The 288,358-nt window shown below is 45.4% G+C and overlaps 4 protein-coding genes across 5 annotated transcripts; 3 read left to right on the top strand and 1 right to left on the bottom strand.

Annotated features, from left to right (window-relative positions):
• Window positions 1–53,011: 53,011 nt before the first annotated feature.
• Psmd7 (proteasome 26S subunit, non-ATPase 7) lies at window positions 53,012–61,148 on the top strand. Its single transcript, XM_057754287.1, has 7 exons — window positions 53,012–53,181; window positions 55,032–55,123; window positions 55,758–55,850; window positions 56,407–56,504; window positions 57,063–57,143; window positions 58,552–58,643; window positions 60,226–61,148. Exons 1-7 carry the CDS (start codon window positions 53,108–53,110, stop codon window positions 60,656–60,658), a joined length of 963 nt encoding a protein of 320 aa, XP_057610270.1. The 5' UTR covers window positions 53,012–53,107; the 3' UTR covers window positions 60,659–61,148.
• A 13,098-nt stretch (window positions 61,149–74,246) lies between these two features.
• On the bottom strand, window positions 74,247–200,111 carry Wwp2 (WW domain containing E3 ubiquitin protein ligase 2). Its single transcript, XM_057753764.1, has 24 exons — window positions 200,047–200,111; window positions 185,099–185,183; window positions 180,564–180,711; window positions 180,142–180,263; window positions 153,256–153,393; window positions 150,219–150,315; window positions 128,055–128,176; window positions 115,167–115,377; window positions 98,025–98,114; window positions 91,906–92,080; window positions 87,625–87,679; window positions 84,637–84,718; window positions 83,658–83,786; window positions 83,197–83,272; window positions 82,893–82,964; window positions 82,615–82,703; window positions 80,407–80,566; window positions 79,013–79,146; window positions 78,562–78,702; window positions 77,958–78,078; window positions 77,312–77,416; window positions 76,311–76,407; window positions 76,074–76,146; window positions 74,247–75,977 (listed from the first exon to the last, which is right to left on the bottom strand). Exons 2-24 carry the CDS (start codon window positions 185,166–185,168, stop codon window positions 75,878–75,880), a joined length of 2,607 nt encoding a protein of 868 aa, XP_057609747.1. The 5' UTR covers window positions 185,169–185,183; window positions 200,047–200,111; the 3' UTR covers window positions 74,247–75,877.
• A 9,084-nt stretch (window positions 200,112–209,195) lies between these two features.
• Nob1 (NIN1 (RPN12) binding protein 1 homolog) lies at window positions 209,196–219,952 on the top strand. Its single transcript, XM_057753710.1, has 9 exons — window positions 209,196–209,271; window positions 209,375–209,507; window positions 212,656–212,786; window positions 213,322–213,393; window positions 213,653–213,781; window positions 213,865–214,050; window positions 214,756–214,853; window positions 215,847–215,991; window positions 218,920–219,952. The coding sequence occupies exons 1-9, from the start codon at window positions 209,209–209,211 to the stop codon at window positions 219,187–219,189; spliced, it is 1,227 nt and encodes a 408-aa protein (XP_057609693.1). The 5' UTR covers window positions 209,196–209,208; the 3' UTR covers window positions 219,190–219,952.
• A 21,796-nt stretch (window positions 219,953–241,748) lies between these two features.
• Window positions 241,749–255,631, top strand: LOC130863767 (NAD(P)H dehydrogenase [quinone] 1-like). 2 transcript variants are annotated; one of them, XM_057754044.1, is made up of 7 exons: window positions 241,749–241,843; window positions 245,999–246,163; window positions 246,234–246,364; window positions 250,506–250,619; window positions 251,994–252,095; window positions 254,471–254,793; window positions 255,341–255,631. In XM_057754044.1, exons 1-6 carry the CDS (start codon window positions 241,837–241,839, stop codon window positions 254,774–254,776), a joined length of 825 nt encoding a protein of 274 aa, XP_057610027.1. In that variant the 5' UTR covers window positions 241,749–241,836; the 3' UTR covers window positions 254,777–254,793; window positions 255,341–255,631. The 2 variants fall into 2 exon arrangements, with proteins under 2 accessions (XP_057610027.1, XP_057610028.1); XM_057754045.1 differs by lacking the exon at window positions 251,994–252,095.
• Window positions 255,632–288,358: the final 32,727 nt, after the last annotated feature.

Genomic DNA, 288,358 nt, shown 5'->3' with positions numbered 1-288,358 from the left:
CCTCCTAGAGATACACATGTAGGCAAAACACCAACATACATAAAATAAAAATAACTGATTAAAAATATATTACAAGGTTTACTTATAACCCAGGTAGGAAGTTCAGATCTGGTCTTTAATCTAACAGGAAATAGAAGCAGGATCTAGTGGGGGCACATGTTCTTCTAGGTGTAGAAACCAGAGAACGTCAGCAGGTATCTTCCTTGGTTGCTAGGCAGATCAAGTCTCAGAGCCAGCCCAAAGTCAAAGGCTCTTCCTATTCTTTATGTGAACAAGCAAGTCACGTGACAAGGGGTGCAGGCACAGAAAGGCGAGATTCACTGGTAGCTGTTATTGTAATTATTTACTGCAGACACAGTACAAATTGTAGTAGCAAAACCCCAGCTTCCATTATACAAGCTTTGGCTACACCATAACTGTCTTGTCCGTCCGGAGATGCTTCTCAACTCTTTGAAAACAATTCATTTATCTTAAGTTCTCAGATTTGCAGAAAAGCATCTCAGAAGTAAAATTCCGTCTCTCAAACAAATTCCCAGACTCTGAAACCAGATGCAAATGATCGCAGTGCCTCTGAGGAACAGCAGAAGAGGTTTCAAAATCAAAGAGTCTGGGAAAGTTCCTGCCAACCTCACTGTGCTGGCCAGTCTAGTCTCGATTATCACCGAGGGATCTAGAACCACTGTGGACTATGACCTCTGCATATGTCTCTAAGGGACTTTCTGGATTGAGTTAACAGAGACCCAGGCTGAATGTGACCGGTACTATCACATGGGCTGGGACCCTAGATGGAATAAAAAGGAAATAGCGGCACGCTCGTGTCCCAGTTAGCTTTAAGAATCAACTTCACGTAGCCTTGAGTTACCCAAGAAGGGAGTCTCAACTGAGGGGCCCAGATATGAGATCACAGGAAGTGTTTGTATGTTCCTCAACAGGATTCTTTAAACCAAGAGTGAGTCTGGCCACATGCATTTGTATGAAAACTGCTTCAATCCAGGGTGTAGGTCTTTGGTAGACAGCTTGTTTACCTAGAACCCAAAGAGTAAACACAGAAATAAGCATTTTGATCCAATGCTTACACACTTGAGTGACAGATAGACATGAGATTCTCTGTCTATACTTGCAGATTAAAGAGTAAAAAAAAAAAAAAAATACAAATTAGCATCCATTGAGAACATTTAGAGAGAAAGATGGCCCGGTTCTGCAGGAAAGAGGGAGTCAGCCTCCTGCTTCCTGCTGAAGATGCTGACCAAGTGAGTGACTGCAATTCACAGTGTGTCTGAAGATGCTGAAGAACCCTGAATGTGGGTAGGCCCGGCAGCACACACCTGTAACCCAGCTCTGAGGAGCAGAGGCAGGAAGCCAGGTTCAGCAAGTCAGCCAGAGATGCTGCCTCTAATAAATTTATTTAACACAAAATAAATTTTAAAATTGTGATAATCAATGCTAACCATAATTTTGGCAGACTTTTTCCAGATGGGGTCTCTCTGTGTAGCCCTGGCTGTCCTGAGACTCCCTCTGTAGAAGAGGCTGGTCTCAGACTCACAGAGATCCACCTGCTTCTGTCTCCTGAGGGCTGGGATTAAAAGCATGAGCCACCACAGCCCAGCCATGAACTAAAATTTTGTTTTGTTTTTGCTTTTTGAGTCAGGTTTTCTCTGTGTAACAGCCCTGGCTGTCCTGGAATTAGCTCTTGTAGACCAGACTGGCCTCAAACTCTCAGAGATCTGCCTGTCCCTGCCTTCCTGGAGCTGGGATTAAAGGTGTGTGCCACCACTGCCTGGCTTTTTTAAATATAAACTGAATTTTTAAGAATGTGATGTGTGCCGGGAGGCAGAGGCAGGAAGCTCTCCTTGAATTCAAGGCCAGCCTGGTCTATAAGAGCTAGTTCAGGATAGGCTCCAAAACTAAAAAGAAACCCTGTCTTGAAAAACAAAAACAAGCAAACAACAACAAAAAAGAACGTGATGTGTGAATCATAACTATTATATATGTTCCAGTGTTATGGCTTAGGTAACTATTATCTGGGCTCTGGTGTTTGGCTCATGGATAAGTCTTTGTATCATTTGTTTAATTCAATAAAAGAAAGAACAATCCCAAAAAAACACTCAGACATTGCCAGGAATTTCTTGATCACAGTGATAACTATTGACTTTTAACAAATTGAGGTCCAGGCACAGAGCGAAACGCTTTCTGTAAAAGGAGATTGCTTGTTTCCCCGTCACCCAGGCACAAATAATCACACAGAAACTATATTAATTACAACACTGTTTGATCAATAGCTTAGATGTACTCCTAGCTATCTTACATCTTTAGTAAAGCCATTTCTATTAATCTGCATATCACCATGAGACTGTGGCTTACCGGTAAGGTTTCGGCATCTATCTCCTTTAGCAGCTACATGGCATCTGTCTCCTTTGGCATCTACATGGTGTTTCTTTGACTCCGCCTATTCTCTCTCTCTCTCTCTCTCTCTCTCTCTCTCTCTCTCTCTCTTCTCTCTCTGTGTGTGTGTACGTATATATACATATATATATATGTATGTATGTATGTAGATGCATATCCGTGTGTGTGCATGCATGTGTCTGACAGAGCACACACAGAGGAGAGAGGATGCTTCTAGTGTCGGCTTTAACCTTTGGTCTTAAAGAACGGTCTCCTGCTTTTATCCCATGGTATCAAAGCTACCTGACCCCTGAGCTTTGGGGCATTTTCCATTTCCACCCTCATCTCGCTACAGATGTGCTGGGGTTGCAGATGTGCATCACAGAATCTGGCTTCCCATGGCTTCTGGAGGTTCAGACTCAGGTCTTCACCCTAGAGTGGCAAGCGCTTTACCCACAAGAGTCAACTCCTCAACCCCAACCTAGATTTTTTTTTTCTCCAGCACCTAGCAGTGGGAAAACTTACCAAAAATATCGCTACCTGTAAATAAAAAATCTAAGGAACAGCAACTATTAAAATATCTAAAGAGGGCTGGGTGGTGGCATTTGGGAGGCAGATGCAGGCAGATCTCTATGAGTTTGAGGCCAAGCACCAAAGCTACACAAAGAAACCCTGTCTCAAAAAAAAAAAAAAAAATCAAAAGAGGCGTAGAAATGAGTCTCTTTTACAAAGCCATAAAGCCCGATCTCTTGTGTTGTTTTCCACTGCTGAACTTGTGAAACACCATCACATCCCTTTCTCCCACTCAGGGGTCAGGCTGACTCAGGCCTCAGGACCCACTGAGATATATCCCATGAAGTCCTTCTCTGTCTAATTTCTCCCAAAAGTATTTCTTTTTCCTTATTAGTCAAATACCACAAGAACAGTTCTGTGCCATAGTATGCCAACCACAGAAATTGTGTAAGGGATGTACACCAAATTACAAAATTATAATTAAATTGGGGGTAACTAGATAGGCCCTATTTATCTGTGAGTCTCCTGTAAGCGTATCAGACAATAAAGAACATCCACCAAACTAGTTACAGAAAAAGAATGTCCCCTCCAGTTACATCACACAAGAGAGTGGGAAAACCCACGCTGGGTAAGAAGTTCAGGTTTATCTTATCTTAAATCAGACCAAAGGGATTCAGGATGCTTTTTTAATCTACTTGTGCATAATGATCTCTCAGATTAATCATACTGTTTAATAGAATATTATTATTAATTAGACGTCAGTGCTTCAGGCAGGAAATGATTGGAACGTAGAAAGATCTGTATTCCAAAGGCTCTTAAGAGAGAGGTTTCCACTTCTAAAGCTGCACACATCTCTCGGTTCCAATTTTCAGTGGAAAATGCTCAATGAATTCACCCCGTGTAACATGAGCATTTAGGTGTTTCCCATTTAAGCACAGTCTGAGCAGAATTGGCCTTGGAAGATATTTTCTGCTATTTAAAGAGCAATTACATTGTTTGAGGTTTTATTGTTGTACGTGTAGGAGTGTTTGCCTGAATGTTTGTCTGTGCACCACATGTGTGCAGTATCCAAGGAGGCCACAGAGGGAGTCACATCTCCTGGGAATGGCATTACCAATGGTTGTGAACTACCTCGTGGATGCTGGGAACTGAACTGGACCCTTAGAAAAGCATCAAGTGCTCTTAATCATTGAGTCATTTCTCTGGTTCCATTTTTAGAATGCTCAATAGCTGTATTAATGGGAAATAAAAGGTTTAGAAGATATGGGTGGATGCTTTACAGCTCTCTCTTATAGCTAATATAATATAGTAGTTCTCTATGTAGCTACATTTTCTTTTTTTTTAATCTTCTGGGTGTGGTATTGCACAACAGATCTCTGTGAGTTCGAGTTCAGCCTGGACTACATAGGAAGTTCCAGGCCAACAGGGCAGCTATTATAGTAAGACCCTGTCTCAAAACAAACAACAAAAATCTGAGTATGGTAGCACACACCTGAAATCCCATCATTTGGGAGGTGAAGGCAGGGTGATCAGAAGTTCAAAGTTTCCTCAACAACATATTAAAGTAAAGACAGGCTAGGACCCTCAATGCCCCACCCCAAGAAGTAGTGTGTTCTGCATATACTAATCACTGTATACTCTACTCACTATATATGCTACTCACTGCACATACTATTCACTGCACATACTACTCACTGCACATACTACTCGCTGCATATACTATCCATTGCACATACTACTCACTGCATATACTATTCACTGCACATACTACTCACTGCACATACTACTCACTGCATATACTATTCACTGCACATACTACTCACTGCACATACTACTCACTACACATACTACTCGCTGCACATACTACTCGTTGCATATACTAGTCACTGCACATACTACTCACTGCATATACTATCCACTGCATATACTACTCACTGCATATACTACTCACTGCATATACTACTCGCTGCATATACTACTCATTGCACATACTACTCACTGTACATACTTCTCACTGCACATACTACTCACTGTACATACTTCTCACTGCACATACTACTCACTGTACATACTTCTCACTGCACATACTACTCACTGCATATACTACTCATTGCACATACTACTCACTGCATATGCTACTCGCTGCACATACTACTCACTGCATATACTATCCACTGCATATACTACTCACTGCATATACTACCCACTGCATATGCTACTCGCTGCACATACTACTCACTGAATATACTACTCACTGCATATACTACTCATTGCACATACTACTCACTGCATATGCTACTCACTGCACATACTACTCACTGCATGTCCTTCAAGTAAGGAGACACAGCTATTGCAGCAAAGCCTGAAGTTGAGGAGTGAGTCTGCAGACTCTTACTGACCTCCAATCCCCAGTCTGACCTCAAGGTTGAAGTCCAAACTTCCTGCAGACCTGTACACAAACCGAAGTTGTCTGTGGTGTAGAAACAGCCTATCTGGTAAAAATTCAGGGAGTGAAGCTCTGTTGCCTCAGGAAATGCCCATCTCTCAGTGAAAGTAGGTCTGGGAGGCCCCCATTTGCTCAGGCCCTGGTTGGCTACAGTCACAGTTGGGTTCTGGACTGAAAGGTTGGAAAAGCAAGAGGACAGAATTCTCTCTCATCTGCTGGAGTTGGCCTCTTCACATTTTCCCCCTATTCTGATGACCATTAAAAAAATCTACAATTATTTTTGTCTGTGTTTATTGTTCAAGACAGGGGTTTGTTAGGTAGCTCACGCTGGCCTCAAGCTCAGGATCCTCCCTAGTGCTGAAGTTACAGATGTGCAACATCGTGCCCCCCCCCCAGGAGTTCTGAGTGCCATTTTATGCTTATACATCTGTGCTGCAAAAAGAGAGCGAAGCATCTAAGACTTTCTGTGGGGCTGAGAGATGGCTCAGCAGGTAAGAGCTTGCTGCACACAGTCCTAAGACTGGAGCCCCTGAATCCACACAAAGCTACACTCCTGTAACGAGACTAAAGAGACCAGGGAATCCTCGGAAGCTCTTTGGCCAGCCAGCCTGATGTATGCACAGATAAACATAAAAGGTTAACTCAGGTGAGAGGTTAAACCAACACCTCAAGTTGTCCTTTGACCACCACATGCATGGGCCATGAGATACACAGATGTGCACTCAAACACAAGTATATACACATGGAGAGAGAGGAGTAAGTAAGATAAATAAACTGAGAGTAGTGAATTGTGGTATCTTTGCACCTTCATCGGAAGTATATATGTATGTATTTGAGCACATGCACACACATGCTCATGTTTATGGTTGTGTCCCCTAAGACCAGAAAAGGGTGTTAGAGTCACTGGATTTAGAGTTACAGGCAATTGTGGGCCACCCAATGAAGGTGCTAAGAAGAGAATTCCTGTCTTCTGCAAAAGCAGCAAGCATTCTTAACTTCTGAGCCATCTCTTCAGACTGAGAAACTTGTTTAAATATTTACTTAGGGGCTGGAGAGATAACTCAGTGATTAAAATCACTATGTGCTCTTGCAGAGGACCCAAGTTCAGTTCCCAGCACCTGCATTGTGGTTCACAATCATCCGTAACTCCAGTTCCAGGAGATCCAATGCCCTCTCCTGACTTCTGTAAGTGTCAAACATATATATAGTGCACACATACACATGCCGGCAAAACACTCATATATACTAAATAAACCTTTCAAATTTGATATTTACTATTTCATGTATGTATTGTGTGCCTGCATGCATTTAGGTGCACCACATGCATGCAAACACTATGGAGCCTGGATGAGGCCACAGAGCCCATGGAACTGGAATTATGGGCAGTTGTGGTCTCCTGATGTGAGTGCTGGCAACTGAATTCTGTCCCTGTGTAAGAGCAGCAAGCGTTCTTAACCACTGAACTATCTCTCTAGCCTCCTGAATTTAAAAAAAAAAAAAATAGAAAATCAGGCTCGATTTGTATTAAGTTGTTAGAAGGGCATTTATCCTTCTAAGCCCCACAGATGCGTCTAGAAGAAAGATGGACTTAATAAAGGTACAGAAGAAGCTCTGGGTTAACGTGAAGCATTCCTACTTATTGTAAAAGTTTCTGCAACCATAATAATATTTTTCGTGTGAGTCAGCATAAAGACTGCAAAAGAATCTTCGACAATTCCTTACCTTTAAAACTAATGCCGCCCAGCATCCAGCATTCTCCAAATATTATTTTAACCAATCGTAGAAGTTTTTTTAATTGAAAAAGAATAATTTTTATATCTTTGAGTGTCTAGAAGTAAAGAGTTATAATGAAATTTTCCTCTTGCTTTAACATTAGAATTCATGATTCTAAAAATGTACATATATATATATATATATATATATTAGGTCAATATTTTATAAGGCTATGCATTCTAAATTATACACAAAATAGACACATGCGCATGTCCTATGATTATTAAACTTCACAAATCTACTCATAGCATAGTGTTTCTTTGCCCTTTCTTCTCTGTTTAAATCTTGCTGGGTTTGTTGTTAGACTCTACCTGATCGCAAGGTAACCCAAAACACATTGACTTTAATAACTTTTACACATTCATAAATATTCTCAAACCTCATAAATGTTTAACATTTGTATTGTAGATCAAAGTGCCATGCTTTCCCCTGTAAATAAATCATTTCTAATCTAAAGATGGGGGTGAGGGGCACTTGGGGAAAAGGAGATGCAGAATACCAGTCCTGTTGGCTAGTGAATCAAAAGACATTCCCAGACATAAGCTTTTCTTTCCAAACCTGAGAAACGTATTAAATGCATATCTTAACATAAGATGTTTTCCTCATGTTTCCTGTGGGCCAAGTCCCTTAGTGCATTCCTCCCTCTGCAAGGGAAAGGAACCGAAATGACTATGATATCCCTTGACCAAGACTCACTGTGTCAAGCGCAAGTACGATGAATTATAATATAAAAGAAAAATGAAAATATAAATATTATATACCTAGACATGTGCACAAGCCACTGTACTTCTTTACAAGGAATTCCCACCATCTGTGTCCGGAGAAAAAAAAACACATAAGGCAAGCAGGGATGCAGGTCAGTTAGCAAAGTGCTTGCTAAGCAAGCACAAAACCTTGTAGACTGGGCGTAGTGGCTTGTGCCTCGCCCTTCGGTGACAATGGCAGAAAGACTGGATGTTCGGGTTCATTTCCTGCTACATAGTGCGTTGGAGGCCAGCCTGGGCTACATGAGAACCTATCTCAAAAAACATAAAAATAAGACAAGGCATTCACAGAATTGAAAAGAATTTTCAGGACTGCTAACTGGTCTACAAACCACTCACACAGCTGAAGTATGGCTGTGTCTTGCAAATTAAGCTTCTCCTTCTTACTGCCTTGAACTCTTCTGGTACTCATAGGAACAGGATGCAAGTTGCCTGCATCCGACAGGGTGGTTGAGACTGTGCTATGAAAGCAGTGAGCTGTCACACTTGCTGTGCAGCGGCTCAGCATCCTGGTGCTCCTTCTGTGATGTCTTTCTCATGTGCTTTGGCCATGCCCATCACTAACCGATTATGCTATGCCAACTGATTATGTCGGTAGCTGTCAATAATTCTTCTGCATAAACATCCTCTTTGAATCCATTCCTGGCCACCTCAATTGTCCCACCTCACTTCCTGTCAGCAGCACCACCACTTCAGGGGACGAAGCTCCTCTGAAAACATGGCTCTGCGGCAATCATTTGGTTCTGCGTGTGCATTTTAATTTCATGCACTACAGGGGGGAATCGCAATCGGCCTTAAACAAAAATTGAGTCTTTAATGCTTTATTGTGTTGCAGCATTTATCCTTCCTGTAGCCTATTAGCTCTTTATAAAAATATAAAATACAAAACAGAAAGGACCCTGTTGATACCAGGAATTCAGAAACACTCAACTTCCAAATCAAAATCCTCCCAATATTTCACCAATTGTACTTTTGTCAAAATAAGCTGAGTCTGCCAGACACCGCCTCTTTTGCTGCCATGTCCCATTGTTATGCCAGCACAGTACAGCTTCACGCTTTAAGCTTGGTCCCCGTCAGGAACACCAGGAGAGAAGCATTCAGTTTTGACTATCACAGATTTAGAATGGTTCTGCAGTATGGCCTATAATTTAAGTCTCAAAGAACAAAAAAGAAGTGGGATGGGGTGGGGGGGTAAAAGAAGTATGGGGGTGGGGGCCAGTGGCGGAAAGTTGAATTATCTGCAGCTGGAGACAAATGAGGATTGGTCTCAAGCCTGCCGTGTGATTTTCTTCTTCCCTTGACACGGTTGTCATCCTTACACTGGCAATAGCAATCTAATGAAATTCTGGTCTTTTCCTCTCCATGTACATTTTAAGGGAATACGTATATATATTCACAAGTCAGAGAGGACAGGCTTGCCTCAGTCTCTGATGAGGGCACTAAGTCCAGCAGTTAGAACTTGATTAGAATCTGGAGAAGCAGTGAGTGATAGGCTCGGCAGGAGAAGCAGACCAAGAAAATCTGAGGCACTTTCAGAATCATCCGCTCATGGAAGCCACACAGAGGGCAAAGCCCACGTCTTAAAAAGCACACACGGAAAGCAAAGTGGGGCTTCTGAGAAAGACATCGTGAAGAATTTTACTTACAAGCCAGACTTTCCTGCCCTCTTGTGGAGAAAATACAGAGTTCTGAAGCCACATCAGTATGACGGCGCCTTTTTTTTGATTGCACATGTTTGTACATGGATGCAAGTTCACATGTCAGTGGGTGCACATATTGGGGGTGCATGGGGAAGTCAAAGGGTGACACCAGGTGTTTTCCTTGATGGATCTCCATATTATATGAAGGAGCATAGGCTCTCACTTGAACCCAGAGCTCACCAATACAGCGAGGCCACGTAGCCATCTTATCCCCGGGATCCCCTGCCTCTGCCTCTCCAGCAGAGGATCTCAACCTGGGACTGCAAACAGGCTACCAGGCACATCCAGCCATTTATATAGGTATTGAGGATTTGAACTCTGGTCTTTGGACTTGCACAGCCAGCTCTTTACTCACTGAGCCATCTCCCCAGCCCCGATGATGGCATTTTAAGTGGCTTCTGATGTGGGATTCCCCTCTGTATGCTGTGAATACTTTTTTCTAACCATTGATTAATAAAGAAGCTTCTTTGACCTATGGCAGGAAAGAACAGAGCAAGGCGGGGAAACTCAAGCAGAAATAGAAGAGGAAAGAAAGAGAGGAGGAGTCAGGCAGACGCCATGTAACCACCCAAGAAGCAAGAGGTAACAAAACACAAGCCCTGTGGTAAAATATAAAATAATAGAAATAGGTTAATATAAGAATAAGATTTAGTTGATAAGAAGTCTGAGCTAATTGGCCAAACAGTGCTGTAATTAATACAGCTTCTGTGTGATTATTGGGGTCTGAGCGGCTGGGAACAAAAAAGCAGTCTCCAGTTATAGGCTTCTGCATGATTTGCTGTCAGAGGTGGGTTGTCAGGTGTTCACAGAATTTTATTAGCTGTGAAATATTGTTCTGCGATCAAAAGTAGAACCTGTGTGTCTCTCTGCTGAGGACACACAAGCAGCAAAAAGAACACAGAACTCACTATTATAAGGAAACATGATGTGGGGAAAGGGAACGATTTTTTGAGAGTAAACACTCCTCATCATTCACCAGGTTATTTTATACAGAAGAATGTTTGCTTCCAAGGTAACTTAGTTTTTTTGTTGTTGTTGTTGTCTATTCAAATCAATGTTGTTAGTGATGTTAGCTGTACTGATCCTTACTCTTACATTTCCGCTGTTCTGGAGTATGTTGTATATTGAAAAAAAAAGTAAAATAACACACACAGTAACATTTAAAAGAAAATGAAAAGTAGAATTTGAACAATCGAGTAAAGCCAAGACAGGTGTTAAGCTGGTAGAAACCATTTAATATGAGAAAAAGGAGAGATTACAGAGAGTTTTAATAATAGACACAAAAATGTATTTTAAATAACTAGGAAAAAAAGAAAGCAGAATTTCCAAGAGAGCCCTGGATATCTGCAGTTCTATTTCCCACCTATAGAAAGTGGAACAGGGGGGAAAGGGAGGTGCAGGGGACGCCTCCACGGTACATTGTCACCAAGCCTGCCCGGGCAACTCCCATCAGCAACTCCTGTAAGCTCGGAGGGTTTGCAAGCTGCTCTGGGTTAGTGGTTGTTTATTTAAGGAAAGTGTGTGGAAGCTGTTTTAAATTGACACAGAGAAAGAAGAAGGCAGACCCTGAGCACGAATACAACACCCAGCTAACCAAAGGCCAAATAGTGCCATGGCTTAAGCCTCAAACCTGCCTTGGGCCATTCTAGGGAACAATTGAAATCTTTGTTGTCCATTTTGGAGACAAGTTCTCACTGTGTATAGCTCTGACTAGCATAGAGCTTTCAATGTAGATCAGCCTAGTCTGGAAGTCACAGAGATCCACTTGCCTCAGCCTCCTGAGGGCTGGAACTCAGCCTGGCCTGAGAATGTGCTAGTGTTATTCAGTACCTGTTCTGAAAGTATCACACAAAGGGTACCACAGTACAATCTGATTGATCTTTTTAATGTCTAAGACACTGAAAAGAAGAGGGGAAATATTCACTATCATAAAAACAAAAAGAATCACGAAAATGTGTGAAAGTTTTGAAAGGCAGGTTAGTCTGGTGATGATAAAACCCCCTCAGAGCGGCTGTCACACAGCAGCTGCTCCTAGCGGATCCCAGCCACGCTGCTTAGTGCCGGGACAACTCACGAGAGAGACAAACAGTTCCTACCTTACATCATGCGGCAGCTCTCCAGCTACAGACAGCAGCTGGCCTGCGAGGCCTTATAAGCAAAGCTCACCCTCTCGTTAATGGGCTCGGGGAGAAAGTCCTGGATGTCAGGGATTTCCTGGAGAGGAAGTACAACCAGGTAGAAAGTGGACATGGAGATGGAGGAGGAGGAGCTGTTCCCGACAGAGCAAACCCAGGCTGGCTTATCAAGAGTTAGCACGCTGGATGTCAAGGGCTCGTAAGACAGGGTACTCTAAGTAAAAGTGGCTGTGGGGCTGGAGAGACAGACAGCTCAGTGGTTAAGAGCACTGGCTGCTCTTCCAGAAGACCCGGGTTCCATTCCCAGCACCCACATAGTGGCTAACAAGCAACTGTTAACTCCAGTTCCCGGGGATCCAACTCCTGTTTCAGGCCTCTGGGGACATCACAGACACATGGTACACAGACATATGTGCAGGAAAAAAAGAAAACATACACATAAAAATAATAAACGCTTTAAGCATGTACTTAAAAGCATGACTGCTGACAAAGAGGCTGCCCTGATAGAACGGCGCTGTAATATCAAGAACATGAACTGCGAAGCCTGAGTTGGGGCTTCATCAGAGGAGGCCCTGACTGACGTCTGGGCTGGGGCTTTATTGGTGTCTTTTCTGCAGGTGAGTCTCAAGAGGTTCCCAGTGCCTCAAAAACACGGGAGGTGGGGGGGGTTAATGAGAAAACAAGCCTGAGCAAGTGACGGTAAATGTTTCCGAGGCAGCTAGAGGTCAGGGACGGAGCCCACAAGCTGTGTGGGAAGACTGATTAAACCGAGTGATGGGTGTAGCGACCTCCAGTGGGGAGGGCAAGGCATGGCACTGCCAGCACCGAGAAGCTGGGGGAAGCGAGAACTCACGTGGTTCTCGCTAAAAGGGTGGTCATTTTCTCCATGTATTTTTTTTTTTTAAGTAAACTTGAGTCTACACCACAGATGCAAAGAGTTCTTAAACTGTCATTTAAAAACAAATGACTCAGCTACTCCACGGTGGCGGTGTACACCTGTAATCCTACCACCTGGGCAGGCTTAAACATCAGCAAACGAGCAAAAGTCACATTCCCCAGGTTCGGTGGTTATGTGCCTATAACCCCAGCACTTGGAAGCAGAAGCAGGAGGATTGCTGCGAGTTTAAGACCAGCCTGGTCTACAGATTCAGGCCAGCCAGGGCTACAGAGCAAGACCCCATCCCAAATTCTAGCTTTACAAAACACAGTAATTTCTCCACTATATAATCATTTAAGCACTTATCGATCACTTATGCCTGGCACTATGTGGGGGACTAAAAGTAAAATGAAGTCCCTGGTCCCAATTTCTGAATGTATTATGTTCATTTATTATGTGTTGGCATCTATGTGGGGTGAGCACACAGGTGCTATAGTATACAGTGGCGGTCAGAAGTCAGCTGGTGGGAGGCAGTCAGTTCTACCCTTTCACTATGTGAGACCCAGGGGTCAAACTCAGGTCAGCAGGCTTGTTGGGAGCAAGTTCCTTTACCTGCTGAACCACCTGGACCCTCAGTTTCTAATCTGTTAGACAAGGAGTAAGACATGGTCAAGGTTATCTCAAGGACATTCATTGTGACAAAGGGCACGGACACTCAAGAGGACTGCATCCAAAGGTTCTCTGTACACTTTAAAGCACAGCAAAGTTGAGAGAGAAGTTTTGTTTTGTTTTGACAAAGAGGCAGAAAGGAAAGCTACTCAGGGCACAGACACTGTATGCAAAGCAAGATAAACCAGGGTCTGGGAGAAGGCGCAGCCAGTGAAATGCTGAGTGTGATTCCAGAACCCACTTGACAAACCGGAAATGGTGACATGCATCTGTAATCTCATCACTGGGGGCTGGAGAAGTAGAGGCAGGCTGAGGGGGTTCACAGGCCAGGAGCCAATCAGCCCGGTCTGATTTATAAGCTCCAGGCTGAGGAGTCACCCTGTCTGCAAGGAGGTGCATGGTGCTCTTGGGAATCACACCCAAGGCTGTCCTCTATCCACCCATGTGTGCACACACACAGACCTGCACATGGGCATACACACATACATACATACACACACATACATACACAAAATAAATAAATAACAAAGGGTTTTAATTTAAAAAATGTAAAGCAAAGACAAAATAGGAATATGTTGCGTGATTATCATTGCAGTGGGTTTTAACTGACAGGTGAATAGTCAGTACATAATTCCACAGGCAAGGTGGCCACTGAGATGTCCAGCAGGGCTTGGAGTAATGACATATAACACGTCTATAATATAGCAAGTTTGATATTCATCATTACATCTCACTTAGCTGTAACATTCCTGGGATGGAGGCTCAGGGACCACCATCAGAACCATATTCAGTAATTGCCACCACAGTAGCTTAGGCCATCTGTGCTAGATAGTTTTATGTCAACTTGACACAAGCTAGAGTCATCTGAGAGGGGGGACCTTCAATTGAGAAAACACCTCTATAGGATCAGGCTGTAAGACAAGCCTGTAGGGCATTTTCTTAATTAATGATTGATGGGAGAGGACCCAACCTATTGTGAGTGGGGCCATCCCTGGGTGGGTGGTCCTGGGTTTTATAAGAAAGCAGAGTGAGCAAGTCATGAGGAGCAAGCCAGTAAGCAGCTCCCCTCCATGGCCTCTGCATCAGCTCCTGCCTCCAAGTCCCTGCCTGGTTCCTGTCTTGGCTTCCCTCAATGGACTGTGATTCAGGATTTGTGAGTCAAACAAACCCTTTCCTCTCCAGGTTGCTTTTGGTTACAGTGTTTCTTCCCAGCAACAACAACCCTATATGTGACAGTCAGGTGTGATGGTGTCCTACAGTAATCCCAGCACTTTGAAGGTCGAACAAGCAGACTGCCTGTTTGAAACCAACCTGAGCTGTGTTGTGAAACTCTGGGGGTGGGGGGGTGGGGAGAGAGACCTAAGGAGGAGAAATCCAAGTTTCCAGTCTCAGCAGTAAGTAAGAGTAAAGACAGATCAACCTCCGGGAGCATTTAAATCAGGAGACACAAACAAGATACCGCCAGGCTACCGTTTTCATTGGAATTCCTAACACCCAGGCTGCTCTTACAACTTAAACTGCCAAAAATAAATGGAAAGAGACTTATAGCAAAGTCCAAATGGAGCCTGGGAAGTCCATTCATGTTCACGTGCGTGAACTTTGGTTAGTGAACCCTGCAGCTGTCCTTTCATTGCCGAGATAGCGATCTGTGCAGATACAAACACTGTCCATGGGCAGAAGGGCTACCCTCCCTCCCATGCCACCTTGTGCCCCCACACACACACTTTAGGACTGAACCCCGAAGGTGAAAGTCATCCCTTGTTGTTGGCTAGCCCACGCTCAAGGCGAAACTCATGGGAAGGGTTCATTCCACAAACCCACAATTAATTTTTAAAATGTAAATGTGCTGAATTATGTACAGCTGAAATCCCACCATAATGAATCTTGTAACAAGATGTGGGGAAAGAGCTTCGTCCTGGGAGAGGACTGCCCTGCCGGGCCCATGACTGGCACAGCTGGGCAACCATTACCCAGCCTGCATGGAAACAGAGCACTCCTACTGAAGAGATTCTAGCTCTTCAGGAAGAAAAAAAAAAAAGAGTTTTATTTGTTCTTTTATTCTTCATCAAGAAATAATTACTTTTAAGAAAAAGAGAAGACATTTCATTTGAGATGAAGGTAAATTCCTCAATCCATTAAAAGTTAAAAGAGGAACAAGTGACTGGCTTTCCCTAAAACACTTGCACAGACTGATGGGTGGAAGGACGGGTGGATGGATGGATGGGTGGATGGGTAGATGGGAGGAAGTATGGGTAATAACCAATGGCTAAGGGAAGGTATGGAACCAAGTGATGGGACACTACTTCTGGAAGGGCAATTTGACAACACGCATCCAGAGTGTTAACATGGGGCTGGTGACGCGGCTCAGCAGGTGAAACACTTGCCATACAAGCCTGGTGACCCAAGTTTAATCCCTGGACCCCACAAAAAGGTACAAGGAGAAAACTGACCCCACAAAACTGTCCTCTGACCTCCATAGGAATGCCATGGCAGCACACCTACACATACACACAAATCATATTTTAATTAAGTGTTAATATGTGATACATACATACTCAAGGGGTTTGGAGGGTGGGAGTATTTATTGCCGGGTTCTCTTGTATGTTTTTTGTTTGGTATGGCTTTGTGATAGTCTCCCACTGTGTAGCCCAGGCAGGATTGAAACTCAGAGATCTACCTACCTCTGCCTCCTCTACCTCCCTCCACTGGGAATAAGAGCGTGAGCCCAGTCTGGTTCAGCTGTTCTCCTTCGAGGAGTTCACAATATGAAGAAATGGGCACATACAAAATTTTCTATTTCCCAAGCATAGTAGCAGACAATCTCTATGTGCCAGGCCAACCAGGGCTACATAATTAGACCCTGTCTCAAAAAAAAAAAAAAAAAAAGAAAAGAAAAAAAAAAAGAAGAAGAATGTTAAGCCAGGTGATGGTGGTGCACACTTTAATCCCAGCACTCAGGAGGCAGATGCAGGTGAATCTCATGAGTTCAGGCCCAGTCTGGTCTACAGAGTGAGTTCCCAAACAGCCAGGGCTAGGACTACACAAAGAAATCCTGTCTCAAAAATAAATAAATAAATAAATAAAAATAAGACAAAAAACCAAAGTGGACAGCTTCTGAGGAAGGACACTAATGTTAACATCCGACTTCTACACATGTGCACAGGCACACACAGAATAAATTTTAAAATGCAAACATAAAATTGCAACTAAGCATCAAAACGCCTCATTGCTTAAATGAGTTATAAGACATCCACATAATAGAATCCTAGACAGCTATTTTAAACAATACCCAAAACGGTAGTGTGAGTCTACTTTTGTGAAATACACACATCTGAACTTTTAGTAGGTAATAAAAGACTGAGTAAAACAAACAATAAAACAGTGGGTTTGCTGGGATGGTCAGAAGCATCTCTTCATTTGTCCCTTATTCCTAAATTTTTTTTTCCACAAATGTTTTTATAATAAGGACACAAAAAAATTCAAGCTGCCTTTTTCCCTTCAACTTTTCGAACAAACACAATCAATCAAGCTACCAAAAAAAAAAAAAAATCAAAGGGCTGGAGAGATAGCAAGAGTTAGGAGCACTAGCTTCTCATCCTGGCAGCTCACAACCATCTGTGACTCCAGTTCCAAGGGACGCAGAACCCGCTTCCGGGTCCTGTGGGCCTGTGGCCCACATGTAGTGCAGACACACGCAGGCAAGACACCCACATACATAAAATACATCTTTAGTAAAATCAAGACGAAGACATATCACAACAGAAGTACCTTTCTGTGTGACTTCTTCAACTCTTCCGTTCAGTCAAGAGCAATTACTTTCAATACTCACTGAAGTTCCGTGTTTGCTTTTGAAGCATGTTTCGAACTCATGGCATGCTCTCCCCGGTCTCCTAAGTGCTGTGTTCTATCTTGCACGGCACCACACTTGGGCCTGAGAATCTTTGTTCTCCACGACGAAGACTGTATTCTCTGGACCTGCGTCATGTTGCTTTGTTCTTTAATTTGTGCGTGCGTGCCTGCCTGCGTGCGTGCGTGCCTGCGTACGTGTGTGTGTGTGTGTGTGTGTGTGTGTGTGTGCGCGCGTGCATATTTCATGTATTCAAGGCTGGCCTCAAACTCCCTGTGTGACTGAAAACGGCCTTCAACTCCTGTTACCTCCACCTTCCAAGAACTTGGGACACCGCTGTGCACCGTCACACCTGGTTTATGCAGTTCCGAGTACCAGTCTTGGGGACTCGTGAATGCCGCGGGGTAAGCTTTCTACCAACCAAGCCACTCCAGGCCTGGACACCTGGACATCTAACAAATATTGTCAAAGCTGTGGATACTTACATAAACTACCCTCTGCTGCTATCTGCTTCTCAAATATGAACAGACAGGGACAAAAACAATGGTGATAACTTTGTAAATTTCGCCTGGCACATAATTGGAAATAACAACAAAAAAAAATTTTTTTTTTTTTTTTTTTGAGATCATGAGTTTCCTCACTCAGGCTTTTAATCCACAGAGCCCATCCTAATGATGCCCCTGGTGTCAGGTAACATTTAATTTTTCTGTGTCATTGAAAGAGAATTAGATGTAAAACTCAGGTAAGAGATTAATATTTCACACCCCGAGGCTAAGTACTTCATCATGAATATTCATAAAGGCCTATTCTGAGTGAAATCTCTTGTGAGCCTCGATTTAAACCCACTTCAATCTTTTACATAGTTCAGAGCCTGGGCATTCCTGAGAGAGAGACATTTGGTCATCCAGCAGGCTGTTCACTGCAGGCCTCAACACGTCGATAAGGGGGAAAAGCCACAGGTACAGCAGCGGCACGTGCCTGCAACCCCAGTACCCAGGAATCAAGGGCGTGGTAACCAGAAGTTCAAGGTCATTCCTGGCTGACAAATGACTTTGAGTGCAGTGCAGAGAGTAAGCTAATTTTTTTTTTTAAAGGAAAACAGGAAAAAGAACACCGATGTTTTCACAATCTTCTCCCAGAAGTGAACACTAGGCTTCCTTTCTCCTCGCCTCTGCTGCTGAGGAAGACGACAGAAGGGTAGCGTGACACGGGAAGCTTCACAGACCCGGGCAAGTGTCTGCTCCTAAATTCCAAAAAGACTTGGGTAGGGAGGACTACGGTTTGGATGTGCACCTTCCAGAAGTCCAGTTTTAGCAACAGAATAATTTTAATCTGGAGGGGCGGGGCCCTTGGGGGCGGAGCCCTTGAAGGCAGAGCTTTTAAGAGGCAGTGGGTCCTTAAGGGAGCTCCAGTTATGAATGGCATTAGATGGCCTTCTGAAAGAGCTGATGGATGGTTTGTCCCCCTTTGCCTTTGTCATCTTCCACTTGAAACTAAGTTTTCTTCCTCCACTCCAGGGGGACAACATTCTAGATGTCATCTTGGAAGCAGAGAGTAGCCCCGAGCACGTGCTGACACCCAGATCTTGAGCTTGCCAGCCTCAGTAACTGAGAGAGAGGAAGTTCTGTTCTTTGTAAATGACCCAGCCTCGGGTGTTCCACTGTAATGGCGCAGGATGAAACAAGACAGGAAGAAAAGCAGAAATGGAAACATAGGTGGAACTCCCTGAGCTGACTAAACTCACTTTACTGTGGACCATGGAATTCCAAGTGTGAGTAATCAATCAATATCCCAATGGTATTTTCTTTTATCGACTCAAATGGACTAAGACATAATTATGATTACTCAAAGATTGCTTGGGTGTAAGGAATATCTAAATTGTTCCAGTGTTCTATCTCTTCCTTTCCTCTCTAGCAGACCTCCCCAGTCCTCCAGGAACTCTATGGCTAATCCCGGTCAGCCAATCATTGACTCCATCCTTGGATTCAGGTGCCTTTATTGGCACAGTGGAATGGTTACACAAAAAATGGTCCTGCAACACGTAGGCCTGTGGGATTGGGAGTGGGGCTGGACCAGAAAAGGAGAAATAAGGACAGGACTATGGAAGTGAAAGAAGAGAAGAAAACACATGGCCAAACAGCCAAGGCAGCTCGGGAGTCACAGTCATTGCCCCCCAGTATCTCTAATACAGAGACAAAGAGATAAAGAGCTGAGGATGCCATCCTACCTGATGCAGTAACCATGGTAACCAATGAACCTCAACAGGGTAGAATAAACCTAAACTCCCTAAGACATCTAGGATTTTGAGGAGTACTCCCCCCCCCACCCGCCCCAGAGGAAAGTGCTTTTCTCTCAGAGTGACAAAGCCCAACAGGACCAATCAGTAGGTGACATCCTTAATGGAGTGACCTTGCCTCATTGTCTGTGTCCAGACTCTGAATGAGCACAGGAGCTGCACCCCAATCCCTGTGTGGTAGTTTGCATGTAATTGACCCCGTGAGCGCACAGCGAGCCACACTTCTTCTGTCCTTCTTTGCTTTATTTTTGAAGTTCACACAATCCAGAAGGGACTTCCCCTTTCAACTCTGTAATAGCCCAGATAGCGATGGGAATGGCAGGGTAAGAGAGTAACTAAAATAAAATATTTAAAATATTTGCATCTAAACTAAGAGTTCTATTTAAAAAAAAAAAAAAGCATATCTATTAGAAGGTAGATGCCTATGTTTACCTGTATGCGTTCAGGTGCCAGAGGGTAATTTCTGGGCTCTTCCTCTATTGCTCTCACCTAATTTTTTTTTTTTTTTTTTTTTTTTTTGAGGCAGGGACTCTCTTCCTGTACCCGGAACTCATCACCTTGCCCAGTTTTTCCTGGATGCTGGGGATCTGAACTCAGGTCCTCATGTTTGCGCAGTAAACACTTTGTCCACTGAGCTAATATCCACAGCCCAAACTGAGGTATACAGCTTTTATTCGTAAGATTGCTCTGACTAACTTCGGGGTGACTCTAAAACGTTTGGGTCTTGAATCTGTGAACGTGACCTTATCTGACTGACTGTTATGAGAGGTGTCCCAATGCAATCTAAGAAACCTAGATCAGGGCCTCTGACGTGGGCTGACATGTAGCTCTGTGAGTAGAGTGCTTGCTTACTGTGTGTGAAATGCTGAGTTTGATGGTCAGCATCCCAATAAGTAGAGTGTGGTCCTATACGTCTATAATCCCAATCCATTTACTCAGGAAGTAAAGACAGCAGGAAGATTCTAAATTAAAGATTATCTGGAACTATATAGCAAGTTCTTAGCCAGCCTCATTGAGAAGCAGACAGATAGGAAAGGAGAAAAGGAAGGAGGGAAGGAAGGGGAGGAAGCAAGAGAGTGAGGAAGGAAGGAGAGAAGAAATAGAAAAGTTGCCTACTCACCTAGCCAGTCACTTTTTTGTTGGTTTTGTTTTTGTTTTTCAACACAGGGCTTCTATGTGTAGCCCTGGGACCCTGGAACTTGCTCTGTAGACCAGGCTGGCCTTGAACTCAGAAGAGCGCTGGGGTTAAAGTCTTGCACCACAACTGCCTGGCAAGAATCCTGTCTTTCAATGTATAGATATATAATATGGATGCAGCTATCTTACATAGATATAGATACAGGTATCTTAATGATCAAATGAAGAAAACTTTTAAATAATCATCTATTATGCACATTTCCTTTATCCTAGAATATAAAGAGCCATTCATTTAATACATTCTATCTTTCTTTTTTTTTTTTTTTGAGACAGGGTTTCTATGTGGTTTTGGAGCCTGTCCTGGAGCTAGCTCTTGTAGACCAGGCTGGTCTCGAACTCACAGAGATCCGCCTTGCCTCTGCCTCCCGAGTGCTGGGATTAAAGGCGTCTAATGTCTCATTAGAGGATGGAACTCTGCCATCCACAAGCATTTTATCCATTGCCCCAAAACCACCATGCCACCATGTCCATTATAGGCTATTTTGCATTCATAATCATCTCTGGCATTTCTTGCTGTGGCATATTTGATTTCTGAGTTATTTTCAATCTCATTTTCCAATAGTTTGTCATTCCCCCACCTTTGTTATAAACAATTATCCAAAGAAAAAGGATAAATCAAATCACTGGAACTCTTGATTTATTTGCAAACAGCCAACGAATAAACAGTGTCCTCTGTTCCTTTCTTTTGTACTTTGCAGAGGTCAATTTGGGGCAATCTCCGAGAGTCAATGCGGACAGGACTCCAAATACTCCCAGCCCAGTTCTGCTGTATAAATAGTGCTGACTTCGGGGACCAGCTCATGGAAGCCTGAGCTACCTATCCAGCACAGAAATAATGTCAGGTTTACACTTGATATTCCACAAACATTTCAGGGTTCCTCAATCCATTGTCAAAAACATTACATTTGCTGGAGATAGAGAATCCAGATTTTCCCCCTTCGGGATCCTCAAGAGAGGATCAAAATCAAGGCCATCCTCCACTCTCTAGCAATTAGATAGCCTGGGCTACTGAAACCAAGGAGGAGGAAGAGGGAGGAGGAAAAAGGGGAGACTGGGAGAAATGAAGAAAATATACAAGTTCCTGAAGAACAGATTCTTTGCCAAGAATCCACCCATGTGCTGATTCTAATCCCTGTTCATTTTCTCACCTTCCTAAGCAAAATAAGGTGTCATCACCATATGCTAATACTACAGCACCTATGGAAATTTCTAGAAAGACTTATCAGTTTACTTTCATAGTCAATTACCAGAGTAATATGGAATAGTTCTAAAGCATTTTAAAGGGGAAAAGTACACTGAAGTACCCAGCAAGCTGACAAAGGGGAAGGCTGCCCTCCCGGCACCCGGGCACCTCTCTCCTCTTAGTTTGTCCCCAAATAAAACAGGGAAGAAAACACCACACTTTACAAATCACTACAGAATTATCCAGATGATCTCATTTTTTCTTATTTGCAAAGAATTCAAAGGGAACTGTGTCTGGATTTTAGCACAGAAAACTCGTATACAATATTCCTGCTCCCCTCCCCACCCCCAAAAGATAACTCTCAGGAAAAGCTGCCAGTGATTTGGCTGAGAGACAGCCCCATCCCTACTGAGGGGCACCCATGAGCAAGTCAGCTCTCAGACAAGCATGGTCTGCCGGGATCCTCAGGGCCATACCCAGCGCAGAGATTGGAACTGGCATAGACAACCGAAGCCAGAGAGACAACGCAGTTTTCCTAATCTCGTGACTCAGACTCAACTCCACCCAGCTCTTCACAGGCTGCACCTGTGTCCCCCTCCTCAGCTGCGACCCTTTTTAATACAGTTCCTTATGTTGTGGGAACCCCCAGTCATAAAATTATTTCATCACTACTTCATAACCATGATTTTGCTGTTGCTATGAATTGAAATGTAAATATCGGATAAGCAGGATATCTGATATGCGAGCCTGTAACGGCGTAAATGAATGCAGACAAATTATAAAAATATATACAGTTTTAATGGGGAAATAGACTTACAGAACCACAGGTTCCCGCAGAGAACAGGAAAGCAGAAAAAGGGGCTGCTGGGATCACGCCCGGCAGATTTATCAGTAAACATTAGCCCGAGGCGAACACACCCCCTAATGGGCGGGGCTTATCCCTACACGAGCCCCAAAGGGATGGAGACCCAGAGGTTGAGAACCACTGCTCTAGGGGACTAAGATGAAGACAGAATGCCTGACACCTCAGCTGAGGACGATGCTGGCGGACTGGGGGAATGCAATGGGGAAGGGATTGAAAATGCCCACCATAACTGTAAGGGTTCTTCTTGGGTTTCCTCATTTCTTGTATGGAATGTGGTTTTCCACTGCACATCACAGCCCAAACCACCTTATGAAGAAGTAATAAATCAGACTCTGGGGCCAGCAAGATGTCCCAGTTTATAAAGGCTCTTGCTGCATGAGCCTAGCGAGATAAGTCTGATCCCTAGAACCCTCGTAAAAGTGGGCAGAACTGACTCCACAGTTAGCTCCTGACCTCCAGGAGCTGTGTGCCCATGTGCACATGCACCATGCAGAATAATCATTCATTAAAATATTAAAATAAATCAGACTCTTTATCAATGAAAACACTAGATATGGTATCTTGGCTAGGGTTACTATCACTGTGATGGAACACCATGACCAAAAGCAACTTGGGGAGGGAAGGGTTCATGTGGTGTATGCGTCCACATCACTGTGCATCACTGAAGCAAGTCAGGACAGGAACTCAAGCAGTGCAGGAACCTGGAGACAGGAGCTGATACAGAGGCTGTGGAGGGGTGCTACTTACTGACTTGCTCCACATGGCTTGCTCAGCCTGTTTTCTTATAGAACCCAGGGCCACCAACCCAGGGATGGCACCACCCACCATGGGCTATGCCCTCCCCCATCGCCACCAATTCAGAAAATGCCTTACAGGCTTGCCTACAGCCCAATCATACGGATAGATATTCCCAGTTGAAGTTCCTGACTCAGTTATCGAGTTGACATAGAAACTAGCCGGCTCAGAAGGGCTGGGATGAAGTTCAGTTGTATGACTATTTACCTAGTGGGCACAAAGTCCTGAGTTTGGTCCACAGCACCAAATAATCCAGATGTGGCCCACATCTGTCATCCCAACACTCAGAGGCAGGAGAATGGGAACTTCAAAGACATACTCAATTATGTAAGAAGTTGGAGGCCAGCCTGCACTACATGGGACCCTGTCTCAACATAGGAATAGCTAGAGACCCTGAGGGGAGCTCTTTCTCTACAGGCAAATAAAAATGCCGTATTTAAATAATTTACGTAAGTCAGTTCACAACTTACTGGATACAGAATTTCAGTTTCTAGATGTTTCTTTAAGTCTTTAGAAGATAGTTTTCCCTTTTCCAGCTTCCCAAACTGCTACCGAAACATCCTTCTGAGTCACTCTTTACTTATGCTCTCTGATTTGTAAAGCTACATTTACAGTGTCTATGTGTGAGTGTGTGCGTTCTACATCTGTTAAGTCCTTTTTACAACGGTTCTACTCTCTTCGTTTTGCAAGTTTTGATCCCTGAAAACTGCCCACCATCTATTCACATGTGAGGCAGCGTGAGGCAGGAAAAGATCCGCTGATGAAAGGCTTTCTGACCTCAATGGGGAGTCAAATGGAGCCCCCACCCTTTCGTTGACTTGAATATCATTGTTTCCAGGGCTTTTCTTTGAGGCTATCTCCCCAGAGAAGACTCTTCTGCGTTCTGACTAGGAGCGTAGAACCCTGCTCCGGGGTTCCTGGAGGCTGCAACAGGAAGCAGGGTACTTCACCCAATCAACATTCAGGATTCATCCTAGCTCCAATTCCAGTCATGTGTCATTGCCCTGCCCCAACTGTGCCTAGGATCTCTATTATCTCTCCAGAGATTCCCACCCCGCTTTAACTAGGTGGAGATGGGGTTATCCCAGGAACACCTCGGGGAAGAGAGAATCTTACTGTTTCCTTTAAGAGCTTTCAGCCAATCCTCAGCCTTCATTCCGCTCTCGCGCTCAGAGGACTTGGCTGACAGCAAGGCCTACTCTTCTCTGAGGCTCGTCTTACTCCATCTCGTCTGGTCTGCCAGACTCATCACCACTTTTTTCTCTGTGTTTTAGTCTCAAGGTTGGAACGGAAACTCTAGTCTACGCTTGTTCGTTTGTCCCCATTTGGTGGCTAACTGTCGTCTTTACATTTATTCACTTAAGGAGAGCAGACAACACACACCCTACAGCACACATGCTGAGGTCAGAGGGCAGCTTAGAAGAGTCAGTTCTCGCCTTCCATTCTGTGGGTTCCAGATATCAGAGTCAGGTCATCAGGCTTGGTAGCAAACACGCTACCCACTGAGCCGTCTTACCAGCCCTGGCATCTGAATGGAACTGCAGAGGAACCATCAACCGACCTAGAAAACCTGAATTCTAAAACTCACCCAAACCCAAGGATCAGAAGGGAATCTGTAGCATACAACTTGAAACAAGACTTTTCCTTCCAATGCTCCCATGACTACGCATGTACAAGTTAGGGAACCAAGGTACAAATCTTGGATTTGGGTCCTTCATCAATTACTATGTGATCTCAAGCAAATCCTCACTATGTGTCCCTTGGCTTGCTTATCCACCAAAGGAAGTCACAGACAAGACTGCAACCCTTCCAGATGCAAAGGCTTCACCTCAGAATCAAGAGAGAAGCCAATGTCATTTAGAAAGAAAAAATGTATTTGAATTTTCAATTCCTGATTTCTTTTTCTGAGACATAGGTCTGAAACCATTGCTGCTCGCCCCATCCCCATTCCCAGAATTCAACAGAGACCAGCCAGGCTCCTGGAAGCATGAGCAGGACCAGTGTGGATCAGAAGTCTCTGGTCCCATTGGGGCAGGATAACACCAGGGACTGCCATGAGTGCTGAAGTTCGCTCCCATTAACAGCAGCTGTTGAGTTGCTGACCAAGCAGGAAAGAGCCACATGGGGTGAAAATACTGCTGTGCGTGTTAGCCTGCCATACTCTCCCTCCCCATCCCCAGGAAACGCAGAGAGCAGGTTAAATACGTAAGCTCTGCTGCCGTGGTAACTGAACTTTATCCCCCCGCCCCCAACCTCTCTTATATGAGGATAGGAGGCAGATGGAAATATTTAATGTAAATTTTCCATTAAAAATCTTACATTGGAGCCGGGCGGTGGTGGCGCACGCCTTTAATCCCAGCACTCGGGAGGCAGAGGCAAGCGGATCTCTGTGAGTTCGAGGCCAGCCTGGTCTACAAGAGCTAGTTCCAGGACAGGAACCAAAAAAAGCTACGGAGAAACCCTGTCTCAAAAATCAAAAAAAAAAAAAAATCTTACATTGGCCGGGCAGTCATCACTGGTTAAAGGTGCACGCCTTTCATCCTAGCACTTGGGAGGCAGAGGCAGATGGATCTCTGTGAGTTTGAAGGCAGCCCGGTCTACAAGAGCTAGTCCTAGAACAGGCTCCAAAGCTACAGTGAAACCCTGTCTCAAAAAATAAAAAAAAAAAAATTTAAATTAAAAAAATTTAAAAAAAGAAAGAAAAAAATCTTACATTGGCCAGGTGGTGATGGTGCACACCTTTAATCCCAGTACTTGGGAGACAGAAGCAGCAGGTCTCTGAGAGTTCGAGGCCAACCTGGTCTACAGAGCAAGTTCCAGGACTGCTAGGGCTGTTACACAGAGAAATCCTGTCTCAGGAAAGAAAGTCTTACACTGAGGCAGGAGAGATGTCTCAGTGGCTAAGAACACTTGCTAGTCTTGCAGAGGACCTGAGTCCAGTTCCCAGCATCCACTTCAGGCGGTTAGCAACCACCGACAACTCTAGCTCCAGGGGACCCAATGCCCTCTTCAGGCCTCTGAGGACACCTGCACACACATGCACACACACATAAACAGAAGTAAATCTTGTCTAAAAGTCACACTATTTACGGGGATTTCTATAGTATAAACGTGATATCTTAGATGATTTATAATATTCTCTCTGAGAAATAAATCCCTAAAAAGTGGCTTTGTTTCACCCTAAGGAGGAGGAGGAGTCATTCTACATTTCTGTAAAAAGCATAATTCATCATTACTCAATTACCAGATTACATGCACAATTAAACTTATTTATTAAACAAGACATATGCCAACAACTTTCAATAATCCTCTAAACCCTAATAGCAGATTTCCAACTTTAATAACAACATCATGCGGCTAATACTCAAAGGACTAATTTTAAAAGTGAGGGCGTTTGGTAATTGAAACTGAAATTATACAATTAAGCACTTGAGTAATTTAAACATGAACATAAAGATCGTGCCTCTGTTGCTCTTGGCTTTTAGTCAAATGTACGCGTGCCAGTTAGATGCTATCGCTCTAATTACGTCTGCGCTCTATCAGGGCTCACTAATGAGAAACTGAGAATTATTTGAAGTATTTCTTATTCCTGCGACTTCTCTGCTTCAGATATATATTACTCTTCTCTCTAATTAAGGCTTCACGGGGACACTCAGGAATAACCCGTGGTAATCAGGACTCCATGGAAATGTGAAGGGTTTTTTTTTTTATGTGTATACTTAGTCCTAGAAAGAGGTTCAAGAGAACAAGTTTCAACATTAGCTTAAAAGTTAGTCGGTGAGGAGGCTGGGGGTGTGGCTCGGTTGGTAGAGCACTTGCCTCTCAGCTGTGAGGTAGACCCCTCAGCACTGCTTGGAATAGCATTGCGTTATCTGTGGTCTCTGCACTGGGGAGGCAAAATGGGGAGTCCTGTCCAAAAACTAAAGGAGAGGGCTGGTGAGGTGACCCAGGCAGTAAGGCTGCTTGCTGCCAAGTCTGACGACCTGAGTTCTATCCCAAGGGCCCACATGGTAAAGGGAAGGAATGGACTCCTGCAAGCTGTTCTCTGACCTACATAAGTGTATCATGCATGCACATGCACAAACATACACACGCCTACAGTTCCTTCAGCGATAAATAGAATTGCTTTCAATGATTTCAGATAAAATAACAAAATTGTCCATCCGAGAAGGACCCAAAAACTCAAATATATTGCCAAACAAAACCGTAGAATTCCAGGGGCACGATAAAAAGGAAAATAATTCTTCTACAATTAATTAAATAGCCTTCCAAAAGAAAAATCCCTTCCAGCATTTACATGTCATTTTCTGGGTTGCAACACTAAAGAAATTAAGATCTAAAAGCTTGATCCTGGCTGTATTTAGAGAGGAAACTGAACGTTCATTCATTTTATGAGCCCAGCTCAAGATCCACCCGATTGGACGTTCACTTGTTCACTCAAAGGTGCCTGGGAGGTTGGCTGAGACATCCACGGCTTCCTTTAAAGAATGTTGAATTTTAAACCCGGTAAGTCCAAATGTAGCTCTAATGTAATCTGCAAATGACCTTACTAAGTCTTTCTACATCTCATAAAAGTATATTAATTGTATCATTTTATTTAAGTCCCCAACTTGCTGTGATGTATTAGCATATTAAAATTAACTCTGCAGGCTCTAATCATTTTACCTTCTGAGCCAACTTGCCAGGACAAATTTGATAAAATTATAGTTCCCCCTTGTGGTGTTACCTTCATACCCAATGAGGACATTGTGTAATATTATATATTTTTTAAAATCTTCTTCCCCTGAGACCAGCGGTTGCCTAATTAACCTTTTCTAAACTCTAATAAAAATGGTAAGGAAAATTAAAAGGACTGTCGCTAGATTTTGAGAAGCTCTGAGGCAATATGTCATTGGACCAGAAGGTCAAACATTAGAAGCCCTTCTTCATTATTGTGAGCAGACAGAAAACAGTGCTTCCTAGAGGCCCATCTGTAGAGCAAATCACAGTACACAAGCTCAAATCACTCACTGGGTGTCACTTGTTTTGCCAGAAAATTCAAATAACTGAGGAGGAGGAATCTGTGAGTTCCTGAGCAGGAAGTTGCTGTAAACTCCTCTAGAGCCAAGAAGAATAAAGAAAGCCAGGAAAACTTAAACATTCATTTTAGTTTTTTAGATTATGTGCGCTGATCAACTATGGTAGCACACACCTTTCATTCCTGCACTCAGGAGGCAGAGGAGAGGCAGGTGAATATTTGCAAGTTTAGACCAAAAGACTGTCCAAAAGAAAGAAAGAAAGAAAGAAAGAAAGAAAGAAAGAAAGAAAGAAAGAAAGAAAGAAAGAAAAAGAAAGAAAGGAAAGAAAAGAATAAATGAGAGTGTAGCGTAAGTTCTTCGCCAACGGGAAAGCGGTCATTAAGGAAAAGACTAAGCGTAGAACTATATTTAGAGAGAGAGCCTTTAAAGAGCCGATTAAGGAAAAATGAGACTGATAGATTAGGCTCTATATCAAACAGGCTGATGTCCTTGGAAGAGAGGATTTAGACAATGAGACGTCAGGGTCATTCAGGCATAGAAATAAAATAAATAAAAAGCAAAAGACCAGGAGAGGACCCAGCAAGGAGGTAGCCATTTGCAAGCTGAGGAAAGAGACCAAATAAATAAATAGATAAATAGCAGACAAGCTGACGAATGGCTGGGGATGTAGCTCAGTTGGTCCATGCCTGCCTAGGAAGCACATGGCCTGCAGAAAAACTGGATGTGGTGATATAGGACGTGACCCCAGCTCTCAGGAGGGGAAGGCAGGAGAAGCAGGGGTTTAAAGTCAGCCTCAGCCACATAGGAAATTTCAGTCCAGCCTGAGATACATAAAGCTCTCTTTCAACAACAATGACAAAAAGTAACACCTTGATGTTCTGGAAGAAAAAAAAATCTGCTGTTTATATATTCTGGTGTTAGCCCTAAGTGATTAATATACAGAGGGAAGATACCTAAGCTCAACTTACATTCTAAAGCACAATCTCTTCAGCCAAAAAACAAGTTTAGAAACACTGGAGCATAGTAGGTTTCTTTTTTAGTTTTTTTATTTAGTTTTTTGGGGGTGGGGGAGTCTCACATATGCGTGCCTGTGGAGGTGAGGAGACACCTTTGGGAGTCATTTCTCCTCCTCCACCTGATGGGACCCAGGTATCTAACTCAGGTCTTCAGGTATTTTGCCACCTCCCTGGCCCCACGGTAGGTTTTCAAGTCTTACAATACTGCATCTGCGGACTCATTTCTCTCTGTCCTTCTCTAAACCATCCTAAAATCCCTGTCACGCCAGAGTGGAAAGGGGAATCTCGCAAGGCTCCACCCTAGAGGAAGAGCTCCAGGCTGTTAACTGCTGAGTGAAACTTGTTCTTCTCTAGGAACCAGCCCCCAATCTCAAGGGGTCAGCCCTAAACACCTGTGCGCAAGCAACAATAAATGCACTCAGTAGGTTTGGAGTGTATGTACATGCATACTTATATGTGTATATGTATGTAGCAATAATAATTAAAGAAAAGATGTACGCCTTTAATCCCAGCACTTGGGAGGCAGAGGCAGGCGGATCTCTGTGAGTTCGAGGCCAGCCTGGTCTACAAGAGCTAGTTCCAGGACAGGGTCCAAAGCTATAGAAAAACCCTGTCTCAAAAAAAAAGTTTTAAAAAAAAGAGGTTGATCATTTGAAAGGGAGGTGGGGGGACTCAGAAAGAGTTAGAAGGGGAAGAGGAGAAAATGAATATGTAAATTCAGTTCTCATGTACCAAATTCTAAAATATAACAAAACCACCTGTGTGGAAGGCTTTACATCTTGAAGACCCCCTAAGGCCTCCAACCTGTGGATTGTGACCCCTTTGAGAGTCAAATGACCCTTTCACAGGGGTCAACTAAGACCATCCGCAAACACAGATATTTACAATTCATAACAGCAGCAAAATTACAGGAACGAGGAAGCTCAGAACTCTAACTCCTATATTTCACTTTGTGCCCAACAGATACATTTGCAATATTTTCTCGGAACTTAAACAAAGCACAGCTATTTTTTTTATTGTGCATGTATGTGTGTCCACACATGTTTGTATATGTGCACAAGCATGTGAAAGCCAGAGGCTGGCCCTGGGTGTCTTCTTTAACTGCCTTACACCATATTTTTCTCAAGTATTCTCACTGAACCTGGAGTTCACTGATTGGCTAGACTGGCTGGCCAGCAGGGGTCCTCCTGTCTCTAGCTTGTCGGAGCTGAGAGTACAGGCACATGGTACTGGGGGTCCACACTCAGATCCTCGTGCTTGTATCACAAATGCTTTGCCAATGGAGCCGTCTCCCCAGCCATTTTTCAAAGGGCAGTATTAGCTAACATTTTGGGGACCAGTCTTTCAAAAGAAATGCTAGGAGTACATTGCTATGGCAGATCCCTTAATAACCTTAGGATGCAGGCTTTAGGACTGTGCCTAATCCGCATAGGAGAAACCACCATACAACCTATACTGTCCCACTCCTGAGCATCACCCAAAGGACTTGTAATGGCAGAAGTAAAATGCTGTGGATCCCCAAGTGGCTGCAGTGGGCAGTGGGCCACAAGACCATGCCACAGGTCTCCCCAAAGGTGGCTGGTCCCAGGCAGGGAGCCACACAGCAGGTGAGAGACAGACAGATTGGTACACCATGCAGAGTGAGGTTGGATATTTATTTATTGGGTTATAGAGGGGAAAGGGGAGAAGGGGAGAAAAGCAGAAAGAGAGGCAGAGAGAGAGAGAGAAACAGAAAGGGGGAAGGGAAGAAGTGGGGAGAAGGGAGAGACAGAAGCTGCCTCTTTGAGAGGAAGCTGGGAAAAGAAAGGACTCAGGCTGGAAGCTGAAGATCAGCTTGCCTAGGTAGAGGGGGCATGGCTTGTCTCTTAAAGGGACAGAGCAGACCATTACAGGACTCCTGCCTCAGAGGCACTTGCACACCTATGCTCATTGCTCTCTATTCACAACAGCAAGGAAATGGACCCAACCAAGGTGTTCATCAACAGAGGAACATGGTGCATATACACAATGGGACTTTAGTCAGCCATACAGAAAAATTAAATTATGATATTTGCTGTGATTATATTTTGTTGTATACATGTATAAATTCTCAAGAATAAGTTTTTTAGGAAATAATGAAATTTGCAGGGAAATAAATGGAACTAGAAACAATTCTATTAAATTCTATTGCCCAGGTTTAGAAAGACAAATTCTGCATGCTCTCTCACACACAAATCCTGCCTTCTAATGCCTATACATTTGTATAAAATATATTATTTGTGTGGGAATACATGTGGAAAGCCCAGAAAACTAGGGAGAGACACAGGGCAGGGCGAGGGGGGCAGCAGAGGCTTGGACACAGGAGTGGGGAGGCACGGGAGGTGGGGGAGGCAACAGAGACTTGGATGCAAGGATGGGGAGGGAGGCACAGAAGGAGGAGCAACAGAGGCTTGGACACAGGGTTAGAAAGGGTAACAAAACAGATGTGATTGAAAAATAAACGGGAGAATATTGGGGTGAGGGTATAAGCAGCGGTGGGAACAGGGCAATGGAGGAGAGGAAGAGGCAAATGGAAAGAAAACAACCAAAACAAAATAAAATTCAGATTACTAACGAATAGTTTGTGGGTTCCTTGACTCTAATAGTCAAGGCAGGGCATCTTAAGCTTTCTCTACTCACAACTCCTATTTGCTGGGGAAAAAAATTATATGATTCCAGTACGTAGTAGGTATGTCATGTAAGCATGCAAATCAAACACTTACTGATAATAAATCATGAATTTATTTCAAAACAATTCTTTGATGTACATGTGATTTCACCACTTATTAAAGACAAAATGAGGTGGGACCTGGTGGCTTTATCCCCCACAATACAATCCAAAAACGTACAAGTTGGATACAGACTGAGAAACGGTGCCAGGAAAACATTAGAACATGAGTGTCTGTAATTAAACCACTATGTCCTTGTGAGAGCAGAAACCGTGTGTGTACCGTGACAACACTGCAGTCTGTAATATACGACAGCTGGGATCTGAGCCAAGGTGCTGCAGGCGGTGCTGGGTGGATCAGTATGTCTGAATGGCTTGTGTGGTGTGAAGGGCTCAAGCTGTGTGTACAGAGACAAGGCTACAACAAAGGTCTGTTGTGCAGCATGGTGAGCATTCCCTGTATGAAATGCAAATGTGTGTGTGTGTGTGTGTGCAGGAACCCATGGAAGCCAGAAGAGGGCACCAGACCTCCTGGAGCTGGAGTTACAGGTGCCTATGGGCTACACGTCATGGTCCAGGGAGCCGAACTCCAGTCCTCAGTGAGAGCAGTACATGCTCCTAATCACAGGGTCATCTCTCCAGCACTAAGTTTCATTTTTAAATAATTTTTGGTCTTGTGTTCAGAAACCTTTTGTCATTGTCCAATTTTCCATGATCCCCCACTCTCAGTTATGTGACCCTGTGTGGGGTTGTAACTCACAAATAAAGAAATAAACATTTAAGCAAATATAAATAAATAAATACGAGACTTTTCTGAAGCATCGACAGCAATCACCCGCAGTTGAACTGTGGTCACTGAAAATTAACGTCCGACTCATAACCACATTAGGGACTATGTCAGAGCCTGTTTTGAGGTGGAAAAGGCAGGGCTCATACTGCCTCCAAGTTCCAGGGCTCACCACTTCTGGAAGAAGAGACAGTTCACGTGCAGGTAACAGCATGCAACAGGAAAGAGAGAAAGAGGGCAGCTTACTCCATGAAGTGAGACACAGGTCCTTGGCATCCGCTCTCTGGTGTGATATCATATGGTCTGGACTGTAGGGATGATGAATGCCGGGCTTTTCACACAGACAACAGGAGCCAAGGCACGAGGCTAGCTGCCAGAGGATGCTGATGGAGAACAGCAGTGTCGCAAGTCTAGAAGACACGGCGTGAAGGACGAGCAACAGGGTAGAAAGGTTACTGGATACAAATGTGGAGGGAAAGACTGAGGAATATTGACTATAAAATAATTTAAAGAAAGGCCCTGGGCAGGGCGGTAGTGGCGCACGCCTTTAATCCCAGCACTCGGGAGGCAGAGGCAGGCGGATCTCTGTGAGTTTGAGACCAGCCTGGTCTACAAGAGCTAGTTCCAGGACAGGCTCCAAAACCACAGAGAAACCCAGTCTCGAAAAAACCAAAAAAAAAAAAAAAAAAAAAGGCCCTGCAGGTAAAACACTGGCTCTGTGAAGACCAGGCTTCACCTTCCTGGAACCCAAGAAAAGCCAGGTGGGCAAGGCAGCCTGCCCATAATCTCAGCCTGTTTGAGCAGAGACTGCTGATTCCCAGAGCAAGTGGCCAGCCAGCCCGTCAGCAGAACCAGGGAGTTCTGGGGTCTAGTGGGGACCCTGTCCCAATGTAGAAGGTGGTAAGCAATCAAGGAAAACACCCAACATCTAATGTCGGCTTCCACACAGGCACCGCACACACGTGAACATGAGTGCACACAGAAAGTGTGTAATCAAATGTGAAAAGCCTCTTTGCATAACAGTGGACTTCAAAGCAGAACTAGGAATTGGTGGAGTTTACACGTGCTAATGATCGGTGCTGAGCCCAATATTAGGTTTCAGCAATAGACTTAATGGCGGCAAGCTTGACCCTTGCAGGATCACATCCCTGCCTTCAAAACCACCACACAGCACCCTTGGGAGAAGGATGGAAAATGGAGTGTGCCAGACAAAAGCAAAATCTTAAGAACACTTTTTTTTGGCCATATCAAGGCCATCATTGGCAACAAAATAAATAAATAAACAGACAAAAAAATTCTTGAACAATTTCACCAACCCCATGTGTGACCTGACCCTAAATAGTAGTCTCTTTCTCTCCATTCCCCTGCCCCAGTCATGATTTAAGAGAGACAGAGACAGAGAGAGAGAGAGAGAGAGAGAGAGAGAGAGAGAGATGAAGAGAGAGAGAGAGATGAAGAGAGAGAGAGAGATGAAGAGAGAGAGAGAGAGATGAAGAGAGAGAGAGGGAGAGAGATGGAGAGAGAGAGAGAGAGAGAGAGAGAGAGAGAGAGAGAGAGAGAGAGGAAAAGCGCTGTGCCATCACTCGGCACACTGCATTCAGCTGGAGCACGTGAGTCTGCCTCTCATTCCCTACCACTTTCCTGAGATTCAGAGGCCAGGGCGGATGTTCCACACAGCAAGAGCTACCCCCTGGCAGCACACATTAATAATAATTCTATGTGGTGTCATGGAAGCCCACAGGCTCTTAGCTGAATTTATTTGAAAAATAAAGTCGGTCGGGTTTTTTCCCCCTGAAGATCTTTACTTAAGTCAGCATGGAACTGTTGTAAAGATAACTACCCATAAGTCACAGCTACCCAAGGACCGGTCTTGTTTTTCCAATTCACCACTCACCATGACAACATAATAAACACACCCTCAGAGGCTCCTGCTCACCTAACTATCGCAAATGTGGTAGTCCCCCTTCACGGTGCTCCCAGGCATAGCCATGAACTCCTTTTCTGTATTCTCTGAAGTTCTAGCCACACACTCATTTCCCACTAGAAGCTGCTACTAACCGCGTTGTCATAAGCCAGGCAAGCACACTTTATTCCATAATCCACTAATAATCACTGAGATTTTGAACAAAAAAAATAACAGCAAACGATTGAGGCAGGAGGGTTTCAACATCTGTTTTTTCCATTCTTGTTTAAAGCGCTGTTAGATGTCCCTGTGCCCTTTCATAAGTGACTAATAGGAAAGATACAAGACTAATAGGAAACACAACTTGACGCAACTTCATTGACGGTTGGTTCCAGTTAGCAGCTGTTCTTTTAACTGCCCGACATAAAAGCATACATTTTAGGGGGGAAAAAGTTGACCCCGAAACTGCTTCATAAAATAAAGCATTTCATTTTTCAAAGTGTTAGGATCATTTGAGAGGCCCTTGTACTAAAAAGCCCCATGAGTTCTGTTGTGTGTGTGTGTTTAAAGAGAGAGAGAAAGTTTAAAGTTACCACCTTAAATATCAGAGACTAGAGACTTTAGAGTGCAATAAGTGTCAGAAATAAAATGTAACTTCTTTCAAAGTCATATAAAAAAGCAAATCTCTGTAAAAAGGTTTTCTTTCCAACAGCGAAGCATGAAGTTCAAATCAGAGCAAACGGTTATGACAGGATTCCTCTAAAGGTGGCCAGACAGCCACAACAGCCCAAACTTCAGACTTCTGGGTGCCCTGGCTGGTAACAACAATCCCTCGACTGCTAGCAGCCGCTCCCTCCTTGGGTTAAGGAAATCTTGTAAGGTTTGAAATAAGGTAACAAACTCAAGAGACTAGTGGAAATAAAATGGTTTTAATATACTGTTCTGCAGAAAGGGACAGCACAGAGACAAAGCAGAAACGACCAAGAGAGTGGCTTTTAAAGTCCCCCATCCTGTCCCCTTCTCCCAGAGTTCCCAAATTCCCCATCTCCTTGGTTTAGGACCCAAAGCCTTATATGATGACTAATTTGGGGCTTGAGTCTGACCCCTTTTTGCTGATCTTGGCCTCGGTCTATAGAAGGCTTTCTGGATCTTTCCAGTTCACAGAGCCACCAGCTACAGAAAAGAGGGGCATAGTGCCTTTTGCTTATCCATACCTCTGATGAACTCTAAGAATGCCTCATACTGAAAATAGACCAGAATAACCTATTTCTTATGGAAATAGAGTTCAGCCTTCCACCATTAGTGCTGAGCACTGTGGTGTGAGCTTGTAGTTCCCGGGACTGAGATAGGAGATCCCTTGAGTCTAAGAGCAAAGTGAGACCCTATCTCCATAGGGAAACTCTCTCTCTCTCTCTCTCTCTCTCTCTCTCTCTCTCTCTCTCTCTCACACACACACACACACACACACACACGTGCACCACACTCACGCGCACCACACACTCACGCACACACATTCTCACGAACAACACACCGTACTCACACACATGCTCACACATACTGACTCACACCACACGCACATTCTCACACACCACACCCACACATACATCACACACACACATGCGCACACATGTGCAAACACACACATTTTTCCAGCAAACAAATGCAACCCTTTCCTAAAATGTATGAAAATGAAAGGTGTGAGAGTTGGTGTGTTTCCTTCTCCATATCCTTTTTTTTTCTTTTTCTCTTTGTTGTTATTTTATTAATCAGTGAGGTATGTGTGTATGTGTGTTCATGTGTGCACACACATGGATACCACAGAGCAAATGTGGAGGTCAGGAACATCTTCCTGAAGTCTGTTCTCTCCTTCCACGCTCTGGGACCCAAGGGATTGCACTTGTACTGTTTGTTAGCTTGGCTGCGGGTGCCCATACACACTGGCCCACCTCACCAGTTCTCCCTCCCATATTTTCTACAACAACAAATTTCTTTTAAAATCAGGGCAGGGCACAGTGGCACACTTTGAAAGTGTGGCACTGAGGAGGTGCAAAATGGGCAGATTCCCGGGGCCTGGATCAGCCAACCTCTGGAGCGCTGGCTTGTCTGGTGTTGTCATAGTCCTGAAACCCTGTCTGTTCAAACAGGCTCATTTAGTTAAATTAAATTAAAAAAAAAAAAGTGGCCAGTTTCTATGAAACCACCTCCATGCTCATAAAGGAGGGAAGGAGGGAAGGAAAAAGGAAGGAAGGAAGGAAGGAAGGAAGGAGAAATCGATCAAGAATGGGTATGGAAAATGTCTCACATCTGAAAAAAAGCATAAAGTGGGTTCAACTAGAATGTCTGGCGGTCAGGGCTCCGAGTCCCACCTGACTGTTCCGCAAAGCCGGCCGCGTCCTCACACCAGGGGCAGCTTGCTTTCTCTCCAACAGGGATAATGGGCTTTTCAGCACTTCTGCCAAATTACTGACAGAAGGACCTTTTTCCTCTTCCTGTGAAAGCAACTGATAGTGACAGAAGCAAGAGAATCACTTTAACCACTAAATTATACATCGCAAAGGACGAAGGGTTCCATGAAACTCCCACATAATTCCATTCCAAAGTCCTTCCTGCTCAAACTTTGTAAGAATGGCTGACAAAACCTCCTGACCTGACATTTTCCCTCCTGGATCTTTGCATGGCTTCTGCCTTATGGACACATTGTTTGTTTGTTTGTTTTTTATTTTTAAAAAAATCATTTTATTTTTTAAGTTTTGTATGTCTGTGAGTGTCTGTGTGTCTGTGGGTTTTTTTTGTTTGTTTGTTTGTTTGTTTGAGAGACAGAACATGAAGTTGGAGGGGCTAAGGAGCTGGGGAGGAGCTGGGAGGAGTCAGGGGTTGAGAAAAATATGATCAAAATACAATATCTGAAAAAATTCTTCAATAAGACAAGTGCAGTGGCCCATGCCTTTGATGCCAGCACAGGGGCAGGCGAATCTCTGTGAGTTTGAGGCCAGACTGATCTACACAGTGAGGTCTAGAATAGCCAGCCCTATGTAGAGAGACCCTTTCTCAAAAAACAAAAAGTTTAAATAGATAAGAAATAATAATTTTACTTTTTGATCACATATATCTGTGGGGTTTTTTTCTCTGTGTGTGGGCATGCCCATGTTAGTGCAAGTACCCATGGAGACTAGAGAGGGCACCAAATATCCAGGCGCTGACTGTGAGTCACCCATGTGGTTGCTGGGAATTGAACCCAGGTCCTCTGCAAGAACAGCAAGTGTTTCTAACTGCTGAGCCGTCTTTCCAGCCCCCCCCATATTATTTTTCATTAACATTGCAATTAAGAAACATAGCAGATTGTTGTGGAATTAGAAAATATTGAAAGATCTCTTGTTTGGTCCTCTTGGCTTTTTTCTGAGAATGAATTAACCGTGTAAGTGACCCAGTTAGGAATAACGCTCCTAATTTAACACTGGTGTACATTTTCCCACGAGTATAAAACCTTAACCACCGTGCCTGGTTCCAAATTGTTGCTGTTTCCCCCCAGTAATCTTTGTGCCTGGCTCATGGTCACGCGCGAGTGACTGCTTAACAAATACTATTGGGTGATGGATGTACACAATGATAGAATATTCAAAACTGCCCAAACTTAAAATTGCCCCGTTTTTTAAGTCTCAAACAGCAAAATTATTGTAGCCTTTGTGACACCTTAGCTCAGTGCCTGACCGGTTCATTTGGGCAACTCGTAAGTGTGTAATCAAATCAGAAGGTGGCTAAAAGCATCTCCCATCATACCTGTCTTCTCAGAACACAAAACAAGTCAACATCAAATAATACGAAGCGAATTCAAAGATGGTGTTCTGAAACTCAGGGTGCTTTCCGGCATCAAAACTCAGACAAGCCTCAAAATCCAAATCTTGAGAGCTCTACGGAGAAAAGCAAAGGCCACATTGTTTAAGCATCATCCGGCGCTTCCAAGATGGAAGACAGTGCAGGCAAGCACACATCATTCAGAGCAAACCGAGAATTATGTTATAAATATGCTACCAGGTAAAGATCCTAATTGCTATTCCTGGCTAAACATTCTAAGTGGATCCTCACGGTTTTCAGGGTTGCAGTTTATCAGGAAGCAGGGACGGGGTGGCGACCCGCCACCCAGTGTCGCCTGGTGTGCCCAACTGGGAGAATGAGGAGCAGAGATACGCGTGGGGCTTTAGAACAAAAGAATCCATTTCATCGCTTGCCTTTAACCGCCGGACAGAATGGCTTCTGGTGTGGAAGTGTGTGATGAATGTACCCCCTCCAGTTCTTTATTGCCTCTGTAAATCACGGGACTGACAGCAGTTAATAAGAAAAGCTTTTGAGTGGTTTTGAAGTTTGGCTTTGTACAAATAAAGTCTCATATTAAAGATTTTGCTTGTCTTCAAGGTGTACAAAAAGCGGCGTGCGTCGCCCTTCCAAGCTTTTAACCGCAGGTCGCCTTCTCTCGGATTTTCATCGAGGGCGGGGGAAGAGACCCTTCGCGACACACGCATTGGAAAAACACAAACACATCCAAGTCTAAACAGCTTCCTCTGCTCAGGGTGTTTCACAGCCTGGGTCTTCAGCCAAATTCCAGAAAAGATACGTGGTAAGGAGGTTGTTACAGGAGATTTAGTGGTTCGTTTCTGGACGTAATTGTACATTTTACCTCATTTAGCCAAAGCAAACTTGGGTTCCGTGTCTAGGTGGACAGCTCTAAATCCTGCTGAACTGACCAGCTGCCAGCTCGGTCTCGGGCCCCAGGTCCTGGAATTCTGAAAACATATTTCAGGGCATAATTGATACAAAGAGGACTAGAAAGAGCCCTGCCTCTCTGAGCAGCCTTTTCTCCACGGAGCCCTGGATGCCTTCCCCCTACAACCGTACGAACTCCTAAAGGGCAGATTCTGTTATTTGGTGAGAGCCCAGGGACAAAGCTGAGATACAAAAGGCAAGCCACGTCTTTCTCTGATTATCGCCAAATCTCCCGCGAAGCCCAAACAGGACTAGACTCATTCTTCTCGCAAGATCACACTTACTTTAAAAGCGCAGAAACACACAGTTTTTGAATGCATTTTCCACAGCAGAGGATTGAAGCACTTGGAATCCATCTACACGGCTGAGTAGCTGTCTGGACAGTAAAAACTGGGCTCTGTGTCGCTTTGGCCCAAGTAACAGGAACAAATAAAAATCAGATTTTCACATTATCTACTGGGGCCCAGTCAGTTTCTTGGTAAATATGAAGTTACAGGAGCAAGACGCTTACTAGCTTTACCAAGGGGTGTGGTGCAGACATGTATGTATGTACACATCCATGTGCATGCATGCGGGTGCATACACACACACTGGGCACAATGGCATGTAGAAGCCACGTTTCGGAGCAGCACCCCTTCAGAACCCCGCTTTGGCACTGGGATTGCATTAAATGACATTTTACTAAAACAAATAATACCTAGAGTTCCAGTGAGATTTCTGATCACAGTAGATTGTGACGGAGCTGTTGGCAGAACAAGAGCTCCGGGAACTCAAATGGCAGCTTCTCCTATTCAACCATCTCTCTTCCTTCACTACAGAGATGACTGACTCCCTGAGGCCCAGATCTGCGTCTGTGCCATGCACCCATATCACTCTACGCATCCTTTTAAAAGGAAGATCCCTTCTCTAGCTGGATTATCACCAAGACTATTCTTGACTCTCAGATGGAGTCTGTTCGTGAAAATGCTGCACCAGGGTCTCAGATGGTCAAGGACATGTAAGGAGGAAGTCGGATCTGACTAAGTATCAGACAGGTACAGGTGGGTGAAATACCCAAAAGAAGACACCTTAGACAGACAGCACACTTGACATTCAAGAACCTGGGAAAGGCAAGGGGGGTAACATACAACTGTAATCCCAAACTTTGAAAGGCCCGGAGGCAGGAGGATCAGAAGCTCACAGGCCAGCCTGAGCTACGTAGTGGGAATCTGTCTTGGGAAAAAATTTACATTAAAAAAATCTGATAGCAAAAACAAACCACGATGAGACAGAATGGGGGCTGAGGTCCGTGGGTACGCACTAGATTTAGAACAAAATAAACCCACATCCATAAAGGATCAGGGCAGACCAGAAGACTGGCTCAGCAGTTAAGATCAGGCCCTGCTCTTGCAGAGAACTAAGTTCAGTTCCCAACACTCACCTCAGGTGGCTCTCAAGTGCCTGTAACTCCAGCCCCAGGGGACCTAATGCCTGCTTCTGCTTCCTCCAAGAGCACTGCACTTGCAGGCAAGCATGCACATGCTCGCTCATGTGCGTGAGCGCACGCACATGTACATACACACACACATTTTAAAATGAAAGAAATATTTCAAAAAGAAGTAGAGATTTTGACATTGGGATAAACTAAGCATAAATTCAAGCTTGCTACTCTCTTACTTTGAGACATTGCAAATCTAACATACCAGCGTCCCTTTAAATCATCTTATAGGATCTGGGTATAAGGTTCATAAAACACTTGCAGAGTACCCTATAGACAGTGCCCAGTACACCATCCCTTGACTTGTCCAAACACATGCCAGGAAGAGTCACCTACGTATATTTAATCCTCGCAACAGTTGTATGAGTTGGCCAGAAAGCATCCTAAAAGAGACCTCCATCCAAAAGGGTCTGGATAGAGAGAGATGGACCATGAAACACAGCCAGAGAAACAGCATGTGACCTGTAGCCCCTGTTCCAATGTGGAGAGTTGGTGCTAGGCACCTGCCAAGCCCAGGTGGCATGGCTTGAAAGTCATGCCAGGATTCATCAAGGAAGTCCTTCCTGTTCTTGTCTTTCTCCCTTCCCTTCTGGAAGCTCCGCCGTAAGGGTGAGGTAATAAGCTGGAGCAGGCTGACGCGCGTACTTTGGATGCGAGTTGGAAGGTTACACGGGCAGTCGATTTTATTAGTGAAATCCAGACATTCTTACCACACAAGTAACCAGAGTATAGTTCATACATCTAAGACTAGACAGGAAAGCTAAGGAATGTGCCTGAGACAGCACCCCCAAAAGTGGCTCACGGAGCAGGATAGCTGAGAAAGACAAAATGAGTTACATCCCAGAATGCTTTGTTCCTTTCAAGTTACCACCATCTATGGCCTGAAAGACTACCTGGAGATCTTAGGGAACCAGCACAGGAAAAGGGGAGGGAGGGAAAAGCAGGGCTAACAGTAAAATTAGGGAGCCAATCTGAAAACACCCATTGCTCAACTTACAGATGCACATCCTGTGGGACACGGGAGCCTTTCGGTGGGAAACCTGTGACTGACTCCCTGGAGTCAAACCTGTGGCTCAGCTACAATGTGTCAGATTTACTCCTTCAATCTGGGTATATTGGGCAAAGAAAGTAAAAATTCAGTAAAACTGGGGGCTGAAGAGATGAGTTAGCAGTTAAGTGCGTCTACTGCTCTTGCAGGGGACCCAGGTGTGGTTCCCAGTACCCACATCGGGTAGTTCACAACCACCTGGAACTCCAGGTCCAGGATATCCAATGTTCTCTGCCTCTGTGGGAACCCTCACACACATAGTGCACATACAGACGCAAACACACATGTGTAAATTAAAAACAAACAAGTAAATAAATCTGAATAAATTGAACTACTTCATTTACTTAAGTTCTTTTGACCTGGATTGTCTGGGATTTCCTTTATTTCCCAGCCCCTACACACACACACACACACACACACACACACGCACGCACGCACGCACGCACGCACGCACGCGCGCGCGCACGCGCGTGCAGATTTTCTACATAATTACAGCATACCAGCAAAGTGCCAACACATTCTTTCATTTCATTTCTCGTGGATCCAACCAAAGATAAGAATAAAAGTTGCAGACCTTGGCCAACCCAGAAGTCCCTGTGTTTTGCACCTGGGTGAAATCGTATTAATTAATTTGAACTACTGGGCGGGCAGGCGGGAGCCAGGAGCCACAAGGTCTTCAGGGAATTGTTAAGATTCTACATCTTGTTGGGAAAGAAAAGCAATCTTAGTTTTTTTTCACTTACACGCACACATTTCACCGCATATTGAACACTTTATAACCAAAATGAAAAAGAAAGAAACAGAACAAATAAGATTGCACTTTTGCGACGCTCCCTCTTTTTTCCCCTTAAGCGCACAATGCTGTTTGTATCGCTAGGACACTGAATGCCATCACCTGAAGTTCAAGGTCCTTTTCAGAAGCCCCCCTCCCCATAGCCCTCCCTGGCATTTCCCTGCCCCATGGCTCCCATCTCTACTCCAACCCTTCCATGGGGTACGATCATGTCACCCCCACAAAGGAGAAACAAGACTTGATAGTCTCTATATTTGAGACTCCTATAACAACGTCTTGCATACTCAATATTTACTCAATGCAGCTTAGGATAATATATTTATCTAATGTATGAGCTAATATAGGCTAATCATTCACATTACAGACAAGTCTGGTTCGCAGCCTCCAACAGACGACTTCTTTCTGGGTTCTCCGAACCTCTCTGACGTGTTGGAAGGGATGCCCGCTGTCACGTGAGCTAGTTCTCTTTCCTGGCCTGTGAGTGTTCGCCGCAACCGTAGACATGAGCTCATTTGAAGGAATGAAATGAGTTCGCCCAACGATCATTTAGCAGACCTCGCATAATTATCAATTTCCTCTCGGAGCTAACATTTGCTAAGAGAAAAGGCGAGATTCTATTAATAATCAAAACACTTGACTTTCTGGATCTATTCCATCTAACGAGGAGAACTCCATTCTCTGGTCTTGGGCTACAGCCAGGTGGTCTCTTAACCAGGAATCATTTTCAACTTCTAATCACACCTAATAACAGCCATGCACCAAATCATATACACGTATTGATATTTGCAGTTAAATTATATCAAATGTCAATGCAATCAACTCATTAGCAAGTTTGTAGCAAGGCCCGGTGCTCACGACCTGCGTCTGCCTCTCTTTGATTAAGCAGTCTATGGGCCATACTCCCTGCCTGTCTCCCAGATGATCAGCTCCCTAACACCACTAATATAAAATCAAATGAGCATAAGAAGAGAGCCGTGAAAAAAGGGGAAGAAAAAAGTTAGACTACCCCGCATCCATCTTAAGCAGAATATTAATAGCATGCTACAATTGAGCAAGAAAAGCAAATGAGATTACCAAATAGATAATCATTTTCATGAAAGATCGTACGAGGTTGTTAAGAAAGTCTATGATCGTCCCGAATGATCCCGTCTGCTACTGTCCCTCCAACTTCCTGGCTACCTGGGATCTTAAATCTTTCTTGCTGGCTGTGAGACCCATAAGCAACCCTGGAGTGTGACTGGCACACGAGGGATCTGCAGGCACGGGGTCAGCGGGGCTTACGGTATGCTGGCCCACTGCTCCAAATTTTATATCTCTCTGTCCCTCCGTTATTGCCTGACATGATTTAACAACTGTAATTCCTTATTTAATGATGTCAAAGGTTTTTAGGAAATTGACCGTATTTCACCAACGATATATTTCTTCTTGATTACGGAGTGGTTAAAATGATTTTAAACCAAGACAGCAAAATAAAGGGGTAATAAAATCAATAAAAGGTGCTTAAAACATTCCTTCTATTAGGTAATGGCATTTAAAATATCCGCAGCTTGTAATGGCACTTAGGATATGCCCAAAAATCAATGAGCTAAATTACTTATTGAACTAGTTAATTTGAACATTGAGTTTTTTATGTATATTGATAAAATGGGCTACAGGATCCTGGCGAGTAGTGACACCACGTCCATGGTCAGATAGCGCCCTCTGCTGGACAAATGTGTTAAACAGTTGTTTTCCTTTTGCAGAACAAAGATTTTTTTCCATTATTTTAACTTAAATACATAACTTCAAAACATTACCTAGAAAGTCTACTAAAATTCATCAGAACAATTCAAAGCCATTCATCCATACACTTTTTAAAATGGTTGCTAAGACAGGCATGACACACATCTGTAATCGCGACACTCTAGATAAGGAAGTAGAAGAGTTCAAAATCAGCCTGCGCCATATATTAAGTGAGACCCTGGCTCAAAAAAAAGGGGGGGGGGAGGAGAAAGGAAGGAAGAAAGGAATAAGGGAAGAAAAAAGGTAAGGAGAAAGGAAAGAAGGAAGGGGGAGGGAGGGTAGAGAGAGACAGAAAAACAAGAGAGAGAAAGATTTTTTGCAGAATATGATAAAGTGTATTCAGTATCAAATAGCAGATAAAAACCAAATTGCAATAATTTCAACATTTTCTTCCTAATTTCTAAACATTATCCTAGAGCTTCCAGATATTAAAAATGAGATTCTAAAGGCCTGCGTTCCTCTCTCTTTGATGTCAGAGGGAAGGAGTTTAAATTTTAAAGGTAAAAGCATAAATCTATGCTCAAGGAAAAGTCTCCATTCTCGGCAGTTTAATTTGATCAGAATCAAGCTCGAACTATCTTTGAAAAAGGGTTTTTGAGCAGCTGAGGTATCAGTCCACTAAAGAGCTTCTCATCCCTGGGCCTGGAGTTAATAGCGGATTCCCCAGCTCTATGAGTGCCCTTTACCTCTCAAATGTCTTCTGCTTAAAATGCTAAGTGCTGCGGGAAAAGACAGCTGTTCTGCGTGGCCCCGGCTCGGCCTTAGGCCCGTGTGGAGTTCCAAAGAGCTCACCTCCTTCAGCTCTAGCTACAAAGGGAGCTTCAGAAATTATGATGGGGGGAAGAAAAATGAAGAGGTTATTTGACGATAACCAAAAATGCATAGTTCATCACTTACACCTGAAGGTGCACGGTGCCTTCAGGAAAATGACCCAAAACAAATCGTTTTGATTTTTGAGAGATTTCACTAGACCATCTCACCTTTCAGACACATTTTTGAGTAGGTCATTTGGAATAGATTCAAAACAATAGATTTATTTTTTTAAATAAAAATTGTATGGACTAATAGAGAAAACTTGAGTTTGGGTTTTGAGCTGTGTTTAGTTTCAGGGAACAGGCTATCACTCTGTCGTTCATGCTTGAACTCACCATCCAACAGCTGGGATTACAGGGGTGCATCACTGTGCCCAGGCTGGGAGAAAATACAATCAAAGAACTCTGCGTGTGTTCAAATTCTATCCTATAAACATTGGAAAGGTTTTGGCAAGTTTATTCTCTCTTTCTCTCTCGCTCTCTCTTTTCCTCCCTCCCTTTCCCCTTCTCTCTCTCTCTCTCTCTCTCTCTCTCTCTCTCTCTCTCTCTCTCTCGATATGTGTGTGTGTGTGTATTTGTGTGTGTGTGTGATGTATTGTGGGTGCATGCGCACATATGTGGAGGTCAGAAAACCAATCTGTAGAGTTGATTCTCTCCATCTGCCTTTCATTGGGTTTCAAGAATTAAATCAGGTTATTAGGTTTTGTGGCAAGCGTCTTTCCCTAACGAACCAGCCCACTTTGAGGACAAACACACCTTAACTGAATTGGATAGTAGCAAACACATGTAATACCAGCAGTCAGGGGGCCAAAGCAGAAGAATCGGGAGTTCTAGGCCAGCCTGGGTATATAAGAAGACTCGGTGGAAGAGAAGACAGAAAGGAGGGAGGAAGGGAGGGAATGAAGAGGGCGAAGCTTAGTGGTGCACACCTGTACCTGGGCATCTAGTAGGTGAGGTAAGAGGATCAGGATTTCAAGGTTATCTAGCTATAGAATTAATTTAAGGCCAATCTGGGCTACAGGAAACTTTGTCTCAGGTAGAAGAAGGGGGGGCGGGGGGAGGAGAGAAGGAAGAACTGAAACGGCAAGGCTAAAGTAATGACCGTGAGTTCAAGGCCAGCCTGGACTATCTATCTCTGTAACTAAACAAACAGGCTAGTGAGAAAACTCAGCAGGTAAAGGCACGAACTGCCCAACCCAGGGTCAGAGTTCTGTGCCTGGAACTCACACAGTGAAGGTGAGAACCAACTCCCAGAAGCTGTGTTCTGACCACGACACATGTGCTGTGGCGTTTGCGCAGAGACACACAGGCACGCGTGAAAGATAAATAAAAAGCAGTACAAAAGAAGCTTAAACAAAAACAGTATCAGAATGGAGAACAAACAAGCAAGAGCAGGCTCAAGGCACTTTAAAACATAGACGACATTAACTTCTGGACCCCGGGGGAACTCGGTGGCAGAGCGCTTGCCTAGCAAAGTATGAAGCCCAAAAATAAAAACCAGTTCTCTTTGCTTGTTTCATGTTAATGACTTGTTTTTATTAAAACTGGCACCACGTATAATAGAATGAAGAGATACATTCAAAATAAAGGTCTAGGGAGGCCCCAGCTGAAGCAGCTCCCAAAGTTGGGTGTGACCTCCTGGGTTTTCTCTTCCTAATCTCTGCTGTAGCTGCTCCGCTCCCAATCTCGGGACCTCGTTTGGAGCACAGCGGCTTCCAACACTGATCCTGAAAGAAAATGGGCTCTTCAGCGGGGTGATTTCCTACGGTCACTGCACCGAGGGCTCTCTGGGCTTCATCCAAGAGAGGTGAGCCGTGCTCCGCGGCGGGCACCTCGCAGGCCTAGCAGCACAATGCAAAATGATTTTCTAACTCATGCAAGGGTTCCTGCAGAGAGTTTTATTTCCTGGATGTGAACAGAAATTGCTGTAATTTTGTTCAGTTCCTTTTTAATTTGCAGTTAAATGAAATATGACAATAACAAGACGAACGACGGCCACATAGGATCCAAGGCCAGCACGCAGGGCCATCACCTGTACAGAGCAAAAAAAAAAAAAAAAAAAAAAAAAGCCGGAGACCTCTTTAAACAAATCGAGTTTTCTCTGCACCAGCAGGCACTAGGAAGATCAAAACAGTCACAGGTGCAATCTTAGTGAAAAGGGTTCTAAAATATATTATTTTCATAATAAAAATACATTGGGCAAAAGATAAAGAAATATTTAGTAAAAGCAAAAGAAAGCATCGCTTCTTACTCTTCTGGGGTTACCTAAAATACAAACATCGGGTAATAAAAACACAGAATTTGTTCCCTGTCATAAGATAGAAGGCTGGTACATTTCTATCATCTAACGATACTTGTGTCTACCGACATCTACCAAGCTCTTGGCATGCTCCTAAAACTGTGCTAGGTTCATACATTATCACAACATAGACCTGTTCCCACTTCCTGCCCTTGTTCCCAGCACTCTGAAGTCAGAGGCCAGCCTGGTCTACAAGACCTAGTTCCAGGACAGCTATGGCTACACAGAGAAACCCTGTCTCAAAAAAAAAGAAGAAAAGAAAAAGAAAACCAATGTTAATAATTAATAAATAAATAAAGGCCGGAGAGACAGTTAAGTAGTTTTGAGCACTTGGTGATCAATCATGAAAACCAGAGTTCAAATCCAAAACCCACACATAAACCCAGGCATGGTGGTGAGGCTGTGAGCCACAAGATTGGGAGACATGAAATACAATAACCCATTAGAATTTTTTATGCCTTTTACCCCTAGCAATGGGTAGTTAGTTTCCGTCTCTTCATGGCGTCTTTCTCTAGCAGTAAGTTTCTGTTTCCCTGAAACATAGGCCGTCTCCCCTCATGTGGTGTCTGTCTCTGTACCGTTACAGCATGAAGAGGGGGAGAGGTCAGGGCACCCACTCTTACCCCAGGTAATCGAGACTTACAGAAACAGAGACCCAATCCCTGCTACAGAAGGAGCCCAGAGCTTCAGTAACAGAGAAGCAGGGAAGAGGAAGTCACTGGGTGGGGTGCCCTGAACCTAAAGGAAACCCCACTTTTCCTAATTGCTGTTGGTCTGTCTCCTCAGCCCTGGGAGGCTTTCTCCACCCAGGAAGTCTATAACATTTGTCAATAAACTTCCACTTTGCACTGAGCCGTTGGCCTGTCTTTTAGTTCTTTAATCAATGGAGGAAAAGAACCCACAGGTTAGCCAGTGCTAGTGGTGAGCTGAGCTCCTACAATCCAGGTGCTGAGGAGACAGAGTCAGGAGGCTTTCTCAAGCTCATTGGTCAACTAGTCTTCCCTAATCAGTGAGCTCCAGGCTTAGTGAGAGACCTTGTGTCAGAGGAGGGAGAGAGTGGAGAAATGGCTCAGCAGTTAAGAGCTATCAACAACCACTTGAGACAGCTCACAGCTGCATGGAACAAGAGTTCCAAGGGATCCAAAGCTTTCTCCTGACCTCTGCGGGCATTGCACTCAACTGCAGACACTCAGGCACACACACAGACACATAGTAGTGTTAAATTGTTTGATAAAACTATTTTAAAATGGGGGCTTGGCATGGTGGTACATGCCTTTGATTCCAGTACTCCGGAGGCAGAGGCGGGTGGATCTCGGTGAGTTCAAGACCAGCCTTATCTACATAGTGAGTTCCAGGACAGCCAGGGTAATACAGTGAGACTCTATCTCCAACAAAATAAAATAAGGTGACACCTGACATTGACCTCTGAACCCCACACAAATGTACATACATGCATGTTCACCCATGCACACATACACACACACACACACTTGCACACACAGAAAGAAAGAGAGAGTAGAAGATATTAGCCATCATCGCTCAGAGAGTCACCATGAGTCATCTGGTGTATTTCTTTCCAGGCTTTTTTCTGAAGCATGATCCTACTAACATTTCATATTAACATTCGAGTATTTACACGGCATTATTTTAAGACAAGAACTTTGAGTTTCTGGCATTAGTAAGAGCCTCTGAATCACTGGAAAATGCCATGTGCGGCAAAAGAGGAGCCCTGGGAGTCACCTGTAGGACAGGAGACAAACTGAAGGCTGGATGTGTGATCACTTAGACTTTCCTCGAGCATAAGTCAGGGTTTAAAGCATTCAGAACCAGACTAAAGGTCAGCACAGCTTGCACAGAAGCTCTTAGCCATGCTAATGTCAATTTGCCCACATTCCTGGAAAGAATAAAAATAAATCATAAATTTATTAACGGTTTCTGAAAGCATAGCTTTGAATTACATGCAGTCAACAAGCACTTAGGACCGACACCAGCCTTGAGACACTGGCTTAGTCTATTTTCTGTTTCTAGCACAAAACATCAGAGTCCAGGTTCCTTACAAAGAAAAGAGGTGGGCTAGGAAGAAGATGTCTTCCCTGGTAAAGAGCTTTCTGGGGAACCATGAGCAATGGACACAGACTTGAGCTAGAGGTAAGTCTCTTGTTGTTGACAACACCATCATCCTCATTTTTCTCCTCCTCCTCCTCTTTGTCTTCCTTCTCCTTCTCCCCCTCCTTCTTCCTTCTAAATTCAGTAAGATGAGAACTGGAGGTCACAAAACTCAAGATATTGACAGAATATTTATAGGATTATTCCTTCCCTGGATTTAACAAAAATGAGAACTCTTTCAAGATCCTGGGTCAGGCCGGGCAGTGGTGGCACACGCCTTTAATCCCAGCACTCGGGTGGCAGAGGCAGGCGGATCTTTGTGAGTTCGAGGCCAGCCTGGTCTACAAGAGCTAGTTCCAGGACAGGCTCCATAGCTACAGAGAAACCCTGTCTCGAAAAACAAAACAAAACAAAACAAAACAAAAAAAATCCTGGGTCAGGAAGACTAACTCCCTAAACTAAACTCAAAAATGATCAAAGGAGAGAAAAACAGATTATCCTTAAAATCTCATCAGGTCCCCCAAAAGTTAAGTCTAGAGTCTGAGGAACAAAAGACAGTGGGTTTTCTATAGCCACCCACCTCTTTCGTATTACTCTGAAAGAATTCAGTCCCCAGGAGTGGGTCTAGTCTCAGGGATTATTTCCGTATTTTAAAAATCAGAATGAGACATGGAAAAAACTGCCTTTCTTATTATTTCAAACTGTCTTCTTTATATCTCTTATATATATTCATCAAAAAAGATGTTTCCTTTGGATTCCCATATTAAGCTTTATTTGGCACATAAGGAAAATTAAATCAGCCTTTGATCACTCAATAGTCACCAAATCTCTAAGGACAAAATCAGAAGAAATCTGCACAAGCTCTTCCTATACTAGACACGTCTCTCCTGGGCTGGAGAGTGCTGTGCGAGGCATGAAATGAAGAAGGCCACCCCGAATCAGGCACTGCGCACCAGCAAGCATGCTTTAACACGTTGTATAATGAAGGCTGACAAAGTACATTTTCACGCTGAGTATGGTAGCACACATCTGTAATCCCAGAGTCCAGGAGGCAGAGGCCAGTGGACCTCTGTGAGTTTTGAGGTCACCCTGGTCTATGTAGCAAGTTCCAAGACAATCAAGGCACACAGCGAGACCCTGTCTTTAGGGATTTTTTTTCTAATGTTTGTGTGAATGTGTGTGTGAAGTGTGCATGTGAGAGCATTTGTGTGTGTGTGTGTGCGTGCGCGCACATGCATACAGGTGTGCATGCATGTGTGTGCATGTATGGGAGCCAGGGTTCTATGCCAGCTGGCTTCCTCTATCACTCTCCACCTTACCTTTTGAGACTAGGTTCATCACTGAGTCAAAGATTCAACGATTGGCTAGGCTAACTGGTCAGCAAACTCCAGGGACCTGCCTCTGTTCTGAAGTTATAACCCGGCTTTCCACACATGTGCTGAGAATCAGGTCTCAGGTCCTCACGTTTACATGCAGATACTTTATTGGCTGAGGCATCTCCCCAGCTCCAAATTTTCTTAATCTGAAAGTTCTGTTATCTTAGGAAGTAGTAGAAGTCATTAGATATATGTCAAATAAAAATATTAAGTGGGGGCCAGCAAGATGGCTCAGTGGGCAACGGTGCTTGCCACAAAGTCTAACAACTTGGTTCTGTTCCCCAGGAATCACAAGGTGGAAGGAAAGAACCAATTCCTGCAAGTCGTCCTCTGGCCTACATACACACACACACACACACACACACACACACACACACACACACACAGTCAAGAATGCTCCAAGAATGCCCTCTTTATTACTTTCCAGGGCAGCTTATATAGGGTCTCCTTGACTAATGGCCACGCCCTAACTCTCAGCAAGTTTAAATCTTTAAAACTGACCTCTCTAGCTCTAGTTATACAGTAAGTAACATAAAGACAGAGAAATTGATGAACCAGCCTGTCTCCTTCTTAGATTTAAAAGTCATATTACAGTAAAGACAAACTAGGCTCACTCCTGGTTATGATTAAACCAAATGTTTCTCAAATATTGGGCTATGCCCCACTATAACCTTAACAACAAATGGCTCTGTCCTGCCTGTTCCAGGAAAAGACAACCATGTCTTTGTTTCAAAAACATCCTGCAGTCCTACCTTTGTTTCAAAAGGTTATGACTACCTGTTGTTATAAGTACCTTGTTAAAACCAATTTGAAATCATGTCTTTGTTTCAGTAGGTCATTTTGACCAATTTGTTATGCTCATGGTCTGCTCCTGTAACTTCACCTATTTTGCCACCAAATCTCCTACCCTGGAGCTATAAAAACCTTGTCTCCCTCATGTCTAATGCTGATTTTGTTGTTGTTGTTGTTTTGTTTTTCGAGACTGGGTTTCTCTGTAGCTTTGGAGCCTGTCCTGGAACTAGCACTGTAGACTAGACTGGTCTTGAACTCACAGAGATCCGCCTGCCTCTGCCTCCCAAGTTCTGGGATTAAAGGCATGCGCCACTACCGCCCGACCTTTTAAATTATGAAGTTCCACTTTATATTTATTTATTTGTTTGTTTGTTTATTAGTGCTGGTTTCTTAAACTCCACTTTTAGGGAGAGGCAGCCCATGTATGCAAATTTTTAAAAAGCTTGTTTTAATTAATTTGGTTATGATGATTTGGGTCGGGGTCCTTCTCCTCAAATCTTTAGGATTAACAAAACCCGAATGTCACTGTTTCATTATGTTCAAATGGATATTAAGGGAAATTTTCAACAATAAAAATGATGAGATAATGCCAGGCAGTGACGGGAGCACTTAATCACAGTGCTTGGGGGAGCAGAGGCAGGTGGGTCTTTGTGAGTTCAAAGCCAGCATGGTGAGCTCCAGGAATTGCCAGAGGAGTCATCACACAGAGAAACCGCTCATAAAAACAAAACAGGGAGCTAGAGGAACTGAGGCAAAAAGCTAGGGGAAGCTCCAGTCAAGCTTCATCAACAGCATCCAAAGTCCCACGGTCGGCCCTTTCCCTTTCTTAAGATGGTGGCCCTGGCGACAGTGCGGGCACGCGTGCGAAGCACTCTGGGAGCGGAAGTCGCCTCTCCGGCGGTCGTCAAACCGGAAGGGGTGGCACTGGGGCCTGGAGGAGCGGCCTGTGTAGCTGCCGTTGCCGGTGTTTGTGGGTCGCAGGGAGCCGGGCCGGCGGGCGGGCTGTGTCGCGATGCCGGAGCTGGCTGTGCAGAAGGTGGTGGTCCACCCCCTGGTGCTGCTCAGTGTGGTGGATCATTTCAACCGGTGAGCGGGCGGCGCGTGGCGGCCTCACGGCGCAGGGCTGCTGAGTCACGGGCGCTCCCGGCATAACGCGGCGGCCGGGGACGGGGATGGGGACGCGGGTGAGGGGCGGGAGACCCTGGCGGCTCCACACCGCGGTGCTCGGAGCCCCCGCCGCGGCCGCCACTCCCAGGCCTGGCCCGCCTGTTGAGTGACCGGAATCTGGACCCTGCTACCTGCCCTCAGCCGCGCCTTTCACCAGGGCGGCTTGGTGTCACAGGACGGCGCCTCAGTCTCTCGTGTCCGTGCCTGGGAAAACTGTCACCGAAATTCTGGTCTCGGCGGCCCAATGAACAACTCTATAGACGGGCATTGGTTGTAACCACCCAGTATTAAGCGGGAAGTCTGGTTGGATGGTACCTTAAAAACGTGGATAAGGTGCCGGTTTTTTCCCCTAAAAAATGAGGCCGGTCCAGATTGGGTCATCCTACAGTGCCCTTGGTTAGTTAGCTCCCTGCCACTTCCACCCTTCCCCAGCCGTTCAGCCTGCCAGACCTGTTGCACGTGTTTGGAAGTTTTTACGAGATAATTAGTTGAATTCACAAATGTGAAGATCCGGTAGGGAGCTTGCTGTAAAGTCGTAGTGCCTGGCCCGAGCCAAGCTTTGTGCGGCTAACTCAACCAGTGCCCAAAACATCCTCGAGACGGAGCGTTTTGATTCCGGGTTCAGTTGTATTGCTTGTAGATGCCTGGGATTAACTAGATCTGTGGGCTTTCTACAGTAGATGCAGTTTTACTCCCTTGGGATGCTAAGGGCCTTTATGGTTGAGCACGGCTTCGGTTTTATTCCGACACTTGGTGAGACCCTAGGAAGGGCAGACTCTGCTGGTGGCTGTGTCCTGGAACAGCTGGAGGACTCTAAAGACACAAGTGGACTTTTGTAAACTAAAAGGCCCGTGGGTGAAATTTCCATTGACATGTAGAAGCTCACTGTATGAAGTATTTTCAGTGGATTTGGGGTGGGGGCTGGGGGAGAACACCACGAATACAGAACCCTGGATTTCATTCTACCCATACCCCAGATTTAGTATTGATTTGCCAGGCTCTGTATTAAAACACTACAGTTAAACTAAGGAGAAGCTCGGGACTGGTGAAGAGGTGTAGTTCAATTTCACTGCGGCTTGTGTGTTTCCTTAGCAGAGAATTAAATTATTTCCAAATGTATAACTTGCTGGTGGTTTAAAAAGAAAAAAATCTTTACAGAGCGAGATGCTTGTACCTTCTTGGCAGAAAACCACAGGGGAGGTTTGAGACGGAGGTTGACATTGTGAAGTAAAAGCCTCCTTGTTCATCCAGCCTTTCTCCCCGTGTGCTTAGTCACCAGCTTCTTGCTGGCCTCTGCCTAATAAAGCAGAGAGAGAGGCTGCATAATGGCACATTGGGGCTTCTGAGTGGGGATCCACCTGGACCACTAGCCTTTCCAGAGGATGAAGTACACATCTGGAGCGGGTTGGCACAGCACAGAGGTTTGAGAGAACTGGCTGTGCCATAAAACTGGTGCTGCTCTAGCGACCTCATCCCTGAGATTTCAGTGTAGAGAAGACAGTTTAAAGGAAAACTGGGAAAGAAAAGGAAAGTATGAATTTTCTCCAAGCAAGCGTCTGCCTTCTTTAGGAAGTAACTTTCCAGTGTGTGTTAAGATAGTTTCCTTATCTTTCCTTATCAGGAACTGATCTGTTACATTTGTTTATGGCCTTAGTTCCCACATAAACTAAATTGTATCTGTGCTGTTGAAACTCGCCACTGAGTAGCTAACTGTTGGGGTTGAGTGTCTGCCCCCCTCTAAAACCTGACCACCTGTTTTTCTCATTCAGAATTGGCAAGGTTGGAAACCAGAAGCGAGTCGTTGGTGTGCTTTTGGGGTCTTGGCAAAAGAAAGTACTTGATGTATCCAATAGTTTTGCAGGTAAAGTTTTGCATGGTTGGGATGTGGTTTACTTATGGAAAATGAGCATTTTACTACAGCCTGAAGATCCTATTTGAGAATTGCTGTTTGAGCGGAATGGCTACACACTAGACCAGGAAGTGAGTGTTTTTCACTCATAGTGTCCATTGCAGCTGCTCATCTCTTGGAGTGCAAGAAATGCTCCCGATTGTGTGAACTGCATCTCAGAACAGGCCTTCGGGATAGCCTGTCGGCTCTGACTCTTAAAGATTTGAACACTGGCTGTGGTAGAGCAAGGAGGAAAGAAAGATTTGTGTGTGGGGCTGTTAGCCTTAACAATCTGTCATGAATCTTTAACCATGATGCTGCTTTTATGTTCCGTGTATTGCTGGCAGGATCTGTGGTCTAGAAAAGGACAGTGGGTATTGTCTACAATTGGCCATGCGGGAAATATCAGAAAGAACTGGTCCTTTAGCAAGCCAGAGAGTATGTGTCCTTTTTTAAGAGTCTCTAGCATTTTAAGAGTAGCTGGGAATCTGGAGGTTTTGAACGAAGGTGAAGCAGTCCTGCAGTGGACAAGTGAGGGGCTTCACTGTGACTGAGCATCTAGCCCCTAGCAGAAGTCTTTATTTTCTTTCCCCCTCTCTCTCTTTAGTACCATTCGATGAAGATGACAAAGATGATTCTGTCTGGTTTTTAGACCATGATTATTTGGAAAACATGTATGGAATGTTTAAGAAGGTCAATGGTAAGTCTGAATTTCTAATTGCTTGTGTGCTGTGGTGTGTGTGTCGGTGTTTAAACCTGGTGTCTGTCTTTGTTTATTGTCAAGAATCGGTTCACTTAGCTGCACTAAGTGAACATAGACTAGTGGTGGGTGATAAGGAAATGAGGTAGGATGGATAAAATGCAGTAGCAGTGGAAGGCCCTGAGCCCATATGGGCTGGAGGCAGGCTGACCCTGGGTGTACATGCCCCTTGCATGTACTGGCAGAGTGCATTGTTTCATGTTACCCTTCACACAGCTGCCTGTGTGATGGGAATGTGATGTTGCTCCCATTTGTTCATACATTGTTCTGTGATTGATATATGGTCACAATGTGATTGGTCCCTAAGCAAGTCTGGGATACATTGTATCTACATCACATGCTGCTTATTTTCTGAGAGATTTCATAAATGTGTCAAGATTCGTTTTTGTCTGGAACTTTTAAAAAGAAAACTTAAGTACTGGTGTTCTTGTTATTTTGAGCCAATTGCACAGATATCAGTGAAATAATTAAAACTTACTAAGTTTTTGCTTCTTAGCCAGAGAACGAATAGTTGGGTGGTACCATACAGGCCCCAAACTGCACAAGAATGATATCGCCATCAATGAACTCATGAAAAGATACTGCCCCAACTCTGTAAGTACACTGCTCCCATGATCCTTTGCCAGCTGCTCAAAGGCATGCGAAGAACCTGGGTAGCAAACATTTATCATTGCTTCTCCATAGCTTTCAGTAGAGTGTGTTTCTGAGTAATTTGTAGTAACTAGTGTATTTAGCAAGTAAAGCACCTGCTGGGTGCCATGTATATAACTGACTTAATCATCTCAGTAACTATATGTTGTCTTTATAAATGAGAATATTAGAGTTAGGAATGGTTAGTGGGGCCAGCAAGGTGACTTGGTGAGTTCTTTCACCTGGACCCATACTGGGGAAGGAGAGAATTGACTCCCACAATTGTTCTCCCTCCTTCCCTCCCTCTCTCGCTCTTGTAAAATGTGATAAGCTTAGTAAGAGCTGGAAGGGAGTGGGGCAGAGGTTGAAACTTGGGTTCTTGTGACTTGATGGATCGTGTGAAATGCCAGCTTATTTCTTGTTGAACATTCTGGCTTGTGTCTAATTGATCCAAGTGTTAAGAGGGAAGGCTGAAGTTGTGCCTTGTCAGGAGGGAGGTTTACTAATTTGTGTTTTTGCCAGGTGCTGGTCATTATTGACGTGAAGCCAAAGGACCTGGGACTTCCCACCGAAGCTTACATTTCAGTGGAAGAGGTTCATGACGTAAGTCATTCACTCCGGGCTGGAGATTGGTTAGCAAGTTCTTGGGTAGCTTTTTTTAGGTTTGTTGTTCATGTTCAACTCAACAAATCTTTATCTCTCTGTGATGAAAAGAAGGTGTTGGTTCCTGCTAGCAGACTAGCCTTAAGTTTCGAATCATCAGATTTTAGAAATAGAAAAGGACCAAGAAACCTGTAATCCTTTTTCACTAAAGACACTGAAGCCCCGAGTAGTCAAATGAAACCCAGAGACCTTCACAGCAAAGGAGAGGCCAGGCCCAAGAGCGAGGTCCTGATTTAGTACAGTGTACAGGTTCCTTTTGAGGATTTCCATCCTTCAGACAGGTCCTAGGTTTTCAAATATAGTACAAAGAGCTGTCAAGTGCCAGACCTGTGATCTTCTGACACTTGGGTTGCAGTCAGTAGAGCAGTGAGCAGTAGCCAGCCTTTCTCTGTCCTTAGGAAAGCTGGTTGTGAGCTCGTGGGGAGAGCCTGATAAAACAGGGTTGGGAAGTGAGCACAAAGTATTTGTATTAGGCTCTCCAAGGAGCCCAATCTTCACAGTCAAGAGGGATTCCGGTTGTAATATTTCTCTTACTATGCAGATTTAGAATTTGAAAAGGGTTGTTTTAGGGTGGCTCCCTCCTAAGCCTAGTCCTGTTTTTTGCTTTTGTTTTGTAGCTCCATGGAACTTAAATTCAAATGTATTGTTTGGTTGCAGTAAAGCTTTATCCCTAGTCTTGACCCAGTTGTTATGAAGTCCTAAAAGACTGGAAGGCTTCGGCCATCTTAGTGTCCAAAGGGGGCTTCTCACACCATCCTGCATAACATGAGAGCCAGCTTCACTTCCAGCAGGTGCAGTGTGTGATATGACTTAGAGGCTTGTCTGGGGCCTGTGGCTTACTGTGCACAAGCTGGTAGAGCCCTCATGGGAGCACAGCCTCTGCTGGCAGTCGGGCTAAAAAGTGTCCTCAAGTTCCACCATGGAGTCACTTGGTGGTCAGGTGAACCAACTGCCCACCTGGCCCCACCCCCACCCCTGTGGATGCTTTCCTTCAAACCACTAGTCACTGGTTGTATCACATTTGGGTCATTTGGTTCGGGGGATGATACATGTTTAGGTTAAATTTGTTGGCATGAATATACATGTATATTCATGTATATCGAGTGCAGTATTTTCCATTCTAGAAATAACTAAATTCTTAACTCAAGTCTTCTGAGCACTGATCCCCAAGTGTGGGCTTGAGGGAATACAATTTTCTTTGACAAGACAAATTTCTGTAGAGAACAATTTAGTGGCAACATGATGCGAACAAGCTAGCAGCAGTGTCCCAGCGATTCGGCTGTGAGAAGAGAAACATGCCAGTTGGCTTGTTGAAAATAAATAACAAAAGTTAAGCTTCTTCTCACAGGATGGAACGCCAACATCAAAAACTTTTGAGCATGTGACCAGTGAAATTGGAGCAGAGGAAGCTGAGGAAGTTGGAGTGGAACACTTGTTGAGGTGAGCTGGTGGGGACTGGAGAAATGACTCGCAGTGAGGAGCACTTGCTCCTCTTGCAGGAGCACCCACGACAGCTCACAACTACCTGTGACTCCAGTACCAAGGAATCTCACGCCCTCTTCTCACCTCCAAGAGCACTAGGGATGTACATGGTGCACATATAGATAAACGGGTGTGCACACCAGGAACAAAAATAATAAAAAAAAAATCAGTCTTGGCATGGTAGTGTACAGTTTTAATTCTAGCACTTGAGAGGCAGAAGAGGTAGATCTCTGGATTTGAGGGTTGGGGCGGAGGGAGTGGAGATGGTTGTACAGTGCCAGAGTTAGCTGCCTAGTGAGTCATTTGTAGAGGGATCTGTCTGTTAGGGGTTCACCTCAGGGTCAGTTTAGCCACTATGCTTCTCTTGTAAATGAGTCACAGCTCCTTTCTGAGCCTTTGGTTTCTTTCTGGCTTTTTAAAATGGGGTCTCACGATAGCCCAGGTTAGTCAGAGTCGCCGTCCTTCTGCCTCATCCTGCAGGGTTGTTGTAATATGAGCGGCAGGGCTGCGTCCCCGGCACCCAGCTGCCCGCATGGCTAGCTTATGCCCCGAAATAATTACACGGAAACTGTATTCTTTTAAACACTGTTTGGCCCATTAGCTCCAGCCTCTTATTGGCTAGCTCTTACATATTGATCTAACCCATTTTTAATATTCTGTGTACCACCACAAGCTGACTTACCAGGAAAGATCTTAACCTGTGTCTGTCTGGAGTGGGAGAATCATGGCGACTCCCTGACTCAGCTTCTTTCTCCCAGCATTCTGTTCTGTTTACTCCACCCACCTAAGGGTTGGCCTATCAAATGGGCCTAGGCAGTTTCTTTATTAATTAACCAATGAAAGCAACAGATTAATATAAGACCCACCTCCATCACAGGGTACTGGGATTAAAGGTGTGAGCTGCCACTTCCAGCTCTTTGATTTCTTACAAATCAATGTGGTTGAACAAGTTCAACTCTGAAGTGTCTTGGCTGAGGCTGCATGACTGTGACAGGACACACACACGTGTAAACACAGGCCTGTGCTGTCCAGTGATCAGTTTGTTTCTGCAGTGAATCTTCATCCTGGGATGGGATTTGTGTGAGAGCGTACTTGAAAGATTTCATGTTCACCTACACTTAAGTTCTTCCAGGCTTTGAAAATGACCACTGACTGATGTGAGCTGCTCGGCATTATAGCAGAACAGATGGGGGAATGCCATCCTTTCTAAACCAGGGACGCCAAAGCCGAGAGCAAGATTACCTGTGAGGGCTGGAGAGATGTGTGGTCATTGGTTAGGAGCACTGACTGTTGTTGCTGAGAACCTGAGTTTGGTTCCCAGCATCCAGGTCAGGTAGCTCACAACTGCTTCTAACTCCAAGGAAATCTGATGCCCTCTTCTGGCCTCTGAAAGCATTGTACTCACACATATATCCAAACAGTTAAAAATAAAATTTTCTGAAGACCCAGGTGGCCAGAAAGTTGTTGCTGATCTGAACTGTTGTCCTTACATTTGTGAATGTGTAATCTCATGCCCTTTCTGCCTTTTGGGTTGTTCCAGAGACATTAAGGACACTACAGTGGGAACTCTCTCCCAGCGGATCACAAACCAGGTCCATGGTTTGAAGGGACTGAACTCCAAGCTCCTGGACATCAGGAGCTACCTGGAGAAAGTAGCCAGTGGCAAGCTGCCCATCAACCACCAGATCATCTACCAGCTGCAGGACGTCTTCAACCTGCTGCCGGACGCCAGCCTGCAGGAGTTCGTCAAGGCCTTCTACCTGAAGACCAACGACCAGATGGTGGTGGTGTACTTGGCCTCACTGATCCGCTCTGTGGTCGCCTTGCACAACCTCATCAACAACAAGATCGCCAACCGGGATGCAGAGAAGAAGGAGGGACAGGAAAAGGAAGAGAGCAAGAAGGAGAGGAAGGATGAGAAAGAGAAGGAGAAGGGCGACGGAAAGAAAGAAGAGAAAAAGGAGAAAAAGTAAATCATGTAGCTTTTTTTATTTGTAAAGTAAAATCTTATAAACTAACTTGGTGTGCCACTAGAGGGTTCTTTTTCCCATTCGGTGCTTGTTAAAAAGCTGTCCTGACAAGCACTCTGCCTGTGGCATTCTGTGGAGATGAGTGGACAGAAGGACCGATCTCAGCCCTACACTGCAGCTTCAGCTGCACGTATTGGGGGTGTGCTGGGAGGAGAACAGCATAATCTTTGGTACCCTTCATTCTGTTATCCTTAAAACCAGGACTGAGTGTGTTTTCCTGTCTTAGAAGATCCATGGGGTCTGTTGGCAGTAATTGGCAAAACCGCTAAGTGGAATTCTTGGATCACATACTCTGTCACCAAACACTTGAGCTCTGACCCTTCTGAACTCTTCAGCCACACCACATTTTGGACCTGTAACTCTAGTATTGTTAGGACTTGGGGTCCAGGTCCATGTATTGTTTACCTTCAAAGACACAATTAAATGGCTTGGTTTTTAAGTCTGTGTTCTAGTGGTTTGTGTTGCTCTGGGCAACAGGTTAATGGGAGGATTCGCTGAGAATGGAACACGGAGAAATGAACTGGGTGTCCCCAGGGAAGGCCCACGGTAAAGAATTTGGCACAGGACAGTCACACAGCTGTCAGTTCATCCTGTGTTTTGAGACAAGATCTCACTGTGTAGCCCTGGCTGTCCTCCCAAGTACCAGGATTAAAGGCATGCACCACCATGCCTGCCCTGCTAATTCCTTGAACACCCCCAACATTCTTGAGAATTCTCAAGTCTACCACTTGAGCTAACATGTTCACAAGCTTTAAAATGAAGAGTAAGCTAACGATGAAATGAATGGGGTTAAGATCGGAAGCATAGACCTGCGCAAAGACCAGTCAGTGCAAACGCTGACGGTAAAATGTAAAGAGCTATAGGTGAAACCTGTGTTAGGTCACTGAAGTTCATTACGATTCTGAGATACGAAGGTCAAGTGACAGTTTCATCTAGTCTAGAATTGAGATGTTTGCCACATCTAACTGGATAAAAGAAATGTGGAATACGTAATTTAAATTTGATGGAGAGGAGCTCCCAAGGCCCTTCCCTTCCCTCCCTCCTTGCTGTTGGGTTGTTTGTCCTCAGTAAGGTAGCTGTTATTACACTGCTGTAAGAAAACCCTAAGTCAGCTCACTGGATCACAAACACCCACAAAAGACTTGAAAATAGGAAGAAGGGGCAATGGGTGGATATGATTAAAATGAATATGTGTATGAAAATGTTAGGGTATAATACATGCTAGTAACAAATTTAAGATGAGATAGACCCTAGATCACTGAATTGGAGATGGATGGGGTTGCTAATTTTTAGAACATGCTGATGAGAAAAGAGATAAGACGGTTAAACTTTTTCTCCAAGGAATGGGGGGAAAAAAACACAGGTTGCCATGGTCCTGAAACTTGAGGTAGGAGGAATGTGGAGAGTCGTCTACAGGGTGGGTCCTTCATGTAGAAGTCAAGGGCTGCGTGCATACCTGAACTGAGGCCATGCAGACTGGGCTTCAGAGCCTTCCCAGTGCCGAAGCTCATCCCATTTAATAAACTGGATATTTATTGAATAAGAGCGGTACTGGCTGGACTTCTCTGTTTAATAGTGTGACCCACATGTGGGCACACGGACTGTTTGTTCCCCAGCGGGGCCTTCAGTTTCTAAGGGAAGTAGACTAGTGGTGTGTCTCAGTGGTCGCTTGCCTAGCAGCAGTGAACTGTGCTCAGTCTCCAGCACGGCATAAAGCAGAGAGAATATAACAGGAGGCAGGGACAGAGAGATGCTGTGATATCAAGGCCAGCCTGGTCTACACAGCAGGTTCCACAACAGCCAGGGTTTTGAAAAAGCCAAGAAGAGCAAGAACAGCTTGTAACTTGAGCATATTTTCTAGGGCCAAATTGCTATCCAGTAGAAGGTCAGCCTAGAAGGCTTTAATAAAGTCACCTGTACAAGTAACCATGGATTTGACTGCCAACCCCATTAATCGGACTTAAAACGAAGATTTGTGCTTATACAACCTGGCAGTCTCAAGATTTCTAAATAAATTGTTCTTTGGGATCGGTGCAGAAGTGTGGTCCCAGGGCGGGCTCTCTCCCACACACAGGCACATTAGCCTCCCTTCAGTTTTCCAGCAGGGTTGCAGCCAGGCCTGTGCTGACAGCACTATTCCTTCCTGGTTTTCTGTTTGAAAGTATCTGAAATAGCCTTGCGATAGTACGGTGGTCTGAATAAAATGTCCCCCGCAAGTCTAGTGCATCTAGCCTGGGAAGATTTAGGAGGTATGACTCTGGGTGACTCTGAGGCTTCAAAGCCAATTTGTTCCCAGTGTGGTCACATTGTGTTAGTTAGCTCAGCTCCCTGCTGTGGCTCCCTCCAGATGTGAGCCCTCAGCCCTGCCTGTCTGCCACCTGCTGTCCCTGCCTTTATGGACCCTAACCTCGGAAGCCATAAGCCCAAATAAACTTCTAAAACTGTAGTGTTCTCAACCACAGCAAAAGAGCGGTAACAGAAGTTTTTCACGAGAAAGGTCCCTCACAGATGCAGAGCTTTAAACGCCTGGTGGTGTCTGGGGATGCACAGGCCTTGCTGGTGGAAGTTTGTCACTGGGGGCAGGATCTGAGCGCCATAGCCTTGCCCTACTTCAGTTCCCATGCCACAGGAATGTGCCTGCTGCCCTGCCTCAATGCCGTGATGGTTCTTATCCCTCCAGAATCACAAGCACAAACAAATTTCCATAATGAAAGTTGCTTTTGGTCATGGAGTCTTGACACAACAGAGAGTGACTGATAAAGAGCTGTCCTTGAGTTTCTCCTTAATGATAAGATGGAAGCTGTCAGAATTGAAAGGGTGCAGAGCCAACCGACTAAATGTCCTTCAGTTTAGCTTAGATTATCAGTCACTAAAAGGACAAAGAGGGTTCATTGTTGAGGGGCTCCCTAATTTTCCAATGTGCTAGATGCACATTGTCTTTCTTTTTTTTGTTTTGTTTTTGTTGTTTTTTTTGTTTTTCGAGATAGATTTCTCTGTAACTTTGAAGCCTGTCCTGGAACTAGCTCTTGTAGACCAGGCTGGTCTCAAACTCACAGAGATCCGCCTGCCTCTCCACCACCCCGCACACAGTGTCTTTCAAGGAGAAATTGGAGACTGGGCTTTACTCCAGCTCCTAGAAGCCCCTTCAATTGAGAGTCCAACCACACACAACATGTCTTCAAATAAATGATACTGACCCTGATAAAAGTAAAATACAGCAACCCACGGGGTTTCTGGGCAGTTATTCCACCCGTCTGCCTGTGAAAACTGAGACTGAATCAAGAACTGCTTGTCAGACTTCACCGTGAGAGAATAATACTTAGTCAGACTTTTTCCAGAAAATAGTTAGGACTTATCTGACTTATGAGGCCAATATTCTCTGTGGGGTAAAATCTCACTACCTAAGCATACCTATCTCCTTACTTCTCAGCATAATGGTAGCCCCGACACCCACAAATCAAAACTGGCTTTGGAGTTGGACAGTGGCTAGCCTTCCCTAAACCTAAGCATGTTGTTAAAAACAAAATCAGGTCTCGAGAGATGGCTCAGAGGTTAAGAGCACTGACTGTTCTTCCAGAGGTCCTGAGTTCAGTTCTCAGCAACCACATGGTGACTCACAACCATCTATAATGAGATCTGGTGCCCTCTTATGACCTGCAGGCATACATGCAGGCAGAACACTATATACATAATAAATAAATCTTTTTAAAAAATTGGAGTTTCTGTTTCATATCAGGAGTCCCCTAGTGTGGGACAAAGGAAAATAAAAATCTAGGGACTGAGGTTATCAAAACTCTGCTTCCAAAAATTCTACTTCTCCCCATACCTATTTTTGTCTCTATGGTACTTTAAATATATTTTCTATTGAAATTCAAACTTTACATATTGATAGAAATAATGTTTAAGTTTTCCACAGTGAACAATAAATACTCCTCCAGTAATCTCTGAAGTCTTCAGAAAGAAGGTGGGGCCCCACAACAATGATTCCACCTGGACCTTATGATACCGTTGAGCTGATAGCACCACTCAAAGGTCAGTTTGGGGCTACAAACTGCTCAAGATGATTCCAACTTGGCTAGCTGAGATGGTGCACCTACTTACAACATTCTGGCCAGAACTTCAAATAAGAACTTTAAAAAAAAAAAAAAACCATATCAACTACTCAGAGACTGTCTACAATTGTACTAGACAATAATCTTGAGACTTAACCATCATTTTAGTTTTCACAGGATCCCATTGAAATAACATCGGCCCCATGACAGCTAAAAGTAATTCTAAAAAGACAATATCCCCTCTCCCAAAAAATTTGTCCTCAGAGTTAGGGACAATTGTTATCTGTTAGGGCTTGGTTATAAGTTGTATAGGGTTGGGGGTGGAAATGAAGTAGGCTCAGGGATCTCTTTTGGAAAATAAAAAAACAAACAAACAAAAAAAAAAAAAACGGGAGATTGGGTAGGATGGGATAATTGGTAGATTAGTGTGTCTACTTGTGAACTATTAGTTATAGATAGTTTACATTGGTATAGATTCTTGCATATTGATACATATGTAAAATTATCCTTGTATTCCTGTCTAAGATAATTTGTATATTGATAGAAATTCAAATTATATTTGTGATATTGAGTACCCTCCTACTTCTGTTTACAGTATGTGTACACATATGCAAAGTTATTTTGTCATATTGTATGGATGCATGTTTCTACCTCTGCTTAAGATATTTTGTATATTGATGCAATTTTAGCATCTATTTATCATATTGCACTTTACATTTCTACCGCTGATCAAGATACTTAAATATGTTGTTTACATTTTGAGGTCATTGTCCTGATTTGCTTCACATATGTTTAAAGATAGTTTAATTTTATAACGTGAAACCTTAGTCTTTAAGCTATATAGGTATTAAAAATTACAAGTTAATAGTCACCCATGTTTGTCACACTTATAGTTAGGCAGCCGCTGTGGAAACAAACCACAAGGAAGCAGCCGCTGTGGAAACCAGGGTATCTAGAGCCCAGATAAAGAGGGTTTTTCCTTATTCCTCTTTGGAGGCAATCTGTTCTTAGACACTAGGTGGCGCCATTGTCTGCTAACCCCTTTCAGCAAGCGACGTTCTTGATTCCTAGTTTTAGATAGACTTGAGAAATTCCTCTGAAGTCATTTCTTGCCGCTTCTCTTTAGAGCTGCAACCATCCAGGAAAGATTTCAGAAACACCCTAGAACGTGTCTGAGTGCTAAGACTGGGTGAAGCTGGCACAGGGCTCTGTACTCTGTCCACACTACTTAACTGCCTGTACAGAAATCTGCTCCTTCCGGGCCCATTCCTCACTGCAGTCTCTTCAGCACCGAGTTCTCCCAGCTGGGTGCAGGTCTGGATTTGCTGTTGTTTATACTCATTTCCCTGATGGAAACATCCCAGGGCAGACTCCAGCCGAACTACAGGAGCCAAGAGATTCGAAGAATAGTGAAGTATATCCACAAAGACGCAGCGAAGTGACCTCGAGTGCACACGTGAATCCTAGTGTGGCGGCTGACTCTTGCCTTCCCAGCACCTGGGAGGCAGAGAGAGCAGGCGGATCAGGAGCTCAAGGCCCACCTGGCTATGTGAGATTCTGCCTCAACAAACCATGGTGTTTCACGACAGCGGTAGGAACCCTAAGACAACTACCGTCCCAGGCCCAGTTTCTGTGGTGCTGAGGGCCAAACCCAGGGTCATATGCGTGCTCAACAGGTGTTCCACTTACTGAGCTACCTCTCTGTCCCTCAGCTCCATGCTAGCTCCGTTATCCAAAGACGGAAACAAACACGTCAGAATTAGCCACGGCAACCTTTTTAAACGGCTTAGATTTGCTTTCATTATGTGTGTCTGTGGGTATGGGTACATGAGCGCAGTGCCCAAGGGTCCTCTTTATGTGAAGTATGAGCATATGGAGACCAGAGGTGCTATCACTTTGTGTTGTCTTTGTTTTTAAGATTTATGTATATGTCTATCTGTGCTGGGGTACGGGTGCCTGCGGGGGCCAGCAGAGGGCGCTGGATCACTTGGAGTTAGAGTTGAGCACCACTGGAAGTATTCACTCTTTTTTTTTAAATTTTATTTATTCTATGTATTTTTTACATCATGTATCTTGATCCTATTCACTTCATAGTCCCTTTGAATCTGCCCTCCGCCCCTGAAAACATCCCAAATGAAACAAAATTTAAGAGAAAAAGAATAAAAGAAAAATAAATAAAAAGGGAAAAACTTAAGAATGTTGTGGAAGCTGCAGTGTGGCACCGTGAGTCACACCATGCACTCCTTTGTCCAGATAGCTTTACTTGCAAGTGTTCACTGCAGAGAATCGTTGGTCTGGTTTGAGGTTTCTTGTCTCTACTACCTATCAAAGCTGGGCACTCACTTGACTCCGTCGCTGCCCTGTGTTGCAGAGATCCTGCAGCTTAGGGTTGGTCCACCAGATGTGAAATGGGGACACCTCCTCCATGCTCACAACTTCAGGGCTGGCTCACCCACACCTGCACTAACAGGGTTGGCTCTTCCACTCTTCTGACCACAGGGTCAGCTCTCCCAGCTGCCCCAGACTTTGATGGGCTTGGGTGAGGAGGGCAACTCTCCCCTGCCCATGGCAACATAAGACAGATGGGTAATGGAGACAGTTTTCTCATGCTCACAATTTCAGGGCTGGCTCACCCACACTTGCGCTAACAAGGTTGGCTCGACCGTGCTTCCCTGGCGAAGCATGGGGCCTGCTCTCCCAAGTGTTGCAGCTTGTGGGGGGTCAGGGATAGTTTTCCCAGTCTTAGGACCACAGGGCCAACTCTCCCATCTGCCTTAGGCACTGATGGGTGGCAGGGAGGGCATCATTCCTCTGCCTACGTTGCCACAAGACAGATGAGAGATGAGAGGCGGAGAGGGGAGGGTTGGATAGGGCTGGTGGGCAGGGAGAAATGCTGGTCAGACATGGAGGAAGCGGGAAGCAGCTGGTCAGTGCATAGATGAAATAAGCCAGCCTGGGGCAGCACATAGATTTCTATTAAGAAATGGGTTAATTTAAGGTTTGTTTTTTTTAAAAAAGCTAGTTAGAAACAAGCCTAAACTAAGGCTGAGCATTCATAATTAATAATGTCTCCATGTCATGATGGTGGGCTGGAGAGGTCCAAGAAAGTCTGCTACAATGGTCTCTCATTAGAGTGGAACCCGCCAACAAGGTTAGACGGGATGGCCAGCAAGCCTCAGGGATCTGCCTGTCTCGGTTTCCCCAGCTTTAGGATTACAAACACCGTCCCTCCACTCCAAATTCTGCTCCAGGAAGTGGCCAATCCACACCAGCATTCCCTGCGCCATGTATTGTCCCATTCCCGCTGACCACTCTCAGTCCGCTACCCACAGAGCCGGGAGGGCCAGATCGCTACCTTGAATCCTCCTGGGTTCTCTTTGCCCTCAGTGGTTAAGACCAGGACATTTTCTACCCCATGTTTACAGGAAGAGGAGTTCAGCTTAACTTTCTCCTGCATGTTTACACACCTATGTAAACAATACCGCCATCTTGAGTTTCTCAAGCCCCCGAATCTAGAAATCACCCTGGATTCCGTTCTTTCCCTTCACACACCGTTTCCAGCTCACTAGCAACATCAATCGATCTCACCTCACAAGGCAGTACACGGCTGTCCATTTTATGGTGTGTATCAGCGTCAGAGCCTCACCAGCAACCACGATCTTCTCTCTGCAGCGAAGCCACCCAGCTACTCTAGTGCTTTCCCCCAGCTGTTGACGCTCCAGCTTCCGCACTCCATGTTTTGGGACGGATACTCAGGTCGCGCCACTCCTGTGTCTGGGGCTCCAGTGTCGCCCGTCTCCCCGCACACAACCCCCCCACACACACCGACACACGTTTTCCTTAGAATTAAATCCCACCTCCTCATTAGAATGGAGCCCGTGCTGGCTATTCTTGATTGCCAATTTGACTACATCTGGAATTAACTAAGCTCCAAATATGGAGGGCACACCTGTGAGGGATTTTTGCTCAATCTGGATCTTGAGGTGGGGAGTCCCCCCCTTTAATCTGGGCCACAGCAGTCTGCTGGAAGCCTAGATAAGGATGTCAAAAAAGAAAGCTTTTGCTCTTTGTCTGCTGGCACTCACCCGGCTAGCAAGTCTGCACTGGCATTAGACCTTCTTATTCAGGATACCAGCGTCCACTGAGACCAGCCGAGACATCCGGCCTCATGGGCGGAGCAGCTACTGGATTCTTGGACTTTCTGCTCATAGCCAGCCATTGTTGGACTAGCTGGACCTGGAACTCATTCTAACAAATCCCTTTTCTAGACAGACACCCATTCTCTGGGTTCTGTTACTCTAGAGAACTCTAATACAGACCCTGTGTATCTAATACAGAGGGAGACGCTTTCCTTAAGTTCCAGTCTGCAGATGGACCGGCCCCTCTCATTGCCCCACGTTCCCCGACTTGTCTAGGTTTTTCTAAAGCTCCGCTCCCTGCCTTGTCTAAAGCAACATGGCTTTGGTTCTTCCTCTTCTCCACTCTCCTCCCTTCGAGTCAGCTTCAAGATTTACAGCCTGTATGTTCTGTTTTCATTTTAAACTCAAGTTTCAGCTTCTGTCTTTTTTTTTTTTCTACGCTTCAAGTCAGGGTTCCTCTGTGTGACAGCCCTACCTGTCTTGGAACTCACTCTGTAGACCAGGCTGGCTTTGAACTCCCAGAGATCCACCTGCCTCTGCCTCCCAAGTGCTGGGGTTCAAGGGGTACACCTTAATGTCCTTAGTGTTCGTTCTTAAAATCTTTTATTAACGAAACCGAGAACCTCAAAAGAGGACGCTGACCTCCCAGGTATTATCAGATGGCTTCACTGGGACTCCCAGCAGCACGTCTGTCCTCCCTTAGTTCTTTAATCTGCAGAGGAAAAACGCCTGTCCCTGTGCCCTGGACAGCACTACTTTCAGCACAGGACGAGGTGACAATTTGCACCACTTCATGCATAGGACATTAGGACATTTGCCACCTGTTTCTCATTTAATCAATGGGAAGCAATGGCAAGCAGGTGGTAAACAGCTACCACTCCACAGAGGGGAAATGACCTCCTCCAGGAAGGAGGGAGTTTTTCACCCACCACCGGCCTGGGCCCAGATATGCACAGGCAGCCCCCGGAGCAGGAACTGTGCCCCCAAGTCACCCTCAGAGGGAGTCCAGGGCTGCAATGAATGGCCACTCTGGGCTAATTTACTGCTGTAATAATACTGTTTTCCTGGTTCCACACCCTGGAATTACACAGGAAATGAACCCAAAATTGTCCTGGAGAGACTGGGTTGACCCTTGCCAACTGGGTTTGGCTGGAGGCCCAGACAAGTCCGAGTGGCATTTAAGGTCACCTGCCGTCTCAGGCTAAGCCGAGCTCCAGGAGAAGGGTGCCAGGTGAGGACTGGATGCAAGGACAGGAGTGACACTATTGTGGCACCTGCTCCCTCCAGAAGAATATGACGATGGCCTTTCTGCATGGAGAACAGGCTAACAAGATGCTGGCTTTCTGTTTTGCTTATGTGTTTTCTTTGATCGAGACAAGGTCTCACTACGTAACCCTGGCTGGTCTCAAACTCAGAGATTCTCTTGCCTCTGCCTCCTGAGTGGATTACAGGCCTGTCCTTTCATGCCCAACATGTTTTTTCCACACTGTGACCTTCATGTTGATTAAGAACAACAGCCACACCTGGTAGCAGGCAATATTAGCAAAGGTAATCTAAGCACATTTGATCCTACAGCAAGGGTAGGTCATCTATAGCTGGGTAACAAGTTACCCTGTGATTTCGCTGCTCAAAACAACACACCTTTTCCACCTCCCACGTGGTGTCGTGGGTCGGCAGTCCCAGGCATGGCTTACCTGGAGCCTTGGCTCAGGGCTGGTCACAGGGGGCAATCCAGCTGTTCCCTGGGCTGATGGCATCTGACAGCTCAAGGGAGCAAGGAGCCAGTTATTGCACTAGCCATTAGAGGGATTCAAGGCCTCATGGCCTACTGAACATCCTTTCTCTTTTGCTACCTGGTTTGAAACATGAATAACAAAAACTCGGGTCAGAAATTGGGGCTCAACCTGAAGATCCAAAAAAGCAAAACAGCCAGCCACTGGCTCTTACCTCAACCTCGCTCTGAAATGGCGATCCTACCTCCTGGAATCTCAGAAGGAGACTGTGACTGAGCACTGTCTTCCCCCGTTTTATATTCCTCTCTAGGGCTGGGATTAAAGGCGTGCACCTAGTTTCTGTGGCAACTAGTGTGACTACTGGGATTAAAGGTGTGTGTCATTATGGCTACTGGGATTAAAGGTGTGTGTCATTATGGCTACTGGGATTAAAGGTGTGTGTTACCATAACCTGGTCTGTAAGGCTGACCAGGGGGACTGTTTTACTCTCAGATCTTCGGGCAAGCTTTATTTACTAAAATACATCGGAAATGCGCCTATACTAGTTTATAGGAATCCGCCCCCCCATCCCTTGCCACGAGGGTTTCTCCACCACGGCAGCCACATCCTCAGAGTGTACATGTTGGAAACCTAAGACAGTAAGGAGAGTCAGCTGGCGACCAAGCCACAGGTGTCTGCCATCAGACGGGACATCCCGTTATAGTTGCCATGGTCTGTTGGCTGGAAAGAGGTGCAAAACTCGTCCACACTCAAGAGTTACTCCACAAAGCTGCAAGCATCAGTAGGAGAGCGTCGAGGACCACCTAAGAAGTCCACCCACCTCAGGGGTGTATCAGCAGGGGCAGGGGATACGAGGGGGTTATGCAATGACTTAGGTTTTCTACCGTGATTAAAATACCATGACCAAAAGCAACTTGAAGAAGGGTTTCTTGCAGCTCAGTCTCAGGTAACACTCTATCACTTGGGGAAATCAGGACAGGAACCACAGAAACCTGAAGGTAAGAACTGAACAGAGGCCACGGAGGAACACTGCTTACTGACTTTACATGGGCTCAGGTCCACAAGTAGAGCAGTCTTATTTACTGTGCCGCCTCCCCAGCCCTGTTTAGTTTTGAGACAAGTGCTCATGTAACCTCAGATAACTCCAAACTTGCTCTGTAGCTGAGGCTGGCTTTGAATTCCTTCTTTACGGCATTCACCTCGAAAGTGAATGAGCACATCCTGCTAGGTGGGACAGATCTATATTTTGTTATCTTTTAATTTGTCGGGGGGGGAGGGGCATGCCACGGCACAGGTATGAAGGTCAGAGGACAACTTGTAGGAACTCATCTTCTCTTTCCACCATGGGGTTCTGGGAAATCAAACTCAAGTCTTTATCCACTGAGCTATCTCATCAGGCCCATTTCCCCTTTTTGATACAGAGTCTCACGTATCCCAGCCTGGTCTTGAACTTACCATAGAGCCAAGACTGACCTTGAGCTTCTGATTTTCCCCCCTCCACTTCCAAGTGTTGGGATTATAAGCACATATCACCGGCCCTGGTTTATTGGGGCTGGGGTCTGAACTCTGGGCTTTGTGAATATCAGGCAAACACAGTATCAACTAAGTTACATCCTCTACTCATCTGAATATCTTCTTTGTAGAAACAAGAACATCATGCCAAGTGACCCAAGCCGATCGCAAAAAGAAAACCACCGAGATTCCATTTATGTGACATAGAACTGTAGACACAGAGTAAAATGGTGATCCCCAGGAGCTCGGGGGAAGGGGGAATTGGATACAAATTTCAGAATTTTTTGATTTGTTTTGGGATTTTTCTTGTTACTTGTTCATAACTGTAACCCCAGCAGTTAAACTGAGAGGCGGAGACAGGCAGGTCCCGGAAGTTTGCTGGCCAACCAGCTCAGCCAAAACAGCTTCTGGCTTCATGACAGACCCTGTGTCAAAGCAGTAACCATGGGGCGCTACAGAGGAAGACACCTGCTCTGGCCTCGGCTTGTGCACATTCAGGCCTTTGCACCCCCACTCATGTGCACGCCCTCCCTACACACAGAGAGTTAAAGCCGAGAGAAGTCAACCTGGGACTTTCAAAATGGCACAGTTAATTTACACCTCCCTTCTCTGGGGATAAACACAATAAAGCCATATGAAACAGAAGAAAATGGCCTGCTTTAAAACCTAGACCACAGATTCTTTGGGTTAGACGCCACCATGTGTAAGAAAACAAAACAACAAAAAGCCTTACTATGAAGCTTATGTATACCATGTGAATGTTCCCCAATAATTTTTAATCAAAGTATGGTGTTTCCCCATCAAGTGGAAAAAAGCCTTTGAAAGGACATAGACCTGGGTTTTGCATGTTTAGCAAGCACAAAGTTTTCAAGCTCTTGCTCCCGAAAGTAAAATGAGGAAGTGAACTAGCCATTACACTTTAAGGAGCCAGCCTCCACTTCCTGTTATCAGTTTGATTAGAATGTGACAGTCACTAGCTGGGCTGTAGTGGCGCACGCCTTTAATTCTGGCATTTGGGAGGAACAGGCAAGCAGCTCTCTGAGTCTGAGGCCAGCCTGGTCTACAGAGCAAGTTCTAGGACAGCCAGTGCTACACAAAGAGATCCTGTCTCAAAAAACCAAACCAAACCAAACCAAACCAAAGAACGTGTAGTCATTTCAATGTCAAATGTGCCCACTCATCAGGTGGTGGTCTAGCCCACACTTGTTTGGCTTTTAGGAAAAGTCTTGTGATATGGGAGTATTCATGTTTTGCCTGCATGTATTAATGTGTATTATTTGTGCCTGGTGCCTGTAGGGGTCAGAAGAGGGTGACAGATCCTCTGGCACTTGAGTTATAGGCAATGTGAGCCACCAGAACTGAATCTGGGTCCACTGTGGGGCAATAAAGAGCACCGAGTCATCTCTCTACCCGCTTCGGCTCTTTTGGAGGCAGGGGCAGTCTATGTAGTCTAGCGTCAAACGTGGAGCAATCCTTCTGCCTCAGCCTTCCAATTACCAGGATTGTAGGAAATGTGCCACTATACCCAGCTCCATCTTGGAAGTTTTACCTGTCAAAATAATTGTGTGGGAAACCAAGGTGTGACCCTCCCTGAATTCAACATCAAGGAATCCCTTGTCATGGGACTCATGCAACCTGAGCCACTTCCTAAATGAATGACAGCCCTTCCCAAATCTCTGCCCTTCTGATCCAAAAGGAACGATTTTGTTGCTAAGAGAGTAATACAGCGACCTGGGCTGAGGCAAGTGACCTCCGGAGAAAAACTTGCCACCTGTTCCAGAAGTAAGGCTACCTTGGTTACTGGTACCCAATCACACATCCCAGAAGTAAGGCTACCTTGGTTACTGGTACCCAATCACCCATCCCAGAAGTAAGGCTACCTTGGTTACTGGTACCCAATCACCCATCCCAAAAGTAAAGCTACCTTGGTTACTGGTACCCAGACATCCAGCCCAGAAGTAAAGCTACTTGGTTAATGGTACCTGAACTCCCCCAAGGCAGCAAGGCCTGGAGATTCTGGAAGACCTGTGGGGCTGGCAGCCTCTTCCCAGAAGAGTGTGTGTAAACAGTCACACCGACACCACCCACGGCTGCTGATTGTTTATTGCACAAGAAACTGGCAATACCAAGGCAGGGGCAGGCATTACAAAACAATCTATCAACCAATTTGGTGCTAGCTAGCACAGGCCTTTCTGTACACACTTCAGTTACACACACACACACACACACGCATGCACACATATGCACGCACACACAGACACCCATGAACACCTGTGAATCTGATGCTTCCTGACCTTGCTGGCAGCTGGTCCCCCACCCAGTATGGAGCAGCTTCTGTGATGCGCATGGGGAGTACGGCAAGAGACTGCATGGGAGAGAAAGGTGAGCAGCAGTAAGCGGAGCCACTCAAATCAGCATGTGCAGTGTGTGTGTGTGTGTGGGGGGGGGGGTTACAGGCTGTACTAGAGGAAGGATGAAGGCAGAAAGGGACTGTCCTCAGAAGGCTCCTGTGACTGGTTTGAGAGCACGCCTGGGGTACCCCAGAGCTAGTATGTGCAGGGAGGCTGCATGAGGGAGTGTACCACTATAACTGCTCTGAAACCCCAGAGAGGCCTATGGACCTACATGGGAGGCTGTCAAGAGTGCCATAAATCCAACCGGTGTCTTTACCTCATGCCTGAATAGCACAAACACTCGGCGGCCGAGATGTGCCCCATCCTAAGCCACTATGAGCTCCAGAAGCCACTGAGAGACAGTATTATCAACCTGGTCCTAACCGACCTTGCCTGGTCTAGCAAAGGGATCTTGTCAGCAGAGGATTTGAGGGTGGCAGGGATGCACTGGGCCGCAGAGCCAGGCCTCTTGAACTGGGGAACTGCTAAGCGGGTTCCTGAGGGGAGCAGCTGTCGGGGGAGCTATTGGATCAAGAGGGTTGAGCCCCTCAACGACCCAGAACACCTGGGGCACCAGCTCTTTGATAGAAGGTGATAGCGGCATACTCAAATAAAACAGAAGGCAACCCTATACATGAATATACTTCAATTTATGTCACAAGACAGTCCGGGGAGTCTGTCTCTTCCCACTGACACACAGGTGGTGACTTCTTTAACTCTTTGCTTGCTAGGAAGAGACCGACTGGTAGTACTGAGTGCTTCCTGCTCAGTCCCCTGGGCTGCAGCCCACCAGGCAGCACAGCAAAGACAGCTTTGACACAGAGCTGCTCCTCAGGCCTGTTCTCCTCAGGCCTGTTCCACACAGACTCCAGGAAAGGTCTACGGAAGCGAAGCCTCTTCTGCTGGCAAAGATCCTTGGCTTTCTGGGTCCAGGCAGCCAAGCCACACAGCCTATCTCTTCACCTACCATGTGAGGCCCAGCTTCTGGGGCAGCCCTTTGAGGCAGGGCACATTCCCTTACACACTCACACACACCCAGAATTGGTCCTAGTGGAGGGGACAATATTGCAGAAGAGCAGCCCTCTGACTTTGCAACAGGTGATGAAGTCAAAGGTGGCAGGGGGCTTTATTCCAGACTGCCATCATCAAGTAGGAGAAAGGGGCCACAGGGCCTCTTGGGGTCAGACTCTTCAGTCACCAACATGATCCAAGCACGGACCCATACAGGGCCACTATCCAAAGGGGCCTCCCAAGGGCTGTGCAGCCAATGGCGTCTCAGGCAGAAAGGACTCAGGACTACTTGTGCTGGAGGGTATGGGAGGGACAGCCTTGGCTACTCCTGTCCAAAACCCTCGGTCTCCTCGATAGCATACAGCAGCTTCTCTTTCAGCTGCTCATAGCTCTTGTAGGGCGGGAGGTCCAGGCGGTTGAAGCTGTAAAAGATAGAAGGGTGGCATGGGGAGACCAGGGCTTCAGTGTCCTGCCCCCACCAGTCAGGCTCCCGGCCTGCTGGCTTCCAGAAAACTCACCACGTATGGCTTCGGGGTAGCCAGGTTTCCTTGCCAACTCTGTCAATGCAGAACTTCTGGGGTCCATTGCTCCCTGTCATCCAAGGCAAGGTGTTACTTTGTTGTCAGCACAGATGGCCTTTCCCAAAACAAGACCCTTTCCCTCCCCAAACTCCAGGAAGATGTGTATGGCCCGTGCAATGCCTGAGCTGTCCTCACCCCCAGCCAAGGCCCAAGGAGGACAAAGGAAAAACACACCAATGAGTTCGGCAAATCCCCCAACAGGCAGACGGCAGGTTCCAGTGACAAATTGCAATAGCCGGATCCTCTTTTCATTGTCCATCTCCTTCACCACCTGCAATTCCAGAAGGCGTCAGGGGTGCCGTTAGCCCAGCACTTCAGGCCTCAGCAGGGACATATCTAGGCCAGGTGGGGCCACACCAGGAAGGGGAGACAGACAGCAATCAGGGACCATCTCTAAGGGTGTTTGTAGAATGTCTCACAAAGGTCCATGAGTCTCAGGGACATCCTGGGTCGGGTATTCCCCACTCTCTCCCCAAGTCTGCTTTTAAAGACACACTAAGGTTGGGAGTAGCTGTTTGGTGGAAACAGGGTTTCTTTTTGGGGAAATAAACTGTAGTAAAGTTGAATAATGCTGTTGGTTGTACAACACAATGAAGGAGTTAAAACCACTGACCTGAACACCTCAAGATATCTAAGATGATGAATTGCATGCCATGTGAACTACACCTCCACAAAAACTTTACATGCAAATACACACACACACACATCATATAGGGATACTTATATCTGTCTTTTTCACTGCACACTCTCCTTGTTAAACAGCTGTAAAATCCACATATATAAAAGGACTAAGACATTCAATTCAAGATAATGGGCTCGCTGTATTTTTTTAGACACATGTGCCTTCCTTTCTTACCCCATCTGACTGGAGGAGACTACACAGCCATTGCAGCTGAACTTTCTGGCCGCAGGTCCCCTTGGCTCCCAGCCACTGCTGACTGCTGACAACCTATGTCATGCAAACTGGCAACAATATAGCTACAATAACCTCTATCCTGCCCAGAGATAGGTTTATCCTCTACTTCTCCAAGTTGGGAGGGGAAGAATAGATCAAAGATGAAAGGTCCTTGAATCTGGGGTCTAGGTAGGCCTCATGTCCTTTGGGTAACTGGTAACCATCCCTGACAAGAACCTTACCCCTAGCTCAACAGGGGGACACAGAGCCCAGGACGCACCTGCCAGAACCACTGGATCTGCTTGCTGCTCTTGGTGTAGTGCCGGTAGATGGCGTTCTTCTGCCAGTCACTCATGTCTATCTCCTGCATGCCGCACAGCATCAGCTGTAGGGAGGGACACGTCAGCAAGCCCGCAGCAAGCCCTCCGCGTGGCACTGCTTCACGCCCAGACGGTGCTGCCTCCTCCCACTATAACGCGACTCCCAAACTCTGTTAGCCTGCTACTTTTTTCAGAAATTTGTTTGTTTGTTTTTCGAGACAGGGTTTCTCTGTGGTTTTGGAACCTGTCCCGGAACTAGCTCTTGTAGACCAGGCTGGCCTTGAACTCCCAGAGATCCACCTGCCTCTGCCTCCTGAGTGTTGAGATTAAAGGCGTGCCTGAACTCCCAGAGATCCACCTGCCTCTGCCTCCTGAGTGCTGGGATTAAAGGCGTGCCACCACCGCCCGGCTTTTTTTCAGAAATTTTAATGTCCTTGCTCTCTATACACAGAGAAGTTAGGGCTGAGGATCCAGGCGACACTACCCACACTGCTGCCTCTAGCTTGAAGTGTAGGACTTGGTGGGTGAGTTTCTGTGGACGTACATCACAGATCTGGGACACCCTAAAAGACCTGAACTCAAGGGCCCACAACTTTTGGCACCCACCTCCAGCTCTTTCTCATCAAAATATCGCAACCACTCTAGAGGGGCCACCTCGTTGAAGCCATCCAGGAAGGCTTTGGTCTGCTCTTCCACTCCTCGGGTGAATCGCCAGTCAGTCAGCAGCCTAAAACCAAGGACAAGCCGTTGAAGGAGCCCAGGCCGCCCTGCCTGGTGTATTCTTTAACTGCTGAGCCTCAGACTTAACCTCACAAGTAACAACTCCATGGTTTAATGGAACAGAGCAAACAGCCTAAAGAAACTGGACGGGAAGTCTGTACATGCGCAGTGGAGAGCCAGAGACTGAAATTCACTGGACACAGAAATCCTCTGGGTCAGGAGAGATGGTAACATCTAAGCTTTATAATTCTTTAAAAAGTTCCCTGCAGCTGGAAAGCCTCTTTAATACAAAAAGATCAACCCGGAGCTGGTAACCAGAGGCTCCAGGTCCACAGCTCAAGTCATTATGTCACCAAGGCAGATACAGCCAGGATACCTGTGCAGTCTGTGGGCACTATGGGCCCCATAACGGGGCCTGGTCAAAGATGGTACAAAAACAGGGTAAATGCCCCTTCTCTGTAACATGCCCCTCCCCGGATCTGAGACTCACATGATGTACTCTTCCTTGTTCTCCTCTGTAACTCGGATGCTCTCGCCGCCTTCCTTCAGCTCATGGGTTGTCACCTTGCCCAGGATCTCCATGTCCTGGATGAAGAACAGCTCCAGGCCACACTCTTCTAGGTTGTTCTCTCTGGGACACAGGAGGCCAGGGGGGAGATGTCCACCTTACCAAGGCCTACCCTTGACTTGCTCGACCTCTTACTAAGGCACCCGAGAGGCACTAGAAACTCACTAGGTGGCCAGGAACCCTGACCAGTGGCTTGGTGCATTTTCTGCTGCAGAGAGAGAATCTAGAACAGGGGACCTAGAAGCTCTATCGCTATAGACCTGGGGAGGCCAGGTAAGCACCCAGGAATCTCCTAGTAGAGGAAATCAGGGTCAGGGTGCCAACTGGCCAATCAGAGCTCAGCTCCTTCAGAGCAGGGCAAGCCAGGACTCACTTGATCCAGACAATGGAGTTATAAAACTCGGGGTCAATAGACTCTAGGTCCTTCAGAGTTGGTCTCTTGTTGAGCATCCGCTTGTAGAAAGGAAGGGTGAAGCCTGTGTCGATGAACTTTCCATGGTACAGAGCCTGGGCAAGGAAGAGGCACAGCAGAAGGGTTTTACTTTCCTGGACAGCACCTGAGGCAGACTCAGGAGTGCTTTGGATGTCAGCTGCCCTTGGAAGGACTCCCTGGGAGCCAGCTGCTCTCCCCTTGAAAGGACTCCCTGGGAGCTAGCTGCCCTAGCTGAAGGGGAGGCATGGGAAACAAGTACTTTTCTCTGACTTGGGCATATGGACAGACTCATCCCACCCTGAAAGCCACAGGCATGGGCAAAGCAGGCCCACTGTCTGCCCAGCACACTGGCCAGGCCACTCCCTCTTTGGGCAAAGGCCTGTCCCCCACTTCCATGGAAAACTTGTTCAATACAGCTCTAGTCCGACTCACTGGCACTCTGAGCGGGTGGCACAAGAGGCCAAGAATAATGCAGACACTGAGGCTGGCGAGAACTGGCAGCCAGCGGTGAGTAACAGTCTGAGAGTCTGGCTGCTCTGTCGTTGTCTGCTGCTGGGCCAGGCAGGTCTCTAGACCCAGGAAGAATATGCCCACTTTTTGAGCCATTGCCAGCACTTAACAAGAACTTCCAGATGATGGGAATGGCCATATTTAGTGACAGAGCCTTAGGTCCCTGGTATTCAAGAGAAAGGAATGTGTGGGGGTAAGACTCAGGACATCAACAAAGAAAAGCTATCATTGGGGCGTAGTCAGAGCACAGCCTCGCAGGCCCCTGCTCAGTGTGGGTCATCATGCGGTACGGCGCTCTTCACTGCTACACTGAGCCTGTACTTCTAGGTGACTACAGTTGCTGGGAAGGCCCCTGGCCTTGCAGCAGCCAGTTCACTATGGCTCTGACCTAAGCCCATGCTGATTCCTAACTCTCTTCCAGAAGGCTGTGTCTCAGGCAGATATTTCCAAAGGTCCCCTTGCTATTGTGGCTCATGAAAGATGCAGTTCCCCCAAGTGAGAGGCAGCAGGCAGACAGTTAGGGTTTTGCTTGGCCTAGTTACACCCTGTAAGTCCCAATGGACCTAGGTGAAGTCCCTGGGCTTCTGTGTAGTAAGTCACATGAGAAACCCTGTAACTGCCCCAGATGGCCACTGCAAAGTATCTCACTTCTCCACAACTACCTTGCTTTTTGTTTGTTAATTTTCGCTTAGAAATCGTGTGAGGAAGAGGAGAGTCATGGCAAGTCCTAGACAGAGGGCAGGGTCCTGATCCCTAAGGTCTGCAGCTCATGCCACTGCTGCCTCCTTAGAGGCTGCCCTGCTCAGAGATCCCAGGCCCCTTACCATGGCGATGAATCTGCCGATAAAGCGGAAGTAGGTGAGGTGGTCAGGGTTGATGGAAGAGGCTGGGTTGATCTGCAGGCAGTAATTGTTCTTCCCAGCGTATTCAAATAAACAGTACATAGGGTTGAGCACCTCATGGGACAGGAGGAAAAACCACTCTCTGTGAGAGGAGAGAGGACAGAACAATGGAGCCCTCTGCTGTGTCAGACCATCTGAACGTGTGTGTCCTGGGAGGTCAGAGCGCCAGCCCATCCCAGTTCTTGGGTGAAGCAAAACAATATTAGCACCTGAAGGTGGCACTCAGGAAAACCTGTGTGGGTGCGTGTTGGCTCCCATAGGACATTTACATTACAGTATCTAGAGCTTCTGGTGGCAAAGGGGCTCCTCATACGCAGGACCACCATGTACCCTGTGGGGCTATGTACCATACAGAGGCACTACACTACAACATTACAGACTGGGCTGGCAAGACAGGTAAGCAGATAAAGGCTCTTGCATCCAAGTCTGACAACCCGAGTTCAATCCCTGGGACCTACTTGGTAAAAGATGAGAACTGAATCCCCATAAGTTGTCCTGTGACCTTCACACATGTTATATGGGCCAAAAGAACCACACACATACATCTATGCCCCCAAATAAACAAATAAATGCAATGAAATCATAAATATACACATTTATTACAATGACATTTCTGCTCTATGACAGTATGCACCCAACCTGGTATGCAATGCAATGTGAAGAATACACAGACAGTTGCATGTTCCAAAACCCATCCCTGAAGGCTCTGGGATCCACTCAGCCTCCAGGAACCTCATTGATTCTAGCTATTCTACAGGTACCTACCTCACTTGCATGTTGCCTTCCCTTCACCCCAGAACCCATCGGCATACCCTATCCCAAACTTGGACACATTCATCTCGACTGACACCACCCAATAGATGCCTCAGCATCTATCTACACCCCGAGTATAAGCCAGAAATCAGGGTCCTTTAGGGCTTGAGCTAAACCAACAGGGAACATGGGCCAAGGGGGTCAGCCTCTGGCTGCTGGTCTGTTTGTGGCTGTGTAGACGAAGTCCTTCGATGTAGAGGGTGTCCCGGTATCCTGTCCGTGGTTCTACCCTGTGGTAGAACAGCATGACGTAACCTACCATAGGGTAAAACCACTGGCAGGACACAGAGAGAGACACACAGGGAGGGAGCCACACCAGAAGCCCACCAAGCACAGCCTGGGGAAGTCACCACGAAAAAAGAACAATCCATTCATAGGATGGGGTCAACAAGAAGAGTACACCACCAGCAAACAGGACCACAGGTGGATGAGCCCAATGCCAAGCAGGAAGATATCCCCCCACCACAAGGTCAGCAGAAAAGAGGTCACCACAGCCAAGACGCTCCTTCTCACTGCCAGGGCCCTCTGCCTGTCGTCCAAGGCGATGCTTTGCCAAACAGCCTGCTAACTTTTGTGGGGTGAAGGTAACACAGTGCTTTGGGTTCTTTAAGGGACTTTGTTGACTGGTGCACACGATGCAGCAGGGGATGGATTGCTTAGAGACATCAGATACACTCTGAGAAACCTGACTTCACCTGCTCTGGCTGCCTCAGGAAAAAGGAAAGCCGAGAGCTGATTTTAACGGGTACCCACAGACCCTATGGCCCACTGATACAACTTGACAGGTTGCTTTGTAAGTAGAAAAAAATGACACACAGGCTGGCACCGAACATCACGTCCCTCCTCGAGAATCCTTCAGCACCCCTATCATCTAGTAACCAAAGGGCTAAAGGCCTGACCCTGCTTCATGGCTCACTGGGACTAGCCAGACATTTGTCAGGAGATTTTCCACCTTTTTCTTTCAGAGACAGGATCTCATGAGACCCATGTTGGCCTAAAATTTACTATGTAGCCAAGGACAGCCTTGAATGTCTAATCCTTCTGCTTTTATTGCTCAAGTGGTACAACCATAGACGTGAACTCCCTGCCAGGCCTGATTTATGTGGTGCTGGAGATCGAACCCACGGCCTGCTCACTAGACAAGCATCCTAACTTAATTGAGACACATCCCCAACCCAAGAGATGATTCTCAGTATCACACACGGCCCATCCTATTGATGCAGGGGATGAAGAACAGCATGGAGGAGGTTTCTAGCCATGGGCCCTACAGCCAGGGGACATGGGGTAGAGTAGAGCCCTCTGGGCACCCTAGCTCACCTGGCGATGCCGCCGTAGTCCAGGCCCTCCTCACCACGCATGATGATGTAGAGCCGGCGGCGCAGGTCATAAGGTTTCATGTTCATAATCTGGGGAGACAGGGCATCCGGCCATCCTGCCCATGACCCCAGCACAGCAGGCAGGGATGTGGGGGCAAGGGATGCTAAGACTTATTGTCTAGCAGATATAGTCACCAATGCTTACGCCCTGAGGTGGGGTTAGGTGGTGGGAGGAAGCCTGCTTGGCCCAGGATCCCAGCATCAATAATACTCTCTAACCTGCTGGAAAGAGTCCTCAAAGAGTGTCTGCCTGGAAACACTGATCTTCACGTGGCTGGGTAGGGCATTTGACTGAAAAGGAAAGGAACACTGTCAATTGGGGCTTAATGGGCTCTCCCATCTGTGACAGCACAGCCCCATAGCCCAGGATTAGAAGACTACTCCTTAGAGACAAGCAGTTCAGAGTTGGGCAAGCATCTTGCACCCATCTAAGACACACCCTCCGTGCTAGGTGGGTCTGGGAGACCCAGCTGACAGCACTTAACAGCCCCACTCCCATGGGAGCCCCAAAAGCAGGACTCACGTGACAGAGGAACCGGAACTGGTGATACTTCCACCGAAAACTTCGGTCATAGGCACCAGGTGAGCCTTGCTTTGTCCTGGCAAGAGCAAAGGATGTGCTGGAACCTGTGTGATTTCTCAGAAAACAAGCAGTCCATTTCTGAGAGCCCTAGGGAACGTGGATGTCTGCTCCGTGAATTTAAAGAGGAGTAAAGTGAGACACAGAAGGAGTGACTGCCACTGAAAGGAAAGACTCGTGGAGAAAATGCCACACTGCTCACTTTTAGAGGTCACACACCTCCACACCCTGCTCTGGGTAAGGAGGATGGCCCCGGGCCCATCCCTGAGTGATGACATCCACATTGGCACTAGAGGGCAATGATTAGCGCAACACATAGAGACCCCTCCTCCCCAGCCTGCTGAACAGGACAGACTGGGGTTGTGTTGGGGGACAAGGCTGTGGGTGGCTGTGAAGGTTCTTACCCAGTCTCGAACCCTGGGCGAGGATCCTTAAAGGTGGTGGTGCGGGTATTGTGGTCCACAAAGTACCGCACGCCCTCGCTGGTATATTTCATCTCCCACCCTGGGGGCAGGGCTGGCTCCTGAATCATCCTAAAAACACAGAAGAGGGGTTATAGGCTGTCATGTGCTTAGAGGCTGGGGTCCCCAAAGTCCTACTTTGTCTTTGCCTTCTCTAGGCTCTTCAGAGCCCTCCACAGGGGAAGGGGCACCTCAAGGATATACACCTGGCAAGACTTAAGTTGTGAGAAAACAGGTCATGTGCAAAAGGGGGCCATTTATTACGGGGCTAAAATGCCAGTCCAGGGTGGGTGACATTAGCCTGCATGATCATCACATACCAAGTGTCCCTACTCTGCTTCTTTCTTTTTTTTCTTCCTTCCTTCCTTCCTTCCTTCCTTCCTTCCTTCCTTCCTTCCTTCCTTCCTTCCTTCCTTCCTCTCGCTCGCTCTCTTTCTGTCTCTCTGTCTTTGTTTCTATCTCTCTCTCACTCTGTCTCTCTCTCTTTGGTTTTTCGAGACAGGGTTTTTCCGTGTTGCTTTGGACCCTACCTAGTTCTTGTAGATCAGGCTGGCCTCGAACTCACAAAGATTTGGCTGCCTCTACCTCCTGAGGGCTGGGATTAAAGGTGTGAGTCACCACCACCTGGCTTAAATTTTACTTTTTTTCTTTCCCTTTTTTTTTTCCTGCCCTACTTCTGAGGGGCAGGAGTGCCCTCAACTTTTTGACAGTCCAATTCTCAGTGCCTGCCCAACCTCCTCCCATGTCCCTGTGCCCAAAGAAAAATGTGTTGCTCTCAGTAGACTGCTATGCATCCTCACGGAAGGTTCACAGTCCCTGAATGTTAGCACTGTGAGGCAAATGCAAAGGCTGTTTGACCACAGTTAGAGTTGCACAGAAACCCTTGCCCCATCCCTCATGGCCCCTCCACCTGAGTCCTCACCCCTGGGTCCGCGGGTCCTCCCACTGGGTAGTGCGCGTGTTGTGGTTCACGTAATACACCCGTCCATTGTCCTGCCTCTTTTCTGCCACAGGAGAAGAAAGGAGAGAGTGCAATCAGATTAACACAGTCTGTCCCTCGGCTCCTGCTGCCCGTGTGACAAGTTAGAATTTCTGTTCCCATCACCAACCTAAGAGGAGAGAGTCTGGCCCAGTCACACCTGTCACCAAAGGGACTTTTCCTGTTGCAGGGCAGGGGAAGGGGACACCCATACCCAACCCCTGTCAGATGGAAAGACAGTGTGGCAGTATAGATGGGCAACCCTGTGAACCAGCTGTGCAGTACGGCTATCTTGCTGCCTCCTCTCCCTCAGGCTGGAATGGAAGGTGGGTAGAAGAAAACCAGAGGCAAGCTCCAAGCTTCAACAGGCCACCTTTTCCAGGAAGTTCCTGAGCAGGGAGCTGTGTCTGTCCTGGCAATCAGCAGACTAACGCACTCACTCCATACAGTGACACAGTACAGTAACGAAACAATGATAATTAGTTGCAGGAGCTAGAGGAACCTAACAACTAAAAAGGGGAAGAAATGGGGAGACCAGCAGCCCCTGCTCCCCTCTAGAACCATGCTGGGACAGTTCTTGTATGCCGAGGTCTCGTCTCTGACTCTACACAACTGAAACTATAAACAGACTTCGTCAACCACACCCTCACAAAGCTAAGAAAGGAAAGGAAAGGAGGGAGCAGGAGGCAGTAGGCAGTGGTACCTTTACAGACTTTCCATCCCCAGATAGTGGGTATGTCTGGCCTTGGAGAGCAGCTCCCACACCTACCCCAGTCCCCACCCTAAGGTTTCTGAGGGATTGGCTGCCCCAGCTGGGAGCCATTGTTGTAAACTGCATCCTCCATGGCTGCTCAGTCAAGGGTCAAAGTCATGGCCAATAAGAAAGCAAGGTGATCTATACAGTGGGTCAGAGCCCTTGGCCACTGGCCTTGTGTTGCTACTGCTTGGAGGCCTATGTACCCCCTGGACAGCCTTCCGGTAAGAGTTTTGTAGTGTGGGGATGGGGAAGCCTTTGTGAGCACAGAAGCTCATGTTTTCGGGACAAATGGACTTGGAAACATTTGTCACACGCCACGGCTGCTCAGGAGCAGATGTAGCTCTAAACCGGAGATGCGCCCCCCCCCACCCCAAACAATACTTAGGGGCAGCCATAGGGGCTCCTTGGAGAACTACAATGGCACTTAAAACCTCAAGGCAAATGGAAGACCAGCAGGCTCACCATTAAAGGTATTCTCTTTTGGCCTTACTTTTCCATTCTTCTTACCATTTGGGGGAGGCAGCCCTGCCACCGTCCTGGTGACCTCAGCCCAGAGCCCCAAACATTGTATTGGCACAGTGTTTTCTTCCAATTCTTTGACTCTAGCACTCCTCCTGCCTCAGCTTCCACAGCTTTACAACTACAGACAAGCGCCACCATGCCCAGCCTAAAGGGTTCTTTTCTCACTTACGGAGCACTTCTGCTTTTCTGATGACTGACTCTCTTTTCCTACCTCACAAGTCTGCACACTCTGAACCTGTGAGCTCTCCCAGGCTCCACAGTTCTCTCCCTGGTGACTTTCATTTAGCAAAATGCCTACAGAAAGAAGAAAGTGCATCTGACTGAGTTGCATGGACTGCCCGTGCAGCCACAACCAAACTCCAGTCCAGACTCCAGTCACCAGCTACCATACGGTGCTGCCAACTCCTGTTTAGCCTGATGCACTTTCTCTGATGCCCATGTCAGGATCCCCAAGTTTTACTCTCACATTTGACCCACTAATCCGCAGGGTGCCAGTAACCTTACATTGGGGACTGGAGAGCCAGGCAAGTTGTTTGTATGTATGGGGATTTCCTAGCTGAAAAAAAAAATCCATGGGCTTTTACTAATCAATATTTCCGGCCAGGATACAGGAGCCTCTTGGCACTCTGGAATGTAACAGGAGCTCAATGATACTCTGGGGGAGTTGACAGAACTTCTTAAAGTACTACCAGGGAACAGCTGTGTCTGCATCAAAGGAGCACAGCCTGGAGATGCCCTTGACACTGTCGGCATCCCAGTGGCACTTCCCCACCCACATAGTACCATCTGCGAGCACCTAAATCAGCACCTACCGTCTTCTGCTACCCTAGCCAAAAAATTAAACCCAATACCTGCTTATTCCTGTGAAGACTGCTCCCTCTGGCATCAGAGAGTCTTAGAAGGTTGAATAAAATCCTGCCCAGCTCTGAGAGTTGCAGAATTTCCTGAGTCTTGCCATTTCTAATAACACTTTTTTGCACAGTACTCCTTCCTAGAATAGCAATGAAGCCTGCAATCTCTCCCAAGTCATGATAGTTCACCCTTAATGGATGCCTGGGCCTTAACCCTTGGCAAATCATACCAAAGCCCAGGGATAGGTGAGAAGTGGCTACCATTGACAAGGGAGCCCCAGCCACTAACTAGCAGTGCTGCACTCTCAAGACCAATACCCAGTGTGCAGCTCTGCTTGCCCGTGGTCTCGTTCACAACAGACCAGACATAAGCAGCTGGCACTACTCAAAACTAGGCTGTTGTCTGTCCTCCGGTGTCTGAGCTGCAAAGAAGAAGACTTGTTAAGAAGGCCACTTATGCCAGAGTCACAGTCAGAGGAGAGCCTGCGTGGACATCAGACAGGTCAAAATGACTGTGGGATTCAGTGGATTCCTGAGTGGCCACCCTGAAACTCAGGACACAAACACAACAGTCCCGTGGATGCTTGGGGAAATCTTTCTTGGAGTCAGACTCCTTTCGCTGTGGCAGGTGACCACTGTAGTGGCACAGGAGAACCCTACTGGCTCTATCACTGCCATCGCTCCAACTGGGTATCCTCAGCACGCATTTAAGTGATACGAAAATCCAAGGGATAGCGCATGCAGGAGATGGGGACAGAATGCGATGATTGCCAAAGAGAAGGCCAAGAACTCAATACTTACCCCAACCAGGCGGGAGGGGGCCCAAGGGATCATGGTCAGACGAAGCACTCGAAGACTAAATACAAGAAAGAGCAGAACACAGAAGTTAAGAAAACGAAGACTCTGGTTAAAAATAAATGGATCAATAGAGTTGGGAAAGCCAAAGACTCACTTCCACATGTTAGCCCTTAGGAGAGAATGCAGCGACACTTTAGATAGCATCTGCTCCTTTAGAGTCTTTGTTTAAGAAAAACCAGAAAAAGAATTCTATGCAGCACTGAGGGCTGGGCCAGGGAGAGCAAGTGGGGTTAGAGGTGATCCGAGGATGGTGGGCAAGGGCCCCAGAAGCCAGGCCTGAGCATGGCAGGCAGGCTCACAGCAAGCTCCCCGCCAGCTCACTGCCGGCCTCTGCTCAGCTCCTGCTCCACACAGCCAAAGCAACTGAAATCCTCACCACCTCCAACTTTCTCCAAGAACCACACACAGGAGGGGAAAAAATACCGCAGGCCTTTCCAATGAAATCATTCCCACAAGCCCTGCCCACGCCCAGGGCTTCCTGGCTGGGGCCCTGGCCCTCCTCCCGCCACCTCCCTCCTGGGAGCTCAGCATCCACCCAGACTGAGGGCACTTTCATGCCCCAAGCCCCTCACCTCCCCCAGGAATGTTTTCCTTCCCTTCACAAAGCACCTTTATTCTTTCCCTGCCTCAACCTGAAGTTGCTCAGTGTTCTGCCTTTGCCTGTCTGCGGCTGGTGAAAGAGAAGGGGAAGGGGCTCCAGGAAGGCAGGTCACTATTTACACTAGTGCCCTCAGCTATTTCTGCTTCCTGGTCCCCGGGGAAGGGCAGCAGTGGATGGAGAGTTCTCAGAGCCTCTGGGAAGCAGGGGTGCACTGTCGAAAACTTTTCATACCTAAACGAAACAAGTATTACTGTGCTCCTTTCTCTCCCCCACTCAAGCGATTCTAGTTCATTTACTAGAATTTAATCATTGTATTAGGGATCAAGTTCTAAATGCAGACTTCAGGCTGCAGACATGGCTGGCCCCATCTGGGGATCACACACACACACACACACACACACACACACACACACACACACCCCAGCAGGAGGATGAATGGAGCTCAGTCTGGGCTTGAACAAACACTGATGGTGCTTCATGCCAACCAACCCCACCACAACCCGCCTTCTACCCTCAACCGAAGGGACAGAGGAACTTTCTTCCCAAGGTGGCAAGACAGGCTCCTCTTCCAAGTAAGCTCCAACAGAGTCATTTAAGTCTTGAAACCATAGGCGCCTTGGTGAGACAGGGCTCCTTTCAGTAGAGGGCCTCCTGCCACATGGCAAAAAGGAAGCTGTGCAAAGCTGGGGAAGCTGGCCTAGGGTCTGGGGCCTGTTACTGCCAACTCCACCCCGATTCAGATATGCTTCAATGCTGGAAATCTAGTAATACTCCTTCAACTGTGCTTCAGAGTTAAGGTGTAGGAAGCCTTCACCGCTTAGTAGTGAAGTCAAATGTGGATGTGAAACACAACTCATCCATCAGATAAGAGCCAAGCCAAAGGCAGTGGTCAGTGCGAGCCATAGGCATCACTCTGCAGTTTTCAGGGGCCGGATGCAGGGATCATACCTTAAGTGAATACTCTTACCACTGAGAACATGCCCAGCCTGCAAGTGAAACAAGCCAGGTGTGGTGGTTTAGACCTTAAATCCCAGCACTTTGGGAGGCAGAGGCAAATGGGTCTCTGAGTTCAATGCTAGTAGCCTGGTCTATCAATATAGCAAGGCCCAGGCCATCCAGGGCTACACAGAGAGACTCTGCCTCAAAAAACAAAAAACAAACAAACAAACAAAAACCAGAACAAACAAACATAAAACAGAAAGAAAGAAAAAGAAGAGACAACTGGCATATAAATCTGATGCTTCAGGCTCTTTAGAATGTATAGATAATGCATAAAACATCCCAGGCTCTAGCAGTTTCCTTACTGATGGCACAGAAATTGAAACAAAAATAGTCATCAGCCTCTTCTTCGCTTTCTTGAAAAGAAATCTCTATAGTTGAGGCTGACTTTAAATTCAGGCTCACACTTCCTTCTTGCCTCAGCTTCCCAAACAGCTGGGACTACAGGTGTGGACCGGTGAACCAAGCTAACAACCCTCTTCTTAACCCTTGCTAGTTATGTTTAGTTTCATTGTTCCTACCCCAGATTCCCTAAGATGTTGGCTCTCCCTCATTACAGCAGGTCTCTACTGAATTTCCTTGGCGCCCTCCGGTTTCTAGCACATGGACTGCACTCACCACACCCAGAGTCTGAAGACAGACAGACAGACAGGAAAGAGTGAGATGAGACTGAAGAACACATGGGAGATCAGAGCCGATGGACACACACAGTAATTTTACTGTCCATAGCCAAAGTGGATCATTTGATTCTTTTGGATATTTATTCCATAAGGTACATTTTACAACTCAAATCATAAGAAAGGACACAGAAGTGAAGGAAAAACAATAAATAAAAGCTTTGCGTCACGACCAGAAAACCCAAAGCAAACCCCCATGCCTTCCCTGGGGACTAAATGCCCCTATTCCTCAGCTTCCCGGAGGCTCCAAGTGTGCTACACAGAGCAGCGGCAGAAAAGCAGACAAACAGCACAAGGGGACTGGTGCCTGGCAGTGCAGATAACTCTGAGGGGCAGAGTAGTGTCCTTCATAACCAGAAGCACAAGTGTGACTGGGAAATGTCCCAGGGCTGGAGGTCCAGGATGCATGCCTTGAGCCAGAAAGCTCAGGTGAGTTCAAGTCCCTTTGGGATTAAGCACAAGGTCCCTGTAATATTTTAAGATACAAATTCAGAAATAAAAATGTCTAGCCATCACAGCCTAGGGCAGAAAAGACTCTGGGAAGGCCAGAGGGTGCAGAGCAGAAGGCATGCATCATGTTTGCAGGATGGACCTGATGGAGTCAAAGTAAAATCCAGGTGCCCAAGGATGTGGTCCAAGGGCTCACCGAGGGAAGGATGGAGCCATCTGTTTCTGGAAGGTACAATCCGAGTCCACACCAGGAATTGGGCTGGTAGTGTAGACCCTGACTTCCTCTTTTAGTCGTCAGAGGACAGGCGGAATGAAGACAGAGGCACCACCTAAACAGCAGCCTGTGGGACGGGTGCTAGTGCAAGACTGTGCTGGTGTCCTCAGTGGACCAGAGCAGGAGCACAACACAGAGCAAAAGGGGTTGGCAGGGGTGAAGCGAGCAAAAATATGGGCACGCTGATTCAGAGCAACAAACGCACCTTAGGCAGTGAAAAAAGAAAACATCGAAATACAAGAACAGTAACCCAGGGAACATGGAAAAGGTGCGTATGGAGGGCGGTCCAGGAAGGGATGGCAGGAGCCAGCAATCCTGATGCCCTTGACGCCCATTTTAAACTATATTTCATGTTCTCTAAAGTGCAGCAAAGAACAAGATCTCAGTTTAAGCCCAGCAAGAGGAGGAGCGGGGGTGGGGTGGGGAGGGGGCCGCTAGCACAGTATCAGTTCTTAGTCTTCCTAGTAAAACCCTGGGTCAAGGCCAAACCCCAACATAGCTGTATGAAAGCAGCCTTCTTACTTGTAACCAGGACATGGCACCATAGCAGACGAGAGGGAAAACCAAACGCGGCAGAAAACCAACAGAGACATTTTACGCAGGCAGAAAAAAAAAAGTTCTTCAGTACAAGACGTCTTCTAGTCACAGAACAAGGCAGCTCCCCTAGCCAAGCAGAGCAAAGCTCCACGATACTCAGAAAGAAAACGGATTTGGTATTTAAGTTTCACTTCTTAAGACAACCTCCCTCTCCAAATTTCTACCCCAAGGGCTTGCTAAAGTGAGAGAGGCTGGCAAAAAGAAAAACTGCAGAAAGACCAAGCAGAAGAGAACCCGGAACTCTTCCAGTCCTACCTAGACAACCTATTAGAGAACTTGAAGTCTGGGCCAGAAGAAAAGAAGATTCTTTTCATAGATTTGTTTTTAAAGTTTATAGAGAAGTTGGAAAAAAAAAAAAAAAGGCAAAAGAAAGCTGCCTCAGGCCTTCCGGGTTTGGGAGCCAAGACCACTACGAAAACGGAAAGAACTATGGCAAACTCAGCTTCAGATACATTGGTCATTGGTTCACTGACCCCAGGCACCACACGAAGTTACTAAGTGAGAGACTTGAGGAACCTCACTTCCATGAGGGAGGTCTGTAATGTCGCAGCACTGCAGAGTGAGTGCATCTGCAAAGGCTCAAGCGCAGGGAGTCACCCAGGCTTAGCAGGCCTTGGCCCTCTCACCTGGTAGAGGAATCTTTGGCTGAAGTGCTGCATGGCCCCCTGGAGCTGGTTCCGCTGGGACTGCCATTGCTCGTAGTTGCGCACGTACTCAGCGGTTGGACGCTGCCAGGTGGTTGTCCGGGTGTTGTGATCCACATAGTAAAACCTGCCTCGGGGGTCTGTGCGTTTTTCCCACCTGGAAACAAGGCACTCATGCTGAGACGGCTACCTCACCATCTTTGCTGCCCCACGACCCTATCCCACCAAATTCTAAACATATTCTTAGGAGGTCTTATAAGGAATTGACTAGTTGCCTGGGCCACAGGTAGGCATGTTGCCTACTAGGACAATCAAGATGAACCTCAGGGTATTTTCTGGGAAATTCTAGGGGAGAAAACAGTCTTCCATCTTTCCTGAACCTGAGTAGAAAGCACAGAGCAAGCAGTCACTTGTTCAGCTGCACAGTGAGGTTGGCCCAGTAGACAGCAGGATACAAACACTGAAGAAAAGCTGGGTTTGGGGCTATAGTGTTTAGACACAAGATCCAAGCTTCATTAGAAGTCAGGGCATCTAGAATTTTTCATCACATGAGCTGATAAAGTCCCTACAAAGCCTAAGTCAGACTGGGTTTTGATTTGTTTGTATTTGAGAGAGAGTCTTACTATGTACTCTGGGTTAGTCTGTAACTCACTCTGTAGATCAAGCTGGCTTTGACATCAGATATCTTCCTGGCTCCTGAATTTTTGTGATTTATTTCTCTAAAAGGACAGACTATCTCTTGACGTCATTACTTCCTTCACTGTGCGTCTCCCACACCCGTCCTCTAATGCAGGCTCCTGTACGCCCACAACACTCTGCTCCCCACTGTTGTCACAGTCGTCTCACCCCATCTTCCTGACGGGGCTTTCAATGGACTCTGGGCTGGGTACCCTGGGAGCTGCACCCAGCCTCTCTTCTGGGTCGGCTTGCTCTCATTTGCTGAAGTAAGTGACATAGTACTTCCCACATAAAGGCTCCAAAGTCGAGTTTCTGAAACTCATCCTGTTTGAGGAATGCTAAAGCAATGGGAAGGAAGCTATTTTCCATCCTTGCTGTGACGGCCCACTCCACTGCTGCTGCGGCTTTCTCAACTCCCAGTCCTTTCTATGTACCCTATTTTCCCCTCTGGAAGCTTCCAACATCTTTCTTGGCACTCTGAGATTCCATTAGATGTGGCTTGGGTGGGTCACTCTTCATTTTCCAGGCTGAGCACTGGATGTGGGCCCTGCTAATCTGGATACTTCGTATTTCCATTTTGGCAATTCTTTTCATTTTGGTTTTTTGAGACAGGGTCTCATAAGTAGCCCTGGCTGTCCTGAAGCTCACTATGAAAACCAAGTTGATCTTGAACTCACAGAGATTCACCTGCCGCTGTCTTTGAGTGCTGGGATTAAAGGTATGCACCACCATGTGTTAGGTACCAAGACGAGCTTCTCCCATGAGAATATTAAAAGTATCCTGGGAGCCAGGCTGTGGCTAGGTTGGTAGAGTGCTTGCCTAGCATTCATGAGACCCAAAACTGCATTAACCAGGTGAGACGGTGCACACTGGGAATCCCAGCATTTGGAAACAGAAGCAGGAAGATCAGAAGTTTGATGTCAGCCTTGGCTGTATAACAAGGTTGAGGCCACCCTGCACTACATGAGAGTCTGCCAAAAAAAAAAAAAAAACACAAAGAAAAGAAAAATCTAATCACAAAAACCCTGTCCTAGAAAGAAGAAAGCTTGATTGGTGTCCCATCGTAATATGTAATGAATAGTAAGACCCTAGTCATTCTTAGAACCCCATATTTACTTTAGCTCTTCCAAAATACTCAATAGATCAATGTTTATACATCAACTAGGAATGATGACACATGCCTTTAATCTTAGCATTTGAGAGGCAGAGGCAGGAAGATCTCTGAATTTGAGGTCAGCTTGTTCTACAGAGCGAGTTCCAGGATGACACAGAGAAACCCTGTCTCAAAAAAAAGGAAGGAAGGAGGGAGGGAGGGAGAGAGGGAGGGAGGGAAGGAATGAAAGAACGAACGAAAAGGCAGGGAAAGGAAATGAAAAAGAAAGGTAAGGAGAGGGGGAAGGAAAAGGAAAAGGAAAGGAAAGGAAAGAAAAGAAAGGAAAGGAAAGCCCAAACAACATCGATACTTCCTATAGACCAGAGGGTTCAGAGACAGCAACAGTACATTTTACATCTGTACTTCCTATAGACCAGAGGGTTCAGAGACAGCAACAGTACATTTTACAGCATTCTTGTTCTAAAGTTTAAAAGTGCAAGTCACACTGTTAAGTCAACGCTTGACCTGTGACACACTTAGAGAAATACAAACGTTGGCTGTGTGTTGGAGGATATGGAACAATAAAAACTGCTAACTGCCAGGACCAAAGCCCCATCTCAGCCAACATGGCAGTCCTGGCGGCAGTCCTACACAGAACTTTGGTCAGGTAAACAGAAGGACCGTTACCAGGCAAACAAGCCCAAAGGTTTCCATTTACTAGAAAAGCTGAACCTTCCTTAAGCTTCCCGGAAAGGTCAACCACAAAACACCTAGTTCTGGATCAATACGGACAGTATGTATCAGCTCAGGCCCTCCCCTGATGCCATACAAATGGGCTTCTCTGTTTCCCCACCACCTTGAGAAGGCCTTTGCAATTTGAGCCCCAATAAATCTTTTTTTTTCTGCTTATGAAGTGGTCTGGTTCTGTAATTTTGATGTACCATCACGAATACTAACAACATGGAGGTTTTACCTTAGTGACTTTTTGTTGTTATTGTTGTTGTTGTTTGTTTTTGTTTTGTTTGTTTGTCTTTTCAAGACTAGATCTCATTACGTAGCTCTGGTTGTCCTGAAACTCACTCTGCAGGTCAGGCTGGCTTCACTGAGATCCACCAGCCTCTGCCTCCCAAGTGCTCTGGGATCAAGGGTATGTGCCATTATGCCTGGCTAATGACATATTTTAGAAGTGTGTACTGAAATATGGGTAAATGATAACGTATATGATCTGCCTCAAAATAACCTAAACCAAGAAAACCAAGGAAAGTGGATGAGGGTTACAGATCAGACTGAAAAGGTTTTCTATAAAGTAAATGTTTAAAACTTTCTGGTATAGTCTGTGTTGCAGTTACTTGATTATGCCACTGAAAAATAAAAGCAACCATTAGAAACATAAACTCAGCCCTCAGGAGACTGAGGCAAAGAATCACTAAAGGTTCATGGACAGCCTTCATTACTTAAAGAGACAAAGTGAGTTCCAGAACAGCCTGGGCTTCAGAGTGAGACGCCTGTCTCAAAAACCCAACCACTTGGGGCAGATGTGGTGACACACACACAGCCTTAGCTCTAGACTCGGGACCACTGGGGCAGATGTGGTGATACACAGCTTTAGCTCTAGACTTGGGACCACTGGGCAGATGTGGTGATGCACACAAAGCCTTAGCTCTAGACTCATGAACACTGGGGCAGAGGTGCTGATGCACAGCTTTAGCTCTAGACTCGGGACCACTGGGGCAGATGTGGTGATGCACAGCTTTAGCTCTAGATTCGGGAACATTTGGGGCAGATGTGGTGATGCACACACAGCTTTAGCTCTAGACTCAGGAGGCAGAGGCAGGCAGAGGTATGTTGAATTGGATGCCAGTCTGCTACATACTGAGTGCTAGGCCAGCCAGGGGTACACAGAGAGACCTTGTTTCAAAAACAAAACAAAATGCCAACCAACCAACCAACCAGCTAACCAGCCACAAAAAACCCTCCCATAACCTCAGTGTGGTTCAGAGGTACCATGGCGACCACACCCAAGGCACTGGGTGTGAACCCCTAGCACTGAAAGGAAAGAAAAAAGGAAAGAAAAAGGAGAGTGGTTAGCAAATGAATATGGCCATGTTCCCAGAAAATATTTACAAAGATGGGTGGAGGGCTTGATTTCACCCACATGCTGCTATAAGGTGTCAACTCGTGCTACAGATAAAACTGGCTACGACTATGTGAGGCTCATTAGCCCATTTTCTATACTTGAAAATTTCCATAAGAGTATAAAAATTTCCACCATTCCCACAATAAAATGTGGAAATTAAAAAAAAAAAAACTAAGAAGCCAATGTTTAACTTTGGTAGCCTTCACTTGATGTCAAGTCCAAGTAGAAAGAGAGCGAGCACTAGGGATGACGGATGAGGAGCACCACTCCCAGGAAAGCAAGAAGAAAAGGAAAACCCAAGGCTCTGCTGGAAACTGGAGCGACAGCAGCCCGCCTGTGGAAATTTGTGGAGCCAGACAGTGAGGTGGGGACTGCCTGGCTCTTCCCAGAGCCCCACAGGCACCATCCTTCCCCTAGGTACACTGGGAGGATGGTCTTCATATTAACGCAGGCACTTTTCACGGCTGCACTAGGTGGGCTGAGGCCGAGTCTTTCCTGAGAGCAGAATTCATTCCCTTTCGAAGTTCTCAAGACTAGGAGACACACGTGGAAAGAACGTTCTATCCCTGGCAGACAGGAAATCAAACCCCTTTTCTCCTTGGACAGTCTTTCTCGGCCTTCGGTTTTGGAGAACTTCACTGTGTTCTCACCAAGCCCAGAGAAATTAGGAGCAACCTGCTTTTGGGGGCAGGCTGTACACGGAAATGTACATTTGTATACATGTTACATTTGTGTACATGTTCACATCTGCCACATGTATATGCACATATGTACAAAGGACAGAGATTGACATTGGTGTCTTCCTCCGTTGCTCCCCTTATTATTTTTGAAGCAGGGTATTTTAGTGAACCGGAACCTATCAATTCAGCTAGACTGGCTGGCCAGTGGCCCCCAGCCCCAGGGATCTTCCTGTCTCTGTCCCTCAGTGTTGGGCTTACAGGTACACACTGGCTTTTATACAGGTGCTGGGATCTAAATTCAGGTCTTCATACTTGCCTGGCAAGGACTCTACCAACTGTTCCATCTCTCCAGCTTTGAGTCCTGTTCCTCTTTTTCTTTTGCTTTTTTTTTTTAAAGAGATTTTTAATTTATATGTATGTGTGTAGGTGTGCACATGTGTGACTGCTCCCAGAGTCTAGAAGAGGGAAATCAGACTCCCTAGAGCTAGAATTACAGGTGGTTATGAGTCAGTCACCTGATATGGGTTTCGGGAACTGAACCCAGGTCCTCTGGAAGAGCAGTCAGTGCTCTTAATCTCTGAGCACTTCCCCAGTCCGTGGCCACCTTTCTTACTTACCCTATGCCCTATTTAACTCCAGAAAATTTTAAAACATTATAGCGTATCCTAAGAACAAAGGCTAAATTAAGGGGACTGGATAGGAAAAGTCATTAAGAGATCCAGGGTGTCAGGTGATGGTGGTGCACACCTTTAATCTCAGCACTCGGGAAGCAGAGGCAGGTGGAGCTCTGTGAGTTCAAGGCCAGGTCTACAGAGTTTCAGGACAGCCATGGCTACACAGAGAAATCGTCTCAAAAAAAAAAAAGAAAAAGAAAAAAAAAATCAAACAAACAAAAAACCAGAGAGAGAGACCAACGCAAACCAGGGTAATTGTCTGCTGTCTCTAAAGAAAGGAACTGAACTGCTGAATTGCCAATCCTCATAAAGGTGTCTCCATACAGAAAGCTGACTAAGGGAAAGCTGAGAGATGGCTCAGAGGTTAAGAACACTGGCTGCTCTTCCAGAGGTTCTGAGTTCAATTTCCAGCAACTACATGGTGGCTCACAGCCATCTATAATGAGATCTGGTGCCTTCTCCTGGTGTGCAGGCAGAACACTGTAAACATTGTAAATAAACAAATCATTAAAAAAAAAAAGAAGAAGAAGGAAGGAAGAGAGAGAGAGGGGGAAAGAGAAAGGTAAGGCCACGGAGACCCCGAGATCTAGGAGGCTTCCTGAGACCTGTCTCCAGGTCTCAGCAGCCCTGTCAGCACTGACTATCACACAATAATGAAGGCCCTGCCATGAGTCGGGTCCAATACAATGCATGTGAAGTAAAGGACAGGCTGGAGACAGGGGAGAGTGGAAGGAGGGGAAAGCCAGCAAAGAAAGACAGGGTATGATTGAGACAGCAAGGGAGTGATAGAATCCCCCATGGGAGATCCCTGGTACCCATTCCAGAGTCTCAGGCCTTACCCTGGAGGAAGAGGCCGCTCCCAGGTGGTGGTCTTGGTATTGTGGTCAACATAATAGACACGTCCGTTGGGCAGTTCTCTTTGTTCCCATCTGGAAGATAACACCAAGGGGAGGCATGACACACACACACCTGAAAGGTACAGTCCCAGGCAGGACGGAAGGCATTCACTGTCCATGGGCTCAAAAGAAAAACAAAACAAAAACCACAAAGATGACATTTCACACATTTCACCACAAAGATGACAGGTCAGCCCAGCGTCATACCAGTTCTGCGCTGCTGCTGGAATCCTCCTGACAAGACTGATGTGCATCCCTTCACAACAGAGAGCACTGGAAATCCCCCTGGGCACAAGCTTGCATGCCATGATCTTTTTTTTTTTTTTTCTTTTTTTAAAGATTTATCTTTTATTATGTGTCTGTATGGGGGTATATGCAAGTGAGTACAGGTGTCCAAGAAAGCCAGATGGAGGAACTGGATCCTCCTGGAGCTAGGGCTACAGGCAGTTGTGTGCCGCCATATCGCAATCTGGAAGAGCAGTATGTGTTCCTCACCTCTGAGGAGCCATCTCTCCAGCTGCTCTGTGAATTGTTCAAATCGGTGCTTCTTGGGTATTATAGGATCAAAGATTCCTTAAGAATACAATGGAGGGGCTGGAGAAATGGCTCAGAGGTCAAGGGCACTGAGTGCTCTTCCAAAGGTCCTGAGTTCAATTCCCAGCACCCACATGGTGGCTCACAACCATCTAAAATGAGATATGGTGCCCTCTTCTGGTGTACAGGCATACATGCAGGCAGAACGCTATACATCATAAATTAATACATCTTAAAAAAAGATTACAATGAAAATGGAGAATGTTTTCTTTCTAAAATGAATTTCTAAAAAAAATTTGCATGCCAATTTCTGGGTTTCATGGGCTTCTTTGAAAGTTTAGTTTGGGGCCCCTTTCTGCCTTTTAAGTTACCACAACCTGTGACTAGAGAGATGGCTCAGCAGTTAAAAGCACTGGCTGCTCTTCCAGAGGACCCAGGTTTGACTCCCAGCTTACATCTGTCTGTAACTCCAGTCCGGGGGATCTGATACACTCTTTGAGTCTCTGCATGTGTATGGTATACAGACTAATGCTCAGGCAAGAAAATGCTCAAAGACAAAATATAAATAAAATCAAAAAAAGTTATATCACCTAGCCCTGTTCTCCTAGCTTTGTGTATATTTATGATAAAAATCTTATTTATTTATCTAATTATTTTGAGACAGGTCTCACTATGTAGCCAGTGATATTTATTTTTAAGCCATAGGATTCATCATCAGAGTCAATGTGAAGACATGGATCCAGGAACACAGTGCACTGCTGTCTGAGGACTGAGCTGTGAGTAAGTTAATATGAGTCTGGGAGGCTGAGGACGGTTCATGTGTGCTAACGAAAGGAAAAGACACCAGGTATTGCAGAGAACCAACCAAGCCAAGCAGCGCAAACACAGTCAAGGTCCACCATTCCACACTCCTGTTACCCGGACTCATGGGACCAGAATATAGCAACCTATACAAAGGCCACAAAAGTTTGATACAAGACTGTTTTGTGAAGGATAAAAACAGACCCAGAAGTTACCCTGGTTTTATTTACTTCTACTTTGGGGTACTGCCTGGTCTTTTTGGAAGAAGATAGTCTAGTCTGTGATGATGAAAAGTTAGTCTAGTCTGTGATGATGAAAAGTTAGTCTAGTCTGTGATGATGAAAAGTTAGTCTAGTCTGTGATGATGAAAAGCTTGTTTTTAGAATATTATTGTTGCCTGTGTGTGTATGATGCACGTGTCACAGCACGCATGTGCCGGCCAAAGGATAACTTTCTGCTGTTGGTTCTCCCCTTCCATTTTTAAAAAATATTTTAAAAATATTTATTTATTATGTATACAATATTCTGTCTGTGTGTATGCCTGCAGGCCAGAAGAAGGCACCAGACCCCATTACAGATGGTTGTGAGCCACCATGTGGTTGCCGGGAATTGAACTCAGGACCTTTGGAAGAGCAGGCAATGCTCTTAACCTCTGAGCCATCTCTCCAGCCCCCCTCCCTTTCCATTTTTACACGGAGTTTGGGGAAAAAACTTAGGTCCTCAGGCTTGTGAAGCAAGGGTTTCAATGCTGAGCTGTCCCACTGATTCTGCTTGCTTGCTCATAAAATAAATAGGAATTTGTTTCAACGTGACTACTACTTGAGAGTATGAAGTGAGCAAAGTGTAAGATTTGTGCTTCATAATTTTACCTGTAAGAAACACTGACAGGTACTGCCCCATTCAAACTTACTCACATAGAAATTATCCAAACCCAGGCTGGGCGGGTGGTGGCGCATGCCTTTAATCCTACCACTCAGGAGGCAGAGACAGGTGAATCTCTCTAAGTGACTTCAAGGACAGCCTGGTCTACAAGAGCTAGTTCCAGGACTGGTTCCAAAGCTACAGAGAAACCCTGTTTCGAAAAACCAAAAAAAAAAAAAAAAAAAAAAAAAGAATATCCAAACCCCAAATAGAGAAGGGAGGTATGGGAACTCAAGGTTACCCTCAGCTTCGCAGTAAGTTAGGATGGCCCGAGCTACATCAAACACTGTCTTGAAAATTAAAACTGGGTATCTAATATATACCCTGGAAATAGAGCACATGCTGGTTCATGCCAGGTCCTGGAATCTAGTCTTAGCACTGTAAAAACATAAAAACAGGGTCATAGCCTAATAAAAGCGGTCTGCTCATTTTGCAAAACTGTCCACAATAATTTCACTGGGTGTCTTCACCCCATTTGTTTGAAACAGGGTCTTGATATGCAGTCCATGCTGCCCTCAAACTTTACTTACCATCCTTCTGCCTCAGCCTCTTGAGTGCTGGGACTTACAGTCATGTAATACCAAACCCGGTCTGGAACACCCCTCTTTAAAAGATAAAGTATCTGTTGTAGCAAACGGAGATCTAAAAAATGAACAACTGGCACTGGTGTCTCTGATAAGGTCACACTGAACCAGCGCTGCTCCGGGGCTGTCTAGGAGTCAGCACCATGGCCACAGACATCAAGATTACAATAAAAAACTACGAAACAGCCAACCCACAGCATAAGCAGACCAGGAGCTGCTGGCAGAACTCCCCGAGCCACACTGCTGGTAGACAACAATGACTGCTAAGGCTTTTGGGTGACTTGTGTGAGTGGTACCCCCGTGTGTACAATCCCTCAGCCCCTATCATGGGCCTCAGCCTGGAATGACTGCAGAGCAGAGGGCACATCTCCTGGGAAGAGCTGACCTGGCTCCGCCCACCTCTCCTCTGTTCTGTTTTTCTTTTCTCCTCAGAGAGTAAAAAGGGGACCTGGATATATGATAGTCCTTACCCTGGGACCCTGAATCATAATGTAACAACTAATAAAATTCACCGAAAAAGTTAAAAACAAAAACCCTGAACATATTTTTCTTTTATTCCTAAAACCCTTTCAGTATATAACTCATCTTATATGCAGTTTCCATTTGAAACAAAGGAAATGGTTTTATTATGCCTTGCTTAATATTTTAATCCGAAGATAGGTAGATACTTGAAATTCCAGGCAATGGATGCCTTTAATCCACACAGTGGTACAGAACTGCCAAGCACATGAGCTACCCCTCCCCTCCACTGCAGCCCACGGTTCTGGCTGCTCTTTTAGCACACAGGCCTAGGTGAGATCTGCCCTCTCATCTTTGATGGCGATAGTCACTCTTTCAGGGACTGCTATTGTCCAGCCCTACTCTGTGTCCTTATGAACCTTCTCAACTGACTTGCTAGGAAACAGCGAAGGACCAGACCTTCCTTCCACCTGTTACTATCTACACATTTCCTTTGAAAACCGGACTCCTGCTCAGATTAAATGACTGTGGGGTCTGTCCTGACCCCCGGCCTGGCTTGCCTCCCTTTCTTTGAGAACTCTCACTCTTCCCTTACCTGCACAGCTATTCATGAGCCACGCAGCCTTCCTCTCATTCATTCAGCACAGTGGGTCACTTCTATCACCAGCCGTGCACGAGCCTCCTGCTTCTGCTTGACCCACATAAATTAAGCCTCCCGACTATCTTGGCTTGGTCTCCTCATGCCAAGAAAATGATACTGGCTTTGACTTTTGTCAGCATATCCCTGCCAGGGGTTGAGTTTCTGTCCCTTATAAGCATCTTCCTCACACTGAGATAAAAAGCCTTTTCAATCCATTGCTGTGGGTCTTGCTCAGCGTTGCATCCGGGTCACACAGGTTCTGTCTACATACTGAACAGCTTTCTTTGATGCTCTCAGAAGCAGTGTTCACAGCAGCGAGTTTGTTTCAGGTCACTACCCCACATGTTGCTCCTTGGCCCTCAGTGAGTGACACCGGACTGAATAGTGGCCACACTGAGTCTTGTTTTTGAAGACTTAAGAAGTTTCCAATTTAACTCACTCTTAAGGTAAATTTTCTTTTACCTTCATTCCTTTATTCTGTTGTGTATCTTCTACCCTTGATCCCCAGTCTCCCCACAATCTCCACGTTAAATAGTTTAAAGGCCAAGACAAAGCCTCAATCCCATTCTTAGGATGATGTCAATTAACTTTCTACACCATTATCTAAAAGATTACCATCAGCGTGGTGTGGTGCCTACATGGAATCTCAGCACTCAGGAGGCAAAGACAGAAGGATCAGGACTTCAGGATAGCCTGAGCCAGTGGAAGCTTCATATCAAGAACTCTGTTATTGCTTTCTTAGCATGCATGAAGCCCTGGGCTGAGCTCTCAGTGTCATGCAGAAATTCCCTCCAAAAGTAATTCTTCATTAAAAATCATCAGGAAATGAGCTACCCACTAGCTGCCATTACACGATACTGTCAAACCATCCGGATCAACGCATTGGTTTAGTCAGATCCTGTGTTTGGACAGATCTCAGTTTCACCAAAAAAAAAAAAGGGGGGGGGACTGGGAATGTGCTGATAATGGCAAGGAGTTCAGGTTAGTACTAGGGTTATTCCTAAATGACCTTTATAAAATTACATGGTTATATGTTCAAACTACATTCTTAGTAAGAGTATTGATGTGGCTGGAGAGATGGCTCAGCAGTTAAGAGCACAGGCTGCCCTTTTCAGAGGACCTAGGCTCAATTCCCAGCACCCACATGGCAGCTCACAACTGTCTAACTCCAGTTTCAGGGGACCTGACACTTTTATAGACATAAATGCAGGCAAAATATAAATGCACATGAGATAAAAATAAATAATTTTTAAAAAAGAAAGAGTATTGACTATTTCTAGTCATTACTGTGCTTGGTTTATTTACGTAGGCAATGGTATTAACAGCCCTCACAGTGAAAGAAAACCCGCTTTCTTCATTAGAAACAGGGCCGTTGGGAAGGTGGTGGATAGGAGCACTAGGAAGAGGGAGAAGGAGATGGTAGATGGATATGATCAAAGCACATTGCATAAATTATATGAAGAATAACTTTAAAATGCAATTAATAGGTAAAATGAACAAAATCATAACATGGTGATATGTACACATTTATAACTTCCAGTCTCTGGAGTCTAAACTAGGAAGATCCTTAGTTCAAAGTCAGTCTAGGACACAGGACACCTAGTGATACCCAGTCTCCTACATACTAAGTTCAAAGCCGGCCTAGGATACAGGAAATCTTGTCTTGAATAAATAAAACAAAACAAAACAAACAAATGAAGCCATGGCAGACAGAACCTTGGGCATCCTAAAGAAAAGATTTCTTAGCCGAGCGGTGGTGGCGCACGCCTTTAATCCCAGCACTTGGGAGGCAGAGGCAGGCGGATCTCTGTGAGTTCGAGGCCAGCCTGGTCTACAAGAGCTAGTTCCAGGACAGGAACCAAAAGCTACAGAGAAACCCTGTCTCGAAAAATCCAAGAAAAAAAAAAGAAAAGATTTCTTGCCATTACTTAAACTGAAATGAAACTTTAGAAGAATATACTAGAAGTATTTGTGTTTTCCCAAAGTCTCCCATGTAGAAATTCAACTTCATACTGGTTAAACACAAAAACAAAGATACAATACATGCTTTTGCTGGGCCTGCAGGGTACACCTGAATGAGGAGGCTGAGGCAGGAGAATAACAAATTCAAGGCCAGCCTAGGCTATAGAGCAAGACCCTGTCCAAAACCAGAGACAGGAGAGGGAGAAGGCTGACTTGTGCCTTCCTATCTATGCTCTTACAGCTGATGCCTCTGCACCGAGTCCTACTCCTTCTGGAACTGTAAGGATTCCTTCCTCTGCAGTGATGTTTTCAGAGTCAGAAATCTAAACACACTGCAACATAGTACCTTCATACTGGTTCTTGGGCAACTTAGTGCCTTCACACTGGCTCCTGGCTTTATTGGTTCATTTCTCAACAGAGTAAGGACTGTGTCTAACTCCTTGCTTCTCCGGGGCCTTTCCTGAATTCTGGACTAGCACTTCAATCTCAGCACACTGACTTCCTTTTAATAACTACCAGCAGCATTCTACGCCCAAGCCCAAGATGCTAGAGGAGCAGCTACTGAGTTTCCTAAATTAAGCCTGTTTTCTTTTTCTCTTCAATCATACTGTTTTCTTTGCCTTGGGGAAATCCCAGATGGAGTCTGGTAACATTCAAATATAAGCTTTTATAGAAAGTAAAGACAAGTCTCAGAAATGGTTTCTGTAAAACACACACACATACACACACACACACACACACACACTCAATGGAAAGTTGACAACCTAGGTAGATAATGTGAAAAATGATGGATGGGAGCAAAAACGAGTCTTTTCCTTTCTAAAGGCAACCTGATCAATAACCCTGTCTATAGAGATCCTCTGAGTCTGAACTCCTAACACAGACAAGGAAAGAATCGTGTCAGAGATGTAGCTGTAAGAGCATCTATTGTAGCTCATCAGAGCAGGGGCGGAGACCCTGAACAGCCCCATGGGGCACAGAGAGAAATTCTACTACTATTTTTTGGTTTTTGTTTGTTTGCTGAGACAGGGTTTCTCTGTGTGTCCCTGGCTGTCCTGAAACTCACTCTGTAGACCAGGCTGGCCTCAAACTCAGAGATTTGCCTGCCTCTGCCTCCTGAGTGTTGAGATTAAAGATGTGCTCTACCACTGTCTGGTGAGAAAAGCTACTTCCATAACAGGGCTATTCCAGTTTTAAAACAAACTGGAAATGAGTATCAACTTATTCAGATGTTTACAACATAATGGACGGAAAAGCAAGTTAATGAATAACATGCTTGAAATAATCAAGACTGAGGGTAAATAGGAGAGGCTGGAAAGATGGCTCAGTAGAATGGGTACTTGCTATTGGGCTTGAATTTGATCCTGGAACCAACATGACAGAAGGAGAGAACAAACTCTTGGAAGTAGTCCTCTGACCTCCACATGTACTCTCTTGCACACACAAAACAAAAGTAATTAACATTTAATTACATATAAAAATACTGGTTTTAATTAAATCTAAATTGTCATATGATTAACCCACCAAGAAAAAGACCACGACAGTTAAACAATGGCATGCTAACGTTTATAAATTACATGCTCATTTTTAAAAAGATAAAATATGATGCCGGGCGGTGGTGGCGCACGCCTTTAATCCCAGCACTCAGGAGGCAGAGGCAGGCGGATCTCTGTGAGTTCAAGACCAGTTTGGCCTACAAGAGCTACAGAGCTACAGAGCCTCCAAAGCTACAGAGAAATTCTGTCTCAAAAAAAAAAAAAAAGGTAAAATATGGAATAACATGCATACTAATCAACAATGGGAGCTAGAAAGATGGTTCAGTGGTTGAAAGCATGTACCACTCACTCTTTCTGAGGACCTAGTTTGGTTCCCAGGACCCATGTTAGGTGACTCTCAACTACCTGTAACTCCAGCTCCAGGAAATCCAAAGTCTCTGGCTCTTTCAGACACCTCACTCAGGAGCACATATCCACACACATACACATAATTAAAAATGATAAAGTCTTTTTTTCTAAATCAGCAAAATGGGGGGTATCTGTACGTTACAAGAATGTTACAACCTCAGAACAAGGAGGAACTCAAGATGACCACACATACGTGTACACACACGTTTGTACCACACATACACAATCATCTTTAATTTTTGTTTGTTTGTTTTTTTGAGACAGGGTTTCCCTGTATAACAGTCCTCACTACCCTGAAACTTACTTTGTATACTAGGCTGGCCTCAAACTCAGAGATCCTCCTGCCTCTGCCTCTTGAGTGTTGGAATTAAAGGCATGCACCACCATGCCCGGCTATCATTTTTAAATTTTAAAAAGCTGTCTAATTTTACGAGTATGAATGTTTTGCTTGCATGTATGTATGTGCACCACATGCATGACTGGTGTCATGGAGGTCAGAAGAGGGCAAGAGATCTCTTGGAACTGGAGTTAGGATGGTTGTGGGCCACTGTGGATGCTAGAAATTGAAGCTGGTCTAGACTGCTCTAGACCGCTGAAAAATCTCTCTAGACCCATTTTTTTAAAGGCACTATAAACAAAATAATGAGACAAGCTACAGTCTGGGAAAAAGTTTTGACAATATATATCATTGGACATTATCTAGCACATATTAAGAATCATGAAGCTACATCTGCAATATCTGTACTCAAGAGGCAAAGGGAAGATACGGAGTTCAAGTCATGTACGTAGGCTACAGAACACATTCAAGACCAGCCTAAGCTACAAGAGATTCTGTTACAAGCAAACAAATCCTGCTGGCTAAAGAGAAAACAAAGGGATGGGAGGTGGCTTAGCAGTTAAGAGCACTTGCTGCTCTTGTAGAGGACCTGGGTTTAGTTCCACAGTATCCATATGGTGGCTCACAACAACTGTCCATAACTCCAATTCCAGTCCCACTGCCCTCTTCTGACCTCCAAGGCACCATATGGCACACATACATATATATAGACAAAGATCCATACACTAAAAAGGAAGATAAATAAGTCTTTTTTAAAAGGAAAGAAACACTCCAGGGCTGTGGTGGCACTTGCCTTTAATCTCAACACTCAAGAGGCAGAAGCAGGTGTATCTTTGTGAGTTCAAGGCCAGACTGGTTTACAGAGGGAGTTCCAGGACAGCCATAGCTACACAAAGAAACCCTGTCTCGAAAAAACAACAATAACCCCCCCAAAACAAACAAATAAACAAAAACAAAAAAAGAAATTTTAAGAGGGCCAGGAAGATGGCTCAGCAATTAAAAGTACTGGCTGCTCTACCGGGTCCTGAGTTCAATTCCCAGCAACCACAAGGTGGTTTACAACTATCTATAATGAGATTTGATGCCCTTTTCTGTCATACAGGTATATATGCAAATAGGGTACTTACATAAATAAATAGAGAGAAACACAAATAGCCAAATGAAAAAGTGGAACAAAAATTACACCAATAAGGCAATTCATTATAAAAAAGGAAAATATTAAAAAGAATATCAATGATAATAAAAGAAATTTAAATTCAAACCACAAAAAGATTAGATTGGGCCAAATGAAAAAGAGCCAACAATGTGAGTTGTAGTAAGATCACATATGTGTACCCAAAGAAGAGCCAACAATGTGAGTTGTAGTAAGATCACATATGTGTACCCAAAGAAGAGCCAACAAGGTGAGTTGTAGTAAGATCACATATGTGTACCCAAAGAAGATCTGAAAAAGCAATTTGAGAGGGTCCCCCATAGCTGACCCAAGGAAGCAATTTGAGAGGGGTCCCCAAAGCTGAAGGTCTGGGTACAGGAAATTCACTTCCAGAAGGACATTTGATTTTCTTGGGTTTTTTTTGTCTGTTTTTATGTTTTGTTTGTTTGTTTTGTTGTTTTGTTTTGTTTTAGATGGAATCTCACTCCAGGTTGCCACAGACCTTGTGTATACCAAGCTAGCCTCACACTTAGATCCTCTTCGATCTGCTTTCTGAGTGCTGGGTTACAGATGTGCACTACCACATCTGACAAAACACCATTAATTAGGCATCACTGCTTCTGCCCTTTTCTCAGGGAAGTGTTGGGGATCGAACACAGAACCTTATGTATACTGAGCAAGTGCTTTGCCACTGCACTGGAGGTCTTACCAGCCCTCGGTACTACAGCTCTTACAGAAATAAGCATGTGTACAAAAAGGTGTGTACAGGGAACGGCCTCAGTGCAGCACAGCTGCAATTGTAGAGAACAAGATCACGGAAGCTTACACTATTCATACAACAGAAAACCACATGGCTGTTTATGTGGATGTGACCACGTCTAGGTATTCCTGTACACGGTGACTGCATCAAAAAGGGGTGTGTAAGACTTTCAAAGTATTTTAGGCCTCAAGGTCTCTGGGGAGAAAATTTTACATTTATATATTTATTGGGGGTTGGGGTGCTGCAGGGCACTTGTACAGAAGTCAGAGGACAATTTGTGGGAGGCCGTTCTCTCCTTCCATCTTCCCGGTTCCAGGGACCAAATTCAGGTTCAGGCTTGGCACTTTTACCAACTAAGGCATCTCACCTGCCTCCTAGTCACCATTTTTATCTACAGGCTTTTAATAGTTCTATAAGTACAAAAATCTAATAGATACATGTTTATTCCATGTTGATAATTGTCCCTTTGGTGTCAATATCTGTAATCTTGGTGTCAAAATTTGTCACCCCAGGTGAACTGTTTAAGGTGTCCTCACTTGGGGCATGAAAACAAAAGCAGCTAACTCATATTGCAAAAAGAATGAACAAAATGATCTCTGGGTTAAAGTCAGCAATCCCCAACTCAGTGTGAAAGTTTATTGCATCTGGTGGCTACTATTAATGGTCAGGAAAATGACAAAAGATGCACAGAAATATCTGTTGTTGCTATGCTGTGTCTATACTCCCTACCCCATCCCCAACCCTGCCTATTAAAGATCTTGTTTGGTTTTGCTTTGCTGTTGTTTTGTGGGTTTTGTTTTATAGCTTTTTGAAACAGGGTCTTTTATTCTAGCCGAGGCTGGTCTCAGATCCAACCATCTTCCTGCCTCAGCTTCTCTAAATTCTCTGATTACAGGTGTGAGGAACCATGTTCAGCTCAATGGTCTTTTTTTTTTTTTTTTTGGTTTTGGAGTCTGTCCTGGAACTAGCTCTTGTAGACCAGGCTGGTCTCGAACTCACAGAGATCCGCCTGTCTCTGCCTCCCGAGTGCTGGGATTAAAGGCATGCACCACCACCGCCCGGCTCAATGGTCTTTTATTAGATCAAATGGAAATTAAAATACTAAGGACAAGTAAGAATGTGAGTCCCTTATCTACTTAGACTTGCCACTCTGTCTCCCCACACCACGGAAGATGCTGAGGGTGCCAAGATGGGCACAATACTCCTCATTCTTGAGGAGCTCTCAAGAAAGCATAGTAAATGGCCTAAGGATTACATGCGATCACATAATTTTGATATGGGAGGAACAGCTCATGGCTCTGGGAGTCCACTAGTGACAGCAGAGTCTTCTGGAAAGAAGACAACACGCACTATTTGAGTTATCTACGCATGTAATAATCCTTTTAGTGTCAAAAACAAAGTTATATTCCACAAAACAAAAGGTGAGAAAAGGGCACAGTCTCCAGATATAATCTGTGAATCCCAAGACACTTAAAATGTGGTCCATGGTCCAAACTGTTAAGAGTTTGTGCCCAGAAACAGAGAAGTTTCTTAGCTTCTAGAAACTTCTGTGTCTATGACATTGCCACAGCATCTAGATATGTATGCGATACCTTGAGCAGAAGGTAAAACAAATATAAAGATTCATCATAGGTTAAAAATTTAGAAATAAATCAATAGCATCCCCCACCAAAGCAGGTTCTTCATTTATACCTTGTGTAACACTATAAACGCTTTGAGTGAGAAGCACTTTGGCTTAAGCCAAAATCGAATGCAGAATGAGATTCCGTGGCCCAGACTAGTTATAACTTAGCAGAGATGCTCCCAACTCCCCCATCCCTTTTGGTGTCTCTACAAACAGAACATCAGAGAACTCCCCCAAAGCTGTCTCGAGGTCTACCTAGAGAAGCCTGTGTCTCCAGCAAGGGCATGGGGACAGACGGCAAATGTGAAAACACCGCCCCATTAGTTCTGCTCTGAGGCAGGAAACAGGGCAGCCAATGACTTGGGGAGAACAAGGATGGTGTGAAATGGCAGAGCTGAGGTAAGCCGGCAGTCCAAACACAACGTCCTCCCTTATGTAAGAAACCACAGCCATGTGCTAGCTGCCAGGCCGAAATAATGTGCCTCTGTGTGAGGGACTCTGAGAGCTGAGAGACCGAGGCGTGCTGGAGGTTTGTCAAAGCTATGTACACATGGTCTGCTCATGGGTGTTCAGTCTCCAGAGTGGGCTCGACACTGACAAAAACCAGACACAGGGCCAACTGACCAAAGTGGCCACGCTTTCTAGTCCCTGCCTGGGTCACTACCTCACGTGTGTCCAACACCCCTTCTTTCAATGGACACTTATAACCTGGAAATTCCACACCTTCCAGTAGCTTCTCTGGGGCTAATTAGGTTAAAAGAAAAAAAAAAAAAGGATTTCCAGACAGAGAGAAATGGAATAAAGAATGTTGTATTTGGCCTCAGGCAGTCCCTGTTTCAGAAGCCCTTGGCCTAGAAGCACACAGATGTGTGTGACCAGTTTTTCCTGCTGTAAACTTCAGAGCACCAATGTGGCAATTCTTGGAATCCCCAATAAATCAATCTCTCTCTCTCTCTCTCTCTCTCTCTCTCTCTCTCTCTCTCTCTCTCTCTCTCTCTCCCTCCCTCCCTCCCTATCATTCAACAAAGCAGAGGAGATGGAGGAGTCAGCCTGAGGCCCAAGCAAACAATCTAGTTTAGCTTAAAAATATTTTAAGCCGAAGAGAATCCAGCGATGAGGAGCCTTTACGAAGAGGTGGGTTGTGATCTGTGACAGACACTGCTGAGCCCAAGGCCAGTCAACAGGGCGAATGAAGGAAAATGCAATATTCTTTTAGAGATGCCTTTTCTTTAAAGCATCACTGAAGCAGAGCATTCATTCAGATTGAGGGGGAAGGAAATGGGGGAGGAGAAAGACAGCACTTAGATGTATTCATTACAAGTAGGTCCTGGGCCTACTTTGTGCCAGGCTCCTAGTCACCTACAGCCCAGAATGATGAGGGACTTGAACAAGCAATGACAAGAGTGAGAGGAGATATGGCCACACAAATGGTTATTCAACCTTGTCTACCAGGGGTCGGGAAGGACTGCTTCCCTGAGGACTGTCATTACCCTGAAACATAAGGAATTAAATGTAAAACAACATTGAAGAAGCATTGAGAAAGACCGTCATGGGGAGGCCCCTTGGCCTGGAGGAGGCAGGCATGGGTTGGGTTGGACTAAAGGCCTTTATTATGACTAAAACTGCAAAGGGAGGGCGGCTTCCACGGGAGGCTGGGGCAGGTGGAGCCCATCTGTCAGAGATTTGCAGCTTATTTAAGGATTTGGAAACTTATCCCTAAAGACAATAGGAAGCTGCTGTGGCATTCCAAGTGGGAAAGGTCATGCTTAGAAGTTTTACTTTAAAAGGTTAGTCTAAAGAAAGACAGATAGCTGGATGGTGGTAGCACCCGTCTTTAATCCCAGCATTCAGGAGGCAAAAGTCGGTGGAACTCTGTGAGTTCGAGGCCAGCCTGTTCTACAAGGGGAGTTCCAGGACAGGCAGCCAGAGCAACACACAGAGAAACCCTGACTCAAAAAACAAAAAACAAAACAAAACAAAAAAAATACCAATGGTCTGGTGGTTGCCTGGGCCAATGGTGTACTATGTGCAGGACAAGTCAGAATGGGTCAGGTAATATCTGTTTTAGGCTGAGTTAAGCTACACAGCTAGTATAGTGGGCTCAAGATACAGAAATGAGAGCTGGCATCAGTTCTCAATGAAGTCAAGGGATCGAATCAGGTGCCAGAGAGAGAATTCAATGGGACTAGAACAGACTTCACAGACTATTCTGACACAGACTGTTTCTTGCTTAGCTGTCCATTTGCAGGGCCTAACGCTGGACTTGCTGTCCCTTAAACAGTAATGACTATCCTGTCTGGCGGAAAAATGCAGGCCAGTGAGATGGCTCTGCAGGTAAAGGCTCTTGCCCCCAGCCTGACAACCTCAGTTCAACTCCCAGAATCCACATGATGGAAGAAAAGGAGAAAGTCCCTAAAAGCTGTCCTCTGAGCTCTATATGTTTGTGTACACACAACTACACATGCTTTTAAAAAGAATGTAATGAAAAAATGTAATGAAAAGCTTTTAAATAAAAAACTGCATACCATCCTACAAAGGCACTGACCTTCTGTAACTTGGACACTAGAGACGTCAGCTTAGACGCTTCCTTTCTAGATTCTCCTAAGTGATAAAGGTATTCTGCGGTCTCCATCGGCGCCCCACACGGAGCTGCACTTCACTCCTCTTCTAGTATTTACAGCAATTTAATAGACTAGGGCTACGTTCACCATCTTGTTGCCTGGGTTTCAACTTAGAAACAATGGAGGGAGGAAGGCACTAGGTCTACAAACTGGAAGGACCGCTGTAGAAACTATGTCCTTTCTGGGTTCCAATACCAAAGTCAACCAAAAAGCCTGCTGTCTGCACTGCCATGCGCTCAGCAGTGCTGGTGGCCCACTCCAAGAGGAGTGGCAAGCCCTGGGCACTGACCTGGTCCTCCAGATACTGAGGTAGGAGTAAGGACTCCTGGAAAACCGGGACTCCCAAACTCTTCTCTGGACTATTCTATACATAAAAGTGGGTAGCAGCACACACACACACACACATACACACACACTTCCCGCACACAAACATGCATGGGCCTTGTCACATTCTAAATTCTCTAAGAAAAAGACACTGTCTAAATTCTACCTCAGAAAAGTGTTTTAGCCTCTGGCCAAGGGGGGTGAGTGGGGGCAGGCTTCCCTGGACTGTTGAATAAAGAGTGTTTTCAGAGTCTGGAGTTTTCCAACTGCTTGGAAACAGGAAGAGCCCAATCCAAGAGAACAGTAACCCTCACACACACCCCACATAAAGACATGCTGAGCCATTAGCCCTAATTGCCTGTGACTGACACAGGAGAGAGGCCGGCCTTCCAGGCATTTGCTCAACGGAAAGAAAACAAACAGCTCACTGGGGACAGAGGCAGCCATTTTCTCTCCTTTCTGCCAAAATGATTCTGCTCTGGTCCCCCAAATTATAGCACACAGATTTGAAAGTACAAACAACACATAGTTCTTTCAAGCCTACCATAGCACATGTGAGAGAGGAAAGAAAATCTCTGCGGGGGTATGCAAGTAGTGGGTGAATAGGCTTTTCACAAAATCAAACCCTTGACCAAAAAGATGGCCTTTTCAGAACTGCCTCTCAACGCTCCAATTTTCTTGAGATTTGAGTTAATAAGACTTATCTATAATGGTTCCCATTTGCTCAACACACTATTAGGAGAAAGGAGTTCTGTGAATGCTAAATACAAGCAGCAAAAACCACACATGCTCTCATACAGGATTTTAACGACTGGGAGATCAGAAGCGGCCCTGTGAACAAGGCGTCATAGTCCTCAGGATGCAAGAGACAGTTTTCCACATCATTATGAATTATACATTGAGGACATACTCACCATCCTCAAGCCTACATCAGCACGTTACCAGTGACCGAGGAGGACAGATACGGGATTCTTTAAAACTACTTTCTTCGGCATTTATTTGTGTGTCTGTGAGGGGAAGAGACTGGAGAGACCAACAGACAACCCACAGGAGTCTGCTCAGCTTTCTCCTACACGGAGGGTCTGGGGATTGATCTCGGGCTGCCAGGCTAGGGAGCAAATGCCTTTACCAGATGAACCATCGCACCAGCAGCCCTAAAATAATTTTTTAAACAACATTTACTTAGGGGCAGGGAGCACATGACAGTGGGCAAACGTGGAAGTCAGAGGGTAACCTACAGGGATTGGTTTTCTCCTCCACCTGGGGGGATTCAGGCTTGGTGGCAATCAACTTACACTACGCCATTTTGCCAGCATGGGACATTGGTTTCTTTCGTGCCATATTGATAACCAAGATGGACAATGGGACTGGCCCTGACCACACTCGGCCTTAACTGAGGTTAAGACTTTGTTTCCCAGGTCAGAAGCAGTCTCTGTTTTTATGGCTCCTTCACAGCCACTTCAAGGCAAGGCTTGCCTGTCTGTCAGCACATGTTTTATACACACCATCTTATTGGAGTTCTTAGACGTGGATGCTTATTGTCACCACACAACCAACATGTAACTCACACAGACAAGGCCACACAGGTGAGGTCAAGGAATGGATTAAATCCCCAATCTAATTGATCCCCCCCAAAAAAAATCCATGTTCTTTTAATTTTTTTCTACACATGCTTATTTGTGTGTGTGTGTGTGTGTGTGTGTGTGTAAACAGAGACTGCTTCTGACCTGGGAAACAAAGTCTTAATTTTTTCTACACATGCTTATTTGTGTGTGTGTATGTATATATATATATATATAAAGTCAGAGGACAACTTGTAGGAGTTGGTTCTCTCCTTTCACCATGTGGATATGGATACCAAACTCAGGTTGCCTGGATTGGTGGCAAGTGGTTTTATCCATTGAGCCATCTGGTCAGTCCCCAGAATCCATGTTCCTAGTCCCATCTCATTACATAGTCAAAACTGAGCTTCTCTTTGTCTTGCCGGAGTTGTCATCTTGGTTGAGGTCTTTGCTATCCAAAGTAAAAGAGGTCAAGGAAGTGAATACCTGTATTGACACTGGCCACGGCTATGGGGATAACAGGCACAGCAACTCAGCACCTAAAGCCCGAGCCCTTCATGGACTGCCAAGGTCAAACTTAGGAGGGAAAAAAGCTATTCTCTAGGCAGCATCTAGTCAGACACCTCCCTCTCTCTCACACACACACAAACAATCCTCAAAGGCAACAAGCTCCTTGTCCCACAGAAGCTGTGCACTTGGGTCCCAGGGGAAGGTAGCACTAACTTGCCTCCTGAGACGGTTTAGGCTCTTTCAAATGTTTGCCTCTCTTACTCCTAAACATGGCAGCCTTCCCAAAGACCCCTGGCCACTAGGTATGAATTGACCACATTGCTTCTGACCTGGTGGAGGAGGCATTTGCCGAGGAGTCGAGTATCATGATGGGACACAAGGCTACTCACCCGGCAGGGAGAGCATCAGGAGCCTGGGCGGTGGCAGGGAGCTGCTGTGTCCCCGAAGTGCTGGGCTCTTCTCCCTCCACTGGTGTGGATGAACCAGGGAGAGATGTTGTGCTGGGGTTTGGGGACACGCTCAAGGCTGCAGCTGGTGGGGCTGTCACACCAACAACAGAAGGTTCTTCGGGATCACTGGCTGTAGTAGGTTCCTCATTCACTGAAATGCACAAACCATACTTAATGATAACTAGGAACAAGAATTTTGCTCTCTCTGACTAGGTTTTGCACACCATTCACTAACACTGCATCTACGACACCAGCCCTACTCACACTGGACAACTGTGAGTTTTACAAAACCAGGCCTCGCGTGTTGGTCGCAGCCCTCAGACGGTGGAGGCAGGAAGATGGCCTCAAGTTTGAAGCCATATAGTAAATTTTATGCCAATCAGGTCTGATGGTAGCCAAAAGGGATAGGTAGGGACACGTTTATATTCTAGTTATAAGCGCACATTTGTATTCCATAATGTGGGAAAGACTCTGCACATACACACTACAGAATAATCATAACCAGCAGACACACTGATGAGTGTGTCCTGAGCTAACTTACCAGAGTGGGATTCGAATGCTGGCTACACGAGAGATTTAGTAACAAGAGAAAATAAGGAGACAATAAGAAGAGCTGCACGGTGGATTTCACAGACAAGACTTCCCACAAGGCTCCAGCATGACCTTTGTTCCCACTCCCTAGGAGGTGTGTGGCAAGAGCTAGGAGGGAAGGCAGATTTTATGGGCTAGTAATTCTATTTTCACAAGTTGTCAGATCTAAAAAGTATAGTTTAAACACTCAATTCCTGGGCTAGGGAGATGGCTCAGTGGTTAGGAGTACTTGCTATTCTTGCAGGGGGGCTGCATCAGGTTCGCAGTATTCCTGTCAAGCATCTCTAGGGCATCCCTCACCTCTGGCCTCATATGCACATACCTACATGCAGATACACACACCTACACATAATTAAAAATAACAATTTTGAGAAAAAAAATTCGATTCCTGTATCTGCTCATCAGTGTTTTGGTGACAAGTGACACAAACTCTGGTATTCTGGTTATAGGGCTACACAGTAAACTCTAGGCCAGACAGCCAGGGCTATATAAGAACTTACTTCCAAAAACAGACAAACAAAAGAAGAACAAAAACATTACTATAAAAATAACATTAGGTTAGTGATGTCTTCCCAAAGGACATGAGAAAATGAATTGTGTGTGTGTGCATGTGAGTGGACACCCATGTGCGCTTGCTCCCTGTGCACTTGTGTGCAGACGCTGCAGCAGCGTACCGAGTGTCCTCCTCTATCTCTCTCTGCCTTACAGTTTTGAGACTGGGTCTCTCACTGAATCGGAAGCTTGCAGTTTTGGCTAGGCTATCTAACCAGCAAGCTTTCAGGATCCACCCGTCTCTGCTCCATGATGCTGTAATTATAGGCACATGCAAGCTATGCCTGTATTTTTTATGAGTGCTGGGGATTCAAACTCAGGTCTCCTTGATTGAAGAGCAAGCAGTCTTACTTACTAAGCCACCTCCCCAGCCCCAGAAAATGAATCATAAGTAAATTAATTAAACATAACTTTATTAGGGTTTTCTAATATGCTGTGGTTACAGTGATATCAATACAAGAAAGAATAACAGGACAGGGTAACGAGGGAGGGTGCTGCTGTAAGTGAAGACAGCCAAGGCCACATTTACAGGAGTGCATCCTTTCCTTTAAAGTTGCCATCTGTCTGCTAGACATGGACAGCACACAGAAAAAGGCAAAAACTTCCATAATGTTCTTTTTTATTATTTTAATCTTATTTTATGTGTTTGAGTGTTTTGTTCCCATGTATGTCTGTGCACGACACGCATGCAGTGCCTGTTGCGACCAGAAGAGGATGTTGAGTCCATCGGAATTGGAGTTACAGGCAGTTGTGAGCCACCCACCACCTAGGTGCTGGGAATCAGTTCCCAGGTCCTTTGCAAAAGCGGCCAGTGCTTTTAACTGTTGAGCCATCTCACTGATCCCCATAGTGTTCTCTTAAAGCAATGGATCTCAGTCTTCCTGATGCTGTGACCCTTTAATACAGTTCCTCATGTTGTGGTGACCCAAACATAAAACTATTTCACTGCTATTTTATAACTGTAATTTTCTACTGTTATGAATTGTAATGTAAATATCTGATACACAACCTCTGTGAAGGGATTATTCAATCCCAAAGGGTTGTGACCCACAGGTAGAGAATGGCTGTTTAAAAGAGTCTTGATTCAAGGATAGAAGCAGGGATTAACAGGTACGTAAAAGTAAAAGGGACTCAGAACTAAGGACTTGTCTCCAAGGCAACAACAGACAACAAGTGAACAAGGCAACTCCTAACCTCCTTACTTCACTTAGTTTCTTCAGGTCTTTGATGATCACTATGTCTACAAGGACCCCAAGACACTCTAAATCCTCTGACTTGGAACAGAGAGAGCAAACGGATTCAAAGAATTGCAATTCTTTGAAAACAGAGGAGTTATATGCAGAACTGTCTACACATTTAAATCAGAATTTCAATGCAAAACAGCTTAGTCATCATTTAGTTTCCTCTTTCTAATTCAGAAATTTGTTTGTAGTTCTCCTAGAAAAGCAGGTTAGCACCTGCTCCTTGACCTCCATGGAGATGCCACAGTTACAGTTTACTGTAAAGCAGATGTGGTTGGAGGAGATTCAGCTCAACTCCATCAGCTGCCCTCCATTGTCCATGCCAAAGCAATCCAAAAGTACCTGGTATGTTTCCTGTTCCGCATTAGTCTCCCGCCTCTGACCCTAATACAAAGGCTATTATTTCCTCACTGTTTCCAGGCTATCCTTGTCTAACTGCCTGCATTTCTCCTACATAGTATCAGGATCTGCCAAGAGAGTCAGAAGACTATCTTTTTAAGAGATTTATTTTATTTATGTGTATTAATGATTTGCTACATGAATGTATGTACATCACTTGTGTGCTTGTGTCTGAGGAGTTCACAAGAGGGCAACAGATTCCCTGGAACTGGAGATAGGGAAGGTTCTGAGCTGCCATGTGAGTGCTAGGAATTGAGCCAGGGTCTTCTGAAAGAACAGAAAGTGCTCTCAACTGCTGAGCCATCTCTCCAGTTCCAGACGACAAATTTTTTTTTTTTTTTGGTTTTTCGAGACAGGGTTTCTCTGTGGCTTTGGAGCCTGTCCTGGAATTAGCTCTTGTAGACCAGGTTGGTCTCGAACTCACAGAGATCCACCTACCTCTGCCTCCCAAGTGCTGGGATTAAAGGCGTGCGCCACCACCGCCCGGCCAGACGACAAATTTAAATAAGAATAATAAACATTACTACTGAATATGGGATGGGGTGGGGTGTGTGCTAGACAGAACACAAAGTTCTCTCTTTAGTTTCTGTTCCTGAAGCTTCACACACAGCCCCACCAGCTAGGCACCTCAACTGCCCCACTTTCTACTGAGGAATCAAGCATCCAGGAGACTGAATAACCTGGCAAGGTCATAAGACATCTAATTCATACTCTGCTGTTTGCCTCCAGGGCTTAAGTAACTCTCTCCACTTTTTTGCACATCCTTTAGTAGGAACAAAGATTACATATAACCAGATCCAACTGGCTAACACTGGTAGTCAGCTAAAACCAAAATGCCTTCCCAGGATATGACCAAGCTTGACTTTAACAAATGACTGTGACCCTGAGATGTGAAACTGCCTCTGATTGAGTCCCTTGGATTTTGTTCTATTTATTTGTCTTGCAGTGCTGAGGATCAAAGCCAGAGCCTTGCACGGGCTAGGCAAGTGCACTGTCCCTGAGCTGGGCTGTATCCTTACCCTGAGACTGCTGCTTTCTTCCAAGTATTAATGCTATCTGGCAAAGAGGCTACATCAGATGCTTAATAACTAAATCTGTACCAAGAATGTTTCCCCAACATAAATGCAAAACTTTGCTTGTTTTCCATATTCTATCTGAGCTAAGATAGTACCTACCACAGATGGCAATCCTCTTTATGCAAATCTATAAACTTTATGCAATTCCAATCTTTAAAAAACCCCCACCATGCCTTTTTAAGTCGTAGATAAATTCACTGTAAAATTTATAAGAGAAACTAAATTTGCAAGAGTAGAGATGAAAGTCTAAAGAAGACTGCTGGTTTCTTTCTTTCTTTTTTTTTTTTTTTTTAAGACTGCTGATTTCTGTTGGGGATTTTCTCCAGCATATCAGACTTATTACAGAGCTATAGTAATATACTAAATTATGAAAAGTCAGTGAATAAATAAATTAACAAAGAGTTCAGAAACTGACAAATACTTCAATAATTCATTGGAGGTTGCAAAATACCAATTCTAATACCCTTGGTGTGGTCTTCATTTAAGTAAAGAGGAACAGGCCCTCAACCACTCTGCTTCCCCAGGGTTCAGACTGTGAGGGATGGAGCCTGTGGAAAAACCTGACTCTTCCTCTGCCAGTGTCCAGAATAACGAGCTGATGACCTTGCATCATCTGAAAATGATTTCATTTTCTTTAAAAATTTATTGAGGGGGTGGAGGTGGTGAGATGGCTCAGCCACTAAGAGTACACACTGCTGTTCCAGAGAACGTGACTTCAATTCCCAGCACTTCTGATGGCTCCCAACCACCTGTAACCTAACTCCAGGCGATCTGGTGGCTCTGGCCAGCTCCATTCCCTCTACCCTTCTACACACATCCACCCACACAGAATTACAAATAAAGCTTTTTAAAATGTTGTAGGGAAAAAAAAACCACAGAGGTATAGGATTCAAACATTTTAATTGATGTGTTATTGCCCATATTAGCTAGGTTTAGTGGAGGAGTATATAGGACAAAGTTCTTCACATTAGCTTCAAGTTCTATGGAAAAACTCTAATATAATTAAATGAGAAATTGCTGAACAGTGTATATATACTGTTATCATTTGTATGTGCATGAACACATGTGTCTTTTTCCTCTCAGATAACACACATGCATACACTTGTACATTTAAAGAATGGCTCTAGGGGAAATCACAAGAAACACAATAGAGGCTACCTCTGCATGTCTGAGCTATTTTCTCTCTCTCTCTCTCTCTCTCTCTCTCTCTGTCTCTCTCTCTCTCTCTCTCTCTCTCTCTCTCTCTCTCTCTCTCTCTTCTCTCTCTCTCTCAGTTTTGAGACAGGGTTTCTCTGTGTAGCCCTGTTTGTCCTGGAACTTTTCTGTAGACTAGGCTGGCTTCGAACTCAGAGATCTGCCTACCTCTGACTCACCATTGCCGGGACTAAAGGCTTACACCACTATGCCAACTTAAAATGCCTTTTTATTTAGAAATTGTTAATAGATGTATGTGTATACATGTGAATGTAGGTGCCTGCTGAGACCAGGAGTTTGCAGTTAGTCATGAGCTGAGTAACATGGGTGCTAGGAACCAAATTCACATCCTTTAGAAGAAGAGCAAGTTTTCTTAATTTCCTCAGCCCCATGGATAACAGGTTCTAGATAAAAATACTGTAACGACAATGGTATTGTGACTCTTCTTTAGCCCATAATCATGCTCTCAGTGTCTTGTGGTCCTCATAAGCCCCTGAGCTTACATTACATATTAAATCTATATCTATATTATAATGCCTTTAAAGGGGCTGGAGATGGCCCAGCAGTTGACAGCACTTGCTGCTCTTGCAGAGGGCCCAGGTTTGGTCCCCAGAACCCACATGGCAGCTCAAAACCATCTATAACTCCAGTTCCAGGGGATCTGATACTCTCTTCTGGTCTCAAGGGGTACCAGGCACCCAAGTGGGATATAAATATACAGGTAGGCACAATACCCGTATACATAAAATAAAAATAAAGCCTTCTGGAAACAGAGGTGGCTGGATCTCTGAGTTCAAGGCCAAACCTGGTCTATACAGAGTTCTAGGCCATAGATTACATAGCAAGACCATCTCAGTAATAATAATAACAGTAACAATAATAATTATTATTGACTTTTAATAAACTCCAGTTCTGCTTCATACTATTAATCCTGAAATTCTTTTGTGTGGCAAAGCGAAGGAGCCAGCTGTACCTCAGTGGAAGTCTGAAAATGACTCAGGCTGTCTCTGCTGTTGGTACAACCAGCATTTCCTCTTTTCTGTTCTTTTCTCTTTCTCTTTTTTTCTTTTGAGACAGGGTCTCACATATCCTAGGCTAGCCTCAAACTCACTATGTAGCCAACACTAACCCTGAATATCTGAGGCTCCTGTCTTTACCTTTGGAGTGCTGGGGCTATAGGCATGCACCACTAAGCGTGTGTACACAGTATGAGGAGCAAACCCAGAGCTTGGGACACACTAGGTAAGCAAGCACTCTACGGTCTGAGTCACAGCCCCAGCAACATTTTCCTTTCTATCCCCTACGTCCTTGCCTATCTCTGTCATACCAGCCCTGTTCCCCACATGTTCTCCAAGCTACCATGGTGCAGCTGGTCACGGCTTGCAGAGACCCGGCAGTGTCTGTGGCCTCGCGGCTGGCACTTGATTAGGATGGATTTTCAACTTTCACTGAAAGATTAAAAGGCAGGGGTCTTGTCCTGGCTTATAGTTTACACTGTCCAGCAAAACAACATTTAATAAATATTTATTTAACAAATAAGCATTCACTAAATCTAATAATTTTAAAAGATATTAGAACTACAATCACCTGATAACATTACCATTTAAAAAATAGGTCTTTAAATATATTTGGGAGTTATTTAGCTTTGGTTTGCTTACTGTCTGAGATGGAATAGTGCCTATGTAGGTCAAGCTGACCTTGAACTATGATCCTCTTGCCTCAACCTCCTGAGTTCCTACTTTAGAAGGAATCTTTATATAGAAAAGTTAAAAAGATGGTGGTCCTTTACCCAACGTCCCCTAGTGCTATTCCTTAATATAACCATAACACATTTGACAAAACTAAAAAAAGAATCTGTACAATACTATTGACTAAACTCTAGACTTTGTTCAATCCAGGATCCCTCATTGCCTTTAGCAAGTACACTTTTATTAGCTCATTTGCAATTCCAACAGCCCATGTGGAAAATGTCATTCCCCCTTCAAAGACACGCAAGCTCCACGACTGCTCAGAGTGCTGTGCAATCAGCGAGCAGCAGAATTGACACTCAAATCCAGGGTATCATGAGGTGGAGATAATGGGGAAGAAGGAAATGAAGAGGGTCTGGATGTTGTCCTGGATGGGAAGAAAAGTTTCTTCAACTACGAGTGTGTCACAAGGCTCTTCTGTGCTGGTGGTTAAACACTTCAACTTTAGGAATCACATCCATTCAGGAACAGGAAACCTTTTAGCCAAGAAAAAGATCAGGAACTGGACATTCTTTTTCTTCATCCCAGGCAAGCCTGCCTAGCAATTGGCACACTCCAAGTTCAGAGAGAAAAAGAGGGAAGGGCAAGGAAGGTAAAGAGAGAGATAGAGATCTTGTCTCAAAACAAAAGGTGAAGGGCAGCTGAGGAAGGCCCTCAACGGTGACCTCTGACCTATACAGAAAGGTGCACGAGTGCGCACACACACACACATGTATATACCCATACATAAACACATAAAATCATAATACACACACAACGATTTTTTGTTTTAAATTAGGAGCTGGAGAGGACCTGAGTTTGGCTCCCAGCACCCACAGCAGACACCTCTGGCACATACCCACACACAGACACAGGATTAAAAATAATAAAGATAGATATGGGTGGTGGCACAGGCCTTTAATCCCAGCACTTGGCAGACAGGCAAGTGGATCTTTGTGGGTTTGAGGCCAGCCTGATCTACATATCAAGTTCCAGGCTAGTCAGAATTTCATAATAATATCCTCTCTCTAAAACAAAACAGCAACAATGAATCTTTATGCAAAAGGAAAAAATAAAGTCATATAATAATAAAGGGGAAAGGTGTACAAACCATACCCTCCATGCCTGATTAGTGGTAAAATTAAAGTCTTAATCAGCTTAAGTAGACAACGCATGCCTCTAAAAATAGAAAGTCTAAAATTTATTTTTGAAAAAGTTATGAACTTTCAAAGAGGAAAAAGTAACAAGGCAGAGCTATGGCTCAGGGGTTAAGAGTATTAGCACCTCTTCCAGATGACCCAGGTTCAATTCCCAGTAACCACATGGCTCACAACATCTGTAACACCAGTCCCAGGGCATCTGATTCCTGTCAGACAGTCACATGGTGACAAACTCATGCAGGCAAAGTACATACACACATGAAATAAAAAATTTAAAAATATTATCCCAATATTCAAAATAAGTGGGACTTACTCAAAACAAGAAAAAATCCTCACAGTATAAAAGACAGTAGGAAGTGCTCGCTCGGAGGAGAAGCCACAGTGGAAGCTGCCTGACCGACACAGTGAGGACAGGGCTCCAATACAGAAGAAATTACTCTAGGGCTGGGTAGCTCAGTGATACAGTGTATACACAGCATGCCTAAGGCCAGAAGTTCAATCCCCAACACCAAAACAGCAAAATAAAATTTAAAAAATTAGCAAGAATAAACCATGAGGTAGAACTCAACCTTGACAGCATAAAACCAGAACAGTATTTACAACTTTGTGAGAGCTTTATCAGCCTTGAACACATCCGCAATCCTCTTAAAAGGAAACTGATCTCATATTTAAAAATTCACATCCATTGACACAAGAATTACACTAAAAAAAAAAAAAAAAAACCTCCTGTGTATATCCTGTGTATATAGGATCAGCTACTCATGGCCCCGTGGAATAGCCAGAGCCCAGGAATTCAAGGCCAGTGTACTCAATACAGCTAGAACTGCTTCTTAAAAAAATGTTTTTAGGTTTCCCCAGAACAAAGCTGTATGCAAAGAGGGACACATGCCAGCGGAGGTGGTGCAGACTGTAGTCAGCCCTTTCAACCCTTTCGTGCAGAGACAGAAGGAATTGAAGGCCAGCCTGGTGAACACAGTCTTTCAAGCTAGCTACTCTTGTCTCCAAAACAAAACAAAACAAAAGATAGAGGACTACATCAGAGTTAAGGAAGATGATGGATGGCTATTAACTACACTAGAATTTATTATTTTAATTTGAGTTTTTGAGATAGGGTCTCATAGTCCCAGCTTCCCTTGAGTTCAGTTTATGTGGGTATAGGGATTGAACCCAAGCTCAGGCAAGCTAGGCTAGGCAAGCACTCTACCAACTGTAGATAAGCTCCATTCCATCATGAAAACCACTTTTCAGAAGGAAACAATGGGGCTGGAAAGAGGGAATGGCTCAGTAGTTAGGAGTTCTGGGGTTTCCCTTAATATCTTTTACATGCATAAATACAATCCACAGCCAACAGGAGACTGTTAAATTAATCCTGCTTTCTGTGAAAACTCCAACAGGAGGCACAGCTAGCTACTCTTTCAGAGGACTAGAGCTCAGTTCCCAGCATCCTCAGCAAGCTCACAATCACCAATAACTAACTCTGGATCCAGGGGACCTGACACTTTCTTATGTCCTGCTTGGGAACTCCCACACACGTGTGCACATGGGCAAACAGAAAAATGCACATGCCATTAATAAAAATAATCTTCTAAAAAGTAAACAAAAAGACCACACAGATAAATGGAAACATGGATTAAAAAAATAAAGAAACAAAAACAAATATCTATGCCTCATCATTAAATTATTCATACAGATAAAAGCTATGTGCTAGGTGCCATGCCTCATACTCTGTATAAATTTTATCTGGCTTATTCCTTATAACAACATGCAAGATGCACACTCTGGTCCTAATTTTACAAATGAGGAAACAAAGCCCCAGCAAGTAAGTCACTGAGTCTTAAACATATACTACATACAGGGAGCCTCGGTCCCACCAAGCCTGTATAACCACTGAGCATGGAAATCACATTAAAAGGGAACTGTAACAGATGAAAATTTTTGGTGAAGTTTTCAATAAAAAAAAAAAAATCAGACAGTAAATCCCTGTGCACACAGTCAATAATGTGCTATGCCATCCGTCTACTTCTCAGCCCCAGCACTTTCAAAACTTAGAAACATGGCATTCATAGAGACAGGCTTCCCGTTACTCTCATTTTACAAAAATGGGTATTGCACAGTTGTGACGATGTAAAAAGCCAGCTGAGCCTGGCTCTGGTTTTGCCCCGAATGTCTTTTATAAGCATAAGTACGGTGCACAGGCAACGGGGAGCTGTTAAATTAGTCTTGCATGCCTGTGAGAACAACAGCAGGAGACACAACCCCTACAGTGCCATCCTGGAAGTGGTCCTCACAGGCCTAACACGGAGGGATGCAGACATCCTCACACACATCTACACTGCCAAGAGGTGTGTGGCGGGGGCTCTGTCTGCCCACCCTGGTAACAGTTCTAGCTCTCTCTTTCCACATAGTCCAGGCTGCCTGTGAGGTCAAGAAGAAATGTCATCACTGCAAAAAGGCAGAGGCAGAGGCCAAGGCCTTTGTGTTTTAGCAGGCAGGAGCTGCCTTTTGAAGCTGGGTTTTAGGAATGGTTTGGGCATTCAGACACACTACCATAAAACATGCCCAAGGTTGTCTAGACTTAGACACATGTGGCTTTTAAAAAACATGGCTGGAACCTACCTCACAAACTAGAACACAATGTTCTAAAGATAAAAACCAGAAGCAAAGGTACCTAAAACTAAATATAAAGCAAACAAAAGCCTACTGATATCCCAGAAGAGCTGAAGTTAAACACTCATATTGCTCTTGCAGAGGACCTGGGTTCAATTCCCAGCAGTTATACCAGGAAGTTTACAATCACCTGTAACTCCACCTCCGGGGGGATCTGATGCCTCTGATCTCTGTGGGCGCCTGCACTCATGAATATACCCACACAAAGATAGAAGGATAAAGTGACTGGTGCCCACTGCATCAGGAGACTGCCTCATGTGTCACCTGGATAGTGTATAAAAGGACTTCAGGGTGACACGGCCTGTGCCCAGCAGGGCTACTGCAAGCTTCTCTAGGAACAAATGTTTGCTAAGAAGAGCATGTTTGCTGCTGCTCAGAGAGCTGCATGCGGCTCTATGGAACAGTCCATAGTCACTTGCTAGCCATCCCTTCATGCAGATGGGAAGGGTGTGGTAGCTGGACCCTGAGCACTGGGTAGGTTGAGACAGCATCTGCTGGGACCTCACACCTGCAGTGACCTCATCCAAGAGGTTACAGGAAGCTGCTTAACTCATTTCTTTCAGGCATGTCCCGAAATTCAGGAAGTCAAGTCATGTCCCAGGCTTGCCACTTTACCCTACCATTCCTGTACACAGTGAGATAACCAGGCAACATTCACCACAGAGGGGCTTCTGAAGCCCCACACGCTGCTTCCAGAGAACTGAAATCCATGACAGAGCACTCAACTAGAGTGCTACTCAGTCTGTCACACACAAGCCAATAACACTGTCACAACAACAAACCATGCTGCTGTGTCTTAACGTCACACCTCTGCAGTCCCAAACAAACAGCATCTATAAAGGTCATTTCTGTGTCACTCTCGATTGCAATTACTCTCTCCTATCTACAGTCTATGGAAGCAAACATCCACATCCCTTCTATTGGCTCCAAACAAAAACAAACAAATGACCTGTTGTCACTAAAGATTTAACAGTCCTCAGGAACTCCAGAAAATGAATGTCTGCCTGACACTGTCTCAATGAGACAGAAATAGGATGAAAATGATTGATTTACTTTGTAGCAGGCTTTCCCTTCCTGAGTACAGGGAAACAGTCAAATGCAGAAAAGTTCCTGGGTATAGAAGGACCAAGTGTCTCTTCTCTTACGGTATCAATGCTGGAATGGTGACAGCAGTACCTGGTGGGGACTTAACACTGGTCAGCATCTCGACCCCTCAGAATGCTGTCATTTCTCCCCCTCAGCTCTTAGGGCAAACTCGGTCTTGTCTTTTTTCCTAGTTGACAAACTCCCTAAATAGGAACTTTCTTTTCTTCAGATATGTCAGGGATAAATAAGGTACCTGAGGCTGAGTGTGATCCCTCCCCTTTGAAGCTAGCACTTGGGGGAGTAGCAGGCACAGCCCTATGAGTCTGAGGCTGGTCTGGTCTACACCATGAGCTTCAGGACACCAGTGATACAAAATGAGACCCTGTCTCAAAAAACAACACAGCAGGACATGGTTCAGTAATTAAGTGTTCTTAGAGAAGAGTGGGGTTCAGATCTCAGCACCCACAGTGAGTGTCTCATAACTGCTGTAACTCCAGTTTGAGGGAATATGTCACCCCCTTCAGGACTCCAAGAGCACCTGCATGCATGTGGTGCACATAGAAACCCCCAGTCATACATACACATAAAAACTAAACTAAATATATCTATTTTAAATTCACATAAAACCCAATGTTGATAAGAAAATAATAAAAATCATACTTTAAAAAATATTCTCCACAAAGTAATATGTTGTTTTTCATTTTTATTTTCTGAGACAGAATCTCATGTACCCCAGGCTGGCCTTGAACTTGTCATGTAGCCAAAGATAACTTTTAACTTCTGATCCTCCTACCTCTCTCTACCTCTCAAGGACTGGGATCCTAAACATGCATACTTAAGCCAGTTTTATAAGGTGCTGAAGACTGAACCCAGGTCTGCCTCATGCACGCTAGACAGATATTCTACCAACAGAGCTATATCCCCAGGCCCAAAGGAGTACTTTGGACATGCATGGGAATAGGGAGAATCATCTTTGCTGTCCAGAAAAAGCCAGAGGTCAAAGAAGATGGGTCAATGGGATAAGTAATGGGCTCAATTCACACACTCCACTATATTCTGGCACAGCCCTGAGTGGACACAGGACAGGCAAGGACCTCCTTCTCAGTCCAGGCTAATGTTGGGTGTCATCACTCACCTGTGCCATTGGCTAAGCCACTGTTGCTGGGGTTCTTCACGGGTTGGCGGTGCCGGTTCCTAGCACCAGGGCTTTGTTCACTTGTTGCTGTTCTGGCTGAGCCACCTGAATGTCTGTGTGTTCTGGGGGTTGAGAGTAGAAAGCAGACCGACATAAGTCACTGTGAGAAAGGAAGCCGCTTCCCCACTCTCGCTATTTGTTAGCAACAAGCCCTGTAGTCACTCCAGCTTTGCACTCAACAGCAGCTGGCGCCGAAGGGAGACCCAGGGAAGCTTCCTTCTTGGTAAAAGCCCAAAGGCAGCTTTGTGCAAACTTTTCCACTTGAAGTAAACAAATCTGGAGCAATCACCCCACATCTGAAATAACTGGCAAAATAACCTGGGACCATCACATTATTTTTACTGGGCTTAAATGTTAGATATAAACAAGAATCTCTGGACAGACAGAAGATGATCTATTTCTCCCATTAGGTAAAAGGAGCCCCCAAACTTATGCAAATCAATTTTCTCTATAGCTGGGAAGATAATTAAGCAGCATGAGCCAGTGCATATGATGGGACATCACATCTAGAGATAAGGGCTCATCAGCTCTTCAAGCAAGCGAAAACCAACACAGAAATGTGATGTGGGATTCCTCTCTGTATACTGTGAATACGTTTTATTCCCATTGGTTAATAAAGAGGTTGCTTTGGCCTGACAGGGCAAAATAAAGCCAGGTGGAAAATCCAATCAGAGATTTATAGAGAGTAGGCAGAGTCAGGGAGATGCCATGTAGCTGCCCAAAAAGAAAGACTCCAGAAACTTACTGGTAGGCCACAGCCTTGTGGTGGTATACAGATGACTAGGATGGGTTAATTTAAGATATAAGAGCTAGCTAGAAAGACACCTAAGTTGTTGGCCAAACAGTGTTGCAATTAATATAGTTTCTGTGTGATTATTCAGGTCTGGGCAGCCAGGAATGAGTGAACTGTCTCCATTTACAAAAATGGAGAGATATAGCTAAAGAAGCAGTCTGACATTTTCTCAGAACACAAAGCAGTGATGAAAAATGTGTTTTCAAGTTTCTTTTGTAGTGTTCCTCCACTCGACTGGGTGAAAACACCTAAGCCTCCCTGCTTTTGACGCTCTTTCACCAGCAGACACTGGTATGTCACAGTCACTATTTAATGTGCAATGACTAGATGGCTTAAACGTCATCAAAAGACAAGCCTGGTTCTTCCCAGGCCCGGAACCAAAGGCTGAGAGAACAATTTATACTACAGGGATGAGGCAGAATGACCAGCAACAAAAGAACTGAGCAGTGACTCAGAGGAAGCACCACCGAGAGCCAGGCATTAATGGCCATCGCACTTAGTGTGGCCACTCTGAGAGCGGCTCTGTGACCTCCATTTACAGGTATGTAAATCAACAACAGGAAGTTCTACAGAGTGCATTGTCACGCAGCCCCCTCCTCCATGGCTAGAGGACATGGTGGAATGGGTGGACCTTTGCTGACTTTCTCTGGAGCTACTTTCCCCCAGTTACTGGGAAAGTGGCAAGACTTGACCTCTAATGGAGTTCCTTGTTGGGAGGAACCCACCAGAGTCCCCTTGCTACTGAGAGCATCTCTCCAGCAGGTGGGACAGGCCTGCAACACAATGAACAGTTGGTTTTGTGGGGTCAGAAATCATCCTACCACCTTCTTTCTCAGTAACAGATTCTTTTTAAAAACAAAAACAAAAACATGGTTTCTCTGTGTAGCCCTGGCTGTCCTAGAGCTTGCTCTGTTCTGGTCTTGAACTCAGAGATTCACCTGTCTCTGCTGCCTGAGTGCTGGGATGTTTACCATGTGCCACCACGCCCCGCTTTCAGCAGATTCTATGACAAGATGGACATAAGCCATAACACTAATGGTGATTATCTTGGGAGCTGGGAATTAAGGATACTTTGTTTTTATTGTTTGTGTTCTTAGATTTTTCTAGTTTCCTTCTTTGCACTTGTACACTTCTGGTAGGAAAAAGAACCCATGAAAGTTTTTAGAAGAGAAGCAGCAGCTGTTCTTGGGATAGTGTGTGTGTGTGTGTGTGTGTGTGTGTGTGTGTGTGTGTGTGAACTAGGCATGGTAGCATACGTCAGTGAAGCCAGTACTCGGGAAGCTGAGTCAGGAGGATTGCTGAGGTTTTGAAGACAGCCTTGGTTAGACAGCAAGTACAACACCAAGGACTATAAAATGAGATTTTATCTTTAAAACAAAAAACTAGTAACGGTGACACACACTTTTGAGCCCAGCACTCAAGAGACAGAGGCAGGCAGATTTCTATGAATTCAAAGCCAGCCTGATTTACAAAGTGAGTTTCAGGCAAGCCAAGACTACCAAGCAAGACCTTGCCTCAAAAATAAAACAAAACAAACAAAATACAGTGAAAGTGAGGGAGAATGAGAGAGACCCCGCGGATCTAGCAGACTCTGGGTCCACACTACCTACAGATGGTGCAGCAGTTGAAAGCTGAGAGAGGGTTCGGTTTAGCTTTCCCATGCCATCTAATTTTCCTTGCACTAATTTCATAAACCAAAGTTGTCAGCCATACCTCAAAGAAAAGGATTCCAAACTCTACTCTGTGGCAAGAAATACTACTCCGAAACCTTCACCACAGCCCTCATCAAAAGCAGAAAGCAGACCCCAGCTCCAGAGGGAAAGGCAGCGTTCAGCTACTGCCCAGCACAGCTCGGGGCGATCAGCACGGCCCAGTGTATGCATGTGTTGAGGGCAGAGAGCTTGAGAGGTGAAACTGGTTAATAAAGGTTTATTCCAACCAAGAATCTCCTTACAAGGACAAAAACTGGCCTCCTAGGTTTGGAACCTACAGCTTTCGGGGTAGGGCCTCTGTCCCTCAGGGAGCAGAAGCAGAAACACAGGCTTTGACAAATCCTGTCTTCCAGCTTCCTCCTTGTTACTCTGTAGAATAGCTGGATGTGGACAGCAGGGCGGGGCTCACTGCTCTCCTGGCTCCTCCCTACCTCTCTTCCACGAAAGGCCATGTGGTCAGAGCTGAGAAGAAATACTTTCAGAAATGTTTGACCACTAATGATAGCAGCTTACCCTGAATGACAGGCTGGAGCAGGGCCTGGATTAGCCCATAAACCAGGGGCAGCTGGGAGCACTTTGAATGAATTGCTGCCTCCCTGCCAGGGGTGGAGGGTGGTGGAGAGATGCCACCACCTCCCCCAGACATGAAACACACAGGCGCTTGGGTGCTCTCTCTACCTCTTCTCTGTCTTTTTCCCTCCACCTCTCTCTCCATTTTCTTACTCTTATATTAACTTTAAAGTAAGACCTTCTCAGAGAAGACAAGAGGGAAATCTCTTCAGCAGTTTCCTCTCCTAGCTTGCTCACTCAACCCTTAAAAGATGTGACTGTGTAGTGATTACAAACTGGCCCGTTCACTGAAACCACACACCACAGGCCAAAATAGCGCTAGGACAAACTCAAGGCAATGGGGAGGAGATGAGCTGGCCTCTGCCACAGACAGCCTGGCTTCAGTTTTGCCAATGACTTCAGCCTTGGGTTCATCCCCCTCTGCACTGTGGGGACAAGGAGGTTCTATGAAGCCCTTCAGGCAGTGAGGAGAGGGCTGAACCACCATGCCAGTTAGGCCAACTCCATAATGGTTTCAAGTTGCCTAGTTACGAAACTTAGCACTGTTAGTCCTTCCTTGGACATTGGTAATGTCCTTACCTCAGTTCCTCCCTCAGAAACCGAAGCCACCAAAGAACGCCAGTCAAGCCAAAGTTTAGGATTCTCTCCACACTCCTTGAAGTGGTTCTAAAGCAGAACAGGTCTCAGGCAACAGCTCTTGGCTCTTCATCTCAGTCCTGAAACTTTGTCTGCACCCTGACTACAACATCTTAGGTGCCTTGGGACATCCCGTCTCACCCTTCATGTTGCTCACTGTATTCAACCATTACTTCTGATGGCCAGTGCCTGTTCTGGAACAAAAGAGTCCCTGATCCCCAAGGAGCTGACACCATGGCAAAACACAGTGTATATCCATAATGCTATTGTGACAAACTGCTCTTCCAAAGACATTGTCAAAAACGAAAAGAAAGGACCCTGGAGAGGTAGCTTGGTAATTAAGAGCACCAGCGGCTCCTCCAGAGGCCCCAGGTTTGATTCCCCAGTACTGACATGGTGACTCACAACTGACTATGGCTCTAGTCCCTGGGGACCTGACAGCCTCTTCTGGCCTCCTTCGTTGGGTACCAGGCACACATATGGTACACAAACATACATGCAGGCACTCATACATACACATTAAATAAATATTAACCAGATAAGAAATTCTTTGAAAAGAATGAAAAAGATGGGCCAGCAAGCTAGCTCAGCAGATAAAGCACTTATTCTGCAAGCCTGATAACCTGAGCCAACTCCCCAGAACCCATGCAAAAGTGAAAGAGAGAACCAAGTTATCTTCTGACCTCCACACTCGAGACCCCAGCACACACATACATACACATGCGTGCACACACACAAAAATACAATAAATATTTTTTAAAGGAATTGTACTGGAGAGATAGCTCAGCAGTTAACAGCACTTGCTGCTCTTCCAGAGGACCCGAGTTCAGTTACTAGTACTATCAGTCTGCTCACAAATGTCTCTAATTCCAGCTCCAGGAGCTCTGATGCCTCTGGCCTCCACCAGCACCTGCACTCATTATATACACAACCACACGTAAAATACACACTTCACATAATTGAAAAATAAGTCTCAAAAACATTAAATTAAGCTAGGCAGTGGTGGCACACACCTTAGTCCCAGCATTTGGGAGGGAGAGGCAGGCAGACCTCTGTGAGTTTGAGGCCAGTCTAGACTACAAAGCAAGTTCTAGGACAGCCAGGGCTATCCAGAGAAACCCTGTCTCAATAACAAAACAAAACTAAAAAACCAACAAAAACCACCCACTAAATTAGAAAAGATAGTCCACAGACCACAAATACAGAACTACAAAAGGATTTCTCTATAGAACACATAAAGTCTCAAACTCAACAATAAGCTAGCCCAATATTTTAAAACAAAGGTGTGAGCAGATCCTTCATCAAAGATCTGCAGACAGAGCCGGGCAGTGGTGGCTCACGCCTTTAATCCCAGCACTCGGGAGGCAGAGGCAGGCGGATCTCTGTGAGTTCGAGACCAGCCTGGTCTACAAGAGCTAGTTCCAGGACAGGCTCCAAAACCACAGAGAAACCCTGTCTCGAAAAACCAAAAAAAAAAAAAAAAAAAAAAAAAAAAAAAGATCTGCAGACAGTAATGAACACCAGCATGGTAACCAGCACCCTGAGTTCTTAGGAAATGCAAACTAAAACTACAACAAGCTATTTTTGTTGTTCCGTTGTGGTTTGTGCTTTATGTTTTTATTTTGAGACAGAGTCTTACTTTGTAGAACAGGCTAGCCTCAAACACAAAGATCAACTGCTACTGCCTCCCAAGTACTTGGATTAAAGGCGTTCCCAGCTTACTTTATAACTTAAAAATCCTAATAATAATAATTTGTATATTTCAGCCACTGCAGAACTACCTCACTTACTTAGAAGAAATAAAAGTATGCACACATCTTAGAGGGCTGGTAGCTTGCAGTGAGAGAATACCACACATATATAGACAGCCTTGATAGGACTGTGACTTAGGCAAAGCCCAAGACCAACAAACATCTCTGTGCTAGTCGGCGTGGAGACTCCTGAAAGCCCAGTGTCGGCTGATAGCAGATGCCAAGCACACAGCTCATCTTAGGAAGAGACCCAAAGTTCTTTGACCTCAGGTCTGCCCACTGGTGCAGGACCTCAGGTCTGCCCACTGGTGCAGGAAAGAGAAGTTTAAGGAGCTAATAACTGATGGCTTTCCTCCAACCTAACAGAACATGCACAGACACTAAAACGTCCTAATAAGTGTATCAAATCTGTGATCAGAATCAATCCTCGTCTGAGAGCACTAGAATCAAAAGGGTACCTGCTCACCATACTGTCCTCACCTCAGACTCTTAGCTGGCCATTGTCTTTTAATAGCAGCATGGGAAAAAAATTAAATGGAGCTGGTCCAGTTTCCAGTAAGACAGAATCAGCAAGAAATGGGCACTTAAAATAGAAGTAGAGAAGAAACAGAAGGAAGGGAGGGACAGAGGGAGGGATGGAGCGGGGAGGGAGGCAATCAATGATGGGAAAACAAGCATCCCCACCATACTAAGAGGCAGGCCTACTCATATTCTTCTCAAAGCTCCTCACTCAAGCACAGATTTAAAAAAAGAAGAAGGAAATGGAGGTGAAGGGAGAGGTGAATGGAGAACGGCACAATTATAGCTAAAATGAGCCCGTCTGAGTCATTCCCAGAGTAATTTATGGCTCCATTCTACACCCCACCTCTAAGCTGCCAGCCTCAGAAATGACTGGGAAGATAGAGAGCACAGCACGGCCAAGTTCATTCTAAACTACAGTGAGACAAACGCCTGACTTCTGCTCAACTGGAGGGGACAGAATCCTCTCAATGAGTGCTACTTTCTTGGACAAAGTTAGTCCTAGGAGAGAATTAATTGTCCCACATTAATGATCAGCAAACTCTACACTGTCAAATTTGCGAGGCAGATCAAGTGCGAGGAAGTGTGTAACCGACTCAGCACAGCAGTGGAAGACACAGCAGGACTCCCGGGACAGACACAGCAGACTGTTGAGCCTGTAGAACCTGTACTGCGAGAGTGTGGGATACTCCTACAGGAACAGCTCTGTGTGCCATCAACCTCCACTAACACAGAAGAGGAAACTGCAGGGGGCTGGCCTGCAAGGAGGGTAGGAAGGAACACCAATGTGTCTATTCAATCCCCCATTCTTCCTACTGAAGTGGGTGTATCTTAACCCGGCCTCCTACTGCCTTCTAGGCTGACAGCTCTAATCCTGAACTGACCACTGACCAGGCCCTGGTATTGTGCTCTATCCAGGGGGTTCTATCTCCACAGAGTCAACAAACTGAGGGTCAAAAAGAACTGGGGTATGGGGGTGGCAGCTGTACTGAAATGCAGATAGACTTTATTTGCTGACATTATTCCCTAAATCATGTACATGGCCTTTAATGGGTGTGTGTAGAAGGTATAGGGGAAGACTTAGGTCGGTTACATACCAAATGCTACACCACTTTACCTGTGTGCTTTGAGTGTCCATAGATCCTAGAGTCTAAGGAGGATCAGGAAACCTGGGGACACTGTGTTCTTTCTAAATGTTCTGACATGAAAAGTCACCAAGGTAGATGTGTAGCAGGAGGGAGAGAGGGAAGGAAATGTTCAGAGGACATTCCTCTAGCTGCTGCTGTGCCCGCCTAAACCCTCATCACATCCTGTTCTCACCACTGTGGTACTCTGATGTTCAAGCTTGTACTTGTTTTCTTGACTGTTAAGTTTAACATCTGTCTTCGATAAGGTCCATGAAAGGTCCATATCTGTTTTGTTGGCACTGCATACCCAAGCATCTAATCTGACTTCGTAGGAGGCATGTAAGAATAGCTGAATGAATGAGAACAGCAAGGGATTGGTCCAGAAGCATTCTCAGGCCTGTAACTTGCATACTTGTAGACATTAGCGAATATACTCACTCATCACCAGCGCCGCATCTTTAAATATTGAAATTTACCCATAAGGCAAATTGAGGTGTGAAGATCACTGAGACCAGGGGTCAGATGCTAGTAAAACTCTAATGCACATGGGGAGGGGGAAGCTTTTATACCTAAGACCTAAAATGTCACATTGCCAGGTTTTAGGTATTGTTCTCCACAAAGGTCTCCCTAAACAGTATGTGAAATGGTTTAGTATCAAACTTACCTCATCTGACTCCTACTGTGCCCATATCAACTCCACACCCTTGTGTGGTGTGGCAAGTTTTTCTAACGGTCATTTTCTTTCTTTCTTTCTTTTTTTTTTTTAATACACACACACACACAGAGTACAGGACAGGAGGAGAGAAAGCAGGAGAGATGTAGACTGGATTTCTCATTATGAAGGATACCAGGACTGATCAGTTCTCTTTTTTTTCTTTTTAAAGATTTATTTATTATGTATACAACATTCCTTCCATGTATGCTATCTCATTATAGATGGTTGTGAGCCACCATGTGGTTGCTGGGAATTGAACTCAGGACCTTTGGAAGAGCAGTCAGTGCTCTTAACTGTTGAGCCATCTCTCCAGCCCCTAACGGTCATTTTCAAGCAAAGACTAGCACATGATCAAAGGCAAGAACCGAGAAACTTACTATGGGAGACCCAATTTCTAAAACGACCTCTGGTCTCCTCTCAAAGATCCCTTACCCTGATGCCTAAAACCCACGAGTGTGACATCACCCACTGTAAGTGAACTACACCAGAAGCATAGACAGGCTCACATCTTTCCACAGTGCCAGCCATGTCAGTTCTGCCAATTGTATTTCACCAATTCTTGATTTCACTTGATACTGTAGCCATTCACGACCACAAGCAATTTTATTCCAATCTTTTTTTTTTTTTTTTAAGATTTGTTTATTTACTATGTATACAGTATTCTGCCTGCACGTATGCCTGCAGGCCTGCAGAAGGCACCAGATTTCATTATAGATGGTTATGAGCCACCATGTGGCTGCTGGGAATTGAACTCAGGACCTTTGGAAGAGCAGGCAGTGCTCTTAACCACTGAGCCATCTCTCCAGCCCCCAATCTTAATTATAAATATTAACTCTCCAATCACACATCACATTTTCACAATTCTCTCTCTCTCTCTCTCTCTCTCTCTCTCTGTGTGTGTGTGTGTGTGTGTGTGTGTTAGCTACATATGATTAGGAAAGGCCTCGTGAGGGAGGCTACAGGGTTCAAGAGAGATCTACTGAAGGCTGAGAGATGCTAAGGACACAATGGAAAGCTCCGTAAGGAGACTAGATAAGAGGTCTGAAGCACAGGTCGGGAGGCAGGCAGTCTAAAGTGGGTTGTGTCAGAGGCAGAAGAAACAGCAACTGATCTGTGTTGAGGCGGAGCCCCTTCATGGTGTCATTTTCCTGAAGAGCTCACAGCAAGTACTCAGGTAACAGATCAGTGTGCTGTGCCTATAACCTCTTGGGCTAGAAGCACTCCTTTAAAATGGTCCAGGCAAGGACTCCACTGGTCTGGTGTGCTTGCTAAGGTCACAAGCCTGATTTATCTAATATGATGTTATTTTGTTTCTTTTGAGACAGTATTGAGTAGCCCAGGCTTGCCTCTTGCTCCCTATGTAGCTAAGACTGGCCTTGAACTCAGATCATCCTGCTTCTACTTCCCAAGTGTTAGGATTATGACTTAGTTAGGGTTCCTATTGCTATGATTAAACACCATGACCAAAAATCAAGTTAGGGAGAAAAGGGTTTATTTGGCCTATGCTTTCCCATCACAGCTCATCATCAAAGAAAGTCAGGACAGGAACTCAAGCACGGCAGGAACCTGGAGGCAGAAGCCATGGAGGAATATTGCTTACTGGTTTGCTTCCCAGGGCTTGCTCAGCCTGATTAGCCCAGGGTTGGTCCCACCCACAAAGAGCTCGGCCCTCTCCCATCAATCACTAAGTAAGAAATGCCTTCAGATGGATCTTTTGTAGGCATTTTCTCAATTGAGGTCCCCTCCTCTCTAATGACTCCAGCTTGTATCAAGTTGACATGAAATCAGCCAGCATAGATAAGGAGGTAGCATGCTACCCAGCTCTCTGACTAACTTTGATATTCATAGTGCTAATAGTTTGTGTAAGTTATCTGTCTATGTCTCACAAGTAGTAATTGTTTCTTGTTTTTTATACAAACATGATGTAGAGCCATTCCACCTTAGCTTTTGGACTCAATATTGAGCAACCTCTTCTCTTATAAAACAAAGAAACTCAAAGCCCCCATCTCCAAGCAAAGTGCTTTCTCTAGCAAGTGTTAGAAGAGAAAATCAGAGAGTCAGAGATCCTGAGAGCTGACATGTCATTCCCGGCATAAGGACAGGAGCCAAATGGGAGACCGCAAAGGTACCACTTCTCAGACATACAGCTGGGTAGTAACATCAGCACAATCCTTGCACAGCGTCCCATCTCACCCTCTTCCTTTAGGGTATCTCTCTGGAATCCCCTGCCCATCACCACGGGACAGCAGGGCAGGAACTTCATCCTTTGTGGGGCACAAGCTTTCAAGGCCCAAAAGGTCCTCGAGAATTTGGACAACTACATATGAGATCTGGCTGTTCTTTACACATTCTTTCCTGAAACCAGCCTTGGCTCATGGCCACTCATCTGAGTCTAGGGTCAGTCTTAAAAGTTGTGGGGTTCTGAAAAGAATAGTTCATGAGAACAATTCAATATGGAAAGATCAAGCACAGGAGAAAGGCAGCAGATGAAACAGAGGAGAGGGTAGGCTGGGAGATCCCCACATGTGTGAAAGTGAGTCAGACTGGGAAAAGACCAGCTCCCCTCCACCCATGCTCCTGAACCATGCCCTCACACCTCAGAGCCGGGGCGCACAGGAATGTAAACCAGTACGCAAGACCCACCCTGAAGTCCTGGCAAATGAAGCCCAGAAACACAAAGGCTCTTTGAGTTCAGCAAACACCGAGTGAGCTGCTGCTACGTGCAGCAAGGCACTACCCCAGGCTCCAGAGGGACAGAGACGAATGAGGTGCGCACTGCCCTGATGTGGCGCTCAGTCTAGAGTCTCAATTCACTCTCTCCGCATACCTCCTCCCGTAAGAAAACCAACAAACTATGGAAGAAGAAGGAATTCCTTTGACTCTCTAGTTCAATTCTCTAAGAATAAAGGAAACTACTATGATTTAATTGAGAATAAAACTTGCAGGGGGAGGGTTGGGACTAATGCAGTGGAAGTGTGCTTAGGCATACTCCACCAAGGGTGCAGTCTGAGTTCAACACTCAAACAAAAAGTTTTAAAGACAAAAATGTCAAAGACCTTTAATGGGCCAGTGAAATGGCTCAGTAGGTACAGGCATCTGCTGCCATGCCCAAGGGCCTGAGCTCAATCTCCAGAACCCATGTTGTTGGAAGGAGAGAACTGACTCCGGCAAGTTCACATACTCACACCATGTACACACACGTACAGACACACACTGTACATATATATATATATATATACACACATATATACATATATATACACACACATTTACACACATGAACACACACATATATACATATACACATACTATACAAATACACATGGATGGAAAACCATTTTAAAAGAGAAACAAAATAATAATAATAACAAATATTAGCACCATATCCTACTTTGGGTCTTCACTGATTTCTCTTTTTCCCTTTGTTATTAAAATATGTCTCCTTCAAAGGCCATTTGCAAGCACACAAAGTAGATCTGATGCACAGAAATGCTACAAGTCATCAAAAAGCCAAACAGAAAATACGCACACAGGGAGTACACAGGGCAATTCTGTGATACCTAGTTATCAAGTGATGAGTGAGCCAGAAACATCTTCGACTCACTGAGGTTCTTTTTTGTCTGTTTATTTGGGAGGCTTCTTTTAAGAAAGTTCTCTTTTCTTTTTGAAATAGGTTCTCACTACGAGAGCTAGACTGGCTTCGAGTCCACAATCCTCCTGTTTGGACCCCTAATGGCTAGGATTACATGGGCCCTCCCTCACACTCCTGCACTCACCTTGGGCCAAACATTCAGGGAAAGCAACAGGCAGACAGACAGAAATTATGAGGCACAAGGATGGAAACAAGTCCAAAAATACCAAGGATCATATGAACGATCACCAGTCCAATGGTCTACAAAGCTACAAATGGTCATATCGATTTCTTGTTTTAAAACCAGTAGACCCTTTAAAAAGGTTGACCTTAACTGGATGGGGGCATAAAGGTCAAGTTGGGTATATGAGATAGCTCTGGAAGTCAAGAGGCTTGCTGTCTTATTCAAGGGCTTCAGTTTGATCCCTGGACCCTACATGGTGGAACAAGAAACCAAGCATGTGACACACACAATAAATGTCTAAAAAACAAGAACAACAACAACAACAAAAACCCAGCTTTTTAAAAAATAAAACAATGCCAAGTGAATCAAAAAGAAGCTGGAGGTAGACAGCTTCACTATCATTAAACTAAATTAGGAAGGGGAGAAATGGCTCAGCAGTTAAGAGCACTGCAGATCTTGGTTCAGTTCCCAGCATACACATCAGGTAGCGTACACTACCTCTAAACCCAGTTGCAGGAGAGCCAAGGCTCTGGGTTCCACAGGCATCTGTACCCTTGTGGTACACATGAGCTCATGCAGGCACACACATACCATAAATAAAAACATAATTTTAGAAGATATTTCAAATTAAGGAACAATTTATATACAATACAATTTATCCCTTTTACAACCATCATTTGATGAGTGGTAACTATTGTGACCTGACCACCACCGCAATCCAGACATGGAGCAATTCCACTGCCCCCAAATTTCTTGCCCCTGGGTCCCTAGCCACAGCTGACTACATTTATCTCCGTCATGTGGCCTTTTCTCAAGTGTTATGCAAGTGAAATCATAAAAAAATGAAACTGCTTGTGCCTGGCTTGTTATGTTTAACATACTATTTTTAAATGAGTTTCTCCCAAGGTGTCATCATCTTTAAATATGTATATGGCTGTTGGTGCTACAAGTGTGTCTGTGTATCGGCCAGAAGAGAGCATCACGTTCCCTGGAACTGGAGGAGCAGACAGTTGTGAACCTACTGCTCAAGCCAAATAACTTGTAGGAGAGAAAGTATTAAAGAGAAAGAAGCGGCTGGGGATGGAGCTCAGTGGTAGACAGCTTGCCCAGCATGTCAGAGGGCCTGGGCTTCACCCCCAGAGGCACACACCTACCCGCCAACACACACACACACACACACACACACACACACACTCCCACACTCTCCCCAGCTCACCCCTTCAAGTTCAGTCCCTAAGCCCCTAAGCCTTCTCAGATCTGAACTCAAAGGTCACCTTCCCACGATGCCTCTCTTCAACGGCCTATTTTAAATCTGTCCTCCACTTGAACTTTTGAGGAGAGACAAGATGACAAGGTCTTGCTAGGTACTCACAAAGGCCTTGCCCTCCCAGGCACTGCAGTTGTAGGCATATGCTACCACAGTATTTAAAATAATAAAGTTCAACGAAATTAGAAGAAAAAAAACGAATGCTCCGAGATTCCCTCAGAATCTGAGAATCTGAGGCATGGAATGTGTATGGAAAGGACGAAGTCACGGTATTACAAGGCAGGTGTAGCATCGACAGGATGCTGGAGGCAGATGCCAGAGCGAGGCAAATTAGTAAATAAATAGAAAGTAAAGATGGGTGGCACAGGAATACTGAAACCAGTATCTTTGCTAAATTTCTAATAAGGGTGCATAACTTCATGAAACTGTAGAGCAGTATAAATTCTAGGTTTTAGTTCTATAGCTATCTTTATCTACTACAAATTGGAAAAAGTCCCAAATATAGAACTGCTTTAGCATTTGAAAAGAGTCACTCTATGTAGGCTAGTAAGTTGGTCATCACAAAGACAGTCACTAAGCCAAACCCCAAATTACCACCTCTATTACCCATTAATACTTCGCAGGGAGCAATGCAGCCAACAGGGCACTGGAGGACAAGTCTGACCTCAGCACACCACAGCACAGCGACTGACACAGCTGCCTGAACGGGTGCTCTTCTTCCCGTGCTCGTGCCCAGGGCATTTCTGTCAGTTCTGCTCTCATCTTTCCACATGTGCCAAGCTGCCCAAGTTTGGACTAAAGAGCCCTTCCTCCAAGACCCGTGCTCTTTTCACTGGCTTCTCTATAGACCTCCCCTTTTAATCACAAATTCTAGATCTGAGAAGACCTAGAATATCAGTCCTGCATTCTAAAGTGTGGTCACCTTTATATTGTCCATGCCCAAGAATACAGCGTTTGGGGCTAGAAAGGTGGCTCAGCAGTTAAGAGCACTGGCTGCTCTCCCAAAAGACCCAGTTTCAATTCCCAGCACCCACATGGCAGCTCACAACTGTCTATAACTTCAGTTCCAGAGAATCTAACACCCTCACACAGACATATCTGCAAGCAAAACATCAAAGCTCACAAAATAAAAAACAAATAAATACTATAAAAAAAAAAGAAAAAAGAATACAGTGTTTGAGTTTGTGTCTCTGAAATTTGGCTTCTGTTTCTCTTCCTCCTTTCAGAAAGATGATGTTTCCCAAAGTCACGCAGTACTACTATTCAGGGAACCTGCCCAGCACCAAAGCCATCGCTGCAGGGGATGTGGCACACACCCCTCTCTCTGAAGTTCCTTTTCTCCATGGATGACACGACAATCTAAGAGCCTAAGACTCCTCTTTATTCCCCCTCGTCTTCCAATCTCCTCCATGACTATACCTCCTACTAGCTTGAAGTATCTTTTCTGTCATCTCTATACTTCCACTGCTCAGGCCCAGTCCTCATTTAATTCTTTTTGGTTTCGAGACAGGGTTTCTCTGTAGCTTTGGAGCCTGTCCTAGAACTAGCTCTTATAGACAAGGCTGGCCTTGAACTCACAGAGATCAGCCTGCCTCTGCCTCCTGAGTGCTGGGATTAAAGGTGTGCGCCACCACTGCCAGGCTCCTCATTTAATTCTTTAAAAATAAAAAATTCTCTTGCTTCTTGGGGCTAGGAGTTTGTGGCTGTGGCAGGTATGTGCCAGAGATAAATGAGAACTGAGGCCCACACAGATTCCAGATAAGAAGCAGTTGAAATGGTGGTATCCAAATGGTCTAAGTTTCTTTTTCAGTCAGAGTTGCATGTCTTCATATGGAGGCTTGCATATCTAGACTGTGGAGACTTAAAGTCTTAAGAGTCAGCAAGGCAGTGGTAGCTTGCATCTTTAATCCCAGCACTCAGGAGGCAGAGGCAAGTGAATCTTGAATTTAAAGATAGCCTTGTCTACAGATCAAGTTCCAAGACAGTCAGAGCTACATAGAGAAACCCTGTCTTAAAAAACAAAAACAACAAAACAAAATCCTAAATCATAAAGCAAACAAAAAGATAAAATGTAAATTTCTACAAGGGAGGGAAATCATCTCAATGGTTTTTGATTTGAGTCTTAAATGTCCTATGCCAGACATTTCCTTGTAGTTCCCTCCCCAGGGACTGGAATACTCCCAGTCTCCCTTCTGGGGAAGTTCTGGTATAATATAGGCTGCCCCATTGAGAAGCCAATTAACTGCAGCTTTGTTCATAGTTAGCAAAATTTAGGATTAACTAAAGCATACTTCAGTTAGCCTGTAGATAAATACAACATGTTGAATCCAAACAACAAAGGAATACTATTCAATATTCAATAGAAATTAACTGTATTCTAAGTCAATGAAATTAATATGAAAAAGCTCCACAGTGAACATAATTCTAGAAAAGGAAAACAACATGAAGACACTTAGAAGACCAGTGCCAGGGTCAGGGAGTGCAGAGACTACTCTGCACGAGCCTGTAACAGGGGCTATACACCAAGAATTTGTCAAAGCCCACAGAATGAACACCACCAAGCCAGAGCCCTAGCATAAACAATGGCTCTGAGAGACAATGTGTCACCTAGGCTCCTCTCTAACCAAGGCTGATTATGGGCTAGGGAAGCACAAGAAAACTGCTGTGCTGCTGCTATCTTAGGCTTTCACAGAAACAAAACAGACAAAAGCAGGTGGCAGCTGGACTGAGGTTGCTAAAGCGATCATCCCCATTAGGGGACACGTCAGCATGAGCAAAGGATTCCTGTCCCCCAGTAAGCCAAGCTCTCTTATTTTCCCTGCCTTTGTCCATGCAGAAGACTCTACTTGTAGGGTCACCCTGACCCCCATTTCACTGGGTCAGCAAACTCCTTCAAAGTATCTTTAAATACCTCACTCTTGCCTGTGTACACACCAGCACCATGGGTGTGTTGGTGTGTATGATCTAGCACTTGGGTGTGTACACACTAGCATTTGGGCGTGTACACACTATGGGTACCTAGTGTCCTGCTCCAGAGTCCTTACTATCAGACGCTGTGTCTTTCCACCTTTTCGTTGCCATGACTACTGTGAGCCTGGCTTTCAGTGTGTTCACTGCAGATAGCTTCCTTACTCTTGTATCTACTCAGCTTTCTGGAACGCACCACCTATTCCTTGGCTCCTTTCCTACAGTGAAAATGCCAGCTAGCTATGAAATAAACAGACACAAATAAATAAATGTACAATAATGTCACTTTTATTAGTAGATAATAAGTACATCAATATGCATATTTAGATGGTACTAATATCCATAATTACTTTTTAAAAATGCCCCAGACGCTGTCCATAGTCTCACCTGCTCGGGAGACAGCCTGTAGGTTCCCTGGAATCATGGACTGGTGCCTGCTGCCATTGAATGATGAAAAGGGTTTACATGTATTCCTTTCTCTTTCCCAGCAGCACTAATGAGATTACAAGCATATTTTAAGGGAGCAGAAAGGTGCTAAACTCCATTCAGGCCAACAGCGTAACATCTCCAAGTCAGCTTTGATCAGCGCCATGGCAGAAGGGGTGGCAGTAGCCAGCAATGACTGAAAGAGTGGCTCAGAGCCCGAAGGCTCAGGTCCCAGAGTCCCTCTCTCCCTGTCAGCTTTGCTTCCCCATTCTCCCCTGGCCGTCCCAGGGCTTCCCAGCAGACTCACACCCGCCTAAGTTTATTTGTCTTTCTTTTCTGGGATCCGCTGTCTGCAGACACAGCCCATGAGCTATTCAGAGCTCACCAGAGACTTTGGGCTGTACAGGCTTCCCAGAATACACTTCTTTTCAATGTTCGGGAGGGGTGGGGGGGTGTGTGTTATTAATGCCAAGGCAAAGGAGCTAATAAACCTAAGATGTTTTCGTCATAGCAGAATAAAAAAGAAGTGTCACAGAGGGAGACAGAAAACCATTACAAGGAGGTCCTAAAATGGTCCCAGTAAGAATGTCACTGGGGAGGAACACATCCAAAAGCAGATTTGAACTAACATGAGTTGGAAGGACCTGGGGAAAGACCTTCAGATCTCCATCCCTCACACACACATGTGCATATAAAGTGCTGGAATTATAGTTTGATGCTAGCATGCTTGCCTGACATGCTCAAAGCTCTGGGTTCAGCTCCCAGTATCAGAAAACATTCACATTCACTACTTTCAAAGCCAACAAACATACATATAATAAAGGACAACAAACTGAGCCCACATATCCAGCTTCTTAACCAAGATGCCTTGTAAAGACATAGTAATGAAAAGCTCCACCAGGCTTGATGACACAGGTCTGTAATCCCAATTATTTGGGAGGCTGAGGCCAGTCCCAGCTACAAGAGTGAGTTGAGCCGGGCGATAGTGGCGCACGCCTTTAATCCCAGCACTCGGGAGGCAGAGGCAGGCGGATCTCTGTGAGTTCGAGACCAGCCTGGTCTACAGAGCTAGTTCCAGGACAGGCTCCAAAGCCACGGAGAAACCCTGTCTCGAAAAAAAAAACAAAAACAAAAACAAAAACAAACAAAAAAAAAAGAGTGAGTTGAAGGTCAACCTAGACAACTTAGTGAGACTCTATCTCAAAAAATAAAATGAAATGAAAAAAGATGGTGGGAGTACATATAGATCAATAGCAGAGCACCTACCCAGAATACATAAAACATTCAATTCAATCCCTAACACTGGAGGGGAAAACAACAACTTTATGAAGCTAAAAGGAAATAAAAACACATTTCTTTTAGGTTTCATTTTCTCATCTGTGGAAGCTTCATAGCGATTCCAACAAAGCCAGCACTCACATTAGATGGCCTAACGAGGCTGGGCAGGGAAAGGAGAATGCCCCACACGGACAGTACCACTGGCTAGATTTCCTCCGCCATCACTCACCTCACACACAGAGAGAAGAAAGAAAAAAGAAGATCACAGGTAACCAAGAAACAGCAAACCACAAAGGAAATTCAGACACTCTTGGCTTTCCAACTTCAGCCTGAAATTTCACAACCATTTCTAATGTACAGGCAAGGCCGCCAGTTCCAGTACAGCCCCTTCTGCTGGATTCGTCTTCCCTCCATAAACATCCCCTGGGTCTCCTTAACTCCTAGGATCAGGGTCATGTATTGAATTCTGGACAAACCCACAGCCCACACTGCTCAGCCTTGTCCCTGCCATACTGGTTCTCTCTCTTGCATGCATCTGCCTGCTCCATGAAAGCACTAAAGACCCTGCATGGGACCCTGAATGATGGTCCACAGCACCAGAGACATAGGACAAGTGTCCAAAGCCAGCCTCATCCCAGCAACAAACAAAACATGAGGGATCCTTACATGGTCTCTGTGCCAACAAGCACTCGCTTCCCTCAGGCCTTCATCACACACCAGGTCCTCCAAGGACATGGGATGCTGCACAGTATACAATGCACATCAATGGAAACAATCTGGGGACAATCCATACCTATTTCTTCCCTAACCAAATATGGACTAGCCTGTGACCAGGCCTCTCAGAGCACCAAGATGAAGGATGTTCTGAAGTTACCTGGAGTGGACATGCTTTCACCAGGACACTCAGTCTCACACTGAACTCTCAGGTCTGAGCTTGTAAGACTGGGTGGTGCTGGCTTTTTGTCCCAGCAGAAGGCAGAGGCAGGCCTCTCTAAATTCAAGGCCATCCTGGTCTACAGAGTGAGTTTCAGGAGAGCTAAGGCTGTGTACAAGGTGCAGTAGTACACACCTTTAATCCCAGCACTCAGGAAGCAGAGGCAGCCTGGTCTACAGAGTAAGTTCCAGGACAGTCAAGACTGCTTAAACAAACTCTGTCTTGGAAAGGAAAAAAACAAAAAAAACAAATGCTGCAGGGTATCCTAAGGAGGCCAGCGTGGAACATCCCCTTAGAATCACCTGCTACCCTGTGACACACATAAATCAGGCAGAGCATATATAAGTAGTTATTACAGAACCTTTGGAATCTGAAGTCTGTCTTGGAAAACATAAAATAATTCAACCAAGTACCTTAGGGTGGCAAATGGCACTTTTTATTTAGCTATTGTATTGTGAAACCCATAAACATAGGAAAATGTTAAACATATAGTCAGTACTTAAGAAAAAGATGATTTAGGAATTACCACACAAGCTAAGAAACAGCATGACCTTAGGCATACTTTCTTTGCAGCCTTTGCTTACTATTCCTGTGTCCTCTGGCCAAAATCAACCATTCTCTTGTATTCAAGATTATTTTTCCCATCAATTTTAATTTACTTATTTTTATTGAAGCATAATCTCCTTATATTGCTCAGGCTGGCATCAAATTTCTGGCGACAGTAATCCTTCTGCCTCAATCTCACCAATTTTTTTTTATACTTTTACCTATGAATAATGTATCCATTACAAAGGTATTTGTCAAGGTTGGTGGATGGCTCAGCAAGTTCAGGCACTTGTTACCAAGCCTGGTAAGGTGAGTCGAATCCCCAGAACCGATACGGTGAGGGAGAAGTGACTCCAGCAAATTATCCTCTCGCCATTAACCACACACAATAAATAAGTAAGCGAATAAACAGATGTCATTTTTTTTAAACTAAAAAGATATTATTGCCTGGCTGTGGTGGCACACACCTTTAATTCCAACACTCGAGAAGCAGAGGCTGGAGGATCTCTGAGTTCGAGGCCAGCCTGGTCTACAGAGCTAGTTCCAGGATAGGCTCCAAAGCTACTGAGAAACCACCCTGTCTTGAAAAACCAAAGCCAAACAAACAGAAAGGTATTGTTAATCTAAATGTGATGAAGGTATGTATAATTTCAGCACTTGGGAGGTAAAAGGCAGGAGGAGCAGGAGTTCAAGACCAGCCTGTGATATATGAGTTCCTGTCTCAAAGGAAGGAAGGAAGGGAGAGAGGGGGAAAAAAAAAAAAAAAAAAAAACAGAATCTAATAAAGTACCTCTTCTTTTTAAATATATACATGTTCACGTGTGCAGGTGTACACGTGCAGGTACATATGTGTGAAGGCCAGAGAGTAACTTCCCATGTCTTCTCCTGTAATGCTTTCTACCTCCTTTAAAACAGGGTCTTCCACTGGCCTGATGCTCTGCAGGTGGGCAAGGCTGGCCAGTCAGCAAGCCTGAGACCTCCTGTTGCGGCTTGCCCTCCACAACTGCCATCACTACCAGGATTATAACTAATTCCATGCTCAGAATTTTTAGGAGGGTGCTGGGGGTGAACTCAGGTCCTCATGCTTGACTGACTCATCCTTTAAGCCTAAAATTAAGTGGTGTCAATGTGTCTGACCAAAAGTTCCCACTTCCATCTTAAAAAACAAAAACAAAACAAACAAAAAAACAAACAAGGAAGTAGTTACTAAGCACTACAGTGTTGCAGGAGTGGGCTGTGTTCCTCCATCCAGCTAGCTTAACCCCCGAAATAACCACACAGAAACTGTATTAATTAAATTACTGCCTGGCCTGTTATCTCTAGCCTCTTATTGGCTAACTCTCACATCTTGTTTTAACCCATCTCCATTAATGTGTATTGCCACTTGACTGTGGCTTACCAGCATGAATCTAACCAGCATCTGTCTCGGGCAGGAGAACCATGGCATCCGCCACACTGCCTTCTTCCTCCCAGAATTCAGTTCTCTTTTCCATGCCTACCTAAGCTCTTCCCTATCAAAAGGCCAAGGCAGTTTCTTTATTCAACCAATGAAATACAACACAAATACAGAAGGACCTCCTACACCACAGTAAAGAAACCAGTTGTGGAAGGGAGAAGAAATGCTGAGGTGTCCCTGCTCAATCTAGTCACCACTGAGGAGATCCTGTTCCCTCCAGTTCTGGACCATTCTTTTGTTGATACAGTAATTGCCAAACATATTACAGGTCCTTCCTAATTGTTGTTCTTCTTCCCGGTCGAGTGTTGTTCTTCTTCTAGGAGATGAAAGGAGGACGCAAGACACAACAAAACCCACCTGGCGCAAGGTTTATTGCAGCGTGCAACAGTAAAGGGAGAGAAGGGGAAAAGAGGACGAACAGACGGCGTTCCAGCCTTTAAAGGGTCCCCCACGCACGTGCGTCAAATGCCACGTTCTGCGCCTGCGCAGCCTTTGCGTGGAACACTAGGGGCTCCTGGGAAATGTAGTTCCCCAGGCGAGCGACGCTCAGGGACCTTCTGGGGAATAACACTAATCTTGTAAAACATAACTATATATTACATCTCACAAGCCATCTAGCACAGCAAGTCACAGAAAATGTGACTGGTCTTCCATTGAGGTGACACTTTTACACAAACTAGAAGCAGTAAGAACAGAAAAGAAGCATCTCTGCATCTAGTGAAACTAGGGTCTCAGAGACAAATGGCCAAACATCCACTCTCCCTTGCTGACAACAAGCTCTGGTCACCTGGACCTCATAAAGCCACAAACAAAGCAATTGAGAAGATGACCTCTGCCCTCAAGGGGATCTGTCAGATGCTGTGGACACTGACTAGAACACAAACAGCTCTATTTCCCAAAAGCATTATTCTGTACCCGCTGGGATTTGCATGGGAAGATTTCTAACAGCAATTTGCCCACTGTAAGAAGATAATATTCACAAATACTCATATGATTCTCTTCCTGAAACTGTCTGGGGATTTTGTACATTGTAATAAACACTAAGCACATCCTCCTCCTCCTCCTCTATCATCTATCCAATACATTTAAAAGTATTCTCTTGCCTAGAAATTTAGTTGCCATGGAAATGAGTCTAGAGGACAAATACAGGTCTAAGAAAAAATAGAAAACAGAATCACATCATCTACAATAGGCATAACAAGTATAAATAAGCTCAGACCCTCAGCATAGAAGGTTTAGCCAACCAGGGAATGAGAACCATCAGCCACCTCTCAAAAGAGAAATGCTACATCCAAAGAACCATGTTCTCCATGCATCATGACTGCCACAGCCCCCGTTATGGATAAGAGAAGGTCAGGGTCTATTCAACAGGTCCTCTCTTACTTAAATGCCAACCCAGCCAGCCCCGGTCTTTGTCAGTGTACTGCGGACTCTTCCTAAGCATGTGGAGCGCTGCACTCCCTCAAGAACTCCTTAAGAGACTGAATCAATAATAAGAAATTTCTAATTGTGTGGTCCTTTGCCACTGCCAGTGTGTTTTCCATAACTTCAAGCACCTTCCCAGGGCCATCTCACCGACAAGGAATACTTACCGGGACCTGCCACCAAAGCAGTTTGTACTGGGTGGCTGGTGCCGGGTGTCTGGAGCAATAGCAGTCCCGCTGCATTCTCTCGAAGGTGGCTGAGCTCCTGGAGAAGGAATCAATCACAAGAAAAGACAGAAATGTTGAGAATCCCAGCCCTTGTTTAAGAGTTAGTCACCAGGCAGAAAACTCGCTCTGTATTTTAGGAGTCACCCATCATGATGGGACAGGGACATCTTGGCAGCTATAGCCACCCTACAAGTCACTCCTTGTAAAGTAGAGACAATCATGTGAGATCAAACAGATGGGACTCAAACCTAGGAAGCAATGTCTCTTCTCTAATACATTCAAGAACATCCCAGACACCAATATGTAGCCTGTCTTATCCACCAGATGAACTCCAGTCTCTCAAAGACAGGGCTAAGTGAGCACACATTTTCCACAATGCAAACAGATCTTGTAAATCCAAAGTAGATCATGTCACTCTTCACCTAAGAAGTTCTCCAACAGCTAGCTGAGGAGACAGGATATCATAATAAGCAGTTTGGGTGACAGTGAATTCAAGGCCGGTCTGAGCTATACAGTAAGCTCTTATCCCAAAAACAAACAAACAAAAAATTATGCATATATGGAAATGTCAAGATGGTTCAGTGATTAAGAACAGTTGTTGCTCCCAGAGGACAAGAGTTCAATTCCCAGCACCCACATCAAATGACTCACAGTTGTCTGTAATTCAAGCTCAGAGTCCCTCCTTCTGGACACTGGGAACATCTACACACATGTGGAATACACACATATACGCCACAAAAACATCTTGAAAGATTATGCATATATGTAACATTAAGGTAGAAGCAAAACCCTGGGAACAAAGAAAACTAACTAGAAAATGACAAGGAGCAGGTAAAGGAACATGGGGATAGAATATGCACAAACAACATCACACATGTTCATGAAAACAGCCTTATGCAACCAACACTGGGTATGAATGAAGAAAACAAAAAAATAGCCAGCACCAGAATGATAGTTTGGCCAGAATTAGAGCACCTGTCACCAAGCCTAACACCCGGGGTTCAATGCCCAGATCCCTCAGAGAGAGTCAGTTTCCATAAGTGGTCCTCTGCCCTCCATACATTTGTACCACACGATAATTTTTTTAACTTTATTTTATGTGCATTGGTGTGAAGGTGTCAAATCTCCTGGAACTGGAGTTACAGACAGTTACGAGCTGGAAGAGCAGCCTGTGCTCTTAACGGCTGAGCCATCTCTCCAGTCCTGTTAATTTTTTTTAAATGTAATAACAAAATGTTTTTTAAGAAGTCAGATGGACAGGCAGATCTCTGTGAGTTCAAGGCCAGTCTGGTCTACATGGTGAGTTCTAGGTCAGCTAGGGCTACATAATGAGACCTTGTTTCAGACAAACAAACAAAAACAGCAGAAGCCAGGCATGGTGGCACACACATTTAATCCCAGCAGTGGGAAGCAGAGGATGGTGGATCTCTACGAATTCAAGGCTAGTCTGGTCTACAACAGGGAGTTTCAGGATAGCCAGGGTCACACAGTGACACCGTGAAGACAGAGAGGAGGGAAAAACAATGCCCTTGAGCAACCATCTGTTTCTTAGGGCAACGTTCATCCGGATCATGGTCTCTGCGGTGGTGTACTCTGAGGCAGACCCACCTCTCCATCCTAACCTCTGCTACCCTCCTTGCTGCTCCCCAGAATCCAGCCACACCAACCCCTCTGCTTTCATCACAGATCCACCCATTTCCTTCCTCCCACTGCCTGAACTCCCAGTCTCAGTTCCACTTCTTGAGAACGCTTCTCTAGTTTGGATGAGCCCCTCCGATTACAGGAATCTCCGACCACCCCGCCCTCTCTCTCAGAGGTCCTGTCACAGTGACACTTACGTAGCTATTTCTGTACTTACTTGCTTGATACCTAACTCTCCCTCCCCACTGCCAAGTAGATTAGAAACTTCAAGGAGAGTCGTGAATTTTGCACACTGCCATTTGGCTACCACCTAAGACTAGAACATACCAGGTATTCAATTATATACAACTGAATTGAATCAATGAGAGATGTATGCTTGTCCCAAAACAAACAAACAAACAAAAAGACACACCAAAAATACTCCAAGCAAAGCTTCTTTTTTTTTTTTTTTTTTTTTTTTTTTTTTTGCAAGGGGGTGGGTAAGATTTATCTGTCTATTTATTTTGACTGCATGTATGTCTGTGTACCATGTGTGTGCCTAATGTGGTGGAACTGGAGTTGTAGATGACTGTGAGCTACTATGTGGGTGCTAGGAACTCCAGGTCCTCAGCAGGAGCAGCCAATGCTCGACCCTGTAGAGCCATCTCTCCAGCCCCAGAGCAGAGTTCTTCTCAACCACTGAGATCCAACCCTGCCTTTGAATTGGGAGTTTACACTTCACCCTGACACTATAGAAAGTGTGCTCGGCCTGAGAAGTTCCATCTTACATCATACCTAACAAAACATTTAATGAGAAAAAGGAGAGAGAAACAACCCACTTCAGACTTTAGATTCCATGAAATAATTTCCTGCTAGATCCAGAAGTGACTAATTTCAGACTAGATCAAATGGAACAATCTACCAACACTCCACACTCAGAACGGGGGAGGGGGGTGGGGGAAATGGGGATGGACACTCACTATCCCCTTCTTAAGCCTTTTTGGCTGCATGTGTCTCCACAAGAATACACAGCCCTCCTCAACCAACACCATCTTATAGGAACACACTCAAGCTCCCCAGAGGATTTAACTAGAATCATATCTACTGAAGAGGTTTTATTTCCATGGCCATATGGGATGAAAAGATGCTTTTCTTGCCTTTGATCCAAACAATCACACACAGAGACATGACATTTATTTTGGTCCTTGAAAATCAAGTCATGTTTTGATCTGGGAGACTAAGAAGAGATAGAGCTAGCTCTGAGTCAGGGCTGCTAAATAGTATTCTAACCAAGCTCTCAGAGTCTCTGTCCACCCGCCCCTGTGTTGGCACAGCCTGGGCGCAGGGTGCCACTCACCGTCTGTCACTGCACTGCCATTAGGCACGCTTCCCAGATCAACAGTGGGCCCATCCAGGGAAATTGTCAGCTCTCCTCCTGAGACAACGCTGCCTTTGTTCTCCGTCTGCAGGTTCAGGGTCAGTTGCGTGTTCTCCACTGTTTGATACAAAATGCAACATGGACAGACTAAGTCAAATGTGTAAGTTAGACTTCTTTAAATTAGAGGCCTCCATTCCACCTACTCCAGCTTCCCTGGCAGAGCTTTCCCGCCCTTTCCAACGTGTCTTGTGGCATGAGAGGGAGAGTGGGGCAGAACGTGCTGAATGGTTCGTGCTGAGCAGGTGGAAACCCACACTGTTTCTCGAGACCCTTTATATCCTTCCCACATTAGTACTACATCTTTATAGTATTGTGTGCTTGTTTTATATTGTGTGCTTGCTTACAAACTAGTATGCAGAGAGCAAGGCTACTGATGGGGCACAGAAAAAACCTGGGGGCAAGCTATACCCCTACTAACACATAGGAAGGACAAAACAAGAAACAGCCCTGCAAATACCCCAGCCCCACCTGCCCTGAGTCAAGGCACACTCAACAGCTTCCAATCAGGCAATATCCATCTACAACCAACACTTTAGTTCTTTTCAGTTTGGTCCAGTCAGCAGCTGGAGGCTCCATCTCCAGGTCGTTCAGTAGTTACAGAATGAGAACCAGTAGGCAGATGTCCACAGGTTTTGAAAGGATAGCCTTATGCTAGATTCTTCCTCCTTGGCTGCCCTGAACCTAACCCAGCACTTCATCTCATGTATTACCTGGGGTTACACTGTTATAAGCCATCATTCCTGTCTCCAGAGCAGTGGCTCTCAACCCTCCTAATGTTGTGACCCTTTAGTATAGTTCTTCATGCTGTGGTGACTCCCAACCATAAAATTATTTTTGTTGCGACTCCATAGCTATAATTTTGCTACTGTTATGAATAATAATGTAAATATCTGTATTTTCCAATGGTCTTAGGCAACCCCTGTGAGAAAGTTGTTCACCCCCAAAGGGATTGAGACCCACAGGTTGAGAACCATTGCTCTAGCTCAAGATAGTCTATGGATAAAGAGTTTCCATAAGCACTAAAGTAAATCTGAACATTTTCTGGGGAATCAGTCCTCTCCCCAGTGGGGAGAAAAATGAAAGGCAGCTTCCAACCCAAGACAGACCCAGCTCCTTTAAGAACGTAATAGAAGGACTGGAGAGATAGTTCAGCAGCTAAGAGCATGTACTACTTGTATACAGAACCTGACTTCTGTTCCTATCACTCACATCTGTCAGCTCACAACCACTTTCAGCTCCAGCTCCAGGGAGTCTGACACCCCTTTCTGGACCCTATGGGAACATATACCCATATATACACAAACACACAAAATTTTTAAAGAAAAAACAAACCAACATGGGGCTAGAAGAGATGCCTCAGAGGTTGAAAGCACTGGCTGCTCTTGAAGAGGACCTGGGTTCAGGTCCCAGCAACCACATGGTGTCTCATAACTGTCTGTAACTCCAGTTTCAGGGGATGTGACTCCCTTTTATGGACTCTGCTGACACTATATGCATGTGGTAAACATACATACATACATATGCATATATGTATACATATACATACACATATATATAGGTAAATACACATGCACATGAAAATATACCTTAAAAATAAAATTACAGGTGCCAGGGAGATGGCTCAGTGATAAAGAGCATTGGTTGTTCGCTCTTCCAGAGATCCTGGGTTCAATTCCCAGCATCCACATGGTGGTTTCACAACTATCTATAACTGTAGTCCCGTAGGATCTAATGCCCTTTTCTAGTATGCAGACAGACATGGAAAAAAATACCCATAGATATAAAATAAATAAATTTAAAATAAATATTAAAGTTTAAGAAATATATACAATAATATGTATATATTTATCTATAATATTTTATATATATCTTAACCAAAAAGACAGAGTAATCCCAGGAAGCCTTGAGGCATCCCCGACCATGCTGTTCCCAAATCTTGACCCACTGAAACTAGGAAATAAGCCAGACATGGTGGCACACACCTCTAATTCCAGTACTCAGGAGGCAAAAGCAGGCAGATCTCTGAGTCTGAGGCCCACCTGGTCTATAGAGCAAGTTCGAATAAAGTCAGAGCTACACAGAGAAACCCTTTCTCAAAAAAAAAAAACAAAAAGAAAAGAGACTATGAATGATACATGGTTTGGTTTGGGTTGGGTTGGGTGTCTGAGGGAGTACTGTTTTCTATGTGATTGATTTAAAGGCCAGAGAATGCCCCTCCAACAAGCAGCAAGGGGGCTGAGCGGGCAGGTGTGGTCGGGCACTCTGGACTCAATCTCAATGCTGCTACCAAAGAGCTGTGACTCTGCAAGTCACAAGTTACTTACTTCGGCACTGGCTTCCTCGTTGGCAAAACAGAGGAATCAAAGCACATTCTGCAGAGACACTAGTGAGAACTTAGGAGGCACCTAGGAAGTTCCCTGGCTGCCATTTTCTACCTATCTCGACTTTCACGTCTAGAGGCTAAAATGTACAGCTTCCCCTTCATCTACCTATCATGAACTTTCTTAGAATCATTAGATTTTCTCTGGGACTTTTTTTTTTCTTCGAGATAGGGTTTCTATATGTAACAGCCCTGGCTGTCCTGGAACTAGCTCTTGTAGACCAGGTTGGCCTTGAACTCACAGAGATCCACTTGCTTCTGCCTTCCCAATGTTGAGATTAAAGGTGTGCCCTACCACTTCCTGGCTTCTCTATGACTTTTTAGGTTGCAGTGGCAAAGTTCACAAAACCTTCCAAGCTATACAACCATCACAAGGGAACGAAGGGATTATAGACAGGAGCCAAAGACAGATGGGAGCCACCATGCCCAGCTCCTATAAGACCATACTTGGGAGATGTGTGACAGACTGTGAGAGTATCTGCACGAATTCTGCAGTTTTCCAGAATAAAATCATAACAGCTTCAATTTACCTTCAAATAATTCAGACAAAAAAAAAATATACACACAGGGAATTGGAAGACAGCTCAGCAGGAAAGAGCATTTTCTGCATGAGGAGTGAACCTGAGTTGGATCCCAGCACCAAAAAAAAAAAAAAAAAAAAGCCAGATATATGGCTTGGAGAGATAGTTCAGTGGTTAAGAGGACTTGCTGCTCTTGCAGAGGACATGGACTCAGTTCTCAGCACCCTCATGGCAGCTCACAACCATCTATACCTCTAATTCCAGTGGTTCTAACACCTTCTTCTGGCCTCCAAGGGTACCAGGCATTTACATGGTACACACCATCCAGGCAAAATATCCATGCACGTAAAATAAAAATAATAATAACTGTAAAAAAAAACCTTCTTAGAGCTACATGTGGCTGCACTCCTGTCACCCCAGCACTGCCAGGGTGGTGACTGGGCTTTGCTGGCAGCTACCCTAGCTCCAGACTCACTGAAACTCTGTCTCAAAGGAGTAGGGCAGAGAGTGATGGATCAGAACACCGACATATTCCTCTGGCTTCCATTCACATGCACTCATGCATGCATGCACACATACGCACATGTGAGCGTACCCACACACACCATGTACAGACACATCACACACAAATACACAACACACACATGCATGGTCCACATACAAAGAAGATAAAGCAGAGAGGAGGAAATGCCAAGTGTGGATCAAGGTGGAGGGCACTGGGTGTTTATCCCATCACCCTTTCATTCTGTACACTTGTGAATTTCATAATAAACAGTTAGAAACGTTTTTATTTAATTGGCAAAGCTATTAAAAATATTAAACCACTGAGAACAGAACACCCTATTATTTTCTTTAAAAAAAAAAAACAACTGAGCGGGAGCCTTACAATGTATAATGGGACTAAAGAAACCGTTAGTTAATTGAATGACAGACTGGAGACATAGAGGCTGAAAGACCTGGTGGCTGGGAAACATATACTGGAATCTTAGTTCTAAATAGGAGCCTGAGCCGCCTCACCTCAGGCCCTCTGGTTTCCGTACAGCCACACTCAGGACTCTACAAAGGCCCTTTCTCTTCCAGCAAGTCTCTCTACCTCTTTCAGAAACCTAGACGGCACTAGTTCATTCCGGAACACTAGCACTCAGGAAACTGAGGCAGGAAGACTGACTTGAGTTCAAGGCCAGCATGGTTTACACAGTGAGTTCCAGGGGGCTTGGGCTACAATGTGAGACTTTCTCAAACAAACAAATAAAATAAAAAAAGAGGAGCTGGAGAGATGGCTCAGTATTAGTTAAGAGAATGTTTCAGATCTGTAGAAGACCTGAATTCCAGTTCCAGCACCCACATGGCAGCTCACAACTGTCTGTAACTCTAGTCCCAAGGGACACAATATCCTCTTCTGGCCTCCTTAGGCACCAAACACAGGCAAAACATCCATATATGGGAAGTATTTTTTTTTAAGAAGAAAAAAAAATCAAGAAACCATATGCATGGCTCAGTGAGTAATGGCACTTGTCACCAAGCCTTGTGACCTGAGTCCAATCTCCAGGACCCACATAGTGGAGGAAAAGAACTGACTCCTGAAAGTTGCCCTTTGACTTCTACACATGCGCCATGGCAATCGTGCCTACATATTCTCTCTCTCTCTCTCTCTCTCTCTCTCTCTCTCTCTCTCTCTCTCTCTCTCACACACACACACACACACACACACACACATATACTGGCCTACACATGCACACACATGATTAAAAAGGAAAAGAAAAAAACCTCTGGGAATTGGGCTTCCCACTCAGTGGGCATCCATGAGGCCTGGGCTCAATCCCCAGCAGGAAAGGAAGAGAAATTAAAGGATGGAGGGGAAGAAAGGAAAGGGAAAGTAAAAGAAAAGCGCCTCATAGAAGTGGGTGAACAGGGCAATTTTTATAGCTAGACTGAGATTAACACTGCTCTGTCTGGATCCCACAGTCCACATGGGTGCCCTACACCAGCTGTCTGTGCACGTGGTGATTCATGGAAACCACAAGGAGTCTATCCTAACTGCGAGAAAGCAGAAAATAAGCAAGGTTTTCTTTTCCTTTTTTTTTCATGTGTGCATTCTTGGTTTGCATGTGTATGTGGTGTGCATGCATGTATGCATGTTTTGGATATGTATGTTCATGCATGTTGAGGCCATAGGTTGATATTAGTGATCATCTTTGTGTAGTCTTCTACCTATTCATGGAGGCACGGTCTCTCAATCAAACACAGAGCTTGCCAATCACTAGTCCTACTAACCAGTGTGCTCTAGGAATCCCCATGTCTCTGCATTTGGTGGGTGGAATTACAGGTGAGCTGCTATGTCCACCTAGCTCTGATTTACAGAGGCTATGGAAATCCAAGTCCCAGTACTTAAACTAGCAAAGCAAGTGCTTTAACCACCAAGATATCTCCCCAGGTCAGAAAAGCAAGGTTTTTAGAAACCTAATTGCATACTCTGTTAGAAGGAGCATGGTAGTACACACTCATAATTCCAGCACTCAGGAGCTAGAGACAGAAGGAAAATGAGTTCAAGTCAGTCTTAGGTACATAATAAGTTCAAGGCCAGCCTGGACTATATGAAAACCTCTCTCAAATAAACAAAGAAAGAGTATAGTACCTGTATATGGTGTCCACACCTTTAATTTCAGTACTTGGGAGACAGAGGATCTCTGAGTTTGAGGCCAGCCTAGTCTACTTAGTAAGTTCCAAACCAGTCAGGCCCTTCTTCATACAAGCAAAACAACAAAAACAACAGTGGCAAATACACTTTAAAAAAAAAAGGAAGAAAGAAAGAAAGAAGAAAAAGAAAGGAGGATGGAGGGAACTAAGTTGGAAGAAACTTTGGGGTGAAGAATCTCACTGTAAAGGGGAGGGATGAGTAGACTGAAAGGACGGCAGGGAGAGTTATGCAGGTAACTAACAGAAGAGAGGAAAAAGCAGGGTCAAAGTCAGCAGGCGAGAGAACACCTGGCTTGTCCACAGAAGGGCAGGAAAGTGGGTGGCTGGAGCAGGCGAGAGCATGGGCAGCTGGAGCCCATGAACAATGCCTTAGAGCCTTGTAAGGCCCTTGGCATTTATTTACTCTGCATAAGACAGGGCCCCAGGAAAGGGTTGTGTGCAAGGGATGTGACCAGATCCTACTGCAACAACCCCTTTGGCTGCAGAAGAAACAAGGCTAAAGCAAGATAAAGGCAGCTGGGAAGGTGCTGCAATGGTACAGGTAAGGCAATCTCAATGTCTCCCAAGAACGCAGCATCTAAGAAAACTTAGCCTGGTACTTCTCTCTGGTACTTCCTTGGAAAGACCCTCGAGAGCATATCCACAAGGCTGCAGTCTCTGGGAATCCAAGTTTTAGAGAAAAGGCGGGGGTTGCAATCAGGGGCAGATTGAGAACATAGGTTGGCAGAAGTCAGATTCAATCAGGACAAAATGGAACACGTAATAATAAAAACATTACTCTGGCAAGCGACATCAGTTCTACCAAAAAGGCCAGAGGTGTCAGCTTAAGCCAGTTTCAGCAAATGTGCTTGTCACATATGACCATACTCTTCCATTTGAAGTCCCAACCAGTCACCAAAATCTTATGACACTACTTTATAGAAGTGGACAGACAGCAACAGGATATATGGCTTCTAGAAGCTGAGAGAAAGCAAGGTCACTGCAGGAGAACCTTCTACTAGACAGCAAGACAAGGAAACAACCAGAGAGTCATGCCTCCTAAAGGGCCAAGCACACAGCCACACCAAGAAGAGACGCCAGCCTGAGGCAGGTTGATGTGCTCACGCATAAGAGACAGATGGACACACTTAAGTGCACATCACGGACACAGCAGCCAAATCCAGAAGGTGGGAAACTGGTCAAGATAAACTGCCTTGTTTACTCAGCAACAAAGTAAAGGGGTGAAAAGGAGAGTCCTGGGATAAAGAGGCTTAGAAGAAATGGTACTCTAGTCCAGATTCTGATTCAAATAAGCAAGATGCAGAAGACAAACTCATCAGCTGGGCGTGGTGGTATGCATCTGTAATCCCAGCACTTGTGAGGCAGAAGCAGGGAGATGCTGAGACTGAGGCCAACCTGGGCTAGGAGCAAGACCTAATCTTAAAAATAAACAGCCAAGGCCGGGCGGTGGTGGCGCACGCCTTTAATCCCAGCACTTGGGAGGCAGAGGTAGGCGGATCTCTGTGAGTTCGAGACCAGCCTGGTCTACAAGAGCTAGTTCCAGGACAGGCTCCAAAACCACAGAGAAACCCTGTCTCGAAAAACCAAAAAAAAATAAATAAATAAATAAACAGCCAAGTGTGGCGGCACATGGAAGGCACCAGCAGAATGATCAGGTATATCCTTGGGTATATGACAGGCCGGGGACCAGTTTGGGCCTCCTTTGACCAAAAAAAAAAAAAAAAAAAAAAAACTCTCTTAAGACAACTGGAGAAAGAAGAAAAAAAGCTGCCTGGGTAGTTGATGGGAAGGGATTAAGTGATTACTGTTAAAAGGTCTTTTTAGATATAAAATAGATAACAAGAGCTATGGTATTTTTCAGTGCTAGAAGCCAACCTAGGGCCTGAATCCACGTTAACTACTCTGCCGCTGAGCCACGAAACATCCTGAGATCACTATTTTTAAGAATCCTTATCTTTAAAACAGGCATGGTGGTACAAAAGGCAGCTACAATCCCAGCACTTGGAAAAAGGAGGCAGGAGGATAAAAAAACTAAAGGTCATCCTTGGGTACACAGCAAGTGTGGGACCAACCTGGGAGACTCTGCTGCAAAAAACAAAACCAAAAACTAAATGAATAAATAAGTCATTGTCTTTTATAGTTACTTACAAAGTATTCATAGATGAAAAATGTCAATGATTTATATTAAACTAGCAAGAGGGGAGATTAGCAGAGACAGAAATGGACATGTGTACAATTGATGCCTTCTTCTGACCTCCTCAGGCACCAATCACACACATTAAAAAAACATCTAGGGGCTGAAGAGATGGCTCAGCACTGACTGCTCTTCCTGAGGTCCTGAGTTCAATTCCCAGCAACCACATGGTGGCTCACAGCCATCTAAAAGACCTGGCGCCCCCTTCTGGCTTGCGGGCACACATGGAAGGAATGCTGTACACATAATAAATAAATCAATATTAAAAAAATACATCTATAACTATTTTTAATTATGTGTTGGGAGGCATATAACATGTAAGAATGTCATCCAGCAGAGGGTATTAGATCCTCTGGAGCGAGAGTGATAGTTTGTAAACTGCCCAATCTGGGTACTGGAAACTAAACCAGGGTCCTCTGGACGAAAAGCAAGCACTTTTTTAATTATTAATTTTATGTACATGAGTGTTGTGTTTATTGTGTGTGTGTGTGTGCCTTGTGTCCACAGAGGAAACAGAGGGCATCAGATCTCCTGAACTAGAGATGGTTGTGAGCTGCCATGTGGTACTTGGAGTTGAACCTGGATCCTCTGTAACAGGAGCCAGTGCTTTTAGCCACTAAGCTATTGCTCCAGTCCTGTAATTTTTTAAGGGGGGGAAAAACACATAACTTTTATTAACAGTTACAGCCATTGGGATTCTCAGAAAATAAGCTGGCTGATTCTCAGGAGCCTGCTTATGCTGCCAACAAGAAAAGAGGCCAAAGCAGAGCAGCACTGAAGCTAGGTGCCTTATAGTCAAACTCTGAACAGACCACCTTTCCAAAATGAAATAAATTCACAGCAACTAATTTTAGAAGGACTTGGCTCTTCTCTCCATCCCCTCATGCATGTTGTGTGTGCATGTGTGCACGTGCATACATGCTCTTACATGTACTTATAACCGCAGTGATCGGGAGGCAAGCATGTGATATAAGAACAACTCTGTGGAGTCAGTTCTCTCCTTCTACCTGTATGTGGGTTCCAGGGTTCAAGCTGAAAGCATCAGGCTTGTATGGTGAGCATGTTTACTCACGGACCATCTCAGCAGACCTTGGCTATTCTATATTCTCTAATATTTTTCATTGTGCTTCACTTTGTTCACTATATTTTAATTTTCCCCTAGGTCAGCATATTAAGACACAGAGTATCTATAAATCAACAAAAAAGCATTGACCAAGAACACAGCCTTACACATACACTGTTTGCAAAAGGTCCAGAGTACACCACTTAAGCAGTGAGAGGGCTCTCTTACTCTTGTTCTCCTAACTGCAAAGCCAGGAGTGGCTGTAGGCTAACAATTCCTGACTATAAAGGGCCAGGGCTGACGTGGCCAGGGCTGACTTGGGTTTCTGACATGCTGTCTGAATAATACTAATAAGTATTGATGGATACGCAGGGTGTGAAGTTGGCTTCCTTATGCCAGCAAGAGGCAAGCTACATAAAGTGGGACTGTCAAGCCATGCCACAAGAATGAGACCTCATCACAAAATCCAGAGCTCCGGCATGGCCACTTTCACAGAGTGTATGAAAAAACTCGTAGCAGAGAACCTTTTCTCTGACAAACACACGCATGGTGCTGGAGAGATGGCGTAGCAGTTTAGGGCACTTATCGCTCTCGCAGAGCCCAGGCTCACAACCATCTACAACATACATCCCCTCTTCTGGACTCCTCAGACACCAGGCACTCATGTGGTGCACATATATACATGTAGTTCATACATATATAATAAAATAAATAAGTCTAAAAAACAAACATGCATGCATGTACATATTTTTTTCCCCCAGTGCTGGGGGTGGAACCTAGGACCTCCTGCCTGAGATGCTAAGGACACTCTAACAATGAGCTATGTGCCCAGACCTGGACACACAAAGCTTTCAAAAGGAACAAGCTTTCTTTTTCATCCTAATTCAGAATGCGAACATATGAATTTACCTAGAAATCTGAAAAGAAAAAAAGAGAGATGACACAAAAGCAGGCTAGTTTGAGTAGCCCACGTGTTTGAGGGCTGAGAGTGTCAAGGTGGGTGAAGAGCTGGATTTAGCCTTAACAGAACTGTTGGGTGGGGCCGCCACCTTCTTCTAACCTCCCTCTGCCCAAAATCCCACAGCCCCGCAGGGAAAGTGGGAATGAGTAGAGCATTCATTAGCAGGCTGGTGCTCATTCTACATGTAACTGTGAGAAGCTGTGTACAGAGAAACGGAACCGGGGGAAATTCCAGAAGGGCAGAGTCAATGGTCTTTCCCAGCTCCCTGTAACTCAGTCACACACAGGCTGGCAGCGCCCCAGACTGAAAGAGAGCCCTTTTTCACATCTCCTTTGCCGCATGGGAAGCCAGGGGCTTCCTGGACTTAGTGTTATGAGGTTTCTCTAGCTTCCAACTGTAGCCAGTGCCTAACAAATGAAGACATTCCCACCTCACTGGAGTCAGGCTGTAAACACTAGAATTCTTGTGAAGAATACAAGGTTGGTTCTACTTCACCCCACCTTCCCTGGGCCTCCAACAGTCAAGCCTTGGTGTGGCCTCCTGGGACAGACTCTACCTTGGCCTTGAAGCCTCTTATGGGCCGCTGCTGGGAGTCCAGGCTTCCTATAACTAACAACAGTTATACAATTGAGTCTACAGAGGGTTTCATGAACTCTATTATAGAAAATAGACTCATTTTACAAAACCAATGTATAAATATTTCTTTTGTTTTCTTGGGGTTTTTTTGTTTATTTTTTGAAACAAGTTTTTATGTAAAGCAGATTGGCCTAGGGCTGACAGTGTAGCTGAAGACGATCTTAAACCTTTGATGTGTCCTCCAATAAGCCCAATTTTATGCAGTTCTGGGGACAGAACCATGGCATCGTGCATGCTATGCAAGCACTACTAAGTGAGCTACATCCACAGCCTCTTTGTTCTTTCTCTCTTTCTTGTTCATTTCAAGAAACAATTACTGGGCACGTGGTGTCTGTCAGAACCTGCTAGAAGCTTGTTTCTGCTGGAGAAAAAAGCAGATACAGTCCCTGCCTCTTGGAAGCCCCCATCCCTGGGAGAAGAAACAACAAAGAAATGTAAAGTGGCCTCTGTGAGAAAGTTTCACGCATGGCTTGTGCAGTGTCATGAGAAGCCTGTTACTGGGTCTGTGAAAACAGCAAGAAAGGTCCAATATGACAAATTCAATGGTGACCTCAAGTTTCGCACAGCAGGTGATGGCGTGGGGTTGGCTACGAGAAAAACCATTCTATGCGCAAAGGTACTGGGGCACAATGAGCTTAACACATTCAAGAAGCTTAGAAGAGGGGGCTAGAGATAGGACTCAGAGAAAGGACCCGGGTTCAATTCCCAGCACCCACATGGCAACTCACAACTATCACCCAACACCCTTACACAGGCATACATACAGGCAAAACACCTATGCACATAAAAAATACATAATTTTTAAAAAAAAGCTTAGCAGAAGTGAATGTGGTCAGAATGGTATGTGATCCAAATGAGGCCAAGTGCTAGCTGGCCAGGGCCAAACACTGCAAAGCCTGGTGCCGGTCTTTTAATAGGCTTTGGTTTTCATTTTCCACTATCTCAAGTGCCACAGTGCACTTAATAACTTTTATTTTTTACATGACAAGATCAGCTTTGTGTTTTCCATCTCATTCTGTCTGCAGTGTAGGAAACAAGCTGGAGGGAAGTAAAGGCAGAGGCAGGACAGAGAGGCCACAAATGGCAATGTTTGGGACCAGGAAAGGATGCAGCTAAGAAAGAGATGAAGATGAAAGGAGCTGGCCTTCCTGGGCATGACAGGGCACACCTGTGATCCCAGTACCTGGGTAGAGGCACAATGATCGGAAGTTCAAGGTCATCCTCAGCTACTTAGTAAGTTTGGGCCCAGTCTGTAATCCTTTTTCAGAAAGAAAAAAAAAAGTGTGAGTAGAGGCTAGAGAGAAGACTCAGGAAGAACATATACTGTCCTCCCTAAGGACCCAAGTTCAATTCCCAGTACCCACTCCAAGAAGCTCACAACGATCTCTAACTCTGGCTCTAGGGGATCTGACCCTTCTTCTGGCCTCCTCCATGTGCACAAACTCACACACAGAAATACACACATAATTTATAAAATAATAATAAAATAAATTAAAAAATGGGCAGGCAAGGTAAATCCCAAGAGAACTGTGAAATAGATTATCAAGAGGGGGCAGGGTTCCAAAAACCATACCTGGTCTCTCACTGACTTAGTGTCTCTAAACCTTGGAATATAGAATACTGAGAAGGGGCCACTTCTCAAGAGGAGGCGATAAAGTAAGATTTGGACACTGTGGTGGCCATGTTGAAGTGTTCTGACATACCCACAAGAGTTCTTGAGTCCTCAGAAATAAGGGAGTGGGGCTCAGGGCGGAGACATAAGCTAGAAACTGGAATCTGCGGGTCACCTGCTTGTACAAGGTGACCATGGAGAGAAGGGGTCTAAATGGGCATATGGACATGTAACCGCTCCAGGGGACCAAGTGAGATGAAACTAGCATTTAGTAGTTGGATGTCATCACAAAGAATGGAAGGGGGAATCAGAGAGGAGCCCTAACAAAGCAGAGACCATGGTCTCTGAAGGAAGGAAGAGGGGTTGTTCTTAAAATCCATGAAGCCCCACTCCCAACTCCTCATCCCTCATCCCCCATCCAGAACTGCTCAGTCATCAGAGCCATCCATCTAACAAGGCACCAGTTTCCCAAAGCAGAGGATCCCCTTAAAACACAGTCTGCATCTCTGCCAATCTGTCAACGCAGCATGTTTTACATTACGATAGAGATTCGGGAGGAATGAATATAGGCTGGGAAGAAACGGGGTCTTTAGAAGAGCTGCTCGGCCAGTTACTGCAGCTGCCTCACTGGCTCCTCTGCCCACAGGAGGAGGGAAAGTCCTCCTCACACCATTAATCTCCAAGCAGCCTGGGCCAGCTTTCACAGATCATCCATCCCCATGCCCTCAGGGAACCTCAGCCATCACCCTCTCTCCAGCTGTCCAGCAGGGCCAAAGCCATGTTTATACACACAGGACTGAGACAGGCTTGCATTGAACAAGATTCCTTTTAAACATTCACAGCATAGCAAAAGCAGGCGACCTCCTAAAAAATCACTTTTTATAGTTAAAATTCTGCTATTAAAACTGGATTTTTAGAAATTACAATTTTAAAGCCTGAAACACTGTGCCCCGTTAGGCTTTGGGTTAATGAATATAAAGGGTGTACACAACATGGAAACAAAACTCAATATTCATGTTTGTTTTGCTTTTTTGTTTTTCAAGACAGGGTCTCTCTGTATAGCCCTGGCTGTACCGGAACTCTATACACTAGACCTGGCCTCGAACTCAAAGATCCGCCTGTCCCTGCCTCCCAAGTGCTGGAATTAAATGCATGTCACACTAACACCTAGCAAGACATCAATATTTAAAGAAAGAAATTTACAGAAAGATTATATTTCTGCCATGTAAAAATAAGTATATCAGAGATAAAGAAACAGCTCATATCCAACAATGGTCTTTTTCCTGTCGCCAATGCAAGGCTACCATCCTAACAGCTATAATGCCTTCAATATGGGTACCAGGCTAAGGTGTGTCTATGACGCAGGCCAGGACACCCTGCGCCTTCTTTCTCACACCTACCCACATGGACAGGCTTGTGCCATTAGTCAGCCCGGCTTCAGCTTCTTGTTTAGACCCTTGAATGCTAGTCAACAAACTTCCCACCCTTCCATCTCTGGGTTAGCCTCACGCGCCTAAGAAAACACCCTGCAAAGAAATAGTAAGCTTCCTTCACACAAATCCAGGTCCAATGCTGAGGGCTTTCTTAAGCCTAAGAAAGAAATGAACGAAAAAACTTTGTGTTTCCTTTTGTTTGAGACAGGCTCTAACTATATAGCTCCAACTGGTTTGAAACTCACTAGGTAGACCACTATACTCTGAAATTTATCTTCCTTCCTCTGGCTTCCACACCCAGCCTGGAAAAAACATCTTGACCACCTATTACAGGCAATAATGCAAAGGCCACCCTATCCCTGCAGAGAGAGAAAAGATGAAGCCACCCTGACTAGCACTCAGCTCATCCATTGCAGAGGTAGAAAAGCCCACTGCCTCCCAAAACACTGAGCAGCTGTCAAAGGCAGCAATGAGGCTCCCTGCCGCCTGGGACGAGGATGCTCAACAGAAGGCTCTTCTCTCTGCTAGGCTGAAGCTCCACAAAGCAGCCTCTCAGCTAGGGGCACTGAGAGCAGGTTTGTTTAGACATTTCGTTTGTGGGGCTGTGTTTACTTTTCAAGAGTTTCAGTTAAAAGGGCTTTTCTTTCCAACAGCTCATGGTTGACAGCAAAGCCGCGAAACAGACCCAGGCTGGGAGCTGAGAGGATGGGGGTGAAATGCTACAGGGAAGGAGCTGCTTTTGGCTTCTTTGAGAATTCCTTGAGGTTCTGGCTTGGGCATGTCTGCCTGAGGTGCAGGAGGATGGAAGGCAACACACAGGGAGCTTTCAGAGACCATTAACAGTGGGTTTAGACCCCAGAGCCTGGCATCTGGTGCCAATCAAGAGAAGAGTAGATGCTGATGTCGATGCTGGCTGGCTAGGGGAGAGATGGAACAAAGGCTTACATTTGAGTTGAGACTTCAGTCAGCCCACAGCCCTAGAGTGGGTAGGAATACGCTGATGGTCCCTGCTCTCTGCTTCAGGAGGGTGTGTGTGCGAGTGCGTGTGTGGAGTGGGGGGCAGTTAGCACAGGGTGGTCACAGCAAACAAGAGTGAACAAAACATAAAATGCATATCCCTAAGGATCTGACACTGGGGGAGGCAGAGCTGAAGACCAGCCTGGTCTACAAAGTGAGTTCCAGTCAGTCAAGAGCTGTGAAGTGAGACCGTATCTCAAAATAAAGAAAATCACTGAGTTGCGCATTTTTTTTTGTTTTATGTTGTGCTTTTCACAAGTTAATTATTTTTATGTGTATTAGTGTTTTGCTTCATATATGTCAGTGCACACATGAATGCCTGGTATCTGCCTAAGCCAGACAGGGTGTTGGAAACCCTGGAACTGGGGTTACAGATGGTTGTTAGCCTACATATGGGTGCTAGGAATTGAACCCGGGTTCTCTGGGAAAGCAGTCTATATTCTTAACCACTAAATCATCTCTCCAGTCCCTCATTTTTTGTTTTTGGTTTTTTACACTAAGGTCTCACAAGGTAGTCCTTGTCTGGCTTGGAACTCGTTGTGTAGATCAGTTGATACTAAACCTTGGGGTGCCTCCTGAGTGCTAACCAGTGTGTGTTAACTCTTCAGCTGAGCTGCACAGTGTTTTTTACATTTCAGGGTGTTGATTAGGAATAAACACTGTTTTGTACTGTTGTGAGGAAAGACCCAGATGACAAAGCATGGATGCTCAGGAGGAATTTAAAGCCATGAGGCCACATGATCTCATGAGAGGACGGGTGCAAAAGAGGACACAGGACTAAGCCAGCTTGGAGCACCTTAGTGTCTCAAGACTGGCAGGAAGGAGAACTAGCCAAGCATTGAGTCAAAGCCAGCACAGAGGCAGAACTGGTAAAGCGTGTCTACCAAAGCAAGTAACACAGACGGCTACACAGAGGAATCAGTGAGCTGTGCTCATTTGTGAGACAAGCAAGTCGAGGTTGAGAACTGAATCTGGGTTTAGCAATGTGGAAGCCACTAGCAACTGTCGCACAAACAACTACAGCAGAACTATGATGACAGGAATCTAACTGGAGGCTGCTAAGAGGAAAAGACAGGGCTGGGGATGCAGTTCAAGGTCCTGGGTGCCATCCCAGCACAATACACATAAAAAAAAAAAAAGAGGAAAAAAAGAAGGGTTGAACGTACCCCAGCACTTGGGAGATGGAGGTAAGAGGATCAAGAATTGAAACTCTATGAAGGTACATAGCTGCTTTGAAGTCAACTTGGGCCACATGAGGCCCTAACAGACACCAAAAATAAAATCACTTTTGCCTACCAGACTAGCTAATGTTAAAAAACTGACAATACCCAAAGTCACTTAAGTCACATGAAGACAAATGTGCACACCCACAGTGAGCATATGAATTAACCAGACTTGACAGCAGACCTTAGTAGCTGGCAACAAAAGACACGAACCATACCAGACCTTTGACCCAATGCCTAGAGATTTATCACACATCCCCTGCCCCCCCCCGAAAAAAAAATGGATAGGAGTACAAAGATAATTTTGGAAGAATTTAAGAACCACAACAAAATCCATAGGCCATGGTTAAACTGTGGGTTGATGCATATAGAACAAAACAAAAATAAAAAGTCCTAAACTAGGCATGGTGGCCCACACCTACAGTAATTCCATCATTCAAGAGGCAGAGACTGAAAAATCACTGCAACTGGTTTACACAGGAAATTCCTGACCAGAGAGGGCTATATAGTGAGACCCTATCTCAAAACACAAAACAAACAAACCTATTAAAAGTATTTCAATTGATCTTGTTCCATTGATGGGTGGGGAGATGGTTACGGGAGCAGAATGCTGGAGAAATAGGTTAACTGTTAAAAATGCTGTTCTAGAGGAGGACCTGAGTTTGAGGTCCAGCCATTCAGGCAGCTCACAATCACCTGTAACTCCAGCTCCAGGGGATATGACGTACTCTGTTGGCCTTCAGTGCGCGCACACCCTACACATAATGAAACCATAGTCCAGAGTTTGAGTCTGGACAGGGAGATGGCAGCAGAGTCTGCTCCTCTCTGCAGACACTGAGTGGGGAGGGGGAACAACAACTCCCAAACAGCAAGCTGTTGGCTGTGCTTCTGTGCTATGATGCTCAGTGAGTCTGGGACATTAAATTCAACTTCAGCTTAGGGAATTTTAGCCTGAGAGGGATTTATCCAGGCATTACTTCTTAAATTGAAGAGTAACTATGTATGGATCTACCTACATCTAGTTTCTAGATAATATAAACAGAGAATTCAAAGCAACGTCTAACACATATTAAGCATTCACACACACGAAATAATCAGAGGATAAACACATTTTTGTTTGGTTTGTTTGTTTTCAAGACAGGATTTCTCTGTGTAACAGCCCTAGCTGTCCCGGAACTCATTTTGTAGACCAGGCTGATCTCAAATTCAGAGATCTAACTGCCTCTGCCTGCCAAGTACTGGGATTAAAGGTGTGCACCATCACTGACCAACTAATACTTTTAATTTAAAAGCCCGTATTGCTTTTTAGCTTTTAATTTTTTCACTTCTGCCTTTTTTCCCATTTTACGTGTATGAGTGCTTTCCTTTCATCGTATAATGTGCACTGCACAGATGCCTGGAACCTGGGGAGGACAGAAAAGGGCATGCGATCCCCTGGAACTGGAGTTACAGATGGTTTTGAACTGCCATGTGGGTGCTGAGAACTGAACCTGGGTTCTCTGAACAGTAAACTTCCTTAACCACTGACCCATCATTCTAGGCCCCATTTTTAATCTTAGCAAAATCCACATACAACATAAATTTTATAATGTTTTTATGAACATGAGGAGTATTTTTTTTTGTTTTTTTGTTTTTTTGTTTTTGTTTGTTTGTTTTTGTTTTTCGAGACAGGGTTTCTCTGTGGTTTTGGAGCCTGTCCTGGAACTAGCTCTTGTAGACCAGGCTGGTCTCAAACTCACAGAGATCCGCCTGCCTCTGCCTCCCAAGTGCTGGGATTAAAGGCGTGCGCCACCACCGCCCGGCTGAACATGAGGAGTATTAAGAATACTCAATCCCACAAGCAAGACAAAGAGTCTCTGAGTCTAGTGAACCGGCCATGAGCTGGAAAACATGATCGCAGTGGCTTACCAGGGTTACGAGCATAAGTGGCGGAGCAGGACTGCTTCAGTGGCCTCTTCCACAGGCCTGCTCAAGGCACCGTGGCACAGAGCGTGTCCTGTGGACTACCTCCCCCAGCACACAGCGCCTCTCGCACCCCCTTTTCCTCCCCTCCCTTGACTGCCTACTTGTCAGACAAGACTGAATGGTTTTACAGATTTCAATGTAAACTGTAATTGAACAGCAGCCTTTCACCATTTTCCCTGCTTCTCTCTCTGAATCAGCCTTCAAGCTTCAGGAGTTTAATTTCCCTTTAAGTTGAAAGCAGGGAAAACAGCACTCTATTTACTTTATAATAAATGCATGCACTGTCTGTCAGGCACTGTGGCCCACCCACTGAAGCCTCTATCCTCGGGAGCCTGGGCGGAGGCTGGGCTCCTGACTGGCTAGTCTGTTCTCTGGAGGTAAAGCCTAGTGACAAACTTCTGCTTATAAGATGTTTAAATAAACAGGGAACTGTTTGCTTTCTGAAAGAAAAGAGCTACACAGAAGTGGGCAGGGGCGGGAGCTTTGGAAAGCACACTTCACACTCATGGCAGGATGAGTGTGGCGAGTCTCAAATAGACGCAAGGAAATGAATAAACATACAGACGATGCTGAGAACCAAGCTTCATTTATGGAGAGGAGGAATGTTAGAGAAAGCTGTGAGGTTCAGCTGGAATCAGAGAGTTCATTCAGTGTGAATTCGTGGTGTTTAATACAGGTGAGAGATACTTGCTTTCTGTGTGCACAAATTATGTGTGCATATGATTGTGTGTGCACACACATATGCACACACGGAAACTTTATCAGAGAGTTGGGTTAGACAGCTCAGTGAATCAAAGTACTTGCCACTCAAGTGACCTAAGTTCAAATCCCCTGAACCCACAAAAGCCAGCCACGGAGCACAAACAGTAGCAACCTCAGCACTCCTATGGGGAGAGGGGATCCCTGAAAACTCGTGGGCCTGATGACCTGGGGTATGCAGCAAAATAACAAACCCTATTTCACAAAGGTAGGAGGTGAGGACAGACACCTAAGGTTGTCATCCGACCCCATGTGCACACTGGCATGCTTACACCCATATGCCTGTGCCTGAATGCGCGTGCACAGAAACACACGCACACACAGGAATATTTTTTACATTTTGTCTAAGATGGTTTCACTATGTAGCCCTCATTGACCAGAAACTCGCTATTTAAACCAGTCTGACCTCAAACTCACAGAGTCCCACCTATCTCAGCTTCCCAAGTTCTGGAAGTAGAGGTGTGAACCACCACACTAGCTATTTCTTAAGACTATTTATTATTTAAGACTATCTGTTATCAAAATCCGGCATCACGCCGGGCGGTGGTGGCGCACGCCTTTAATCCCAGCACTCGGGAGGCAGAGGCAAGCGGATCTCTGTGAGTTCGAGACCAGCCTGGTCTACAAGAGCTAGTTCCAGGACAGGCTCCAAAACCACAGAGAAACCCTGTCTTGAAAAAGCCAAAAAAAAAAAAAAAACCGGCATCACAACATAGGTTTTACTTTTTGCTGCTTGGGAGTCAAAAGTTTAAGCCCTGCCTGGCCTATAACGCAAAAAATCCAAGGCTAGCCTGGTCTACAGAGTGAGTTCCAGGACAGGCTCAAAGGTACAGAGAAACCCTGTTTCAAAAAAAAAGGAGCTGGTCTGCTAAGCAGTGGTGGTGCAAGCCTTTGATCCCAGCACTTGGGAGGCAAAGGAAGGCAGATCTCTAAGTTAAAGGCCAGCTTGGCCTACAAAGCAAGTTCCAGGACAGCCAGGGCTACAACAAGAAACCCTGTATTAAAAAAACAAAAATTAAAAAGAAAGTTGAAGAGCAAAAAACGTTCTTAAGACCACTGAGGAGAACATGTCCATGACACCGACTCTCCGTCTGACAAAAACACTAAGAACAGTATGCCCTAGAAAGGATCAACACAGCTAGGGGTCTGCCCCAAAACGAACTCACTGAGAACAAACCTGCTGCACATGGTGCTGGAAAGGCCAGTATCTGACGTTACTTTCACAGATAGTTAGCTTGAATGGTTCTCAAACTGGAGCTTAGAGTCAAACCCATCTTCTTAAAACCAGGACTATTGGATATCACCCCCAGTTTCTGATTCTGCGGTTTGCCTGACCTGAGAATTTACATTTTTATAGGATGCACTGGTTCCAGGAGGATGGTTTAAAAATCCCTAGGGTTGAGCATGGTGGTACACACCTGTCATTCCAGCACTTGGGAAGATGAGTCAAAAGGATCATACAAACGCCAGCCAACACAGGCTACACAGTGAGTTCAAGGCTAGCCTAAACTACAACGTAAATCATGTTTCAAAAAAAAAACAAAGACAAAACACAAGGACTGGCCTGGACCTACTAGTACATACTTGTAATTCCACCCTGTGGTAAGCAGGGACAGGAAAACCAAAGTTTAAGGCCACCATGGGCTGTATGAGACTTTGTCAGAACAAAACAAACAAACAAAAGGAAACAAACAAGGGCTGGGACGTAGCCAGAATGCTTGCCTAATTACGTACAAAACCCCAGATTCAATCCTCAGCACGGGACTGGAGTAGGGGTTACTGAACCAATGCCATTTCTTTCCTGGTATTTATTTATCTACTCATTTATTGAAACAGAGAACTTGTTATGAAGTCAAGGTATGTCACCAGGCCATTTTACGAGGTGTTGGGAATTGAACCCAGGTGTGTTAGGTAAACACTCTACCAACTGAACTCCATAGCAAGCCTCTTTTCTGATTTTTGTTTTTGAATTTTTGAAGATATTTTTACTTTATCTTAGTATATACGCATGGATGTATATATAGATATAAATATATCTGACATTATATACACGGGTGTTTTGTCTGCATCTATGTCTGTGTACCACGTGCACGCAGTGTCCATGGAGTCCAGAAAAGAGTGACAGAGCCCCTGGAATTGCAGTTACAAATGGCCATCACCATGCAGGTGCTAAGAAATAACCCAGGTCGTCTGGAAGAACGGTTCCTAACCCGAGCCACCTCTCCGGCTCTGCCTTTTCTGATTTTAAATAAACCATCTTCCTTACAGGGTAAATTTTACTGATTCTAGATTTTGGTGTGAGGTTTTTCTTGTTTTGTTTGTTTTGGTTTTTTGAGCTAGACTCTTATCATATAGTCCTGGCTGGCCTAGAACTTACTATGTAGACCAAGCTGGCCTCAAACTTGAAGTGACCTTCCTACCTCTGCTCCTGTAGTGCTGCAGTTACAGGCATGTGCTACCATGCCTGGCCCAAGATTACACATAAACAAAAACAAATGGTGGGAACATGTCAAAAGGACAGCGAAAGGACCGTCAAAAAGGCCCAGCAGGTAAAGCGCTTGCCACATAAATCTGACAATAGAGTTCAATCCCTGGGACCCAAAGATGGAAAAAGCAAACCAACTCCCGTGAGTTGTCTGCTGATCTGCACACACGATCTTGTGATCTGTATGCACATATACACTTACAAACACACATACACAATAAAAACAAATAAATGTGGGGGGCAGGGAATGCGTGCGTGCTAGGGATATAGGACAGTGTTAGAAGCTTGCCTAGCATGTGCAAGGCCAAGGGTTCTATCTCCAGTACTAGACAGACAGAGAGAGAGGGAGGAAGAAAACAAACCAATATGTAAACCAAGTGTAATCCCATCCCTGTGATAGCTGGCTTATTATTGCTATCAAATAATACATATAAGAAATAGCCCCGCTGGGCAGTGGTAGCACATGCCTTAATCCCAGCACTCAAGAGGCAGAGGCAGGCAGATCTCTGTGAGTTCGAGGCCAGTCTGGTCTACAAGAGCTAGTTCAAGGACAGGCTTCAAAGCTACAGAGAAACCCTGTCTTGAAAATTACGCAAAAAAAAAAAAAAGAAAGAAAAAAGAAAGAAAAAAGAGAAAGAAAGAAAAGAAAAAGAAATAGCCCCATATATTACATATAGGAAATAACTTTAACCCAGGTTAAAGCACAAGGATCAGCTCAAGTCATCCTCAGCTCCATAACAAGTTTGAGGACAGTCTCATCTACATGAGACCTGATCTCAAGAAAAACAAAACAAAATACATGTTAGATAGGGATAGGTCACCTCTCTTTATAATGTATGCCTGAAGGGCTTTATGAAATGTGACCAGAATATCATGTAGACATACCATGCTACTGTTGCTCAAACACTTGTCTCTCTAAGGAAAGGCAGCCCACTGCCCTGTTATGACCTACATTTCCTGTCTGATTCTCATCGGATGGCTCCCTGCCCACCCAGTCACACATAGAATGTACTACAGTTCACGCCAGAACAAGCAATGGCAGCAAGAGATGAAGCCAATGTCTAGCATGCATGAGACCCTGGCTTTGACCCAGCATCACAGAAAAAGAAGAGGAGAAAAGGTATAGGAGGGGAGACGAAGAGAAGAGAGGGGAAGGTACAGAAGGGGAGGGAAAGAGAGGAGATGGGAGGAGAGGACAGGGCTGGAGCTGTAACGCAGTGGTGGTATATTTACCTAGCATGTAAAAGAGGCTCTGAATCAATCTCCAGTAATGAGGCAAGGGAAAAAGGTAAAACAGAACAGTTTAAATAAGTGTTGGGGGTGGGGGCAGATTGGGAAAAACTTAAGTAAAACGCTGTTTAAAATTCTATACTAATAAACATAAGAGTTCATAATCGATTTTTCTCAGAAAAAAAAAGAATTAACAAAACTGACTCAAGATGAACCAGGAAAGTTGAATAAACCAATAATTATGGAAAGGGGAGTATGGACTAAAGTCATCAAAGAATTATTCAAATGAAGATGCCAGGCCTGGTTGGTTTCATGCCTGGGCTCTTTCCTGCACTCATGGAACAGCTAATTCCCGTGCTGCCTGCTGTCTGTTCCCACAGTGGGAAAGTGCTTCCATTCACGTTAGAAAATTAGCCTTAAAGTCAGGTACTGGGAGCCTGGGAGCCTATAATCCCAGCCCTCAGGAGGCTGACTCAGGGATTACTGCAATTCTTTTTTTTTTTTTTTTGGTTTTTCGAGACAGGGTTTCTCTGTGGTTTTGGAGCCTGTCCTGGAACTAGCTCTTGTAAGACCAGGCTGGTCTCGAACTCACAGAGATCCGCCTGCCTCTGCCTCCCGAGTGCTGGGATTAAAGGCGTGTGCCACCACCGCCCGGCGGGATTGCTGCAATTCTAAGACCAGCCTGGGCTATATGATAAGTTGGGCCTTGATGTAAGACCCTATCTTTAAAAAAATTAATAAAAATAACTTTTAAAATAGCTTAGTTTTTAGCCAGGCAATGGTGGCGCATACCTTTAGTCCAAGCACTCAGGAAGCAAAGGCAGGTGGATCTCTGAGTTCGAGGTGGACAGGCTCCAAAGCTACAGAGAAACCCTGTTTCAAAAAACCAAAAAGAAAAAGAAAAGAAAGAAAAGAAAAAGAAAAAAGAAAAGAAAAAAAGAAAAAAAGCTTACTTTTTAAAACTTTAAAACTGACAAAAACAGAAGAGAAAAAAAAAAACCTACAGATGTCACTAGGAATACTGATGGAAAATTCCTAAACTGGTATTAATAAAGGAATCTAACCAAACTTTCCAGGAATAATCAGCCTTGAATGCTTAAATATAGCCTAGAAAGTTTGTACAATAAACTGAAGAAGAAAAAAATCACATACCAGTGTGGTAGCTGGCACATACAAGCATACATACACACACACATACAAATATACACTCTAAATATTTAAATGAGGCAAATGGGGCTTCAGAGATGGCTCAGTTGTTAAGAACACTTTGATGCTCTTGCAGAGGACTAGAGTTTGGTTTTCAGCACGCACGTCAGGCGGCTTACAATTTCCTGTGACTCTAGCTCCTGGGGCCTCTGAGAGTACCCCACATACATGTGCACAGACATACACAAAGACACATAACAGACATACACACACACAGCACAAATAAATTTTAAAAAAGTATTTCCTTTTTATTTTTGTGTTTTATATGATTTCCTGTAACCTAGGCTGTCCTTGAGCTACTGATCCTCCAGCTCCCACCTCTTGAATGTTGGGATTACAGGTGTGCATCATCACACCCAGCTAACGAAAAGTACTAATAATTGTTAAATAAAATTTAAAAATATTCTTTTTTAAGCTCTAGAACAGTAGTTCTCAATTCATGGTTGTGACACCTTTGTGGGTTGAATGATGCTTTCACAGGGGTCAAATAAGATGTTTACAATTCATAACAGCAGCAAATTATAGTTATAAAGTGCAATGAAAATAATTTTAAGGTTGGGGTGACACAGCACGAGGAACTGTATTAGAGAGCAGCGCATTGGGAAGGCCGAGAACCACTGCTCTGGGACAATTTTATCAAAATTTAAAAGAAACACTTCAGGGCAAGCAAGGCTCAAATCTTGGCAGCTGCCAAAAGAAGGGAAGGGAGCTAGAAAAGAGCAAAGGCGCCTTGTGAGTGAGGGTCTGAGGAAGCTGTGGTGTCCAACAAAGGAGGCTGTCAAGTAGCTGCACTTACTAGAAAAAGCATGCTTAGGCTTCTGGGGAGTATACTAAAGAAAAAGATTAAAAACTATACTTTTCTGACTTAGAATTTAAAAAAACAGGTAGCCATACAGTAGAAAAGCTGGTGACATTACAGTAGGAAACAGGCGGCTGGACAGTAGGAAACAGGCGGCTGGACAGTAGGAAACAGGAGGCTGGACAGTAGGAAACAGGAGGCTGGACAGTAGAAAAGAGGCGGCTGGACAGTACTGTACAGTAGCAGCTGCAAAAACCAAACAGCAGTTCTGGGATAGATAGACCCTTTCTCAACAAGCAAATTAGTAAATAAATAAATAAAATCTACTGCATGCCTCAGTACAATAGAAACCAGCAACCCAGTCATTGCTGATATGAAGATAAACTGATAAAACTTTTTGGCAACATGGGTCCATAATATTGAAAAATGTTTAAACTTAGCCAATTCATGTTCAGGAACTTATCCTGAGTAAACCTTCAGCCACAAGCAGGGAGACTCACAAACTTGTGAGATACCATGGCTTTTCTGCCTGCCGAAGACTGAAAAGTATTCAAATGCTTACCCTCAGTTTTCAAACAGCTGCATACCAGAAAACTATCAAAATTTGGATTTTAGAAAAATAATTAAAGATATAGTGATACCTTTTATGGGGAAAAAGATGTATGAAATAGTAGAAAAGCCCCTCAAAAATGAAGACTAAGTTGTAGAGCATTGCCTAGCATGCAAGGAGCCTGGAATCAATCTCTAGCACCTTTATAAACCAAACAGAATTTCCCCACCACCAGCAAGCAATTACAAAAGAACTGAAAACAGGACATTATTATTTTTAAAACTCAGAGTTTGCCAGGCTGTGATGGTGCACACTTTTAATCCCAGACTTGTGGATTTAAAACAAATTTTAATTATGCTTGCATGTATATGTGTACACACAAGCCAGAAGAATGTACAGAGCTAGAATTACAGGCAGTTGCGAGCTGCCCGCATAAGCACTGGGAACTGAGTTCAGGTCCTCTGCGAGAGCGGTATGAGCTCTTTAACCCGAGTCTTCTCTCCAGCCCCCACCGTTAGTTCTTTAAAGTAAGTTAGGCAGTACGTGCGCGCACATGCGCGCACACGCACACAGCATTAGAGATCAGAGGACAGCTTGTGGGAATCTGTTCTCTCCTTCCACCATGTGAGTTCTCAGGCCTGGCAGCAAGTATCTCTACCTGCCGAGACATCCTCCCAGTCCTGGTGCCACGTTTTAATGTGAGAAAGTCCACAAGTATAATAAATATAACCCTGAAATCACAAAAAGCAGACTAAGAATTGGAAAAATAAAGATCAAATTGCCTATTGATCCTAACATCTGAGAAGTGGAGGCAGGAGGATAAGGAACTCAAGGTCCTCTGCTACACAGAGTGTGAGATTAGCCTTTACTGCATGAAATTCTACATCACAAAAGTGGTGGGGAAGCCTGGGGGGCGTGCACCTCAGCTGGCAAAGTGCTGGCCACACTGTCATGAAGACCTGCATAAATCCCCGGGACCCACAAAAACCCAGGCACAGTGCACATGCCTATAACGCTGCCCTGGGCAAGGGAGACAGAGGATCTCGGGGGCTTGCTGGCCAACCAGTCTAACCTGGGTGAGCTCCAGGTTTCAGTGAAAGACTATCACAAAAAACATGGTTGATGGCGCCTGAGAAATGACACTTGTGATTGACCTCTGACCACCACATGTATGCATACATATGAACACATGCACAGACATATTACACACATAGAAAAGGTCAATTCAAATGACGAAACAACCAAAATACAGACATGTCCCTGATCTTAAACAATCCTTCACTGTGTTACTGTGTGTCCAGTAGAAAGGAAAAGAGCACAGGAGGAGCCGAGACCTCCCAAGCAGCCCTACAGAAACGATGGACCCTGAAAAAAAAGACGCAAACTGCTGCAGTTGCCCTCCCTAAGCTTCAACACCCCCACCCCCATGTCTCACTTAGGCTAAGTCCACCTTCAAAAAATATTTTCTCGACAGTAGGCATCAGGAGAAAAAGGAGCCTTTCTTTCTACGGCATTTGGCTGCCACATATGGCACTGCTCTGAATAGAGGCTTTATGAGGGAGGGTCCACAGCCCACAGGCGTGGGTTAGGCCACTGGCCACAAACAGCAAGGAACAGACTTGAGGATTTATATGTCCGGACAGCAGAGACACACTCGATAATTCAGATGGAGCTGCTGTCACATCCCAACAGCCAGTAAGGCCTACTGAGCGTCTAGGAGACCAGGGCACCATCTGTAACCCTATCCCAAACACAGAACTCACACATATGCACACAGCGCCTTTGTTCTATTCCAGGGCTCAGAGGAAAAAAAGCAATGATTTCAGCTGGAGGTATTTGACAGTTTTATTCAATGTATCACATGTCTCCTGAGAAAGTGGGTAGAGGGAGAGCCTCCATCCCCAAAGAAGAATTAGGGGACACGGTCCTGCATCCTATAGCCCCTGCACCAAGCATGCTAAAGCCTGCCTGCCTTCCTCAAACTCCGTAAGTGGTCTGTAAGGAGCAGTGATACTATGGTCAGTCCTAGGACTGGCTGCCATAGCCTCCCTGGGCAGACATGAATCATACGTACTTTTGCCACCATTGTTCTTCAGGACATTGGAGAGGTTGACAGAGGCAGTGCCTAGTAGCTCATTCCTCAAGGTATGGCAGCTCCAGACCTTCAGATCTAAATGACTCTGGGCTGTGACATTCCTGGAAAACAAATAAGTGGCTAATCACAGCCCAGAATTTGAGCCGGTCACCCCTTTAACATGGAACAAACTGCTGCAAGCTACATTGCTAACATCTTGCAGGGGACAAAACAAGAAGACAGCCACATTCACAGCTCACACACTGACCTGTAAGCCCCTAGCTAATAATGAGTGCTCTGTGAGCTCAATGAGTTACAAATACCTAAGAGAGGAGCACCATGGGGGGCCAAGGGCAGTGGAGTCTGCCACCTCCAGCGCTCTCTCCTACCCTGCCTTCTACATTCTAAAGCAATGCCCTTACAGAACGATGATTTCATTCCAGAGAAGCTCAGAGCTCCCGATGCGCTTCCCAGTCTTCTTGGTTTCGCTGGGGAGGCCATCTACTGCCACCTCCACATAGGAGTTGATTCTCGGCTGGCGGCTGTGCACCTTGGGCTTTGCTGACACCACTGGAAGGGATGGAAAACAAAAACAGATGAGTCAATGTACCCCTACATGTCCCTGGGGCTCCTTTCGGGTATTTCCTTTTAAAAAGATCTTTTTCTTTTGTTTTGTTTTGTCTTCTTTAAACAAAAACAAAAAAACTTTTTAAGAATTACATGGCGATAATTCAATCAGGACAATGTTTGCTGTGAATGCCTGAGAACCTTATTTCCATCCCCAGTACCCATGTAAAAAACCAGGTGTGGTGTGGCAATACTGTTTGTAATCTCATAGACAGGCAGGTCCCCTGGGGTCAATTGTCAGCCAGGCTGGCCTAATTGGCAAGTTCCAGGTTCTGGCAAGAGATTCTGTCTCAAATAACCAAGTGGACAGTGCCTGAGTAATGATACCCAAGGTTGTCCTCTGACCTCAACATGCTTGTGCACGCACGCGCGCGTATGCGCACGCGCACATACACACACACACTAGATTTTTAAAATAAGAAACAAAAAAGGGCATAAACAAAGAAGAAAAAGAAGTATGGCCATATAAACAATCTGAAACACAAAGGGAAAAAATTCACTTCTAACCTAAAACCACATGAGATAGGCAAGTGCTTTGCCTGCTGGCCTACATCCAAGTACCCCCAAACCAACTTTTAAATGTCACACAACCTACTGCACGGCTGTGTTAAATTTTTACACTGTTGGATGACTGTGAGCTCCTCGCTCGGGGACAGTCAGCAGGAATGCCACTCACAGGCATTGCTGAGCAGCTCCTCAGAGAGGCTGCAGAAACTCTCCTCTGGAAGCCTGCATGCACTCCCTGTGGTGCCCTGAGCAGCCCTTTGACCACGCTGCAAAGTTGAGTGCTATTTCCCCGCTCTTTGCAAAGCACACAGATTTTTTAGAAATAGCTGAAGGACAATCACTAACGTTCAACAGTGGCTGGGACACTGCAGTGCATACATCCTCGACCTGAAGCCTAACAACCAACTCAGGACGTGAGGAATAGACTATCATCTGTGTCCAGGAGGAAAGAGGCTTGGAAAGAGAGCTCACCAAGGCTGGGTATGGGGACAAACCTGCAACCCCAGCGGTTGGAAGAATTGTTATAAGTTCAAGGCTGGCCTGGTCTACGTGGAGCGTTCCAGGCCAGGCAGGGCTACTCTCAAAAAACAAAACAAAAAAGCCAAAGTCACTCGGGCCTATAATCCCACTGACTTGAGAGGCCAAAATAAGAGGATCACGTTGAGTTCAAAAGCCCACCCTGGGCTACAGAGTGAGCTCTAGGTCAGTCTGGGCCACAGTGTGTGTGGCGGGGTGGGGGGTGTCACTTCTCCAGTTACATAAAGAAGGAACTATGAGCCAGAATGTGCCCCCAACAGCCTGACTCCACCCCAGCTGTATGCCATTCCTGGGCTTTGCATATCCCCTATGCCACTTTTCTTCCATAGCAATAAGACTGAACACACTCCATGATGGTCAGTCACCTATATTGCTTGTTCAGTTACCAGCCTTCATGAGAATTAATCTCAATCAATCTCTCAATCTCCTACCCTCTATCTCTCTGTCTGTCCTCTCTTTCCTCTTTCATTTTGGTTTTCTTTGATTTGTTTCCTGGTTTTAAGTAGTATCTTGCTGTGCAGCCCAGACTGACTTGAACTTACTAAGCAGCTGAAAACTGCCTCTGTCTCCTGAGTACCGAGATTACAGGCATACCACCAAGCCTAGCACACAGGAGTCCTTGTGATAGTCACTTGTCACCAACAAACTGATAAAAACACATAGAACATAAAGCCAACACATATTATTTCCCAGGGGTGTATATCCTGCAGCATTCATGACTCCCAGCGGAACTCCAGGCTGATCAGAAGAAGCACACCTAGACGCCATCAACCCTGTACCTAAATCAGAGGATAACTGATGGGCCTCACCCATCATGACAAGACTGATCTCCACTGAGGGCCCTGCTACTAAGAGTAAGCTCAGCTCCTTCCCAGACCCCTCAGGGAGGTGACAAGTTCTACAAACGTCTACAACTTGACAAGGCTCACAGCCACCCTCAGGATGTTTGAAACAGTAACTATTATAAACCCAAAAGCAATAGTAGGGAGGACATAAGAAACAAAACAAAAAATCTTTTGGGGGCTAAGAGTCAAGCAACAGTGGTGGGGCTGAGAATAAAGGGTTGTCACAGACTTAAGTGGAACATGTACCGCTTTACACGTACATCAAGGGTATCTGAGGCCACCTGGTGGTGAGATAGGAGCGCTGCATATCTTAACTTTAAAAATAGGGACAAGTTTTAATCAGTTCTAGACAGTTTCTTTAAAATCAGCAAATTCCTGCCAGGCGTGGTGGCATACACCTTTAGTCCCAGCACTCAGGGGGCAAAGGGTGGATTTCTGTGAGTTCCAGGCCAGACTAATTTACACCGTTCCAGACCAGACCAGTCGTAGTGAAACTCTGCCTCAAAAAAGGGGGCTGGAAGCCAGGTAGTGGTGGTGCACACTTTTAAATCCCAGCACTCGGGAGGCAGAAGCAGGCTTTTGTGAGTTCGAGGCCAGCCTGGTCTACAGAGCTGGTTCCAGGACAGCTAGGGCTGTTACACAGAGAAACCCTGTCTCAAAAAAACAAAAAGTAAAAGGGGGGAGCTGGAGAGATGGTCCAGTGGTCACGGACACTTGTTGCCCTGGCAAAGGACCTGAATGCAGTCCCCAGCTCCCTCACAACCGCTCACAGTCAGGTGTAACTCCAGTTCCAGGGAACTGATGCGTCTTCCAGTCTCCACTGGTACCAGACATGCATGTGGAAACACACATACATGCAGGCAAACACTCATAAAATAAAAATAAGTAAATCTTAGGGAGAGGGTTTAAACCCTTTACTTCATAGTTGAGCCATCTAAGATTCAGGGAGGTGAATTTATCTAAAATCAGAGTTAGTAAAAGGCAGGGCTGAAGCTAGAAACAACTCTCTCAAGCCAACTCTCGCAGCTCGACAAGGACAGGATTTTTTTGTTGCTGCTGTTTTGATTTTGGTTTTTATCCTTTAGCTCTTTTTCACTGTTTGTTTCTTGTTTATTTGTCTTGCTTGTGTTTGTTTACAGAGACAGGGTTTCACTGTATACCCCTGGCTGTCCTAGAACTCACTCTGTAGACCAGGCTGGGCTCAGCCTCAGAGATCTGCCTACCTCTGCCTCCTGAGTGCTGAGATTAAAGGTGTGCATCACAAACACCCAGCTCTTTCCCTGGTTTTTGTTGCTGGTTTGACGTGGTATCCCCACCTACACGAATGAGATCCTGTAGCTAAGAATGACTTGGAACTCCTAATCTGCCTCCGTCTTTGGAGTTCTGGGATTATGAGCATGCACCACAACACCCAATTTATTCAGTAGGACTGAACCCAGGGCTTCGTGCATGCTAGGCAAACTCTACCAACTTACCAACTGAGCCGCATTCCCCAAGTCAAAGTGGCCCAAATTTGAGGCCTTAGGTTCAATCTCCAAGTATATTTAATATAAGCATTTGGTGTTAAACAATTACAACCTTGAAAAGGAAATAATAAAGTGGGGATGGACACATTTGAGGAAGTTAGCAAGTTTTGGCTATTATATACATAGACCAGGGAATGGGGATTTCTGGGTAAAGACCGAAGCAAGCTATTTCAGAGATGGCAAGCACAAAGGCCCAGAGGCAGAGGCCTGCCACGTGAGTTCCGCGTAGTTAGGAGGCCAGATGACCCAGGCAGTGACTGCAGAAGGTAACAGGACACACACGAGAACACTGAAATGCAGAGACTTGGTGTCTTACTGCAACAAGACTGCCTGCTGTAACTGCAGCCATAACGAAGGAGGGCAAAGGGCAAAATCAGAGAGGCAGGTCTGCAGACCGCAGCCCAGAACAGAGTGCCATCGGCTAGGGGTGGGCACGACTGGGAGCGGGCAGGAATACTGAGTGCCAGAGGCCAGTTTCACTGCTAGGTTAATGCCAGCTATGAGAATAAAAAGTCCAGAGTGTGGTTCCAGACATGGGCACTTTTCTGTGGTCACCAGTGGATGACAGTCCGCTACTAGATACACGAGTTGGGAGTTCTAAGGAAGGTCTTGGGCTGCAGAGAGCAATCTGAGAGTGACCTTTTACTGGAGGCATTTAAAGCCATGAGGCTCAAAGGGACCAGATAGAGCATTAATGAACAGACGGGAGCCCAGGACACAAAGGAATCAACCATCTCCGAACATTTTAGCCAAAAGTTCCATTTTTCTCACTTTCCCATGATTTGCCTTCTTTTCCAAGAACTCTAGTCATAATGTGGTGAGCTTTTGAGAACAAAGGCTTCTGAAACACACTGCTTCAGAAGACCTGGCTCTCCAGACACATGTGCCTCGACTACTTCAAGCAATTCCACTCACCTTTCAGGGTGAGCTGGGACTTCTCAAAAGGCAGGGCCACTCCTGCCCGGCTGGAACTGGCAGATGCCATGTCATCACCATGGAACTGCAAGAAAAGCAGGAGGCAGAGTAAGACAATTGAGAAAGAGACGAAATAACAACCCAATGGGCTGAGAGTCGTCTAGGTGGTTAAGAACACTGTGGACCCTGCAGAGGACCTGGGCTCAATTCTCAGCATCCACATGGTATTCACAACCACTTGGAACTCCAGGTCTAAGGGACCTGATGCCTTTTTCTCACCTCCAAGGATGCCATGCATGAACATGGTATGCAGAATACAAAATATTTATACACATAAAATAAATTTTAAAAAATTAAAAAGAAAAAACTCAACCCCAGGACAGCTATGATGGTGCATGCCTGCAATTAGTATGACAGCAAAACTTGTAATCCCAGCACTTGCAAGGTGGGGGCAGGAGGAACATATCAAGGTCATTCTCAGCTACACAGTGAGTTCAAGGCCAGCCTAGTCTAGAGTAGTGAGTTTCAGGATAGCTAGGAGATGTTGTCTCCAAAACGTATAAATAAATAAACTATTAACCCAGCTTTTTTATGGGTCTGATGAACCTGAAGATTTGACTGAACATTTCTCCAATGATCCCAATCGACTAATAAAGCCATGGAAAATACACGATACCACCTAACAGGTGTTCCTGTCATGCCTGGAGGCTAGAAGTAGAAGCTCACTTGAAACAGAACTCTTACTCAAAAGTGATTTTTGGAACATCATCATTTTTCATTCGGAAAATATTGGTTCTTTGAGCTATAAAGATATCTAAACCTTAGCACATTTCATTATACAGCATTAAAACACACACATTTGTGAATGTCATCAATGATCTCATCAGATAGGCGTCCAAACGGCGGAAAGCTGTCAAGTCCATTGTGGTCGTGTCCCAAAATTGTAATTTTTCTGTAAGAACGATTTTGTCACTGGCAACAAATTCTGTCAGTTGTTTTTCTTAGTGTCAGGTTTGCTTCATTCAGTTTGAACAAAATGTCTGCCAATTTCTCAAATCTAGTAACTTCAATTTGTTTCTCGGTTGTCTTCTGAAGGAAAATGGTATTTCATGAAGAAAGCAACACATTGGCTCCAGATTCAAGGACTGCTCAAGTGCTTGTCTCCAGCAGCTGCTACAGCTCACCGTGCAGCAGGTGCACACTCCAGCAGCGAGTAGAAAAAGACGGCTGCCCAGATGGCTCAGCAGGTGCAACACCTGCCACACAAGCCTGAAGACCTGAGTTCAATCCCTGAGACCCACACAGTAGGAGGGGAGAACCAGCTCCACAAAGATGTCCTCTGACCACTGACCTCCACATTAGTCATGGCTTGTACGCATGCACGTGCACACATACACACACACACACACACAATATTAGTAATAAACAGAGCTGATGAGATGGCTCTGTTGTTAAGAGCATGTACTACTCTTTTAAAGGAGCTGAATTCAGTTCCCCACACCCACATCAAGCAGCTCACACTGCCTATAACTCCAAATTCAGGGTTTCCCAACACTTACTCAGGCACCTGAACAAACACACACAGACATACACACATAGATGCAAACTTTTTAAGTATAAAAACATAGTGAATTTTTAAATTTTTTGTTTTGGTTTGGTTTTTGTGATAGGGTTTCTCTCTACAGCCTCAGCTATCCTGAAACTCACTCTGTAGACCAGGCTGGCCTCGAACTCACAGAGATTCAGCTGCTTCTGCTTTCTGAGTGCTGGGATTAAAGGTGTGCACTATCACCGCCTGGCTTATTTTTGTTTTCTGAGACACAATCTCACTATGTAGCTCTGACTACCCCAGAACTTACACTGTAGACTAGGCTAGCCTCTGACTAACAAATATTCACTGCCTCTGTCACCCAGTTCTGAGATTAACAGTGTGACCCCAGTCAGCCCACTCGAGGATTCTGTGTTCCTTCCTACCAAGACTGTATGGTGATGGGGAGCATGGGGACAACAGCATACTTGGCTGCAACACCAAGGGCTTGACTGGTCTTTGCTTCTGCACCTTCAATGCAGGAGTGATCACAGTGAGGTGGTGAGGGATGGACCAGTGTTGTTTTAGTTTTGACGGTGGGGAGCCTCGGAGACTTCTGGATATCTAAGGACCATATTGAAACTGTTGTGTAGAAGCAGCGTACAGGCTGAGAGGTGAGGTACACGAATAAAATCCTAGAACCTGAAAAGCAGCAGGACCTCTTTGAGTTCAAGGTCAGCTTGAGCTACACAGGAAGACTCAGCCTTAAAAACAAAGCACTGAAAGGGCTGCACGTGGTAGCACACACCTATAATTCTAGCAGAACTCCGGAGGCTGAGGCAGGAGGGTCACAAATTTGAGGTTAGCCTACGCTACAAAAATTAAAACAAACCATCAGCCCAGAGCTGTACTCATGACAGGGAAAGCCCTCTGTTCAAATTACACCTGTGACCCTGGACTGGTCTTTATAGATATTCTGCCTCTGGTAGAAGCCTCCAGAATGTTCCTTGTAGAATAGTAGTCTAGAGCTCAAGATCCCAGGAGACCTTGCTGCCACCTCCAACAATGATTCTCGGTCCCCTTCACACGGCTGTGCAGACAGCACCAAACACAACTGAGTGTGCTCAACTCTGAAATGATAGCTTCTAGGACCCCACAACTTTTTTTGTTTTGTTTTGTTTTGTTTTGTTTTTCGAGACAGGGTTTCTCTGTAGCTTTGGAGCCTGTCTTGGAACTAGCTCTGTAGACCAGACTGGTCTCGAACTCAGAGATCCACCTACCTCTGTCTCCCAAATTCTGGGATTAAAGGCGTGCGCCACCACTGCCTGGCACCACAACTTTCTTTGGATTTTTTGCCTTTTATTGTGGTGTTTCTACAATGTGACGCTATACCACCAGTTCACATGCACCAATTCTTAAACGGGGCGAGAGGAGGGAAGAGAAGCAGAAAGAGAAGGAAATGCAGCCTGAGTATAGTACAATGCCCTTGGTGAACAGAATAACCATGTCACAGGGGACACACGGTGAAAGAAAACACAACATGGAAAGGAAGGAGCCACTGAGGCCAAAACAGAAGCTCCCTCTATGCAGGACAAAAGGCAGGAAGCAGGGGAATTGGAGAACGGAGACTGAGAAACTTCTGTATGGGCAATATTTGGTCTTTTAATATATATTATATTAGATGTTTCTGTTACATGTAAGATTATTTTGCCTATGTGTATATATGTGTACCATATGTATATATGTGTACCATATGCATATATATAACCCTTGGAGGCCAGGGTTCCGATTCCCTAGAACTGGAGTTATGGGAGATTGCAAACCATCATGCAGGTATTGGGAACTGAACCTGGGTCCTCTGGAGAAGTAACCAGTGCTCTTAACCTCTGAGCCCTCTCTCCAGTCCAAAATCAGTGTTCTCATGATATGTACCTGGGTCTCTGAACCATTTTGTAAGTTTGACCTTTTTCTCTAAGTGAACAACTTTTAGGGGAAATGACAGTATACTGAATCGCAATAAATCAGGCCCTCGGGTCAGTGCTTTAAAAGAGGTTAAGGCCCACTATTTATAGACTTTAAAAACAAAAGACTATTTTTTAAAATCTTGATGTCTACTGGGGCTCTCTCTTCCCTAAAGCAACTAAAGGGAGCTTTTGAACCAGCTTGTTCTCCTGAGCTTAGGGCTGTGCTCCAAACTCAATGAAACTTGGAGCCCGCACATGACTTTGCTAAGGAAGAGGAAGACTAAGTATCCTGAGCTACAACTAACAGCCCCAAAACAAAATCAAGGATGAATGCTAAAGAAAGTCCAGAAAGAGCAAAGGCAGCTGCGAATGTAGGAGAAATAAGGTCCCCCAAATCCATCATCACCTTCTCTCACCAGCCATTTGTAATTATAGCCCACCATTTATGAACACTGGTCTCTGTTATTATGTGAGCTTTGTCTGTAGTTTCATATCCAATTAGCCAGGTCCCACCTGCCCATTACAAAGTAAGCTATGCGGACTGTAAAACCTGCCCAGTGTACATATAAAGGAAAATAACCACAACCAGGAAGTGAAGACGGACGTCAGTCTGCTGAGTGTTGACTCACATCAGTAAACCTTCCACACAGGAGGCTGAGACAGATGCCAGAGATTGAGGCTAGCCTGGGCTATCCCGCAAAAATCTATGCAAAACGAATACATAAATAAGAGACACTGGTCCTCAAGTAGTTAGAACCTATCGGCTTGTCGCCGGGCCTCACCGTCAACAGGACCTAAAGTACCTGTGCCGGGTTCATAGTTCCAATGCACACGACAGGAAAACTTGAACACAGAATGAGTTCAGCTTCTGATTCAGATACACAGGGATGACTAACAATTTTTTCTAGCTAGTAATGAGGAAGTGTTTACATACAATCAGAAAGACAGAGTAGGAGAGAGAAAAGGAGGGAGAAGAGAAGAAAGAAAAAAACTCAGGAAAATGGAGCTACCTATGAGCCCAAGGCAGGCAGGGAGGAGGGAGACTGGTGGTTAAATTCTACTGAGGGCTGGGTAGGCCAAGAACTTCACCCCCTGAAGACAGTAATGGGCCAGTGAAAGGTGGGGAAGACATCAAAACTTCTTTCCTTTACTAGTTTGGGCAGATTTACTCAATTTCTAAGTAAATAAATAAAATGGCATTCTATCTCTGAACTTCTCCTCCTCCTGAGTCTTGACAGGCATTTTTGCTGTGCTAGGGTTTTTTTTTTACTTGTGTGTGTAGGCACATGTACTTGTGTGCACGCAGATAGCAGAAAGGGATGCCAGTGCCATCCTCCATGCCAAAGGGATGTCAGTACTGTCCTCTACGCCAGAAAGGGACATCAGTACCGTCCTCTGTCACTTCCCACTTACTCCTTTGCTGCAAGGTCTCTTCTTGAATCTACTGACTAAGCTGGAAGTCAGCAGCACACAGTAATCATCCTGTCTCAGCCCTCCACCAGGGACACCTGACTTATTATTCAGTTATTCAGGTGCTGGGATACAAACTTCAGTCCTCCCAATTCCATACAAGTGCATATAACTGCTAAGCTCTCTCTCCAGCCAATAGTTTGCTTTTTAAAGACATGGTCTCCTATAGGCCCGGCTGGTCTTGAACTCATCAGGTAGCAAGGTCAGTCTTAAAATCCTGATCCTCTTCCCTTTGCCTTCCAAGTACTGGGCCTTGAAAGTACTTTTAAAATAAAAGACTGAGTCTGGGCATGGTGGTGCAGGTCTCTAATCCCAGCACTTGGGAGGCAGAGGCAGGTGAATCTCCAGGTTTGAGTCCAGCATGGTCTATAGGATAAAAGACTGAAAAACTTAAAAAGAAATAAAAATGAAAGACTGTATGGAAAGAGCAGACGTGCAGCCACCCCTCCTTAAACCCTTCCCAACTTTGTTTCCCAACAGACTGAAGGATCTGAAGACTCTAGGCAGATACCAGAGAAGGTAGCTCCCAGACACCTATCATGCAAGGAACTGAAAGAAAGCACAGGTCTGTGAGAAGCCTCAAGTCCTCTCTACTCTGGTCACTTTCTTCATTGTGGTCCTGGCACCCAGATCAGCCTGCTGGCACTTCACACTTCAAGTAATGCTGGGGTGTAACTCATTCTGGCACATGAAAAACCCTAGGTTCAGTCTCCAGTACAAAGAACAGTTAATGATCCCAGCTGGAAACAAGAGACGACGTTCCATGACCCTTGGTAGCACTGCAGGTAGAAGGTAGGGTTGGCTACTAGACTCCTTCTTTTCCTTTATCTTTTCTTGCAGAGTTGGGTATCAGACCCAAGACCTCAGGCTTACTAGTCAAGATATGCATAGCCTGTCTTGAAAGAAAAAAAATAAAAGGTAAGTTCTCTTTAGTCAAGATTGGTTTCAAACTCACTATGTAACCATGGACTTCAGATCCTCTTGCCTCCACACCCTGGGTGCTATGGACGACTGATGCGAGCATCCAAGCTGGTTTGTAAGATGCTGAAGACAGAGCCCAGAGCTTTCTACCCGCTAAGCCACAGCCCTCACAACATCATCATCCTTTCAAGGCACGTACTTGCTCTGGTTTCATTAGATTCAGAGTTGAGCTGCCATCACCTTCATCCAATTCCAGACCACTTCATTAGCCCCAAATAAACCCTATTTTGTCAACAACCAGCCACAGCCAGCCCACCCCTCTCACCCCCAGCTCCTGGCAAGCATCAATCTATTTTTGTCACAGAGGATTTGCCTACTCTAGACAATTTATACAAACGCAATCATGTGACCTTCATGGGGCCTCTTGTGACTGTTTTCTTTCATAGAATGTTTTCAGGTCATTGTAACATGCATCCTTTTATGGCTGAATGTTGCTCCATTGCTCCGTTGTATGGCTATACCTTTTACTTACCATCTGGGTTCCTAGGACCAGTTGAGTTATTACTTTTTCTTCTTTGTTTAAGTTTTTAATATTTATTTATTCATTTTTTATTTACTTGTAAGTGTGTGTGCCTACATGAGTTCCTATGTGCACCATGTGCATGTAGAAGCCCATGGAGCTCAGAGGGGGTTGGATCTCCTGGAATTGGAGTTTCCGGCAGTTGTGAGCCACCATGTGGTAATTGAACTTGGGTCTTCTAGACCAGCAAGGGCTCTTAGCCACTGAGTCACTTCTCCAGTCCTGCTTATTGTTCTTCTCAGTACTCAGGACATAAGGACAGGCCTGAGCCATGAGCTCTAAGCAGCACTGAGCCCTAAGCAGTGTGGCCTGCACTCAGCACTCTACTTCTGTTCTCTAGCAGGGCCGCTAGTCCAGGATGTCCTCAAACTCTTTACAGAGTGGGAGACAACCCCGAACGCCTCTTCCTCCCGACTCCAGGAGAAAGTTCTAGTTATTCTTGGCTATATGCTGCAATGGGAGAGAGAGAAGGGGGGGGAGAGGGAGGGAAAGAGGGAGGGAGGAAAAGATCTTTGAAGCTCAGCATTCAGGAGGTAGGGACAGACGGATCAGGATTTTAAGGCCAGTGATAGTTACACAGTAAATTTGAGACCCTGTCTCAAAAAAAAAATAAAAAGAAAAGACTCCTTTAATTCCAATACTAGGGAGGCAGAGGTAGGTATATCTCTGTCAGTTCAAGATTAGCCTGAGTTACACAAAGAGTTCTGGGCCAGTCAGGGATACACGGTGAGACCTTGTCTCAAAAAGAGAAAAGAGAGAAAAAAAGGAGGAGGGGTGTACTGGAGTAGTAGCTCAGTGGCAGAGCTCTTGTCTGGCACACATGAAGCTCTAGGTTCATACCCTGTACTTCCTAAAAACAACACATGCATGAGCACACGCGTGTGTGCGTATACACACACACACACACACACACAGGAAGAAGAAGAAAAAGAGGAGGAGGAGAATGAGGAGAAGGAGAAGGAAAAGAAAGACAGGCCTATAACCTTGGGCTCAGGCAGAAGAATCACAAGATCAGGGCTAGCCTATGCTACAACAGTGAATTCAGAGCAGACTGAAAAGCTGAGACCATCTTGAAGGATAAAAATGGTGAAGCAGCACTGGGGCATAACTCAGAGGTTATAAGCTGGCCTGATAGCACAAGGCCCAGGTTCAATTCCTAGCACCCTAAACACGAGAGAAACAGGCTTATTTATAAGGAAAGACCAACTCTGTTGCTCTTCTGAAAGACATAAAAGAGCAGAGTCTGTCCCAAAGACCTCCCCTCCCTTCCCGTGCTCAAGCTTGTCTAGATCTTTCCACACATGCAGGCTTCTTTCTCGGCCTCTTCCCACCGTCTAGCACTGAACTGCCTTCCATTCACCAGAGGCCCAAATAGAAAAGCAATCAAAGTTGGAAGACTTTGCCAACTCGCAGGTAACAATTGGAGAGGAGAGGCTACCAGCACCAGCTGCCTCCACCATGCAGTCCAAGTTCAACCCTAAGGAGACCAAAGTGGTGTGCCTAAGGTACACTGGAGATAAGACCAGCACCACCACATCCACCCAACATCAGTGCCCCAGATCTGTCTCCAAAACAATGCAGGTGATGACACTGCCAAGGCAGCTCGTCATTGGAAAGGTCTGAGGGTGGTGGTGAGACTGACTGCTTGGAGCAGACAAGCTCTCAAGGAGCCATCAAGAAACAGAACAACATTAAACACAGCTGAAGCATCACTTCTTTTTTTTTTTTTTTTTTTTTTTTGGTTTTTCGAGACAGGGTTTCTCTGTGGTTTTGGAGCCTGTCCTGGAACTAGCTCTGTAGACCAGGCTGGTCTCGAACTCACAGAGATCCACCTGCCTCTGCCTCCCAAGTGCTGGGATTAAAGGCGTGCGCCACCACCGCCCGGCTGAAGCATCACTTCTGATGTGACTGTCAACACTGGCCCACAGATGCAGCACCAATCTTTAGCTAGAGAACTTTCTGGAACTATTGAGATACTGTGGGCTGCAATGTGGATGGCTGCTGTTCCCATGACATCATAGATGATGTCAGCAGCCATGCACTGGATTACCCAGCTAGTTAGGAAGCAACAGGAGCCTGGGCATGGTGGTGCACATCTTTAATCCTAGAATCCTACCACTAGGGAGGCAGAGGCAGGCAGATCTCTGGGTTCAAGATCAGCTTGGTCTACAGAGCAAGTTCCAGGACAGCCAGGGCTACACAGAGAAACCCTGCCTCAAAAAAAAGATGGAAAAAGATTTTGATAGATCTGACCAAAAAAAAATTATGGAAGGAAAATGATCAGCTAATAATAACAGAGATGACAAAACAGATCTCAGGATAAACAAAAACACAACAGATAAGGCATGAATGACCAAAAGAAGAGGCCTGCCCTGAGTGAAGACTTGGCGTTGCCCAGCAGTTACCAGCAAGGCGCTGCTTCTAAGCTGAGGACACTGATGAGAACAGGGAGCTCACAGCCTTCTAAAGACTCCAGTTGGGCGGGGAGGACCTTGGACTTCCCACAGGACAGGGAACCCTGACTGCTCTTGGGACTGGAGAGGGAGGGGGGAAGGGGAGAGGGGGAAGAACATGGGAGGAGGTGGAAATTTTTAATAATAATAATAAAGACTCCAGTTGGAATCCAATGGAACAAGATCTTAGAGATTCCAGAGTCCATCACAGTCCTAAGTGATGCAGGTACTCAAAAGCTCTCTTGGGCCAGGCTGCTCAGATGGCTCAGCAGGAAAAGGTGTTTGCTACCAGCACTGAGAATCTGAATTCCATCCCAGGGTGTCCTCCAAACATGTGCCTTAAAACACATGTACACGCAATGAATACACAAATGTATTTTTTTCACAAATGCATTTTTTAACAGCTCACTGCTCTAATCACAATTTGAGTTGATGCTTATGAATACTGAGAAAAACATCAGATCCCAAGACCAAGACTAAAATCCAAGGGTCACTCACCAGTCAGTATGAGATTACATTTATGCTTAATCTACATGATGGCAGGCTGTGGTGTGTGTGTGTGTGTGTGTGTAAACTATGTTCAACTTGTGTTTGGCAAAGTTGGTATTTTAAACTTTAAAAACCCATGTATTGGGGCTGGAGAGATGGCTTGGAGGTTAAGAGCACCGGCTGCTCTTCCAGAGGTCCTGAGTTCAATTCCCAGAAACCACATGGTAGCTCACAACCATCTGTAATGAGACCTGGCACTGTCTCCTGGAAAGTGTATATATAATAAATAAATAAGTTTTTAAAGAAAAACCATTTATCATTCCACCTGCCTTTCTCTTTTCCAACCTTGGAGGCTCCTAAACCGGTTGTTAACACAGAAAGCCAGAAATTCCTGAAGTTAGCACTTGAGCCGATCTCAGAACAGTTTTAACTACTGAAAAAAAAAAAATCTATCAGCTTGTTGGTATTTGTTTCATTTTTATTGATGTACATTGGTGTTTGGCCTGCATGAAGGTGTCAGGTGCCCTGAAACTGGAATTACAGACAGTTGTGAGTCACTATGTGGGTGCTGGGAATTGAACCAGGGAACCAGGGTCCTCTGGAAGAACACCCAGTATTCTTAACTGCTGAGCTATCACTCCAGCCTCAAGCCTGTTGTTTTTAAAAGGGCCTTTAATCTCAGCACTTAGAAGAGGCAGAGAAATCTCTGAGTTCAAGGCCAACCTGGTCACAGTGAGTTCCAGGACAATCAGGACTAGTTAGTGAAATCCTGTGGCAAAAACAAAAAAGGTCTTTAAATGACAAAAGAAGAGACCCAAGTTCCTACCAACCAGCAGCAGCGCTTAGCGGGCCTTCAGAGGACTGAAATTTACTCCAGAAGTTCAAACCCTGCAGCACTGTGTTCACACTACCCTCGGGGTGACCTTGTCCACTCTCAACTCCAGCCCTGGTTACAGACCTCCTGTTCCTGCTTGACACCAGGGACTCCTCTAACTGCCCCAGCATCTTCCCTTGGGTCTACACTAGGCTGTGCACAATGAATGTGAACAAAACCGACCCAACTCCTGGCTCCCCTATAGGCTCTCCCTCCTTTTTTTTTTTTTTTTTGAGTCAGGGTCCTTTGTAGCCCAGGCTGATCCCAAAGGATAACCCAGTCTCTACCTCATGAACACTGGGATTACAGACATGTGCACGAGGTGTTTATGCCCCAGGCTTTATGCACATGAAGCGAATACTCTACCAGCTGGGCACACCTCCAGCTCCTGTCCCCATTTAATGGAAGCTCCATTTCTACTTGTTCATACCCAAAACTTGGAGTCACTTTTGTCTGCTCCCATCTTCCCACATTCCACATCCTGTCACCTCATCCACAAATCCCACTGGCCGAGCTTCAAAATCTAGCCCAATGCATTTGTCACCGAGTGTGGCAATGCCCTCCTCACCCATCTTTTTGCTTCTTCCCTGGCTCCCTTTTTCCTCCACACAATAATCTCAGTAGGTCTGCCAAAAGGCAGGATGGGCTATATCCACTCCTCAGCTCAAATGCCTCACTCATCCCGTGAAAACCAACATCCACACAAAGGCCTGCAAGGCCTTTCCTGGCCTTCCCAATTATTTCCTCCCACAACCAACACCCCTGTGAATTCATTCTCTCCACCCCTGACTCACTTACTCCTCTCCAGCCATACTGTGTTCCTGGCTGATCCCTAAACCTTCCAAAAGTGTTTCTCCTTCCAGGCATTTGATCATGCTTATCCCTTCGCCTGCACCGCTTTACCCTCAGTCAGTCACATGACCCATGCCTTCTCCTCTTCGGAATCTTTATTCAGGAACCAGCACACCTGTAATCCTGGCACCCAAGAGGCTAAGGCTTCAAAAGGGGGTGTCAGTTTGAGGCTAGCCTGAGCACTTAGCAAATGTGAGACCTGCCTCCCAACCCCCCCAAAAAAGTGCTAAGATTATAGGTATGAGTCACTGTTCCCCACTGAAACTTACTTAATTATATTGTATTTAACATAATAAATATAAAATATTACCATCTGTAGCATATATTTGTAGATTGCATTTATATGATTTTACTAGAATATAAAAACATCAATGTAAGCAGAGCAATGGTGGCACACCCCTTTAAACCTAGCACTCAGGACGCAGAAGTAGGTGGATCTGAGGCCAGCCTGGTCTACAGAGTGAGTTCCAGATCAGCAAGAGCTACACAGAGAAACAGTGGCTCAGAGGGATGGGGGGCAAGGCAACATTTCAGCTTTCATACTGAATCTTCAAAATCTGACGGATCTGACATTCACAGGCTGTACCAGGGTTCAACAGTCCTACGTGGCCAGCGGCCTCCACGCCGAATGGCCAAACTCCAGCACGATGCCTGTAAGAAAGTAGCAGTGAGCAATCCTCTCGCTTCTGCCTCCCAACTGCTTGGATTACAGGTATATGCCGCTTATACCCACCCTAATAGCACACTTTTTATATTTGAAAACTATTTTTAAATGAAACCTTTTATTGCTTTTATGAATAAAACCTAATAGATCTAGGAATAAAAAACCTATTTGGAAAAGATGGCTCAGCAGGTGAAGGTGCTTGCCACCAAGCCTGACAGCTGGAGCCGGATTCCCAGGACCCACAAGGTGGAAGGAGAGAACCAACTCCGTCATTCATTTACTAGTCTGGAATCTAAAGTCAGGACTTCAGGAAGCCTTAGCTTCTTCATCCACAGAAGGAGAGCAATGCATCCTTCATAGATCATGGCTTCAATGAGATGCTGGGTCAGGCACAATGGTAAATGAATGCCTGCAACACCAGCACTTGGAAGGTAGAGACAAGAGACTCAATCAATCATAGCTTCCTTAGCAACATAGCCAGTCTGCGGCCAGCCTGGGCTACAACTTACCTTGTATCAAAAAGCCAAAAGACACAGTGAGATCCTGTGTCAAAAAAAAGAAAGAACAAACAAAAGAAAGGCTGAGTATAGTTTTAATTTTAATTTAATTTTAATTTAACACAACTTTAATTCCAGTACTTGGGAGGCAGAAGCAGGTGGATCTTTTTGAGTGTTAGGCCAGCCAAGGCTACCTAATGAAACTTTGTCTTAAATAAATAAGAATAAATGAGATTCTAGTATAAGATTTTTGCAGATGGGAAAGCTATCATTAAGCAAAGATTACCTGGTGGTGCAAGCCTGCAATCCCAGTTACTCAGGAGGCGGAGGCAGGAGAAGCACAAGTTCAAGGCTTGCCTGAGCTACAGGAGGTTGAGGCCACCCAGGGAAACTTTAGAGATTCTGTCTAAAAAGAAAAAATTACAAAAAGGAAGGCTATGGCTGCGAAGCTCGACAACAAGAAACAAAGTGAAAGCGATTGACAAGCCAACCCAAGCCTTTCCCTCCCTCGGACTCCTTGTTTTCCCGTAGACCAAGAACACAGACCAGAGCTAGCTTCGCTGAACAAAGAGACAGAAAACTTAAGTCCAGCCGGGTGGTGGTGGCGCACGCCTTTAATCCCAGCACTCGGGAGGCAGAGGCAGGCGGATCTCTGTGAGTTCGAGACCAGCCTGGTCTACAAAAGCTAGTTCCAGGACAGGCTCCAAAGCCACAGAGAAACCCTGTCTCGAAAAACCAAAAAAAAAAAAAAAAAAAAAGAAAACTTAAGTCCAACCCCTTCTTCACCACATACAGCAGTGCGACCTTATTTCTCTAACACTGACCAAGTACTCACAACATACCAGGCAAGAGGCTAGTAGCCAAGGGAGCCACATAAAATAGGATTGCTGCCCTTGAATGATTTAGTCTAGCAGGAAGATGAGTAAACAAGGAAGGAAAGCATAACAAGCCGAGATGGCTCAGGAGCCACAGCATTCATTTAGGGCTCTTTCTTTCTTTCTTTTTTTTTTTTTTTTTTTTTTTTTTTTTTGGTTTTTTGAGGCAGGGTTTCTCTGTGTACCAGCCCTAGCTGTCCTGAAACTCACTCTGTAGACCAGGCTGGCCTCAAACTCACAGAGATCCACCTGCCTCTGCTTCCCAAATGCTGGAATTAAAGGCGTGCGCCACCACTGTCCGGCTTCATTTACTGCTCTTCCATAGGACCAAAGTTTAGTTCCCAGCACGAAACTCCAGAGGCTCACAACCACCTGTATCTCTAGCTTCAAGGAACCCAATGCTCTCTTCTGCCCTCTGTGGACACCCACACCCTACATACGACATACATACACAGATAGGAACACACACACACACACACGTACACATAGGTTTTTTTTTAAGTCAAACTCTCTTAGCTGTTTGTTCTCTATTAAGAGTAAACGACTTCTCAAGACTGCTACAAAAATTAACTTTTGAATGTTTGTCATAGACCCCAAAGCCGTCAACTCCTAATGTACCAATGCGAAGTACTTTCTTTCCCCTAGTGACCTGTGGTTCTGGCTCCTGTCAACGTCCCATTTGAAGCCCTACTCCTTCATCACATTCATAAAACTCATTTCCCTTCTGCAAAGTTTAGTAAATGTAAAGAGAAAGAGGGTGGACTTAACAGTGTAGCCCAGGCTAGCCTGGAACTTAGAGGCAAGCAACTTCATGCCTCAGCCTGGAGGATGAACAACCTTAAGATGGGTATTTTAACCTCAAAAAAATATGATCTAGTTCACACAGTTCTAAGGAACACCACGGAAACTTCTATGTCACCCCACCTAGTCACAGCTGGTCAAGATAAGAAGTCACATGGTAAAAGAAGCTGCGTAATTTAAGCCTCAGACAGAATGTCTTAGAGCAGTGTCGGTACACTTTCAACTGTCCAAGACTTAAGCAGTCAATGCGTTGCTGAGGTAACGCTGGCCCAGGTCGCTGACAACAGTGTGGGTTGTAAGTCATGTTATGATCCCAGCAAAGCATCTACACGTCTTAATTTTTTTTTTTAATTTTTTCTCGAAGATTAGCCGATCCGGGAGCATCTCAAAGGAAGATGATCTGAAGGGCTAGGCTCCCAACAAGTGGAAACCCTAAGCAAACAGGGCCAAGTGGGTGTGACCAGAGTCAGTCGATCAAGACTCAGGAATCCCTCCTGAAGTTTAAAAACTGAATGGGACCGAAATCAAACTCTCAGGTGGCCATCATCTTCAAAGAGGACGTAAGGAAGACTCTCGGAATGGGGTCCAGGCCGCATCGTCCAGATTGTTCTCCCTGTCCCTACAAGCCAGACGCCCACTCCCAGGCAGCCCCTTCCAAGGCGCTTGTAAGTCTCCCCGGCCGAGGTCGGAACCCCTGCACAGACGCGGCTCCTCCGCACCGCAGGCGCCCAGGCAGGGGTCCCCCTTCCGGAAGCGCCAGCAGCTGGCGACTCCCACCGGGCCCAGCGCCCACCCCGCTCGGGCGCGAGCCGGGACACCCCTCCTCGGAGGCCGGAACCGCGCGCCAGGCCCCTCCCACAGGAAGCCGCCGCCCCCCGGCGCCCGCCCCGCGCCGCCCCCAGCCCCTCACGCCGCTGGCCGCCCCCGGCCACCCGGCGCCTCCCGCTCGCCACCGAGCCCCCAGCGCCCGCGCCACCTACCTGCAGCGGCCACACCAGCGGCGCCTAACTCCGCTCCACTTCCGCCTTCCAGCGCCCGCACTCGGACCGGGTCACGTGAGCGCGCGCGGTCACCTGACCCGGAAGAGGCTGGCCGGGGCGCGCAGGTGCGGACCACCTAAAACCTAGACTGCGAGCCTTTGACTTAACTGAAGTCCGTAAAGGAAAGGGTCTCTTCCCCCTGTGGCTGTGCCCAAGCCAACGTATAAACTGGGGGCTCACCGGGCACCAGGAGTCTTATTTCTTCCTTTGGAAGTAGATAGAGTTGTTTCCCTCCGTGGTACAGGTGGGAGGAGACCATCCGGTCAGTTAAGTCAGCGAGCCTTTCCGGGACTACTGGACAAAAACCGTATGCTAGCCGGGTGCTCGACTTTAATCTCAGCATTTGGGAGGCAGAGGCAGGCAGATCTCTTGACTTTGGAACTAGACTGGTCTACACCATGAGTTCGAGGACAACCAGGACTACACGGAGAAACCCTGTCTTGAAAAACAAAACCAAAAAACTTGCTAACCAAAAAACCGTATGCTCCTCCTAAGTTTGAATGTCTGATAAACCGTGTAACTATAGCCGCGTCCCCAAATTTGCAAGGCAGAAGCAGGCAGATTTTTGTAAATTCAAGGCCAGCCAGGTCTACAGAGCAAGTTCCAGGACAGCCAGAGCTACACAGAAAAAAAAATCTGTCTCAAAAATAAAAACGGGGGCCGGGCAATGGTGGCGCACGCCTTTAATCCCAGCACTTGGGAGGCAGAGGCAGGCGGATCTCTGTGAGTTCCAGACCAGCCTGGTCTACAGAGCTAGTTCTGGGACAGGCTCCAAAGCCACAGAGAAACCCTGTCTCGAAAAACCAAAATAATAATAATAATAAGCCGGGCGGTGGTGGCGCACGCCTTTAATCCCAGCACTCGGGAGGCAGAGGCAGGCGGATCTCTGTGAGTTCGAGACCAGCCTGGTCTACAAGAGCTAGTTCTAGGACAGGCTCCAAAGCTACAGAGAAACCCTGTCTCAAAAAAAAAAAAAACCAACAACAACAACAACAAAAATAATAATAATAAATAAATAAATAAAAACGGGGGCAGGGGTAGTTGGTACTATGAGCCACTGAGTTTACTGAACTGATAGATAATAGGCCATATATTTTAAGATGCAGGGGCCTGCCATTAATCCATTCAGAATGTGAATTAAAGGTCCAGCCAGTGCCAATAGACCCAGGAGCTCTAAGCAAACAGATTAAATTATTAATTAAACTGGGATTAATTATTTGATTTACATCTTTGTCTTTTTGTTTTTCTTTTGGAGGTTTTCCTAAACCATTAAATTTTTTCTAATTACTCTTGATCAATTATCATTAAAACAACTGGTTTCTCCCAAAACCATACATAGTTTCCTTTGTCTCATGAGCAGTAAATCGAAGCCTCTCCAGTTTTGAACAAACATTTCTGCCGGGGAATCCAACTGTTGTTTTAAATCAGAAGTGGAAACTTTGAATACCTTTAGGTCCTGATCAGCCTGTCTACTTAGTTTGGAAAGCATTAGTAGAGGCACACTTAGCCAGGCCGTGGTGGCGCACGCCTTTAATCCCAGCACTCGGGAGGCAGAGGTAGGCGGGTCTCTGTGAGTTCATGGCCATCTTGGTCTACAAGAGCTAGTTCCAGGACAGACTCCGAAGCTACAGAAAAACCCTGCCTCAAAAAACCAAAAGAAAGCTGGGCGGTGGTGGCGCACGCCTTTAATCCCAGCACTCGGGAGGCAGAGGCAGGTGGATCTCTGTGAGTTCGAGACCAGCCTGGTCTACAAGAGCTAGTTCCAGGACAGGCTCCAAAGCTACAGAGAAACCCTGTCTCGGAAAAAAAAAAAAAAAAAAAGAGAGAGAGAGAGAGGCACACTTAGTCACCATTAGTACACGCCCACCAAGCAGTCTCAGGGCCCAGTAATACTGCTGTTGTACAGATGAGTTAACCCGCTGGAAAACGAGCATCAGAATACGGGGAAGTGCTTAGATGAAAGGCTGTGGATTTTAAATGAGTTCCAGTTCCTTGCAAATCCTTTAACACTAATTTGGGCTGCCTCCACTCACAATGAACTTGTCAGTCAATGGGCTGACAGTCCAACCAGTAATCCTGGCTGATTTCTGGCTGGAAATGATTAACTCTATCCACAGGGTCCCTTCCTGTGTCATAGGGTCTTATTCTCCAGGTTTTCCCTGTTTTGTAAAAGCTTGACTCTTTCTTTTTTTTTTTGAGACAGGATTTCTCTGTAGCTTTGGTGCTAGCTCTTGTAGACCAGGCTGGCCTCGAATTCCCAGAGATCTGCCTGCCTCTGCTGCTTTTTTTTTTGTTTTGTTTTTGTTTTTGTTTTTCGAGACAGGGTTTCTCTGTGGTTTTGGAGCCTGTCCTGGAACTAGCTCTTGTAGACCAGGCTGGTCTCAAACTCACAGAGATCCACCTGCCTCTGCCTCCCGAGTGCTGGGATTAAAGGCGTGCACCACCACCGCCCGGCTGCTGCTTTTTTTTTTTTTTTGCCAGACTCTTTCTTGAGGACTTCTTCGGGAAGCCTCAGTTTCACAACTCTTAATTTTCGCAATGGAAATTCCCTTGTTCCAGGCGGCCCAACCTCAAGGCATGCATAGAATTATAAACTCTGTATTCCTCCCTCCAAAGATAAACTCCCATATCTTTTTTTCCTCCAGTGCAACCAGAAGCTTAAATTGGGCATCAGAGGGTAAATAAGATGGAATATGTGTTGCCAGTCTGTAGCCACATTAGCTGTCACCTCCCCTATATCTGTCTTTCTCAGTTCCCGGGTCCAGGCAGTAGGGTTGGGACCATCACCCTGTATTCATACCAAACATAAGACCCAGGAGCAGGAAGAGGGGCAGTGAGTGGAAGGGCCTTAATTGTAACGGGTCCCTACCCCAGAGACAGTCTATTTGGCATCAACATTTGTGTCTTCCACTTCCTTGACCTGGGTGTGTTGGATTCATGATGCAATGTTACCTACTTTCACAATCAGGGGAGTGGAGAGAATTGCCATCTCGGCTCTTTTCCAAGTTGATTCCAGCACCCCCTTTTGTTACCAGCTTGACCAGCTCATTTGTATCAAAGGACTCGAACAAGGATGAATGGTGGTGGTCTCGGAGGTTGGCTAGGTCTCTCCGCTAGTCCAGTGAATAGCCTATCTGGAGGACTGGAGGACTCCTAATGTCTTGGGAAAGGATTCCTTAGAGAGTTCTGTCAATTGCTGGTCTCTGAGCTAGAGAAGTATTGGGAGAGGTCTTCTAAATACAATCTCGTAGGGAGTAAATCCTTCCCTGTATGGGGTGTAGCAGGCCCAAAGCTAAACCAAGGGAGGAGGTCCATGCACCCTTCCCTGGACTCTAATGACAGTAGTTGTTGGTGGTGGTGTCCTGTTTCTTCTTTCCACCTGCCCAACATCCTGAGGTCTGTGTGCACAGTGAAGTTTCCAATCTTTATCTAAATCTTTAGTTATTAATTGAGAGGTTTGGCAATGAAAGCTGGGCCACTGTCAGACCCCATTGCTGGGGGAGGCTAAATCAGGACCACTTACTGGAGGAGCTTCTTACTACTTGTGCAGTTTCAGTCTGGGTAGAATGCTTCTACCCACCCGGAAAAGGTACCTATAAGAACTAGCAAGAACTTGTATCCTCCCCTGGCAGGCCAATCTCAGTGACGTCAGTTTTCTGAGAGTTCATTGAGGTGTGGGTCCCTCATTTGAACCCCTTTTTGGTCTAGTTATAACATACCTTGGTCTGAGCAACTCAGAAAGCTTTGTGAACCCCAAATGAGTAGCCTGGTGAAGGTCATTGCCAGAGTCCTGCCTGATGTTTCTGGGAGAATGATCTTTCCCTCTGGTGTCCTCCATCAACCTGTGGGTTTGAGCTGTCCATTTCTTCTTTATTATGGAGTCGATAGGCCCCACTGATCTGAGGGCCATTTGTTGGACAGCCAGGCCCTCGGTTGGCAGTGAAGGACAGCAATTCATAGGGGAATCTGAATAGTCTCTAGGAGGGCCAAAATTTTCTAGTGTCCTTTTGTCCAGCAGGGAGAAGCCCTCTTTCTCTGTGCATCATGCTATAGATGTGTCCAGTAGTAAAGACATAGTGATTATCTGTGTGTATGGTGCTGGACTTTCCTTTTCCCCATCTGCGAACCTGGGTCAGATTAATCAGTTCTGCTCTCTGGGCTGGGGTACCTGACTTGGCCCTAAATAATTTTGGTTAAAGTGGCTATTGCGGCTCCCATGTATTGATTTCATCTTTCTTCTCATGACAGTCATGGGTGAGCACCTGTGGGTCATCATCAGGCAACAGGGTAACAGGATTTATGGCATTGGATTTCTCAAACTGGACTTCAGGGTAGACCAGGAGTAGGGCATGGTACTGGGTCACACAGACATTAGACAGCCAGCGTTCTGGTGTTCCTTGGAGGAGGGTCTCAACCACGTGGGTACTGTGAGTTATAAGATCCTGACCCAGAATTAACTTGTTTGTTTTCCTTTTTTTTTTTTTTTTTTTTTTTTTTTTTTTTTTTTTGGTTTTTCGAGACAGGGTTTCTCTGTGGTTTTGCAGCCTGTCCTGGAGCTAGCTCTTATAGACCAGGCTGGTCTCGAACTCACAGCGATCCGCCTGCCTCTGCCTCCCGAGTGCTGGGATTAAAGGCGTGTGCCACCACCGCCCGGCACTTGTTTGTTTTCCATTAGACTAGCCATAGCTGCCATAGCTGTTAGACAGATGGTCCATCCTGTGGCTTCCGACAGAGCCCACTCATTAGGACAGGTATGTCACAGGGTGTTTCCATGGCCCCAAAATTTGGGCTAAATTCCTATTGTCTTTTGTTTCATGGACAAACAGATGAAACGGTTTTGAGGCATCTGGAAGTACTAGGACTGGAGCTGACTTCGCTTTGTAGACCAGGCCAGCCTAAAACTCAAAGACATCCCCGCTTTTATTTGCCTCCCAAGTGCCGGGATTAAAGGCATGTGCCAGCACCGCCTGATTCAGAGCAGTTTTTAAAGCCTCAAATGCCTTTTCTTCCATTTCAGTCCAGATTAGAGGCTCGGTGTCCACTTTGTGCTGGTGTATAGGGCCTTGCTAGTCCCACAAACTCTGGTATCAAGAGGCAGCAATACCTGACTGCCCCTAGGAACTCTTGGACCTGTGTCTTAGTCTTTGGTTTGGGATCTGAAGGATGGCAGGAATCCTACTCTGAGACAGGCTCCTTTCGCCTCCCCTCGGCTGGTATCCAGGAGAGAAAGTCTCTGATGGGACTTCTTAGCTGACATTCTGTAGCCCAGGGTCTGTAACTCTTATACCCTCTGGAGCCCTCTCATAATCTTTCCCCAGGAAACCTCTAATGGAAGGGTGGGAGGGTCAGCTCTTAGTGCCTCATTAAACAGATTGGCGATTTTCTTTGTTTGTTTTTTTGTTTTTTTTGTTTTTTTGCTTTTTTGAGACAGGGTTTCTCTGTGTAGTTTTGGAGCCTGTCCTGAAACTTGCTCTGTAAATCATGCTGGTCTTTTTTTTTTTTTTTTTTGGTTTTTCGAGACAGGGTTTCTCTGTGGCTTTGGAGCCTGTCCTGGAACTAGCTCTTGTAGACCAGGCTGGTCTCGAACTCACAGAGATCCGCCTGCCTCTGCCTCCCGAGTGCTGGGATTAAAGGCGTGCGCCACCACCGCCCGGCAATCATGCTGGTCTTGAACTCACAGAGATCCACCTGCCTCTGCCTCCCAAGTACTGGGATTAAAAGCATATGCCATTACCACCTGGCCGGGTTGTTTTTTTTTAATTATTTTTTAAATTTATTTATTATGTATATAGTGTTCTGGGCACCAGATCTCATTATAGATGGTTGTGAGCCATCATGTGGTTGCTGGGAATTGAACTCATGACCTCCAGCACAGCAGTCAGTTCTCTTAGCCTCTGAGCCATCTCTCCAGCCCTGGGTTGGTGAATTTTTAAATCTTTGGGGCAACCTGGTTCATGTAAGTTGCCCAATATAATTTCCCACTGGGTCAGTCTACATAAAAGCAAAGATGGGTTGACTTACTTCTGCTAATGGAAGACTGAAGGATGCATCCTTCAGGTCCAAGACAGTGTGCACCTGTTTCTCCGGAGGAGTCAGACTTATGAGAGTCAGAGGCCCCAGGTTTCTTCATGGGCAGGAGAGGTGTATTCCACGGTGACTGCCAGGGCACCAGGATGCCTATCTCTCCAAGCCAGGAAATACGGACTACAATTGCTCTTTTTGTTTCCAGGGTCATTGGGTACCGTTTAATCTGGATGGAGTAACTGAACTGGTTAGTTGAACAATGAATTAGAGGACCTTGGTGTTGAGCCAGTCCTGGTGGCTTGGTTTCTGCCCATGCCTCCAGGAATCTTTGTCGTTGGTAGAGAGATAGTCTAACTACATCTTTCGATTGGAGACAGAACTTTCAGCTAGGCCATATTCTTCTGACAGAGGGTAAGACATCAAAATTTTGCTGGGTATCTGTAGTTGGAATTTTCTTTGGGCTACAAAGCAGCTCTCAGATAAAGACGCGGAAACTTGTTATTAAGTACAGATGCTCAGGTGTGGCTTAGGCTTGTCCCACTAGCTCTTCTAAGTTACCTTCTTTCTATTCATCTATGTTTGCTTTGGGACCTTTTCCTCCCTCCCTCCCTCCCTCCCTCCCTCCCTCCCTCCCTCCCTCCCTCCTTCCCTCCCTTCCCCCCTCCCTCCCTCCCTCCCTTCCCCCCTCCTTCCCTCCCTCCCTCCTTCCCTCTCCCCCTCCCTCCTTCCCAGTCCTACTTTCCTGCTTCCTCCATGTCTGTCTGGCCTCTGGTATTTGCCTGATGTCTCTTTTCCTTTCTCCCCTGAGCCTAAATTCCTTCTCCTACTTACTCTCCCTGCCTGGAAGTCCCACCTACACTTCCTTGCTATTGGCCATTCAGCACTCTGTGAGTTCAAGGCCAGCCTGGTCTACAAAGGGAGTTCCAAGACAGGCCCCAAAGCTACAGAGAAACCTTGTTTCGAAAAACAAAACAAAACAAAATTTAAATTTAAGAATACTATAAAGTAGAAGCAGTTTGGTGGGGGTGTTGACACAGGGTTTTTCTGTGTAGCCTTGGACTATCCTGGGACTCACTCTGTAGACCAGCTGCCCTTGAACTCACAGAGACCCGGGTGTCGGGACTAAAGACCAGAGTAATGAGACTGGAGGTGAAAGAGCCAGGACAAGCATTTCTGGTGATGCCGACTCTAGTGAAGTGAACGTTGGTTGGTGATGGGGGTAGACATGGGGTGGCTCAGAGATTCCTACCTCAAATGCTTTTGTTGGAGAAGGCTTAAAATTTTGAATTAAAAAAAGGAAGTGGTAGCACGTGACTGTGGTGGCGTCAGCACGGGAAGAGTTTACGCCTGCCCAGTCAGAGCTACACGGCAAGACTGTCTACGTTAATAACGTCGGAACGCTGACAAGGGTGGATGCCGGAAATTTTCAGATAAAATTTCTAGGAAATGTGGACTGGGCGTGAGGATTGGACATAAATGTTTAGAAAGCGTTGTCTAGGGCTCTTAGGAGCAGATCAGAAAACTGGTTCTGAGCACTTAGATTAGGTGGATCGCAAGTGTTGTTCTCCAGCTACAGGAGATCTGCGCCCTCTTCTGGCCTCCTCAGGCACCCCAAACTTATACATATACATAAAAAACATGCATGTGCATAAATAGAGTTTGTATACCACGATCATTAATGTCTGGCAGATAGGTAGCATTGCCGAAGAACTTGAGTTGATTGAGGTGGAATGTACCGTATATGCAGGGCAGGAAGAGAATATGATGGCGGAGGGAGGCCATCCAAAGGCAGGGAGATTAGCATGGAACTCCAGCAAAATCAGGTAAATCCAGAAAGAGGAGACAATAGGCAATGCCAGATCCTGCAGAGAAACAGATGCCAAAACACTGAAAAAATTTCTCTAGGAGTTAGTCTTCAACTGGGATATAATTCATAACAGGCAGAATGATAAATTCTGAAGGTTGGGGAGACTGAGGGTTAAGAAGATTATCACTATAAAATATTCGGGGACTAGGTGTGTGGTGCACGACTTTAATCTCAGAGCTTAGGAGGCAGAGGCAGGAAGATCTCTGAGTTCAAAGGATGAGGAGGCAACAAGAAGCACCTCCACCTGAGATCTTTACCTGTTCTGCCTCCAGGAGTCTCATTATTATTATTATTATTATTATTATTATTATTATTAATTTTTCATCCATTTTACATACCAACCACAGTTCCTCTCCCTCTTCCCTTTCCTCCCTTCCCGTTCCCTCCCCCACCTCCTGTCCATCCCCTCCATCCACTCCCCCTTCTAGGATTCTCTTAGCAGATGGACAGAGCTGACTCTTGTGGTTGTCCTCTGGCCCTCACATGAGCACCTGGCATGCCCCCCCCATAAATAATGTAATTTAAAGAGTTTAAAATGCTTGGGCATCAGAAGATATTTGGGTCACTGACAATGGGTACCATCAAGGGTACAGAAAGATTTCTAATACAGGACATATGAATAAAACAGAACAGTTTATTTACTTATTTTTATTTTTTTTTAGACCAGGCTGGTCTTGAACTCACAGAGATCTGCCTGCCTCTGCCTCCCAAGTGCTGGGATTAAAGGCGTGCGCCACCACCGCCCGGCCTATTTATTTTGGTTTTACGAGACAGGGTTTCACTGTAGTTTTAGAGCCAGTCCTGGAACTACCTCTTGTAGACCACGCTGGCCTCGAACTCACAGAGATCTGCCTGCCTCTGCCTCCCGAGTGCAGGGATTAAAAGGCATGCGCCACCACCACCCGGCTCCAACTGATTTCCATCATGTGAATAGCTACACATATGCTTTTAAAAGTAAAGAAAGCTCTATGAAGTGTGTCCCGAGTCATGTGACCTCAGGTGTTCCTCAAATTTAATCACGCTAGCAATCCCAGGCTGGGCAAACTGCGCAGCTGCGCATGCGCGCATAGTCCTGCAGCGACGGATTGTGCCCGCCAGAGGGCGCCGCTAAGTCGCAGAGGCCGTTCCTCCGGTCCGGGGCGGACTGCCTTGAAAACGTAGGCAACGACGCAGGCTCCTTGCGCACGCGCGGTCTGTCCACTGCAGCCAGCATGGCGCCTGTCGAGCACGTTGTGGCTGACGCCGGGGCTTTCTTGAGGGATGCGCCGCTGCAGGTACAGGAGATTCCTCCGAGGGGCGCGGGGCCTGGGCTCGAGACCCCCCCAGGGGTGCGCGTGGGGTCAGGCGAGTGTGATAACGGGACCGGTCTGTCCGCAGGACATAGGAAAAAACATCTACACCATCCGGGAGGTGGTCAGAGAGATTCGGGACAAGGCCACGCGCAGGCGGCTGGCAGTGCTGCCCTACGAGCTGCGGTTCAAGGAGCCCTTCCCGGAGTACGTGCGGCTGGGTGAGTGCCCCAATCCAGCCCTGTCGGGGGAGCTGGACAGAGTGGAGATAGATCTCCCCAGTGCGGATAGAGCCTGTTTTAAAGTTCAGCCTGCTTTAAAGACCATAGATCAATGGTCCTATCTGTAGGGTGATTCTAGCCTCAGTTAAGAAAACGGCTTGCATTGGCCTGGGTGGTGTAATCTCAGCACTGGGGAGTCAGAGGCTTGGGATCATGGGTCCTGCCATGGCCAGCCTGAGCTAGATAGTTAGACTCAGCCTTAGTGAAAATAAAAGATGAACCCAGTGTGTAGTCATATGGTTTTAGTCCAAGCCCTCTGGAGTCAGAGGTTCCAAGCCAACCAGGGTAGATAGTGAGCTCTCATCTTCAAAGATAAACAATAAATTTTTAGAAGAAAAAGGGATATGTTTAGGCCTTGCATTGAGTCTGAAAGCAAACGAGTAGCTTAGGGATCGTCATCCTCCATAGGAATCCGGGCTGGTGGGGTTTGGGAAGTGTTACTGAGGGCATGGTGGACATACTGTTGCCTCCTTTGCTAGTTTGTGATTTCTGTAGTTTTCACCAACTTGACAGTGATAGGACCTTTGCCAAGTGCTTCAACTTATTGTATTATTTCATTTCAAAATGCTAGTAATATTTCATAGGACGTGATTGAGGACGAAATGAATCCACATGGTGCACATGCCTCCATACAAGCTAAACATTCATGGTTATAAACAAAAGTAAATGATTTTTGTTGTTGTTCTTGTTTTCGTTCTTTTCCAAACAGGGTTTCTTTGTGTAGCACTGGCTGTCTTAGAACTCACTATGTAGACCAGGCTGGCCTCAAACTCAGATCCACCTGCCTCTGCTCCCAAGTGCTGGAGTCAAAGGGGTGTGCCATCACTGACCACCAAATTAATATTTTTAACAACAACAACAAAAAGTACTGAGAAATTTACTGGGTGCCCAGGTAGACTTGGTAATAGGATCCCCACCCCCGACAGAGTCTCATTATGTACCTCCAGGTGACCTGGAACCACTTAACCCAGGCTGGCCTTGAACTCAGAGTTGCCTACATCTATCTATCTATCTTTCTTTCTTTCTTTCTTTCTTTCTTTCTTTCTTTCTTTCTTTCTTTCTTTCTTTCTTTCTTTCTTACTCAGAGTTGCCTACATCTATCTATCTTTCTTTCTTTCTTTCTTTCTTTCTTTCTTTCTTTTCTTTTCTTTTCTTTCTTTTCTTTTCTTTTTTTTTGAGATAGGGTTTCTCTGTGTAACAGCCCTGGCTGTCCTGGAACTAGCTCTTGTAGATCAGGCTGATTTCAAATTCACAGAGATCCGCTTGTCTCTTCCTCGCCTGCTGGAATTAAAGGCGTGTGCCAGCACTGCCTGGCTATTAGTACCATTTTTATAGAAAACGTTAGCAGTGTGTTCATTGTTACCAGAAAACATTCTATGAGAAAATTCTATTGTGTTTATTGTCACTGTCTCAAACACCTCAGTAACCTTCACTTTGGATGAAGTATAGGTGTGCAGTTTTTTTTTTTTTTTTTTTTTTTTGTTTTTTGAGACAGGGTTTCTCTGTGGTTTTGGAGAGTGTCCTGGAACTAGCTCTTGTAGACCAGGCTGGTCTCGAACTCACAGAGATCCGCCTGTCTCTGCCTCCCGAGTGCTGGGATTAAAGGCGTGCACCACCACCGCCCGGCAGGTGTGCAGTTCTTAAAATCTTTGCAACACCGTCCATTATTGGACAGAACCTTCTTTGGGTTTTATCATAGACCATGATTACAGTTAGCCTGTTTTATTTTGAAATCCAACCATCTCTTCTTACTTAGAGCTAAGAAAGAAAAGGCTTCTAGGCTGGGCAGTGGTGGCGCACACCTTTAATCCCAGCATTTAGGAGGCAGCAGCAGGCAGATCTCAGTGAGTTCAAGGCCAGCCTGATCTACAAAACAAGTTCTAGGACAGCCAGGACTGTTACACAGATAAACCCTGTCTCTAAACACAAAAACAAAAGAGGCTTCTAACTATGCCAAAACCAGTGAGGAACACTTATCATGGACAAGTTCTGTGTTAACTTGGATCTTTTATTTATTTATTTGTTTGATTGTTTATTTTGGTATTATCCTTGATTCTATTCCTTGATCCAGTGAATGAGTGTTGCTTCCTGGCGAGTGGCTTGGTCGTGGTAAAAACAGACTTTTTAATCACAAGGAGGGAAAGGACAGAAAATAGTTGTTGCAGTTCTCATGCAATGCTATACTGATTCTTTTTTTCGTTTGGTTCTTTGGTTAATTTGGTGGTGGTGCTTTGAAACAAGGTCTCAGCATGGCTTGGCCTTGAACTGAGTGCTAAGATAACAGGAGTGAGCCATGACTCCCAGATGGGAGATCGATTCTAAGTTCTTTGAAAAACAATTGTGCACTGACAGGGTTCAAATGAGGTGAGAGGATTGGTTTCCTTTCCATCAAATAGATCCTAGGGATCAAACTCAGGTGGCTAGATTCACTGTCAAGCGCCTTTTCTAGGCCATCTCTACATGGCTTGGTTTTCTTTTATGTGTATAGATGATTTGCCTGCGTGTATGTTTGTGCACCACGTGTAGGCAGAGTTTTTGGTGAGACAGCTGTCTTCTAAATAACCACACAGAGCCTTAATATTATAAATGCTCAGCCAATAGCTTAGGCTTGTCTCCAGCCAGCTCTTATAACCTAAATTAGCTCATTCCTTTTCATCTGTGTGCTATCCTGACGCTCGCTTACCTCATCTATGAACTTTCCATGTTTCTTCTTCAGCGTCTGCCCTGACTCCTCTCACTCTGCCCTTCTTCCCAGCATTCTCTCTGCCCCCAAATCCTGCCTAGCCGTTGGCCAGTCAGCTTTTTATTAACATTGAGAGCAACACATTTTCACAGCAACCATATGTCTGCCTGGTGTTCTCAGAGGCCAGAAGAAGGCATCAGACCCTCTGGAACTGGAGTTAGAAATTTGTGAGCCACCATGTGGATGCTGAGAATTTAACCTGGGTCCCTTAGAAAAGCAGCCAGTGCTCTTTAACTGCTGAGCCATCTCTCCAGCCCCTACATATGATTTTTTGATGCTGTGATTATCCAAGGATATGTCAGTCTTTCCCTTAACTAAAGTTGGAACTCTCTTGTTTTCTTGCAGTGACTGAGTTTTCCAAGAAAACTGGAGACTATCCCAGCCTCTCTGCTGTAGATATCCAAGTGTTGGCTCTGACTTACCAATTAGAAGCAGAATTTGTTGGGGTATCTCATCTCAAACAAGAACCAGAAAAAGTAAATCTGGGGGACTGGGTTGTTTGGTTTGGTTTTTAAATTTGTGTGTATGTGTGTATCTGTGTGTGAGCTTTTGGGGTGATGGAGAGGGTGCCTCTGGGCCCTGAAGAGAATGTCACGTCCCTTGGCGTGGAATTAAGGTGTTTGCCAGCCACTTAACCTGCAGCACACACGGGTGGTAGGATTGCACTCTAGTCCTTGATTGAGCACTAGTTGCTCCTAACCACTGAGCCGTGTCTCCCGCCCGGGTTTGTCTTTTAGTCCTTTTTATTCTGGGAACTGTGGTACATGAAAGAGGAAATAGTGTGATGGCCTCAGTGTCCCTGTCGTAATTCACCTGTGCACAAACACCCTGAGGGCGCTTAATGATGGTGTCAGGATATCTGAGTGTTGTCATTTGTCTGGATATTCTTGTGACTTCTAGCATTTTATTCAGTAACTAGGAAGAGAGATCTGATGTTTGTTTGTTTTAATTAGCCTTGATCTTGTATTTTCAAATGGCCCTTTCTCAGTGCTGACTTTTTTTTTTTTTAAGGTTACAGTGAGCTCTTCGATTCAGCACCCCGAAACTCCTCTGCACATTTCTGGTTTCCATCTGCCCTCCAAGGTAACGCTTCAGGAACCTGATCCTTGGGTTCTTTTCTACAGCATGCCGTAGCTCTTGCTAACAAAGCAAGTTGACTTGGACCAGAAGCATATTTTCCTAGTCCTTCCGAGACCCAGCTGCATACAGTGGTTTCACTTCTAAACTTCTCGATTTTCATGTTTTTAAATTATTCTGCTCCCCGGAAGAGTGCTTTCCTGGTATATGTAAGGCACAGGGTTCATTCCCTTGCACAGAAAGCTGATGTTTCATTTAATCTCAGCCTAAACCCTCACATGAAACCGTGGATCGTGCCCACCCAGCTGATGGGCCTGAGGACCTGGAATTCAGCTCCTTCCTGTTCTGGAGGAACCCTCTGCCTAACATTGATCATGAACTGCAGGAGCTGTTGGTAAGGCCCTGGCTTGTAGTCTCCTAATGACATCAGAGCCTCTAAGAGTCCTGAATCTGGGAGCCCTTCTCTTGGTGTTTCAGAGTGACAGAAGGGAAGAGGAGGAAGACGAGGACGAGGACGAGGAGAATGAATTTGAAGACAGTGATGACGATGGTGGGGGGTGGATAACCCCCAGCAACATCAAGCAGATCCAGCAGGAGTTGGAGCAGTGTGACATCCCGAAGGACGTGCGGGTTGGGTGTGTGACCACAGACTTCGCCATGCAGGTGGGTGGGGGAGACCCGGGCCAGTGCTGTGGGGTGAGAGGTGTGGAGCCTCTGTAAACTTGATGGTTCACTTTGTTTGAGGGGAGCCCATCACACAGTGACAATAGACATAGGGATTCAATATTTTTTTTTAAAGAATATTTAGGGTGCAGGGTGGTGGTGGTGCACATCTTTAATTCCAGCACTCGAGAGGCAGAGGCAGGTGGATCTCTGAGTTCAAGACCAGACTGGTCTACAGAGCAAGTGCCAGAACAGATTTCAAAGCTACACAGAGAAAGCCTGTGTTGAAAACAAACAAAAAGAATATTTAGGTACTGGAGAGATGGCACAGTGGTTAAGACCACTGGCTGTTCTTCCAGAGGACCTGGGTTCAATTCCCAGCACCCACAGCACAGATCACAATCTGATGCCATCTTCTGATCTGCAGAAAAAGTAAGCAGGGCTTAGCAGCCTCAAAATGAAAATATTTTGCCCAAGAGAAAAAAGAATGTCTTTTTTGAGAGGCTTTGCCAATGAACCCAGGCTCTGTTCTTGCAGTTGCCCAGTAACCCAGGTCCCTGTCTTCCCAGCCAGGCCTCTCGTGTTCCCTTAGCACAGTTAGGGATTATAAACCAAACGAGAAAGTTGGATTTCCATAACTGTACAAAATTATTGCCAAATTGGTATTAAAGAAGTTGATTTCAGTCCTTAACTTGTTGGTTGCAGAATGTTCTGCTTCAGATGGGGCTGCATGTACTGGCGGTGAACGGCATGCTGATCCGAGAGGCCCGGAGCTACATCCTACGCTGTCACGGCTGCTTCAAGTACGTGCTGAGGGTCTGGACCTGCTGATGGCTCCTCAGAAGGGAACCCTTTCCTTCCATCTCGGTGTTCCCTGTGCTCCACCTGCTGTCTCCACCACTGAAATCCCTGGGGCAGGTTACAGTGACCTGTCTTTCCACACACATCTCTGAGGAGCCTAGAGTTAAGGATGTGGGTTCTGGGACAGAGGTCACTTGTTCTCCAGTGGCACATGCTGGGCTGTGTAGAAGGAGAGAGGTCTGGAATTTGTTCCCAAGTGTCATGGGGTAGACATGAAACACAGTGGCTGTGAGCTGAGAGTCAAGCTGGGTGATGGGTACGTGGGGGTTCATTGGTTGTCAGGCTGCTTTATGTCTGAACCCAGAGTGCACAGCTCATTTCTGATGCCTTCCCTCAGTGATGTGCCGATATTAACAGTTAGCTGCCTTCTTAGTTATTTAAGATGGTCTTTAAATTGAAAGATTTGTTTTAAGGAATTGGGAGCAGACGTCACAGGGACTTAGCAGGGTATTTGGCACATGGGAGATGCTCCCTCTGATGGACTGTCAGCTGGCTGACCCCTCCCTTCTACTTCCTAATCTGTATTCTGTTAGGGCTGGTGTTCTGTGGACAGGCCCTGGGTCTGGTTGCTGTGGAAATATGTTCCCAGGATTTATGGGTAGGCTCATGGCCTTTCTGTGTCTGTGCGCTGAGTCTGCGGACATCTTCTAGGTCCTCTGGCAGAGCCCAGCTTTGCAGAGGCCTGGTGTGGGATGGTGCTGAAGCACTGGGGTGTTTTGCTGGGCCTGAAGGACTCTTGATGAGATTCCGCTAAGGAAGGCAGCGGCCCTTGGCTGCATCTCCCTTTATAATGAGGCTAGCAGCTTTTGTTTTGGAAGATGGGTCTAACAAAATTTAGCTTTTTCTGCATTTCCTGTCATTTTCTACTGTGAGGCTGGTGGTAGGGTCTCCTGCCCACGGTGCCCATTTGCAGCCCTTTCTTTTGTGTCTCCCAGGACAACATCAGACATGAACCGAGTGTTCTGTAGGCACTGTGGGAACAAGACCCTGAAGAAAGTGGCAGTGACTGTCAATGACGACGGTACCTTGCACATGCATTTCTCCCGGAACCCCAAGGTGCTGAACCCTCGAGGCCTCCGGGTAGGTGGCATTTCCCCCTGACAACCTCAGAATCAATGACCAAGGGAGAACTCGGGAGAGTGATGCACTATGGGATCCCAGCACTGGGGTGGAGGCAGGAAGAGCAAGAGTTCAAGGCCAGCTTTGGCTGCTACCCAGTTTCAAAAGACCAGAGGACTAAAGGAGAGCCAGCCTAGTCACCCCACTGGTGGAATCAGGAGTCCGTGGTCTCAGTGTATATAGACAGGAAGAAAGGGTGTGAAACAAGACATCTGTGGGTTTCACCCCCCACCTTTTTTTTTTAAACATATTTATTTATTTATTATGTATAACAATATTCTGTGTGTATGCCTGCAGGCCAGAAGAGGGCACCAGACCCATTACAGATGGTTGTGAGCCACCATGTGGTTGCTGGGAATTGAACTCAGGACCTTTGGAAGAACAGGCAATGCTCTTAACCTCTGAGCCATCACTCCAGCCCCCACCCTCCACCTTTTTATTTTGAAAAAATGATTTACTTATTTTATTATGTGTACAGTCTGCCTGCAGACCAGAAGAGGGCACCAAATTTCTTTATAGATGGCTGGGATCCACTATGTGGTAGCTTGGAATTGGCAGCCAGAACTCTTTAACCTGAGCCAATTCTCCAGCCTCCCACCTGTGTATTTCCTGAGGCTTTGGAGGAGAAACAAGCGGTGATTTTGGGCAGTGAGTGCTCTGTGGTGGCCACTTGACTTGGGGAAGGCAGAGCTCAGCCAGGGTTACCTGGAACACAGTAGAGGCCAGATTTGTACAGGAGTTTAAAGGGCGCTTAAAAGATCTGAGCTCCGTGAAGCAGCCGAAGGTGAGCACAGGAGAGTCCTGGGTTTGTGTGAATGGATCAAGAAAGAAAGAAGAGCCAGCTATAGTGGCTCATGCATTCAAGGAGCTGAGGCAGGAGACTTTCTACAAGGTTGGAGGTAAAACTCTGTTACCAAAAGATGGAGGGGATCCTGGAGAGGTAGCCCAGCAGTGAAGATCAAGGACCAGAATGGGGAGAGTGTAAGAGTGTAGTGGTCTGCCTGCCTGCCTGCCACTCCGCTGGAATCCTCCGCCTCCCCCAGTCTCTAAAGCTGGAGTCTTCTGCCAGTCTCGGTCTTTCGTGACCAGTTGGCCTCAAACTCAGCAATCCTCCTGCCTCAGTCTCATAAGTGCCAGGATTGCAAGTGTGCACACCACACCAGCCTCATTGTGTTTTGGGCATGGGCAACTTGGCGGTGTTGTGGGGACATCTCCACATGGTGGCAGAGCATATGTGCTAATCAGGTGGCACTTGTCTCTTGGGTAAGGTGGCTTCTGCACTGTAAAGTACAGTCGCTCTGATAACTGTTCAGGTCAGTTATGACTGTTGATGGTCACATAATTGTACTGTTTGCTTGCTTGCTTGCTTGGTTTTGTTTTTCCAGACAAGGCTTCTCTGTATGGCCAACTACCCTGGAACTAAGGGGTCCACCTGCCTCTGCTGGGGTGGAAGCCTGCGTAATTGTTTTCTAATGTTGTCTGTCCTTCTGTAGTCCAGGACATTCTACTCACAATAAGAACTTTGTATTTTTGTTTTTGTGGTGCTGGGGATCAAACCCAGATTTTGTGCTCACAGAACAAGCACTCTACTGCTGAGCTACAGGCTAGCCCTTGCTTGTTTCATTTTCCTTGTGTGTAGGTGGTTGTACATGTACAGGCAAAGGCCAGAGGAAGATACCGGGTATCTTCCTCTTGTACTCTCCTTTTATTTTCCTTCTTTATGAACAGGGTCTCCCTGTGCAGCCTGGTTTCCTGGAACTCTCTGTAGACTGGAAATTTGCCTGCCTCTGCCTCCTGAGTGCTGGGATTAAAGGTGTGCGCCACCAGCTCCTGGTTGCTCTTGATTATGTTCATTTTCTGCTGGAGCCTATGCTGTTTCGCTCCTCATTTTGAAGCTCATGTATTTCCAGGCTTAGTGAGAGCCCTCACAAGGCACGCCCCCCGACAGGTCTCAGCTCTTCTTTCTCTCATTCTTACTCTTCTGACACAGCTGGTTGTTTCCAGACCTTCGCACTCTTGTCCCTGCCCTAGAATAGCCCTTTCTCTTAGGTGTGTGTGTAGGCCATACTGTTAGCTGTGTATGTGAGTGTGGTGTGGGTGTGTGTACAGGGTGTGTGTAGGCTGTACCCTTAGCTGTGTATATGAGTGTGGTGTGGGGGTGGTACAGGGTGTATGTGTGTATGTTTTGGTTTGGTCTGAGACAAAGTCATGTTTTTTCTGATTTTACCTTATAAGTGCTGGATTGGCTTGCGCAAATGCTCCTGGCTTATGTGTACTGGGGATCAAGCCCAGGGCTTCCTTGCATGCTGGGCGGGAGCTCAACCAACCGAACTGCACATCCCCAGCCCCTCTCTCAGGAGTTTAAGCACTTGTTTTAGTTAAACAAGTTGTTTTAGTTCTTGCTGACCTTGAACTCCTGATCTTCCTAGCTCTGTCTTATACCTGGATTTTGGGTGTGTACCACCGTGCCCAGCCAAGAATGCTTTCTAGTAGCAAATATTGCAGCCCTGGATATGAACCCAGCACCACAGAGTGCATTCAAGGCCACCTCACCCATTCACAAAACCTGTATAATGCCCTTTTTCATGGTGGTTTGCCTTTGCTTGGCTAGAACCCACGTGGTCGTTTCAGACTGCTAAGGCACACCTCTGTGGAAATGGCAGCAGCTCTCTGTCCATTTGTCTTCAGCTGAGAATGTGTAGTTAAGATGCTCCTTCGGTTTTCATCTGTCAGTTGAGGTAAGCTTGATGTGGCAAACACGTGTCTTGTTGGCACACAGTGGGCAAGACAGTTGTCTGCCAGGATGAGGATGTGAGGGACACTTCAGTAGACAGCACTGGAGCTGTGTGAGCAGAGTCCCTGTCCTGACAGCATTTTCTCTTACTGCAGTACTCGCTGCCTGCTCCCAAAGGGGGCAAATACGCCGTCAACCCCCATCTGACCGAGGATCAGCGCTTCCCCCAGCTGCGACTCTCCCACAAGGCCAGGCAGAAGACCAACGTGTTTGCCCCTGACTACGTAGCTGGGGTGTCTCCCTTTGCGGAAAATGACATCTCCAGCCGCTCAGCCACCCTGCAGGTCCGGGACAGCACCTTAGGAGCTGGACGGAGACGCTTAAATCCCAATGCTTCCAAAAAGAAGTTTGTAAAGAAAAGGTGATATTGCAAGCCCTGCAGGAAAACAGACTGCAGCTGGCTGCTGGGGATGCCTGGAGTACCATCCCCGGTGTCTGGTCTGCAGACCAGCTTCACAGAAGCAGGCCTGGCTTCTCTGGACTGCCTGAGACTGCGCTGTGTGGAGCTGCAGTGCAGCGTGGCTGCGCTGCCTGTGAGCATCCAGAGCCCAGGCTCGGCCTTGGGAAGGGAAACTTGAAGGAGAAGGAAAGGTGCCCTGGAGCAAACCTTGAACTCAAAGGAAGAACTATCCAAATGGAATCTTTTTCTAATAAACTGATGGCCAGCTCAGGTGGTTTAAGTTCTTGTGTCCTTGGTGGACATGGATGCAAACACGACATGTGCCTGAGAACCAACCATATAGATTAGTTTTTGCTTGAATGATAAAGTATTCTACAATAAATTTTTTTTGTTTGTTTTTTGTTTTTTCGAGACAGGGTTTCTTTGGAGCCTGTCCTGGAACTCCCTTTGTAGACCAGGCTGGCCTCGAACTCACAGAGATCCGCCTGCCTCTGCCTCCCGAGTGCTGGGATTAAAGGCGTGCGCCACCAACACCCGGCCTACAATAAAATTTTTAACTTTTTTTTCACCCAAAACAAAAAAGCTCTTCATCCAGATCATGAATCCACATCTGACTAACATTTGCTGTGTAAAGTGTGCATCTTCCTGGGGAAAGGAGGATCATTTACATAACTGCGGTGTATTAATCAAACTCAGGAGAGTCCTTCTATTAAAGGATAGTTCATTTACATCGACTGCTCATTGTTCTTACAGCGCCCAGTACTCCTTCACACAGATACCAAGTAGTCAGGGCATGGAAGAGATGATACCAATGTCGGCTTTATGTGACTTGACCAGATTATCACTAGAAGACCAAGATGTCAGTTTAGTGTGTGCGCACATGCATCAAAACTGTGTGCACCTGTGGGGATTCTGAGAGACCACTGAGCCTGTAGAGCCAGCTGAGGGGCTGATAGCCTCTGGGAACCTACCACAGGAGGAAGCAGTGTCTAGAACTCAGGGCACGTCACACCCTGCTTCCCCTCTTCACCTCCCTCCACTGAGATACAGAAAATAGCACTCGGAAGGCAGAGGCCAGCCTGGTCTACAGAGTGAGGTTCAGGACAGCCATGGCTACACAGAGACCCTGCCTCAAAAGACAGCTCTGGCTACTCTTCCAGAGAACTCACATTTGATTCTAGTACCAACACTGGGGCTCACTGCCTAACTTCAGTTTCTGGGGACCTGACCCCCTCTTCTGGTCTCTGGGCACTAGGCACGCACGTGGTACATGGCTATACATATGGGCAATACACAAGATATTTTTTTATTTCTTTTTTTTGATATTTATTAAACTCTACATTTTTCTTTGCTCTCCTCTCTGCCTTTCCTCTCCCCCCTTCAATCCTCCACCAAGGTCCCCATGTTCTCAATTTACTCAGGAGATCTTGTCTTTTTCTACTTTACATGTAGATGAGATCTATGTAAGTGTCTCTTAGTGTCTGCATTGTTGTCTTAAGTTCTCTGGGATTGTGGTTTGTAGGCTGGCTTTCTTTTGCTTTATGTTTAAAAACACCTATGAGTGAGTAGATGTGATAATTGTCTTTCTGTGTCTGGGTTACCTCATTCAAAATAATGTTTCTAGTTCCATCCATTTTCTTGCGTAATTCAAGCTGTAGTTATTTCTTTCTGCTGTGTAGTACTCCATTGTGTAAATGTACCACATTTTCCTTGTCCATTCTTCGGTTGAGGGGCATTTAGGTTGTTTCTAGGTTCTGGCTATGACAAAGCCGCTATAAACAGAGTTGAGCACATGTCCTTGTGGCATGATTGAGCATCCTTTGGCTATATACCCAAAAGTGGTATTTGCTGGGTCTTGAGGAAGATTGTTTCCTAATTTTCTGAGAAATCGCCACACTGACATCCAAAGGGGTTGTACCAGCTTGCACTCTCACCAGCAATGCAGAAGTGTTCCCTTTACCCTACAACCTCTCCAGCATAAATTGTCATCAATGTTTTTGATCTTGGCCATTCTCATAGGTTTAAGATCTCAGAGTTGTTTTGATTTGCATTTCTCTGATGACTAAGGATGTTGAACATTTCCTTAAGTGTCTTTCAGCCATCTTAGATTCCTCTGTTGAGAGTTCTCTGTTTAGGTCTGTATTCCATTTTTTTAAAAATTAGATTATGTGTTCTTTTGGTGTCCGATTTCTTGAGTTCTTTGTATATTTTGGAGATCAGACCTCTTTCTGATGTGGGGTTAGTGAAGATCTTTCCCCACTCTGTAGGCTGTCGTTTTGTCTTGTTGACTGTGTCCTATGCTTTACAGTTTCAGGAGGTCCCATTTATTGTTTCTCTCAGTGTCTATGCTGCTGGGGTTCTATTTAGGAAGTGGTTCCCTGTGCTAGCGCGTTCAAGAATACACAAGATTTTTAAAGTGTGTGTGTAGTACGTGTATGTACATACATTTAAATAAGTTAAAATAGAAAAGGTAAAACCTTTCAGGGCCAGGAAATGCTGCACAGCCTGGTGACCTGAATTCAATCCCCAGGACTCATGGGTGGGAAAGAAAGGAAGCTTTTCAGCTAGGTATGATGATGAATTCTTATATGCCTAGGTATGGTAATAAATGCCTGTATGTCTAGCATTTGGCAGGAAGACTGAGTTTTTTAGGCCAGCTAGGGCTACATAGCAAGACCTTGTCTCAAAATCCAAAAAGGGGCTGGAGCGATGACTTAGCACTTAAAACACTGCTAGAGGATTTGGGTTCAATTTCTAGTTCCAGCTCCAGTTCCATAGGATTTAATGCCCTCTTCTGACCTATGTGAGCTTTTCATACATATAGTGTTTAAGATACATGCAGGCAAAAGACCAGTACCCTAAAATAAGAATCACAACTGGGGATGGGGCTGGAGAGATGGCCCTGTAATTAGTAGCACTTGCTGCTATTTGCAGCAGGTCTGGGTTTGGGTTCCAGGCTCACAATCTAGAACTCCAGTCCCAGGGTATCTGAGACTCTGTAGTCTGATACATGCACATGGTATGCATGTATACATGCAGGCAATACACACAGTACATTTAAAACATTTAAAAAAAAATTTCAAGATAGGGTTTCTCTGTAGCTTTGGTGCCTGTCCTGGTACTTGCTTTGTAGACCAGGCTGGCCTTGAACTCAGAGATCCACCTGCCTCTGCCTCCCAAGTGCTGGGATTAAAGGTGTGCACCACCACTGCCCAGCTCTCCAAAAAATTAAGAATTCTTAAATTTAAGGTGGTTAAGAATTTGCATGTTTTCAAAAGATGTTCAGACCCTCTCATGATGAGAGGGAATGGGAAATGGTGGTGGCCACTGCCACCTACCGTTCGGTTGTGGAATTGCAGGTAAGTTCTACTCAGTGAAGGGTTGAACCAGGTAGGGTTCTCCTGGTTTTTCAGAAAAAGACAAAAGCATGGTGTTGCACTTACTTACTTTCCTGTCTCATGTTGTCTTATTTCTCAGAATAAGAGGTTGAGGCAGGAGAATCATGAATTTTAGTGTTTGACATGAGTGGTGGACTCCAAACTCTAGTCCTCATCTTTGTGCCACGAGCAAGTCCTCCACAGTGATGACCAGTGTCAGCTAACTCCTTAGGAGGAGCAGGGTGCTGTGTGCTGGGGCTCGTACAGGGAAGTGTCAGGAAACTGGAGGCCCCGGCACACAGTGCCATCCAGATGGGCAGCGGAGCATGGCAAGCAGCCTGAGAACGACCTTCGCTCTGGACTTCTGCAAGTTTCCATCTTTCTGACCTTTTACCCATGCTCAAAGATGTGTTGATAGCTATTGTTATGATTTGGTTGAAAAATATCCCTCACAACCTCATGTGTTTGAACCCTTGGTGCCCAGTTTGTACTTTGAGAGCTGGCATCTAGCTGGAAGGAGGGGTTGCTGACTTACAGCGTAATGATATACTGGCACTGCTTACTATAGGTCCCAGGAAGTATGCAAGAGAAAGGGGCTAGGCTGGGAGCCAAGTGTGGATTCAAGTTCCTGGATCAATGGTAACCCTAAGAAAAAGATCTCTGAGATTAGCCAGGCGATGGTGGTACACACCTTGGGAAACAGAGATAGGTGGATCTCTGAGTTCGAGGCCAGCCTGGTCTACAGAGTGAGTTCAGGATAGCTAGAGGAGCTACACAGAGAAACCTTGTCTTGGGTCAGGGTGGGGTGGAGTGGTGTGGGGGGTTCTGAGACAGCTTTTTTTCTGCCAGATGGGAAGGAGTACTGCACTTCCCAAGATTGCCACAAGGGGGAGGTAAGCTAGTTTAGCAAGAAGGCCCTGCAGGCTGAGAAGTAACTACTGCTGTCATGTCAGGTTGCTGGTGTGCACACCTTTAATCCCAGCAATCCCAGCACCGAGGCAGAGGCAGGCAGCTCTTTGTGATTTCAAGGCCAGTCTGGTCTACAGAGTGAGTTCTAGGACAGCCAGGGCTATGTGTTGAGACCCTGACTCAAGAAACAAAAAAACTACTAAACAAACTTTTATAAGCATTGCTGTGTTGTTAGTGTTCACTTCCTGCCAGAGGATTAATGCAAAGTTGTTCCGTATGTAAAGTGCCATCCGAACTCCTGGAGCGCGTTCTTTCCTTCTGTGATCCATTCCTATGGCAGGGCCTCTGTGTCTTAGGTATTGGCCCAGAATGCCTGCCCGCCTTTCTGGTTCCCGTAGTGTTTGAAGAAGGATAAGCCAGCTTGGTGATTGAGGCTGGAGATCACGTGTCTAGACTACAGCGTGAGTTAAGACCAGTCTGGACAAACTAGTGAGAGCTCATGGCAAAAGGACTTGCCTAGCTTGCAGGAGGTCCTGCAATATAGGATCCAGTACTGTAAAGTAAGTGCAGTCTACGAAAGGTAGCTGGGCTGGCGGCGCAGGCCTGAGATCCCAGCATGAGGGAGAGAGAGAGCTAAGGATCAGGGGCAAGTGAGGTGGCTCCGTGGGTAAATTCATTGCTGCCAAGCCTGGCAACCTGAGTTTGACCCCTGAGACTCCCATGGAGGAAGGAGAGAATCAGCCCTCACAAGGAGGAAGGAGAGAATCAGCCCTCACAAGTTATTCTCTGACCCCTACTCATGCACCATAGAAATAGATAATGGAACAGTTCCTTCCTTCCTTCCTTCCTTCCTTCCTTCCTTCCTTCCTTCCTTCCTTCCTTCCTTCCTTCCTTCCATTTAAAGTAAAATCAGAACTTTGAAGCCAGCCTTCAGAATAACACAGAGGGGAGAGGGGAGCTAGAAAAGTGACTTGGTAGTAATGTTCAAGGTTCTGAATTTAGTCCTTAGCAAGAATAGATGATAGATAGATAGATAGATAGATAGATAGATAGATAGATAGATAGATAGATAGGCAGATAAATATGATAACCAAAAGAAAGAAGAAAGGTCAAGTGTGGTGACTCACTTGGGAGGCTTAGGGCACAAGGATCAGCAGTTTAAGGTTAGCTTAGATTACAGGCTTGGTGGTGCATGCCTGTGAAATCAGCACACAGGGTTGAAATTCAGAGCTGAGATAGCAAGTGTGTCTACACACCCAGTGTCTGTGCTCTTGTACTGGTCTAAAGCTGCTTACCCATTAGACTTCTGCAAGCTGAGTCACTGAGAATGTAAAATTCTGTGAGCCAGTGCGTGCTGAGGCAGGATGGCAGTCGTTGACTTACCTTGATGTCAAGTGCTGGGAGCAGGAGGCTGCTTACCCCCATCGCACAAAGCCTGCTGGGATCTGGTGAGGTTTCAGTAAATGCTTGCTATTGAATGCATGAGTCACACCAGTCTACAGAACACAGGCAGGACCTTTTCTTTGGTAACAATTGAGTTCCAGTTTCCTGGAGGTATACTTCCTACTCCTGGTGAATGTACAAACAGCTTCCTTGAAGACCAAGCAGGAACAATGGGGTACCTTCTCTACTTCACCTTCTGTGAGCTGCAACCAAAATTTAATTTGCTCCATGAGAAAAAAAAAAAAAACCTTCATAGTTTAGGAGGGTCATTTCAATTGAACCGTTGTTATAGAGGATGTGTTGCTGGGTCTGGAGGTACAGCCTGTATCCCCAGCTCTTGGGGAGAAGGACAGGAGGGTTGCAAGTTTGAGACTAGCCTGGGCTACATATTGAGACCCTGCCAAAAGCAGGGTGGGCGGGAGGAGATGAGGATTATTAGGTCTAAAGAAACTCCGTTTCCCAAATTCTGGTTAGTTAGACAAAAGCCAGCATCCCCTCAGGAACTGATGGAGCTAGTCCCCGCCTGTCAAAAAGTCATTCTCTTTATCTCTACCAAAAGGGACATAAGGCTTTTTCCATCAACATGTGCCTGTACTACCTACCTATCAGCATATCGAGGTCCATGCTGGTCTCCAGACACCCTCAGTCCCTATCCACAATGTTCATTATCCACTTCAAAGCTCCCACTCCAGCCTCAGGCTCCCTTCCTCCCAGGTACCTGTTCCCTTAGAACCCTGGAGATTGCCCTCTCTGCTTTCCCGAGAGACGACCCGGACGGTTTATAATAAACTTTCCCCCTTCCCACCCGCAGAGTGGCTCTATTGGTTTCTTTACTAGGCCCTCCCATTTATCAATGTCCTAATTCAGGCACTAGACAACAGCAGATTTCAACAAGACAAAACACAGGGAATGCAAGAGTGGTTGAATCCTATGCCGTAGTGATGGCTGGAGGTGGAGAGAAGACAGGGTTTAGAGCAGAAACTTCTCTCCCCTGAGGCTGAGGCCTTGTATCCCCCAGGGATATGGCTGGCACTCACAGGGACCATTGAGGACAACAGATACCCAAGTGCCCAGACAGACCTGAGAATGGCTATGAGCAATGCGCCAAGCCCGTTATCTCAGCTCAGGGCAATGTCAGTGGCTTCAGGGACTTCTGTGCTAGAGAGCCGGTCCACACCCGGACACCGTGTATTAGCGGTGATTAAGAGCCTGTTTGTACTTTTTTTTTTTTTTTTTTTTTGGTTTTTCGAGACAGAGTTTCTCTGTGGCTTTGGAGCCTGTCCTGGAACTAGCTCTTGTAGACCAGGCTGGTCTCGAACTCACAGAGATCCGCCTGCCTCTGCCTCCCAAGTGCTGGGATTAAAGGCGTGCGCCACCACCGCCCGGCCTGTTTGTACTTTTGCCAGAAGGAGGAGGACGCCTGGAATTGACTACGTTTTATTTCTAGATAGAGACAACATCAACAAAGCTCCACAGCTCCTGACGCTGCCTTCTCCCCTTGGGTTGGGACGGGGGAACCCTGAGAGCACCATTCCGGTCCACAAGCAATGCCCACTGCATGCATAGCCCTGGGACGAAGGCCTGTTTCATGCAGGACTGTGGGAATTCTAAGGCCTGGTAATGACCCCAAACAAAATATAACGGAAGCTTAAAGACAGCACAGTGCTAACCCGTGTTCTCTGGTGTCCTGGCGAGTTTCATGTCGGCTTGACACAAGCTAGAGTCATCTGAAAGGAGGGAACCTCAAATGAGAAAATGCTTCCATAAGATCCAGCTGCATGGCATTTTCTTAATTAGTGATTGACAAGGGAGGGCATGGCTATTGTGGGTGGTGCCATCCAAGAATTGGTGGTCCTAGGTGGATCTCTGAGTTCGAGGCCAGACTGGTCTAGAGTTAGTTCCAGGACAACCAGTGCTGTTACACAGAAAAGCCCTGTCTCAAACAAACAAACAAACAAACAAACAAACAAAGCAGGCTGAGCAAGCCATAATAAGCAGCTCAGTAAGCAGCGCACGTTACTCCTCCATGGCCTCTGCATCAGCTCCTGCCTCCAGGTTCCTGTCCTGATTTCCCTCAATGATGAGCTATGGTAGGGAGGTGTAAGCCAAATAAGCCCATTCTACTCCAACTTGCTTTCGGCCGTGGTGTTTCATCATAGCAATAGAAACCCTGACTATGACGTCTCAGGTCAGGCAACCCAGGCTGGAAGAGAAGCACAACAGCAGCAGCCTGAAGTTGGCTGGAGAATTCTTGGGGGCTGGGATGTATCTCAGTCGGCAGAGTGCCTGGTCAATGCACAAGAAGCCCTGGCCTCAATCCCCAGCCCCTCGTAAGCAGATGTGGTGATGCATTCTGGAATCCCAGCATTCAGAAGTGGAAGCAGGAGGAGCAGAAGTTCTTTGCTACATTGTGTGTGGGGGATGCCTACCTGTAAGCAGAAGTTCTTAGCTACATGGTGGGGGGCTATGTGTAAGCGGAAGTTCTTAGCTACAGCTTGGCTCTTTTGAGGCTCTTTCTCAAAACGGTAAGATAAAAAGGCATTGTTTTTTGAGGCAGACTCTCATATAATCCAGGCTGGCCTTGAACTCTCAGTCCTCCTGCCTCCTTCCCAAGAGCTGGTGAGTGTGTGCTGGCAGGTGGTCCTATCTACAGCAGTTGGAATGTTAGGCATTTCCTTTGGATGGCCTGTTTTTGGCTGGTGCTCAGGTAATCTTAGCTTGTGGTCCTTCCTGCGACCAGGTATTGCTTCAGGAGACTCAGGCCTTCATTTAAATTTATCGATGGCCGAGTTCTACTCTGGCAGGTGATAATTGTTGGAAGTAAAGAGCTTCCTTTGGGTGATCTGTTCATATTTAGTTTATCATGGCTTGCCCCCACAGACCCAATCTTGGGTCCTGTCATCAGTGCCTGTGAAGGGGGAAATGTAGGAGCCAGCCATGATAAACTAAATATGAACAGATCACTCAAAGGAAGTTCTTTACTTCCAACCATTATTACCTGCCAGAGTAGAATTTGACCCTTGATAAATTTAATAAGAGGCCCAAGTCTCAGTAGGTTACCCTGAAGCAATACCTGGTAGCAGGAAAAAAAACCACAAGCTGGGATTACCAGACCACTGCCCAGGAACAGACCATTCAAGGGAAATGGCTAACGTTCCATCTGCTGTAGACAGGATCACCTGCCAGTGCACCTCACCAGGACACCCCTAGATAAATGTCAGCCAATCAGGGGTCCTGAACCTCAGAGGCCCCCTCACCTCTACCTTTCCTACTATAAAAACCCAATTCTAATTGAGCTTGGGGCTCTCCGGTTATTCCAATACGTTGGACGTGCGGAGAGACCAAGTTTGCAAACTTGATTAAAATAAAGGCTCTTTGCTTTTAAAATGGTACTTGGTTTCCTTGTTGGCTTGTGGGGATTGCACGGATTTGGCATAACAGGGTCCCTGGTTTTAAGGAGGTATGGAACTATTTAAATTAATACCTATTTTTTTAGTATATTAACAGGCCCTATAGGTAGTTATCTTGTCCCCCATGCCAGGGAGTTTCCCCTTGCCTTAGCCTTTTAACCTATTTTGGGCAGGGAACATGGGTTGATGTATTTCTTTTTGCAACTGCTTCAAGCTGACATAGGTACATTGTTATCTGGGCCCAAGCAGGTTGAAAGGCTAGCCAAAGGTAGGGGTAAATTTAGGCAATGGGGCACTCATCAGACTTCTTTGAAGGAACAGGGAGTATTTATATCAGCTGGAGTGGTCCACATCAGCTTTCAGGAAGTCCAGGGTTTGCCGCCATTTAAAGCAGGTTGCAGTCAGCAACTGATACTTAGATGTGTCTGCCAGCCAAATGGAAGCCTATGGAGATAAGTTTAAACCAGGAACAGAATTTAAAATTTAGAAAAGAGCAGATGACAGGTGTCTGTAAACAGAAGGAAAAGACTCATACCATTGAGTCTTAGCAAAAACTACAGATTTTGGTTAGAAGCATTTATATTTTTCTACTCTCCAGAGAACCATGTATGGTTTGGATAGAGATGTCTTCGGCCTGATGAGAAAGACCTTTAAGTTCATATTTAAATGGCAACCAGAATAGGTCTAAAATCTTGAGCTTGGGACCCACACAGTAAGTGGTTATTAGCTTATTGGAACTATACCATAGAGGGGGGAAGAAATTAGAAACATTTTTCATATCTTAACCTGTATTTATGTTTTAAGTCATTTTTTAGACCCTCAAAGCTTATAAACTTTTATATCTTCAGACCTTAAAACATTTTTTAATGAGCTAAGAAGCTGGCTGTAGCTTTGTGCGAGGATCTGGGTACCTTTTGTTGCTAAACTGACATTACAACTGCCCTAGCCATTAATACTGTCAGAGATCTCAGAAGGATAAAGTATATCTGAGTACAGACCCAATAGTTTTTGAATCTATTAAAAATGATAGGGACCAGAGTTCATATATGGTTAGTTATACCCAGATCTCCATAGCATTGGAGGCAGAAATATCCAGATCATCAGTCTAACTGTCTAAGCCAGGTCCATAAGGTGAATAATTTTTTTCTGTGAAAGAGGGACATGGAAAAGACTGACTTTATTTTGTCTAGGAAAAAGTGATGCAATCAATTCTCCAAGGTCCTGCTGTTTGTCCGTAGTCTGGACCGGGTCCTGGCAGCAGGTGTTGCACCGGGACATCTTGCCCAGTGGTCAGCGTCATCGTAATCCAGGTGGAAATATCATGGTGTCTCATAATCTTTTTTGGAGATACTGGATTACTGCTAGGATCTCAGAGTCTCTGATATAATAAGCTTTTTAACAACTATTTCATATGTCATATTTTCAGATATCTGAAGTATGACGGCTGCCTAGGTATGTCTGATTAGACAAACTTTGTTTCTCAGTATTTGTTTTAAGGTTGACTTTAAAAACATATACGGGGAACTAAATAAGGCTTATTTCTGTAACTAATTATATCAGTACATTAAAGATGACTAACTTGTGTTTTCTAACAGTCTATAATAAGTTAGCAGCTTAAAAACATTTTTTTAGGGGGCTGGAGAGATGGCTCAGTGGTTTAGAGCACTGCCTGCTCTTCCAAAGGTCCTGAGTTCAATTCCCAGCAACCACATGGTGGCTCACAACCATCTGTAATGAGGTCTGGTTTCCTCTTTTGGCCTGCAGACATACACACAGACAGAATATTGTATACATAATAAATAAAACATTTTTTTAAAAAAACTTTATTGAGCTCTACATTTTTCTCTGCTCCCTTCAATGCCACTCTCCTCCCCGCTTCAATCCTCCTGCAAGGTCCCCATGCTCCCAATTTACTCAGGAGATCTTGTCTTTTTCTACTTTCTACTTCCCATGTAGATTAGATCTATGTGAGTCTCTCTTAGTGTTTTCATTGTTGTCTAAGTTTTCTGGGATTGTGGTTTGTAGGCTGGCTTTCTTTGCTTTTTTTTTTTTTAAGATTTATTTATTTATCATATACACAGTGTTCAGCCTCCATGTATGCCTGCAGGCCAAAGAGGGCACCAGATCTCATTACAGATGGTTGTGAGCCACCATGTGGTTGCTGGGAATTGAACTCAGGACCTCTGGAAGGGCAGTCAGTGCTCTTAACCTCTGAGCCATCTCTCCAGCCCCCTGAGTCATCTCTCCAGCCCCTGGCTTTCTTTGCTTTATGTTTAAAAACCACCCATTGATAATTCAGGTGAGCATTGTTTAATTTCCATGTGTCTGTGGGTTTTCAGCAACTAGTATTGCTGTTGACTTCTACTTTTAAACCATGGTGATCTGAAATGTACATTGGGTTTTTCCAATTTTTGTTGTATTTTTTGAGGTTTGTTTTGTTACTGAGTATGTGGTCAATTTTTGAGAGGTGCTGGGAAGAAGGTATATTCTTTTCTGTTTGGATGAAATATTCTATAGATGTCTGTTAAGTTCATTTGAGTCATAACATCTGTTAGTTCTCTTATTTCTCTGTTCATTTTTTGTCTGATTGACTCGTGCAGTGTGAGAGGGGAGTGTTGAAGTCTCCCACTATTAGTGTGTGGGATTTAATATATGATTTAAGCTTTAGAAGTGTTTCTTTGACATATGAGGGTACCCTTGTATTTGGGGTATAGATGTTCAGTATTGAAATTTTTTCTTGATGGATTTTTCCTGTGACTAATATGAAATAACCTTCTTTGTCTCTTTTGACTGATTTTAGCTTGAAGTCTATTTTGTTAGATATTAGGATAGCTACATCTGCTTGTTTCTTAGGTCCATTGATTGGTATATTTTTTCCCAACCCTTTACTCTGAGACGATGTCTGTCTTTGAGGTTGAGATGCATTTCTTGTATGCAGAAGAAGGATGGATTCTGTTTTTTTTATCCATTCTGTTAGCCTGTGCCTTTTTATAGGTGAGTTGAGTTCATTTACATTAAGGGATATTAATGACCAGTGATTGCTATCTCCTTTTAATTTAGTTTTCATCGTTGGTGATGTTAATTCGTGCATTTTTTCTTCTTCGGGATTTGCTGTTATGAGATCATCAACTGTGTTTTTGTTGGTGTAACCATCTTCCTTGGGTTGAAGTTTTCCTTCTAGTATTTTCTGTAGGTCTAAGTTTGTGGCTAGGTATTGGTGAAATCTCGATTTGTCATGGAATATCTTGTTTTGTCCTTCTATGGTGATTGACAGGTATAATTCCGATAGGTCTACCTTTACATGTTACTTGGCCTTTTTCTTTTGCAGCTTTTAATATTCTTTCTTTACTTTGTATGTTTAGTGTTTTGATTATTATGTGGCGAGAGGACTTTTTTTTTGTGGATCCAGTCTATTTGGTGTTCTGTAAGTTTCTTGTATCTTCATAGGCATAGCTTTCTTTGGTAGGGAAAGTTTTCTCTGGTTCCTGCCCATTCCCTTGGAGGACCCAGGTTTACTCACGCCCAGACTGGCAGAACAAGTTAGCAGCTTTTATAAGGCTAGAACTCCACACTATGTAGTGAATTTGAACTAAAGCTAATAACAAACCTGAATTAGTCATTCTGAGGGTAAACACAGAACAAGTTTATATCTAGCTGTTAATGTTGTCTCCTGCAAAGGCAGGGAAAAGGTCCCAGGGTGAAATGGGAACAGGAGGGAGTCTAAGAGCTATCATTGCCCTAGGGCAAACTGAGACTCAGGTCTACCTTTCTGCTGATCTATAGAACCCATCTTGGCAGGTGTGTACCAAGTTGCCCTGGAAAAGCTGCCCTGGGCCCTACGTATTTCCCCCTTCACAAGTACTGATGACAGGGTTCAATCATGGGTCCTGTCTGTCCAGGAGCTCAAGGGGGTGAGACTGGAACCTCAGTACCATCAGTTGAACAATATTGACCCGTTCTTGAACAAAAGTCATTAAGTCTGTTGATAAGAAGATCATTAGCAGCCTCTTAGGGCTGAAACTAAGGTTGTTAACCAAGGAGACCAGTTGAACAAGTTTTTATCCAGCTTCCTTGTGAGTGTTCCTTTCTCTTATCATTAAGAAGGCCATTGAATCTCTAATTACATAGAAGCAACATTCTTTTCCCAGAAGAGAAGGTCCACACCTCTTAGTATCAGTACAAAAATTTATGACTTAGTTTATCCAAATAGTTTAAACCCAACAGAGTTAGCAAAGACAAAGAGGCTAAGCAAACATTTTTAAGCCTGACTAGACCTTGGACAAGGATAGTTTTGTACGTTACAGTGATCCTCCCACTACAGAATTTTCTCCGTTGTTATTTTACAACTGTAGTTTTGCCTAAGTTGTGAATCTCGGTTCAAACATCTGACATGCAGGTGGTCTTAGACTACCCCTGTATAACAACCTCCAAAAAAATTGAGATTTATAGGCTTAGACTCTGTTCCAAGTCCTGTTAAACTGCTTAGGTCATTGTCTTTTACATCACAAGAAATGAACATTTCTGTTTCTGGTTAGCTTTTGGTGCTTATAGCTCTGACCTTAATTTTTAGCCTTTTATTTTAAGTTTAAATATTAACAATATTAACTATAGCAAAAGGGCAATCCCAAATTTAAAATGGAATTATGCCTTATGGTTTCTTTGAAACTACTCATGCATGGAATTTAAGTAAATAAAACATGGGTCTAAAAAAGGAAGAGCCATAATTCAATTCTAGAGCCAGCTTTTTAATATAAAAAAAAAAATCAGCCAGGTGGTGGTGGCGCACGCCTTTAATCCCAGCACTTGGGAGGCAGAGGCAGGCAGATCTCTGTGAGTTCGAGGCCAGCCTGGTCTACAAGGGCTAGTTCCAGGACAGGCTCCAAAACTACAGAGAAAAATCAAACAAAAACAAATCAAAACAAAAAACCCCAACACATAGCAGTTTTAATAATGTCTATACCAAAAAGTCATCTGAACTTTTGCTAACCCAAATTTAGTAATCAGAGCTCGGTGATAAATGTTTGAAGCTAGTCCCATAAATGTGGCCACAGCAGTGATGGGCGGCAGACACAGCGAAAATAGACCTGACTCAGCTCCGTGCTTGCAAGAAAACTTACATAGGAAACTTTTTTTTTTGGTTTTTGAGACAGGGTTTCTCTGTGGTTTTGGAGCCTGTCCTGGAACTAGCTCTTGTAGACCAGGCTGGTCTCGAACTCACAGAGATCCGCCTGCCTCTGCCTCCCAAGTGCTGGGATTAAAGGCGTGCGCCACCACCGCCCGGCTTATAGACAAACTTTTTAACAAAACAAGCATATTTAGTATTTGCAAGTATGAGAAACCATGGCAAACATGGTTTACATCCCCTTCTGACCTTTGATAACTTTTTATATTGTATGGCTACAGTATTTTAAAAAAGAACAGAAACATGTATATATTATAATAAAAACTTTAAAATTTTATCACATAAAAACTTATACCAGTGTGAAACATTTGAGACCAACAGTTTTTTTTTATACACTAACCAATAATAATTTGTAACCAGCCCCTATAAATTTTGACAGATATTTATAGCACATTGGATCAGAATACTCAGAGCAGCTCTGGTGGAGGGAAGTCTGGCTGTAGTGTCACAACACCTATAGCCAGAGTCCTTGACCCGTGGAGCCAAATGTTGGTCAGGTTTGACCAGAAGTTGAGGCACACAGCTCCGAGGGTGGGCAGAGAGAACTCATCCACCAGCATGGGAGGGGGCAGGGTGGTTATTCAGCATGGGGGGTTGGAGGGGATTGTTAACCTCTCCAGCCATAGCAATTAACCCCAGATTCTCTCTTCAGTGTTTAAAATCCTATTGGGGTACACCCGCCCCCTACAGCTGTGGCTGGCAGCCTACTACATTGCAACAAGGCCGCATAGCCCAGCTACCCCAGCCACACAAGCACGCTGCCCCACAAGCCGGCAGCCTCATGCTTGGGGCCAAAGCTGACTCCTTTCCATGATATGTTTAAGGTGGCGGGTAGAGGTTATTTATCTTATCCCTTTTAGGAAAATATGCCCCTATGCTTATGGCCATATCTCTAAAGTCTTGTAAGTGATTATAGTATCAAAATCGAAAAAGTCATGATTTCAGTTTGTACCATGTCAACGCCAGTCTAAGTCAGGACAAAAACACAACATGCAGACACACAGGAAAATGAACAGGGCAATGGCTCCAAACCAAACCAACTGTTGTGCGGGTGTGACTCCTCTATCGAAATGAGACCACTACCCGCATGTCTCTATACAGAACTGAGATTGCTATCCATGTGTCTCACTACAGAGCTGAGAATGCTACCTGTGTGTCTCTGAGATCTCTACCTGCGTGTTTCACCAGAGAGAACCACCCTCTACAGAAGGGCCCTGGGAACATCTCCTCCAGGTGCCCCACCTATGATCTTTTTGCGCATCGACAGGCACTTACGGTTCCTGGGCCCACTCACAGAAAGACGTGAGACATGAGACACAGATATGAGACATCAAACAAAACAAAAACTTACAGGAAGGTTGAAGGCTCTATGGGTGGTAGTCCCAGTGGCTTGGGGTATCTGGGATGAGTCCGTGAAGTCCCCCAAAAAGCCAACAAGGAGACAGGAGTCCCGTATGTAAAAGCAAAAGAGCCTTTATTTCATTCAAGTTTGCAAACTTGATCTCTCTGGAATAAAAAGGGAGCCCTGAGCTCAGTTAGAATAAGGTTTTATAGTAGTAAAGGTGGGGGTGAGGAGTTTCTGAGGTTTAGGATCCCTAATTGACATTTGTCTAGGGGTGCCCTGGTGAGTGTGTGCTGGCAGGTGGTCCTATCTACAGCAGTTGGAATGTTAGCCATTTCCTTTGAATGATCTGTTTTTGGGTGGTGCTCAGGTAATCTTAGCTTGTGGTTCTTCCTGCAACCAGGTATTGATTGCTTCAGGGTAAACTACTGAGACTCAGGCCTCCATTTAAATTTATTGGTGGCTGAATTCTTCTCTGGCAGATGACAACGTTTGGAAGTAAAGAACTTCCTTTGGGTGATCTATTCATATTTAGCTTATTATGGCTGGCTCCCACATAGAGAATGATAGAAAATGGTTGATAATAAACTAAACTGAAGCACAGGTACTAAGTACATCTAAACCAATGTCAGTCAAAATTCAGGCATAAACCCAAACCCACTGGGAAGCACACTCACAGTGTTCGGATCAGTGGTGATCACAGATGTTCAGTTTCAAAGAAAGACAATCAAAATCAAATCTCTCATGACAAAGTCTTGAGTTAAGTCCTCTACAGCCAACCAATAGCTTTAACTTCCACCTAAGAACAAGACCCAGGCCCAGTAGTTGCCTTATGTGGGTGGGCCGCTCTCATTCCTCACAGTGGCTCCTTGTGAGGTCACCCAGCCATGGACCAATCACAGCTACCCAGAAGTCATCGTGGTTTGCAGTTCTTGGCTCATGGCTCCCGCCTCATCAATGCCAAGATTTAAGAGAGGGAGAAGTGATTTGGCTCAGGCTTTCAGAGGATCAGGCCCAGCATGGTGGTGGGCTCAGCTAGTGGCACTGGCAGCAGGACCTCAGGCAGCTGGTTCCCCTGCACAATCTCCTCACGCTCACGCCTATGTCATCATCCTTGTCATTGAGGCCACTCCTGAAATCCCTTTGTGTTACAACCACAGATCCTGGTTTGTCCCGAGTGCAGATCCCTAAGAGCCCACAGTGCTTCTTAGGCTGCCGAGGGAGACAGTGTGAAGCTAGGTCTTGTCACCTCAATGGCTGACATTTCTGGGGGCTTATGCCAAGTAAGCAGGGGCAGAAAGTCAACTTTGTTGCCTGGCATCCTAGGTTTACTTCTGGACTATTATTATATATAATAAGAAATATATAATGCGGAAATGATGGGGCTGCTTGGTTCTTATCTATTCTCTACCTCTACCCATATCACAGTCCAGGCATCCTGGACTATGACCATGCCACCTAAGCTAAACAGGGTTGGGTCAGGATAGGAGGCCAGGCATATTGGTACACACCTGTTATCCCACCAATGAGGGGTGAAGGCAGGAGGATCAGGAGTTCAAGGTCATCCCCAGACATACTTTAAGGCCAACCTGAGCTACAGGAGACTCTGCCTGAAAAAAGAAGATGAAAACATTTCTCTACATTTTCACAAGTTTGGGTTCAGCAAGGCTTTCTTATCCCAGAAGCGAAGACACAAGCCAGATGAGAGAGCAGAGAACAGGGAAGAAACAGACCTTGGGGTGACACAGGAGGAAACAGGAGGAAAGCAGTTTATATCCAAATACTCAGAAGGTGCCAGATAGACTCCCTGATGTGATCTTGAGTCCTGGAAAAAGATCAATGCCCCCCTCCACAACAGCTCACCCCCAAATGGGAGGGTGCAGGGTCTTACATAGCTCATGTTGGCCTCAAATTCCCTAAGTAGCGAAAAGTGTCCTGGATCCTCTGATCCTTCATCTCCCAGGTTCTTGACGTGCAGGCATGAACCCATACCTGACAGTGCCTTCAAAATTCTTATTTATTTTTATTACTTTGTGTGTGTGTGTGTTTTCCTATATGTATGTGTCTGTGTATTCCTATGTATGTGATTGCGTTTTCCTATGTGTATGTGTGTGTTCCTATGTGTGTGTATGTTCCTATGGATGTGTGCATTTCTGTGTGCATTTGTGTTCACAACATATGACTGTCAAATGTATTAGATATATTTCCAACCTGGCACTTAAGTTCATGGGAATCCTCCTGCCTCTACCTCCTGTGTGCTGGTATTCCAGGTGCGCTTCCCCATATCTCGTTTGATTTACTTTGTATTATGAACAATACAGTTCACTTAGTTTATGTGAACAACAACACCTGCAAAGAAGCTGTCTGGTCATGAACAACAACAACATCAACAATAAACTTCCTGGAAGGAGTCTGTGTAGTGTCTGCAGAGACAGATGGGCCAGGTGGAATTTCACCAGTGTGGAGAGATTGGAATTTGATAAGTTCTGAGGCTAACTACTTTATCTTGGACTAGTTTTAGCATCTTGTATTCAATATCTGAACTTCTTCCTTCCTTTCTTTAGCTTTTCAAAACACACATGGTTTCTTTGTGTATCCCTGGCTGTCCTGGAATTTACTCAGTAGATGAGGCTGGCCTGGAACTCTGGAGATCTGTCTGCCTCTACCTCCTGAATGCTGGATTAAAGGTGTGTGCTACCACTGCCCAGCTCCCACTCTATCTGAACGAACATCTCATGATAATAAATAAAAACCTCCTCAAAACTATTAATTTAGCAGAAAATTAGCTTCTCCAACTCGCAAGCTCTAAGAATGTCATCAGTTCACCCCTTCTCTCGATGTTTCTGCCGCTCTGGGGCACACACAAATGTGTTGTAAAGTTGCCTTGACTTACGACTTTTTTTTCTGTAAAACTGAACAAACCCTATGAAATGGCTTCCTTATTGAAACGAGGAATTATGGGTAACCTAAATTTGTGTTCCTGGGCCATGCTCACTCTAAATGGCTCCAGAATAAACTATTACTTATTTCCTTTAAAATGAGACCTCTGGTTCTTATGTTGGCACTTCTTTATACCTGAGAGACAGCATGAGATGTTGCTCTCAGCCACAAAATGTTTGGCAACACTGGGAAATCCAGTGTTCAACACTGAACTGTGGTGCATTGGTTATTTGCCTGTTTCTGAGACAACAGTGACTTGTTAGGTTACCAGAGCTTTGTTGGAGGTAGTGACTGTCATGGCAGAGCAGCCATGGCAGTAGGAGCTGAAGGTGTGGTTACATTGCACCCGCAGTCAGGAAGCAGAGAGTCTCTACAGATGGAGCCAAATCCCCAGCTCCTATGTTTTGCTTGTGAAGCAAGGTCTCATATAGCTTTAGTGGCTTCACACTGTTTGTAGCTAAGCAGAGCTGGCACCTTCATGGGGAGTCTCTGTGTTAATGACAGGTGCCCTTTTATTCCAGATGAATGAAGCTTTATGGCACAAACTGGGCATGTGCAGGGATGTGCCCTCCCTAAAGCGCCTCCCCGTAGGAACAAGTGTGGACTCCATATAAATTTCCCCTGTTCTTCGATTGGGAAGAACACTGGATGCCCTGGTTCTTCCTGCTTCAGCTGATCCATCCTTCTGCCCTCCCTTCCATCTTGGCATCTTCATATAGGCTTTGCGCCGGCCAAGACAAGAATCCACTGAGATCCATCAGTCACTGGCCTGTCAGCACACACAGAAGAACATACTCACCTATTTCTTCCATGTCAGAGTTTATTGAATAACAGTGAAGTTGTAAGATGGAACACTTTTAATGATGGCAATTTGTGGAAGTCTGCCTACCCTGGTAGTTTGGCCAAGGCAAATGTTTCTTTATTCTAGTCCTTTTTGTTTGTATGTTTGTTTAATTTTGACTTTTCAAGACAAGGTTTCTCTGTGTAGTTCTGGCTGTCCTGGAACTCATTCTGTGGACCAGGCTGGCCTTGAACTCACAGTGATTCCTCTGCCTCTGGCACCCAACTACTGGGATTAAAGTTACGCACCCCACTGCCCGGCTTTATTCCTATTTTAATTACTAATATTAACTCACATCACACTGTGGGTGTAGCTACACATCTCTCCATATCTAGGCAGGTTAAGGAAAGGAAGCTACTGTAGAGTGCAAGGGTTTCAACAGAGTGCTGGGAAAGTGGCTCCATAGCCAAGGAGCGAGGCCCATGTCTGGAAGGAGCTGTGGCAGACCTGCGCTGGACTCAGGTCTGAGAATGAGAGATTCGCCTGTGAGAGGATAAGGCTGAGCCTCGTGCAGAGTAAGAAATGGGTCAGGAGCAGGGAACAGCAGTGGTCAGGTCCAGGTCCAGACAGGCAGACAGGTGGATGCCCAGGTAGGCAAGGAGGCTCTGTCAGCAGTGAGGGACAGGGCAGAACAGGGGAGTCCTCCGTTGCCCTCGCCACGCACACCAACATCAGATGATGGACTGGTGTGTAGTCATGCCATCGCAGTGTTTGTTTGTTTGTTTGTTTTTTATGGTTTGCCTGTTCTGGACTATTAGGAATTGATCCCAAGGTCTCACACATGCTAGGCGAGGGCTCTACCACCCAAGCTATGCCCCACCTCCTGCCATTGCAGTCTTAGGGGACACCACTTTACGCAGTCCAGGTGAGAGAGTTATGCCCTTTTCTCAACCTGGAGTGTCTGGTAAGTCCTTGGGCCTGGATTCCCTGATATGATTTAATGCACCCATGTTGTGGGGCCTCTGCAAACACCACAGCCAGCACAGTAACAATCCGATGGTGGTTCAGACTTCAAGTCTGATGCCAAGTCGTTTAACTGAGGCATTTTTAAGCACAGCACAATTTGTTGAAGTTTCCTGGTGATAATTCTCTCAATCTCATGTGCACAGCAAAGCTGAAGACATGACCACATCAAAACTCTGTGTTAAGCACAAATGCCATCTTCCGTAAAGATTGGTTCTATAGATTAACTGAGAAAGGAGGCTTGAGAGAGGGTCTGGGGAGGAGCTGGTGTAGTCTTGGCTACAGAGATAGCCCAAGTTTCCAGCTATTCAGCAATCCGTTCCCGCCTTTCTGGGCAGACAACAGGTTATCCATCTCTCCCTTTAGAGACAACAGTGTGTGTTTAGCATTCCTGGTTCCCCTAGTGCCTATCTGTGAGCACAAGGACCTTCTTGCCTGCTATCCCACATCATCCTCCCTGTTGTAAGTCTCCCCAGTAAAGCTAAGGAGGTGTCCTTTCTATTCCCAGACTAACTCTTTTCTAATCTGTGCTGGATGGATGGGTGGGTCAGATGGAATAGTTTCTAGGTCCTGGTAAAATGGATTCTATGAAGCAGGGCCCTGCCTGATGAACCACTGTTTTGTACACTATGGAGTGACAGCGTAGAGCATAGTCTGACCTCAACACTGAGGATGACTGCAACTCCAGGTCCTGAATGAAAAATAGAAAGAAAAGGAGACATGGCTGCTCCTAGGTATTGGGGAGAAGGAGCTTTATTGTAGATAAAAGGGAGAGCACAGCCAGAGGCAGAGACACCTGGGAGAGTCCAGAGTGAACAGGACCCTGAGTCTGGTCATTGAGGAAAATGGGAGGGGAGAACCAGGAAATCAGGGAGACCAAGAGACCAGGAGGGTAAAGAGTAAAGATGACAGGTGTAGCCCAAATGTCTGGGTTATATAGGGAAGAACTGCTTGCTTGGGGTAAAGGCAGGCAACCCCTGGACTGATGCCTTTAGGGCAGGGAGTGGTGTATGCCAGCCATACCCTGTGACAGGTAAGGACTGACGGATGCTGGGAGAATATGCTGGCCAGCTCTGCTTTAATTTGTTAAATAGGAACCTCAGTTAGACAGGAGGTCAAATCTGTTATGTACAGGGTTTGAGACCTAACAGATCCTACCTCCCTGACTGAGGTCAGATGAAGATGGCTGGGTTCCCTGGAGTTGAGTGATAACTGGTTGTGGGCAGCCCTGTGAGATGCTGGGAACCAAAGGGTCCTCTGTGGGCAGCCCTATGAGGTGATGGGAATCAAAGGGTCCTTTGTGGGCAGCCCCATGAGATGCTGGGAACCACAGGGTCCTCTGAAAAAGCAGCCCGTTCACTAAACAGCAGAGTCATCTCTCCGGCCCCTTTACTTGACTTGTGTAAATCTGTGGGTGCTCAGTGTAGAGTCACGGTGACTTGTGTAAAGTCTGTGGGCGCTCAATGTAGAGTCACGGTGACTTGTGTAAAGTCTCTGGTGCTCAGAGGCAGAGTCACGGTGACTTGTGTAAAGTCTGTGGGCGCTCAGTCTAAAGTCACAGTGACTTGTGTAAAGTCTGTGGGCGCTCAGTGTAGAGTCACGGTGACTTGGCAAAATCTGAGCCAGGATTTTGCCAACCCCACCCTTCCCTTTGCTGACAAAGGCTACTTTTTAGGGTTGAGTAAAGATCAATCCTTTAATCCATGTAGGCAGGATATGCCGGCAAGTCCAAGGAAGTTCCCGTAATTCCTGTCGGAAATTTACATTTTGTACCCAGGAGGTCTCCAGCAGAAGGCAGTTAAATTTATCCCATATGTACCCATATCCTCAAATCCCCTCTCACTCCCCAAGTCCCAGGGAACCCTTTTGACTTCCATGTGCAGGAGCCCTATTACAGCCTTCTCTTATCCAGTAACTTGGTACCTCTGCCCAGCGCTTTTGGGCTTTGGAATCCAGCCCCGCCTTTGATGACTGTCCAACACTGTGGGCAGGGCTACATCATATGATGGGTAGGGCTGCCCCAAATGGTGGGTAGGGCTGCCACACACAGTGGGCAGGGCTGATTAGGCAAGACATAAAGCCAGCAAGTGCTCAGCCCAGACTGCAGCCCACAGGATCTCTCAGAACTCTGCAGAGTCGTCCTGGCAACCAGCTGCTCAGCCAGTCAGCATCTGGTACTATAATTCGCCCTCAACATCTGGAACCATGGCAGGTGAGTGCAGCACCAACTCCAGCCGGAGTCATTCTGGGGAGTATGCAGGGGTTATGAGTTTTGTTCCTTGCTCACAGAGGAAAAGGGAAGAGATTAGGATCCTGGATGAGCCTTGGCTTTGGCTGGTCTCTGGAAGGGAAGTTTTTGTTTCCTAGCCAGAAATGCAGATTATTCTGCAGCTCATCCTCACCCAAGGGCAACTTGAGCATTGCCCCTTCAATGTGCCTTCCTTAACAGAGCTGGCCTATTTAGAGATAGGTCCTCCTGTAGCCCAAGCTGCCCATAAAACTGTTCCGTAGCAAAGGCTATGAACTGTGACTCTACACTGAGCGCCCACATATGGGTTCTCGTGCTTCCACTGCCTGAGTGCCAGGATTGTATCTGTGCACTGCCATGCCTGCTTTATACGGCACTGGGTATCGAATTGGAACCAGGACTTGATGCATACTAGGTGAGCTCTCTACCACCTGAGCTCTGTGCCCATCCCCCAGCCTAGGCCAGAGAGGATTCCAGCATTTGGAAATAAGTGCTGACATTTAACAACGCAGAGGCTATTTATAGAGACTCTTGCTGGGCTTGGCACACACCTTTGATTCCAGCACTCGGGAGGCAGAGGCAGGCAGATCTCATCAAGTTTGAGGTCAGCCTGGTCTACAAAGTGAGTTCCAAGACAGCCAGAGCTACATAGTAGAGAGAGGCTCCGTCTTAAAAAACGACAAAAAGAAAAGGGGGGGGGGGACTGTCAAGTTCTGGAAGAAAACAAGAAGATGGGGAGATGGGGTTGGACTGGAGCTGGGAAGCAGTGTAGTAGAACTGGGACCCAACTCCAGCCTGCCTGGCCCTGGATGGTTTCTACTGTGACCCTGGAAGAGGAAATCTGATTTGCTATTTGGCCTCTCTTTGTGACAGTCTCCCCACTTTGTTATCATTCCTGGGGCTAAGTATGGGAAGAGGTCCTTGGAGGTCACCACCACACTTGTCTAGAACCTAACTGGCATCTACTGCTTGCTTGAGCAGCTAGCCGCCAGCACTAAGTGCCTCTTCCCCACAGCGGCTGGCTCTGAGTCTGGGCAGTGCTAAGGTTTAGGCAGCATTTCCACAATCGGGGCAGAAGTCTACCTTTTTGTAGTAACTTCCCCCCTAAAACTACTGCAGCCCCCACAGATACACTCACGATCTTCCCTTGCTAAAAGCTGGCAGGGGATGAGGTCAGTGCTGAGGTTGGCATGGTACCATTGTACTTTCTAGGAAAATGGGAGTGTCCACTAAGCTCTACCCTGAACTGCTGGGAGAGCCAGCAGCGGGTAAGGCTGTGTCTGCTAGTTTCTCTTTCTACACTGTTCTCCATTTATGCACGAGGAATAAATGTGTAAGACCCCTGCATTGGCACCGCAGACAGACAGAGACCATGCACATTTCATTTCTCTTATACCCCTGCCTGCGATTCAGTTTAATGTTGGTTTATTCGTTCATCCACTTGTTCATTTTGGCCAGACTGGATTCTAACTAATTTGGTCTAGGCCGATCTTACCTTCCTGATCCTCCTACCTCTCTCTCCAGTGCTGGGATTACAGCTGTGTGCCACCATGCCTGACTAAATTTAATTTATAAGTTAAAGGAGATTAACAAAACTAAAAATGAAACAGTAAAATGATGACAATGGCTAACATTTAGAGTCAGGTTTGGCAAGATGGCTCATTGGATAAAGGTACCTGCCACTGGGCTTGATGACCTGTGTTTCATCTCTGAGACTCACATGGAAAGAGAACCATCTCCTGCAAGTTCTGTCCAATATTCATATTCTCTCTCTCTCTCTCTCTCTCTCTCTCTCTCTCTCTCTCTCTCTCTCTCTCTCTCTCTCTAATTTAGGAGTTAGAGGTGAGGCAAACAAATCTTTACAAGTTTGAGGTGTACATAACAAGCCCCAGGGCAGACACCACTACATTTTAAGACAGAGACCTTGTCTAGAAAACAAGCAAATACACAAACAAACAAACCAACCCTAAGGGTCTGGAGAGGAGACTCATTGGTTAAGTGCACTAGCTGCTCCTGCAGAGGGTCTGAGCTCGATCCCCAGCACTCACATGGGAGTTCAAAACTGTTTGTAGCCCCAGTCCCTCTGAGGGCACCAGCATGTATGTGCTGCACAGGCGTGTATGCAAACACAACATCCATACCTAGAAAATCAATATATTACAAAGTTAAATGTGATTTAAAATTATTTTATTTATATATTTGTTTGTTGTTTATTCACGTGAGACAGGGTCTCCCTATATAGCTCTGGCTGTCTTGGATCTCACTATATCAACCAGGCTGGCCTCGAACTCACAGAGTTCTGCTTATACCTCCCAAGTGCTGGCCAAAAATTACTTTTTATAAAGTTTATGTTGCACAGCAATGTATCCCCAGTCCTTAGCCCCTGCAGTCCCTCATAGATGTGCAGTTAACTGTGGCACATCCGAGAGGTTGGTATCTGATGACATTTCAGGGGGTGAATGGAGTGGAAATCAAACACAGGTGCAGGGGGAGGGGAAAGAGTCTCCGGGGTTGGGGTTCAAAGAACAGTGAACCCATCTGTTCCTTGGCAGTGTGCCAGAGGCAGGAACCAGCGGCATTGGCAAAACTGTGCGGGGTTGCGAGGCTGGCTCAGTCGTAGAGGGTATGAGGCTCCAAGTTCAGTCGTAGGACCTGACAGAAAGTAGATGCTGAGCATTAGAGGTGTGTGCCAGCATGAGTCACAAAACAGAAGTTGCTGATGTGTTTCAGAACTTAGCTGCAAAACAAACAAACAGACATTTAGGTCTCTAAATACCCTAGAGGTTACCATTTCAGTGGCTCAGCCAATGAAGTGCTCGCCCTTCAAGCAGAAGGACCCAAGTTCAGATCCCTAGACCTGGGGTTTTCAAAAAACGGCCAGGGTGAAAGGAGCACATGCTTATCATCTCAGGGCTGGAAAACAGAGTCAAGAAAGTCCCTTAGACTCGCTGGCACCTAGCCCGGTCTACCTGGTAACTTTCGTGCTTAGTGAGAGACCGTGTTTCAAACAGGATAAAGGTGCCTGAGGAATGACACCCAACGTCATCCTCTAGCCTCCATATGTACACGCAGACACATGTGTGTCACACATATGAATAAACACACACATCAGACAATGGAATCTGATCACTATGGTGAGATATTATAAGAACTAAATGGAGCATTAGCGAGGTGATTGGGGGCAGACATGGAGGTCCCAGAATTTAGGATGTAGAGGTAGGAGGATCAGGGGTTCAAGGTCATCCTGTATTATACAGTGCATTTGAAGCTAGCCTGGGCTACCTGAGTCCCTCCCTTCCAGGGGTGAGTAGTGTTTGGGTTACAGCAACTCTGTCCTCAGAAATGATCTAAGCCCTTCCTAGATCTGTGCATTAGTGTGTGGAGAGATTGCTTTAGAGTGGGGAGTGTTGTAAGAAGCAGTGTGGCTCTGTCTTGAATCTGTCCCTCTTGTTATGTTACCCAGCACTGTCTTAGGACTCCCCAGAGTTCCCCCCAGCAAGAAGACCCTCTGCAGGTGCAGCCTCCTCCCTCTAGTGCCTCTAATGCTGTGAACCAAAAAGCCTTCATATATATATATATGTCTATATAGTTTTTTTTTTTTTTTTCAAGACAGGGTTTCTCTGTAGCTTTGGAACCTGTCCTGGAACTCACTCTGTAGATCAGGTTGGCCTCAGATTTACAGAAATCAAACTATCTCTGACTCCTGAGTGCTAGGATGAAAAGTGTGCACCAACACTTTTTGGCTCTGGACTTTAGATTTTTAAAAATGAATAAATCATTTTTACGGGGAGTATGTGTGTGTGCATGTGTGTGTACAAACTCCATATAAAGGTGAGGATAACCTCAGAGGCTGGTTCTCTCTTTTTGCTATCTGGGTCCCGGGGATTGGTCTTAGGTCATCAGGCATGACAGAAAGCACCGCCACCTGCTGAACCCTCTCACCAGCCTGCTGAACTTCAGATGTTCAGATTAGAGCTGTTTAATTGATAATCTTAGCCACTATTCCCTAAGCTAAGAAACCAAGGTGGAAACATGTCTGGTCCCAAGGACTTTAGATGAGAGACTCATTCAGCCTGTTTGAATCTCCCTTCCACATCTCACTTTGTTGTTTCTAAATAGTGAGAAGAGCCCTGATTATATTGGCCCATGAGGAGAAGACTTCATTCAACTATGCCATGAAGGAGGCTGCTGTAAATGTTCTGAAGAAGAAAGGATGGGAGGTGGCTGAATCTGACCTCTATGCTATGAACTTTAACCCCGTTGCTTCCAGAAAGGATGTCACAGGTAAGAATTGTCTCTCTCCACTGACCATGGACCCTATGGCTCAGCCTTAACCTCTCTTTCCTCCTGACAGGTAAGCTGAAGGATCCCCAAAACTTTCAGTACGCTTTTGAGACAGCTCTAGCCCATAAAGAAGGCCGCCTGAGCCCAGACATAGTGGCTGAACAGAAAAAGCTGGAAGCTGCGGACCTCTTGATATTTCAGGTATGGCGAGGGCAGAGATCATAAGGAAGCGATGTCTAGGGTGTTTGTCCTTATTTCCCTGGACCTGTCACTCTCTGTGTTCTCTCTGAATTAACGATGTCAGTCGGGGGTGACACTGCATAGGTTCACAAATAGTACCCAGCTTAGCTTCCTGTGCTTTGTGTAATTTACATGTTTGTGTGTGTGTGTGTGCGCGCACACTTGCCGTTTGTGCCTGGAGGACGACTTTCAGGAGTTGGTTCTCTCCTTCCACAATGCAGTCCTGGGGATCAAATTCAAGTCATCAAGCTTGGTGGCTAGTGACTTTATCTGCTGACCAATCCTAACTTTGGTTTTTGGAGACACAGTATTGCTATGACGCCCTGGCTTGTTTGGAACTCACTATGTAGAGCAGGCTGGCTTCAAACTTTCAGTGAACCTCCTGCCTCTGCCTCCTGAGCGCTGGGCGTATAGATGTGCCGACATGCCTAACTCTGGCAGTCTTCTGAGACAAGGTCTGGCAGCAGAGCCCAAGGTGGCCCGGAACTCTGCTGAGCACTGGAGTTAATTACATGTTCATGTAGGAACAGGGCCCCGAGGATGACACAGAAGCCCCCAGCTTTTCTCCCAGTGTGCCTGGTTAGTGGACTCTCCCTGTCTGATCTCTTAAAGTTTGTACTTTTGCTCCTTTTGTATCCCAGACAGTTTGGGCGTGATAGTGACTTCTGCGCATGTGCAGCGTCCCTGCAGCACGCAGCACGCCTTCCCTGCTGGGGGTTTGTTCTCCTTGACACCAGAGTACCACCAGCAGATGATTATGAGGATTATGTGTGCCTGATGCCCCGCCTCTACCCCAACCCACCCCATGTTGGAGTTACAGGCGTGTAGCATCCCGTTTATGTGGTGCTAAAGATCAAGCCCAGGGAAGGCTTCCTGCATACTAGGCTGGTACTCTAGCACTGAGCCACACGGGACAGCTGCTCCATCTTACTGTAGTGCGGCCAAGGGGAGCAACAGGAGTGGCTTCCGGTTCTTGTCTCTGAGTCACCATGTTTTAGACTTAGAAGGCATTTGTGTGAGCCCCAGCTTTGTCTTCCACCAACGTGTGAGTCTCTTCACAGTCTGTAGTTCTGTGAAAGACTTGACAGCAAGTCAGGCGCTGCTGCTAGCGCATCGCAGGAAAATGTGAGCACCATGGACCCAGCTTCAGTCCTGTTTCTCACTCCAGTTAGGAAATTGACCTCCAAGCCAGTATGGTAGCACACAGCAGTAATCCTAACACTGCAGAAGTGAACGCAGGTTAGCCTTAGCTACATACATAGCAAGTTCAGAGCTAGCCTGGTCTATGTGAGACTATGTCTTTTTCTTTCTTTGTTTTTTATTGTTGGTTTTTTTTTGTTTTGTTTTGTTTTGTTTTTTGGTTTTTCGAGACAGGGTTTCTCTGTGGTTTTGGAGCCTGTCCTGGAACTAGCTCTTGTAGACCAGGCTGGTCTCGAACTCACAGAGATCCGCCTGTCTCTGCCTTCCAAGTGCTGGGATTAAAGACGTGCGCCACCATCGCCCGGCTGTTGTTGTTTTTGTGACAAGGTTTCCATGTGTAGTCCTGGCTGCCCTGGAAATCTCTCTGTACACCAGGCTGCCCTCGAACTCAACGATCTAGCTGCTTCCACCTCCGGAGTGCTGGGATCTAATGTGTGTCACCATGCTCAGTTTAAGAGACTATGTCTTTAAAAACAAATCACAGCTGGGCAGTGGTGGCCCACACCTTTAATACCAGCACTTAGGAGTTCAAGGCCAGACAGCTCTACAAAGTGAGTTCCAGGACAGCCAGTGCTATTACACAGAGAAACCCTTTCTTGAAAAAACAAAATAATAATAATAATAATAATAACCAAATAGCATTCCTGACCTCTGACTTCTAGTCCTTTTCTGTAGGTCAAGAACCTTTTGAGTATTGGAGAAAGCTATTTAGTTCTTAAATTTTTTTGGTTTTTGATTTGTGTGCGGGGGTGGGGGGAGTTTGGAGTTGTGTAGGCCAGAAGATGGAATAACAGTCATCTCTTTTGGGACAGGATCTTTCATTGGCCTGGAGCTCACCTGCAGTGAGGCTGGCTGGCCAGAGAGCCCCAGTTTCCACCTGTCTACACCTCCCCACCTCCCAGTTGTTGGGATTAGAAGCATGGGAGACCACACCAGCTTTTCACAGGGGTGCTCGGGAACCGAACTCAGGCACTTGTGCCTGTGAGACAGCTCTTTACCCACTGAGCCGTGTCTCCAAGACCTACAAATTTTTCCTCTGTCCTGGCTTTCTTTCCTGGATGTGTTCATGAGTTTTGAACCATATTTTGAGGAGAGTGAAGACATGAGCAGAGTCTCCTCAGCTTTTACTGGGACCAGAGGGCAGATAAGATGCAGTTTTGGGGCGTGGGAATGGTTAACAGGGCCTCAGACTTGTTTGCAAGGCAAACTTGTTTGCTCTGCCATTGAACAGTACCCCAGATAAGACTTTCTCAGGGGCCCCTGATACACCTTAGTCACAGTGACCAGTGTCCTACACTCTGAGTGACTTTGTTTGTTTTAGATGATGGGGTTATAGGTCTGTGGGCTTGTGTGAGGCTCGTCTTGGGAAGATGTCTGCTAATACAAGCTCTTGGGAAAATATTCAGTCATTGCTCACGGAGGCAAACTCGCCTGCAGTCCTTGCTACTTGGCCTTTGCTACCAGTTGGATTCCATGGAAACGGATCTTATTTGCATGTGACTTTGTTCACACCCAGCCAATGGTTGTAGCTTTTAGGAGGAAAAAAAGAGAGTCAAGATCCAGGATAGAATTTTCTCTTTTCTTATTGAGTTAGTTACTACCATATATTTTTCTTTAGTTTTTTGTTTCGAGACAGTGTCTCTCTGTGTAGCTATGGCTTTGAGTCATTATATTGAACAAGCTGTTGTGGAATTCACAGAGTGCTGGTCTCAAAGGTGTGGTCCACCATATCAGGAAAATAATTTTTTTTTAAAAAATCATGTAGGCTGTGTGCCTGTGAGTGAACATGTGTATGGAGGTGCAGGTGCCTGTGGAGTCCAGAAGTGGGTGTTGGATCCCTTGCAGCTAGACTTCTGAGCCACTTAACAATGTGGGCTGGAATTGAGGCTGGCTCATCTGGAAGAGAAGCATGTGCTTTTTTTTTCCGACACAGAGTTACTCTATGTACTGCTGGCTGTCTTGGAATACACTCTGTAGACCAGGCTGGCCTTTGAACTCACAGAGATCCACTTGTCTCTGCCTCCCGAGTGCTGGGATTGAAGGTGTGTGCCACCACTGTCTAGCGAAGAATGTTCTATTAATATGGAAACTCTCTCTCTAGCCCTGGGTTTCTTTTATTTTGATTTTTTTGTTGTTGTTTTAATTTTTGGATTTTATTTTTTGTTTTTTTTTTGTGTTTGTTTGTTTTGTTTCTGAGATTGGGTCTCCCTATACAGTCATGGCTGACTTAGAACTCGATATGTTGACCAAGCTAGCCTCAAACTCACAGAGATCAACCTGCCTGTACCTCCTGAGTGCTGGGACTATATTTGAGTACCACTATGCTGCCTGGGCTGGACTTGAACTCACAATCTTTCAGCCTCAGCCTCCTGAGTTGCTGGGATTGTGTCTATTTGCCGCCATGCCCTGTTATATTTCTTCTTTTCTTGTTTTTTTGAGATGGTCTAGGTATGTAGCCCATGCTGGCCCTAAATCCTCAATATCTTGACTTAGCCTCCTGAGTTTTAGGATAGCATATGCTCGCTACCACATCCAGCTTTAGTGTGTGTATCTGTGTGTCTGTTGGGGAGCTCTCTCTCTCTCTCTCTCTTTCTCTCTCTCTCTCTTTCTCTCTCTCTCTGTGTGTGTGTTATGCTACTCAAGTTGTCCTCAAACTCTTGGCATTCAGCAATCCTGCAGCCCAGCCTCACCAAATAGTTTATACTAAGGGAGCAAGGCACTTCCCCTGGTTATCCCCGTTTTTGCTAAATGTGCTAACTTTCCCTGAGGGACTCACAAGGGTGAAGGTGCTCTATGGGGACTCTGTGGACAGTTGCTGAGCACCTGAGCTCTTCCTGGCCATGGGAGGAAGGGACAGCAGGGGAGTGACCAGAGCTGACATTAGGTGTCTTCTTTTCCACAGTTCCCTCTGTATTGGTTTGGAGTGCCCGCCATTATGAAAGGCTGGTTTGAGCGAGTGTTCGTGCGGGAATTCGCCTATACATATGCCACCATGTATGATCACGGTCCTTTCCGGGTAGGTGAACCATTGGGCATTTCCTGGGTAGACGCTGCCCTGAGAGCACAGCTGGACTCTAAGACCAGGGAGTATTGCACAGCTCTTATAAATAAAAAATCAACATGTTTTGGATTTGATTTTTATTTAGACTTTGTTATTTATTATATCATGTATAGGTGTTTTGCCTGCTTGTATGTCTTTGTACCACATGTTTACAGCAGCCAAGGAGTCCAGAAAAGGGCATCAGATCCCCTGTAACTGGAGTTACAAGGCAGTTGTGAGCCACCATGTGGGTGCTGGGAATTGAACCTGGGTCGACTGGAGAGCAGCAAGTGCTCTTAACCCCCAAACCACCTCTCCAATCCCCTAGTTTGTTTGTTTATGTGGAAGGGGTACACACGTGACCCACTGTGTATGTGGAGGTCAACGTGCAGACTAGGGTACAAGATCGGGTTGTCAGTCTTGGTGACAAGCACCTTCCCCAGCTAGGCTACCTCACCAGCCCTTGGACTGTGTTTTAGAGTCTTCCAGAGAAAACGAAAAAGTGAGTGTGGTGGGGATTACTGAGTGGTGAAGGACAGAAGAACTAGACTTTAAGATGTCTGGTGGACACTTGCTGTGCTATTTTTCTCTTCATGTTTGAGATTTTCCATAGGAAAAATAAAATGAAAATTTTGCTGACATTGGTGCCAGACACCTAAAATCCCGTTTGGGAAGTAGAGGCAGGAAGATCATGAGTTCAAGGTCGTCCTCAGCTATAAACAGAGTTTTAGGGCAGTCTGGGATACTTGAGATCCTGCAACAAAAACAAAACCAAAACCAAAAAAAAAAAAACTTTTGTTGTTTGGAGGCCAAACAGTGGCAAGAAAGATCTTGTGACTTTTTTTTTTTTAATTTAAACTGACACAGGGTCTCACTTTGCAGATCAGGTTGGCTTGGAACTCACAGAGACCCACCTGCCTCTGCCTCCTGAGATCTGGATTAAAGACGTGTAGCATCAATATTTTTGTTATTTTGTTTTGTTTTTCTGTGTTTCCCTGGCTGTGCTGGAACTCACTCTGTAACAGGCTGACCTCAGTATCTCAGATCCTCCTGCCTGTGGCTCCCTAGTGCTGGGATTAAGGCCATGTGCCACCATGCTGGGTTATCTGCCATGGCGGGTCATCTCCTAATGTTTGAAGTGAGTGTGATTTGTGCTGCAGTCATGGCTGGCCACAGCCACATGCCGGTCACAGCCACAATTGGAACATGTGCAGAGTCAGGCCGAAGCTGCAGAGGAGCTGAAATTATAGCACCCCTAGGGTGGACTCAATCGCTCCTCTCCCTGGGGCCCCGTTCATTAACTCACTGGGTCCCAGGAGAGGAGGAGATGACACCTGTTTTCTCTTTCAGAATAAGAAGGCCTTGCTTTCCTTCACCACTGGGAGTAACGACTCCATGTACTCTGTTAATGGCGTCCACGGGGACATAAACATCACCCTCTGGCCACTTCAGGTACCTTGTTGTGGGTGAACTTCCAGGAGAGTTAGTTAGCTGAGGTTTCCTCAGAGTCTAAACCTCCAGGCAGTCTCTGAAAACTGACCGGAAGTGTGAGGAGGACAGGCCGGCAATGATGCAGCTGCATCCAGGCTTCTTTCAGGAGCTTGTGACCCAGGCCACTGGGGCACATGGTCAAACCAAAGTGCACCTGGCCCTCAGCGTGTGGAGCCAAAACCTTGGGCTCCCCAGTCTTCCTGGAATTATATCTGCAGCTCCAGAACATTTTGGTTTTCCTTAATTAAAAAAAAGGGGGGTGGTGTGCGTGAGTGCGTGTGTGTGTGTGTGTGTGTGTGTATTTGTGAATCAAAAAACAACTTTGGGAAGACAGCTGGGGTTCCCTTGTTTCTGTCGTGGTACTGTACAGTGGAGACTAGCCGACCAAGGAGCTCTGAGCAGTTCTCATGTCCCTGTCTTCCATCTTGACTGAGCATGCGGGATTCATGATACTGCCTTCTCTTTTTCACATGGGCTCTGGGTTCTAACTCACTCCCTCAGGCTTGCAAGGCTGGTGACTCTACTCACTGAGCCATCTACCCAGCCCCACCTTTTTCTACGAGGGTGGTGGTGCAGTGTGGTGTGTTGTGGGCTGGAGAGATGGCTCAGCAGTTTAGAGCAATGGTCGCTCTTTCAGTCGACTTGGGTTCAATTCTCAGTACCCACATAGCAGCTCACAACTGTCTGCAGTTCCACTTCCAGGGGATCCAATACCCTCACAGACATGCATGCAGGCAAACACCAATGCACATAAAATAAAATAATAATTGTAAAAAGGGGAGTCTCATTATGTAAGCCCAGGGTGACTTGAACTTGTGGCAGTTCTCCTGCCTCAGCGTGTTTGGTGCTGGGTTTAAGGCATGGACCAGCACATCTGGCTCCCCAGAACAAGTTAAGAACTGAGTTCATTCAGCTTGCTCTGGAGGTGGGCTTTGGGGAAGGGGATTGGAGAAGACAGTGAGTGAGGTGTGTGGTGTAAAGACTAAGCTCACCATGTCAAGCTGCAGAAAAATAAACATCAACATGCCCTGGCCTGAGCCACTGCCAAGGGACAAGCACTCTCCCTAATGTAACAGAACTTCCGGCTCTTTGGCAGAGGATCCAGGTTGGCAGAGTTTCAAGAATTATTCATTCAAAGAAAAGCTCCACCAAGGAGGCTAAATGAGGTGACAGAAAGGGAGGGAGGGCAGAGGTAAGAGAAGGAAGTGTGACAGTTCCCCAGGGCACTTCAGGTCTGACTGGACTCTCTTATTGGCAAGCCCAGATCACACACACACTCTCTCTTTTTAATTATATGTATAGCATTCTCCCTGCATGTATCCCTACAGGCCAGAAGAGGGCACCAGATCTCATTACAGATGGTTGTGAGCCACCATGTGGTTGCTGGGAATTGAACTCAAGACCTCTGGAAGAGCAGGCAGTGCTCTTAACCTCTGAACCATCTCTCCAGCCCCAGATCATGCTTTTGAAAGATTTTTAAAGCTTTAGCCAAGTGGTGGTGGTGCATGCCTTTAATCCCAGCACTTGGGAGGCAGAGGCAGGCAGATCTCTGCGAGTTAAAGGGCAGCCTGGTCTGTATAGCGAGTTTCATGACAGTCAGGGCTACACAGAGAAACCCTGTCTCAAAAACCAAAAATAATTTTTAATACTTTTTTACTTCATGAGTTTGCCTGCGTGTATCTCTGTACCGTTTGTATGCAGTGTCAGTGGAGGTCAGGGAAGGACATTGGATCTCCTGGAACAGGTGTTGACATCATGTGGGTGCTGGCAACCCAACCCAGGTCTTCTGGAAGAGCAGTCAGTGCTCTTAACCACCAAGCCCTCTTTCCAGCTCCCAGGTGGTTTTGTTTATTTACTTAAAGTTTTCCACTTATTATTTTATTACTCTATGTGTGCTATGCTACATTTATGTAGGTGCTCAAACAGATTAGAAAAGGTCATCCAGTCCCTCAGAGCTGGAGTGACAGGTAGTTGTGAGTCACTCCACATGGGCGCTGAGAACCACGTCTGAGTTCTCTGAGAGAGTAGCAAATCTTAATGGTTAATCCAGCTCTCAGCCCCAGACCAACTTCTTCTTTTTTTTTTTAATAATTTATTTTCTGTGCAATGGTGTTCTGCCTGCATGTATGTCTGGATGAGGGTGTCAGATGTTGAAGTTACAGACAGTTGTGAGCTATTATGTGTGCTAGGAATTGAACCCAGGTCCTCTGGATGAACAGGAAGCCCTGATAACCACTGAGCCATCTCTCCTGTCCCCAGATAACTTCTGATGCCTGTTTATAGTACAACCTGCCAGACTGCTACTGAGACTTAACTCTGTGTTCTGTGTCTTGCAGAGTGGCATTCTGCATTTCTGTGGCTTCCAGGTCTTGGAACCACAGGTGGTGTACAGCATTAGCCATACCCCACCAGATACCCGGAAGCAGATCCTGGAAGGGTGGAAGAAGCGCCTGGAGACTATCTGGGATGAGAAGCCACTCTATTTCACTCCGAGCAGCATGTTTGACCTCAACTTCCAGGCAGGATTCGTACTGAAAAAAGAGGTTCAAGAGGAGCAGAAAAAGAACAAAATTGGCCTTTCTGTGGGCCATCACTTGGGCAAATCCATTCCAGCTGACGACCAGACCAAAGCTAGAAAATAAGATTGTTTTTCTAACATGTAAGTTAAAACTAGTTATTTTTTTCCAACTTGTCTGACCTCTTGTTTTTCCCTTTATTCCACAAGGATAGATAACAAAGTAGATTCACTTCATACGTTCTTGGATAGTTCGGTCGTTGAGTGGATGACCATATTGCACTATGACCAAAATCAGATGAGGTCGCTTGGTATATGGGAGTGGGGGCTATGGAAGCTGGAAGATATTCCTCTAGGTCATCTACACAATGTAAACCCTTTCTTAGGGCTAGCCCTGGCTATAGGGCATCCAACTCTCCAGGGATTGGTTTCTTTTAATTACCTCTCTGTGGTTTAGGGCAGAGGGGAATTGCTCAAAGAAAACAAAGGCTGAGAGACCTACTTGCTTAGTGGTCAGTAAGCTAAGGTCTGTTTACAATGCATCCTGGTTTCAGTTACCATGCAGTGGCTGACGTGCCTTCCAGGGCTTTCTCTCCAGCTAGTCTCTGTCTTGTACACAGCACACACAGGTCCTAGGAAAGGAATACTAAAACATGTCTGTCTCATTTTTCCAACTCTTTTTCTTTTTCAGAAATAAATGAACACACAAGGACATGGTGGTGGATGCCTTTACGCTCTTCGATACTGAAAACAACAGCCCACTACTGAGCCGAAGAGATGGCTCTGCTGGCAGTTAAGAGCACTTGCTGCTCTTGCCCAGGACCTGGGTTCAGCTTTGAGCTGGTTCACACCTACATAGAAGCTAAGAGCTGTTTCTGTCTCCAGTTCCAAGGATCCAGTGCCCCCTCCTGGCTTCTGCAGGCACCAAATGTACACAGTGCACAGACATACATGCAAATAAAGCATCAATACACATTAAATAAGTCCTAAATGCCAAAACAAAACAAAAAATTATAGCCTTCCACCAAAATAAAAGTTTGATCTATACAAATGTCTTAAGGGTTTTTCTATAATATTGTGAAATCAATATGACATTCATTTTTAAAGGTGTTTTATTTTTACTTGTGTGTATATGTGAGTGTGCCTGAGGGTTTGTGGACATGTCAGTACAACTGTCCACAGAGGCCACAAGTGGGCCTTCAATCACCCAGAGTTGGAGGTTCAGGTGGTTGTGAGCCATGGGAAGTGGGTGCTGGAAACCAAACTCAGGTTCTCCCAAGAGCAGAAAGTGCTCTTTACCTTCTAAAGGATCTCTCCATCCTTATGATCACACTCATTTTAAGAAAATATTTGGATCTCATGACTGTTGGGATAAAGTTGAAAGTCTTATTATTTATGGCAAATAATTTTAACACTGTGTATGTGTGTGTGTGTATGAATTGTTGTAGTAGCTAAGAATAGTCTTCTCACAAATGTGAAGCAAGCATTCTTCCCTTGAACTACATTCTCAGTTCCTCATGTTGGCATAAAATTACTTTTTATTTAGGTGTATATGCACACAAGTGTGCATGCCTATGAAGACTAGAAGATGGAGTCACAACTCCTGGAGTCACAGGCATCTGGTTGTAAACCCTGATGTAGGTGCTCAGAATTGAACTCCATTTGGGCCCTCTCCTAGAACAGCAAGGGCTCTTAAATGTTGAGCCATTTCCCTAGCTCCACCCCACCCGCAATTTAAATTCTTGAAATGCATGCAGTCATGTTGATGGTGTTATGACTATCATCCCAGCATTCAGGAGACTGAGGCTGAGGGTCAGAAACCTAAGGTCATCCTTAGCTACATAGTGAGTTTGAGACCCTCTTGGGAAACATACCAATCTTTAGGTGCATCTCTTTCCACTGTGGGTGCAATTCAAGGAGATTTCATTCGTGCACCCTCTTGTGGCAAATGGCAAGAAAACATGGAAAGCTAGGTGACCAGAAAAATCTACAGGCCTAACTTAGTGCTGGATGCTTTGAATTCATTTTAACAGTAAACCCACTTCACTGGTATCAGTGGTACAGGCATCAGGTTGATATACTCAGGGTTCTCTGCAGGAACAGAACCTAAAAGATGAATCTAGATAGATAAAGGGGATTTATTAGAATGGTTTACAGGCTGTGGTCCAGTTAATTCAACAAGGGCTGATTCCATGCACACAAGTGTGTGCGTTAAATATTATGAAAGCACCACTTCTAGCATCTTCTCTGGTCCTAGTTAGCTGGGTGAAGAGCAGTCATTAAAACATAGGTTTTGTAGGATTTGGGAATAATGTTGATTTCTCTTTTTTCCTCATTAAATATGGCAAAGTAGTTTATTATATTTCTTTTCTCTCAGAACTCTAGTTAATTGGTCTTGGAAAACTTAGTGCCAGAAAAAAAGTTATGAAGAAGTCATTGAGTCCTGGGAGAGCTAAGGTAATTACTTTTTGTGGATTCCTTTTATTTTAGGCAGATGTCTTAAAAGGGTCAAAAGACTTTCCTCAAAAAAATAGTTTTACAATTAAGAATATAAACCCAATGGGCTGAACCGTATCAACGTACTGCTTATTTTAAATGAAATAGAGCTGTTTAAGACCAATCTGACAATAAATAATCCTAATAATAAGAATTGGACTATCTCCTCTGTGTTCTGAAAATGAAGAGAAGCTGCCTGAGCAGATGTTTTCAGAGGGCAACAAAGCCAACACTTTCCGCTGGCTCTGGAATCACAGCGCCTGGCATGCACACAGCTGGGCTTGCAGTGTCAGCTTCTTCTCTGCTCTGGACACATTCCATAGACATTTGATACTCAGTGCCCTGTAACAAAGGAAGATGAAGAATGAATGGAGAGAGGTGGAGAGAGAATGGAATTAACAACCAGGAAGTATGAAGAAGAAAGAATGGAGCCCACGTGCTAAATTTTTCATTACACTTTCTCAATATTTTTTTGTCCCCCCCAAAAATCTGTGAGGGTGTGTTGCAGACAGATAGGCCTTAATGTCTACCTATTGCTGTGCATTTCCTAGGAAACAGGTACATTCTTGTTTTTATTATTTTTATTTATTTTTATTGTTTTTATTTTATTTTATTTTTTGTTTTTTTGTCTGTGGTTTTTGGAGCCTGTCCTGGAACTAGCTCTTATAGACCAGGCTGGTCTCGAACTCACAGAGATCCGCCTGCCTCTGCCTCCCAAGTGCTGGGATTAAAGGTGTGCGCCACCACCGCCCGGCTGTTTTTATTATTTATCTGTGTACATGCTTGTGGCCCACAGTGGGCTTGTGGTAGTCAGAGGACAGTCTGTGGGGATTGGTTTTCTCCTCCCACCCTGTGGGTTTCAGGGGTCAGACTGAGGTCGTTAGGTTTGGCAGCTAATGCCCTTACCTGTTGAGCCATCTCTCTGGTCCAGAAATATTCTACACAGCCACAATATTCTTAGCGAGAGTAACTAATGTTACTAGGCTATCTAACATGGGGAACTTATAGAAATTTTCACCAAATGTCCTTAACAGGAAAAAGAAAAGTGGTACCGGTAAGTCTTTTGAGACCTTGAAACTTCTGCAGAGTACAGGCTAATTTGACCTAAGTTCTTCAAACAAACAAACAAAAACAAAATCCTATTTGGAATTATTTAAGTCCAAGCTCTTGTATCTCTTCAGCTAGCTTCCTCCAATGATAACACCCCACATAACTGGAAACAGCACACTGTGAAACAAGAAGCCGACAGCATCTTTTAAACGCCATTAGTTTTTATATGCATGCTGTTTTCTTGGTATCCAGCACTATGAAGTTTCATTCCTTGTACAGAGTTTCATTTCATGAGCCCTGCTACAGTCACAGCACAGAACTACCTCAGCAAAGATTCTTCTTGAAGTCACAGCTGCTCCCCAGCCTCAGCTCATAGCAAGAACCATATCACTATAATTTTATCATTTTTAAGAGAGAGTTTATGTGGCATACAGAATATTGAGGACATCAACAGCTTGTTTCTTTTTTGTTACTGAGCTGTTTTTGTATTCTCTCTCTCTCTTTTTTTTTAAGAATTACTTATCTTTTATTTTATGTGTATGTGTGCGGTTGTATGAGCTCATGTGCCCACAAACAGGTAGGATCCTGCAGAACCAGAGAGGGCATTGGATCCCTGGAACTGTGAGCTGCCATGCTGGAAACTGAACCAGATACTCTGGAAGAACAGTCAGTGTTTAACTCTAAACCCCTGAACTATCTCTCCAGCCCCTTATGGGTTGTAGTTCATTAGAAGGATGTACTACGGCTGTCCATTTCCCACTGGAGGATAAATGGATTGTTTCTAGTTTGGGAACAATTACAAATAAAACTTATGAATACTTATGTGTAGCTTAATTTTTAAAAAAAAAAATTGATTCATTCCTCTTTATGTGTGGTTGGTGCAAACGGAGGCTGGACGAGGGCAGTGGATGCCCTGGAACTGGAATTACAGATGGCTGTGAATCACTATATGGGTGCTAGGAAGTGAACCAGGGTTCTATGCAAGAGCAGCAAGGGGTGTTAACTGCTGTGCTGTCTCTCCAGCCTACACATAGGTTCTTGACAAGATTTAGGTTTTCATTTCTGTCCGATTTGTGGTGTGAGTGGCTGCTAGGCTGTGTGATAAAAGCATGTGTAACTTCCTGTGCTGTGCTTCTTAGTTTAACGGTAGCACAACAATAGTGCTGTGTCCTTCCCACCAGGCGTTAGGTGACATCACTGGTAGACTGACTGCCTCAACTTGGTATACCAGACTTTGCTGCCTCACCATGGGAGGCCTTACCCCTCTGAGGAGTGGATGTGGAATGGGAGGTGTGGGGTGGGAAAAGGGAGAAGGGGAGGGAGGGGTACCTGGGGCAAAATTAAAAAATTTTTAAATTAAAAAAAAGATAAGGGCCCTCATTGTAGCCCAGGTTAGCCTTTAACACATGATTCTGCTGCTTCAGCCTCCCAAGTGTCAAGATTACAGGCGCAAGCCATTATACCTGTCCGAAGATAATAGATATTTAAACCTTACAAATTGCCTTCAGGATTAGGAAAAAAGTTTTAGTGCTTGGAGATACCCCTCATTGGTATAACACTTGTCCAACAGGACACAAAGGTCCAAGTTTGATCTCTTGCATCACATAAATAAACATTGATATTAATTTATATTAAATATATATTTATATAAATTTATATTAAATATATATTAGACAACAAGGCAAGGAGAGCTACCCATCTCCTTAGGGGGCCACTAAGTGCAGGGTGGGGCCACAAGCGGGGCTTTGAGAAGCCCTCACCGGTTTCTCATTCCTTCTGCCTTTCTAGGAGGCCCGGAGGCTCCAGTCAGTTTTCTGCAGCAGGAAGCCCCTTAGACGACGAGAAGTCGCCGCCCCGAGCGTTCGGGTCGTGCTGGTCCGCGCCACTCGGGGTGGCGGCCTCAGTCGTCCGGAGCCGACTGCGGCCACCGTGCACTCGCGGTGTCGGCGGCGGCGGAGCCTGAGGCAGGCAAGGGGAAGTCAGCGTCCGGGGCTGCGCGCGTACCCAAGGCACGAGCAGGCGTCGGACTTGACCGAGCGGCGGAGGCCGGCGCCACAGCCCCCTCCTCCTACCCTGAGAGCGGAGTGCAGCCAGGGAGGGTGGGGGCGCCCGCCCGGGGTGAGCTCGCCCCGCGTCCGGCTCCGCAGTTTCCCGCCGCCTCCAGCGCGCAACCTCGGGCTCCGCAGGCGGGGCGCGCAGTGGACCCGAGGTCACCGTCTCGGCACCGAGGCTGGTGGCCGCGGCGGAGGAGACCTGCAGACCTTCTTGAGGTATCCACGGCGACCCCGGTCCCCACCGGGAGAAGGAACCGTCAGTCTCTGCTTCGCGGCTCGGTTCTGGCCGACGCTGTCTGAAGCGGCCGAGTTTCACGCCCTTCCGCGTCTCTTCAGAGCGAGTGTGCCCGTCGTCCCGTGTGTCCCCATCCCTGAACAGGTACAGTATCCTCTCTATCCCACGCGGTTTCTCTCGCTCTCGAATTTGCAAGACTCCCGGTTTCCACAACCCGCCCCATCCTCCACACATGTCTACATTGCCTGTCTTCAAAGGATTTGTGCCCTTCATCATTTTCTGTGGAACCCGGAACTCACTGCCTCCGCAGCCCGGGTTGAGATGTGAGAAGCCTTGGGTTCCTCCGACTCCGTGGACCTGAAGAACCGAGGAGCGAATAGGTTAAAAGTGCTCTCCTCAGGACTGTCATGGATTGGGATAGGTGCAGATGGCACCGTTGAACCTTTATGTTTGCTGGTTTTGTGACCCAAACAAAAGAATGGACGCTCCTGAGTACTCTCATTCCTGTCCCTGTTTGTGGGAACTGTTCTGATATTGATGTTGGAGTCGGAGGAAATTGGAGCTAGAGCTCTGATGAAGCTGCTCCAGAAGAGGTTTTACTCCTACAAGTTCCATTCATAGAGAAAGGCATTTAAGGGACTTTGTTAAGTTTCCTGCTAAAAAATACAGTCAGGTGTGCCTCTTTCACGGGCTTCATAGACCCAAATGAACAGGTTTCAGATGTATCTTCAGAGGTTCACATGTATCTTCAGAGGTTCAGAGTTTCCAGTTTCTTTGTTTTCTAAAATTTTTGTGACTTTTAACCTAAAGCCAAAGTCCTTTGCAATGACACCAAGATGTAAACCTGTTCCAGCTGTCTTACAGACACCTGCAGATTCCTGGGAAAAGTTCTGCTGTTGTATCAAGAAATCTGGTCCAGCCGGGCGGTGGTGGCGCATGCCTTTAATCCCAGCACTCGGGAGGCAGAGGCAGGCGGATCTCTGTAAGTTCGAGGCCAGCCTGGTCTACAAAGGGAGTTCCAGGACAGGCTCCAAAGCTACAGAGAAACCCTGTCTCGAAAAACCAAAAAAAAAAAAAAAAAAAAAAAAAAAAAAAAAAAAAAAGAAATCTGGTCTGGTAAAAACAGTCTCCAGAGCCTATTTTAACCCCACCCATTTTCATAACCCCACATATTTTTACAGGTCACTCCTGCTGTCTGAGCCAAGACCAACTTACAGAGGGCCTTCCAGATAAAGCCAGCATCTACACTAACTTCTAGAACTTCACCTTTTAGGGTACTACCTCTCCTGGCTCAAATGGACACCTACCTGGTTTTAAAGGGCACATCTGCTCTTGTGTGTCACTTACTCACCCGAGCCTCTCCTGTACAACCAGGACAGTTCTCTGTCCCATTCTTTTCGGCAGTTAGTCACCCTTCCCATGGCTAACCCCATTCATAGGGTCGGTAATAACAATCTATTTTTTCTCCTAGCAACCTGCCCTCTCATCTCCCTCAAGGAACAGATGCCTGAGGTCTCCAGGATTGCAGGTAACCTAATGCCTCCCCAGCCACACTTCCCAACTCTCCCCTCCCCCATGTCATCCCATGCCCGCAAGAAGTAGCCAGATTTGAACCAGTGCCCCTATGTTCAAAGGGTTTGGAATGTTTGGGTGGAGATTCCGTCCCAAACCCACTCCCCTGGGAGTTGCCTCAGTGCAGACTCCACCTCTGAGGAAGCCCACCAAACAGTGACCCCTTCCCAGAGATGCTCAAGACCACTCCCACAGGGTATTTAAACTGCACCCCAGAGAACAAACAAGTGGTTTTCTGGCCTTCCTTCCAGGTCTCATCTCTGGGGGACTGGAAGGCCTCCTGGGAGCATTGGTATCCATTTAAACTGGGCTTTTTCTAATTCAGTTTGGTTTGGATTATTACGTTGGCGGAGAGGTTTATTGAGGCACAGAAACTTTTTACTTGCTACCAGGCCTGATGACCTGAGTTCTGCCCTGGGACCCATGTAATGGAAGGAGTGAACTGACTCCTGTAAATTTTCTTCTGACTTCCATGTGTGTGCTCTTCCAACACCAACACACACACACACACACACACACCTAAACATAATCAAGAAAGGGACTTAGAGACAGGCAAAGTGACACATGCCTTTAATCCCAGCCTGGGGAGGAACAGGCAGGAGGGTTCTCTATGAGTTCGAGGCCAGCCTGGTCTACAGAGAGAGTTCCAGAACAGCCAAGGCTGTATGGAAAAACCCTGTCTTGAAAAATCAAAGGACAAGGATTTAGAAAGCACACAAAATTATAAATAAATCACAAGGGAACAATAGGCAGGAAGAAAATTTATAAAAAACAAGAAGTAATACTAATTAAAAATGAAACTAATATGCACAATTAAATATCAAACCTATTAAGTGGTTTATGTACCTCCCACCTCCTTACTACAAGTGACAAGTTTGAAACTTTAGGCAAACAAAATAAAATAAATATCCTCAAGTTTAGGTAAGTAAAAGATAAACACAGGGGGCTCCCAGCCACCATTTTATGTGTAAAATTCACTTCCAACCTCAAAACCCCATCCCTAAGTCACTGGAAAGTCTTCTTTACCAACAGTCTGTCCCTCCCACCTTCCTTGGACTTGACGTTTCTAAACAGAAAGTGTCTGGCAGAATCTGAGAACATTGGTGGGTGCTTCCCCAGAGACTGGCTGAAGGGGTTCATCTCCGCAAACAGACCTAGACTCCAGTGTAAGAAGAAGGGAATTGGGGTGGTGGTTAAGAAGGGATGACCCCGCCCCCTTTTGCAGGCCCTTGGGATTTAATCTCTTCCTTAAATATTCAACACTTTAGGGAAGAAATTTGAAGCAATTGAATCTCTAATGAGGTGTCTTTAGTTTTGGAACATCCAGATATCCTGAGTTTATGTTCATGGATAAGTTTAGAGGAGACAATTTATTGTTCTGTTCAAATTTCTTTTCCTAATTATTTTTAAAAGAAAAGTGAGAACTGCATACGTTTGTGGTAATAAAACAAGCAAACAAACACCCCATTAATCTGTGGGGACATTTTGTAACTTTGCTTGGGTTATATAATCATTGATGTTCTGAAAAGTTGATCCTGTATCATCTTAGTGGGCTTGCTACTCAGTGAAAAGCCTCCCTCCCTCCTTCCCTCCCTCCCTCTCCCTCTTTTCCTTCTCTCTCTCTCTCTCTCTCTCTCTCTCTCTCTCTCTCTCTCTTGGTGTTTGAAACAGAGTTTCTGTGTGTAACAGTTCTGGCTGTCCTGGAACTTGCTTCATAGACCAGGCTGGCCTCAAACTCACAGAGATCAGCCTGCCTCTGCCTCCTAAGTGCTGGGATTAAAGGCATGTACAGGTCTCTGAGTGGTGGCAGTGGGCAGTGGGCCATGAGAACACGGCAGGTCATGAAGGCAGCCGGGGCAGAGAGCTGTGTGGCCGGTGAGAGACCAAGAAAGATAGGCATGCCATGCAGTGTGAAGTTGGATATTTATTTAGTGGGTTATGGAAGGGAAGGGGAGAAGAGGGAAGATCAGAGAACGAGGGGGGAGAGAGAGAGAAAGAGAAACAGAGGGGAGAAGGGGAGAAGTGGGGAGAAGGGAGAGACAGAAGCTGCCTCTGAGAGAGAGAGAGAGAGAGAGAGAGAGAGAGAGAGAGAGAGAGAGAGAGAAAGGGACTCAGACTGGAAGCAGAAGGAAGAGCCACCTGCCTTGGCAGTGGAAGGGGGAGGGAGTGAGCAGGGCTCTCTTAAGGGGATAGGACAGATCATTACACTAGGATTAAAGGCATGCACCACCATCTGGCTCATGGTGATTCTTATAAAGAAAAATGCCTGGTCCCCCTCTCTCCCCTCTCTTCTTCCCTCCTGACTCTCCTCACATGGCTTGGGGTCATGTCCACTCTGGATTCTCCCAGATGTCTCCTCTGCCTCTGGCTATATTTTCCCACATACCTATAATAAACTTTCTCCTCCACCATACCTGGGACCAGTCCTTTTCGTTTTTCCCCCCCCGTCAGGTAGGTGGTCTGGGCTGCGTGTAACTGTTACTGACCATGAGCCAGTGAGCAAGCCAGTAAGCAGCGTCCCTAATGGCTTCTGCTTTAGTTTCTGCCCATGGGTCCCTCAGTGATGGGCTAGGACTTGGAAGTGTAAACCGAGTTAAACAGTTTTCTCTCCTTTGTTGCTTTTTATCATGGTGTTTCATCGCAGCAACAGAAAAGTGAGCTAGACTGAACAACCGACCATCAGATAGAACCTAGGTCACTGGGAGATGGGCATCTATCTGGGCGTGCCCGTGCAGTGTTAGTTTCTTACAACACTTGATGCGGGGAGATCCACTTTATTTGTGGCAGGAGCATTTCTAGGGCAGGGGATCCTAAACTGTACGAAATGGAGAGAACAGAGAGCAAGTTGAGCAGCAGGCAAGCACTCACCTCTCCCTGCTTCCTGACTTTGTAGCTCAGTGGTGATCTCTTTGACGTTCCTGTCACCGTGACTGCCCTGCCTTGGCTTTGTTAGGGCATTTTTGTCATAACTGGAAGTAGCACATGGTGTGAGTGAAACACCCTTAATTATACACATATGTATAAATGTTCTATATGTAGTTAGCTATACAAACCAGGTGTGGCAGCCCAAGCCCATAATCCCAGTTCTCAGAAAGTGGGGTTAGCAAGACCAGAAGTTCAGGGTCGTTCAGACTACATGCACTAGTATATGCCAGGTGGTGGTGGTGCACGCCTTTAATCCCAGCACTTGGGGGGCCAAGATAGGCGGATCTCTGTGAGTTTGAGGCCATCCTGGTCTATAGAGTGAATTCCAGGTCAGGCTCCAAAGCTACTCTGTCTCAAAAAAAATGAAAAGAATATTATTATGGGTAGATAAGTTTCTTTATGAGTTTGTTAGGCTTACTTATATAATGTGGATAAAGGTTTGCTTCCATAATATGGGTGATGCCAAAAAACCACAACACTGACAGTATTCTCCCCATGGAGCCTGAGATGGAGTCCTCTCTTCAGTTAACTAAAGGTCCTAGTTAGCTAACTTGTGATCAATAAGCCCTTTTGCATCGGATACCGGCTCTGTGGTGGTCTTTGGGGGTACTCTGTATCCTCGGATACCACCCAAGATCACAAGACCATGTCCAGTTGGTGGAGAATTTCACACAACTGGCAGGGACGCTGGAGTTTCTGCGCCCTTTGTGGGGTCTTCATTTCACGCTCTGATGGCTTTTCCTTGCCGGAGTCATAGTGTATTAGCGCCACCTGGTGGTCATAGATGAGACATGACTTTGCTGTTACTCCTGCCCTTTTTATAGTCTTCCAATTCCCTGAGAGACAGTTTGGATTTCTGGGCACAAATGCGCGATTTGTGGAAGATTGATCTCTTTCAGTGAAACGAGCAGATGGCATTACTATTAACAGAGTTAAGAATCATCTGCAATACAGAGTGCTACTTCACAATGTGTGTGTTTTGTTACTAATGAGTGCTTGCGTCAGTGTGTGCACGTGAGTGCAGCGAGGTCAAAGGACAGCTTTCAAAGTCGGCTCTCCTTCACTGTGTTGGTCCCGGGGATTGATTCACGTGGGACTCTAGTCTTCAGGGCTGGCAGCGGTGCTTGTACCCAGGAGACCATTTTGTCATTTTAGGGTTTCGTTTGTGTGACTAAAGTGAGAAGCCAGAGGAACATCAAAGTGATTTTTGACATTTAAAAATTCATCTTTTTCAGCGGAGAGGAACTTGAAGGAGAGGAGAGGGGGTGAAACTTGGGACAGGATGTTAAAACAAAAAAAGAAAGAAAGATGAAAGAACCAATTAGCTTTTTTCATTAAATTTATTTTAAATTTCCAGGTAGTGGTGGCACACATCTTTAATCCTAGCACTTGGGAGGCAGAGGCAGGCGGATCTCTGTGAGTTCTAAGCCAGCTTGGTCTACAAAGCGAGTCCCGGGACAGGTTCCAAAGTTACACAGATAAACCTTATAATTTTAAATAGATGCATAAAGTGTAAAAACTGCATGCATTGGTGTAAAAACTGATGAGATGTTTCAGTTTTAACATTGGATTTTACCTGAGACAGGGTAGTGTTATGTAGTCCAGGCTGACCCGGTGCTCACTATGTATCCCAGGATGGCCTCAAACTCCCAGTAGTCGTCTTGCTTCAGCTTTCTGGGTGCTGAGATTGTGGGCTTTCATTATCATGCCTGCTCTTGACGACTTCTAAAAACTGAATTCCCGGTGGTTAATGGAATAGTAGCACAGCGGAGTGTGTGCAATGTGTACTAACTAATACCGACTCGCCACTGACTTCCGGCATCGTTTTATTCAAAGAAGCTACCTACAATCCAGTCCTTTAATTGGCATGCGTACTTTATTTGCTATACTTTGTGTGTGTGTCTAGAGAACAGTGTGTATGTGCTGTATGTGCACACGTGTTTCCTGTGCATGTGCCTGTGCATGTGTGCAGTGGCCAGAGGAGGATGTAGGGTGTCCTGCTCCAGCATTCTCTGCCTAGACTTCTCACTGACCCTGGAACGAGGTTGGCCACCACCACCACACCCCAGTCATGCTCCTGTAGCTGACCCCCACCGAACTCGAGTTACAGGGTTGCCTGGCCATGGCTGACTTTTTACTGGAGAGGTATCTGCTGGAGTCCAAATTCAGGCCTTGGTGCTCGCTCAGCAAGTGCTCTTCCTACTGAACCACTTCCCCCAACCTAGCCCATATAATTAAACTTTAAATTTATTTATTTGCACGCCACAGCTTGTGAGGAGGTCAGAGGATAACTCGTGGGAGTCAGTTTTCTCCTTCTGCCATGTGGGTCCTGGGGACTGAACTTAGGTTGTCAGGCTTGGCGTCAGGTATCTTTAGTGGCTGAACCATATGCCAGCCAGGTCCTGTGAAATTGAGATGTTCTTGGAAGCGGAGGCAAAGAGGAGTTTTTTCCCTGGAGTGACCGAGCACAGCATAACAAATACTGGCTGATGGACTCTGAGGAAGAGTTGGAAGTATATATTTTTGTTTTTATTTTATGTTCCTTGGACATGTGAAGCCACACATTTCTACTTGACTTGGCAATGTATGACATTTGGATTAAGAAACTCATTTATGTTTTTAGTTCCAGTCTCCTGGTTCTCTATGAATTGAGCCATACAATTGCAAAATCAGCCTTTGGTGTAAGATTATTTCCAAACTTGATAGTTTAGACTTAGCAACATGAAATAAATAGCCCTACATTCCAGTTATGCCAGAAGAAGCACGCACTAGCTTTAGTGGTTGCTTGTTGAGGGAGGGCTGCTTGTTGGTTCCTGGCTGCTCAGCAGCTCAGACCTGAAATAATCATGTGTGTGTGTGTGTGTGTGTGTGTGTGTGTGTGCAGGTGGACTCACCTGTTCCTGCTCCTGAGGAGCCAAGTGGGCTTCAAGTGTCTCCCTTTATCACTCTCTACTTTACTTAAAAGTGTTTTAATTAATTTACTTATTTTATTTAGATATGTGTGAGCCTGCTTGTCTATAAGTGCACTGTGAACACACAGGTGTAGCAGAAGGAGACCAGAAGGGGCATTTACATTCTCTGAAACTGTTACACTTCAGGATCTTTATCACGGGTTTAAAGGACTCTCTTCAATAGCTTTCTGTCTGGCTACTTCTTTCTGGAGTAGGGGAGAGGTCATCACTGAAGCCTGCGATGCTGCGGAATAATTCTTTTGTACACCGTGAAGATGTGTTGCTCTCATTGGTTTAATAAAGAGCTAACTGGTCACTAGCTAGGCAGGAAGAGGCTAGGAAGAGCCAGACTGAGAGAATGCTGGGAAAAAGAAGGATGGAGTTGCCAGCCAGATACAGAGGAAGCAGGAGATGAACATTCCATGGTAGAGCATGGATAAGAGATATGTGTTAATTTAAGTTGTAAGAGCTAGTTAGTAATAAGCCTAAGCTATCAGCTGAGCATTTATAGTTAATAAGAAGTCTTTGGGTGGTTATTTGGGTGCTGGCAGGTGGGACAGAAACTTCAGCCTACACGCCAGTGTCTCTTATTCTCAGTTATGAGTCTGCACTCATCAATACCACTGCAAAAGAAGCCTCATTGCCCATAGCAGCCTGCAGTAGCATGGATCTTGGGCTTTAACATGGTTTTCAGTTGGCAGCATGGATCCCAGCCACCAAGACTATATGGACATCAACATAGCATCTGGCAGCAGCATGGATCACAGACATAAACACAGCCTCTGATGGCAGCATGAGCCACAAAAGTCTTTTGAGGAGACTTAATCCAGAAAATGAACCCTTCTTCACCTCAGACATCTTGTTGTTTGGTCAGTGAGGTTAGGCAGCATGTTGGGGGCAGGACCTAGGTGAGCTCCAGGCTGCTGTACACCACCCTGCCCTTGGCATTGGCCACCCTGTGGGTACCTGGGGCATGACCATCATGCACAGCTTGGTGAGCTTAGAGCTCTCCTCCCCACAACAGGGAGAGCTGTGTGGGAGGTGGCTAGGGCAGCAATAGCAGCAGCAGCAGTGGCAACTCCACTACTGCAGGTCAAGAGGAGGCACAGGCATAGTGGGTGGCGAGACAGGGCCAAGGTGGGCCCAGTGGTGGCCCAAGGACTGGCCCCAGTCATTAGCAACATGCTTCTGCGTCTGCTGCAGCCACACTTCCATGCCTGTCGCCAACACGCCACTAGTTCTGCTTCTCTCTGCCACGTGCACCTTTTTCCCAATTCTGCGAAACCATTGTTTAAAAGCACCTTCCCATTAGACCTGCCTTTTTGTCTTTTGCTTTGTGTTGTTGTTGTTTTGTTTGGTTGTTCCGGAGGTACTGCGGTCTCTGCTGGCTCACCCTGCTCTGCTGCAGCTCCCTCAAAGCCTCTGTGGGTTTCTCAGATTCCCTGGAGGTGCCGGCTGCAGCCGCCATCTTGAATCAATCCCCTTTGAAAAGCACGATTTATTCTCGTATGTGTGTGTGTGTGTGTGTGTGTGTGTGTGTGTGTGTGGGCACCTGAGCGTGGAGGTATCAGAAGTCTGTACTCTTACCTGCTGAGCCATTTCATGAGCCCTGCAGGTGAGTAGTTTTGTAAAGCCTGTTTCTGAGGGAGAACGGGCTGGGATCAGGGTGTCTTAGTCGGTGTTTCTATTCTCAGTTGAGCCTCCCCCCTCTCTGACGGCTCGAGCCTGAGTCAAGCTGACATAAACTTGCCACCACAGTTCCTTTCTGAAAAGCTTTGCTGACCGACCCCTGTGGAAAATTTGGATGGCATCAGCAAAACCAGCAAAGTGAGAGCTTTCAAAATGTGAATTTTCCCTATCCATGAACCAGTGAAATGAGAAAAAAAATGATTAAAATTGTTAGAATCAACTTTTTAGATTTCCAGAAATAGATAAAAGGCCTCTAGTGATGTACAGTTGATTCAAGAAGCCTGGCCAGATGGCAGGTTTGTGGCACTCTGACTCTGCGCTGGCTAGTTTTATGTCAACTTGACATATGCTAGAGTCATGTGGGAAAATGTTCCTACCAGATTAGCCTGTGGGTAAGTTTTCTTAATTGGTGATTGGGTGGTGTCACCCCTGGGCAGTCAGTCCTGGATAAATATAAGAAACCAAGCAGAGATGCAAACCAGTAAATGGTACCCTCCATGGCCTCTGCATCAGCTCTTGGCTCCAGTTTCTTGCCCTGTTTGAGTTCCTGTCCTGGCTTCCTTCAGTGATGAACAGTGATATGGAGGTATCATAAGTATCACATCATATATAAGCCAAATACATGCTTTCCTCCCTGAGTTGCTTTGGTTATAGTATCATGGTATGACAGTTATGTCATAGGGTGTCTATTGACCTAAAGAGACTCCATGACCACAGCAACTCTTATAAAGGAAAACATTGAGTTGTGGTGGCTTGTTTACAGTTCAGAGGTTTAGTCCATTGTTGTCATGGCAGGGAGCAGAGCATGGTGGCTGGGAGTATGGCAGTCTGCAGGCAGGCATGGTGTTGGAGAGGGAGTTGAACATTCTTAGATCTTGACTCACAGGCAACAGGAAGTAGTCTGAGACACTGGTGTAGCTTGAGCATACATGAGACCTCAAAGCCTGCCTCCACAGTGACACACTTCCTTCAACAAGGCCACACCCACTCCAACATAGCCACACCTTCTAACAGTGCCACTCCTTTTGCTGAATCATTTTTTTTTTCCCAAACCACCACATTCTACTCCCTGGCCCCCAAAAGCTTGTAACCATATCATAATGCAAACATTCATTGAACCTATCTTCAAATGACCACATAGTCTATCACAGTCTGAACAATGTTTAAAAGTCCAAAGTTCAAAGTCTCCTCTGAGATTCATGTAATCCCTTAGCTGTAATCACCTGTAAAATCAAAATTAAAAAAAATCATATATTTTCAACATATAATTCACAGGATATATATTACCATCCCAAAACACAGGGAAGGGAGCACAGTGAGGAAATACTGGACCAAAGCAAGACTCAAAACCAACTGGGCAAACTCCAAACTCTGCATCTCGGTGTCTGCTGTCAAAACACTCCTCAGATCTCCAACCCCTTTCAGTATTGTTGACCGCAACACACTTTCTCTCTCTTGGGCTGGTTCTATATCTTGTTAGCAGCTCCCCTCAGCAGGTGTCCCATGGCTCTAGCATCTCCAACATCTTGGGGTCTTCAAGGCAATCCAGACTTCACCTTCACAGTTTCATGCAATAGCCTCCTTTTCAGACAAGTGTCAGGCCTTCCTGATACATAGCGGGTCTTAGCAGCTTTCCTTAGTCTCAGCGGGAGAGTCCATAACACCTTTCTTCTATTCTTGTCTCTAAAGTCTGGAGCCACGTGGCCAGAGCTGCCAAGTTCTGCTGCTTATTGGGCTGGAGCAGGGCCCCCTCGTTCAATTACGTCTGCACCAGCTTTCTGTTTCAAATAGTTTCCTTCACCGCCTAAGCTTGACTGTCCTGGAACTTGCTGGCCAGGTTGGCCTCAAACCCAGAGATCCGCCAGCCTCTGCCTGCCAAGTGCTGGGATTAAAGGCGTGCGCCACCACTCCTGGCTCTAAACTTTTCTTTAATTCCTTTTCACAAATTGGAAATTGAGCTGGGTGGGATCTTGCCCTGAGCTCACCACTCCCTTTATTCCCTGTCTTAACCTGCTTATCTCCCTAAACATGGGATTTGGCCCCATTGCTCTTCATGGTACCCCTCTTCTCAATCTGTACATTTTGGATCTTTATTTGCTCAGCCTGCTCCTTTTCAATATAAATCTGTGTAAGTATTACCACAATAACTGCACGACTGTACTAGGCTGTTTTGAGATTTCCTCTGCCCAGGGAATTAATCCAAAACTCCTCACTTTAGCCTCAGGCAGACTCTTAGGACAACGGCAAAAAGCAGCCACAGTCTTCACCGAAATATCACAAGAACAATCTCTAGGCAACGTACTAAAATTCTTCTCCTTTGAAACCTCTTGGGTCAGCCATCCCCCGCCCCCCCCACAGTTCAAATCACCTTCTACACTGCTCACCATCTTCTATGCTTCTTCTGGTGTAGCCCATTAAGCAGTGCTTAAAGCATTTCACTCCTTTCCTAAACTAAGGTACCAAAGTTCAAATTCCTCTAAATGAAAGCATGATCAGGTTTTTCGCAGCAATATCCCAGTCCCTGGTACCAGCTCTGTTTTAGGGTTTCTATTGCTGTGGAAAAGACACCATGACCATGGCAATTCTTTTCTTTTTCTTTTTTCTTTTTTTTTTGAGACAGGGTTTCTCTATGGCTTTGGAGTCTGTCCTGGAACTAGCTCTTGTAGACCAGGCTAGCCTCAAACTCACAGAGATCTGCCTGCCTCTGCCTCAGCCTCCCGAGTGCTGGGATTAAAGGCGTGCACCACCACCGCCCGGTTGATCATAGCAATTCTTAAAGGAAAAAAAAAATTAATTGGGGTGGCTTAGTGAAATGGTGGCATGCAAGCAGGCGTAGGGCGTAGTCAAGTGTCCTACATCTCGACTTCAGGCAGGCCTAGCAAGTGGTCTGTGATCCTGGGTGTGGTTTGAGCATACATGAGACCTCAAAGTCCACCTCCACAGTGACACACTTCCTCCAACAAGGTTACACCCACTCCAACAAAGCCACATCTCCTAATAGTGCCGCTTCCTTTGGGGGCATTTTGTCAGGACAGAGGCTAAGTAGCCAAGTCTTATTTCAGATCTTGATCTTCGTAACCGGAAAGGTGGTTTGCATTACCGTGCTTTGAAAACAGACCACTAGGTGGCGGTGTTGTACAGCTGAGATACACAAAAGGAAAGAGGCAAAAGCGGTTTCTAGGTTAAGAGATACATACTGTGGGAAGAGATGATAGATTTGATCTCGGTTTGGGTACCCAGGTCTGTTTCGCTGAGCTCCATTTTATTGCTATGTCTGTGGAATTGTAATGTCCGTGTAAGATTTATTAAGATATTTTGCCTAAGATAATATACACTGTGGATGGAAATGATTTATGACTCGCTCTTCATTAGGTTTTTAGTAGCAGAAATGATACAGTTGCTGGGGAAAATTCCAGTCTCCAAAGAGATTGAAATCTATTTACAAGGACACTGATCTGTCGCACGAGACCGAACCAAGGAAGAGTGATAAGGTAAGAGATGAGCGTCAGGTTCCTGGGTTGGCCGGGTGGCTCAGAGGGCAAAAGCTCTTGTTGAGCAAGTCTGACGGCACCTGAATGTCAGCTTCTCCAGCAGAGAAGGAAAGAACTGACTCCACAGAGCTGTCGGCTCGACCTCCACATGTGTGCATGGCCTGCACGCACCCTCTCCACACACAGCGTACACACATACAGAATTAAAAAAGAAATCGTGTCCCATGTCCCAAGTGGGTTCCTGGCTTCATGGGGAGTCAGGAGTGGGTCTCTAGGGACACCATGAACACAGCTGCCTGGAGGAGTGTGGGAGCCGCTGAGCGGGGGTAACCACAGAGCAAGGTCTGGAAAACATTTTCCACTTGAGAAAACAGGCAGATAACAGTCTTTTCCTACACTCGATCTCAGCCTAAAGACAAAGAAGCAGTGACAGTCCCCTCCTAAGGATACATGTGTCACACAGAGGGAGATAGAAACTTGATGCTGTGTGGTTATATGCACCTATTGGCCCAGAAACAGGCGAGGGCTGTCTGAGCACTGAAATTCAGGGTCAGCCTGGGTAGTATAGGACCCTCACACTTAAAAACATAAGTCAATCAATTATCTGTCTATCTATCTATCTATCTATCTATCTATCTATCTATCTATCTATCTATCTATCATCTATCTATCTATCATCTATCACAGTTAATACAGACAGTTCATGGGGCAAACAGGAAGGAGAAATCTTGTCTAAAAAAAAACCCAGCCCAGTTAGGACTATGATAAATTCAGTCTCCTTTTAGTTATTAAAATAAAATAAGGAAAAGGCAGAACGATCTCTGTGAGTTTGAGGCTAGCCTGGTCTACAAAGTGGAGTTCCCAGGATGGCCAGGGCTGATACACAGAGAAACCTTGCCTTGAAAAAACAAACAAACAAACAAAAAACAAAAACCAAGACAAAACAAAATAAAACCACTTTCCTTTATTTCTTATTTATTTATTTTTAGTGCCTTAGAAATATTTTTTTCTTATATCTTTAATATATATATAAACTGGAGAGATGGCTCAGAGGTTAAGGTACTGGCTACTTTTCCAGATGACCCAGGTTTGATTCCTGTCACCCACACGGCAGCTCACAACTGTCTGTAACTTTAGTCCCAGGTGAATCTCTTATGGCCTCTGAGGACATGAGGCATATGCATGGTGCGTGGACATATATGCAGACAAAATACTCACATGCATTAATTAAAGTATATGTATGTGTGTGTGTGTGTGTGTGTGTGTGTGTGGTATACATGTGCGGGTGCCCATGGATGCTCAGAGGTGCTGGCTTCCCTAGGAGCTGGAGCTATAGGTGGCTGTAAGACATTAGATGTGGGTGCGGGAAACCAAACAAAGAGCAATATGTGCTATGTGAGACATCTCTCCAGTACCTGTTGTTGTTTTTTTTTTTTTTTTGAGACAAGGTCTCAGGTTGGCTTTGATTTCCTGATCCTCCTGTCTCTATTTCCCAAATACTGGAAATTTTTTTTATCTTGGATTTTTGAGAGAGGTTCTCTCTATGAGTCTTGGTTGACCTGAGACTAATACCTAGACCAGGCTGGCCTTGAACTTGTGGCCATCCTGCTTCTGCCTTCCAAATTCTGGGATTACAAGTGTGTACCACTATATTAAAATACTATTTTAATAGCAACACTAGACTTTCGGTTGCTTTTTTTGACTCTCATTCTAGTTAAATATACTGTGGAGTTTTCTAGAACCCACGAGGCACTGGGGAATATTATTTTAAGGTGTGTTGCTTTTGTTTATGTTGCGTTTGTTTAACTCTGTGAAGCTGTGATACTGTGCCTGTCTAAAACGCCCAATGGTCTAATAAAGAGCTGAACGGCCAATAGCTAGGCAGGAGAGAGAAACAGGTGGGACTGGCAAGCAGAGAGGATAAACATAAGGCAAAACCTGGGTGAAAAGGATCTGGGAATGGGAGAGGAAGGAAGAGGATTTCAGAGGCCAGCCACCCAGCCACCCAGCTGCACAACCAGACAGAGAGTAAGAAGGAAAGAAAAGGTATACAGAAATAGAGAACGTTAAAAGCCCTGAGGCCAAAGATAGATAGGATAATTTAAGTTAAGAAAAGCTGGCAAGAAACAAGCCAAGCTAAGGCCAGGCATTCATAATTACGAATAATTTTCCGTGTGCGATTTGGGAGCTGGGTGGTGGGCCCCCCAAAAGAGTAAGAGTGAAAACAACAACAATGAGGTATTAATAAATAGCACCCAGAATTCAGGATTCAGGGGCAGGTAGAATAGGATGAATCTTGGGTGTGCTGGAAGGGATGTCTGCCAAGTATAGGAGGGACACTTGTTTCCATATCTATCTATCCGTCCGTCCGTCCATCCGTCCGTCCGTCCGTCCATCCATCTGTCTGCCAAGTATAGGAGGGACACTTGTTTCCATATCTATCTATCCGTCCGTCCGTCCATCCGTCCGTCCGTCCGTCCATCCATCCGTCTGCCAAGTATAGGAGGGACACTTGTTTCCATATCTATCTATCCGTCCGTCCGTCCGTCCGTCCGTCCGTCCGTCCATCCATCCATCCATCCATCCATCCATCCATCTATCTATCTATCTATCTATCTATCTATCTATCATCTATCTATCTATCTATCTATCTATCCATCTATCTATCTATCTATCTATCTATCTATCTATCCATCCATCCATCTATCTATCTATCTATCTATCTATCTATCTATCTATCTATCTATCTATCTATCATCTATCTATCCATCCATCCATCTATATCCATCCATCCATCCATCCATCCATCCATCCATCCATCCATCCATCTATCTATCTATCTATCTATCTATCTATCTATCTATCTATCTATCTATCCATCTATCTATCATTTTAGCAGACATGCAGAGAAGTGACTGGAAAGGTTCATGTTCTCTCAGGGGCCTCAGTACAGAAGCCTCAGTAGGTTTTGGAGGCACGCGAGTGCGCCAACTGTCTCACTGCTCTCTTCTTGTACTTTTTTGAACATTTGGAAACAGCCCTGGCATTTCACTATTCAACTGTATTTTCTTTTGCTTTTATTGTTTTCTTCTCTTTGGTTTTTCAAGACAGGGTTTCACTGTGTAGCCCTGGCTGTCCTGGAATTCACTTTGTAGACCAGGTTGACCTTGAGCTCACAGAGATCTGCCTGCCTCTGCCTCTCTAGTGCTGGTATTAAAGGCAAGTTCCACCACTGCCCAGTCAACTGTATTTTTTTTTAAAAAAAGATTTGGCTGTCTCTGAAATTATCTTATTTGCTCATGCTATTTGCTTTATGTCTCTTTCTAGAAACATCATTGTTGCCGTGATGAAACACCATGACCGAAAGCAAGTTGGGCCTTGGGGAGCAAGCCAGTAAGCAACACCCCTCCATGGTCCCTGCATCAGCTCCTGCATCCAGGTTCCTGCCCTGCTTGAGTTCCTTTCTTGACTTTTTTTTAGTGATGAACTGCGGTGTGAAGGTGTAAACCAAATAACGCCATCCTCCAAACAACTTGGGGAGAGAAAGGGTTAGTTTTACTTGATTCTCATATCTAGGCCTGAGCCATGAGTCTTGAATCACACAGTTCATTGACAGGAGCCAAGGTAGAAATGCAAGCTGGGTGGAAACCTGGAGGCAAAAGCTGATGCAGAGGTCACAGGTGTGTGTTGTTTACTGGCTTGCTCAACCTGCTTCCTTATAGCACCCACAGCCCAGAGATGGCACCACTCAGAATGATCTGGACCCTCTCACACCAATCACTAATTAAGAAAATGCCCTACAGTAGCGGCTTGCCTACAAAACAGTGGCATTTTTCAGTCGAGGCTCTCTTCTCTCAGCTGACTCTAGCATGTGTCAAGTTGACATAAAACTAGCCAGCACAGTTTCTTTTCGCCAAACTGTTTGCCTGCCTGACACCAGGGGTTCTCTTTCTCTCTTTCTTCCTCCTTTTGTCCTTCCCTTTCTCCCTTCTTCTTTTTCTCTCTCTCTTCCCATTTTCTTCCCTCCTCTTTCCCTCTCTTTTCTTTCACTCTTTATCTCCTCCTTTCTTCCTTTTCTTGTTTCTTCTCTCCCAGCCTCTTTCCCACCTCCCTCCTCCCCTCCCTCTCCCTCTCTCCTTCTTTCTTTGTGTGTCAGTACAGATCACCTATGCTAGGCGAGCACTCTAGCAGCAGGCTACACTCCAGCACAGGGACTAACCAGTCTTTCTCTTGCATCATTGTATCACAAGTGTTCAGAGACGACCTTGTACACGTTGAATAATCAGATAGAAAAATCATACGTGATTAAATGCATATTCCTGGAAGAATCTGATAGCATGACTATTGTCATTATGACGTCAGTGTCAAGGAGCCTTCACCAGGTGGCAGCACACTCCCAGTGGGCTCTGCCTGTGTGGTACAGGAAGAGGCCCCGGACTGAAGAGGTTCAAGCAAAGAAAGAACTGATCAAACAGAAATTTGCCAACAGTGTCGCTTCTGGGTAATACGTCAGTGAATTCTCTCATGTTTGAAGTCATCTTACAGCAAGGATCTCTGAGTAGTTCCGTAAACAGACACCTTGAGGGTAGAGATCCCTGCGGACTCCCCTTAAACTGTGTGTGAACGCTGCTGCACAGCAAACAGTATTAAAAAGAGAAGAACTTTCTGCCTCGAAGTATACACGCGAGATAATTAAAAAAAAACCACGTTGGAATTAAAAGCTATCTAAAACTAATTTAGACACACAGCTATATTTAATTGACTGATTTGGGTAGGATAAAATGGTAATAACTGTTCGACACAAATTACGTTTCATTGCTTGGATCTGTATCCCTTCTTTTCACATGGGAATTACCTTTGCGCACCGGGCCTAAGAGCAGAAAGTCTCTCCCTGCATTGCTTGCTGGGACAGGGTTCTGGTGTGTGGCTCTGGGACGGAGATCTCGAAGGGCACAATGAGGAGACGGATGCTCCTCACCTTCCAGGTGTCTCGGCGCTGCCTTTGTTCTTTACCTCTGGCCGGACGTGGCGAATATAGAATGTCTCACCGTTGAATAATTCGGCTGCTTTTAGGCAAGGATTTTTTGTGATGTTATAAAAATCGAGATCTAAAAGGAAAGTTAACCTTCAGTTCATTCTTTTGATGTATTTTGCCTGGAGCGTGGTGCTAAGACCTGTTATCTCAAATAGGCGATATAAAAATATCTTTCTAATTCACTCCTACAGTCAAAAGATCCGTCTGGATTGAAATTACTGTGATCTATCAAAATTCACTGTGTTGTGGAAATAAAAGCAAATCACATGTCAGTCGAGGAACAATGACAGCCATGGCCCTTCTTGTTATGGACAGGAAAATGCTTCACTGATGGGAATACCGGACTTTTAAAGAACTGAGAATGCATGTCAAAATTAGGGGAGCGGGTGCTTCTCATTCTGACTGATGTAGGGCCCATCCTTCAGGTCAGAGTTGTGAGATCAGTAGCAATATCTGATTAAATCTTAAGTATTTTTAAAATTGAGATACAGGCCGCATGCTCTAAAATGCACCATGTTACAGTACACAATGTAGTGATTTTGAATATTTTTACAAGGTTATGTAACTGTCACAACTATTTAGTTTTAGAATATTTTTCTGTACTTAAAACGCTGAAACCACAACTGTACTTCTTTTCTTTTCTTTTCTTTTCTTTTCTTTTCTTTTCTTTTCTTTTCTTTTCTTTTTTGAGACAGGTTTTCTCTGTGTAGACCTGGCTGTGCTGGAGCTCACTCTGTAGACCAAGCTGACTTCACACTCACAGAGATCCACCTGCCTCTGCCTCCTGAGTGCAGGAATTAAAGACTTGTGCCACCACCGCCTGGCTGACAGTACTTTAAAAAAGATTTACTTTATTATTTTTTTCTTTATGTGTATGGTATGTGTCTATCTGTATGTATGCCACATTGTGTGCAGTTCTCAAGGAGGCCAGAAGAGGGCATTAGATCCCCTTGAGTTGGAGTTACAGGTCCTTCTATATTTGCATTGATTTCATTGGTTGAATAAAGAAGCTGCCTTGGCCTTTTGATAGGGCAGCCCTTAGGTGGGTGGAATAGACAGAACAGGAGGCTGGGAAGAAGGGAAGTGTGGTAGACGCCATGCTTCTCCTGCCTGAGAGGGAGCTGGTTAGATTCATGCTGGTAAGCCACAGTCAAGTGGCAAAACACAGATTTAATGGAAATGGGTTAAATTAATATGTGAAAGTTAGCCAATATGAGGCTAGAAATAATGGGCCAGGCAGTGTTTAAATGAATACAGTTCCTGTGTAATTATTTCGGGGTTAAGCTAGCCAGGCGGCGGGATGCGGCCGACTCTTCATACTACAGTTGTGAGTGGTCCGACAGGAATGTGGAGAACTGAACTTAGGTCTAGTGTAAGAGCAGCGAGCACTCTTGACCTCTGAGCTGTTGCTCCAGCCTGGAGCTTGTTTCTGTGTATCTGTCTTTTCAGGACATTTTGTAGAAATGAAGTCGTACGCTACGAGCTTGCCTTTGTGTCTGATACTGCCTCTCATTACAATGCTTTCAAGATCTATCTCTATTGTGCGTGTATCAGTACTTCTTCCCCTCGCCCCCCCCCCATGTTTGAATAACGTTCCATGACCAAGTGCGCTGCACAGCGAAGTACCACAGACTGAAGTACCGGGCGAGCCTGTCATTCCAGCACCCAGGAGGTAATGGCAGGAGAAGGACTGAGAGAGAGAGGTCAGGTCTATCAGGTCTGCAGAGCAAGCTCCAGGACAGTCAAGACTTCACGAGTGCTTGTCTTAACTCCCTGTACCCCACCCAAAACCAAACCAAAGGAAACCAAACCAAAATTCTGCATACTGGTTGCCCGAGTAACGAAAACATATCTTTTTATAATTCTGAGCTTAAAACTCAAGATCCAAGTATCAGATTAGTTTCTTCCGAGGCCTTTCTTCTTGTCTTGTAGCTAGCATCCTAGAACTCACATGATAGACCAGGCTGGCCTTGAACTCACAGAGATCCGCCTGTCTTTGCCTCCAGAGTGCTGGGGTTAAGGTGGGTGCTGCCACTACCACCACAGGCTCCAATTATTATTACAAGGATACCAGACATGCTGGGTTATACTTACCCTAACAGCCTCATTTTAACCCACACATCCCTCTTCTGTTTGTTTTGAGGCAGGGTTTCTTTAGCCTAGACTGGCCTCAGCCTGGGCAGCTGAACATGGCCCTGAACCGAAGATCTTGCTTCCCCCTCCCAAGTGCTGGGCTTACACTCCTATACTACCGTGCTTGACTCCTAATTGCAACTTTAAAGACCCTGTCTCCAAAAGGGCTTATGTAGCACCAGAAGTCAGGATTGTAACACGAATTCTGGGGAGATACATTTTAATTCTTAACAGTGTTGGAATGGAAAGGAATATGAATAATTAAAAAGTACAGGAGCATCTGTCTACACAGCCATGTCGCAGATCATACCTGTGACAGCCAAGTTCACGGCTGCTTCTGTGGCATAGTCACAACCAAGAGAGACGGGTGATTGCAGGAAACTCAGCCAGTATCTAGTTCAGCGGGAGCTGCTCACCAGCAGGACTGCTTGCATACTTAGCCAATTACTTAGAAGTTGAATGTGGGCTAGCTTGAGAGTCAAAAACTTCATGGTAGCCAGGCATGGTGGTACCTGCTTTTAAGCCCAGCATTCAAGAGGCAGGGGCAGGGGCAGGGGCAGAGGTACAGGGAGGGAGAGAGGCAGGGCAGGGTCAGGGGCAGAGGTACAGGGAGGGAGAGAGGCAGGGCAGGGTCAGGGGCAGAGGTACAGGGAGGGAGAGAGGCAAACAAACAAACGAATCATGTTTTAAACATGTGATCTCGTTCTCTGTGCTCAGTTCTAGTCTCTTTCCTGCTGCTGCTGTTCCCTTCGAAGTGACTATTGTTTGTGTGTGTGTGTGGGAGAGAGAAGAGAGAGACAGAGACAGAGAGACAGAGAGAGACACGCACACACAGAGACAGACAGACATACAAGATTTGAAGTAGCTTTGCCAGTGTTAGTCACACGTTTGTTATCCTGTCACTTGAGTGACAGAGGCAAGAGGATTGTTGTGATTTCCAGGCTATGTAGAGAGACACTGTCTCATTCTGAAAGACTTTGGTTTCTTTTCTTTTTTTTAAAAATTAACTTTGTAAGCTGGGTGATGGTGGCACACACCTTTAATCCCAGTACTTGGGAGGCAGAGGCAGGCAGATCTCTGTGAGTTCAAGGCCAGCCTAGTCTACAGAGTGAGTTCCAGGACAGCCAAGACTGTTACACAGAGAAACCCGTCTTGAAGTGTTCCCGAATCCCCCAAAATTGTGAAAGCTTCTATGTCTATATGTTTTTTCTTTCTGAAGTGTGTGTGTGTGTGTGTGTGTGTGTGTGTAGAGGTTAGGAGAGGGTATCAGATCCTCTGGAACTGAAGTCATGAGCCGTCCAATATAGGTGCTGGGAACCAAACTTGGGTCTCTGGAAGAGCAATAATGGCTGAGTCATATCTCTAGACCTTTGTAACAGAAATCAAACCAGGTGGCAGACCTAAATTTAAAACTCAAAACTATAAATCTTTTAAAAGAGTACATAGGAGACCTTGGGCTTGACACTAAATACAATTCTAGAAGGACAGACCTTGAGAGAAAAATTAAACTTGCTTAAAACTCTCTCTTTTGTTAAAAACATTTTCTTTTCTTTTCCTTTCTTCCGATTCGTCTCTCATATAATACACCCCAAAGAGAATGGAAAGAGGCCGCTGGACTGATGAGAGACCTTAGTGGGTAAATGTGCTCGCTGCCAAGCCTGAGAGCCTGAGTTTGACCCCTGGTCCCACACAGTGGAAGGAGAGAACTGACTGCTGGAAGTTGTCATCTGAACTCCATGCCCCCATGGGCATGGCATGTGCGTGCCCACTCCCCCAATACATAAATAAAAAAAATAAAAGACTAAGAGAAGCCACATACTGAGAGAAAATATTTGTGACACACAGACCCAAGAAAGGACTTGCTTCCAATGAGCAGAGAATTTAAATATAAGAAAGTAAACAATTCAGTTAAAAAGAATGGGCCAAGACCCGGACAGACACCACACAGACGTGCAGATGGCGATGAGCCCAGGAACACACCCAGCATATGGCATTGGGGAATTAAAAATTAAGACAGATATCAGGGTGCACTTCTCAGAATGGCTAAAATCCCAGGAGAGTAAATGTTGGCAAGTATATGAATCAGAGTTTCTCATTTATTGTTGGTGGAAACAAACAAAAAAAAATTGGCAGAGGTCATTTTTGGTTTGGCTGTGTGATGGTCAATCTTGGCTGGAAGAGGGAGCCACAGCTGAGGAAATGCCTCCACCAGGCTGGCTGGTGGACATGTCTGTGGGGCATTGTCTTGATTGCTAACTGATGCCGGAGGGCTCAGCCCACTCTAAGTGGTGCCGGTCCTAGATAGGTGGTCCTGAGATGCATAGGAAGGTAGGGGCAGGCCAAGGGAACAAGTCCGTAAGCAACATTTCCCCAGGGTCTCTTTCTGCTTTGGTTTCTGTTTCCAGGTTCCTGCTTGAGTTCCTATTGTGATTGCCCTTAGTGAGGGGCTGTGGTGTGGAAATGTAAGACAAATAAAATCTTTTCTCCCCTAAGATGGTTTGGCCAGTGGTAACAGAAATCAAGCTAGGACAGGCAGTTTCTCATGAGGATGAATATAGTATTCTCATATGGCAGAGAAACCAAATGCTTGATTATCCAAATGAACTGAAATTTTATGTCCTCAAAAAACCATCACACAAATGTTCATAGTAGCATTAATCGTAATCGCTCCATATTGTAGGCAACTAAGAGGTTCTTCAACAGGGAACAGATCTATAAACTTTGGTATATCCACACAATGGAGTAGTAATGAAGCAGAGATAGGGCTGGGCAGATCACTCAGTGGATAAAACACTTGTTGCATAAGCTCCAGGACCTGAGTTCAGATGTCTAACGCCCTTGTAAAGGCTGAGTGTGGCAGCAAGCAACTGTAATTATAGTGGGGCTGGGGGTAGAGTCAGGCGGATCCTGGGGTCCCTTGGGCAGCCAGTCTAGTCAATTCTGTGAACTTCAGGTTCAGTGAGAGACACTATCTCAAAAAATAAGAGTAAATAGAGGAAGATACTCAATATTGACCTGTGTCTTCCATATATGCATCCTTGGATGAGAGTATTCATATATGTACACACACACACACACAAAAAAAAAAAAAACCAAGGAGCTCCCAAAAGAGAAAACATGCAATTTTTGTCTTTCTGTCTTGACTGAGGTTTCTGTCCCACCTGGATCCCACAGTTGTTAAGTCCCAAAGAAACACACAGAGGCCTACATTAATTATAAACTGGTTAACTTATTAGCTCAGGCTTCTTATTAACTAATTCTTATATCTTCCACTAGTCCATTATTCTTGTCTGTGTTAGCCATGTGGCTTGGTACCTTTTATCAGTGAGGCATTCTCATCTTGCTTCCTCTGTGTTTGGATGACAACTGCAGACTGACCCTTTCCTCTTCCCAGAACTCTTCTGTTCTCATTGCCCCACCTCTACTTCCTGCCTGGTGGCCCCACCTATACTTCCTGCCTAGCTACTGGCCAATCAGTGTTTTATTAAAATGCAAGTGAAAAATCTTTACAAAGCACATGACTATTGTCCTACAGCATTTCTGAGACTGACTTACTTATGTGACGGTCTCCATTTGCACCCATTTTCCTGCATGTGATGGTTTGAATAGGTATGGCCCCCAGAGACTCTTGTGTTTGAATGCTTAGTCCATAGGGAGTGGTACTATGAGGAGGTGTTGCCTTCTTGGAGTAGGCATGGCCTTGTTGGAGGAAGTGTGTCACTGTGGGGGTGGGCTTCAAAGTCTTATATGCTCAAGCTATACCCAGTGTGGCACACAGTTCACTTCCTGCTACCTGCGAATCAAAATGTAGAACTCTCAGCTCCTTTTCCAGTACCATGTCTGCCTGTATGCCACCCACTCTGATGATAATGGACTAAACCCCTGAAACTGTAAGCCAGCCCCAAATGAAATGTTTTTCTTTGTAAGAGTTGTCATGGTTATGGAGTCTCTTCACAGCAATAGAAACCCTAAGACAGAAGTTGGTGCCAGGGACTGTGGTATTGTTGTGATAGGCCTGACCATACTTTTGTTTGGAGGAATTTGGACTTTGGGAATTTGGGTTAGAAAAGCAGTGGAATTAATGCTTCAAACACTGCTTAATGGGCCATACTAGTAGGAGAATGGGAGACAGTGATGCTGTGGGTGATTTGAACTGTGGGGTCCTGGCACAAGAGGTTTCAGAGGAGAATAATTTTAGTGTATTGCCTAAAGAGCTTCCTTCCTTCCTCCCTCCTTCCCTCCATCTCTTTCTTTCTTTCTTTCTTTCTTTCTTTCTTTCTTTCTTTCTTTCTTTCTTTCCTTCCTTCCTTCCTTCCTTCCTTCCTTCCTTCCTTCTTTCTTCCTTCCTTCCTTCCTTCCTTCCTTGCTTTCTTTTTCTTTTTAAAAAGATTCATTTGCTGGGTGGTGGTGGCGCATGCCTTTAATCCCAGCACTTGGGAGACAGAGGCAGGTGGATCTCTGTGAGTCTGAGGCCAGCTTTGTCTATAAGAGCTAGTTCCAGGACAGGCTCCAAAGCTGCAGTGAAACCCTGTCTTGAAAAACAAAACAAAACAAAAAAACCAAACAAAAACAAAAACAAAAAAACCCCCAAAAACATTTGTTTATTATGTATATAGTGTTTTGTCTGCATGTATGCCTACAGGCCAGAAGAGGGTATCAGATCTCATTACAGATGGTTGTGAGTCACTTTGTGGTTGCTGGGAATTGAACTTAGGACCTCTGGTAGAGCAGTCAGTATTCTTAACCTCTGAGCCATCTTTCTTGTCTTATTTTGGTAAAGAATGTTACTGCTCTTTGCCCTTGTCCAAAAAGACTGCCTGAGGCTAAAGTGAAGAGATATGTATTAATTGTATTGGCAAAGGAAATCTTAAGATAGCCTAGTTTTGATTCTGTCATGTGATCATTAGTGGTTATTCTTACACAAATTTATAATGAAAAGGAGCAAGCTGAACAAGTACAAAATGTATAGATTGAGGGGAAAAGGGGCACCAGGAAGTGGAATGGATCTAAGTCTTGTGTTCAAGGAGGTAAACAGATTAAGAATGGAATAAAGGAAATGGTGACCTCAGGGAAAGATGCCACCTTGCTAAGTTTCCAACCTGAGAAAAGGAATTAAGGGACAGTTTGGGTCTAGGTGTGATGATGTAGGTCTTGAATGCTAGCACTCAGGAGACAGAGGAAAGTGGATCTCTAAATTTGAGGCCAGTCTTGTTTACAGATCAAGTTCAGGACAGCCAAGATTAGGCAGTGAAGGAAACCATTAAACACAGAAAGTTAGCGAAGATGTCATTGAATAAGGTGGTCATGTTCCAGCCTTAAAAAGTAGTAGAACTTGGCAGCTTTGGCCATGTGGTTCTGGCTTTAGAGTCAAGAATAGAAGAAAGGGGTTACAGAAAGCCACCAAGGCCAGATATGTGTCAGGGGTGTCCAGAAAGGAGGCCCAGAAAGGCCATTGTGTGCAGCTGTGAAATGGAAGCCTGAATTGCCTTGGATACCCCAAAATGTTGGAGATGCCAGAGCTGTGCCAAAGAGAGCTGCTAACAGGACATAGAACCAGCCAGAGAGGAAGAAGTGGGTTGTGGTTAACAAGGCTTGCAGGAGTTGGAGATCAGAAGGCTTTGATGACAGACATGGAGATGCAGAGTTTGGAGTTTGCTCAGCTGATTTTCTGTCTTGTGTTGGTCCAGTATTTCCTCACTATGCTCCCTTTTTTGCATTTTGGAAAAGTAATGTATATCCTATGCCATTATATATTAGAAGTATGTGATCTGTTTGTTGATTTTGACTTTATAGGGGATTACAGTTAAGAGATTGCATGAAACTCCCAAGAGATTGAGACTTTGATAGGCTATGGGGATTTTTAGAATTATTCAAAATGCATTTTGCATTGTTATGAAAACTTAGCTAAGACATTGCAAATGGCATTATTTAATTCTTCTTAATGGCTGAGTAAAATTTCATTGTGTTTATACACCATGCTCTCTCTTAGCATGTTTATACACCATGCCCTCTGCTGACAGACACCTCAGTTTGTTCTATAATTTAGCTGTTGTGGGTAGTGCCATGGTAGACAGCAAGGTGCAGCTGTCCTTGTTGCTAACTTGGAGTAAATTCCCAGAAGTGCTGAGGCTGGATTACATGGAAGATATAATTTTAGTTGTCCGAGTCTAGTTTACCTTGTCCCCATAGGTTTATAGCTATAACACAATGCAAAATGCATTTAGTCCAACTTCAAAAGTCCCTGTAGCCTATTACAGTCTCAACAATATTTAAGAGTCTAAGGTCAGGGTCTCTTCTGAGATTCAGGAAGTCTCTTAACTATAATTCCCTATTTTTTTTAAAACCAACCAACCAAAATTAGATCACATACTTTCAACAAACTTCAAATTCTTCATGTCCACGTCTGATGTCAAAACATTCTTCAGATTTTCAACTCCTTTCAGCTTTGTTGACTGTAACACACTTCTTTCTCTTATTCTGGTTCCACTCCCTGTTAGCAGCTCTCCTCAGCAGATATCCTATGGCTCCGGCATTTACAACATTTTGGGGTCTCCAAAGGCAACCCAGGCTTCAACTTGACAGCTTCACACAATGGCCTCTCTAGGCCTCCATTGAGGGATATCCCTGACACATGTCTGGCCTTAGCAACATTTCTTAGTCTTGGGGGGAGATTCCATAACCTGTAAATGGACGTTTCCTATCCTGACTGCATAAACTCAAATAACCACTCAGAGGCTTAATATTACTTATAAATGCTCAGCCAATAGCTCAGGCTTGTTACTAGCTAACTCTTACATTTAAATTAACCAATTTCTATTAATCTATGTATTTCCACATAGCTCAAGGATTTGCCTGTCTTTTAGTATATCTTGATTTCTGGGTGACTGGCTGATGTCTCTCTGACTTTGCCCTCCTTCTTCCCATCATTCTCAGTTTGGCTTTCTCCCCTGAATTCCTGCTCAGTTACCAGTCTGTCAGCTTTTTATTAACCAATGAGAGTAATATATATTTGTAGTATAGAAAAGGATTGTTCCACAACAATAACTCCTTTCTTCTATCCTTGACTGTGCATCTGCAATCATCATATACTGAAAAAGCATCTTCCTTTCTCTTTACAGTCAGCAGGAGCAGGTTCATGGGCTTCCTCATGTATTCTGGTGATAGCAGAGACCAAAACCACATCCCCTGGCTGCAGTAGAACCATTTACTAAGACTAGGCCCTTGGAGGCAGGCTGGACCACAGACAAAAACCTTGCCCCAGGTGGCAGCACTTGCCCCTCATATCAATATAGTTCCTAGGGACAGTACTGCCCATGGACATTGACACAGCTTTAGACAGCAGCCCAGACTACAGACATCCATATGGCCTTCAGTTTATCCATACGGCATTCAGTCGTAATGTGGGCCATAAATACCAACGTAGATTTAGGCTGCGGTAGAACCATGGAAGCAGACATAGTCCTTGGTAGCAGCATGGGCCCAGAAGTCACCATGGCTTCAGATGGCAGTGCAGTCACTCAGATCATCATAGTCCAAGGTGGCAGCGTGGTCCTCAGTTATGAACATAGCTTCAGGAGGCAGCCCAATCCACAGGAATCCACATGACCTTCATTAGTAACATGGTCCAAAGACATCAACACAGACCCGGCTGCAGCAGGATGCAGCAGGACCAAGGCTCCATGCTTGACCTCCCAGCAGCATCAGGGATTTGGATATAACCGTGGCTCAGATGACAGTGGAGGCTGCTCACATCAGCCTGCTCCTCATTGCTGTTGCCTCTCCAGTTCTGCCTTGCTCCACAGTGCACACGCCTCTCCACTTCCCTCTCTCTCTCCCTTCTTCCAGCCACACAGTTTTTCACACATGCTGGAGGTGATGGGCAGGCCCTGGGTGTCTGCCCGTGAAGGACTCTGAAATGGATGTGTTTAGTGGAATAAATTTCATAGGGATCTATTTTGTTATTCCACAACATGAAAGTTTGAAAGGCAACATTAAAAAGAGAATAAAAAGTGGCGATTACCAGACTCTGCTCTGGAGAAACAGGAGAGTGAAGAGATAAAATGGGTGACTAATTTTTA

Source organism: Chionomys nivalis, chromosome 21 (assembly GCF_950005125.1).
Source record: "Chionomys nivalis chromosome 21, mChiNiv1.1, whole genome shotgun sequence".
Classification (NCBI taxonomy): Eukaryota; Metazoa; Chordata; class Mammalia; order Rodentia; family Cricetidae; genus Chionomys; species Chionomys nivalis.
This window is presented reverse-complemented; position numbering and strand designations above follow the sequence as displayed.

Coding starts and splice junctions, on each gene's coding strand:
- LOC130863767 (XM_057754044.1), top strand. Junction 246,365..250,505: donor CGGACCTCTTGATATTTCAG/GTATGGCGAGGG, acceptor TCTTTTCCACAG/TTCCCTCTGTATTGGTTTGG. Junction 250,620..251,993: donor ATGATCACGGTCCTTTCCGG/GTAGGTGAACCA, acceptor TTTCTCTTTCAG/AATAAGAAGGCCTTGCTTTC.
- Wwp2 (XM_057753764.1), bottom strand. CDS start 185,168: ATGGCATCTGCCAGTTCCAGCCGGGCAGGAGTGGCCCTGCCTTTTGAG. Junction 77,417..77,957: donor TTGATGAGAAAGAGCTGGAG/GTGGGTGCCAAA, acceptor CCCTCCCTACAG/CTGATGCTGTGCGGCATGCA. Junction 76,147..76,310: donor GGGATTTGCCGAACTCATTG/GTGTGTTTTTCC, acceptor CTTGGATGACAG/GGAGCAATGGACCCCAGAAG.
- Nob1 (XM_057753710.1), top strand. CDS start 209,209: ATGGCGCCTGTCGAGCACGTTGTGGCTGACGCCGGGGCTTTCTTGAGG. Junction 212,787..213,321: donor TCAAACAAGAACCAGAAAAA/GTAAATCTGGGG, acceptor TTTTTTTTTAAG/GTTACAGTGAGCTCTTCGAT. Junction 214,854..215,846: donor CGCTGTCACGGCTGCTTCAA/GTACGTGCTGAG, acceptor TGTGTCTCCCAG/GACAACATCAGACATGAACC.
- Psmd7 (XM_057754287.1), top strand. CDS start 53,108: ATGCCGGAGCTGGCTGTGCAGAAGGTGGTGGTCCACCCCCTGGTGCTG. Junction 53,182..55,031: donor GTGGTGGATCATTTCAACCG/GTGAGCGGGCGG, acceptor TTTCTCATTCAG/AATTGGCAAGGTTGGAAACC. Junction 55,124..55,757: donor TGTATCCAATAGTTTTGCAG/GTAAAGTTTTGC, acceptor CTCTCTCTTTAG/TACCATTCGATGAAGATGAC.